The sequence below is a fragment of the Xenopus tropicalis genome, chromosome 1, assembly GCF_000004195.4.
Source record: "Xenopus tropicalis strain Nigerian chromosome 1, UCB_Xtro_10.0, whole genome shotgun sequence".
In the NCBI taxonomy this organism is placed as follows: domain Eukaryota; kingdom Metazoa; phylum Chordata; class Amphibia; order Anura; family Pipidae; genus Xenopus; species Xenopus tropicalis.
In genome coordinates this window covers 138,508,378-138,767,623 of record NC_030677.2, presented here as the reverse complement: position 1 = coordinate 138,767,623, position 259,246 = coordinate 138,508,378, and the positions used below count along the sequence as shown (strand labels likewise).

At 38.4% G+C, this 259,246-nt stretch overlaps 1 protein-coding gene and 1 long non-coding RNA gene across 3 annotated transcripts; one reads left to right on the top strand and one right to left on the bottom strand.

Annotated features, from left to right (window-relative positions):
- The first annotated feature begins 18,807 nt into the window (after window positions 1–18,807).
- Window positions 18,808–171,660, top strand: auh (AU RNA binding protein/enoyl-CoA hydratase). The gene is given in 10 exon segments (NM_001126065.1): window positions 18,808–19,026; window positions 35,034–35,101; window positions 38,600–38,687; window positions 63,666–63,752; window positions 87,869–87,961; window positions 90,443–90,499; window positions 152,900–153,087; window positions 156,845–156,895; window positions 158,366–158,413; window positions 171,035–171,660. Coding segments are annotated over 10 exon segments (969 nt in total). The 5' UTR covers window positions 18,808–18,815; the 3' UTR covers window positions 171,113–171,660.
- Window positions 165,642–169,815, bottom strand: LOC116406630. Of its 2 annotated transcripts, XR_004219716.1 has the most exons (3): window positions 167,035–169,815; window positions 166,598–166,651; window positions 165,642–166,186 (listed from the first exon to the last, which is right to left on the bottom strand). It is a non-coding gene; the product is annotated as an uncharacterized LOC116406630 (long non-coding RNA). The 2 variants fall into 2 exon arrangements; XR_004219715.1 differs by having other exon boundaries at window positions 166,598–169,815.
- Window positions 171,661–259,246: the final 87,586 nt, after the last annotated feature.

Below are 259,246 nucleotides of genomic sequence, written 5' to 3'. Positions count from 1 at the left end.
TTTATTCTGTAGAAAGCATTACCATAACTGAGTAAACAGCTCTAGAAGCTATCTCTGTTTGCTTAAAATTGCAGCTGCCGTTTTAGCTTGGTCTTCATAGCTTACTGCTGTATAGCTCTAGCCATTATAGTTCAGATCACACATTCCTAAGGGTGGGGGGAGGGAGTTCTAAGCATTCTTATGGGAGGGGGGAACAGGATAGGGGAGAGAGGAGAAAACTGCACAGACTCAGAGAATGAAGGATTTTTCTGAGAGAGGAAGTCACATACCTGAAGAGCATGTTAACAAAAAAGGAGACAAGAAATCCTGTGTTTGTTTTGAAAGAGGACTCTAGTTTTTACTTTTTACTTAGTTTTTACCTTTCCTTCTCCTTTAAAAGAACGTTAAAAAAGTACCCAACAGTGACTCACCTTGCCAATCACTTTTGGGTACTTTATTCTATCATGCATTTTTAGAGCTGCCCATCAATCCCAGTACCAAGGCATAGTGGCTGAAACTGTTTTGGGTTTTTGCCACAAAACCAACCCCATAACTACTTAGAGGGTATTGGGATCACCCAACCAAATACAGGACTGTACAAGCCAATGGCTAGGGGTGCACTAGCCAAGAAGTAGGGGTTTAGCCAAATCCAAAAATAGTGAATTCTATGTATCCCTACTAATGGACTTAAAGAAGAACTAAACTCTAAAAAGGAATATGGCTATTTTATATACTAAACCTACTGCACCAGCCTAAAGGTTCAGCATCTCTATAGTAGTAATGATCCAGGCCTTTTGAGTTATGCACAAGAGATTTTGGTTCCTAAAAGACTGTAAAAATCATCCTGTTTGTGCCTAGATTTAGGGTAGTAATGTAGATAGGGTAGATCAACAGTGACATTATTTTTGACAAATTATTACGTGGGACTGGATCTAGCATATTGTACATTATGTGTTTAGCATCATAATAAAAAGATATTATTTATGCTGTAGTCTACAGTCTTTTTTTTTATCAATCTTCTATGCAGCTAACCGAGCAAATGACAGAGACAAGTCTACACCTCATGACAACCAAATTCCAAATTAGCTCATAATCTGAATGAGTGAAATCGCATTGAAAGTAAGATCAGACCCTGCTACCTCCTGCTTGATCGCTGACCTCCTATACTGTATAATCTGATTAGGATTTTCATTCACAATTGACAATTGAATATACTAGGCATAGTATACATAGCAAATAATTCACATTACCATTTATAATTATATTATATATATTATACCAACAATTTTTTTTTAGTTGTAATATTGGTGTGTAGGTGCCATCTCGGTGCATTGTGCCTGAGTCTGAACTTTCAGAAGGAGCCAGCGCTACACAGTAGAACTGCTTTAAGGTAACCTATTGTTTCTCCTACTCCCATGTAAATGGAAGAGTCCCAAGAAGGACTTGGATTTCCTACTATTACTATTGCTGCTATTCTGATACCTACTGGGAGCTGCTATCTTGCTACCTTCCCATTGTCCAGCTGATCGGCTGCTGGGGGGGTGATAGCACTCCAACTTGCAGCTCAGCAGTAAAGTGTGGCTGAAGTTTATCAGAGCAGAGGTCACATGGCAGAATATGGCTAGCCCCATGTGAATTTTCAAAATAAATATTAAAAAATCTGTTTGCATTTTTGAATGCAGGATTCTGCTGGAGAAGCTCTATTAACTGGTGCATTTTGTAAAAAAAAATCCTACAATCCTGTAAGATTTGATTTGCAGCATGTCGACAGGCGCATAGTGCAGAAACAGATGAGAAAGCAAAGAAAGTGAGACACGACCTCTTCTGTAATATCTGATAATTTCTGGTCTGTTTGAACAAATGTAACAATATACCTATGTATGACCAGCTGTATGGGATTAGTCTGTTTGTCCTGTGGGCTAATCTGCTGGTTACCTTGAAGGGTCAGTCACTATATGGTCACCCTAAAAGGACACGTCATTGGAAGATGCTGGTAAAGGTAGAGGTCAAATATATTTAGTTAAATGAGACTTTTCACAAAATATAATATTCCTTGTATGTGAAGCCTGACAAAATAGTCTACTAGGATGAATTACTTTTCCTTTACGGACAAGGTGCAACCACTTTGATAAGTGTGAAGCCTGCATCTCTGAGACAATAGAGTAAAGTTAGCCTAGGAAAGAAGACCTTATGTTCCAAAATAAAGGAAACATCAACAGTTTGTTGTTTGGAGATAATTCAAAATAACCTCGCATATAAAAATAACATGTTTTTAGGCACATCTAACTAAGTCAGCAGAGCACCTTGCGTCATAACACTAATCCATAAACACCGCATGTTAACCTTTAATGTTCCTTTAACATGTTACCTTTTTTTAAACTGAATTAAAACACATTCCCTTTGTGAAAGTGTAAGAACCATTGGGCGAAGGGGCAGTGTGTACATAGCAAGGATAAAATGGCACAGCTTTTGGGCCTGTGATTCTAAACATTTTGATTACCTTCTTTTACTCTAAAAAAATGGAAGAGGTTAACAAGCAAGTCTTCTGTGCATTCTATTTTGAGCCATGACTAATGACCCTGTTGTAAATGAGTATACAAAAAACAAGATACTGAAGTAAAGACAGCTCATCGGAAAACATGTCAGTTTCTTGGAAAGGTTAGCATGTGTTTGTGTTTGCTTTGACATCTATTTATAGCTAGTTTGTCTGCATAGATTTGCCTTATCCATGCATACGTTTATTTTTTTTGGACCACGGATGCAATTAAAAATGAAACATCACCTAAACATAACAACATGTTTAAATAATTAGTATTCTGAGACAAACATTTATGTAATATTTTATGTCACTGAAATATATTGCGTGAAACATTTGTACTTAATGTTATGTGTGTCAAGGATGTTTTTAGTGAAATTAATGCTTAATCACTGGTCACTTAGTCACTGTTTTATGGTCATCTTCTCTGTTTATTTCTAAATTTCAAAACTGTAAACTAACAACATCTTAAAAAAAGAAGGATTATGCAATGAAACACTGCAACACCATTTCCCATATTGCCTTATATTTACAATAATCCTTATTTTGGCTGATTTGCAATAATCAGACAGTACCTTTATCGTCATGTTTACTAGGTCAACATTTTTTGGATCTTTTTATCCAGCACCTACAATTAAAGTTATTTCTTGTCAACAAATCTCCTTTTTATGGAAATCTTTTATTCTATAGCTATAAAGAGAGTCCTGTAAAAGTGGGTCCTATGGCTCAATTTCAAATTAAAATGAGAATGGCAGCTTATATTATAAATCGGGGTAGGCAGAAGAGGCACCTGCCTAGTACACAACGGTGGTGGGGCACTGGGCAGGTACTTCTTCTGCCAACCTCTAGCCTGGGCTCTCTTGCCCCCACCAGCGCTTGCCAACTTGCACCCCCTCCATGGCTTCACTACGCATAAGGTGGGTTGCCTAGGGCACCAACTGGCTTGGCCTGCTTGTATATAAGTTTACAGTGTTATGGTCACACAAGAATTCTCTTCAACTCATAAATCTTGAGTAAGTGGCATTTGCTTTCCACTCAAATAATGATATAAAATATGATAAATTTGAATAACATTTCATCTCAACCTATACATTTCATCTCGACCTATAATTCACTGGGTCTTCACTTTGGTCTCTGTATAATCTTTAGTGGAAGAAAACCTCAGTAGCATTTACTTCTATGCATTCTGACCCTTTTGATTTAAGGGTAACCTAAAATCTGTCCAGTTCTACCTGAAACAGCTCAGCATCTCAGATGTGAGTTTCAACCATATTCGGAAAGACAGCTGGCTTTTTTTAAAGAATGTGGGCATCATAGCAAAAAGTCTTATAAAGCCATACAATGATGAAAATTAGGTCTCCTTGAAAGAGTTGCCACTTCCCTAGAGGTGCCTTGGGATTGCTTAAAAAGATGCACATATTTCAGAGACCTAGAACAGTTATTGCAGTTAGATCCAGGAAACTAGTTTCTGGCCAAACAAAATATAATTTTCTCTTTTAGGTAAAAAGTTATCTGTCTGCTAATAGGAAGCATTGAGTTCAATATTTATAATATTTCTAATAGCAGATCAGGAACTGGGGTCCCTGATAACTGCCTTAGAAAATGACACCTACTACCTTTCTGTCCTTTCCTTGTCCATTAAAAGTAACCCTTCTTCGAGATGTTCCCCAATAATTGGTTAGATGCCACAATGAATGTGATCAATAATTGCAGCTTGACCTGATGATGTCACCAACATCCTGACCCAAGTTTAACTAGCCTAAAAGCTTGCTAGAATGCATTGTCTGGAAGAAACCATGATAAAAAAAACACCATTTAACCTTTGGAAGCTTTTTGGAATATTTTTTATTTTGGGTAAAGAAAGGCACCTTTTTTTAAATAAATGACAGCATGGTCTCTTTAAATGTGATTCAGCAAAAGATCTATTAGTCATAAAATGATAGATATACCATGAGTAAACCAAGGGCTAGTTTTATATTCTTAGTTACCAACAGACTCAAATCCGATAACAAAGCAAGAGTATATCTGTATAACAGCAATTGTAAAATATCTTTCATAAGGCTGAATAATCCCGTGCATGAAAGAGCTAACACAAAACAGCAACTTCACTACCTGCTGTTTAACTGTGTAGGAGCATTGGTAAGAATGTGAAAGTGTCCATATGTTGTCATTTAACTAGTTAGATCAGAGGCTTTTAGAGAGCTATGAAATCCAATGACTGCAACACAGACATCATAACTACGCACAACACAGTGACCTATATATACTGACCTACATAACATCCATTACTACAATGCACTGTATTGTGATGAAACAGCTTTCTCCTAGTGTACACACAAAATAAGAATAATAGGTGTAATTAGGGGGAACGAGCAGTGTGTTCACAAGTTTCATAATGTTCAGCGGTATGGTCTTTTCTATTTTAACTTTTTCTTAACTTGAATTTGAGGTACAGGCAGTACAGATAACAAAGCTGTGGGGAGGACACAGTTAGGAGAATGTGGGTAGGATACTTGGGTAAAGGTGGCCATACACAGACCGATTTCAGCTGCCGATATCGGTCATTTAGACCAATTCGGCAGCTTATCTGCTCATGTATGGGCACACTGACAGGCATCCCCGACCGATATCTGGCCTGAAATGAGCCAGATCTCGATTGGGCAGGTTTGATTTTTCAATCAAATCGGGGACCGCATCAACTTGTTGATGCGATCCCCCATCGCATCAACCTATGCCCACCATTTTACTGCCCAAGGACCAAACAATCAAATTAGGCAGATATCGCCCACCCACAGGTGGGCATATCTGGAGAAGATTCACTCACTTGGCGTCCTTACCAAACAAGCAGATCTTACAATGTATGGCCAGCTTAAGGGTAGTTTATAATACAATGGAGGGGTTTCTTTGTTTCAGTCTGTTTATCTGATTTATTTGGTGATTTATTGTTACACAAACAAGAAAAATATCCATTATTCCAAGCTTATAAAGCTCAATAAGGATAAACAAAAAATAAACCTTGACCAACATAATTTATTTTCGTATAATTGTAGAGCTTCCACCAACCAGTATCTACATAGTATAAATACATAAGCAGGTCTGGATTGGGAATAAAAGTAGGTCCTGGCAATTTAAGTACATAGAGGCCCAAACAGCCCCCCACCAGTCCAATAATAAGTCTAATAGCCACTATAATGGCCCCATAATTTATTTATTTTGTAGTGAGCACAAACATATATACATAACACACTGGGGAGTCATTGTGCTCTTAGAGTTTGAAAATAAATAACAAGCCTATAGGGGTTATAATAGAACCCAGCTGTGACAGATCCCATAGATACTTGGGAGATATTGCTGAGGTTCAGAATGCCACAGCACCCTGATCTGTATATAATTACCTGACACTGAGCCATTACACTGGGAAACATTGCCCCAATTTCATAATACTCATACAATAGTTTCACTTAATATTAATCCACAATGTATGGGGACTGAACCTAATTCAGTGGTGAAATGAATTAATATCCATTGCTGGACATTGCATATTTTATATTACCAATTTATTCAGCTCATTGAACACAAACCTAATATTTATGGTGAGCGAATTCATTTTATTGGGAAATCAATGGTCATTTATGAATTTGGAACAATATGCATCATCTCATAATTTATTTAATCTGATTTAAGTCATTAACTATTGGGTTATTACGGATTTATTGTTGTATGGATTTATTTAACACATGCGCAGGGTTTAATATATTTATTCATATATCCATTTTTGGTGTTATAGGCAGAAAGTATTTATTAGGGATGCTCTGAATCCAAAATTTTAGGATCTGGCTAAATCCTTTATGAAAGATTTGGCTGAATAGTGAACCAAGAAAGGGTTAAAGAGAACCACGCGCTTTGTGTGCTGTGAAAACTTTTCAACTTTTCAACCATGTTTATTTGACAAAAAGTCACATCCTGGTGAAAAAATCCCAAATCCTGTCCAAATCCTGAACTTAATCCTAGATTCGGTGCATCCCTATTATATATTTTTATCATTTAGAAGGGCAACATATCCCCTTGTTCAATAAATAGGGCTTGTGCTGAACATACTTTTTGCCTGTTGTTTTAATCACAGAAAAAAAAAATGTCACAACAAAGGGGGGAAGGAGGGGTGGTATATTGGTCTCTAATTATTTAGATGGCAAGTTCCAAATATAGAATAACCTCAGTTTCCCTGTTTAGCTCAATCAATAACAAAAAACATAGCTTTTTGAGCCCTATTCATTGAACTCATATTGAAGGGGGTGTACTGCCCTTTAATTCATATTACGATTGGTTTACATAAAGGCAGTTTTTCTAAAGTTGTCATAGGTTTTTAAGTGCTATGATAAGAGTTGGTCTTGATGGAAAAACAAACACATTGAAAAAATTCTGGTGACTCAATTTTTTTAATTGCACTGCACAAATACGTGTATCACAACTTCTGAATACTACCATTGAAACAGCACTGCTAGAATATAATACAAATGCGTATTTATGTTAAATAGCATTATCAGATTGTGCCTTGATTTTAGTAACTCAAAACAGACACCTCATAAAAGCATATCATGTTTATTGCCTTTGTAATATAAATGATATAATTTCATATTATATATTACTTGGGATGGGCAACCAAACTTTGGGATATTTTGCTGTGCAGTATGCTACACAAGAGAAGAAGATACTAATATTGGTGTGTCTCTAAGTCTGTACCTTATCATTCTGAATTGCTAAATACTAATTTCATAATATAGTCCCTGAAAATGAGTTTGGTCCTGGTCAGATTAATTAGATAAAGTACAGCAGATAACTAAACTGCAGTTATTTAACTAATCAGCAACTAACTGGCCTTCTAATCAGATATAGGGCTCCATTCAGGTGCTGGCCTGCCAATGACCACATGAATCTTTGCATTCTAATTTTTCATCAACTGTGATTAATCTTAAGTGCTTTTCAGGGGGTCACCACAAGCACTAAAGATGGTATGGAAAGATCAGCTCTTGTTTGACCAGCTCATGCTAGTGTTAATTTTCTTAGCCAGGATAAGCTGGATAGAAATCATTCTATTAATATAAGGTGGAAAGAAATCATTCTATAAATATAAGCTGGAAAGAAATAAACACATTTGTATCAATATAGGCAGCTGAGTTCAATAAAATTGCACAAACATACATTAGGGATAAAAGCATCCATTTGAACAAAAGAGGTTAAAAGTACAACTCTAGATACAAAACGTTTTTGTTACTGGGGGAGCAGTGTTTATGAGACACATGTCTACATTTATGAAACAAAGCTGTCTTTCTGTTCTACTTTGCTGACTTGGCAAAGAAAAGGGTAAAAAAATGACTGAACTTGATGAACCAATGATCATGCAGCCTGGGAAACTGAACTCTTCAAAGCTGTGACTCATGCAAGAAGCATTGGTTTTAAGGGAGAGGTCTGCTGAGGGGCTGTATTTAGAGCTACATATAGCTACATTAAGGGAGAACTAAAGTCTAGAATATGAGCTTGGAACACTCCCGATGCCATCGCTGCAATGAACCTGATGCTGATTATATGCACTTGCTTTGGAATTGCCCAGACATCCAAAGATTCTAGGAAACAAGTCATGCGCTTCCTAGCAGACGAACTTTCCTTACCTCAAGTTTTAAATCCAATCACATGCTTGCTGGGCCTGGTGGACTCCCTACTACCAAAGACAGCCTCGAGATCACTTATGAGAGCTCTGCTATTCTATGCAAAAAAAACTGTGGCCTTACACTGGATGGGTCCCCTACCTCCTACTTTAAATAAATGGATAAAGCTGATTAACTCACAACTGGAACTCTACAGGTTAACATATCTAGCCAGGGGATGCCCACTAAAGTTCGAGAAGATTTGGAACCCATGGTTGGAGTCTCCAGCAACAACTGTCTAAAGCACCACAACACGCTCTCCATCCCCTACTTCCCCTCCTCTCTTCCCTCCTTCTCTCTTTCTTCCTTCTATCAATTCTTTTGTTTATAAAAAACTCAATAAAAGTTGACTATTAAAAAAAAAAAGTCTAGAATATGAACAACAAAGTCATATTTAAAATATACTGAACTTGAGATATGCAGCCCAGTAACAGGAATGATCCATGCTTTCAAAGTTGTCCTCAGCAGCCCCCCATCTTGGCTATCTTTTAAGTGCCACTGACACTACACATGCTCAGTGTTAGACTACTGTTGTGACGCTAAGTGGAGGGGGTCATCAAAAATCAGCAAAACATTAGCAGAAAGAGAGTCTGCATCAGTCACAGAAGCTGATGCTATCGGGATGATTATTAATTGAGTCTGATGCAGAATGCACTGGTTTCTATGCTGCTAAGTAATGGGAATCAGAATAGATTTTTAATTGGCCTTTGTATTGTAAATTTTATATTGTTTATATACTGTGTACTGTTGGTCTGGGTAAAAGAAACCTGGAGCACATGTCTGTAAATTATTTGCAAATTCACATTGCAGAATGTAATTGTTAAATGACTATGAAGATTTTCATTAATCCAGGTCATGGTATATCTAGTATATGTAAATCTAGGGCAACTCAGTAACTCAGCAAGTCCAGTTGCTCTAGAATTACTTAAACTAGATGTAATTGTTAAATGGCTGCACTATTTGCCTGCACGGTGTATTACAGAGTGGGGTACCCCTCCCGATCTTTACTTCTGAGAGACCCAGCCTCTTCTCGAGATCTGCTCAAACATTTTCAGTCTTTTGTTCCCCTGTCCCAATTTTTTTGAAATGTGTTGCTGGCATCAAAATCAAAATGAGTGTATATTTTTTTAAGAAAACATTTCTTAATTTTGTCATTTGATATGTTGTCTTTGCACTATCTGCAATTAAATGAAGAGGTTAAATGATATTTATAGCATCCCATTCTCTTTTTATTTCCACTTTACTCAGTGTCTCAACTTTTTTTGGAAAAGGGTTTGTAAACTGAAATAGAAAATAGAATTACAATATACCAGAATAATTTTTAGATTTATGTATGCAGTAATATATCTGATGCAGGACTTTCCCTAGTTACAGTGTTCATTTACAGATGCTGCCTTGCCCCAAGAAAAAAAAGCCATTGTTCTTTTTCCAGTAACCTTCCTTATACCCAACCAAGGTCCTCCTCTCAAGGCTTTGGTTGGTCAGGGCATTTACCAGAGTATAAGTATTCCCATTCTGATTAATGTCATTTGTGTCATCACTTTTAAAAATACATATTTATTGTGCAAAGTAATGTGGTAATGTATAACAGATCAGAAATGTATTGAGATACGATATGTGGCCATAAAGTAATCTTTTACCCCAGGAATATTGTAATTTTGCTTACAGGAAAAAGGATTTTAAAACCAGGAGAACTAATAAGCATACATGCAATACTACAGGCACAGGAAAGAAAAACCTTACATTTGTTTAAAGCTTATACAGAGAGCATATGAAATATGCATTTTCCTTTTCTTGTACTAGGCAATATTTTTCAGAGGTTAGTGTTTTTATATGGGAAGTTGTAGTTCTTGCTTAGTTGATTTTAAATGTATTAAAATGGTTAGCTGAAAGAATTACATAAGATTACCTTATACAATATTTATGTATTTAGTTCAACTGGCATGGGTGATGCAATTGAGTGTCTACAGGGCAAAAGTATTATATTCAAATATTCTGATATTAAAGATGCTACTACTATATAAAGCAGTTTAACCTGCTGTCCCACAATTACAAAAATTACCAGTGTAGTTCCAAGGCAATTTGGTTTGCAGGGCAAGACTCTTGCTAAAGTCATTAACTCTCAACAAATGTGCAAAGCTAAAGGGATAATGTCATGGTTTTTATGGTGTACTTTTTATTTCTAAATTACACAGTTTAAATAGCAAATAATTCACTCTACCATTTAACATTTTATTTTTGAACCAACAAATTTTCATTAGTTGTAATACTGTTGTGTAGGCAGACATCTCAGTCCATTGTGCCTGAGGCTTTCAGAAGGAGCCAGCGCTACACATTAGAACTGCTTTCAGGTAACCCATTGTTTCTCCTACTCCCATGTAACTGGAGGATCCCAAGCTGGACTTGGATTTCTTACTGTTGAGTGCTATTCTGATATCTACTGGGAGCTGCTATTTTGCTACCTTCCCATTGTCCTGCTGATCGACTGTTGGGAGGGGGTGATGTCACTACAACTTGCAGCCCAGCAGTAAAGTATGACTGAAGTTTATCAGAGCACTGGTCACATGGCTGTGGCACCCTGGGAACTGAAGAAAATGGCTAGCCCCATGTGAAATTTCAAAATTAAATATAAAAAATCTGTTTGTGTTTTTGAAAAACAGATTTAAATGCAGGATTCTGCTGGAGAAGCTCTATTACCTGATGTGTTTTGAAAAATAAAACACAACAGTATTTCTTAATGTAATCTAAAAAAGGAAGTTTATATACTGTTGAATGCAAAAGATTGTACACCTCTTGCAAAATTATATATTTAGCTAATTTTGTAAGCAAAAGATAGTAAACAACTACTGCAGGAACAGTCTTTTAAAAATCATATTTGCAAATCTAAATGCACATTTACATTTTATTTAAAAAACAAAAGAACAAAGAAAATAACAAATGTGGCATGTGCACACGTTTGGACACCTTTCACTGTCCTGTGATAAACTCTTAATACTCCATTGGCCTTAATAGCCATTAGGAGTTGTCATGTTCTAACAAATGCAGAAGTTAATAAATCTCTGACACTCCAAACTGTGGGCTGTGACTCAACAACTATGGGCTCCTTCAAGCCACTGAGTGAGGATTTGAAAATTAGGCTGATACCTACAAAGCAGGCAAAGGCTACAGATTGCATAAAGTTTCTAGACTGCAATTTTCACTGTTGGTGATGTCATAAAGAAATAGTGGTTAAGGGGAAGTGTGGAATTCAAAGCAAAATCTAGACCAGGGTTGTCCAACTGGAGGCCTGTGGGTGAGATGTGGACCCCCAAAGGTTTGTTATGGCCCTCAGTTTGCTCTAGGGCTCCACATACTTCATTGTATGACATCATCATTTTAATATTATCTCTTGAATATGCTGTATGAAAATTAATCAGTCCACCACATGTAATAAGTTGGATAGCGCTGATCTGGAAGACCAGTGGGCACCATGGCATAAAAATGTGATTGGCTGTTGGTGGCTCCACCCACTTTTTCTAACTTTGAATGACAATCCTGGAATTAATACTTAAATAATGGGTGGAAATGGATTGGCTGTTGGTGGCTCCTCCAACTTTTTCTAACCCTGAATACGTAGTCAGCCAGTGACTGACTGTGCAAATTTTGGGAACCCTGACATAAATAGTGTGAGAAAGGCAACATTTTAAATTGAAACCAAAAAAGTTCAATAGGTAAAGTCTGATTGGCTGTTGGTAGCTCCACCCACTTTAAAACCTAAAAATGCAGACCCTTAGTGACCCAGGTATTAGTACTGTGAGAATGGCAGCAGGTTGAATTTCCCTATTGAAAATCAATAGTTAAAATCTGATTGGCTGTTGGTGGCTCCGTACATTTTTTTTAACCTTGAACCGCAGTTACCTGGTGCCTAACTCTGCAGTTTGAGGCCCCCGGCATTATTACTGTGAGAATGGCAGCAGGTTGAATTTCCTCAAAGTCTATTGGTAAAATCTGATTTTTTTTGGGCATCCAACAATCTTCATTTTTCATTCAGGCTGACCCCATGACTATGGGATTCAAGTTTGGGGAGTGCAGCCTCAAAGCTGTAAGATTGGCAGCAGTTTCAATTTCCCCATTAAAGTCAATGTATGAAATTTGATTGGCTGTTCTTGGCCCCTCTCACTTTGGGTCATCCAACAATGTTTCATTCATTCATTTCATTCATTGTTTCATTCTGGGTGACCCCATGATTATGTTATTCAAGTTTAGGGGGTGTAGGTTTAAAGCTGTAAGAGTGGCAGCAGTTTGAAAATTGGGTGTTGGGTCTGGGTGTTGTACCCCTAAAACTGTAGGAGGAGTAGTGTTTAAAAAACGGGGGGTGCTAAGAATAATATTAACTAGAAAGGGAAGTTTGAGAACAAACTTCATGTTGTGTTGAAAAACGTGTCACTGATGGTTTTCACTGAATGAAACCTGATCTGTTGTTGGCTCTGCCCACTTTTTCTAACCTTGGACCACAGTTATATAGTAAAAACCACTGTGCAAAGTTTGGGGACCCTGGTTTTAATGGTGTCTGAATGGCAGCAATTTAAATTTACCCACTGAAAGTCAATGAGTGACATCTGATTGGTGGCTCCGCCTACTTTTTCTAACCTGGAACTGCAGTTACCCAGTGACTAACTCTGCAAAGTTTAGGGACCCTAGGATTAATAGTTAAAGAACGGCAGCAGTTTAAATTTAAACCGATATAAGTCAATAGGTAAATTGTGATTAGTGGTTGGTGGGTGTGCCCACTTTTTCTAACCTTGAGTTGAAGTCACCCAGTAACAAACAGTGGGCACCATGGCATAAATAGTATGAGAATGACAGCATTTTAAATTTAAACAAAATCAATGGATGAAATCTGATTGGATGAAATTTAATGGGTGTAAATGGATTGGCTGTTGGTGGCTCTGCTTTGCAAAGTTTGGGGACCTTAGTATTAATATTTAAAGAATGGCAGCAGTTTAAATTTAAACATATGAAGTCTATAGGTGAAATCTGATTGGCTGTTGTTGGCCCGCCCTCTTTTTTAAACTTGAACATAGTCACCCAGTGAATTTCCACCAAGTCAATAGGTAAAATCTGATTGGCTGTAACTATGTAACTATGTAACCTGCCACTTTGCGTTTTAAAAAAAAACTTGAATGCGTAGTCACCCAGTGACTAACTGTGCAAAGTTTGGGAACCCTGGCATCAAACCAATAAAAATCAATAGGTGAAATTTGATTGGCTGTTGGTGGCTCCGCCCACTTTTCAAAACTAAAATTGCAGTCCCCTAGTGACCAAGTGTAAAAAGTTTGGGGACCCTGGTGTTATTACTGTGAGAATGGCAGCAGGTTGAATTTCCGCCAAATCAATAGGTAAAATCTGACTGGCTGTTCACAGCTCCGCCCACTTTTGGGCATCCAGCAATCATCATATTTTCAGGCTGATTCCATTATTATGTTATTCAAGTTTGGGGGGTGTAGCTTCAAAGCTGTAAGTGTGGCAGCAGTTTGAAAATCTTCCCTGTCAAAGTCAATGGGAAAATTGGGGGGTTTGGAGTGGCGCCACAAAAAGACGAGGGGTGGGATTGCTTAGAAAAGCACAAGCAACCTGCTCCGCTATAGGGCGAAGAAGTGTGGAGAGTTTGGATGTTGTATCCCTAAAACTGTAGGAGGAGTAGCGTTTAGAAAATGGGGGCGAACAGTATGTTGGGGTTTTCAACCCAACATAATAATACCAAGACCTATATAGTGTCAGAATATTTACACTTTTCCTAACTATCGGCATACTGGGTTAACCATCAAGTAAGAGAGTAAAGCAGCAGATTTGTTATAAGCTTTCTAGCTGATCTGACTAAACCTCTTGTACCACATAGAGATCAGGGCTCAGAGGGCTCCTAGAAAAAATCATAGGTAGTGTGTGTTTCTGACTAATGAGCTAACACTGCAAATTCCAGTATAAAGTATTTAATATCTGATCTTGGCTTTAAATTAAGTTGGTTTCTTAAGTTGTTGTCCTTACTTCACTCTGCAGGGACCCAATAACAGGAAGTTTCATTACTTCTATGGAATGTTTTTTAATGATGTATATGAAGCAATCCTTTCCACAGAACTAAAATTGTGTCATGTTATATGACCTGAAATGCCATTGCATAAAAATCTCTGAAAACATTGATTATGCATATTTAAAACTTCTGTCCCTGTGACATGTAAAGCTCACAGTAAAGGAACAAACTGTAACATTGCTAAAATATAAAAGCTAAACTGCAAATGCTTTAGCCTTAATTTTTTTTGCTGGTCATGTTGTATACCAACCATTAACCACTGCTTCGTACCCCTTTAATGGCGGCACAGTTTGGGAACCATTTCTCTATTGTAATAAAATAGAGCATAAAAAAAATTCTGATTTAATTAAAAACTTGTCCGTGACATTTTTTAAATGTATACTGTATATACAGAATATAAATGACACAATATCAGGCTAATGAGTAAATAAAACAGATTATGGCAGCTCTAAAACCAGTGCAGTTAGCATCTGAATTTTATCATCAGCCCTGCAGCTGCAGCATATATAACAGACCAGCCTCATTTTCTGCTTGATATTTTACTACAATCCCTAAGTTTAGCTTCTCAACAGCTGCCCAGAGCACACTGAGCATAGAGGTGTCACTGGCACTTCTAACAAAATCCAAGATAGGGAGCTCCTATAACAACTTTGAAGACCTGCACAATTACTACTTTAGAGATGCTGAATCTTTAGGCTGGTTCAATACGTTGGTTATATAATAAATAACTGGAGACGCGTTTCACTTTTCCTTAATGGCTGTTTTATACTGGGTGTGTTGATCTCTAGTGCATTACCTTAGACAAAAAACCTACTATCCTTGTTTCCCACTAAATTACACATACTGCTTTGTGTGACCCTGACCTTTAGTCATGCAGATTAAGGGGGATCATATACTGCCAAATAGGCAGGGATTTATTCTCATTTGTTAAGAAAAGAAATAATTATTCCCCTTACAATTAATGTTATAACTGTTATAAATGCCTAGGAAAATTGTCTGATGTTTCTTATTAAGCAATGACAGAGGATTTCACCCATGGATATGTGCAGCTCTGTGTCAGTGCAATAGTGTTGAGCATGTTACTCAATGTCTGTGTTACAACATTCTCTTGGAAAGACCCTTGTATTTTTAAGCAGGTGGCACATATAAAAGTAGATTATCAACAGCTGAAAATGTATTTAGCAACCTTTTACATGTTGTAACATCCGTTATATTTTACTGAGTCACTGCCAGAGAAAAGTGCTGGAAAAGTGATTTCACAAGCTGAGCAAACAACCCCCCATTATAAAATATTTTTAAAAATAAATGTTCACGTTCATACAAATATCTCTAAACTAACTGTTCTTACATAATAAAACATTTTTCCATTATGGAAAAACAATCTTTTTTTTACAAGAGATATGCAACCTATATTCAAGCAAACACTCCTTCATGGAACTTGGTGGGCAGTAATTTGTCTATAGGCACTTTACGTTGAGATGCATTCACACAGAAAAATCAAATTGCAAGAATATTTGGCACCAATTCATGAACTGTTTGAACTGTATGTATGTTGCGCTTCCTTCCTAAAACTTAACTTTGAAAAGTCCTGGTTGGGCTTGTTGCTAGCTTATGGGACAATATGTTGATTGGGCAGTTGGAATTTTCAATTTGGAAAATTACCTGCAGTCTCAAAAGATCTTTCAGTGGTCTGTACAAGACAGGTACACTTACATTACGAAAAGGTTGGGTGATATAAGGCAGCCAAAAAAGAATAGTGGAATTAAGTGGTGTTTATCTGTGCAGGTAGAAGAGCAATAACTTCTGGGCAAACTATGGCTCAACTGTGGTAACAAAAGAAATTATAGTACGCCACATTAATAAGCAACTAAATCCCTGTAAAAATATTGCATTGCATAAAAATGACACACTGCAAGACCTTGCCAACACATTCAGTAATGCATTAGATTTACTATTCATACTATGTGAATGCAAGTAGCTCATTCTTCTTGCTTCCTTCTTCCAGCTGCTGGCATGTTGCTTCATGCCCAGGATGTTATCACACAGACCCACTGAACTAGCAGAACACTAACTGCACCAATTACTTGCAAACTTGCCTGACCAGAGCTCAGACTAGCAAACAATGTATTTGGCCCTCAGAATTGTATTTTTTCTGGAAAAGGACTTTAACTGTAAGATATTACATTTAACAAAGCAAGATCAATTATATTTGTAAGAGGGTAGGGTGTAGCTCCCACATTTACTCCATATTGATCTTGCCAAGGGCTGTGTTCTGGTAACTGCCTGGATCATCTGTGACAAAGAGCATTGCCATGATACTTTGCATTAGCAGCTCCACTACCAGATTTAGTTCCAAGTGGCTGGTGGTGGGTTAGGGGAAATGGTTTTTTCTATAATAGCACCCAACAGTTTCTTCCTGCTGCCATAGTAACTGGCTTATAGGTGTCTATAGAGAAACTTAGCCCTTGATGTGTCCCTGATATATTATATGACCTATAACTTTAGTCTAGTGGAATTGGGGGTCAACCATGAGTATGCCCAACTGCAGGAAAATCAAGGGGGGTGAACTGGAGCAGCCTTAAATGTAGTAGCAGCTGTAGGAAGAACCACCACAGCACCTGGTTGCTGCAGCTTCCTATCAGGAACAACCTTGGCCTTCTACAACACCAACATGGAAAAAATATTGATAAGGAAGAGGAAGGTATTTCCAGAGTAACAGAGCAGCAAATTCATTATTGGGTACACACTGCCCGGGCGGTTGGTAAGAATCCACTAAGCTTTACCAAAGATCATGTGGCTGATGTCTCCTGCCCATTCCAGTGCTTTGTAAGTAGTTACCTTATCCATATCAGCAGCTTTACGATTACCTATTTATGTGCTTTCTTTTAGATTACTTAAATTACTCACCCTAAGGGGGAGATTTACTAATCCACGAATTCAAATCCCGAAAGGGAAAAAATCGGATTGGAAACGAAAACTTTGTGACTTTTTCATATTTTGCGCGACTATTTGCATGATTTTGGAAGCCTCCCATAGGAAGAAATGGCACTGTGCAGCTCCAACCTGGTCCAAGGAAAGTCACGATACCGAAGCTTGAATGAATCCGAAACTTTCGTACTCGGTGCAACAATACGATTTTTTCAAGACGGCGACGAAAAAGTCGCGGAAAATACCGATCATTACGAAAAAAACACATTCGGTCGCTTTCGGTCCGTTCGTGGATTAGTAAATCTCCCCCTATGAGTAGTTTCCATTGGCAGAGGAAGACTAAAGCAGAAGTAGTGACTAGTGGACAAAAATGAGTGTTTAAAAAGACCTGACAACATCAGACTAAGCCTCATAGGGCCCACCATATCACCATTTCAGAGACATTGAGGGTCCACTATCACAACACTTAGAAGTAGACAGGGCTAAACCTAATTGGTGTCATACACTGGCAGGCTACTTGGACTGATTAAAAGGGTTGTTTACCTTTAAGTTGACATTTAGTATGTTATAGAAAGGCCAATTCTAAGCAACTTTTCAATTAGTCTTCATTATTTGTTTTTCATAGTTTCTTAATTATTTGGCTTCTTCTTCCAACTCTTTGCAGCTTTCAAATGGGGGTCACTGACCCCGGCAGCCAAAAAAACCTTTGCTCTGTGAAGCTACTGCGTGATTAAGTATGATATTAAGGGCTGTTCTTGTTTGCCAATGCAAAGTTAAGGTGGCCATACACACACCGATAATATCGTACGAAACCTCGTTTCGTACGATATTCGGTGCGTGTATGGTATGTCGGCGAGTCGACCGATATCGCAGGAACCTGCTGATATCGGCCGACTCGCCGATCGGACCAGTTTGAAAATTTTGATCGGGCGCCATAGAAGGCGCCTGACCAAAATCTCCCTTCAGCGCTGAATCGGCAGAAGGAGGTAGAAATCCTATTGTTTCTACCTCCTTACCTGCCGATTCAGCCCTGAATGGTGTGTGGCGGATCTGACGATGTTTCGTGCGACGATCGCCACGTGTATGGCCAGCTTTAGACATGATGCTGATTGCCATTGGAATCACTTTCTGGAGACATCAGGCACACTTTCTGCTGCGGACCAATTCAGGTTTGTCCAGTTCCTACAGCAGTTTGTGTAATACCAACAGGCATTAGACATCTAACATTTAACAATTAAAAAAAAAAATTTGGCGCAAAATTGCGAGTTTTGTTACTTTATTTATGAGAATTTGATTGCCAGATTCAATTTTGTTTTTATTTAGCTTCACGCATGTTTTTAGTTGAATTATAGAGACACACGATGTGTATATATGCACTCACACTTCCCGCTCCGACATTACGTTAAGATATGTTATGCTACCTATACTGCTGCTCAAACCTACTATGCACCTGCCAATTTGACACAAGAACACTAGCATCTACTTTTTTAAACTAATCTTTATAAACAACTGTTTGGGCGAGCAAACAGCAGCAGCCCCTGTGCTCCAGCACCAGTAGAGGTGGCGGCGACGGCAGCGCTGCGTTCCAGTGACGTCAGCAAACATGGCGGCTCTGGCAGGTCTGAGGGTCTTGAGCTGCGGCAGTGGAGCAAGGCTGACTTCATGCGCCGCCTCGTGGTTGCTACCTCGCAGCCCCCCAGCAACACAGGTACAGGTGGGGCTCAGTGGGTGCGGCCACGGAGAGCGCTATTACAGCTCGGCCGAGAAGGGCGAAGACGAGCTAAGGGTCAGATACTTGGAAGGTGACGATCAAGGTAACTGCATGACGTCACAAGTGGTGACAACTTTATGAATAAAAATGGGATAGATGGTTAAAAAAATGTAGAGATATGAAAAGAAATGAAACCCATTAACTCAAAAAGAGTTGTGGATAGTAAAATATCATGAGCAGGTGATCTGACACATAGGGCATTTCTAGGAACCAGTTCTTTTAAATAGGTGGTTATCATTCATTATTCATATCAAATGCTAAATGAGATTGGAACCCTTTGTCATCTGGGAGCAAGACTGTCATGTAAAACTTTCCCATGCAAGCAGTACTGTGCGGCAGGGGCCCTTCTGAAACGTTGATAATGGGTGGTAGAGTTGTGTATACCCTTTATTTTAAAAGCCATGCCAGAAACAATAAGCCACACCCACAGTGAAATAAGCCACATGCCCAATATTGCCATGTGCAAAATTCTTAAAATGATTCTGAGATGTTCTTATAAATTATAGGAATTATGCAATACGACTAAAATATCACTGTACTATTGTTTTTTTAAACCTACCTGGACGCAGCCCACAGCCCAGTATTAATAGGGAACTCCATGACTCTGACATGCAGCTGTCCACTGGGAGTGGGTCATGAAAGTCTGCTTGACTGGGGGCATGCCACTCTTCTATAGGTTAAAGGGGACATATTGGATAAATGGGAAAACCCTAATTTTGTAGGCAATTATGAATAATATACGGTGCTGGTTTCACTTTGTGCTAAAAATTAATCCTATCTGTAAAAATGGCCCCTTTATTGGAGCTCCCTATAGATCCTCTCACTTCTCTGTCTGAGTTTGAAATGGAGAGTGGGCGTGTCCTAACTGTCCCTGCCAGAAGCACAGTAGGAGGGGGAGAGCCAATCACAGCCCTGCACTCCCACAAGCAAAGACAGGCTTCAGTTCCCTATCAGGTCAGTCTAGCTGCTGATTGGTTCCCATCTTATAGTGCAGTGTACGGAGGGCCGCCGGCTCCCCAGCTCATCCAGAGAATTCAGCCAGCAGGAAGTGGAACTGATGGGCGGGACTAGTGGAGTTTTGGTGGAATTTCTCAATAAATCAGTCAACTTTTTTTAAGCACATTCCTTCTATATCTGGAGGAGTATAATTCTCTGGTACATTCTTAATTTTTATAGGATATGTCTCCTTTAAAGTACAACTATAAACAATACTTCAGCCTAAATATTGACTTGTGCTATCCCCAGCCCAGCATGACCACTGGATGGAGCAGCAGAATTCTGTAGTACAGGTACAGGACCCATTAGCCAGAATCGAGACCAAGGGTATTCCGGATAAGAGGTCTTTCCGTAATTTGGATCTCCATGCCTTAAGTCTACTAAAAAATCAATAAAACATTAATTAACCCCAATAGGATTGTTTTGCATCCAATAAGGATTATTTCTATCTTAGTTGGGATAAATGACAAGATACTGTTTTATTACTACAGAGAAAAAGGAAATCAGTTTTACAATTTTGAATTATTTGACTAAAATGGAGTCTATTGGAGACGGGCTTTCTGTAATTCGGAGCTTTCTGGATAATGGGTTTCCAGATAAGGGGTCCGATACATGTAACACTGAACTGATGGGCAAATCAGTTAACATATGCTTACACAGTGAAAATAGCTTTTTGCAGCCCCAGGTGCACGCTGTACCCACTGCCCGGGCAAATAAATACAAAAATTATGAAAACAGCAGCACTCCGATTGTTTTGAAAAATGTCAATCTTTACTCAAGTGCCAAAGGCTTCAATCCAGCCCTTTATCAAGCCTATTAGTACAAATACAAACAAATGTTTAAATACCCACAGGAAGAGGAGGATCAGTCCATATTCACCTGCATTTAACCCATAATATTCTGTGAATATATTTAGTGCACACAATGAAATGCAAACTAAGTGCCTATGTATACAATATAACAAGTGGCATGTATCACATATAACATATATAACAAATTAAACAGATCTTGAAATGGACAGCATCCTACTGCAGTATATTTCATCCATCAAATATCTCTCTGGCTCCAATGCCAAATTCAGGGGACAATTAACCCCTTATTTACCTCCATTTAACCCATAATATTCCGTGAATATATTTAGTAGACACAATAAATTACAAGATAAATGCCTGTGCATGCAATATACTAAGTGCCCTGTGACATGTATCACATATAACAAATTGAACAGATCTTGAAATGGACAGTATCTTACTGCAGTATATTTCATCCATCAAATATCTCTCTGGCTCCAATGCCAAATTCAGGGGACAATTAACCCCAGAACTAATATGGATCAGGAGCTCCCACATCTTTAAATCTTATTGTCCTAAAGAAAAATGAAACAAAACATATAATAAGCACAAAATTAAGACATAAAACACAAGTATTTGTTAAAAACAAGCACTCGACATCAACTTACTCATATAAACATCATAGGGGTATATTCCCTATTGAGACTGAACTGATGGGCGGGTACTTAAAATGCAATTAAAATAAAGTGGTCCATCGGTAGTGATTCTGACTCAATTCCTAGGATAGCAAATTGTCACTAACCCCCATACGTAATAAAAGACACTAAGTTTGCAAAGAAGCTGTTACCTATAGCAATCAATCAACCAAACCAAGATCTTTACTTTTGAACAGGTGACCAGTAAATGTTTCCTACTGGTTGGTTGCTGTGGATTACTGCTCCTGAGCAAAGGTTGTACTCTTCCTTCTGCAGTTCTTCAGCATCTACACAGTGGGGCATTTTTACTAAAGTGTGATTTTTTTACACATCTTACTATACCTAAGTTAGCCTTACTTCATCAGGTGTATTTTTAGAACACATTAATGTGTACTAAAAATTGTAAGTACGCTTTTGTGAGTTTCTTCTGCTGTAAATTCTCTGTGAAAATTTGTCAGTAATTTTCCCTATTCAGCTATAGTATGAAAAGTTTCTCTTGAGAATTTTCTCCAATTTTAGTGATAGCTTCTCTTTAGTATAAGCCTAATCGCATGGATATATGAAATTAAATATTTAATGAAATAATATATATATAATTAATAATAATGAATGAAAGTAAATATTATGAGTTAAAAATGTTGTATAATTTCTAAAATAATCAATTTACTTCTACCCACCCCCCTCTTGGCACATGTCTTTTTTCCAAAAAAACAAAAAACAAAACAAAAAACTGACTGACACAAGGCTCCATGTACAGAGACAGATTGCTTATAGCAGGATACTGAAGAGTAACTTGATTAGTTCAGAAACAGTACAACATTTTTAATTGTTATGTTTGATTTTGCAAAGTTTCTTATTTTCATTAAATTGCTTTTTAATCTCATTTTTATTTGATAATTACCCTCTGATTCATGTATATTTTTTGGATAACCGCTGAGACGTACAGACTAAAAAACAGTTAGACCCTTTTTAAGATTAAAATAGAACCTATCATTGTGCTTTGAAGATAGGTTTGTAAATAGAATACTCCTGTCCAGATACTTCCCCTTTACTAAAGGATATTATCAGGGACCTCTCTTATGCTGGCAGCCACAAACTGCTTTTTTTGTAGCAGTGAAGCTCAAGTGATTCCAGCATTTTTTTGGCATCAAAGATTTAAAGAACATGAATCAGATTTATTTCTTTATGTTGCAGTTGTATGAATGAGGATAAAGATAAATAACATACCAATGACTATGTTGCTTAGTGTTTTAAAGCCCCCACAGTTAAGTGAGTCACAAAGAATAACATATAGTAATTGTTCCATTCTGCTTTGGCTAATGTCAGAGGTATAATGTGTTGTGGCTATTGCTTTAGCCTGGGAATTATTTTGAGAAAAACCTTCAGGTGTTACCATAGCAACCTGATTTATTTTAAAAGAATGTTGCTGTTTAAAGCAAATATTCAAACACGTTCAATATATATTTAGCATGTAGATCATTTTGTACTGTTTCTCATCTGAGAGAGAGACGTAGAGCCTGCAGAGAACAATGCTGTCCAGTGGACAATGAGAAACCTTTTAGGAGCAATCCAATTACATTTTTATGAAACAGGCCCTTATTTGTGAAATCATTCTGAACTGTAATGTTGCATCAGCTCAAGACATAATGCTGCGAATACTTACAGAAAGTGTATGCAGTATAACCTCAAGGAACTATATAGAGACCTGAAAGTGAAACTGAAACTGTTATTACACCACAACTTAAAGACATGGCATTAGAATTTAGAAACTAGAACTTAGAAATTAGAACTAAAGAAAGATTGTAGAAAGATCTGCAGACCACTGACAGAGACACATTACTGAAGCTAGAGAGTCTGGGATAGCTGCTGAGGGATGCTGGCCCATCACTCCTAATTCCTACTGACTGCACCTTATATGAAAGAGGCTTTGACTGAATAGCCCTTTTGCTGACGCAATTAACCACTGCGCCTTGGGGGACTTTATGCAAATGTACTTACTTTCATGTCATCCTTTACTTCCTTTTTAAGCAGCAGCAATGAACAAATCTGAGCGTGACAGTAAGCAAAGAAAGCTTTTCATGTTATGGTAGCGCTGACTATCTTAAGGTGGCCACACATGTGCCGATTTTGCACGAAAGATCGTTCCAATCCGCCACTGACGTTCAGGGATGAAACATCAGATATGGAGGTAGAAACAACAGGATTTCTACCTCCTTCTGCCGATTCAGCCCTGAAGGCAGATTTTGCTCAGGCGCCTTCTACAGTGCCCGATCAAAATTTTTTAACCCGCCCGATCGGCGAAATTTGTACAATATTATTGGTGCGTGTATGGCCAGCTTTAGTCAGGCAGTGGTCCAGGCATCACATTTAAAGCTGTGACCCCAAAGCCCAAGGGAAGAACCTTATCTCCCTAGGCTTTGGGATGATAGAGTAAAAAAAGGGTCTCATGTTTTTCACAACTTTCTCTTCTCTGGGGGAAAAACCCATAGCCATGCCCTTAGACCTAGGGAATGATGGTCTTAAGGTGGCCAGATCTTCCCCTGATATGCCCACCTAAGATGGGCGATGTGGGGCCAAATGATCAAGTGAAAACAGCATTTATAGGAGCATTTGGACCAAGGACTACATCTACGAGCCAATTCCTTTACTTTTTTTCATCAATTGCTTTTTGATTCACCATCCCAAAAGCAGGACTGGTATTTGGAAAAATCTGGCAAAGTGGAACACTAAGAAGCACGGGATTTATATTTATTTTATTTATTTATATATATATTTTTTTTAATGCTTTTTCTTTGAAAGGTAAAGTGGAACACCTCCCAACATTGACAATAAAATACAGGGTTTTTTTTTCTGTGCTAGATTGCATATGTGTGCCAGTGATGCTTTTATGGAGTGTCTGGAGAGAAGGTTTCTGTTCCCTCCCATCACTTAGCGCAAGATTTGCGCATTGCCTGTAGACAATATGGCAATTTCATAATTTATCATTCCATTTTTTGCTTCCTACATCGTTTTATTTTGTTAAAGGAAAACTAATACTCCGAGAATGAGTACTTAAAGGAGACATTTTATATAAAGTCCATATTCAGTTATAATATTCATCCTCCTTCAAAATGTGAAATGATGCAGAAAAAAGATGTTTGAAAGCAATATGAGACCTGCAGAGACAACCTCTCAAGTCATAAGCCAGAGTGAAATGAAAGGTGGGAGTGTCGCTTTAGTCACAACACTGATTGACAGGCTTAACTCAACAGTAGCAGGGAAAACCCCTCCCAGTTTCCTCCTTCTGTGTCTCTCTGTTTCTTGGCTGCATAGTTTTGCTTGTGCTGCTGCATCAATAAGCTTAGTTGTAAAATGTAAAAAAATACAATAGTAACATGTTCCTTTGTTGATAGTGGAATGGTATTTTTCAAAGCAAATGTGTATGATTCACAAATGAACAGGGGGGGGACTGATCTGAGCACAGAGAGGGAGACAGAGGGAAACGATCAGTTGGGGGTTAAACAAGCAGAGCACAGAGGGACAGGAGCGATCATAGCAGGCAGGCAAGCAGGGGAAGGGAGGGGCATGAGCAGAGCAGTACTACCTGTGACATAAAAAAGCTCCGCCCACTCTATGCATGTTCACTGCACTTTAAGTAGCTGCTGCTCTGTTAGTAGAATCAGTAGAAGTAGATCAGGGCCAGTGGCTCCCAGCCACATACTGAAGAGTCCTAAACCGGAAGCTTGCAAAAGGGGTGTGTAGAGCACAGTTTTCAAGCAGTTATGGACATATTTGGATCCAAAGGTATTAAAATAAAAGCATTTACTTCTATTTTACATTATTTTACATGGTTTAGTACATTGTAAAAATTTTTGGTATATGTCCCCTTTAACCAACAGATACTTTATATTATGTTAAGTGAGCTATTAAAGAATCTCACCAAACTAGAATTTATCTCAGTAAATATTGCCCTTTTACATCCTTTTCCTTGATCCTTCATTTACTGATGTGCTGTGTGCTCCCTCAGAGATCACATGACCAGAAACAATGCAGCTTTAACTGTAACAGGAAGTGTGAAAGTGTGGAAGCAAAAGACAGAATCCTATGATCCCAGGAGGCGGCCCTTAATTCTTAAATGGCAATTTTCTATTTAGTATTACTCAATAGCACATACGACTAAAAAAGTATGTTTTTATGAAAATGGCTTTTGTAGATGAAACAGGGTTTTACATTTGAGCATGTTTATGCAATATATCTTTAAAGAGACCTAAATTGTTTGGGCGTATAGTTTTACTTTAACTTATGAGCAAATAAACTGGGAGGTTGTGTGATTTCAAATGTTTTTACCTTATTTGTTGAATGGTTTTGGCAATTTCATTTATGAAATAAAAGGATGTATGCTTTTACTGTATGTATAATATTACTGATTTAATTATTGGTGAAATGTTGATAGACTGGACAGCAGCTTGTTGATATTGAATTTAAATAGTCTATCATTTTAACAGCAATTTTTCTATACTAATTTTTGGGTGAGAATCTTTATTTTCTAGTTAGAATACCTACTAATACCACATTCCTTTTAGTTGTGCCCTTTAAACGTTAAACATCTGTTGATATATTGATATCTTTAATAGTAAAAACATTATTTTACAGAGAGAGCTGTATTACCTCCTTGAAGATAAAAATGAAAAATTATTGGTGAACTTTGTATAAAGTACTTACGAAAAATGCTTTAGCTCCTAGTTGTTGCTCTGTGCTGCAACCAAATACAACTGCAAAAATCCAAAAATAGGAAAAAAAAGCTCCAGCAGATTAACTGCAAAACATTTATTATGGGTAGTGGTAACACGACATGTTTCGGGTTAATACCCTTTATCAAGTGTACAAAGACCATAACCATGTGATCTCATTTAAAGCCAAATTGACCTATGACCCACCAAGCACACAGCATTTCAGGAAACTTTCTTAAAGTGATAGTATAATAAGTTAACAAGTTAAACATAAGTGAAGGGTCATTATATAATATACCTTGTGTAAAAAATGCTATAGTTAAATATGGTAATGTTTCATTATACATTAACATTAAAGTGATAGTGCAGCAATTAGCATAAATAATGCCACAATGTGCATAGATTTGTTTAGGTTTGTTAAAATAGCATAAAAGGTAATAATTTATAAGATAATCAAAAACAAGTGCAAAGTGAATAAAGCATACAGTCCAAATACTAAGTCCGTAAGTGTTGATCCAATGTCCTTGGAAATCCATTAAAAACAGTTCCATAAAAGAGGAAGGGAGGTCCAGTTGAACCGAATCCACAAGAAACACTCCTGGGGGCCACTGCACGTTTACACGTGTCTAACCACACCAATGATAGGAAACTGCCCATACAGGGCCTATCCAGGGTAATATAATCCTTTATATATTGAAATTGCCTATACATGTTTAAATGCAACATTTTCAAATCATTTACGTATAAATTATTGTTACGAAATGGATACAATAAGCTGCAAAATATGCAAAAAGTTACTAATGAAGTATTACTTTTAACAGGCCAGCCTTATTATATATCTCTATCTCCTGTAATAGGTGACTCACCCATACCAATTTTTTTATTTTTATACAGCAGGAAATCCGTGTTTCGCAACGACTAGCAGGCTAACTTTATTCACCTGAAAAATAGAGTGGACAATACATAATTGAACCTACAGGAAACAGAGTAAACTATATTGTTCATTCATACCTCTGGGCATGACACAGTCTAGGCGCCTTATCCACCTAGCCTCTCTTTGTAATAGCAGCTTCTTCCAATCCCCACCTCTTACAGGTTTTTGTACCACCTCCAACACTTTCCATTTTAACTGACAGGCACTGTGCTTATTATCAATAAAGTGCCGTGACACAGATGTATCCGTGTAAGAATCCTTCTTAAAATTCCGAATATAGTTCTTATGCTCTTTTATACGTGTATTAACCGGACGGAAGGTTTTTCCCACGTATAGCATTCCGCACGGGCACTTTAATACATATATCACAAACTTGCTCTTACAAGTGGCATATGCTTTTAAAGGGATTTCCACTCCACTTAGTGGATGGTGTATGTTAGACCCCTTAATAATGGAACTGCAGCAATTGCATTCCATACATGGAAAAGTGCCTATCTTAGGTTTGCCTTCAAACAATGTCTTTGTACTAAATGATTGTGTTGGACATAAGATGTCCTTAAGAGACGAACCTCTTTTATACGCAAACCTAGGAAGCTTGCTGAATAAACTGCCATGTTTTGTATCTGATTGTAATATGGGCCAGTACTTTCTAATCACATTTTCTATTTTAAATTCACTTTTGAGACCTCTACTACTGAGATTAATTTTCTTGACGTCAACATTAAATTGGATGGTAATAAACTAGTCACAGGGCTATATCGCAAAAAAAATGGATAGGAATAACCTTTTGCATATCAGGAGCTGCCACCACCCCCTTACATTGAAAGCAATACCTAAGGGTCAGTATATTCGGGCAAGGAAAATCGCTTCTAATGACTCTTTGTATAGAGATGCTGCTAATGATTTGACAAAGCGTTTTATGGATAGGGGTTACCCCAAACAAAAATTAGAACATGTCGCTAATGAGGTTGGTAAGTTGCCTCGTGAGCAATTATTAAAGCCTAAATCTCATATTTGTAATGACAATAGAATGACTTTTGTGGGGAAATTTGATAAGAAAAGCCGGAAAATAGAAAATGTGATTAGAAAGTACTGGCCCATATTACAATCAGATACAAAACATGGCAGTTTATTCAGCAAGCTTCCTAGGTTTGCGTATAAAAGAGGTTCGTCTCTTAAGGACATCTTATGTCCAACACAATCATTTAGTACAAAGACATTGTTTGAAGGCAAACCTAAGATAGGCACTTTTCCATGTATGGAATGCAATTGCTGCAGTTCCATTATTAAGGGGTCTAACATACACCATCCACTAAGTGGAGTGGAAATCCCTTTAAAAGCATATGCCACTTGTAAGAGCAAGTTTGTGATATATGTATTAAAGTGCCCGTGCGGAATGCTATACGTGGGAAAAACCTTCCGTCCGGTTAATACACGTATAAAAGAGCATAAGAACTATATTCGGAATTTTAAGAAGGATTCTTACACGGATACATCTGTGTCACGGCACTTTATTGATAATAAGCACAGTGCCTGTCAGTTAAAATGGAAAGTGTTGGAGGTGGTACAAAAACCTGTAAGAGGTGGGGATTGGAAGAAGCTGCTATTACAAAGAGAGGCTAGGTGGATAAGGCGCCTAGACTGTGTCATGCCCAGAGGTATGAATGAACAATATAGTTTACTCTGTTTCCTGTAGGTTCAATTATGTATTGTCCACTCTATTTTTCAGGTGAATAAAGTTAGCCTGCTAGTCGTTGCGAAACACGGATTTCCTGCTGTATAAAAATAAAAAAAATGGTATGGGTGAGTCACCTATTACAGGAGATAGAGATATATAATAAGGCTGGCCTGTTAAAAGTAATACTTCATTAGTAACTTTTTGCATATTTTGCAGCTTATTGTATCCATTTCGTAACAATAATTTATACGTAAATGATTTGAAAATGTTGCATTTAAACATGTATAGGCAATTTCAATATATAAAGGATTATATTACCCTGGATAGGCCCTGTATGGGCAGTTTCCTATCATTGGTGTGGTTAGACACGTGTAAACGTGCAGTGGCCCCCAGGAGTGTTTCTTGTGGATTCGGTTCAACTGGACCTCCCTTCCTCTTTTATGGAACTGTTTTTAATGGATTTCCAAGGACATTGGATCAACACTTACGGACTTAGTATTTGGACTGTATGCTTTATTCACTTTGCACTTGTTTTTGATTATCTTATAAATTATTACCTTTTATGCTATTTTAACAAACCTAAACAAATCTATGCACATTGTGGCATTATTTATGCTAATTGCTGCACTATCACTTTAATGTTAATGTATAATGAAACATTACCATATTTAACTATAGCATTTTTTACACAAGGTATATTATATAATGACCCTTCACTTATGTTTAACTTGTTAACTTATTATACTATCACTTTAAGAAAGTTTCCTGAAATGCTGTGTGCTTGGTGGGTCATAGGTCAATTTGGCTTTAAATGAGATCACATGGTTATGGTCTTTGTACACTTGATAAAGGGTATTAACCCGAAACATGTCGTGTTACCACTACCCATAATAAATGTTTTGCAGTTAATCTGCTGGAGCTTTTTTTTCCTATTTTTGGATTTTTGCAGTTGTATTTGGTTGCAGCACAGAGCAACAACTAGGAGCTAAAGCATTTTTCGTAAGTACTTTATACAAAGTTCACCAATAATTTTTCATTTTTGAACGTATGTTCTGTGCTTGGGTGAACTTGTATTATCAGCTTAAGGGCTGTTAAAATGCTTGGGTCAGTGGATGCAAAGACCAGTTCGACATTTGCCTATAGTGAAATGGATTTGGAGCGTATATTGTGTCAAGATGACCAATTGAAATTAAATTTTGCAGTTGGCGATACAGAGGAATCCGCATTTGCACTTTTGCAGCTTGAGAAAAGACTGTTACACTTAAGATTACATCGTTCAACATTGACGGAGTATGTTCGCAATGGCAAAATTCCTAGAGGCTTAAGAGTGAGTAACAAACCAAACTTATGCATTAATAACCCTTTAATGGCCACAAGGTGGCAAGAAATTTGTAATAAATGCTCAATAGACTTTATGTTACTCACTATTGAATGCCTAGATACTGAGATAAATGACTTGAAACTTGATATTGCCACTGCCAAAACAGGAGTGATATGTGCTGTTGGTAATGCCAGGGCAGAAGTGACGTTTGCAGACCACGCTGGAACGCTTGCACGACTACAGGAGGAGGTCACGGAGAGGAAACGGCGCAAGTACCAGCGCGATTGCAGGGACTACGAGATGGGTCGTGTCTATAATTGGAGAGAGGAGCGCGTTTGGCAGCATCGGAAGAGGGCAGCAGATGGGTCGCCAGCCCTGGTGAGTGAGAGGCGCAGGGATGTCGGAAAGTACCCGGTAATGAGGGAACAAGCTGCAGGATCTCGTGATTATAATCAACGCAGACCCCAGCGTACCGCAAGGAAACCTCACTACAGCATAAGCAATACCAATTCCTCAGCATACACCAGTACTGAAGAGGAGGAGTATCTATCAGGAAAAAGTTCTGCACATTTTTTAGGGGAACCACCCAACAGAAGTATGGCTATTACGAGAAGGAGAAATCCACGGCACCCCATTCCCAGAGAAGCTTATCCTCAGAGGGAACGCAGCACCAGCAGCAGGAGGTAAATAGCCTGGTTGTTAACTTATCCTCCAGCACTTTAACTGAGTTTGAACTGTCAGTTATTAATAAGGGACTGGGTTTTGTACCTGATTATTTCACTGAATTTTTTGATTGGGAAGTAGACTTTTTTAGGTTTATTAGATCCCTTAAGATAAAAATGTGTTTTACTGAGACCCAAACAGGGACCCAGGTCCAATATCCGGGTCTTAAAAAGAAAAGTAATTATTTACCTGATGTTACAAGTGTGTCTTTGGATACTTTTGTCAAAGTGGTAACTAATGAAGTTAAAGATATTTGGGATAATGATATAGGAACCAAATATCACCCCAATCTCACTAAAAGGGAACGACATGCACTGATTACTCTCAAAAATAACCACAACATTATAATTAAAAAGGCAGATAAGGGGGGAGCGGTGGTGGTCCTAGATAGAGACAAATATAATGAAGAAGTAATGCGGTTATTGAATATCCAGGGGCACTATTGTACTATAGACTCAGATCCCACGGGTAAGATTAAAAATACTATAGATACAATGGTTTATGATGCATTCCTTATGGGCACTATTGATAAGAGTACCAGGGATTTTCTTACTACAGAATTTCCTAAAATTCCATTATTATATATACTGCCCAAGATTCATAAAACTTTAATTAATCCTCCAGGTAGACCAATTGTGTCAGGTGTGGGTTCAGTCCTTGAACCACTTTCTAAATTTGTTGATTTTCACTTGCAAAAATTGGTCAGCAATTTACCCACCTGCCTTAAAGATACTACCGATTTATTAAATAAATTGAATGCTTTGGGTCCATTGGAAGGTGACATTATCCTCTGTAGTATTGATATTGAAAGCCTTTTTACATCAATACCACAGGAGGAGGCTCTAAGTTGTGTGGAAAACGCACTATTGGATACAAATTTATCTAATGCCCTGATTTACTTTATTCTGGACTGCCTTGAAATAGTGTTAAAGAAAAACTATTTCATGTACGATGGGCAATTTTTCTGGCAGCAACAAGGCACGTCAATGGGGTCAGCGGTCGCGCCATCCCTTGCCAACCTTTTTGTTTATGAGTTGGAGAAAAAATTGTTTCTTAACAAGACCTATTTACCATATATTAAACAGTATTTCAGGTATGTGGATGATACCTTAATTTTATGGGTTGGTCCGATTGGTAAATTTGAGCAAATGGTATCTGAAGCAAATAAATCACACCCAACGGTTAAATTCACTTTTGAGACCTCTACTACTGAGATTAATTTTCTTGACGTCAACATTAAATTGGATGGTAATAAACTAGTCACAGGGCTATATCGCAAAAAAATGGATAGGAATAACCTTTTGCATATCAGGAGCTGCCACCACCCCCTTACATTGAAAGCAATACCTAAGGGTCAGTATATTCGGGCAAGGAAAATCGCTTCTAATGACTCTTTGTATAGAGATGCTGCTAATGATTTGACAAAGCGTTTTATGGATAGGGGTTACCCCAAACAAAAATTAGAACATGTCGCTAATGAGGTTGGTAAGTTGCCTCGTGAGCAATTATTAAAGCCTAAATCTCATATTTGTAATGACAATAGAATGACTTTTGTGGGGAAATTTGATAAGAAAAGCCGGAAAATAGAAAATGTGATTAGAAAGTACTGGCCCATATTACAATCAGATACAAAACATGGCAGTTTATTCAGCAAGCTTCCTAGGTTTGCGTATAAAAGAGGTTCGTCTCTTAAGGACATCTTATGTCCAACACAATCATTTAGTACAAAGACATTGTTTGAAGGCAAACCTAAGATAGGCACTTTTCCATGTATGGAATGCAATTGCTGCAGTTCCATTATTAAGGGGTCTAACATACACCATCCACTAAGTGGAGTGGAAATCCCTTTAAAAGCATATGCCACTTGTAAGAGCAAGTTTGTGATATATGTATTAAAGTGCCCGTGCGGAATGCTATACGTGGGAAAAACCTTCCGTCCGGTTAATACACGTATAAAAGAGCATAAGAACTATATTCGGAATTTTAAGAAGGATTCTTACACGGATACATCTGTGTCACGGCACTTTATTGATAATAAGCACAGTGCCTGTCAGTTAAAATGGAAAGTGTTGGAGGTGGTACAAAAACCTGTAAGAGGTGGGGATTGGAAGAAGCTGCTATTACAAAGAGAGGCTAGGTGGATAAGGCGCCTAGACTGTGTCATGCCCAGAGGTATGAATGAACAATATAGTTTACTCTGTTTCCTGTAGGTTCAATTATGTATTGTCCACTCTATTTTTCAGGTGAATAAAGTTAGCCTGCTAGTCGTTGCGAAACACGGATTTCCTGCTGTATAAAAATAAAAAAATTGGTATGGGTGAGTCACCTATTACAGGAGATAGAGATATATAATAAGGCTGGCCTGTTAAAAGTAATACTTCATTAGTAACTTTTTGCATATTTTGCAGCTTATTGTATCCATTTCGTAACAATAATTTATACGTAAATGATTTGAAAATGTTGCATTTAAACATGTATAGGCAATTTCAATATATAAAGGATTATATTACCCTGGATAGGCCCTGTATGGGCAGTTTCCTATCATTGGTGTGGTTAGACACGTGTAAACGTGCAGTGGCCCCCAGGAGTGTTTCTTGTGGATTCGGTTCAACTGGACCTCCCTTCCTCTTTTATGGAACTGTTTTTAATGGATTTCCAAGGACATTGGATCAACACTTACGGACTTAGTATTTGGACTGTATGCTTTATTCACTTTGCACTTGTTTTTGATTATCTTATAAATTATTACCTTTTATGCTATTTTAACAAACCTAAACAAATCTATGCACATTGTGGCATTATTTATGCTAATTGCTGCACTATCACTTTAATGTTAATGTATAATGAAACATTACCATATTTAACTATAGCATTTTTTACACAAGGTATATTATATAATGACCCTTCACTTATGTTTAACTTGTTAACTTATTATACTATCACTTTAAGAAAGTTTCCTGAAATGCTGTGTGCTTGGTGGGTCATAGGTCAATTTGGCTTTAAATGAGATCACATGGTTATGGTCTTTGTACACTTGATAAAGGGTATTAACCCGAAACATGTCGTGTTACCACTACCCATAATAAATGTTTTGCAGTTAATCTGCTGGAGCTTTTTTTTTCCTATTTTTGGATTTTTGCTCCTTGAAGATAGTTTCAAGAAAGGGTCAGCAAGTGAGAAAATAAAAGTATGCTTAAATTGCCCTTTTAAGGATATACTGACACCAGAAATGAAACTCTTTTTACATCTATCATAACATTTTTTTTGCATGAGCTTTAAAATTTTGCCATAAAAGTATTTTTTAATGCTTTTTCATTCCCTATCTGATCCCCCATGTACTTCTATGAGGGGGCTGCCATGTTTGTGCGTCCGTTAGCATTAGAAGCTATAACTGAGAGGTTGAGAAGGGACAAAAACAGTCAGGTTTAGGAACTTCAAGTAACAGTTACTTACAAAAGCAGCCCTATCAGCAAAAAATTATTATTGCCCAGCTGCAATGACCCATAGCAATTTTTGAAAAGTGTCTTCTGTGTCCATTATTTTCACCCTAAGCAGTTTTATTCATAAAAATGTGTACATACCAACATATGCTATCTCCATTGGTGCATGTTTTGATGCATTTGAAACAAATCTTTATGCACTTTTTATACTGACATGTATTTAGAAAACTTTGACAGATATGTTGACTTCAAAGGGCTCCGCCACCCAAAATCTAATTTTTTTGTATTATGAAAGAAAACAACATTCTAAAATACATTACAATATATAAATATATACAAGACACAATACATATGTGATTTATACATATATACAATCAAAATGTGCAATGCTTTAGAACATAGGGAAGTGACATACTGCCAGCTATGTAGTAATTACACAAATTTTTTTTTCCTTTTCTGTAATAATAAAACAGTACCTTGTTGGTACCTTGATGGTAACTAAGCTGCATGAATCTATATTGGTGGGGTGACAAAACAATCCTTTTAGGTTTTATTTAAATGCTTTTTAGCAGACTTAAGGTAGAGAGATCCAAATTACAAAAAGATCCTTCAGATCCATTTTATTTTGGATAATAGATCCCATACCTGTTCTTGGTGCATGTTTATATCAGTGACAGTTTCCCTTAAGTTCCTAAACGAAAAACTTTCAAAAATAGGATTTCGCTTGCAGAATTACGTTTTAATGCTTCTTTCTTACTACCAGGTATTGTGGTGCTTGGGATCAATCGACCACAGGCCAAAAATGCAATTAGTAAAGGTCTGGTTAAATCGGTGAGTGACATATTTTTCTTTCCTGTACACGATACCTTTGGGTAGGAGGAAATTAAGAGTTTTAAAATTTAATAAAATGTATCATTTATCATTTGCATTTCTGGTAGGTAACACTTTGAATATAGCAAAATATAATAATGATTTGTTTAGGAAAAAAAATAGGATTACTTGTATCACATCTTATGTAATACTTGCTTCCTTGATCTACTTACCAGCCTTTATAGCCTGACTAATGTCATGTTTCATGTTTCCCTTAGAGAACCTTTGTTGTGTCCTTCTGGGTTGGGTGGTAATGTTAGGCTATGTTGCAGGATCAGAGTTCATGTAAGTAAGGTCACTGAGAAATGGAACATTTAGAAGGATTAGTCAATAAAATGGGCAGTGCATTTCCTTATTCTACTACTAGGAACCAGTCAGCAGTTAGAATTTACTTTCTAGTGCAGGTGTTATAATAATGAAAGCACACCATATGAATGGTTGTTGTGAGTTACTAGATCAGGGCCAACATTATACCATTACAGGGCTTTAAATAAATAATTCAGAGGTACTTCAAAGAACTGACGAAAAACAACATTAGATCTTAAATGTAATGTTGCTTTATGAAAAAGTAAGAAAAAAAAAGAAGTGAAGGTTTTTAGTCCCTGTACTGTAGAGATACCTTTTGCAGCAATAACAACTTTGTAATTTGGGGTAATTATATACCAGATTTATACTTTTTAAAAAGATTCTCAGTTGAAGAGATGTTAGGGCTATGAGTGGGACACTCAACAAAGGTAATTCATGTGTTTGTTCTTGAGACACTCCAGTTATTGTGTTGGGTTGAAAAACCCAATATACTGTTCTTAGACTTATTCTTCCGCCTTATTCTTCCGACTTATTCTTTATGGTTACAGCACCCAAACTCCCCACACTTCTTCGCCCTATAGCGGAGCAGGTTGCTTGTGCTTTTCTAAGCGATCCGGACCCCCGTCTTTTTGTGGCCGCCCCCCCCCGAACACCCCAATTTTTCCATTGACTTTGGCAGGGAAGATTTTGAAACTGCTGCCACACTTACAGATTTGAAGCTACACTCCCCAAACTTGAATAACATAATCATAGGGTCACCCCGAATGAAACAGCTACATGCTCAGTATTAAAGGTCTAGGAAAGGCTAAGTCACTTGGGGGTGCCAAAATGTTAGGCACCCTGCCTTTCCTTCTCCTTTAACACCAGGGTCACTAGGGGACTGCATTTTTAGGTTTTAAAAAGTGGGTGGAGCAACCAACAGCCAAACAGAATGCACCTGTTATATTTTATTGGTTTGATGTCAGGGTTCCCAAACTTTACACAGTCAATCACTGGGTGACTTTGTACTCAAGGTTAGAAAAAAAGCGGACGGGGCCACCAAAAGCCAATCACATTTCTTTCATTGTTTTCAGTGGGGAAATTTTAACTGCTGCCATTCTCACATGTTTAATGTCAGGGTCCCCAAAATTTGCCACTGGGTGACTATGTTCCAAGTTTAGAGAAGTTGGCGGGGCCAGCAACAGCCAATCAGATTTCACCTATAGACTTCATATATTTAAATTTAAACTGCTGCCGTTCTTTAAATATTAATACTTAAGTCCCCAAACTTTGCAGAGCTAGTCACTGGGTCCCAGTTTAGTAAAAGGGGGCGGAGCCACCAACAACCAATCAGATGTCACTTGTTGACTTTCAGTTGGGAACTTTAAATTGCTGCCATTCAGACACTATTAAAACCAGGGTCCCCAAACTTTGCACAGTGGTTTTTACCATCTAACTATGGTCCAAGGTTAGAAAAATTGGGGTGAGCCAATAACAATTCAGATTTCATTTAGTTACTTCACGTTTTTCAACCCAACATGAAGTTTGTTCTCAAACATCCCTTTCTAGTTTTGCTTTGTTTTTTCGGAGTCATTGTCCTGCCGACAGAAAAGTTGCTGGTTAAACGACCTAGAGGAAAAACTGTCTTAAGTGTAAGGAGCAGAAAACAGAAAAGGATGAGAAAATTGTTTTTAGCTGAAATTACATTTACACACAGCTTTTAAAGTATTTAAAAAAATGTATTCTCTATCCTTTTGACATGTTGAAGTTTTAGGTTAGGCCTTTTCAGAAGATAGCTAGCTCTGCTAATAATTAGCAGATTAGGGTTGGCTGTCCGACCCACTCACCAATAGTATGGACCCCCTGATGACATATGCCACATTACAATCCTGAACTAAAGGCTACAGGTTTCATTATAATTGCCCATTTATGGTAATTTTAAAGGACATGTAAACTCTACATTTCCTATCATGTATAAATGTCGGGCGCATCTCCCCCCACCCAAACGTCCTCATTTGAACTGCATATATCCCCACCGTTTTCCAGCACCATCACATTTTTCCAAAACAAATAGCAGCTTTCACCTGGCAGCCATTTTGCCTGTGATACATAGTTACATAGGGTTGAAAAAAGACCAGAGTCCATCAAGTTCAACCCTTCCAAGTAAACCCAGCACACACAACCTATACTTACCAATCTATAACAACACATACATAAACTATATATACAGCCACTAATACTAACTGTAGATATTAGTATCACAATAGCCTTGGATACTATGCTTGTTCAAGAACTCATCCAGGCCCCTCTTAAAGGCATTAACAGAATCTGCCATTACCACATCACTAGAAAGGGCATTCCACCTCCCCACTGCCTTCACCGTGAAAAACCACCTACGCTGCTTCAAATGGAAGCTCCGTTCCTCTAATCTAAAGGGGTGGCCTATAATCCCCTCTAATGTACTTGTACAGAGTAATGATGTCCCCTCGCAAGCACCTCTTTTCCAGAGAAAACAACCCCAACCTTGACAGTCTAACCTCATAGCTTAAATCTTCCATCACCTTTACCAGTTTAGTCGCACGTCTCTCCAGCTCATTAATATCCTTCTTAAGAACTGGAGCCCAAAACTGCACCACATACTCAAGGTGAGGCCTTACCAGGGACCTATAAAGAGGCAAAATTTTTTTCATCCCTTGACTCAATGCCCTTTTTTATACAAGACAGCACTTTATTTGCTTTAGTAGCCACAGAATGACACTGCACATAAACATGTTTCTCCAGCAGAATGCACAGCTAGAGCAGAGTTTCTATGGAAACCATCTTTTCATTGGCTGAGATACTGGAGAGCATATTGAGTAACCTGAGTTGAGAAGAACTGAGCATGCTCAGTAGCCAACAGCCAAAATCAATTCTTTAGGGAGGGGGCCAAGTGAGTTAGAGGAGGAGAAGGAATCTCAAGTGATTAAGGGGATGCTGCTGCCTTACTATTAACCTTTGAGCATCAGGAGTGGCAGGTATTTAAAGATTTCAAAGAGGCTGTTCACTGATTACAGTTTTTTGAGGGGGGTTTACATGTTCTTTAATACAATGTGGCACTGCATATGGGCTATGATTGCTATCTAAGGTATGACCAGTCTTCCTTAATCTCTTCTTTTAATTTTTTATATTGTGTAGATGATGAAGATGATAGATTCTCTGAAGGGTAATAACAAAGTAAGGACAGTGGTCTTACGGAGTGAAGTTCCTGGAGTCTTTTGTGCAGGTAAAATGGCAAATATGAGAATACTTTTTAAGAATTATAATCTGTTAATGTACTAAATTTGTAGACCTCATCTCACTATGATAAAAGAATGGATACTGCATCAGTATTATTTTATTAAGGGCAACAATATTGGGATATATCAGTATTCATGTTCATGGCTGCTGTATTGTCAGCGGGGGCTTCCGGGCCCCACGGGAGGGGTGAAGTCAGGATCAAGGAGGAAGGCCGCTTCCAGCGAGTCCGAGCGAAGTACAGATGCAGGATTATCCAATAGAGAGGTCAGGTTCAGGCAAAGGTCACTTAAGGCAGGCAGCAAGGTTCAAGGTCAGGAACAGGCAAATAGACAGCAACAGTAAAGCAGATAGGAATATTAGAAACCCAGGAACACAATAGGTAAATTGAGCTATACTCGGGCATTGAACCTGGGTCTCTGGCGTTCTTTTAAGTTTGAATTTGGCGCCATAGCGCGTGACGTCATCGCGCCGGCGTCCTTGCGCCCACGTGGGGCCCTGGGCGCCGCCATCTTGGATTCGCCGCGCCGGGAGGAAGGACGCCGCCGCACGCCAGGTAGGGAGCGTCGCCGATTCATGACAGTACCCCCCCCACGGGGGGCCACTGGACCACTAGACCGAGGCTTCTGAGGAAATTGACCATGGAACGCCTTCACAAGACGAGGAGCATGTACATCAGAGTCTTTCTCCCAGGAGCATTCCTCAGGGCCGAATCCCTTCCATTGGACGAGGTATTGAAGTGATCCCCTGGAGAGCCTAGAATCTAGAATCTTCTCAACTTCGTACTCTTGCTGACCATCCACGAGGACGGCAGAAGGAGGGGACTGAGCAGAAGAGAAGTGATTGAGCACCACTGGTTTCAACAAGGAGACGTGGAACACGTTAGGAATCCGCATCTCTGGGGGAAGTTGTAGCCGGACTGCCACAGGATTGATCACCTCAGAGATGGAGAAGGGACCCAGGAACTTGGGACCCAGTTTCGGAGATGGTACCTTCAAGCGGATGTTCTTGGAAGAAAGCCAGACTTTTTCACCAACCTTGTATGGAGGGGAAGGCTTTCTCCGACGATCAGCGAAGGTTTTGTGTACCAGGGAACTTTTCTCCAAATTAGACTTGGTGGCAGCCCAGATAACAGACATGTGAGCCGCCAGGTCATCTGCAGCGGGAACTTCGGAGAGGAGAAAATCTTGAGGGAAGGCCAAAGGATGTTGACCATACACTGACAAGAAAGGAGATCTTCCAGTGGAGGAATGACTGGCATTGTTGTGAGCGAATTCTGCCCACGGGAGTAAATCTGACCAGTCGTCTTGGCAGAGGGAAACATGGTTTCGCAGAAATTGTTCAAGAGCTTGGTTCACACGCTCTGCTGCCCCATTGGTCTGAGGGTGATAGGCCGAGGAGAACTGAAGAGATACTCCCAGAGACTTGCACAAGGAGCGCCAAAATCTGGACACAAACTGAGACCCCCTATCGGAGACAATTTCCACAGGGAAACCATGCAAACGAAAGATATGCTGTATGAAGAGTTGAGCCAGTTCTACAGCCGAGGGGAGTTTCCTCAAGGGTACGAAGTGTGCCATCTTGCTGAAGCGGTCTATCACTACCCAAATGACAGTGTTACCACAGGAGGGCGGCAACTCCACAATAAAGTCCATACCCAAATGCGTCCATGGGCGAGAGGGTACTGGCAATGGATGCAGAAGACCGCAGGGTCGAGAGTGGCTGGCTTTAGTGGTGGCACATACAGTACAAGCTGCGACAAAGTCTCGGACATCCTTGCGGATGGTCGGCCACCAAACTAGGCGTCGAAGAAGTTCAAGAGTTTTTTCAGAACCAGGGTGGTCAGCTTGTTTGGAGCTATGAGTCTGCTGGAGAATGGGAAGGCGTAACTCAGGAGGTACAAATGCCATCCCTATGGGAGTATCTGGAGGGGCGGTAGACTGGCTTAGCAATATTTGTTCAGCGAATTGGGGCAATACAGAGGCAATGATCCTGGATGGAGGAATGATAGGCTCTTGCTCTATAGGTAGACGATCCTCTGGAGAGAAACTCCGGGATAGGGCGTCTGCCTTCCGATTCTTGGTCCCAGGACGATACGTCAGGACAAAATTGAAACGGGAGAAGAAAAGCGACCACCTCGCCTGACGGGGATTCTGTCTCTTTAGAGACTGTAGAAATTCTAGGTTCTTATGATCGGTATAGATCGTGACCGGATGAGATGCTCCCTCTAAGAGGTGTCGCCATTCCTCGAGGGCGAGTTTGACAGCCAGGAGTTCACGATTCCCAATGTCGTAATTCTGCTCGGCGGAGGAAAACTTCTTGGAGAAGTATGCACATGGATGGAGCTTACCATCTGCAGAATGTCTCTGGGAAAGAATAGCACCTGTTCCTACATCAGAGGCGTCGACTTCAATAAAGAAGGGTAGATGAGGCTCCGGGTGTCGAAGAACAGAGGCCGAAGGGCATCACGAGGTACTCGTAATGCCCATCACGGGTATTGAAAGCCGTCTTCCACTCATCGCCCTCTCGGATCCTGATGAGATTATAGGCCCCACGGAGATCCAACTTAGAGAAAATCTTGGCCCCTTTTAGTTGGTCAAAAAGTTCTGAAATAAGGGGTAAAGGGTATCTGTTCTTAACAGTTATTTTATTGAGACCCCGGTAGTCAATACAGGGGCGGAGTCCACCGTCCTTCTTTTCGACAAAAAAGAAGCCAGCTCCTGCTGGAGAAGTAAAAGGACGGATAAATCCACGCTGGAGATTCTCAGAGATATACTCCTTCATGGCAGCCGTCTCTGCAGGGGATAAGGGATAGGTCTGCCCACGGGGTGGCATGATTCCAGGAAGGAGATCAATAGGGCAGTCATACCGCCGATGCGGGGGAAGAAACTCTGCAGATTTTTTACAAAAGACATCAGAGAAGTCCCTGTAGACGGAGGGTAGAGCTGAAAGACTCGTAGAGGAGACTGTAACCCGCTGGAGTGGCTGAAGAATTAAACAATGTCTTTGGCAGTACTGACTCCAACGGGAGATTTGACCCGATGACCAGTCAATGGAGGGGTTATGGAGTCGTAGCCATGGCAACCCCAGCACAACAGGAGACGAAGGACATGGAATGATCAGGAATGACATCTTTTCCAGATGTAGTGCTCCAACCTGGACAGATAGTTCACCGGTGGTTAACGTGATGGTGTCCGTGGAGAGAGGTCTGTCATCGATGGCGAGGACCCGAATAGGAGGAGTCACTGGAAAGAGGGAAATGCCAACCTTTTTTGCGAATGCCAAGTCCATAAAGTTTCCTGCAGCTCCGGAATCAAGGAAGGCTGAGACTGGAATTGCCTGGGAGGGCAACCGGATCTGCACAGGAACATGAAATTGGTGAGATTGTTCCGCTGACTTAGGAACAATACTACCAGCAAAAGAAACAATAGTCTTACTTGAAGCAGGAGAATTCCCCAGCTTGACAGGGCAGGAAACCGCTAAGTGGGATTGTCCGCCGCAGTATAGACATAGGCCGGAAAGGCGTCTCCGAAGCTTCTCTTGTGCAGATAGTCGAGCCTTCCCAAGTTGCATGGGTTCCTCCGAAGGGGAAGAGGTAAACTGCGGGGAAGACGGTGGTATCATAGGGTTCTGGAAGCGCGGAGCCAGGACTGGATGAGACTTTTTACTCCGCTCTTTATCAGCCTGATGTTCCTTAAGGCGAGTGTCTACCTTAATAGCGAGAGCAATCAAATCTTCAAGGGAGTCAGGTAGATCTCTGGATACCAGGTCATCCTTCAGACGGGACGATAGGCCTTGATAGAAGACTGCCTTATAAGCCTCCTCATTCCAGGAAGTTTCTGCCATGAGGGTTCTAAAGTCTATGGCATACTCACTGGCACCGAGACTGCCCTGGCGGATTTGCAGCAGGCGTGAAGAGGCAGTAGCAACCCGACCAGGGGCATCAAAGATGGTTCTGAACATCTGTAGAAATTCCTTCACATCAAATGTCAGAGGTGACTGACTCTCCCAGAGAGAAGTTGCCCATTCCAGTGGTTTGCCCTCCAGACGAGACATAACGTAGCCCACCTTCGCTCGTTCACAGGAGAATTGGGAAGGTTGGAACTCAAACTGAATCTGGCATTGAGTCACGAATCCCCTGCAGGACTGCGGATTGCCACTGTAGCGCGGAGGAGGAGGTATTCGTGGCTCACGAGCTGGCGGCATCGCTGGCAGAGGAACCACCACAGCAGGAGGAATATCCGCGACAGCGGGAGTAACGGGCAAACGGGACAAAATGGAATCAAGTACTTGCCCAATTCTGACTTGCTGGGATTCATACGCCTCCATACGGGACGCCAGCCCGCGAAGGGCTCTTCCGACGTCCGGTACCGCTTCCTCGGGATCCATGGCCCGAGTATAATGTCAGCGGGGGCTTCCGGGCCCCACGGGAGGGGTGAAGTCAGGATCAAGGAGGAAGGCCGCTTCCAGCGAGTCCGAGCGAAGTACAGATGCAGGATTATCCAATAGAGAGGTCAGGTTCAGGCAAAGGTCACTTAAGGCAGGCAGCAAGGTTCAAGGTCAGGAACAGGCAAATAGACAGCAACAGTAAAGCAGATAGGAATATTAGAAACCCAGGAACACAATAGGTAAATTGAGCTATACTCGGGCATTGAACCTGGGTCTCTGGCGTTCTTTTAAGTTTGAATTTGGCGCCATAGCGCGTGACGTCATCGCGCCGGCGTCCTTGCGCCCAAATTATTCTCATGAACTCCCTATTTATCTCCTTTGCACAATTTGTCCTTCCCTGTAACTGGGGCAAATCACTAACACAGTGTGCTACTTCCAAGAAGGCAGGTTCCTACTGCATGCTTGCTGATCCAGACATGCACATGATATCGCAGTTTTGGTAGGCTGCAGACACGCCTGCATTCTAGAAGGTTTGTGCTGGGTGTGATCAGGAACATAGGACTACTTTTATCTTAGAATTTCTTTAGCAGCATCTGTAATAATGGCAAATATAAATACATATTGTACTACGGAAAGACCATCTCCCATAGACTCCATTTTAACCAAATAATTCACATATTTAAAAATTATTTCCTTTTTTTCTGTAAAAATAAAACAGTACCTTGTACTTGATCCCAACTAAGATATAATTAATCCTTATTAGAGCAAAAACAGTTCTATTGGGTTTAATTACTGTTTAAATATTTTTTTTTAGTAGACTTAGGGGCACATTTACAAAAGCACGAACGCTCCGAGCGTATTTTCGCCGATTTTTTCGGGCGTCCGCACGACTTTTTCGGACGGCGCACAACTTTTTCGGACGGCGCACAACTTTTTCGGACGGCGCACGACTTTTTCGGACGTTTGCACGAAAAAATCGGAAAGGTTTTACCGCTGTTTACAATTGTTCGGTACGAAAATTTTGTGACTTTCGGATCGCCAATACGATATTATCGTGACTAATACGATTTTTTCGTATGCATTTTCGTGATATTTGCGATCTTCCGAAATTTTCGTTTCCAATGCGATTTTTTCCCATTCGTGATTCAGATTCGGGGATTAGTAAATGTGCCCCTTAGGGTAGGAGATCCAAGAAAAAAATTTGAATCGTCAAAAAAAGAAAGTTAATAAATGCCCCCCTTAAAGTTAAGTGACTGATTTGTCTTTTGGACCTATTGTCATGTGGGGATAACATTTTTGGAAAAATGATATTCTGCTTGGTAGCATTTCAAGTGAACCTGGCCCCAAGTTAACAAGTTAATCACCTTGTCAGTATATTATTTTAGTAATGCTTGCTGCGTAGGTGGCGAAATATATAACCACAGCAACATTCCAATGCTTACAAACTTATAAAAATATTGATTTGAAACACAGCATATGCATTGCAATAGCAATGATAATTGGCACGTATCACATTTTTAACAAATTAGTAATTAAATCAATCAAGTAAAGAAGAATATAATTAATGCTAATACTTTGCTCATTAGTAGGCATTTAATTAAATGGCTTTATGGAATTGTAGTTATTTCTCCATACTTATGTTACCCATGAGAATTTCTTTCACTAGACAAAAGGTGTTATAAATATGCATGTGAGCGTAATACACCAAACTGGATACCAAGATGTTCTTGGCATATGTTTGTTGTGTTTGTGTTGTTCTACTGATTAATAAGGATGAGATCCTTCTGACTGCTATCAGCTGTCAGATTCCCTTGTACTTGTGTCTTACTACAATCAAGTAATCCCTGTATGTCAGACTCCCAATGTTGACCTATGCTTTCTAATCATCAGAATGTCACCTTATGTCATGTAACTGTCAACAAAATATTACCAGGCACTGAATTTTATGCTTTGTTCTGTTTGAACATTCCCCACTTACTTATCTTATTTCTTTTGGCAGATTATTCTTTGAAATATGTGTCTTCAAAAAATGAAAGGCCCAACTTACCAACATGGGGTACAAGTGATTACTATCTTGTCCCTATCAGCTTGTAATAAATTAACACTTGTGCTTGCAGGGCAATTGTGCCCTTGTGGTGCATACACAGAGCAGGTGTAGAGTACAGGACTCTGGATCACTTTGAGTGCTTGCTATTCCTTCCTTTCCATGTCATGAAAAACATGTAAAAAGTGGTATGTAAAGGGATGACCAAATCATGCCCATATACAGTCAGTGTTCTTTTTTAAGAACTATTTTATTCAGCAAAATGATATTAAATTTTCAGGGGCAAAAATTTACACTGCAGCTTTTATGCAAGAACCAAAACCTTCTTTTTTTCACTAGCTGGAAGAAAGTTAAAACATAATATCAGGGCTTCTCTCTAATGAACCACACATTTTACATGTGCTTTGTCCAGCTTTATTGGTATAAGTCTGTGTTTTCAACCCTGTCCTCAAATGGCCCTGGCTTAAGAGAATTCAAGGATATCCTGCTTGAGTGCTAGCATGGGAGTCCTCTTGTCAACTGTTCAGGGTTTTACACACTGTCAAGTAAAAAGTTCCCTAAGTAATCCACCTCAAAGGTTTACAGATAACTGGTAATATCCTTAACAGTTTATTTTATAATTTAAAATTAGTTTGGCTAATTATATAATCATGAAAAGTAAAACAGAGCTCTAATTTGAGGGGTGTAACTATAGAGGGATCAAGCCTTCAACTGCTGGTGGACCCAGTGGGTCACCTACTGATAAGCATTGTCATTGTATATTTATGAAAATCTTTGTATTCCTGAAATTAAAGGGGCTGTAAAATGTTTATATGGGGCCCAGTCCACTGGCAAGTTTTCCTTTTCATTCTTTACATCTACTTTTCAGTTGTAGGCAGTGGCAGATTCAGCAGCATATTAATGGTCAGACACTGTTTAATCACAAGCTTCACTCACTTGTTTTGTTGTAATATAAAAAAATAGGTGAGCCAGATGGTGTGGCTGGGAAACAGCTGGGAAAACTGTGTAAGACAGAGCCCCTGAGGATAACGGGGTATTACGCAGCATGTTGTAACCTAAAGCTTTATATATATTGCGCTGATGGCTGGCTCCTGCACAGAATGTCTTGCATTTTCCTGGTACCTTGGGGCAGAGTACATTCTGGCCTTATTCTTTTGCTTAATACGGTGTTTATACAAAAAGACACTGAAACATATAGGTTTAATTTATATAAAACGCGAAGACCAAAAGTGTAATGTTACATTGTAGTGTTTATGCTGCATTTTTAGAATAACATTCATCTCTTAAAGCTACTGTGGGAGTAAACACAAATGTGCTGTAAACACTGGCAGCATGCAGAGTTTAACTTGCATAAGGCATTTATGTGTGGACATGTCTACGGGAAACCACAAAATTTAGGTGACTGGAGTTTTAATATTATTATGGTGTGTGTTGAACTTGTATGTATCTTATTCTAGTTTACATTAATTTTGATCCATTAATTGTGATACAGTCTGCAGGTAGATAGATGCACATAACTTGGACAGAAGTAATTGGACGGGGGCCATATTCAGACACAATATTGAAACACAATATGGACTAATATAGACCTGGACTGGGATTCAGAATGGACTCTGGCTTTTCAAGTACACAGAGGCCAAAAATCCAGCCAGGGATTCTTAACTTAAAAATGGGTCTTCAACCTGTTCAGGATTAGTCTTTATATCTTCAAAATCTCCTTTATTGCAGTGACCTTTCTTCATAAAACAGAATTCTTGGCCTTGTTTCATTGTTATAACCCTGCACTAATCTATTAAAGGGACAATAACACCAAAAAATGAAAATGTATAAAAGTAATTACTATATAATGTAATGCTGCCCTGTACTGGTACAACTGGTGTGTTTTCCTTAGAAAGACTACTATAGTTTATATAAATAAAGCTTCTGTGTAGCCACGGGGGCAGCCATTTACAGGAGAAAAGGCACAGGTTACTTAGCAGATAACAGATAAAACCCCATTATATTCTACAAAGCTTATCTGTTATCTGCTATGTTACCTGTGCCTTTTCTCCTTTTTCCCAGCTTCAATGGCTGCCTTCGTGTTGACATAGCAGCTCATTTATATAAACTATAGTAGCATTTCTGTTGCAAACTTACCAGTTTTTTTTTTACCAGCGCAGGGCAACTGTACATTATATTTTAATGACTTTCATTTTTTGGTTACTGTTCCTTTAAAGCACACTGCAGTGAGCCTCTGGTGCTTAACTTCCTTGGAATCTGAGGGCAGTAGATTCCAGTGGAATAGATAAAGATTTATATACATTTTAAAACAGTGCTTCTGTCATGGTTAAGTGGTGGAGGGACGATAATGGAAGTCAGTTGTGGCCACTCCCTTTTTTAAACCACCCCCATACTAAACCATGCCTATGTTAGCACATACATTTTTAAGACCATATCTACATTAATGGTGGTAGCAAACCTAAAAGACCAATGGTTGGTGTTCACTTTCGGGTCATCGTGCATCACTCATATGTGACAGAAGTTTTTTAAATCATATTAAACAACATCCAACATCTTTAAGTCTATATGCACAGAAACCCCCAGCACATAATCACACACCTTAAGGACCTCCTAACTACTATTTTCAAATTCTAACAAATTCCCAGAACAAACCTTGGCCAGGTTCACCTCCTACAGGCAGCTTAGGGCAAGCAGAGTATGGCACACACAGGTAGCATAGGGCAGGCAGAGTATGGCACACACATTCAGCACAGGACAGATAGAGTATGGCATACAAAAGCAGCACAGGGCAGGCAGAGCATGGCACACACAGGCAGCACAGAGCAGGAAGAGTATGGCACACACAGGCAGCAAAGGGCAGGCAGAGTATAGCACACACAGGTAGCATAGGGCAGACTGTATTGCACATAAAGGCAGCACAGGGCAGGCAGAGTATGGCACACACAGGCAGCACAGGACGGGCAGAGTATGGCACGCACAGGCAGCATAGATCTGAGGTGTCAACAATGGAGGGACTTACAGGTGTGACCAAAGGAGGAGAGTCTTATAGTTGTGAACAATACAGAGGATTACAGCCTGAATCTGAGGTGTGAACAAGACAAGAGGGCCAGTTAATCTCATTACTGATACCATTTAAAGGAGAAGGAAAGTAATTTTGGCATTTTACTGCCAATAGATTTGCCACATTAGTGCCACCTAGAACACTATATTTATTCAACAGAAAGCATTATCATACCCTAGAAGCTCCCTCCCTTTGTTTAAGACAGCAGCTGCCATTTTAAGTAGCTTTCTGCTTGCAGCTCTAGTCCTTGGTAGCTCATATTACACATTCCTAAGGGATGGAGTTCTTTGCATTCTTGTGGGAGGGGGAGCAGGAGACAGCTGTGCATACTTCTTTTGATTGGGGACTAAGTGCAGTGTTTCTTTGAGTGCTTATATAAGCTGTATTTACATAGACCTTTCTGATAAAGCTTTCTTAGTTTTTACCTGTCTTCTCCTTTAAAGCTTACACAAAGGTAAGCAGTCACAGCAGCCAGACAGATGGAGGGCCTCACATGGGGGCGTCGGCCACCAGTTAGGCAGCACTGGCTTAGTAAATTATATGTATCTACACATTTGTGACTTCAGTAGATCAATTTATTTTAAGTTTATGTAATTATTAAAGCCTTGATTCCATTATGAAAATTATAGGTTTAACTTTTCTTACCATGGATATAAAATCTATTATTTAGAAAACCATTATCCAGAGCGTTTTAATATACTGATATGTCATTTGCCATAGTATCCTATTTAAACGAACAATTCTTAATTTTGACTGATTTGATTTCTTGGTCACTATAATAGTTACATTATACCTTGATATAGTTTAAAGAAATGGTGCCCCACATTATGGAAAACTTCAGGGCCCAAGCATTCCAGATAATAGATCCCATACCTGTATATAATTATTTTTGTTCTGACATTTTAAATTTGGTCCCAGGCATTTTTCTTAAAATCCTTTCAGTTTACTTACTTAGTAAAACAGTGTACTTTTTCAATACATTCTCAAATACATTTTCAAACATTGTTTTTTGTGCCCCACAATTTTTTGAAGACATTACAAGCTGCCCTTCTGGTGAGCCTGCTTTATACGATGGCTGGTTAATTAGGCCAGATGCCCTATATTGCTATTCTGTGACAAGCAGCCTGATGTCGGGGAAATTAGCATGCTTCATCTGTACCACACTCAAATTATTTTTGATGAGTTTGTCAGTTAACCATATGACAACATAATTTGACAAGTGGATTTTTTTTAGTATGTGTCACTTGATACTGCATTTGCATTGAGATATCACTTAAACACACATATTTAGAAAACTGGCGTCAAGAGACACTTGCAAAATAAAATGATAAACATGCTACATTTTTGTAAATGGTGTTTTCATAAATGTTATCTTGCAAAGAGGACTTTAACAAGTGATTTGCAGTGCGTTTTGTAAGCTAATTGTTTAAGCAACTAGAAAGTCTTGCCATTAAGATAATGTTTTTACTTTCAATAAAGCTTGCTTTTGTTATTTCTAAAGGTTTATGGCAGGGGTGGGCAAACTTTTTGGCTCACGGGCCACATTTACTTACCCCCGGGCCGGACCGGGCCAGGGCGGGCAGGGCCAGGCCAGCGATACACCCCCTTCATCTCTTTAATTCCGGCTTGCCAATGACACCAAGTCTCGCGTGATGAGACTTGGCGTCGTCGGCGGGCCGGATTTAAAAGGCCAAGGGGCCGGATGCGGCCCGCGGGCCATAGTTTGCCCACCCCTGGTTTATGGGCTAATTTACCAACTAAATGACTCAAGGGTTTTTTTTTAACCATAATGCTCTCCTCCATATTTTGTGTCCAGTACTGTCAGATGCAAATCTGCAAAAAAAATATATCCGGATATCATTTGGGTGGGCCAATTGGCAAGCCCCATACATGGGCTAATAAGCTGCAGACTTTGTTTGGAGGGACTGATCCATTTTTCAGCCTGTGTATGGCCCAAGAAAGGAGCTAGATAAAACTACAAAATGAGTGCCCACTATAAATTGTAACATTGTGGCAAAGTAATGCACTGGAAATAATATAAATATATAGACATGAGCCAGCGTTATTGAATTTAACTCTTTCCTTCTGTACACTAGATATGTGTCTGGCACATCTGGGCTTGGCAATTTTTGCCCACTCCTCGCAAAAGTGTTCCAGAGCTGTTAAATTGCGAGGGCTCTCTTTAGGTCACTCCACAGATATTCAATCAGATGAAGGTCTGGGATCTGGATGGGCCATTCCAAAACATTTATCCTCCTTTTATTAAGCCATTGCTTGTTTAATTTAGGTGTATGCTTTGGGTCATTGTCATGCTGAAAGGTCAAGTTCCTCTTCATCTTCATCCACCTAGCAGATACTTGAAGGTTTTATGACAAAATAGACTGATACATGGAACAAATCATGATTCCATGCACTTTTACTAAAACACAAGTTCCAGCTGATAAAAGGTATGATTATGTTATGGCCAAATAGTTCAACCTTGGTCTCATCAGAGCATAATCATTTTTTTGTGGGAGACTGGGCATAACTTTTGCAAAGTTTAGCTGGACTTAGATGCTTTTCTATGTGAGTAAAGGCTTTCATCTTGCTACCATACCCCACAAGCGAGAAATCAAGAATACAACTTGCCAAAAATCCAGCAGCTCCTTTAAAGGAGAAGGAAAGGCTAAGTCACTTGGGGGTGCCAAAATGTTAGGCACCCCCAAGTGACTTTAATCGCTTACCTTGTACCCTGGGCTGTTGCCCCTGTTAGGAGAAAACAGCACCAGCCCGGGGTAGCTGCAGTGAGCGCTTCCTCCTTCCTGCTTCGTTTTGCCGGCAAATTCCCAGAAACGGCGCATGCACAGTAGAGTGAAAAGCCAACTTCTTTGTTAAAGTTTAGCTTTTTCACTCTACTGCGCATGTGCGCGTGAGCGAAGCAGAAAGGAGGAAGCGCTGCAGCTACCCTGGGCTGGTGCTGTTCTCTCCGAACAGGGGCACCAGCCAGGGGTAAAAGGTAGACGATTTAAGTCACTTGGGGGTGCCTAACATTTTACACCTTGTCTTCTCATCAATCTTAAAGGGACATTCTGATCTTGCTACAATCACTGTTTTGTTTTGTAACCCTGTTCTGATTGATACCTTTCAATGATAAAATCCATTTCATGTTTTGAAAGTTCTTTGTGGACCATGGCTTTTGGAGTACCAATGGGAATAATCCTACAGGATTCACCCAATTCAATTAAAATCTGTTGCAAAGTGTCTATATACATCTGTATTAGTTTAGCATTTTGAAAAATTCTTCAAATCACTGTGTTTCTTTATCCTATTCTTTACAGGCAGAGGCTGGCCAAGCTGGCTGAGCGCCCTAGGCTACCTGGCTGGCCTCCTTGTCCTCCTTCCCCATGTGTGTGTGAACAACCACGCTCAGTGACATCTTGGGGGTGAGATTGTAATGTGCCAATTGTTGGGGGTGGCGGAATACCTGGGGTAGGCAGAAGAGGTACTTGCCTAGCTTCTTTCTAACTGCCTACCTCTAGTTCTGGCCCTGTTCTTGAGGTCTGACCAACTTATACCTGACTTTAGAATAATGGAGGGCACTCCGGGCTAAAATATTCTTGCCCTTTACAAGCAATCAAAGAAAAACAAATATATGAAATATCCAGGTGCTAGGGTTTCAACAATCCCCCATTAGAGGATTATATACACCAATAGAACCCCAAGTAAACCCTGCACATCAGAAAAAACTTTCCCAGGGAGGTATTATAGTTAAAAGACATTTTTATTTAACAAATCATTATGCAGCCAAAATATTGCATCTTAAACCGTACAATATCCATAATTAAACAATACATACCACCCAGTGAAAAAAACCTGAACAAAAGCATATGAAGGAAGATACTCTGAATGAGAGAATACCCCTATAATACAAAGGCGTTTGAGCCGAAACGTTGGGGTTCAACTTATACCTGACCACAGGGACATTTTAGATGGTTGAGATATATAATTTCCCCTAATCACAAAGCAATAACCATTAAGGCAGGGTAAAATGTCCCATAAACTTTGCATTCCTTTTCTTTTGGTTTCTTTCAAGTCGGATGTTCCAAGCTTCCCTTTTAATATATACCAACTAAGGTAGCAAAGCAGCTGCTTTTTAGAAAAGGTATCACTTTTTTCCCAGTTACAGAAGTGGTCAAAATTTGTTCATTGCAAGTCATATTCATTACACTAATGTTAAAAAACGGGGTATACTGTCACATTAAAATTGTTTACCCCACCACCTCCTTTTTTCATTCCTCATTGTTAAAGCCATTGTTACAATATTCAACATTACTACTACTCTTGTTATCTATTCTTTTCAATCTCTTCTTGTCCTTACTCCCTCTTTCTTAAGCTCTACCATTTGGCTGCTTTCTGTCTTGGTATTCTTTTGTCTATGCCCTTCTATCTTTTGCCTTATGTGCTGTTTTAGACTAATGCTGTTTAGACTAATTCACAATATTTATTGATTAGTGTCAGCTGCTTATACAGCTAGGGAGTCTCTAACATGTAAGATTCTGATCTGTAGTTCACTTTATTCAGCTGCCAAAGGACCAGCTGGAACAATTCTTCACATGTTCAAATAAAATACTTTTCTTTTTCTGAACAGTCAGATGCACTGTTACTTTCAACCTGTTTTTTTTTTAACAGCAAGTCTTTTCCATTATTTACAATCAAACAGCTTAAGGGGATATATTATTTATGTTGTATGTGATGTTTGAAATGAAATGCATGTTGTTATTAATATTAACACATATTTATTAAGCTCTATCTTCATTTTCCATCAGGAAAATGTACTTCCACTTTAAACTGAATGTGATCAGAGGAACGCTCATTTTGTGAAATTCTGCATTCATGCATTATGGCTTGTGGAACTGTTAGATTGCACTTTTATAAACTGCGCATTATAATAATTGCTTGCACAAACTATTTCTTAAGTGATGTGTTTTTCCCTTATAAAGGAGAGCTTTAGGATCAATTAATTTACATTAGCTCTTAAATTGGCTTAACAATCAATAAGGGTCAAGCTAGATTTTTCTCTGTTCAACCCATTCCTTTTTTACTCCAATCTGCAATTAGCCGCATTGCGTAAAACATCTGATTTTATGTATTGAAGAGTCATGAATGAGATTCCCTGTACAGAAATGAAATGACAGCATCTATATATGTGATCTTTATTGGGCAATCTTGTAAAATAAAATACCTAATAATACACATAACCACACAATTTCCTGAAGTAAATGATCTGTGGATTATATTAGCTTGGTAAAATGTTGGAACTACTTGACTAAAACTACAGCACTTCTAAATCCATATCCCAACAGTTTGGAAGGGGGTTTCTGTGCCTGTTTCAAGGGAGTAATGTAATATATGGTTACAAATTTTGCTATAGTTCTAATCACCAATAATCCGATCACCCATTGATTATTGCTGAGAAGGGAGTGAAAAAACATGACTGGTCTGAGCAGTGCAGTATGTTCAGGTTTAGTCTGCAAAAGGCTTTTATTATTTAGCTTTTTATGTGTGGGTGACAGGTCCCCTTTAATACTCTTGGTCTGCAACAGTTTGTGATTTATTAGTTTAAGCATAATGTATTCTACTATTGTGACTTAGTGACTAAAAGATTGTTCTTGTGAGCAGGGTTCTCTGATCCTGTTTATAGAAAAAGGGTAGCAGATGAAAAAAGACCAGGGAAAAGGGGAGAAAGGTAATGCTTATAGTGATGGGAGGGTGGAATTAAGTCTGTAAGGGCTGGAGTAAGCCCAAAACATTGCCTGTTTATCTGACCTGGAAATAAAAAACAACTTTTCCCTATTGCAACAAGGATGTGCTGCAGTTTAATTTCACTATGATGTTCCATAGGACTCAGTGGCACTCTACAGCTCCAACCTGGCCAAAAGAAAGTCATGAAACCAAAGCTTGAATGAATTCTGAAATGGTCGTAGTCTTTGCGAAAAATACAACTTTTTCGTGGAATTTAACCAAAACCACGAAAAAGCCATACTATTTTAACGATATTATCGTGGTCAATACGAAAAGTTCTTACAAATTTTTCTCATTCGTGGTCAATTGCACTTTAATGGGTGGGCCCCTATGTGTCAGTGCAGCATAAAGGATGGAACTCCAGGTGAAAATGCCTACAGGTACATGAACCAAATATAGCTGAAACCCTTAATAAATGTTTCTCCTTTATTCAGTTGTCAGCAGTAGTTAGGTAGCTTGTCTTTCATAAGCTCTTTAAATACAGTATATGCAGTGTAACCCATAAATTGTAAAAATACTATGATTTGTTCAATTTTCTTTAAACAGCATTTTTTCACATAATTGGCATAGACAAGAATAGCAAGGTTTCAGGGGTTGTAAGAGAAACATTAAAAAAGTTCTAGTTTAAAACACTGAGGGGCACATTTACTAAAATTCATTCTTTTCTAGTCTTGAAACGTGATATGGTATAAATTAGAAGTAACCACAATAATTTCTGTAATTCTAAAATGTCTCGACAATGCTTTTATTGTTCGTACGAAAATATCGCAATTGCATTCCGAAAGTCACTCAATTTTTGGAGAACAGTTCTGGCTTTGAAGCCTTCCATTGCTGGCTTTGGAAACCTTCCATAGGACTCAATGGCACTTGACAGATCAAACCTGGGGAAAATATAGTCCCGATGAAAGTGTAACCAAAGCGTTAACGAATTCCGAAATGTTTGTATTATTTGTGCAAAATATGTTTTTTTTAGTTGAAATTTACCAAAAACCACGAAAAACTTGTGGAATTTTAACAAAATTTTTGCATAAATTCTGAAATGTTCTTTCGTATAGAAGAAACACGAATTTATCTGAAAATTGTTTAGCAAATGGGCCCCTGAGAGTCTATAATATGTGCATAGTCCTTGACAATAATTTAAAGGGGAACACTCATGAAATCAAAAACTACAGTCTGAAAATCTTATATAAAACATGGCATTTTCCTAAATATGTTGCTTTATTTATTTATTTATTTATTTTTGCACCATTTAAAATGATAATAAACTAGTTTTGTTGCTTTAAAGGAGAAGGAAAGGCAAAGTCACTTGGGGGTGCCAAAATGTTAGGCATGAGGAATCTCACTGGTGCTGTTCTCTCCGAACAGGGGCACCAGCCCGGGGTAAAAGGTAGGCAATTTAAGTTACTTGGGGGTGCCTAACATTTTGGCACCCCCAAGTGACTTTGCCTTTCTTTGTCCTTTAACTCGTCTCCTTCGCTTTCCTACCTTGCCTCTGGCAGCTTGCCAAATTCCTCATCGCTGACTTCAAGATGTGAGAGACTTCTGCCTGTGCCAATAGTGAAACAAATCAATGCTCATCTCACTTTTATTTGGACCTCCCTTGTTCCTGACATCATAGGCAAGCTTCACATGTCTGTAGCTATCATTGCCTCTTTACATTGTGCAGGGCTCTAAACCTGCATCAGAAGTCTTTTGTTCTGAAGCGTCTGAAGAATTGCGGATGTGCTCATGAATGCACACACGTGACCACGAGTGTGCGCACAGGTATAACAATACAAACAGTGGATATTGTGGGTACAGGGAGGGTGATGCAGAAGTTTGGAGGCCCCATAGTGGTCTTGAATGATACCAAATTTCAATGTAAGTGGAATTGGGTGGTGCTAAAAGATCTGGCATGAGCACCTGCTGATTTGTAAAGGTTTGTGACCAGGAGACTTAGGCATGATTTATATCTGTAGAAGAAGGTCACTGAGTATTGTGTAAAACAAATGTATGTTTAACATTTTAAATGCTAAAATTTCAAGTGATGACAGCTGTAAAACAGATACTGGTTAAGAACTGTTGGGAGCATCTCAGACATTTGGCATATTGTATCAAATAGTACAATGTCTATGTGTTAAAATAAATAAAGGTTGTGTACCTTAGAATGTGTAGTGCCAACATGCATTTTTGTGCTCAAGCTACCTTATTTAAAAAAAGTATGCAACAGAGTATTTGGGAGCGCACAAGTGAGAAACACATTGTTCCATTCATTTTCGATGAGGCTTGAAAACTGAGGTAAAAGAGCAAACAGGGAGAATAAAGCTACCCCAAGGTAGATAATTAACAATAAACAACCCCCAATAAACAATCCCCTCCATAAACCCAATGTTGTTACAGTTTGACTTACAGATAAGAAGGCATCCATAAGGACAATAACACATGAGGAGATTATTCGCCCTCGGTAGTCAAGATTTAACTGTGGGTTACTAATCTCTGCTTGTATGTTTATTTGGGTGAGAATTTTTATTTTGTTTTTCTTTTTGTAACTTGAAATTTTTATTATATTTCAGGCATATAAAAAAGCTAGGGCATATGCTTGTTACAGTGAGTTCCAGAGAAGAGAAATTGTTAAAGTGCTAATTTACAACCATTTAGCGAAGCATTGACATATGATTAGCGTGGAGCCTGTGTGTAATTATTAAGTAACTTTAAAAACGTACAGATAAACCGCAAAACCGTAAGTAAGGGGAAAAAAAAACAGGTCCCTTGGGAGGGTTGAAAATCTACAATTGTGTATCAGGTTGATTGGGGTCACTGAATTGGAATATTGTCTCCCTGTCTGAGTGTGTTGGTTATATAATAATCCCAACTGGACCAAATCTTCTCCCAGTTCTCACAGATGCCTCTGATATTAGCAGTCATAAATATAATTTCCCTTATGTCTTTCAGTTTGGGAGGGTGTGGATTTTTTGCTGTGAAGTAATGCCAAGCCTAGATGCAGTTAGACTAAAATTTGCAAGTCTCTGTTCTGAGGTGGTATTATCTAGAATAGGCTTGCCTACTAGTGTTGTGTAGATATCTAAGTGGACTTCTCTAAATAGGATGCAAGAAAATAACTCTTCCACTTCTTGCCTTGGAACATACGGGTGTCATACTTAAAGAGCCTGGATTTGTATATGCATTCCTTCTGTCTAAAACATTTCACATTGTATATTATTTATATAGCGCCATCAATTTACGCAGTGCTTTACAGAATAGAGGGGTACAAAAGACAGAACAGATAACGTACATATAAACAATTCACAAAAATGGTAGCAGCCAATCAGATGCTTTGCTTTGATTTGCTAACTGTTGAAATCTAATTGCTGATTGGTTGCCCTGGGCAACATCACCAGTAATGCTTCACTCCATTTTTTACACAGCATGATAAATATACCCCTAAGTGCGGAGTGAGAGGGGAAAACCAGTGGTTAGTGAATGTTTGGGGGGTTTAGGTTATAGGCTTGAACCAGGCTGAAAAATCATCTAGAAATTTAGAAGTAGCTCCTGGAGTGCAGTAGATCATTGCAACCTGTAAAGCAAATGGGCAGTAGATCCTAGCTGCATGGACTTCAAAAGAGTGGAAGGCGAAGGACGGTATTTGAGCAAAGGGCTAGAATAAGCAATGCTCGAACAGTAAAATATATTTATGGTTCCTTATCACTGAAGCTAAGGGCTCAATGCTCAGTGCATAAAAAAAGAGATGATAGAGGGCATCCTTGCCTGGTGCTATTGCGAATGGGGATCTGACCAGGAGAAGCTTCTGGTAGCTTTAACGTGGTTATGGGTTTATAAATTTTGCATAGCTCTTAGAAAGAAACCCCTGATACCCAATTGCCTAATAAACTCGAACATGTAGTTCCAATTTAAATGATCAAATGCTTTTTTGGTGTCTAAGCTGAGTAACAAGGTTGGCGTCTGCTTTTTATTGGCTGCATCTATTAGATCAATTGCCCTGCATGTGTTATCTCTAGCGTGTCTGCCATAAATGAAACCAACCTGGTCAAGGTTAATAAGCCTGGGCATGAGGGGTCCCAATCTGTTTGCTAAAAGTTTGGTAAATACGTTAAGATCTGAATTTAGGAGAGCAATTGGCCTATAACTACCACAGAGATTTGGGTCCTTGCTTTCTTTATGTAGGAGAGTAAAATAAGAAGCCAGCCTTGTGTGGGATATTGGATTATCTGGCAGAAAAGAGTTAAAAAGTTTTGTTAAGTGTGGGCTTAGAAGTGGGGAATATTTTTTTGTAATATGCATATGTAAATCCATATGGTCCAGGAGCCTTCAAGAAGGGAAAAAAATGAATTGTATTTTCGGTTATTATTTTGTTTAGGGTAACTTAGTCTGGCTGTGAGAGGGTGGTATGGGTATAATCTGCAAAAATAAAAGCTTTTCTGCAGCTGATCTCTATGTGCTGTGTGGAAGTTTGAGAGATTGGTAGGTTATAGAGTTCAGTATAGTAGTTTTGAAAGGTTATTGCAATTTAATTTGGCCAAAATGTTTTTTCACTGTTTGCTTTATTGATTGAGATTATAGTGGTGTGGGATTTGTCCTCTAAGCTTTTTGGCTAACACTGAGTGTGGCTTAATTCCCCTTAAAATTTCTGTCGTGTCCATTTTAAATCTTTCTCAACATCTCTTAATGTGAGTAGGTTAAGTTCCCTATGAACCTCAAGGATCTCCTTACATAGCATGAAAATTATTTTCTTCAAGTCTAAAGGGGAGAGCATTTTATTTTTTGTTCTTTTCTATTTAAAAAAGGCATGCTTCTGTAAATGCCATTTAATGTATTTGTAAATAATTACTGTATGTTAGATTGCAAGCACCTCTTCTCTATAGAAAACAACCCCAACCATGATATAGAGTAATTATTCCTTTCCACTTCCTTTCCACTTACCAGAGTAGGTGAGGCTTTACCATTGATCTATAAAGAAGCAAGTAAAATTTTGTTTTCATCACTTAATCAGTGCCCTTTTTAATACAAGAGAGAACATTATTAGCTTTAAAAGACACTGATTGACACTGCCTAGAGTTGCAAAGTCTGTTGTTCATAAAAAAAAACCCAACCTTTCAATTAAACATACCCCCAAGACAATTCTATTTAGTATATGACTAGCATTTATGTTAGTTATGCATAACCTTGTATTTATCAATGCCGACCCTCATTATTCAGTTTGCTGCTCACTTCTCCATTGTTATCATATCTCTGTGCAAGAGGCAACATCCTGTATGGAACTTCTACAGACCTGAGTTGCTTCACTGTCAGCACTGGAAAATGCTCTATTTACCACCACTCTCCATAATTTATCTAACTGCCAGTTCTCTATCCAAGTACAAATATTATGGTCAAGGGCAATATTCCTTAATTTAATGGGCACCTGTCACCCAGGCATAAAAAACTGTATAATAAAAGTCCCTTTCAAATTAAACATGAAATCCAAATCCCTTTTTTATTAACACTTCCATACCCATTTCGAAATCCCAGGTTTAGGCATAGAGGCGGGATAGACAATTACTTGTTCCATTCAGCACTCACTTTCCCCCTCCCTCCTCACCATCTAATTGTGCAGCTTGTGCATAGGCCTGGGCATTTGGTCCTTCTTTTTATCTCAAAAACAAGATTTTGGGATGATACAAAGCTTGCCTTAATAAGTGTCCACAAAATGGCACCTGCCTGCTTGTTGTGATTGTGTAATCCCAAGGCTGAAGGATACAAGATTTATATTATTTATATTGTGTAAGTGAAGTTTATTTTGCTTGACAAACAAAAAAATTGGAATAACTTCCTAGGATGACAGGTCTCTTTTAATAAATATTTCATAAAAATCAACAAGGTGTTCCTTGGAATAAAGATTTCAGTTGAGCTAGAAACTGAACCAGAAAATTTGGAAGATTGATAATACTATCAAATTTGCCATTTTCTAGAGTGTCACAAAGTCTTAACAGAAGTTTCGAGCGCAAGACTCTGTACTTGCACATCAATGATGATAGTTTCAGTATAGGACCAATATAAACATGCTTAATGTTGTTCATTTGAAGCACAGCTCAGACTATAAGATATGGTGCCTTAAACAGTTTTTATTTCTTTGTTGACTTGTAAAATACAGTAATTATACTTCCCAAACTTCACTTACAGCACACAGTATGTTTTTTTCCCCAAAAACGTTAAATTGTTTTCTCAATTTCTTTTTAATAGCACTAACTTTAAATCCAGCACTTTAGTAAAATTAGCATTCAAGGAAAATAAAATGCAAATACACAAGATAAGAGCATCAAGTCAATAATAGCGGAAAAGAGAGGCTGCTCTAAATACCCTGAAAGTGTTTACAACTTGCAATAAATCATCGCTGTGACTAATATGACTGCTTAAACTTCTCAGCAGAACAGTGTACTGAAACTCTAATAAATCCCAAGTTATGTAAACTAAAGTGATATATGGTTCTCATTATAAAGTCTGTTCCCAAAATCTGCCTACGTGCAGTAAACTGGGGAATTCATGATGCATATGTACTTATCAGAGCACACATTTTTTCTAAGTGGTGGTAAGCTATTTTTTATAAAATATTTTTCTAGATAGGTGTGTGTTTGTTTTGAAAGGCAATGTGTATAGTGTAGAAAATGCTTCAGCTGTGTTGTTTACTTGCTCAGCCAAGGCTAGTTTTGCTTTATATATCTGCTCTGCATTCCAGTTTTTCAACAGCGATTATGAAAATGTCCCTGTCAATCAACGTGTTGAAAGAAAAAATAGAAACATTTGTATTATTGTACCATGAATGCAATGCATTCAGAAAAATAAGGGTTTTGTCTTCTAGTACCTCTGTAGTAATGTTTCACATAGGGAGAAGAAAGCTGCTGCCTTTGTTGTTGGCCGTGGCCTAAGCCATATTGTTTCATTTATTGTCTGATAATGTTCCAAGTGCATTGTTCGTCCATTTTCAGCCTCAGCCCCAGACCTTTTAGTTTATTTTTTTTCTTAACTTGATGAAAAGGCAAGTTTACAAGATCTTTGATATCTTAGATGCATTACCCTATTTGCCCCCTTCTCCATGTTTAAGGAAGAGATTTAATAATGTTCATTGTACTTGATTGACCCTCACAGAAGAATAAGGTTTAGGGCTGACTTGAAGTCATGCACATCTGGCAGATTTGGGATGGCCTTTCATTTCTTATTGAACTGCAACTTCCAGATCATTAGCTGGGGAGAGGGTACAAATATCTGACCTGTTATTTACACACATGATTTCTATATAGGCAGCATTAGAGTACAGTATATAGGGTATAGTATATACTGTATACAGGTTTGGAACCTGTTATCCAGAATGCTCGGGACCTGGTGTTTTCCAAATAAGGAATCTTTCCATGATTTGGGTCACCATACCTTAAATATTCTAGAAATCATTTAAACATTAATTAATTCTAATAAGATTGTTTTGCCTTCACTAAGGATTAATTATATTTTAGTTGGGATCAAGTACAAGGTACTGTTTTATTATTACAGAGAAGAAGGAAATCATTTTGAAAAATTTTAATTATTTGATTAACATGGAATCTATGAGAGATGGCCTTTCCATTACTCAGAGCTTTCTGCATAATGGGTTACCAGATAATGTATCCCATATCTGTAGTACAATTTATTATACTGCAATAATGAGCAAGGCATTCTTTAACCTCCTATATCAATCTTGTTTGTTACATGTATGTAAACTTTATTCTGTCGGGCTGCAGAATATGTTGGCATTTACTACATGTTAATAATAATAATAAACAGATCAAATCACATTTCACAAAACAGATCAAATCACATTTCACAAATATTGCACATACATTTTCAAACCTTACAAATATTATGTAAACATACAAACTATAGAAGGAAATTGCAATCATGTGTTAAAAGTGCATTTGGAAGTGGGAATTAAGGTGTATCTGTACATTTGCCATCTAAAACACTGCACTCACCTAGTTCTGTATATAGCTTTATAAAAACGGGTAGAGTTTTAACCCCACAGAATCCATTCAGAAAAAGCAAAATCTTACATAGATGTTAAGGCTTTTTTTTTCAACTTACTTTTTATTAGTTTTTACAATACATGTAAACCATAATAATTACACAACAAAAGTAAAACATCATACAAATAAAAATTTAAAAAAATCTTGAGATGTAATTCGGTATCAGATAAGATAAAAAAAAGTCCAGAAGGATTGGATAGTAGAACAGGACCACCATATGTGTAACATATCTTCTTTTCTTTGTTATTAGCAGTTCTTGGATAAATCTGTGACAATTTTAAGGGGGTTAGGTTATATTAAGGCATTTTATTCTAGAGAAACATTGTTGCTGTCAAGTAGGCTGCCATTTTCTTTGAGGTAAACCAGTCCAACTTCTGTGGTACCAAGGGCTGGAACTTTTTTGGTGGAGGGCAGATAATATAGTCAGTTTTGACCACTCACCCATTTTAAACCACACCCACTTCAAACCACACCCATGTTATCACAAGAACTTTTAAGACCTTACCCACATGGTGGTAGTGCAGCAAAAACCCAAATGGTTGGAGCTTACTGTAGGGATATCACTCTTCTTTCATATGTGAAAGAATTATATTATGTCTTATTATACACACTGTTAGCATAGGGCAGGAGTGACACAATGCTTGCACTGCTCCTCCAGTTTGTCTGAGCTGTGAACAGGGGAACAATGTGGGCGGCGCAATTTATATCAGTACTGATACCAGTTAAAGCTTTTACAAAGTTATTTCCATTCATTTAAAGGGTCCCTGTTACATTAGATTATCTACATATGAAGCAAATGTATTATAACTGCCTTTTAGCTATCTCCTTCTGGATGAACCAAAGCCATCTTGGACCTAGCCAAAGCAACCTAGCTAAAGCAGAGCTCATGGTCTTCCTACCCAAACTTAGCCATTTTCCTCCTTTTACCATTACTATTGATGGTGTAATGATGAACACTGTTAATTCAGAAGCCTGGCTGGTGGTTATCTTTGGTCGGTCACTCTCCTTCTCAGATCATATTAATGCCAAAATCTTGCCATTTTTACTTTGAAACACTGCCAAGATACACCCCTGTCTTTAACAAATAACTGCTAAAACAATAATCCATGTCCTATCCCGATTAGGCTACTGCAATCTCCTACATACTGGGATTCCAGTCTCTCTCCCTTGCAATCAGTCTTAAACTCAGACTACTCACATTCAAAAAGTACCATGAGCTAGCTCTATAATCCATGATGCAACTAGAGGCTGTAACCCATCCAGCTTCTAAGAGGGCAAGAAGTTTATAGAGGCCTAGTGGCCCAAAGTTCCTGCCTGCCATACCAGTATAGCTCACACAGAGAATTTATGGCCGGCACACCTATATTTCTAAGTTTGAGAAATCCAGTTATCCAAACGATCCCAAACTTATCCCAAGATCAACTCTGTTTTGTAGATGCATCAGCCTGGGTAACTTTTATAGCAGTGCCAAGCCACCATAATTACCTGCACTTCCTAGGCATCCCTCACATATACTTAGACCTGCCCATGTACAGTATAAAAATATGTTTTGATTTTCAGTGGTTTAGAAATGAATCTGAACGTTTGCAAGGATGATAGAATTGCTTGTCAGATTTTATGGATATTATATGCAGCTATTTATTGCTGGATCTATTTTACTTTCAGGAGCTGACCTAAAGGAAAGAGCCAAAATGCACCCTAGCGAAGTTGGACCTTTTGTAACAAAAGCTCGAGCTCTTATGAACGAATTTGGTAAGTTGTCACTCATTCTCCTGATAATGTAGTTAGAGTATTTTTCTTTAATTGCAAATATATTTATTGACTATGTTGCTACAATGCAGAATAAATTAATTTTTTTCTTTGTCAAAGTGAATCATATGTCCCTGTCTGGCTTTACAAGTCAATACCAAACCACAATTAAAGGAACAGTAACATTAAAAAATAAAAATGTTTTAAAATAATTAAAATATAATGTACTGTTGCCCTGCACTGGTAAAAGTTGTGTGTTTGCTTCAGAAAGACTACTGTAGTTAATAGAAATAGCTGTTGTGTAGCCATGGGGGCAGCCATTTAAATTGAAAAAAGGAGAAAAGGCACAGGTTACATAAGAAGATAACAGATTACTGTGTAGAATACAATGGGAATCTATGCTACTTATCTGTTATCTGCTCAGTAACCTGTGCCTTTTCTCCTTTTTTCAATTTAAATGGCTGCCCCCATGGCTACACAGCAGGGTATTTATATAAACTGTAGTAATGTTTATGAAGCAAACACACAACTTGTACCAGTGCAGGGCAATAGTACATAATATATTGATTATTTTTATACACTTTCATTTTTTGGTGTTACTGTTCCTTTAAGAAGGGGATGCTGGGATTTATTTGTCCTACAGATAAGCTTTAGCCCATTATGCAGGAGTATAATCTGTGCACTAGTATTCTATTTATCTACCTTGCAATGTCCAAACATGGAGTATTGTTTTAATCAAAAAAACAATTTCTGGTGAACTTTCATCTGAACTGAATTTAGAGAGCGCAAACAAGAAAACGCCTGTTTTCTTGTTTGCGCTCTTTAAGTCAAGAAATAAGAAAGTTCACCAGAGATTTTTTTTGTGAATAAAACAATAAGCAAACAGCACAATCCCTTTTACTGAACTTGAAAAGGGGGGTGTACTGCACCTTTAAAAGACATCAACATTTTATTTCACTAGGAAATGCCAAAATATTAGCCATCACAAAGTTGCTTTCCACAGCTTTAGATGTCCTTTAAAGGAGCAGTATACTCCATTTTCAAAATTCAGTTCAGATGAGTTCAGCTCATATACTCATTATATTGATGACATCTTTATGAGTAACATATCAGGCAATGGGGCAACCAATTTTAAATGCAATAGACAGATTAAAGCTAGTTGCTACTTGGTTCTGCAATCTTCAGTAATGGTGAAATGAACTTGTTTTCCAGTTATACATTTCAATGTACATGGCACCAAAATCATGGACAGTTCATTAATTTATGTCCAGACAAAGCACATTGTAAATTGATACCATCAGTTTCAGATAAAAAACAAAAAAATGATCAGTATTAGGGCTCTGGCACACGGGGAGATTAGTTGCCCGTGACAAATCTCCCTGTTCGCGGGCGACTAATCTCCCTGAGTTGCCATCACCTGCCATCCCACCGGTGAAAATGTAAGTCGCCGGTGGGATGGCACACGCGGCGGCGCGATTTCGGCAAATCGGCAAAAAAGCCTCGCGAGGCAACTTCTGCTATTTGCCGAAATCGCGCCGCCACGTGTGCCATCCCACCGGCGACTACATTTTCACCGGTGGGATTGCAGGTGATGGCAACTCGAGGAGGTTAGTCGCCCGCGAACAGGGAGTTTTGTCGCGGGCAACTAATCTCCCCGTGTGCCAGAGCCCTTAGGTGTTGAGATCATAAGATCTATGGTACTGATGTTATAGTGCAAGTGCACTTATGGTTGTTTGATTTATTCTGTACTGATATTTATGTGGGGCTTAGATAAAATTCATTGTGTTACAGTGTTAACACTAAGGGGCACATTTACTAATCCACGAATCCGAATCACGAATGGGAAAAAATCGTATTGATCGCAAATATCACGAAAATGCTTACGAAAAAATCGTATTAGTCACGATAATATCATATTGGCGATCCGAAAGTCACTAAATTTTCGTACCGAACAATTGTAAACAGCGGTAAAACCTTTCCGATTTTTTCATGCAAACGTCCGAAAAAGTCGTGCGGACGCCCGAAAAAATCGGAGAAAATACGCTCGTGCATTCGTGCTTTTGTAAATGTGCCCCTATGGGTCGCATTATAGATTCTTAATTAGAATTTCTGCAAGATATCAAGGGCTCATTTGCCACTTCAGCCTCTATCAGTTCTTATGGCCCAATATCAGAATAGCTTTGCTCAGCAAACAAGCATAACAAAATGTTTATTGGTTTCCAAATGCATAATTACATAGCCTGTATAATGGCATTTAAAGAGTTTTTTTCATTTCATCATGCTGGTTAGTAGAGTCTAGGGTATGGCTTCCTGCCACTTTTTTATACAGCTTGTTTTCCCAATTCTCATTTCATGTTGACAAGATTCTCTAGTTATTTTTTAATTCAACAAGAAACCGCAGCGATGGCTCAAGCTCTCACAAAGGGAGAGACACTCCTTTTCCTTTTCACCAACAGCAGTTGCAGAAAGTCTTTGTATCCAGTTTTTATTACTCAAAAGGTAGCAAAATGCTATGTCTTCTTTATACAAGGTATACATAAAAGCAGTGCAGTTCCAGGTAAAGGGTTTGTACCGGGTTGGCCAGTGGAAAAGGGTAAAACTTTAGATTTGAAACATAAAAAAGTGGTTTTAAGGTGATACCTTTATTGGCTAACTTAGAGAATAATCACTTCAAGCTTTTAGAATATTGCAGAAATGCTTATGCTGTCATACAGATGCAGTCCGGTAACAGCTGGCCTTTGAGGAAAATGTTTTTCACATTAAAAACAATGTGTATTTCCATGTGCTTTATTTACTACAGTAACTTTATATATTTTGGCTGCTTTTCATGCCAGCCTATTATAACATGCCTAATATTAATAAGTAATAATAGGAGGGGGCCCCGTTATACCAGACAACATCCTTTTTGTAGGGTTATTGTCACATTCTCAGGCAAAGTCAGGTGTATTGTTAATGGATGGTGTATGCAAGGGCATTGAAGTATTTGTACTACACTTGAGGAGCATAGCTGACATAAATTATCTGTATAACTGTGTCTGCAATATTATAAAGAACTTTTCCCCACCCCATCTAAAAACACTGTATGAACTAGATTGGTTGAAGAAATTGGATAATTTGAGGCAGTAAATGTAATTATACACAATAATAGTAAGCTGTTCTGAAAAAAAGGTCATCTTGGCTATGTAACTAGGCTGCTATATTCATTTTTACTACTGCCTTGTACATTCCGCAGTTTGTAAAGGTAACAGGATTGTTGTATTCTCTTCATAACATTTATGTGAATTGAATACATGATTTTTGCCTTCTGTCATTCTTTCCTCCCCCCTTTTTGTGTTCTTTATCCTTTTTAAAAATGTATTGATAGAGATTCATAGAGAAACATTTCTAGTATATGCAAGAAAACAAAATAGAAAATGCATTTTGGTGTTTAACAGTATATTTAATTCATAATGGCACACTCTTTATGCACTTGTGCATGTGGGTAATTATTGTGCTGAAATAAAAAAGATTAATTCCGGACATGTTGCCACAAAATAGGAAGCATGGAGTCAAGAATGTCACTGTATTCTGTAGCCTTAAGGTAATCCTAAATGGAACCAGGAACCCTAGCCCAACAGTCCCAGACTATTATTACTCCCCCACCAAATGTTACCTTCAGTATGATGCCTTCAGTCAGATAGTGTTGTCCTGGCACCTGCCAAACCCAGACTATTTCATCGGACTACCGGATAAATTACATTAATCACTTAAGCTGTTAACCTCGTTTCGTACGATATTCGGTGCGTGTATGGCAAGACGGCAGGAGGCTGCTGATATCGGTTGACTTGCCGATCAGGCGGGTTAAAAGATTTTGATTGGGCGCCATAGAAGGCTGAATCGCAGAAGGAGGTAGAAATCCTATTGTTTCTACCTCCTTATCTGCCGTTTCAGCCCTGAACGTTAGTGGCCGGTCGCACGAAAGATCGGAAATCGCCACGTGTGTGGCCACCTTTAGAGATTGTGCTTCCAAGGCAGTGACCTTTATACCTGTCTAGTTGACATTTGACATTACTCACTGTGATATTAGGTTTGTTTGCCTCTGATCACCAATAAGTACCCCTTCCTCCTTGTGAATAATTCTTGTGCTGACATTGCTTCTAGAGACTATGTTAGCTAAGGCCCATCTGCTGAAGCAGAGCAGGACTTAGGATTTTTATTCTTTTTACTCCAACTTCCTTTCTTCATGCTCACCACTTCTCTAAAGAACAAGTAAAAAAAACCCCATTATACCAGTGGTTTAGCATGCTTCATTTTAAATACAGGCTCTACTCTTTTCAAAGACTTACCTTCTGGCAGGCTGCAGTTACACAGTGTAGTCCATGTTGTACTCTCTCTGGCTCAGCTACACAGTGATTGAACAGCCGGTTGGGTTCAAAGTTCTATTTAAACGTATGCAATCATTGCTGCTCTTTATCAGTGAGAGTATAGGAGAGAATAGAGATATCAACAATGCAGCATGCTTGGACATTGGTAAGAAAGGTAAATTAAATTCCTTGTAAATATAGAAGAATAAAGGGCCCCCAGCACTGGTATCAACTTGAATATTACCTGATATCTTGGCAGGCCAGCCTGATGCTGTTTAGTGAAAGTTTGGTACTCAGTAGTCAGTTTTCAAACTAATTATATTTAAATGTGTAAATACCACAAATATCTAAAATGATGGTAATCACAAACAAGGGACATGTGAAGTTGTGGAATTCTCTCCCTAAAGCAATCGTACTGGCTGATATATTAGATAGTTTCAAGAAGAGGTGGAAGGCATTTTACCAAGTGGTGAAATAAAGGGTTATTGAAAATAGCTCTTAGTACAAAGTTGATCCAGGGACTGATCCAATTGCCATCAAGGAGTCAAGGTGGAATTTTTACCTCTTCTCAGGCAAATTGGAGCAGCTTCAGATGGGGTTTTAACCTTCCTCTGCATCAGCTAGCAGTTCTCATTTCAGGCAGGTTTTTATTTAGGTTTATCCTGATAGACATGTATCTTTTCAACCTAATTTGCTATATTATGGTTTCAAGAAGAGGTGGAAGGCATTTTACCAAGTGGTGAAATAAAGGGTTATTGAAAATAGCTCTTAGTACAAAGTTGATCCAGGGACTGATCCAATTGCCATCAAGGAGTCAAGGTGGAATTTTTACCTCTTCTCAGGCAAATTGGAGCAGCTTCAGATGGGGTTTTAACCTTCCTCTGGATCAGCTAGCAGTTCTCATTTCAGGCAGGTTTTTATTTAGGTTTATCCTGATAGACATGTATCTTTTCAACCTAATTTGCTATATTATGGTTTCCTACACCAGGGCAAACTTTGTGCCATTTCTTACTAGTGTTCTGCAACATGTGAAACTAACCCAATACATACTTCTAAGTCACTTGGAAAGCTATGTTTTTGGCTGCATTTTAAGATCTCAATGTTCTGTGAGTATGGTATGCGCTATAATTTTTTCATTATGGTATGTTTTTTGTGTTTTGGAATAATAATCCCATCCCTGATATAAACCTGTTCTCTCAAACCCAAACTTTAGCCTTGTTGTGGTTATTGCACAAGTTACTTAAAATGGAAAGTATGTTGTATTTAGGTCAAATTTACCAGTGACATCACAGAGCTGTACCTATAATTTGTCTATTTTGCATTTTAAAGAACAGCAGTGCTTTCTACATTTGTACATGTAGTTAGATTATCAGTGGTTAAAAAACGGAAAGGACTGACTCCGCAGTTGTTTAAAATGCAAGTACCTTTCCTCCATGAAAGATTTGGCTTCCTGCAGAAGTAAATCTGAACCCTGATTCCCAGGGGATCATATCTTTATATAGGTCTCACATAAACTGTATAAACATATAACTTGTTTATGGTTTTATATAGGTCCTCTAAAAGTCACATCAGTTTGGCATGTACTTTCTCAATGTCAGAAAGGTTTTGTTGGATTTTTATACATATATAAACATACAATTCTTAAACTGTTCAAATCCACTTTGGTTTAAACAATGGTTTACAAACGTTAAAACATTGTACAGGTTAGAGTAACCCCAGTATGTAAAAAAAAAAAACTAAAGTTTGCACGGTATCAGTAACTAATAGCAATCAATTAGATGTTTCCTTTTAAACAGTTACCAGCTGATAAATACCGTATATACTCGAGTATAAGCCGATCCGAATATAAGCCGAGGTACCTAATTTTACCTTAGAAAACTGGAAAAATGTATTGACTCGAGTTTAAGCCTAGGGTGGGAAATGCAGCAGCTACTGCTAAGTTGTTTTTTTTTAACTGTCTATACTGTCTAATAACTTCTATTTGTGAGAGTGCATCAGCCCCACTAAATAGATAGTAATGTGCAAATATCTACTTTCCTGCTATAATGCATTCACAAAAATATATGTCCTTTATACAAGTTTAATAAGCAGAATATGCATTTAGCATTTGAGCTTTTCACTTCCATTACCCAGAAGCAGAGAGTGAGAATCTGGCAAGACAGCATGCTACACAGACTAGTTAAGTGACATAAGCACACATGAAAGAAGTCGCCTGCTCAGTAGAAATGCTGTTTCTGCTGCTATGAGCAGAATAAAGGCAGAATCTCAAGAGCAGGCAGCCTGGCCAGTGTAGTGTATGTAGGTCTGTCCCAAGCCAGGGCCAGGGATACACTGATTCTGTATTACCAGAACTGGATATTGATGCAATTAAAGCTGCAGGTAACAGGTAGTAATATTGCACATGTGCAGCATTCACACCACGTAGCAGCAACTCTGGAAACAAGACGAGCGACTAAACTGCTCAACAGAACCGGAACCTGTGCGTGCCGAGCGTTTCCCTGTGCAACATTACGGGCAATGGAAAGATTGCACAATGTGCCAATGCGGAAGAGCCCTGCCTGCTGCCTCTCAGCTCTGCCCAAGCCACGGGTTAGCGCTGCCTGTACGGACCTACCTGGGGAGGGGGAAAGGGGCGGCTCAGTCCGTGAGGCGGGGAGCGGTCAGTGCCAGGTATCGCACAATGGCCGTATCTGCTCCGTCGCGTCCCAGCCTGGTGGTGAAGTTAGTGATGACTGGGGACTCGGACCTTGGGAAAACCTGTATTCTCACCTGATTTACAGAGAATACGCTCCCCTCTTACATCTCCACCGTGGGTGTGTTTGCCGGCTATCCGTGCAGCCGTGTGACCGTGCCTGGGAACTACAACTCCCACGATCCCTCAATGAAGGCAAAGTTACCGTATATACTCTAGTATAAGCCGAGGGCCACTTTTTCAGCACATTTTTGGGGCTTGAAAACTCGGCTTATACTCGAGTATATACGGTACCTTGTTTTATAAAACAAAAAGTAAGCAACAGCATGAATAAGATGACAAAACTGGCACTAAACTTTATTTAGTAGTAGTTTCATTGAACCTTATAACATTCTTCATATTTCACCGAATGTAATTACTAAAATAATACATTTCAAAAAACTAATTGGCAAATTTTAAAAGGTGAGTACTTTTTTTGCCAGTCTAACTTCAAGCTAAACTTCTAAACCATTACTCTATAACTCCTTAGACCTGGTGTAACACATCGGTTACCCTAATGGGACAGATTCATCTGGCAAATGAATGTTTAATTCTGTTAAATTCTGTGTTTACATGTGGATATACATTTTCATAAAATGAGTATCCTTTTCAAACTACAGTAGAACACCGATTTTATGTCCCTAGAATTTACATTTTACACCTTTTTTTTACCCAAACAATCCAGCTGCATTTAACTTTTCCTGAATTTTGTTTTCCTGGAATTTACACAGTTCCGATGTTGTCCCCTGGGAAATGTAAATCATGGTTCTATTGTTTTTTATTTTTACATCCATCCCCACTTATTCAGCTGTCTGTCATATATTATTGTAATTGTGTCTTTGCTACTGGCATAGTTATCGCTTTCACTTTCCATACACAACACTTCCTAGATGTCACTACATTGCTCACATGTCCCCTTCTTCCTTACTACCGGTACTTATAATCTCCCATAGCCTGTGCTTGAACATATGCATAGCTGCCTTCTTTCTTGTGTGTTCATGAGATTTAGGGACAATGCAAAGCTTGCCTTAATAACAGCTTGTTATTAATGACTCCTTGCTTCCTGTGATTGCGGATTCTAAAAGAATGAAAGAAACAAATTTATTAAGTATGAGGAAAGTTTATTTTGCTTGACTAACACAAAAGAATAGGATTTAAGATTATTGAGTAGGGTGAGAGAGCCTTTTAAAGTCACAATGTAAGTTATATAGTGTCAATTATATTCACTTATCTCTTTTACATAGCTTAACAAATATTCCCCTACATGGCCCAGTTTAGAACAGATATTGTTTTATCAAACTGGGTAAAGCTTTAGTAGTTACGCAATAAAAACACAAATTTTACAGGGGTGTTTTTTAATGTGATCACTGGCACTAAAAAAAAAAAATAATATCAAGAAACAGCAACCACTGTGGGCATATAGGCACTCAGGAATCTCCACAGGGGTCACAAAATTTAAAAGTAAAAAAAAAAACTTTGTTCAAAGTTACATTAAAACATCCCCATAAACCCTACGCGTTTCATGCCCTAGGGGCTAAATGGGAGCCGCAGGAAGTAGATATTTATAGAAAATACAACCAATCAGAGAAAAAACATAGGAAAAACTCAGAGAAACATAAAAAAACTGTTTCAGTCAGCTTTTTCTGTTAATTTGTTGTAGCATTATAATATTATAATAATTTGTTTCTCAAAAATCCAATAAGAAACATATATGTAACAGAATGACCAATCACAATAATAAATATCATGTGAAAACAAAACAGCAGAAAAAGATTTTTTTTTACATTAGAAAGTCTGACACAATGAAAGGTTCCTAAATGCTTTTAAAAGTAATTCTAACTTTGGGGCAGATTTATCAAAATGTGAGTTTAGAGCTTAATACATAAAAATGTACCCATATTCTATTCATTCCTATGGGATTTTTAGAAGCATATTTATCAGTGGGTGAAAGTTAGAGTTCATAGGAATGAACATGCAGGGCCCAATTGGGACCATTTTGGCAGGGGTCCCTACACAAGGTGTTGCCAACTGGCACAGGGTTCCAGGGCTGGGTGGGCAAATAGCCTAATGTTGTAACCCTGCCTTTTCACCTCTCTTTCTCTTGTTCCATTGGCCCCCAGCATTTCAGTTAAACACAATATACAGTGCATACCCTGGGGTACCAGTATGCAGTGCCCACTTTGTGTTTAATAACTCAGAATACAAAGCAGCATTATTGGGCAATCATTGTTGGGGGTGGGCTAGACAGCATTATGTGCTTATTCCCCTGGTGCAGGGCCCAATAGGTCCAATTGGCCTAAGGCCGGCCCTGCCTCCCACATCCTCCAAACTTCCTGCTCCTTTTTTCTGTTGCTGAAGGAAAAAATATGTATAGAATATTTTGGAGCTTTTGCAATATTTTAAAAATGAAATGTGGCTGTGATGTTATACACCATATGGCAATTAGGGAGTTGTAGGTGTGGCATTACATTTTGCACTTGCATGATATAGTCATGTAGTCTGAAACTGGAGTACAGACTGGGATAGAGACATCACTAGTTTATTTATACATTGCTGTTAATGTCAGATTGTACTGTTAAAGAATGTAAAACTGCATCTTATTGTTTCTTCAAATTCTCACATGAATGCATATTTTCATGAATATTTTATACAGATGAGTTTCACAAAGTGATGTGTCGTACAACTAGGCACCAGCGCAGTAACCATTAGCAACAAATCAAAGGTTTTGTTTTATTATTTTGCCTGCAGTGGACTGGTCAATAATAGTTTGTTATAGGTTACTGAACTTGTGCAATATTGTCCATTGTTAATGAGCCCCAGTATGAGTCAGGTATCTAAGGCAGGGCAACAGTCAAAAAGGAATGCTGCATATTCTGTTTTCACTTAATGAGACACAATCAGATCAGCCGATTGCATCCAATGGAATGTATTCGAATCATGATTTCATGGGTTTAAATGTGATTTGCTGTATCTGCTGTTACAGCATGCTGTACTCCACATTCAACGTCCTCTTTTGAACTAAAGCCCACCACCCCTTAGATTTGTAGGCTTGTGCTGGATTAAACAGTGATTTTGCATTAAAAACTATTTTTTTTTTTTTTGCCTTTCCCTTGATATATTTGACCGCAAAAGAATTCTAAAGCGTATAATGCCGAAAACATGAGTGCTTATGTTTATTTACATTGATATAGTAATGCAATGCAGATGCAGCAGCCTAACTGATTAATGTTGCCATTAGCAGCAGCTTGTTCCTTGGCAGCCTTTTATTATTATTTGTACACATATGCTATTTGGTTGCCATGCTACATCACTCAAAATACCTTCAGTGGTTTGTGAAGGTAAATTATTTACTTTGTCATTTTCTGTAAAATTATTCAGTGTCCATTTAATTTTCTCAACAATTTTGCATTTTCTGCATACAGAATACTAACCAGAAGGGCTGTAGTTTATAGATTTTTTTGTCCAACCAATGTATATGTACATTATGCTTTATAATATGGATTGTTAAGATAGCATTTGGAGTATTCTGTTATTCATACACGCCTTAATTTTTTTGTTTCCCATTTGTATGAGACCAAATGTATTATTACAAACCTTGCTAGCCATAGTCTCAGGGTTGGTGCCACAGCGTTTTTTACCAACCACATTACCCTCCTAGTTTGTTTTAAGCATTGTACCAGCCAGTATGGCGTTGTTATATTTGTATGGCAGCACAGCCTTCCTGGGTCTGTCTGCCTAGAAGGGAAAATAAATGAAGAAAAAAATCCAGAGAAACATTCTGCTCCTCTGTGCAAGAAATGTGAAGCTAGGACAGAGTTCACATTTCAGCATGACATTAACTAGAATTACATAGTCAAAGCTGCACTGAATTCTCCAAGGTATATAAAGGTTTATGTTCATGAATGGTTCATTTAGAGCCCTGGCATCCATCCAACTGATAATTTGTGCTTCTTAGCCCCAAAGAACCTGACAGAGCATTTGTGGCTTTTTTAAAGGAAATTGGCCACATGCCTTTCAATTCAGACCAAGTCTTGCGCTACCGTACTTGCCTGCAATTGTGCATTCCACCAAGCCATCTTGTCTTATGCAAGGCACTGTCACACAACCAGAAAAAGAGGTCAGGCTTACTGGTGTTTAATATGGTTCGCAAACATGGTTGTGTATAAAGGGACATGGATATGTAGAGGTGTGACCATGGCCCTGGAAAAAAAATAGATTTTATGTCTTAAAAACCATGTGTAAAATGAAGTAGTAATTATACCACTTTTGTGCTTTCATAAGCATAATCTTGTTCAAGAGAAGCTATGTCATGCTTTGTGATATACGAACTATCTTTAGGGCAAGGGCACACGGAGTGGTTTGTGTGCTTCTCTCAGCCTACATTGTTCCGCTTCCCTACAGTGTTGCATGTGCCAGCACTGAAAACTACCACTTCAGCCTCAGTGCAAGCAGGGCAGTACATAGGTTAGCCCGAAAAACAAGAAAGCAAACATTTTCTGTCTAGCCTACACTCCTCTCTGCTGCATGTGTCTGCACTGAGGCAGATGCTGTAGTTTACAGCGCAGGCACACGTATCAACATATGGAAGCCAATCAGCTTAATCTGCTGAAGGTAAAACGCAGGCTGAGAGAAGTGAACAAACCGCTCCATGTGCATTGCCCATGCCCTAATAGAAAGAATAATTAAAGGTAATTTACTTTTGAAATTTCTAAAATATGGAAGTTTAGAAAGACATCCAGGCACTAGAAATACATAACAATGATACATAAATATTTCAAAATTATTTGCTGGATGATACATTGCTTTAACTGTGTTGTGGGGTATATGTTACAAATAATATATAAAATGTTGTGATGCTAAGGGCACACTATATGAAGAAGATATTGTGTAAACAGGAACCAGTCTCCATGTAGCAGGAATTTAAAATAAATATTCATATATTCTGTAGCCGAACTGTATGGGGAGTGTATGGGAGTGCACCAGTGTATCAGCATGGTGCTGAAAAGTCTCCCACCCTTTGAAATTCTACCTACCGTATATACTCGAGTATAAGCAGATCCGAGTATAAACCTAGGGTGGGAAATGCAGCAGCTACTTCTAAGTTTCAATAATCAAAATAAATACCAATAAAATGACATTAATTGAGCCATCAGTGGGGTATATATTATGAAATATTTATTTCAAAGAAAAACAATTAATTTCAAATTAGAGAATAAAAGCATGTGTGGAATGTAGTGAAACTGATTTATTTTGTCCCCAGAGCTCAGTAAATGTCACTAGAACTTTAATTATAACTTTAGTAATAATAATTCAGCTAATTGTATTTTCCAAGTACCTTGAAACTGCAGGGGCACACTTCCGCCCAGGGGCGCAAAAGACACTATTAGTGGGGCTGTTGAGGCTGGTGGGGCTACTGATGCTGGCGGGAATGGGAAGCGCTGGCAGGGGGTCCCAGGAGAGAAGCGTGCATGTAGGGGGGGAGGGCGCGTGAAGTCACTTCCGCCCAGACGCGCAGAAAAGCGCACTCTTAGGTAGCCTGGTGGGAACGGGAATGTTAATCGCTATCACTGGCAGAGGCTTGTACAGGTGAGATCTTTCTGAAAACCTGCTTGATTTCCGACTCGAGTATAAGCCGAGGGTGAATTTTTACAGGACATTTTTGGTGCTGAAAAACTTGGCTTATACTCGAGTATATACGGTATGTGAAAATAAGAGCATGGCTGAAGAAGTTTGCTATTGCTATAAGGTATGTTGTGACAAAAAAGTATGTACAGTAAAATCAGTTTTATTTTATACCCTCTATTTCTGTAGGTTAAAAAACACCCTGCTTTCATTGTAATGTATTTGTGGTGGTTACATGTAACATGTTACATAATCTCTCTGTAGTCACAAGAGAAAACTATTCAAAGTAAAAACTCTTAAGGTGCATTGTCCAGATACTAAACCCTGAACTGGCAGCTGAGAGGGGCATGCATTTACAATCAAAACCTGTAATAAGGGAAAGGCATATATTTGTACAACAAATGCTTCAGCTTTTGCCGTAAATGATCTTTATGGTCAGCTCTTCATAAATCAAAACTATTCAACAGTAATGTTTGTCAAGAGGGCAATTTTTTTGTTTGCATATCTTTTAGCACATCTGTTTATAGAAAAACAGAAAGTTGCTGATATATTTTCTCCTTTTTTTGCTTATAGCCTCATTTACTCTGCCTTGTTTACTCTAATATTAAGTTTTAAAGAAAATTGTATTGTTTTCTCCTTAACAATCATTAACCAACAAGTCACACAGACTGTGGCAGGAAATCTGCATACTGCACAGAACAGTTCCATTTGTTACTGTCAGAATCCAGAATGCAAGGATATTTCAGTTTGCAATGTTTTAACCTATTGTGAATTGATATCTTGTGATTCACTTATAAAGAAGTGACACAGTGTCTAGAAAACAGTGTAAAACACATTTCCCAAAGAAGAAACATGACTCACAAGGGATATATGGTCCAGTGACTGCATGTCCCTCCAAATGCAGGTTACTGTTTAACAACCTAGGCAAGAAATGCTAACACACGTGAGCTTTCTGCATGCGTTTCTCACCAGATATCATCTGCAACATTTAAATGTTATGTCTGAAACAAACATCAGGAAATTTTACAGAACTCTTATAATGAATAGTAAAAATGTATCTAAAGCAAAAGGACCTTGAGTATTCTCGAAAACATTTCCACCATTCATCTGAAATGGTTATATCAATCTCTCCTATTATGTATCTTACAATGTATGTATATAACAATATCCTCGTAATGAACATTATGTAGCTTAGTGGGTAGGAAGATATTTAGTTGATATACAATTGCTAAGGCACATGCAATAGAGGGACCAATAACACAAAGGCATTTGTTGCTGAATGATAACCATGAAACATAGCTGATCTGTCAGAGGGCAGGTTAGTGATAGACAAGAGCAAGAGGGCTCTAGATGGCAATTTTAAAATAAACTAAGGGGGTATATATGCTGAAATGTCTGCCTAGAAACTTTCAGTAGCTCTGATGTGATGTTGAGCAGGGCTTAGAAGGCTTTAGCAGTGCTGTAGATAGAACAGTAAAACATTTATGTAATTTAAGATAGTATTATTTATGAATGCAGACACTTCCTGTTTATTTTACAAAAATCTATATTTGGCTACCTCTTTTAATCCTATAAAATCAAGCTCTTCAATTTAATTTAGCACCTAGGAACAAACCTCACATCTTACTGAGCCAAAATGGAATATATGCTTTATTGCTGCTAAATAAAAACTGTGCTAGCCTATGATGGTTACCCAACAGTCACACACCTGATGTATGGCTAATAATGCTGTAGCAAATCTTCTGACTTCAGGCAATTGTAATTGCTCTCTGCATGCGGTTAAAGAAGTGCATATATTAGTATGATAAGCATACACATGTGACATGGTGTCACCTGTCCAAGTCAGGTGAAAATTCTGTCTACATTCAACATTCTGAACCATTAGATTAATAAAAACAGCAAATGTGGTTTCAGAACTCTTTAAAATGTTCTCTATTTTTATATGAATGTGACCAAAAACATCATCTGATTTTCAAACAACTCCAAAAAGTAGATGAAGAAACCTAGTGAAACAAATAAAACTAAAATTATTATATTTGGTCATGTATTTATTGAAAAAAATAAATAAATGAGCCAATAACATAACTACGCTTGACAAAAGTAAGTAAATTGTGCTCTCAGTATTTGGTGTGACCCCCCTTGTGCAGCAATAACTGCAACTAAACATTTGCGGTAACTGTTGATCAATCCTGCACATTGATTTAATGAATTTTAGCCCGTTCCTCCATATAGAACAGCTTTCCACAAAATTTCAGTTGGATTAAGGTCAGGACTTTGACTTGGCCATTCCAGAACATTCACTTAATTCTTCTTTAACCATTCTTTGGTAGAATGACTTGTGTGTTGAGGATCGTTGTCTTGAAGCATGACTGTGTAGACAGTCAACAATATATTTTGGGGAAAGTAATGGCTTTCTCCTTGCTACCCTGCCATACACAGACTATAAGACACCTTGCAGTTGGAGTTATCTTTCATGGTTAACCGCTTCTGGGTAGGGTAACAATTGTCTTGAATTTCTTCCATTTCTACACAATCTGACTGTTGATTGAAAATTTCGTGATTACTGTGAGAACTGACATTGGTTGAGTATTAATTAAGCAATTTTCTCATCCTGTTTGACACAGCCAGCTATTTTCCTGAGGAGTGCTTCTCAATTGCTATCCACTGACTTTCCTTTGGTCCCTTTGCACGCCAGTAACTGATCTTAACTATTAAGGAACTGGTTGGCCATTAGGCAGTGATGCCATGACACTTTATTATGACAGCACTAGAGAGCTAATACCCATCTGAAACAAAATTATATGCAGTAGGCCATTGCACTTTTACAGCCACATACAGTTTATCATTTCAGTAAGCTTTATTACAAGATTGTACTTCTTACTTGTTTGCAAGTTTGCAATGTTTCTGTGCTAAAGTAAAAGTATTTCTGTGTGTAATTTACTAACCTTTCTTTAAATGTGATTGGCTGCAGCATGTGTTACAACTGAATGATTTCAAACACTACTTCCTTTCTAGGCTTAGCATTTTTATGTAATTGTATCTTTTAATTGTTTGAAATAAAACTGTGTGGCTCCACGCCATTACTTATTCCATTGAATAAGCCTATTTGTTAATGTTTTTCCACCTAGCAACTGGTTTGTATAAATTTGACATCAGGCACTTAGGGGCAGATTTATTAAAATGTGTTTTTTTTCTGGCCTTGAGAGTCATATAAACTTGACATGGTATTAATTTGAATTAAAGTTGATCTTTGTAGTATTTATGAAATTTTACGATAATTTTAGTAGGGTTTATTGTCCGAAAAACAACGATTTTTTCGAGCCAAAAAATTCTAAAAACTAAGAAATTTGTGAAATTTAAATGGCCGTTCATTTCCTCTTTATTTTTCCCAAACAGTAATTGCTCCAGCAGCATTGGAGCTCATTCTTGGAAAACTCGAACATTTCTAATATTTGAAGCCTTCCATAGAACTTAATGGTATTACACAGATCAAACCTGCCAATTTTTTTTCCTAGAAAGAGTAAACTAGACATTAAAAAATCTTAATTTATAGAACTAATTTTTTTCGGGAAAATTTCTGAAAAACTAACATTTTTCGAGAAACCATATCAGAATAAGCAAGTACTGGCAAAAACTCATTTGTAAACCTCGAAAATATCTAGAAGTTAAAAAAAAATCTACTTTTTCTCAAAATTGCTTAGTAAATGTGCCCCTTAATCTTACCTCTGGTGTTTTGTTGATAAACTTAGTATCGAATTATATGAATTTACTGGATGCTAGAATGTATGCATATCATATGAAGGGTGAAGAAATTTAATCCGCATTTTACACAGTGATTAAGTTCCAGTCAGCAGTCTCACTGCAAGAAGTGTGAATGTTTTCCCCGTGTCTTTGTACGCTCCTCTTTGTACTACGATTTCTTCCCACATTCCAAAAACATACCAGCAGGTTAATTGGCTCCTGAAAAAAATTGTCCACAGTATATGTGATTATGATAGGGAGTGCTGCAGAATATGCCTGCTCCATATAAATTAAGGATGATAATAATCATAATAAAAATGAAGGGTGTTTTACAGCCTTAGGTGGCGGGATGTTTATAGCTTCATCATGTGAAGTGCTGGCTCTTGCATTCTGGGAAAAAAACACTGCATTTTGAAAAAGAAACATAGCAATTGTGCTTGAAATTGCTCACTGCATCCGTGGATGTAAATAAGCCCTTATATCACTGAGGGGCTGGGAAATTGCTTGCACAATCCTTTTAATTTTTAAATACCTGGATTCATTTGAGATTCTGTTTGGATTCTCAGACTGAGAATGAGCCAGATTGGTTTGAAATGTTGGAGGAAGTTTGCTACTAATATAGTAAAGGCAGTGGTTGTCGTAGAGCCTGTGCCCTTTACATTACTGTGGTCTAATTCTTTTCAATGCTGTTGAAATGTGCTCACACAATAAGCATACAATACATTAATTGAATATACTGGACTGGAATGTCTCTCATTTCTTTAGAATAGGTTGTTGCAAATATATATTAGCTCTGCTTTGGAATCAGCAAATACAACGTTTCAGTAAATGCTTCACTATACTTCAGTCTAGAGCCATGTTGTTAATTTCACTTTGGAGGTTAGATCTTGACTTGTTTGAGCTTATGTTTCCTCATAAACAGGGTGGCCTGCTGGGGCTGGCTGGCAACATAAATCTTTTATCTTATTGTAGTTATTTATTTAATAGCATTTTAAATGAATTTATATATGGTTTAAAACCTTTATTAATAAACAGCCATGGCCTTTTTCTCCACCAAGTTTAGTGTCTTCCTTTTTTTTCTTGGGGGTGGTGCAGGCTACTACTCCCATGCTTCGAGGGTGGCCTTTGTGTATTGCACTGCAGGAGCATTCACTTTGTAAGCCAGTGTGCACGTTTCTTCTTGGTGATAACCACCAGTTAGCCTGACAAATATGGGAAGCTTACTGAATTTTTGAAATTTTGCAGTGATGAGGTTGTGAAAGGGAACCTGTGCAGGGCTCCTGACACTTAAAAATGGAGGGGGGTGCTCTAAAGAATAAAGAGACCTATAAACACCCATACATATGCAATTAAAAAACTGTTATAGTCGCTCAAATAACCTATGCTTTTTAAAAACAACTGTTGATGGCAACCTACAAATGTACTGACTGTATTTGTGTACATCTGAGCTAAACCCATAATAAGAAAAACCTTGCATGTGGATTTTGAAGCCACGTGACCCGTTTTGCTGATCGAAGCACTTATTCACTTTATTGAGAATGTGGTTTGGATGCTAAAGTGGAGTTACTGACACTAAAAGAGAAAACATTTCCTGTTATTTCTAGTTGTATTGCATGTTTTTGTTTTTCTGCTTTGTAGTTTGACTTAATCTGTGTAGCATATTCTCTCTTTGTCCTTTAATGTCTACTGCTATGTAATTATTATCTCATAAATCATTGGTAGCAGTCACAAATTCAATGGAAGCAACTCAAGGATCAAGTATAAGCAAATTTTGTATTCCAGCTTTTTACAACTAATAATACTAACATATATATATATATATATCAGTAGAAAAAGTGAAGCTTGTGGTCTGTGGTTACATTTATAGCAATATCTAGACACGTATTTAGGGAAAAGGGTTGCTGAAATATCAGATAGACCCGCATTTCCTGCCACTATTCTTTGGGTGTGAAGATAACATCTTAATATCTACAAAAATGAATTACTAATATAAACTATTCCATGCAAGGTGTGAAGATCACTTTTTTTTTTTTGTAAGCAAACTTCCGTTACTAATTATATTCTGGTATCAAGCCTACTTTAGCCGCCTTATCTAAACTATCACTCCAAGCATTCAACTGTGCATGGGTGTGACATCCTTATACAGGTATGGTTTCAATTATACATAAACCCAGTATGCAGAAATCTCTGAATTATGGCAGGCTATCTCCCTCAGATTCTCCACAGATTAAACAAATAAATCATTTACTTTTTATCTGTGACAATTAATAGTACATTGTACTCTACTTTTGCATAAATCCTTGCAGGTAACAGTCCTATAAAGTTTATTTAAAGTTAAAAATGTTTTTAAGGTATGGTGATTCAAATTATGGAAAAATCCTATATGCGAAAAACCCCTTATCTGAAAAACCCCAGGCTTTACTTACAGAGTGTTCTTCAAGAACTTTAGCATATTTACTGATTATCCAGCAATTTTAAAGGACATGTAAAGCCTACAGTTTCCTACAATGTATATAAGTTGGGCACATCTCCCCCACTCAAACGGCCTCATTTGTACTGCATATATTCCCTTTATTTGCCAGTTCCATCACATTTTTCTAAAACAGATCATCACCTTTACATTTGCAAACACCACATGTGGTGTAAAGTAAATGCAATCAACAATGCAGGCTTACACAGGCAGAATTTGCTTTGATAAAATGTCTGGCTTGGATTGAGCACTGTAATGGTTGAGCTGAGCTTAGGAGAGGAAGCTAAGAAAAAAAACCCAATAGCAGACAGCTAGAGCAGAGTTTCTATAGGAACCAGGAATGCCCTCTCTTCATTGGCTGCTTGACTGGAGGACTTGCTTAGTAATCTGACCTGAGAAGAACTGAGTGTGCTCAGTAGCTAGCCGGCAATGTAAATTCTTGACTTGGGGGTGGGGACCGAGTGGGTTAAAATGATTAAAGAGGCTGTTCACTAATACCATTTTTGTGGATGGGGGGTTTACAAGTCATTAAAGCAACTGTTCCTTTAGTATTTCACCGTTTTTGTCCTTGCTGACATTGCTCCTTTTCATTTCTGCAGTTTTTCCTTGCTCACAGCAGTTACTTGCAGAAGGTACAAAATAAATACATTTTTTAGGGATGCACCAAATCCAGGATTTCTTTTGGGAGTTTGCCTGCCATTTGGTTTTAGAGGAATCTATATTGTTCAGCTGAACTAAATCCAAACCCCTAAAATCATGGGATTTTAAAGCTTTGGACAAAGGAAAAAAAATAAATTCTTTTCATAGATATGATGATTTGATAAATTTACAGTTAAATGTGAACATACAATTAGGATCTGGTTTATTATTCGTTGTTGACATAATTTGTTGTGGAGGATTCAGCGTTTGGCCAAATCCATAATTACGGGTTTGTTATATCTCTAATTTATAATTATTGATATTACAGGACAATTAAATAAGTCCAGAGAACTACATTCATTTTTCTATACTTAAAAGGCCAGCCCCATTAAAATGAAAGATCGCCACGCACATAGCAGTTGAGCTTCGGTAAAGACAAATGTCTTTTGTTTTCAGCCTTTTTCCACAACTGTTTTCACCTTTTCCTAAGGCGAACTCCCATCTTAGGTCTTCAAAATATATCTGTGTGGAAAAATAATTCCCATTTGTTTTTCTTCTGATTGTATAACTCATATCAGTGTGTATGTTCAGTGTCTATTAAAATATAATGGTTCTGAGGCTAAATGGGCAAGCACCTGCAGATACCTGTGAAGTAAAAAGCCATGACACTTTCAGCAAAGAAGGCCTTTTTGCAAGAAGGGCAAACAGATAATTCATATATCAGCATGGATGAAGATTGACTATTGAATTGTTCTTCTCATCATTTTTTTTTACATTGACTTTACTGTTATTTTTTTTCAGCTGGTTGCTGAGGGTGGATATTGTTTAAGAATGGGATGCAAGCTGTTTGTGAAATGGGCATACTTATCCAGATGGATTGCATTTTTAGCTCCATAATAATGATTTTTGTTGTTGTTATAATTTTAAAAGTCTAAAAGCAGCATCTTGTTTCAGGGTGTGAAAATATATTTTAAATATAAAACCTAGGTGATGACAATGTAAACTGTATCTTCTTTAACTGTTCAGTATGCTAATTCTCATAAAACAACGGAGGTCCCTTCTGCAAGGTGCTGCAGTATAGCACATAGTTTAATTCACTTCCTTTTGAAGGAAATTATTATAGTCTCACATAATGTAAAAGGACTACTAAGGGATCGGTAGTGGCCAGATATTATCAAAGACTTCATTGATAAGATAATAATAATAATAAGATATTATTGCCGTCCAAGAAACACACCTTTTGGAGGGCTCTCCATTCCCATATTTACACAATGCTATTCACAAGTTTATTACACAACATTTGGCTCCAAACGTAGGGGGTGGCCTTTTACATCAGCCTTAGAATTCAAGTAACAAGGTGGACAAAGATGTAGAAAGCCAATATATTATGTTGCAAGGTACTTTACTGGGTAATTAATACAATGCCTATGTCTGTCTATCTTAAGAGCCTTAATTGCACAGATCGGGAACATAGCATGTGCAACCATAATAATAGGTGGCTTTAATTTGGTAATGTCTGCTACCTTAGCTCTTCTGTAAGAACACTAATTCCTAGACCTCCCACAGCCTTTACAAATCCCCTCAAATCATGGGCCCTAGTTGACATCTAGAAGGCACTACACCCCACAGACAGAAACTATACTTTCTTCTCCCAACTGAACAAAAGCATACTCCTGCATTGATTATTTTTTTGCACCAACTCCAATGCTCTCTAATTACAGAGTCAGTCGTTTGGTCACATCGTGCAGCTATAACAATATCAGTCCAATACAAACCAAAGGTAGGCCCAAGAAATAATTGGCACCTCAATGAATCTTTCAGCCCCCATAATGATAGATATTTGCCTAGCTTTATTAGCTTTTCCCAGAAAGGCGTTAAATAAGCCTCAAAACAAACTCTGGACTCAAATTATAGGAGTAGCTAAAATTAATCTGGCCAAACATTGGCTACAAAGTACTACCGTATCAAAACTCATAATTGGGAAAATAAACACGATACATAATCATTTGTACCTGACAGCTTTATTGACGGATCAGATTGATAAACATACTGAAATATGGTTGCCATGGAATACATACTGTAAATCAATATAATAGAAAGTGTTCTATCTGGGAGGAAAAACAACTATACCAGTTGCTTGTTATTTGTGTTTTTTTTTTTTCATTTTATTTGAAAAACCCTGTACTAACATTCCTCATCCCCCATATTGTAGTAAGCTAGCGACAAGTCCAAAAGGGTCCATATGAGACAAGTAAATAAAGTGTGATCTAGTGTACATGGAAGCTTAAAAAGAAAAAGGCTTAATGAATGAAAATGTAATTCCAAGTGCCTTTATAATATATATTAATGACAGATGACAGTGTTTATAAAATTGTAAAAAAAAAAAAAAGTATCTTGTACTTTGGTATATTTTTTATCGATTGTTAACACATATTTATTAAATACTACATACAGTGGCTTGCAAAAGTATTCGGCCCCCATGAACTTTTCCACATTTTGTCACATTACAGCCACAAACATGAATCAATTTTATTGGAATTCCACGTGAAAGACCAATACAAAGTGGTGTACACGTGAGAAGTGGAACGAAAATCATACATGATTCCAAACATTTTTTACAAATAAATAACTGCAAAGTGGGGTGTGCGTAATTATTCAGCCCCCTGAGTCAATACTTTGTAGAACCACCTTTTGCTGCAATTACAGCTGCCAGTCTTTTAGGGTATGTCTCTACCAGCTTTGCACATCTAGAGACTGAAATCCTTGCCCATTCTTCTTTGCAAAACAGCTCCAGCTCAGTCAGATTAGATGGACAGCGTTTGTGAACAGCAGTTTTCAGATCTTGCCACAGATTCTCGATTGGATTTAGATCTGGACTTTGACTGGGTCATTCTAACACATGGATATGTTTTGTTTTAAACCATTCCATTGTTGCCCTGGCTTTATGTTTAGGGTCGTTGTCCTGCTGGAAGGTGAACCTTCGCCCCAGTCTCAAGTCTTTTGCAGACTCCAAGAGGTTTTCTTCCAAGATTGCCCTGTATTTGGCTCCATCAATCTTACTATCAACTCTGAGCAGCTTCCCTGTCCCTGCTGAAGAGAAGCACCCCCAGAGCATGATGCTGCCACCACCATATTTGACAGTGGGGATGGTGTGTTCAGAGTGATGTGCAGTGTTAGTTTTCCGCCACACATAGCGTTTTGCATTTTGGCCAAAAAGTTCCATTTTGGTCTCATCTGACCAGAGCACCTTCTTCCACCTGTTTGCTGTGTCCCCCACATGGGACTTCTTATGGTTTTCTGTTAACAATGGCTTTCTTCTTGCCACTCTGCCATAAAGGCCAACTTTGTGCAGTGCACAACTAATAGTTGTCCTATGGACAGATTCCCCCACCTGAGCTGTAGATCTCTGTAGCTCGTCCAGAGTCACCATGGGCTTCTTGGCTGCATTTCTGATCAGCGCTCTCCTTGTTCGGCCTGTGAGTTTAGGTGGACGGCCTTGTCTTGGTAGGTTTACAGTTGTGCCATACTCCTTCCATTTCTGAATGATCGCTTGAACAGTGCTCCGTGGGATGTTCAAGGCTTTGGAAATCTTTTTGTAGCCTAAGCCTGCTTTACATTTCTCAATAACTTTATCCCTGACCTGTGTGGTGTGTTATTGGGACTTCATGGTGTTGTTGCTCCCAATATTCTCTTAGACAACCTCTGAGGCCGTCACAGAGCAGCTGTATTTGTACTGACATTAGATTACACACAGGTGCACTCTATTTAGTCATTAGCACTCATAAGGCAATGTCTATGGGCAACTGACTGCACTCAGACCAAAGGGGGCTGAATAATTACGCACACCCCACTTTGCAGTTATTTATTTGTAAAAATATGTTTGGAATCATGTATGATTTTCGTTCCACTTCTCACGTGTACACCACTTTGTATTGGTCTTTCACGTGGAATTCCAATAAAATTGATTCATGTTTGTGGCTGTAATGTGACAAAATGTGGAAAAGCTCAAGGAACTACTTTTGCAAGCCACTGAATCTTGTATTGCTGAACCAGTAGAAGGGTGTATGCACAAAATATACATTGAACATATTACAGGTACACAGAAAATACTGATTGATATAGGAGGTAAAGAGGGCCCTACTCAATCGACATTACAATATATAAGGAAAGATCATGAATTAGTTAAGTGAGCGATATGGCGTTGACTATTTCTTTTAGAAGGTGGTAGTGGTGTATAGTGTATAATATAGGAATGCTTGGCTAGTTGTGGGAAGAAATGTGTATATGAAAAGTAGTATGTAGATTGTTAAAAAATCATAATAGGAGGGTTTGGAAAACTCCAAATTCCATAATTCCTTGCATGTTCTGTAATTAAAAGACCTATAAAGAATGAGAATCATACTACTGTATGGGAAATTAATACCACTTCTACAATGTTGTTTCAGTGTTACTTGTAAACCAGCCTTAATTAAAATTGCTTTCATTGTAAAATTTGGCTTTGCAACATTTTTAGCTAGAGGCTGCAGGATTCCAGACTAATTAATATAAATCTATCTTTTCCCTATTTTTATAGCTAATCTACCAATGCCAACCATTGCTGCCTTGGATGGAGCTGCATTAGGAGGAGGCCTAGAGATGGCTATGGCCTGTGACATCATAGTAGCAGGTAAGCATGTCATATAATATATATAATATATATATATAATATATATCATTTCTTCATGCATTTTAGTAAGAGTCATGAATGAGATCCATCCACTCTCACTGTAAAGATGGGGTGGGTTTTCTAAAGTGATGTTGCTATGGAAATCTAATGGAAACAATTTTTTAAAGGTGGTCATTACATTTTTTGTAATAGTAAACACTTGATGATGGACAAAAATAGTTTAGAATAGTACCTGTATTGTTTCTGCATATTTCAATGTATGTTTTTAACACTATTTAACATAATAATGGGGTGATTTTTGGGTGAATTTATGGCAGGGGAAGATTACTGGCTGCACACATTTTGCCCATATCTGTGGAGAAATTATTACGTGTATTTTATTTATTTTTAAAAGACAAGGAAAACCTAATTTACTGGAGGGTGCCAATATTTTAGGCACCCCCAGTGAATTAGATTGTCAAGTTTTTTTCTCCAGGCTGGTGCTCCTCTTTAGAAAACTTTTCATAATTCTATTGCAGTGCTGCACTACCACCTTACCCTTCTCTCCGAAAGATCTTTTGCGCCTTGGACTTGCACAGTATTGTGAAGTCAGAACTTTTGTTTTAGCTAATTAAACCAAAGTTGTCAATATCCACAATCCCTTTAAAACTTTTTTTTGTATAATATCCTCTTCTGTTTCTGCACTGCACTTTGCACTTTGTGTTTATGGCCTTTAATATTATTATATAGACATTATCTTTATTTTTATTTAAGATTAGAGTTATAGTTAATGCCTTTTTAAAAGGGCAGTATACACTTGTACATATATTTTTTTAACATAAGAAAAATGGAATTTATAATGAAAATACATTCTACATATTCTTTTAATGTAAAAAAAAATCCAATTTTTTCATGTTTACCATAAAGCACTACACAAAATTGTTTTGCGTTTACAATGACTACCTCTCTTGTAGTTAGCTGGGTTAGTCTAAATAGAGATTATGGACTCTGTATAACACCCCCCTTCCTTCACCCCTTTGCATGTAGCTAATTACATGCTAGCTTTGTGTCTGTGATACAGTAGCTGCTTTCAGAACTGTAGTAACTCCTGCTTCCAGTACTGTTCATACCCAGCAGGTTATGTTTAAAGACACTTGTTGAGCATTTTATACATGTCCCTGTTAAAAACCAGACAAAAAAGTACAATGTTCTACTCAGCTGCTTGATGTGTCAAACCTATTTGTTGACAGTGAAATTATATGTAAGGCTGTGAATGTGCCAGTAATTTGTAATGGTCAGAGCTTTTGACCTGGGGGAGTAAAAAGGCAGCTGGAGAATGTACAGATCTTAAAATATTTCTCCTCCCACAGAGCTGTATTTTATAGGAAGCATTTTCATTCCAGGCTTAGATTCTGTATGTTCTCTCCTCACTGTCCTGTGTAGTCTGTGACAACATTTTACTGTTATAAGCAAGTAGATTTAGGAGACTTGTTCTTACTGATCTGATTATTGCATATTTGTCTCTTCTTTTTGGTTAATAGCAGAGTTACTCTCTGACTGAAGGAACTACTGATCTGGAAATACCCAGCGAACCTACTTCCTTTACTTTAAATAATTTGGTCAGAACTCCCCTAAACTCATAATAAGGTTACATATTCAAGTCATCCATCTTCTAACTTCAGGAATATCCAGAACAGGTGTTCACCCAAAATCACACCCTGATTGTGATTCAGGCTTTGCTTCCAGGAATATCAATGTGAGCAAATAAGGAAGCCAGAGCCAGTTGTTATCCTGGATCCCATAGGTTATAGCTAAACAAATGGATACTCCATACTCCCCCTATGGTACCATATGTGCTTGGATAATCTGACCCCTACCATAAATGCTTTCGCAATCTGGCTTCCAGAGGTTTTGATGTCAGAGGCAAAAGTTTACTGCATAAAGCTGCAGAACCTTCATGGACATGGAAAATAGGAAAATAGTGACACACAGATTAAAAATACCAGGAGATCATGTAATTATCTTGCCATATTACATGTATACATATTACATATTACTATGCAAGCTTTCTGTGTACATAATGCCAAGCTGCAGCTCAAAACAACTTTGCCACTTTCAGGGCAATGAAGATTTCACTTTGTTATTTATTTCTCTTAATTAGTTTCGTTTTTTACATCACCACCCTCCATACTGTACATCTGTGGCGCCTCTTGCCTTTCCTTAGGGTGTGTAACAATTCTTGCACCTCAGTGTAGTGTATTTTCATGTGTTGCAAGTGTTAATTTAGCTCAGCTTCCTGTGTTAGGATGTACATATAGGAGCAAATAGCAACACTAAAAGCAGACAAAAAGCAATTTTTTAATATCTATAAGTTACAACATGACGTTTAACTTGAGAATTCTGCTTTTTGCTGTTTACTAATGGACATATGAATACTGATAATTTAGAATGTTATGTTTTGAACATCTAATGCATTGGTTGCTTATTACTCTTTTATTGCAGCTTCTTCTGCTAAAATGGGTTTGGTTGAAACAAAATTGGCAATTATTCCTGGCGCAGGTATGTTACCCTTTCTTTAAATAAGTACATCCCAGTACAGTTGAATAGTCATCAGAATTGTGTGCAGGTTTTCGCTGTTTGAAAGGAATTTAGAGCTACAGCTACTTATTGTACAACACACAACTACAAAAGTATATATACATTTGTTTATGCATTTAAATTGTATTTACTGTTGCATATGCAAAAATAGAGTTCATGATGCAGCACAATTCTTTGCACTTTTTTGCCAATTGTAACGCTACTGAAAAACACAGCAGGAAATTGCTCTGAGAGATAACAAACTTACCAGTACGATGGAATACTCAGCCACAGTCAGCCCACACAGTTTTCAATTATCTCAAGTTCTGCAAAGACATGAAAACTTCTAATTAAAATTTTCTGAACGTTGTAAAATAGCCTTTCACATAGCAGCAATCTTGCAATTAAAGCAAACTGCAAAATGGAGTTGGTACGTCTAATGGCTAACTGAATAAGAAAGCTGTGCAAGTTTTCAGATCAGGAAAAGGGGGTGCTTAAGGCTTAATTAGAAAAGAGACCAGGAGAAAATGATATGTATATAGAACATATGGCACTGAAGTTGCAAATAAAATGCAAATATGAATGTAAATTTCTAATTTGCTATTAAATCTGTAGGAAAAGAACAAACTAGTAAATGCAATATTACATTTAATGGGGCAGCTAAAAGCACAATGAAAGCCTTATACACTGGGGGTGCCAGTATTAATTCATCCCAGTAAATTAAAGTGCTAACCCTTGTGTAATGAAAGGCACACATTTTGCACCGGTGCATTAAGCCATTGCAACCAATGAGTTGGTTGCTTTTAAACAGGTGACCAGTAAATACTACCTGCTGATTAGTTTCTATAGGTGATTAGCGCAGTGGAGTAATTATAGAGGAAGCAGGGCCCTGGTTCTAAGTGGGCCCTTTATAGCCTCAAAATTTGCATGCCCCCTGCAAATTATTATTAGTGGGCAGGTGTGTACTCATGAGCAAACATGAAGGAAGGTGGTGGTTGGGCGGGCAGGCAGGTTGCCATACACCCTGGGCCCCTGCTTTATTCTTCAGTATTGTCACCCACCAAAGTAAGCAAGGGCCAGGCAGAGCTGGCAGACGGCCTACCGGTGGCAGAGGGTGCAGCATGTATGTGGTCAGGGGGGCCTGGTCAACCGTTGTTATGCCACTGATTAGGCCTTCAGTAAACTTTGCACATTTTATTACTTTATGCCCTAACTTCTTCTCTTTGGAAACATTTGCACCGACCAGGTGCCTTATTGCAGTTCCTTACTTCAATCTTATGCAGAGGTATGCCGGAGTTACGAATGTTTTTTTCCACTGGTGAAGAAAATGCCACACCTGACCTGGGACTATACCGGGCTCGCCCTGGCCTCCTCCACAGTTGTAGTACCTTAATTCAGACCACAATCTAAATTTCCTTGCATCACCTATCTCCTTCTGAGCTCTAAATTTGTGATCAATACATAGCAATTCATCATAGATGTACATGTTTTCCTACAAAATACATTTTGTATTGCAACCCCCAACAAATACGTCTAATAATGGCCTCCTTTTATAAGTAGTAATAATTGCATTTTGTATTCTCGTCTTCATATGCAAATATTGTCTTTTGTGTATTTTTAAAACCTGACTCTATTTGTTCAACATATCATTCTATTTAACTGGCTTTTCAGCTAGCAGAGTGATGCAAGGATGACACTAGTTATTAAGTGAGCCATAATTACAATGACTAATCCACAATCTAGATGCACTTTCTATACTGATGTTTTTAAAACAGTGTTATATCTGCATAACCTGTGTAATGCGGGCTTAAAGGGTGGTTTTGGTGCCACGTGTTCTACTGTGTATTTGTGCCTGTATCATATGAAGGAAATTGTGGTTTGGGTTTAGTGACATGGTGCAGCCGGAACAGAAAATTCATGATCATTGAAAACCAGCATGCTTTCATATTTGCTTTCAAAATATATTTCATTTTTATCGTTAAAAAAAGTAAACCTTGAGGGTTTGGATCCCATTTAGACAATCAGTTACAATATTTTGGGGTTTTGTAATAATCCTAATAAAAGATCCTAAGTTTAGTACTTTTCTAGTAACCCATAACAACCAATCAACAGGTAGAATTTACTTGTCAGAAGTTAAATACACGCCATCTGATTGGTTGCCATGGGTTACTAGATGAGGGCAAATCTAGACTTTTTTTTTTGTTACATTATCATGTTTATGTTTTTAAGTTAATCTGCTTTTATCATTATATATCTGTAAAGCAACTTTTAAACAACAAGTTTGACTAATTAGTTGACTTTTTTACATTACCTAGAAATTCAGTTTATATGTACCATTATGCTTGCCTTATGCCATGTAATTACAGCTTTATGCAGAAATGGCAGTAAACAAATACATATTGCTTGTGTCAATCAGTGATGGTCAACTTTTAAGCTCCAGGTAGTGTGGAACTATAGCTTACATGATACTAAAATAGCAATTTTTTACTTTGCTTGTCAGTTGGGCCCTTTCATCTTGGAATCTGTGGCACCGCATAGGTTATTTAGTCTTCATTTATTCCTATAACAGATAAGGTTAAGAAACAGAAGGAATTCTTCCATACATTACAATATAACAATGGCAAATACATTGTTCTTGGTTTTTTGGAAGGTACATCGTATTTGTCATGCTAGGTTCAAACAATAGGAAAGTATTAAAAAATTGTCACGCTTTTGTAAACATTTTTAATATAAAAAAGGGTTGTAGGAAACTATAACAAAAATCTGAAATAAAAACAGTGCCAGGAAATACCACAATATTATTTTATTCAGGGATTTAGAGTATCGGATTAGATGTTTCCCACAATGCACAACAAAGTACATTGGGAATTAAAAGCTAAAAATGAGCCTTTCAGCATCAGGTCATGGTTTTGTTCTGTGAAATACCCCATTTAACACGGCTATCGTCTGTTCCAAACACAGTTGTATTTACTCAGCTACTGTTTTAATGTATTTCAGACCTGAAAACAGTTGCATTATATTTCAGACTGACTAATTTGTAATAGTCTGTAGTGCGATTTGTGCTTTTTTTTTTTTTAAGGGCAAAAGACTTATGCATGAATAAGGAAAGACAAAACATATATAGTGAGGGACACATATTAGATAAAATGGTAAGCTTATAAATTCGCAAATTCCCTTTTTTTTACATAGTGGGATGAAAAACACAATAGTAGAAGTATGGGGAATGAGTTGTCATTCAAACAAGTATATGGACTTACAAGTCATCTAGGGCCTTTAGTTCAAAAGCTTATTAAATACCGTCAGTATTCTGCCTGTCACATTAAACATATCCAGTGTCGGACTGGCCCACCAGGGTAGCAGGAAAACTGCTGGTGGGCACAAGTGTCAAAGTTTCCCCCTATTCCTTACCGTTTTGCCTGTCTTATAGTTATTACCTAGTTTCTGGATGGGACTAAATAGGAGAAATAAATGGAAGGATGGATAATAGTATGTAAAGTTAAGAGACTAAAAGAAGAACTAGAGGTTGAGTGAGAAGGAAAAATTGTTTAAAGCGTGGACCTATGGTCTATAAGGTTTTCTGGTGTGCCCTGGCTTTCCAGTCTGACACTGAACATTTCTACTGAAATAATGGGTTACAGTGGATGTGTTAGCAAATGTTACTGGAGTCTACAAGTATAACTGTTGTCATAGGCTTTAAAAAGCATTAAAGTCAGTGGGTGTTTTCGCAAGTATTTTCTCATTCCAAATCCATTGAAATCAGTGGGCGTTTTTTCACTCCTGTGGGGCAACTTACATGCGTCTTTTTCTCAATCCGTTAAAGTCAATGGTCATTTTTCTCTTCAACTTTTTTTCTCACCCCATTAGTTGATGGGTTTATTTTATCTGTGACTTTTTTCTTCACTGTGAATTTTTGAAATTTGGGGTGAGGATTAGATATTTGAGTTGGATTCGGAATGAAGCATAAAATGTCTTATTTTTAAGATCTGAGGCAAACATTCGTGGCTTTGTTGAATAACTTTGCATAGAAATGTCTCTCAGACAAAGGTTAAACTTGTTTTAATTAAAAAGAAACATTTTTATCTATATGTAGCTTTTCTCTAGTTTGACAGCTGCCATTTTCTGGTTATAAGATCATTGCTCTTGGGGAGAAAAGCTAATCATTTCATTGTAATAATTTTAACTTTTCTTATTAGGAATTTGATTAAATATTGTGAAATTAATGCTGGAACTGCCTACCTGTCTTATGGACCCCTTAAACTTGCTAAGCATGATGAGATTTGCAGTTCATGAGCACACCCCTGCTCTAAAATTTGCACATTGCAAACTGATGTGAAAGAGATCACAACTATGAACTTTGAATGCTTGCCATTGATATGGATTTGTTCATAGTGACCGTCATAAGCACTTCTATATAAAGGCATTATGGGTAGATCTGCATAGCAATTAGCTGACTGCAAAGAATAGCAGTTGGTTTCTGTCTAAAGCCAAAGATGAAGGAATAGGATTGGTTGGACCACATCAGTTACACCACAGAAGATAATTTTAATGTTGCCTTTGCTATTTTGGTGCCTCTTACATGAATTCAGAATTATGCTGACATCTGTTATACAACCTTTATTCTTGGATCATAAATTGCTCGTAAGTGGAGTGTGTTCACTCAGAGAGTGTTTTTTTGCTGGGCTTTATCCAGTGAGCGCTCCCCTTGTCACTGCAATTACTTTTAATTTCCATTCAGCACTCTTTTTCCCTCTACCTCCTCACCATCTAATTGTGTAGCCAGTGCACAGGCATGTGCATCAGGTCCCCCATACTGGCATACACACAATATTTTTGGGTGATACAAACAATGTTTCTTCTACTAATTCCTTCGAGGCTATGTGTGAAAGAAAATTATTTTCTGTGGACGTTTTAAACTTTTATGTTCACATTTTTATGAACAGTGGGCACACGTCAGAATAGATACAAAGTTTTGTGTTTTCACACAAAATTCTTTGTTGCACAAGCGCACAGCTTACAGGGAACATTGAATACAAAACTTGACTTAATAATAGTGCTCACAAATGGCCCCTGCCTGCTTGCTGTGATTGTGAACTCCAAGACTGAAGGAAATTCAATATATATAATTTATGTACTATAAGTGAAGTTTATTTTGCTTGATGCAAACAATAGAAAATAATTTGGAATTATTTTTTAGGATGACAGGTTCCCTTTAAGAATAAATATATGCTTAATAAATCTCAGAACATTGTTATTCATCTCCCATAACCATGCATTTTTATCCTGCAATAAAATGACTACCTAAGTCAGAGATTAGTCATGAGCGAAATTTTTCACAAGGTTTTCTGCAAAAATCAGCCATAGTTTCTATTGGCCTAAAAAAAAATTGCGCAGAAGCAACAGAAAACACCCAATTTTTGCAGTTTTGTGAATTTTTCTATGAAGCGAAACAGATTCAGAAATCAAGGTTCTGTTATTATGCTCCTTCCTTATGTATAGAAAAATGCTTTCAGTTCAGTGCAGTCTGAATGCCGCTTTGTATATGTTGTGTTCCAGATCAAAAGGGATAACAATACAGATGATCTCTCTCAAAGGAATATTTAAAAGGCATATAAAGCCTTCAATATGTAATATGTAGTATAGCTGTAAACTCTGAAAGATGCACAGTTTGGTAACCCAAACCTCTCTTCTGTAAATTTCTGCGTGGAGCTAATAGACCCCAGCTACAAATGACAAGCTGTAGAGCTGATGTGTGCTTCTGATGTTAACCAACAAATCTCATCCTCAGTCATGTTTCTTTGTTCTTGTGATACTATATCAGCTGCGTGCAGTACATTTAACCATTCTTACGTAGCTATGGCTTCCTGTTCTTTCTGCATAGGTCCATCCCCAGTTCTACAGTCAGAGTAGATACAAATTAAAGCCCTCAGCTTGCAAGGGTGCAGGGATTGGGGGCAAAAAGCAAGCTCTTCCCATGTCCATGCTCAGATGTTGGAGGTTTGGAGATGGACCTGAGGAGCAAATAGCTGTGATTAGCCATGACATAGACTTAGCAAAATGGCTTTCCAAGACAGTAAAGAAGTAAACAGATGGTAACATTTATGTTTCTATGCTTTTTCTGGATTCTGTTTCTACATGAACATTTTTGGGTTTTTTTTTTAAAGACAAAAATAACAACTAAAATTCAGTGGCAGTAAATCATGTAATACCAGACACATTGCAAATTCTGGCATTCTTTATTCCTCTGAGCCTACAGAGGAGACATGCTGTGGAAAAAAAAAATCTCTAAATAATGCTTCAAAATTATGTTCTTTCTTTTGGATATGAAATGTTGTTTTTAAATAAGAAGCTATTCTGGAAATCCCTTATGGATACTTATTATTTGTTTCCCACCATAATAAAACTAGGCCACAGTTTTTGGGCATTCATCCAAGTCTTAAGATTTATTCGAGACTCACAGCACTGTCTAGAAATAGTGATGCAATGTCAGCAAGGGCCCTTTTCATTTCAAACATATTTTCCGTTGCCCTGGAATTAATGTTTTCACTGACCTTGTAACAACTGCAATCCGTCACTGGTTTACAGAAGCAGAAAGAGTGTCTGGAAATGGTCACAGTCACCCTGCACGGTGATTAGTTTCAAGACTTCGCTGTGCCATTTTCTTGTTTTGTCCTGACTTGAGGTAGGACTTGGCAGTTTGAGGAAAAAATCCAGCTACCTAAACATACACACAGTGAGTAGCTGTGTTACAGCACAGCACACAAGACCAGAAAGGCAACATACAATATGTTTTTATAAAATTCTAATAATATAAGAAAAAAACTGGTAAGCACACCAGCACATTTGTTTATATATCTGTGTGATAAAGCAAACCAACAAACTAGCTGCCTATTGTTCGTGTATTCTAGCACTGTGTTTTCAGAGATTAGTATTAGCAATTCAGTCAACAGGTGGTTATCATCATATATTTATAAAGTGCCAAAATATTTAATAAATAGAAATAATAAAACTTACAATCAAAATCATTTATCTGTTTTTTGGAAACCCATTATCCATTTTAATCAAACAATTCAAAACTTTAAAACATATTTACTTTTTCTCTGTAATAATAAAGCAGTACCTTGTACTTCTGGATAACAGGTCTAATACCTGTACTTAATAATAACTAAGCAATCACAAGCCTGTACTGATGGTAAAATAATAATTTTATTTATTTTTTAATTTAAATGTTTTAACAGCTTTAGGCCAGGGTGTTTAAAGTTTGAAAAGAATCACATATGCAAAAAAAACCCATGCCCCCAGAATTCTGGATAATAGCTGCGATGTCTCTCTCCCTCTTTCCCTTTCTCTGTCTCTCTGTCTTTTTAAACACTACAAGTTTTTTAAACAGTATATGTTTTCATTTGTACACATTGTATTCAGAAGTTTGATTGGACAAAATAAATAAATGCCTTTTCTTCAACGTAGACAGTATCTTGCAATATGTGTCATTTATAGATATTAAGTGGCATCTCTTTGGATCTTTTTTTTATGATAAATAAAAAAGTAAGAAAAATGCCCTTGCCCATCTTAATAAAATTAACCCCTATGTTATTACCAAAGCACAGAGGTTTTGTTCATGTACTTTGTCATGGAACATTTTACATTTGGGGGTTACATTTTTTCCCTGCATATATTATGTAAAAAATTGCATTCATTGTACTTATATGATGTATGCCATTAATGATATTTGTCTTTTATGAGCTTTCCACATTAATATCTGTAAATGAAATTGAGAATTTGGCATATTGGTTATACAGAGGGCACACAGTTACTGGCAGCAGTCAGCATCATCACAAATAATTTATTGATGGCTGCTTAATTCAGGCACTGTATTTCATAATATATTTGACCTATATTTTTGCTTTAGAAATATATATATATATATATATATATATATATATACACAGCTGCTATGGATAATTAGAACTGAAGTAACCTGTGCAGTTTTTATTACCTCTCTTCCCAATGGCCTGTATAATAGTTAGGGACATCATACCTTTTAAATTGTTTTTCTTTGTCTTTTCCTTATATTTCAGTTATTTTTTCATGTTAAACTTTTCTTCTTTTCATTCTTTGATAATGACATTTGGAAATCTGGGTGTACTGGTTTAGCTTAGGTGTAGCTGTGAAATTACAGGTGGCAGAGAGACAACACTATGTTACCTTTGATCCAGTGGCCTAGTTTCACAAAGCTCTGCTTAATCAGGTCAGATAACATGCCTACATAAACAGGAGCAGACGATTGCCCGAAGGTGACACTCTATCTGCTCTTATAAGTCACCAGGACAGAATTTCACAGTTCCTGATAAATGTTGGGCCATTGTGTAAGCACCAGCAGAAAAATGCAGAAAAGCACAGTTTTGTATATTGTAAGGGTAAATATGCCCATTTAAAGAGTAAGTAAAATCTTACTCATAAAGGGTGCTGCGACAACAAAGAAAATGTTTTTATAGGTTATGCAAGAATCAGATTAAATCAACTTGTACTAAAGGACTGCTGTATTATTGGCAAACTATTTAAATTAGCCCATAACACCAAAATGCTGTTTTTAATGGCAATTTTATGGTTCAGGAGCAATTTACCAATACAGTAAAATGTAGTTACTAGTGACATTAAGCACAATGGTACTTATTTATTGTCTTTAAAGAGCTGCAAAACCATTGTATGTTTTTTCTGCGCCTCTAAACATGCCCCAGTGCTTATTATGCTTATATATGTGGCTTGTTTAATGTGGTAGTTATATAGAAAATTATGTTCCTCCTATTGTGATAAACAAGGATATTAGAAGTCCATTACCTTATAAAGTACCAAGGTTAATTGCTTTTATACAGGCCATAAACATGACATTACATCACTATGTGCTATTTATAACTGATGACATCACTCCGTTAATAAGGATACAATTTACAGGATATTTTTGTGTTATATATAAAACCTTTATTGCAGTTCCTAAAGGGTGCAGGCCAGATGTTCACACTGCTGTTACCCCGATCACGCCTGGAGAAAAACTGTACAGGTACTAACTATCAATATTTAAATTAAAGCACTTATTCATTTTTTTCATAAACTAACTATCAATTATGTCTGCTGAAAACTACATGTAACTTCTTCATAAAAATGAAAAGGTGCATCATTATTAACCAATAATAGATACAGGGGGTGAAGAGTGTAATATATTCTCCTAAATTCATGCTGCTGGGAAGACTGCAGATGAGGCTTTTGCTTATAACTTGTCATCTTAATCCAACAAGAACTATCCTTGTTATCTTCCGTAATTTAAAGACTAGTTAATTGGACCCTTTTTTTAGAAATTTGAACCACTTTTATATAAGATAAGTTACACTGTGCTTGCCAGAATCATAAAATACTACTCACATTCTGGAAACCGGTTGACAGATACATTTGGAAGGAAACCACAGTAGACTGGAGGGTTGCTGTAGCTAGTGTTGTGCCTTTCCTACTGGAAGCCAATTGAATTTGAAGAGCTTGGAAGGGATCTCTGTGCTAGTCATCATGGGCCTGTGCAATTTAGAAACCTGATGAAAGAATGGTAAAATGTTGCGGTTTTCCAAGCAGAATGCACTAGGGAACTTTTGTGGTATTGCAGTTGGGCCAGCCCTATGCAAATTGTTAGATGTTTGTCAAACCTATAATGTTATCCCCCAAATAGCCTAGATCATTTTTATGTGTATAGTTTCGAACTCTAAATTATTTAACAAGGTTTTAAGAAAGCAAATTTACAGTGTTCCCTTTAATTCCTATTAGGTCCTATGTGCTATCATTGTATTTTTGTGGAAGCTGTGTTTGCCGAGCAACAGGACAAATTGACTAGTATAAAATGAACTGTGCTAACAAAATTTGCTGTGCTTTTCATAATATGTTCCACAAAGCTCAGGAACAGTGATAATCTAACCCTTGCCCAGGAGTGAAATATAAAGGAAGGCTTATACTGGAATGGAGATGGATTGTAACCTAATTCTATGGCATGGATAGATTCATTGGAACCTGGATTGGCAATATGTTATGCCCTTTTATAGGGGACCTTTCACTCACACATAAAAAACTGTATAATAAAAGTCATTTTTATATTAAAAATGGAATCCAAAGTGTTTTTTTATGAATACATCCATATTAAGGTATTTCAAATTTCAGCTATCAATCATATATTGCCTGTCCAGCCTCTGTGCTTCAGGCAAAGGGGCAGAACTTACTCTTTCCATTCAGTACTCCTCACATTCCTCCCTCACTATAATTATGTAGCATTGGCATCAGGTCATCAGGTCTCCCATTCTGGTGAATACACATGCCATTTTGGTGAATACACATGCCATTTTGGTGAATACACATGATTTTTGGATGATACAAAGCTTGCCTTAATAACAGTGTTCACAAGATGGCACCTGTCTGTGTGCTCTAATTGTGAATTCTGAAACAATGAAGGAAACAAGATTTAAAGAATTTTTAAGTTGTCAGTAAAGTTTATTTTGCTCCATGGCTAGATTCACCCAAATTTTGGGTTCATAATGCGCGTATGTGTTGTTACGTTGTCTGAAAGGTATAGACAATATGAAATGTGTATAACCTAGTCATTTCCTTAACGAAAGCAAATGACTTGAAGGATGTGTGTGGGAGGTGAAAGTTTTCCAAGAACTCACTAAATTAGGGTGATTGTTTCATTTAAGTAATGATTAGCAGCAACTTCCTGGTAACTTCATTTTGTTTATACTATAAACTCTGTCTTGTTTCCTTATAACACACACATAAAGAAACGGCTTAGTTAAACTTTAGCTAGCACGCTCAAGCTTCATAACTGCCAGAAGTGCTTAATGCCCTGTTTACCATTTGAAGTTAAGGCAAATGCACCTTGCTAAGTTTGGTGTTTTAAAGTGCCCACCACCATGCACTAACATTGACCAGGTGTAAAGTACAGGGCTCAAATTGGTCATTATTTATGTAATTTAAATACTACTCTTAAATGTAGATGTTTGTATGTATATGCCCACCTGGGTTCTACAATTTTAAAGATTAAGTCCGCAGAAAATCAAAAGTTAAAAATACAAATCTTTATTATTATGAAGATTTGTATTTTTAACTTTTGATTTTCTGCGGACTTAATCTTTAAAATTGTAGTATTTCCCTCTTTTTGGCCACTAGAGGGTTAAGTCTGTAATATCTATAATTCCAATTTAACTTATTTTAAATTATTTTTTTCCTAGTTTCGCTATTTTTGTAACCACCTGGGTGCTGCTTAGAATGTCCTATTTAGTCTTCAAGCCATTTATAAACAGCCACAAGTTTAGGCACAAATTGTAGTGGTGTTTAGTTTGAGGCAGCCACACTTACTCTGAAACTCTGGGGGCAACCCCTTTATTGTGAGGCAAAACATAGTGAATTGTGCTCATTTAAATGTCATTTTAAAAGCTATCAAACAAATTTAATAGTAGACATGAGCCTGCTCTTGGATCAGAACCTTGAGAAATAACACATTTTTGTATAAAGCTCCACCGCAAGTACAGAAAAAAACTGAAGACCATTTGTAATTGTCTTAAAATATCACTGTCCGCATCATACTAAATGCTCAAGGTGAAATTCCTTTGAAACTAATGTGGATTCTTTCAGTAAGGTGACAAAGTTTTGAGTTCCAAAATAATACCATTGGCTTGCCACCTTTTGGCAAAATGCTATGAATACAATCTACATTTAACAATTCATTTTTATTTGCTGGAAAAGCTATTTTTTTTTTCAAATAATAACTACTAGTTGTGTGCCTAAAAAGAGAATGTGTAACCTTTTTTGACCTAAAATTGCAAATGAAATACTGGAAACTGTAAAGTAAAAAAAAATGCTCATAGAAAGTTAAAGCGGTGGGGGGGTTGGATTCATGCCTTTTGAGAATGCACTCAATAAAAAATGTATTTAAGGTAAGCATCTTGAAATGTTCTACAACCTATTTTATTTTTTATTGACAAAATAAGTGGAAGTTGACCTTCACACATGTTTTTTTTTTTTTTTCAAAAATAGATGTTGCATTAATCCATAAATACCTGTGTGCTTTTGTTCTGTTGTCCATGGAAAATTGCACTAACCATACTCTTCGGCCTCGATGATAACAAATATGCAAGCAAACAAACAGTGATAAATTATCTATTTATTAACATGTCAGACCACAATTCTGAGTTTATATGGGGGATAAAAACAAATGAAATTTATTATAAGACCAAAAATGGAAAAGTAGAAGTGACATAGTTGATTTTTCCTCATCATGATCATTTACTTATATTATTTCTTTTCCTACATACACTACACAGCCAAATATATAGACGCCTGGCTGTCCAACATCTCATTCCTAAACCAAACCTCTCTTGCTATAGTAACAGCTTCTTCTCTTCTGGGAAGGCCTTCTACTAGGTTTTGGAATACTGTTGGTGGTCTTTCTTCCATTATACCATCATTGAGGTTGGGCAGTAATGTGGGGGTGAGGCCTGACTCATTGTTGGGCAGAAACAGGAAACTTCTGTCACAATATAAAAAGCACAATATTGTCCATAGTGTTATTGCATGAAGTAGTGACACCCATGTCAGCAATAATGGCTGTGTCTTAAATAGCCACTTGGTCAACGTGCTACCCAAAAAATTGCCTCTAGCTATGCAATGTACTGTATCTTTACCTTTTTAGAGCATTCCCAGACATATTAACCCCCTGAAATATATTTCCAGAAGATTACACCCATGCTATAACCCAAATGTCATGAATTTCAGCGAAACTTGGGTATCCTTCCAGGAATTTACAATGGTGGTGGTACTGGGAGACAGCTATTAAGAGTAGGAGGTAGGCATGCCAGTGCAGGTGACCAGGAGAGAGGTCTAATTAATGCAAGGGGACTTAGAAAACATTTGAGAATAACAAACATTGGGCAGATTTATTATGGATCGAATGGATCGAAACAGGAATCAAAATATGCCTGCTGGACTTCAAGTCATTTGATCTTTGCAGAAATTTTAATTAAATAACAGTCAGCTATCTAACCATTATAAATACCATGTTAATCTATTAACATTATCATCATTATAATGTCCAAAATTCTTTCAGCTGTTTCAGACAAGAAAAAATTAAAAAGTATTTCTGGGAAATGCTTTGTTCAGAATTTACTACAGTAGACATACAGCTTTTACGGGTTGTCACTCAGTACTTATTGTCCGTTTCATTCAATAGTCAAATAGAAAAACAACACCAGCCACCACACCACTGATTTATAGTAGGAAAAAAACATTAGGCACTGAACAACTTTTGAATTGTGACTTGGTGGCATCAGTGTTTAGTCATGCTAAATATGATGGTGACATTCTCTAAAAAGAGCTACAAGAAAAATAACTTAGACAGTAAACCTCTTGCCTGGACTACTGTAACTCCCTATTAATTGGCCTTCCCCTCCAAAGACTGTCCCCTCTCCAGTCCATAATGAATACTGCTGCCAGGCTCATACACCTCTCCAACCACTCCTCCTCTGCCATGCCACTCTGCCAATCCCTGCACTGGCTTCCCCTACCATCCAGGATAAAATTCAAACTAATGACTCTCACATTTAAAGCAGTTCATAACTCTGCCCCACCCTACATCTCTGAACTCATCTCTAGGTACCATCCAACCCGCTTGTTACGCTCCTCTACTGACCTGCTCCTGAACTCCTCTCTCATTCCCTCCTCACATGCTCGCATTCAAGACTTTGCAAGGGCTGCCCCCCTTCTCTGGAATTCGCTCCCACAAACTATCGGACTTTCTCCCAATCTCTCTGCCTTCAAGAGATCTCTAAAAACACATTTATTTAGAGAAGCTTACCTTAATCTAGTTTAGCAATACCCTGTGCCACACCTCTCACAACTCTGGTCATGCCCATTCCCACACCTTGTGTCTCAACCCTTTCTCCTTGTAGATTTTAAGCTCTTTGGGGCAGGGCCCTCTTCACCTCTTGTATCGGTTATTGATTGCTTTATATGTTACTCTGTGTGTCCAATGTATGAAACCCACTTATTGTACAGCGCTGCGGAATATGTTGGCGCTTTATAAATAAATGTTATTAATAATAATAATAATAAACCTGTTGATGTCAAAGTAACCTCAGCGAGATCTACAGAATTATAAGAACTATTGTTTATATTGCTAGATTAAAACATAGGTTAACCTAAGTTTTGTCTACCAGTTTAAGGTCTCATCTCAATAGATAAAACAGGACGCTGGGTAAGCTTATGGAGGATACATGTTTATTGCATTAGAATTGTTTGCTTGTGGTTTCATGACATGACATGGTTGTTTGAAAGTATGCTACAGGATTATGTAGAAACATACAATATTTTACTTTCCAGTAACCCTTAGCACATATCTTATTGGCTAGGATAGGTTACAGGGATAGGGAAACGTTTACTTACTTAATAACTGCATATATCTTATATTCATGTGTTGTATCCATATGCAGCAGAATATTTGCAATGCAAAATATATTTTCTATTGAGGCATTGTATTTGGGAGTCAAATACTGGATATCTAGGCAACATTAGTGTGCAAGATTTTTGTAAAATATATGCCTGCCATGTCTGTATTAATATTCCCAGCTGTGATAGTCTGCGTGCACTTCACATTTTGTTGTTTGTGTGAATGTAGCATTAAATGCAGATTTGCAAAAGTCCACATTAGTAGTATTGGGTTAACCTATATTAGGCTCTTTATGATTCTCAGAGCAGATTTACAAAAATTCAAATTTTTTTTACTAACAAAATTTTTTTTTTTGCAGATCACTGCATATTTAAGAAAAAATATGAAACTTGAAAACTCAATTGGTTAAATATACACTGCTCAAAAAAATAAAGGGAACACAAAAATAAGACATCCTAGATCTGGATGAATGAAATATTCGTATTAAATACTTCTTCTTTTCATAGTTGAATGTGCTGACAACAAAATCACACAAAAATTATCAATGGAAATCAAATGTATCGACCCATGGAAGTCTGGATTTGGAGTCACACTCAAAATTAAAGTGGAAAAAAACACTACAGGCTGATCCAACTTTGATGTAATGTCCTTAAAACAAGTCAAAATGAGGCTCAGTAGTGTGTGTGCCCACATGCCTGTATGACCTCCCTACAACGCTTGGGCATGCACCCACACAAATGGCTCAGGTAGTGCAGCTCATCCAGGATGGCACATCAATGCGAGCTGTGGCAAGAAGGTTTGATGTGTCTGTCAGCGTAGTGTCCAGAGCATGGAGGCGCTACCAGGAGACAGGCCAGTACATCAGGAGATGTGGAGGAGGCCGTAGGAGGGCAACAACCCAACAGCAGGACCGCTACCTCCGCCTTTGTGCAAGGCGGAACAGGAGGAGCACTGCCAGAACCCTGCAAAATGACCACCAGCAAGCCACAAATGTGCATGTGTCTGCTCAAATGGTCAGAAACAGACTCCATGAGGGTGGTATGAAGGCCCGACATCCACAGGTGGGGGTTGTGCTTACAGCCCAACACCGTGCAGGACGTTTGGCATTTTCTAGAGAACACCAAGATTGGCAAATTCGCCAATGGCGCCCTGTGCTCTTCACCAGGCCCGGATTTGTGGCGAGGCCACAAAGGCCCGAGCCTAGGGCGGCACAAATTTAGGGGGGCGTGCCGCCCCGCCGCAACAAAATTTTTACATTTTGCGCCCATACAGAGCAATGGGGACTTAAATTGTCGCGCATGCACGCTTGCGGCAGTGCGGGGGGAGGTTTATTCGTGTACGCGCACGGTCGGGGGGGGTGCGAATGGGGGGCGGCCTCAGGGCGCCTAGATTTGAAATCTGGCGCTGCTCTTCACAGATGAAAGCAGCTTCACACTGATACTAGCAATATTGTTGTGAATAAATTATTATTGAAAATTACCACTTTTGTTGGTGTCTGCCTGGAGGAGGTAAGTTCATTACTACCTCCTCTGAATTACCCATTGGGTTTTTATGTGTTTTTAGCTAATTTTATCCTTTTGGCGCCTCTGTTTTGTTTTATCAGGTTCACACTGAGCACATGTGACAGACATGACAGTCTGGAGACACGGTGGAGAACGTTCTACTGCCTGCAACAACCTCCAGCATGACCGGTTTGGCAGTGGGTGGCATTTCTTTGGGGGGGCACACAGCCCTCCATGTGCTCGCCAGAGGTAGCCTGACTGCCATTTGGTACCGAGATGAGATCCTCAGACCCCTTGTGAGACCATATGCTGGTGCGGTTGGCCCTGGGTTCCTCCTAATGCAAGCCAATACTGTCAGCAGTTCCTGCAAGACAAAGGCATTGAGGCTATGGACTGGCCCGCCTGTTCCCCAGACCTTAATCCAGTTGAGCACATCTGGGACATCATGTCTCACTCTATCCACCAATGCCACATTGCACCACAGACTGTCCAGGAGTTGGTGGATGCTTTAGTCCAGGTCTGGGAGGAGATCCCTCAGGAGACCATCCTCCACCTCATCAGGAGCATGCTCAGGCTTTGTAGGGAGGTCATACAGGCACGTGGAGGCCACACACACTACTGAGCCTCATTTTGACTTGATTTAAGGACATTACATCAAAGTTGGATTAGCCTGTAGTGTTTTTTTCCACTTTAATTTTGAGTGTGACTCCAAATCCAGACCTCCATGGGTTGATACATTTGATTTCCATTGATAATTTTTGTGTGATTTTGTTGTCAGCACATTCAACTATGTAAAGAATGAAGTATTCAATAATATTTCATTCATTCAGATCTAGGATGTCTTATTTTTGTGTTCCCTTTATTTTTTTGAGCAGTGTAGAAAAACAGTTAAATGCATTGAAATCACATTCTACCCTTCATTTTGAAAGTCTTTCAAATTAATTATACAAGTTCCCATTGACCTCAACTCAACAGCTTTTAAATGCCATTTTTTTTTTTTATATTATTTGAGTTTTCAAGTTTTTTGCACTTAATAAATCTTGGGAATTTTAGTTTTGGAGACTCACAGAATTATGTCCTGACTAAAGGTTTGACACACTCTTTAATGTGGTTTTATAATATACGTAAAAGTTAGTTAGATGAGCAAAATAACAGTGCTGCTTGAGTGAAAGAGAAGGGTATGTTTGATACTTTTCCATATAAGAATGTCCTGGAAAAGGTCATCTAGATAGGCTGAAAAAAAAAAGTATTTGCGAATGCGTGTGTATACTTCAGTACTCTATCCTCTATCCTTTTCTGCTTTTTTTTTTTTTATAAACAATTCTAAACTTCTCGTGTTTCTAATTTCTTTCAAGATGTGTCTTGTGGTATTTTTAGTTTTTGAAAGCTGCTAGTGACCTTGGAAAATCTACATTTTCAAGTTTCCAATGAAAGACAAGCTGTACACCTTCGAGATCAGCACACTTGCACATTTGCTTATCTTGCCAAGTTGCCTCTTTCAGAACGCACAAGCTGTTGAAGTGTAGCAGGTGTTTACTACACAACATATGTTGCAGAATCATTTTATTTTGTAAATTGGAAAAATTTATTTTGAACATTTTGTAGATCTGGTACTAGACATATGCATTTCCATGTATTTTCTCGCACTTTGATTTTTTCTGGGCTTATTAATAGCTCTAGGGTATTTGATGAGGGATTTGTAGCTAACATCTCACAGATTATTTAGATTGTTCTCTGTTGTAAGGTTATTACACATTTATTGAATGCTGTTTAGCAGAAAAGGGCTGGTTTTCATGCTCAAACTGTAGGATTCACTTTATTTGCATGCTGAGAGGTACAACAACAGCTGGAAAAGCACTTATTGACCTTCACTGCTCCAACTGGTTTGGAATGATACACACAAGCTCCTGTTTCCAATTGACATAAAATATCTTGCCCTGTCTTGCTCTGCTCTCCAGGTCCAAGATGGTGAAATCAATTTTTGGCTGTGGGGCAGGGAACTCTGGGCTGTTTCACGGTGTACCATAGGTTTAGATTTACATTTTCCCCCACAAAAGACTTCAGATGAAAACGTGTTGAATTATAGTCATTTAATCTGTAAGATTATGCCAAAACAAAACTTACTTATTTCTGTTGTCTCCAACAATAAAATGCTGGAGGAAAAAGCAAAAATGATGACATTTTTATAGTTCCAGTCCCATATTTAATACTTGTAATTGAAAAAGAATTATAGAATGTTGCAGTTACTTCATTTTCAACCTTTATCCCAAAAATATCAAGCTTAAGCACCTTTGTTACAGGGTAGCACTCAGCTAGTCTTGAATATTTGTGTGCTGTACTTACACTTTACTAGCCATCCCAGGCTATGATAATTGATTGCCAAATCTTTCATAATGCAAGATAAAGAACATGCCATATTAGCTGTTTTTCTTACATAATAACATAATAATATCTGAAAGGATAGAAGGCCATTACCTATATTTCCCACATTTCTTATAACATAATTCTTTCACTACCTACATCCAACATTTATCCTCTATTTTAACAGTGTTTCACTCTTGAGCTCTTAAGGATCTTATATTAACCAAACTTTCGAATAGACTATTTCCATACCTTTAGAGGTTGCTTGCTTTGTTATTTTTTAACAAACACCATTGTAGTAATGTTTTTTTTTACAATGGTGATGGGGTGGCATAGCAGGTGATAACAAGGTGTGGATAAATACTGGGGGTGTGGAATAAAATAGAATGCCGTTCTTTCTACTAATCTACATATAGATACATGTAACCAGTAGCCAGTCTGTAGATTTGCTTTCTAATAATAGAGTAAGATTTCTGTTTTTGTTGAATTGATCTGTTCTGTCTTTTAAAGCTGGGCATAACTGGAGTACTGGAATATTTTAAGAGACATTTGAGAATGCTTTAAACTGTTGAGGATGGTGTTTATATAATGTCTACATCAACATTTGTCAAGTACAGCTTGTTATAGAGTTCTGCTAATCCTAGTTATGTATGATGAGTTGAAATTGTGAACATTCCAAGTATTAAAGGGGGATTGTGTTTGGCTTGTGTGAAATTTCTCAGTACATTTCAGTCTTTTCTCCCTTGCAAATTATTATACTATTATACTATTTTTTTTCCTGGGAGAATAACACTAGGAATAAGGCCATGGTTAATTTTAAATGAAGTACAATTTTAGTGTCTGGCAAATATTCAAATCATTGTGCAAATGAAGCAAATCATAAGGTCATTTTATTCTATTTTTGGACTTCACAATTGTTTCAGAGTGAAAACAAAATGCAATAGTTGCTGCCTAGACAGAATAATCGTCTGATTTCTCAATTACTGGGCAGATGAAAATAGTAGCCAGGCTTTGTGCAAAATAAGTTATACACAGACCCTTGCAGTGGGTAATTTGTTTGTTGCCTATTTATGTATATATGTATGTTTGTTTATATTATACATATATAGGAAATGGAATCATCCATCATTGTGTGTATGTATATACATATATAAAGAGACTGAAACATTGGTACTTTAATAAAACGTACTTCTGTATTTTTTCAAAAGTCCTGTAAGTGCCTAGCTTTTTTCCCTTATGTATATATCTTCTAGGTATGTACACCAGGCATATAAACCTTAAAATAAAGTGCCAAAAACTAGCTCCTCTAAACAATTATAAGCCACACCTAATTTTTAAATAATCCTTGCCCACCAACACTTTCTGCTTTCACCCACTTCAAAGCAAAGTAATTTTGCTGTTTCCTTCTGCTGAACAGTTTGATGCATAGATTTACCAAAGTATGTGGCTAGTAGAGAAATAGAAAAGAAAAAGGATCGCTCTAAGGGAAACCCTAAAGCGAAACAAAAATTCCTCAGAAACAATATAAATAAGTAATAAACAAATAAATGAAAAAATGAAAAAGGTATAATAAACTAACAAACTATAAGTACCACGTGGTTCGATGAGGCCCGGGTGTTTAAACCCCGGGCCTGCCGCTCAAGTTTTAGAGTCTATCTCTTATGTAGTTTAAAGTCTGAGAAACAGCATGCTCACCAAAGTCCGGCAATGGTCCGGGTGCTCACAGCCCCGAACCCGCAGCTGAGGAGGAATAACTTCAAAGTGGAAGGAAGGACATCGAGCACACTTCGGACACAAGGAATCCGTTAAAATTCTGTACTTTATTTCATCATGTTTAAAAACAAAAACGCACGAAACGCGTCAGGCACACTTTTGTTTTTAAACATGATGAAATAAAGTACAGAATTTTAACGGATTCCTTGTGTCCGAAGTGTGCTCGATGTCCTTCCTTCCACTTAGTAGAGAAATAGTGCATATGACTTTTCTTGGATGCCAATAAAGGTTCTGCAAACGCAGCACCATGCCAGTGTATTGTGTGACATAACGCAGCACAATACCAGTATATTTTATATTCCCTACATACATATAAATATCATTTAATATTCCTCAGCCTGATAACAGTCTCTATTTTCATTTTCTGTATTTGTTTACTCTATTGTCTTCTACTCCCCTAAAACCCTCTCTGATGCCTCAACCTTCTTCGTCTGTATAACACTTCTCTTGTCTACTTTTCTTGCTCTGCTTTTTATTTGAAGTTTGCTACAGCATTCTTTAATGACATTTCTCTATGGGCTTTGCACAAGTTTGAGGTTGAATCTAGGTATTTGGGACAAAATCCTAGGCATTTGCTGGTTTACCCAGGATTGCTGGACAAACTGTTAAAATGAGGCCTGTTCCACATGACTTTATATATACAGGAAAGGAAAAAGCTTTTTGAGCAATGTTTTATGTAACATGCTTCCACCGTTACATTTTTTGCAAGCTTGCTAAATAGAAATCTAGTTAAAGTAGTACTAAGCTTCATTCAATCTAAATGTTAACTCTGTCAGTCTAGGTATATAATAACCCTGCTTGTTGCCAAAACAAAATCCTGGAACAAATACTGTATATAACTCAGAAAGAAGCATTTAAAATGTAATTTTAGGTATGTGGCACTACATTTTTTTCAGAATGAGATCATTTTGTGTTTGACCTTGTCACGTCTCCCTTTGTTAAGTCTTTGGCCCAGTAAAGGATTTGTATCGGCATTAATCCATCTTTTATGGGGCAACTGAATGTGGAATATTTTCTCAGACGTTTGGAAAAAGTAATTTGCATGAATCAGAGTCCCATGTGGATTAAGAGTGTAGCCGAGCTGCAACCCATCAGACACTGGTGTTTGATTATCATGTAACAATGGAATGTTTGAAATACTGTTAATGTATCAGTCTTTTATGGTATGGTAAGCTTGCTTTATTCCAAGCAATTCCTTACTACAGAGTATTACAGCAAATGCCAAAAGCAATTTTTTTTTGTCTCTTGTAAGAAGTTTCTCTATTGGTGCTTTTAGAAGAGGTGGTGAGATTCTACAGTATTCTGTTGTTTGAGAAAAGTTGCCGACAGTTCTTTTGAACACTACAGCTGCTCAAAAAAACTGTCATAGCGTTCAACTCTAGTGGATATTTAAAAATTCTGTTTAACTTTTTTTTTATTCTTAAATACTTGAAGACTTTAAGGGCCACATTCATCAATGTACGTTTGAGTTCGAATACAAAAAATTTGTATTTTTTGCAAGTTTTAGAACTGTGCAACGTTTTCGTACTTTGCAACAATTTACGCTACAAAATCGTATTTGTCGCAACGAGTACGAAAGTTTCAGATTCATCAAGCTTCGGTATCATGACTTAAAATAGCACAAAATACCGGCACAACAGGATTTGTTTTAGCGGGATAAACCCTGCTGATTTTAATAGTAGCAAACCATATAACGTTTCGGGGGCACGCCCCTTTGTCAGACATAGGGGCGTGCCCCCGAAGCGGTACATGGTTTGCTACTATTAAAATCAGCAGGGTTTATCCCGCTAAAACAAATCCTGTTGTGCCGGTATTTTGTGCTATTTTGGATCGTGGTGGAGAGTACCGACGTCTCTAAAAGTACTGTGCACCAGGTGGAACAGAGTGGAAAGGCCAGGGTGTGCTGGTGAGTGTGGATCGGTATCATGACTTCCCTTGGGCCAGGTTGGAGCTGCAGAGTGCCATTGAGCCCTATGGGAGACTTTCCTTGGGCCAGGTTGGAGCTGCAGAGTGCCATTGAGCCCTATGGGAGGCTTCCAAAATCATGCACAAAAAGGTTTCCCACCATTTACGATTGTTCGGATATGAAAATTTTGTGACTATCTGATCGTCATTCGCAAACGATTGCTTCAATGGAAAAATGTTGGAACTTTAGGATTGTAAGTACGAAATTTTCGTATTCAAACGAAAATAATTTTCGTGACATTTGCGATCATCAGAAATGAGCGGATTTCGTGATTTGGATTCGTACCTTGGTGAATCGGCCCCTTAATGTTAGGATTTATCAAAGTGTTTTCTTAACCTCTCTGATGCATTTCTTATAGTGTTGGACATTTTGGAAGATTAGTGAACTCACAAAACTGAAACATTTCCTAACAGTTTTTAATTGGTACAACCAATTTGTCCTTTTTTCACTCTTAAGATTACCATACACAGGCATAAAAAAAAATCTTGCTCAGGCCCCTCCAGATTGAGTAAGCACATTAAAAATTCAAATATCTATTGAACAGGTTTCAAAATCCCATTGGTCAAGGACTACATTAGTGCACTGTAGACATAAGGATAACATATTTTAAGGGGCTGATTTATCAGTGTTCAGATTTGTACAAGGTTTGTAGCCTAGTTGAAAATGAGTTCAAGGAATGTTTAATGAATTCAATACATTTTAGTATATTTACGGTTTTATTTGATCATTTTTTATATTTCAGTTTTTTAATAAATAAGCAAGATTATAGAGGATACATGTATTATACATGAAGTTTGCACTGCATTCTGTCATGTGTTCTGGCGCTATTATACATGAAATTAATACTGTATATGTATATATAGAATTTATTATTAATTTTTTAATTCATTTATCTTGTCATGTGTTCTGGGGTATAATGCTAGAGCTACATTAATCCTGCAGGGTATTCTGGGAGGTATTTTACATGAAATTGCTACTGTATTTATCCTTCCATGTGTTCTGGGGTGTTATTAGTTATTTTCCAAGACAATTAGCCCACAGGGTTATTGCAATACTCACTCAGAGGAGTTAGCTGATAAAGGCACAGAGGTAGAGAGAGGAAGAGATGGTGTCCACCGGTTTATCCCACCTCTACTGAGTCTGGGCAGGGTAAAGACAGCCAAACAGTACGGCACCACTGTGCAGAGAAGTCTGGATAAGTATCTCAGGTCCTTAGGATGTGTACCTTAGTTGTTAAGGATCTCAAACAGCCGACTATTGATCAGGCATAGGAACTAACCTGATACATGTGTCTTTACCGTGGTCCTGCTCTAAGGCAACAATGCCTATAAGGAAGCGTACTTCCAGCTAATCTCTCCTGGTTGGAGCCAGAAACTGCTCTTTCTATCAGGAATGACTATCTCACTTTCCTGAAAGTGCTTTTAAAGATGTTTTTCCTCTTTCAGTGTGTCCCTGTTCTCCGACTTTACTAGAGTTAAGATGGTACTCTAGGGTAGATGGCTTACTGAGGCCCTGTTGATCCCAGGCTCAGTGGAACTTCCACCTGAGTCAACAGATTTAGCCAAAGAGGATCCACCCCTTTGCTAAACACTATATTAGAATGCAAGGGAGTGGTCGGCCTATAAACCAATAATGCACAGAATGCAAATATCAAACTAGATACATGGGTCTTTGCTCAGTAACCGGAAGACATAGGAAATTATAGGGTTTAAAGCTATAGGGGCATATTAACCTTATGGGTCCCTACACTAGCAAATTTGAAAAATTTCTCTCAAAGACTGTTATATAAAAATTAAAATCTAAGTAAAAGCAGATTTTGTATATACGTTCAACATTTTTCAGTGGTTTTAAAATTCTAAAAGGCAATTCACTACTCGGGCTGTGTTCTGCACCTCACACAGGCAGCACTGTATTCATGGGGGTGCCCGCAGGTCTTTGTGCTTTCAAACAGAGCATAGAGCCCATGGCAAATAGAGTAAAAGAGAAAAATGTCAGATGGTCATTTTTTCCATTTTAAACCCTCTTTCCACTTTGTAAATGAGCTCAGTACTGAAAGAAGTGTGTGTTTAACACTTTTTGCTCTCTGGTTCTGACTCATTGAAACAGTGTAGCAGTAAATGCAGCCAGACAGATATTGCTTTTAATAGCGCTTACCTTTGCTAATAAATTTAAAATCCTTGACATTTTTAGAGTTGCTTAGAATTTAGCTTTTTTCATTATGCAAAAAAAGAATATTTGGGTAAAGATTCCTCTTTAAAACACTTTTTGGTTTTTAGACCTACGATCACTTTGTACACTTGGCACACCTACTGTATGTACAGAGACAGAGACAGCAGCTAACTATGTTACACTAGTTAGGAGAGTGATGCAGTGTGTGGCAACTAACCTTAAGCTTTTCTCACAGATAAAAATGAATTGTTTCCTAGAAAAAGCTTTTATTTTTATGGGAACTGTTATGCTTTTTACTATCAAGCTGCTAGCAGCTCCTATTCTACCTGTACATGGGCCTTAGCCTTAGTACTTTCTTCATGCCTGTTCATCAAGCAAAGTGCAATAAGCTCATAACAAGTCAAGTTTCACATTCCCCTGCAACTGTGCATACTTATGGTTTTATTCAGTTGTGTTACTTTAGTAAATAGGATGATAAAAGGTACTTAGGGCCATAAAATGGAATTATTTATAGATGCATGTTTTCTTTATTTTCTAGCTTGAGAACATTTTGTATACTGAATGTACTGTATTGAGTACAAAAAAGAAATCAGAAAAAGATAAAATGCCATAAACCTTGGTTTTGACCCATAATGCGTAAACAAGCTATTTAAAACCACAGCTAATAAAATGGCCACTTTGATTATAATTGGTACTTATTCTGCTATTACTGGCTATTATTGTTAACTGCAAACTAGCGCACCCAATTGCCCACGAACAATATGGACTGATTGGTAACCTTACTTATCAGGAAGTACTGTTCATGTAAAATCGGCCATTAAATCTTACTGAACATTATTAAACATTCAAAGAAAAAGAAAACACTTGTAAAGCAGTGAAATGAAGATTTCTGTAGAATAATGAAACTTGTGAGAAGAAACTGTAGACCCGTACACAATTATAGAGTCAGTGTTTCAGTTTCCTAGAAATAAACACTGCGTACAAAGGCACAGCTGCTACACAACACAGATGTGAGCCTTCAACATCAGACTTTGAAAATAAAAGGTTGTTTTTAGCTCTTCCTGCACGTCGTGTGTGTACATCACTGAAATGTCAAAATGCAAATGTAATATTCATTTCTCTCTTACCATGGGTGCTGAGTGACAAACAGAGAAAAGAAATCATGGCCATGTCTACCATCTTGTGGAACTAGTGACGCCTTTAGCTTATTCTTCCAACACAGAGAGTTTTACTGCTGCAGAAAAGTTGTCTTTAATGCCAAGATGGTAGAAAAGTAGAACAGACTAAGCTGCAATGCAGTGCAGAAGTTGAAGTATTTCTGTTAAGCCGTCGGCCAGTAATGCTGGTGTGTATAATGTTATTATGTAACCCTCTGGCACCATTTTTTGCAGTTTAGGTTTTAATAAAACAGGCTCACGAAGTTCATCTCTTGGCTCAAAAACATTTCACTATGTTGTAGTTGATTCCTGTCTTTAAAATAGGCATGGAGTATCCCCACTTTTCTGACCTCTAATTTGTACATTATTAAGATGAGCAAGTTATGGCACCATTTATGCCTTTGATATACAAATGGGTAAACCTAGGAGTTATTTGCAGGTATGGGGATCCCTTATCTGGAAATCCATTATCCAGAATGCTCCATTTTAAGCAAATAATTTTAATTTTTAAATATGATTTCCTTTTTCTCTGTAATGATAAAACAGTACATTGTATGTGTTTTTAACTAAGCTGCATGAATCCATATTGGTGGGAAAATAATCCTGTTGGGTTTTTTTCATGTTAAATAGTTTTTTGCAGTGATCCAAATTATGGAAAGACCCCTTAACTGGAAAACCCCGGGTCCCAAGCATTCTGAATAATAAATTCCATCTCTGTAGTTTTAAATCTACTGTATGTATATTGTAGGGATGCACCGAATCCAGGCTTTTTTTGAAGGATTCAGTTTCGGCTGAAGCCATGGTCCCGGTCGAACCAATTCCGAATTGTAATTAGCATAAATTAGCATATGTTAATTGGGATTTGGAAAGGGTTACATGGTCGAACCCAAAAAAGTGGGTAAGTTTCATCTCTAGTATATAGTGCTATAACTGTGCTAGCCACTTCCAGACCTAGAGGTGTTTTTGCAATTTAGGTTTTAATAAAACAGGCGCAGGAAGTTCATCTCTTGGCTCAAAAAAATTTCACTATGTTGTAGTTGATTCCTGTCTTTAAAATGGGCATGGAGTATCCACACTTTCCTTAAGATGAGCAAGTTAGGGAGTATGAAGGTACACACTTATGTGCCCGTAATGGTTTTGAACTTGCATCTGGGTTCTCTGTAAAATACTCCCAGTGCTGGAGTGGAGCTTTAGGCCCTCTTTTAAAGGAAAGTCTGCTTACATCATTATTGCTAACTAATCATGTTGGAACATTTGACTAACAAAATCAGATTGATTTTGCCCTTTTACATAGCATTGTGAAATATTAATGGCATCTATGCAATGCTTCTAACATCAAGCAAACATGTAATTGGGACTTTTATTCAATTTCTGAAGTCTATAGTTTTCTTGGCCTTGTAGCGTATTGTGGCAGTTTCATACCTGAACTTGTCACTGTGTCAGAACCCCTGTGGTGGCTTACCGAAAAAGATATTCCATGGTCATGGACCACTTTTAATGCACTAAAGTTTAGCCTGACTAGTGACACAGTTATTTCTTATTTCGATCCACTCAAATCTACAGAGTTTATAGTAGATGCCAGTCCAGTTGGCCTGGGTTCAATTCTTACTCGAATTTCAAAAACTGCTCATGTGTACATTATTTCTTACGCAAGCAAGACACTAACAGAGACAGCACAATGTTATTCACAGACATAAAGGGAAGCTCTGGCAGTTGTTCAGGGATGTCTGCATCTTCTCCTTTACCTTTTTGTTCACAGTTTTACTGTGGTAAGTGACCACAAGCTAAGCCTCATTCCAATCTTCAATAAACATTCACCCAACCTGCAAATAGAATGCCATTTTCATCTGCGTTATGAAGCATGAAGGGTTAACCCTGCTGACTATTTTTCTAGAGATCCATGTCCGCAGAATACAAAAAACACCACTCCAGAGGAACATGTGAATTTTGTAGAATATCTCTTACAAATCTCACCGTGATTAGCCTTCAGACTAATGTTTTGGGGCCTCCAGGAATGGAAGTAGCCCAAATCTTTCCTACTACATCATTAAGGATTTCTGCTTTTCATCAAATACGTATGTGCACTTGGTTATGTGCAGGTTATGTAGTAAAAAGTGCAAACTATGCTTCATTTCTAGTCATCTATAGCAACCAATAAGCAGGTAGTATTTACTGGTTACCTGTTAAAAGTTAGTATATTATAGATTGTCTTATTCTTAGCAACTTTTCAGTAACTTTTTCCATCTTTCATATGGGGGCACAGTTGTTTCCCTGTCAGGATTAGTGCTTGTATGTTGTGGTGATAAATTGTTTGTGAATCCAGGGTCCCCATTATTGCTGATAACACTGATAATGTGACAGTGTGTAAAGTAATTTGCACATATGCACAAGATAAACTACAGTGGGCACTAAGTACATATCATGTACTTAGCCACCACTCACCATAGCAGTGGAGGATACCAGATGTACGGATTACGTCTAATGTTTCTGTTTAAAGGAGAAGGAAAGGTAAAAACTAAGTAAGCTTTATTAGAAAGGTCTATGTAAATACAACCACAAGCACAGAGAATAGATGCACTCTCTATCAAAAGAAACACAGGATTTCTTTTCTCCTTTTTTGTAAACATGTTCTTTGGTATCTGACTTCATCTCTCAGAAAAATCCTTGATTCCCTGGGCCAGAGTCTGGGCAGTTCTCTCCTCTCTCCCCTCTTCTGCTCCCCCTCCCATAAGAATTCATAAAACTCACTCCCCCCACCCTTAGGAATGTGTGATCTGAGTTATAAGGGTTAGACTGCAAATAGGAAGCTATAAACACCAAGCTAAAATGGCAGCTGCAGTCTTAAGCAAACAGAGAAAGCTTCTAGGTATCTTTACTCAGGTATGGTAATTCTTTCTGCAGAATAAATATAGTGTTCTAGGTGGCACTAATGTGTTGAATCTATTGGCAGTAAAATGCCAAAATGACTTTCCTTCTCTTTTAAAGGTACAAAACTCATGTAGCACCTATACATATACTACATATTGCAGGTTACTGTAGATCTTTAGTTGTCTTTAATTTGGCTGTGTAGTATATCCAGATCCAGTTATTTTTTCTTCTGTGTCAATGTAGAGGGTGCTCTCAGAGTGATATACTGTTTATTAGCTGTTTTTCAGTGTGTTCTTTACATTATTGCTTATTCCTGGAAATTCAGCTGTACCCTGCGTGATCACAGAGGTCAAACAACCCAACGGCTGACCACAGCCAATATAAAACTATATTTCTGGTAGGATTGTTTATTTATAACCCACATATTTTTAGTTTGAAACACATGCAGTTTTGATTTAAAGGGGACCTGTCACCCACACATAAAAAGTTGTATAACAAAAGTCCTTTTCAAATTAAACATGAAACCCAAATAACGTTTTTAGTAACACATCCATACCCATTATAAAGGCATTTAAAAATCCCAGCTGTCCATCATATATTGCCTGCCCGCCCTCTGTGCCTTTGAAAAAATATTATCCATAGACACTTTTTATGGTTTTCCAGCTAGTCTGCTTAATGAATCCTTAGGCCTATAGCACATATGACATTTTCTCTGCTGGCAGAAAAATGTCAGCCTATCCTCTTTTCATTCTGTTTGCAAATGATAGGAGTAAATGAGATCTGCCTGTCACTTTGCACATAGGATGGATTTTGGCCAGAAAATCTAAATAAAAATGTTTTCTGGCTGAAATTCTATATATGTGGCCAAGGAAAGTGGACCTGACCACAAATGTAGTATAATCTGGTTTGCAAACGTGAGATGTTGGATAATCGGTTCATGAAATAGAAAAAGTAAAAAGTATTACCTTATATGGGCAGTGTGCCCCCTTCTTCAACATGGGATGGATAAATGAATGAATATACATTTTTGCCTGTTGTTTTAATGAGAAAAAGTCTATGGTTTTTGCTATTTCTTGAGCTAAGCAGAACAAACAGGGACATTGATGGGAGGTAGATAATTAGATTACCAGTGCACAGATAATTACAAGTCCATTATGCAGGGAGATTATCAGTGCACTGGGTGTTTAATTAAATTCAATGCAAAGACCACACATGGAGTAGCTCAGTTTTCCTGTTTGCCCTGTACAGCTTCAGAAATTACAAAAACGTAGATTTTGCTTGACAAACAGTGGACAAAAAGTATGTTCAGCACATGTCCTATTGTTTAAACTCATGTTGAACAAGGGGATATACTGCCCCTTTAAAGGGATTTTATAAATGCTCATTAGCAATGCACCACACAGTGGATTACTAAATGTGCCCCTTAGTATTTGCTTTTTGACTGTTTTCAAACCTCTCTTCATAATGATTGTGCTTTTAACATGTTCTTTCAACTATATTACTATCTTTGTCATCTCTTATGTCCTGTTCTTGTATTCTGCTTTCAGCTCACTATTTTAATGGCCTCTGTGGGGGGTGAGAGAAATCAGAGACACACACACATGAACAATCACACAAACAGAAGTAGTAACACAAAACCAATCATATACAGAACAGTCAGAGCACCAAATATTTAAAGGGGGCAATTAATATGTCTATGTAACTGAGACAGGGACATTCCAGCCTCAAGCAGACTTATCTTTAATAGACAATAATGACTGTGGTGCAGAGGCAGCTGTTTAAAGGTAGATGATGAAGTAAGGGAATTTTTATATTGATTCCATGGTGCAGAAGGATGGAATCTGGATTTGGTCTCTGCAGATGGACTTGTGTTTGACTCACTGATGATTCACTGGAAATGCAGCTCAAAGACTGCTTCCCATCATTATCCACTTTTAACACACATCATATAAAGTGTCCAGATAAATATTATTGCTGAACAAAGTCTGTTTTTCCTAGTCATTTGTATGGTAGAATATTCTATTTGTCAGAAGAGTCTATCTTCTGTTAATATTACTCTAAAGTAGAACTGACTTACTAGAATCATTGTGCTGTAGTAATCCACAAATATAATTTAATTGACTTTCATAGGGATGTTGTCAAAATGCAGTACCTACTATCCTTTGCACCCTGTGCACACTTAGCAGTCTCTAATGTGTCATTCTGTACAAATTAGGGGATGGATAGTGAAGGAAGTGGGGTGCTTTATTGCCTCCTCTGCTTGCCTCTCCATAAATATAGTGCCCACCAATGCAAATTGCTACATTAATGGTTTACTTTGGAACTTGCACTGAACTAAGCTCAAGTTTCCTTTTCACTGATGATTATATGTTTGTAAATGTGTAGGATCATATTCACTGCCTTTCCCCCCAGGGCCAGGCCAAGAGGTACTGACATCCAAGGCAAGTGCCCCCAGTCACTTCCCCCTCTAGCCACAACAGTCCACCCTTCCACTCCCGATTCTAGAGGGAAAATTTTATGCAGAGGGATCTCAGTGGGAGTAGTTGCACCCCCTTAGTAGTGCCCTATGTCCATGACTACTTATTCAACCCCTAGTTCTGGCCCTAGTTCCAGTGTAGAACCATTATATAGAAACATATAAAAGAAAGTTAAACCTTGATTTGAAATCATTTGCAATCACTCTAACCTGAAAACATTTATTTTCTTACTTTAACCCTTAAATATTACATATTTAACCCTTAGTATTACATATAGTAGTCCCTCCCATCTGTTCCACTTCCTGCCCTTCCCTGGCTGTGTAGGGGTGGGGCAGCGGCAATTAGCGCACTGTGCTGTAGGATAGGAACCAATCAGCAGCTAGACTGAGCTGATATGGAATTGAAGCCTGTCTTTGTTACTGCAGGGCTGTGATTGGCTAGAGACCATTAGGACACGCCCACCCCTCATTTGAAACACAGTCGTGGACCTGAGAGGATCTATATAGAGCTCCAGTAATGGGGCCATTTTTACAGATAGTATTAAGTGAAACCAGCACCATATATTATTCATAATTGCCTACAAGATTAGAGGTTTTTTTCTGTGTCCTATATGTCTGCGTTAAAGGTTTTTTGTTTTTTTTTTTGCTGTTACTGGCCCTTTTGGGAAAGAACTGCAACAGGAATATAATTTTACACAATTCTTATAATATCTCTATCTGGCTCCAGTGTGTCCTGTTTTGTTCCCATCTTAACTACCACTATCACCAGCAAATAAAAATACATTATCCTTACAGTGATGCTTCAAACTAGTTTGAAATGCAGAAATTAGCCAATGAAGTGAACAGAATCCCTTATGTAAGAAATCAGCATATTTTACTGATGTTACCATGCTCTGCCACGCCTGTTTTGGCAGCATATTTAATAAAATCACTTAGAGTAAAGCGGATGTAACAGAAATCTGGAAATCCCCCTTGTAGTCAGCATGATACATACTTGCAGCTTTGTTGGACATCCTTTTTAAAAAAAAAAAATGAAAAAGCATCTATCTTAATAAAAATATTTTAGCTACAGTTTAAAACATCTTGTTCTTAAATTCTAAATTCTACCCAAATCTGAACTTTATTCTGAAATCTATTTTTTCTAAATAATACTTATGGTTGTCACAGGAACCTGATCAGTAAGAGCAGCCAGTATTTTTTTCACCAGCAAAGGATATAATTTGTCAGTGGCCAATTCCCCTTGGTAGTGCCCTATGCACATGCCTACTTTTTCTACCCCTAGTTCTGGCCCTAGTTCCAGAAAAGCCCCCACTAGAGATGGGATTTTTAAAGGCTACAGATTAGCATGACACCCTCAGTGCACACTCCCTGCTGCCCAGCAAGCTTGTTATAACTTATCAGCCAATAAAATGTATATAACAAATAAAGGATACATCAACAATTACTGCTTGTGATAAAAGTCATCAACCAATCCTATTTTAAGATTTTTTTCCTTTGGCATTACACAATGGTAATGGTGGGAATGATTACTAACGACAGAGGCTTGCATTCCATTTACATTAACACAGTCACTTTTGTACAAATTTGTACAACCTTGCAAGTTAGCAGCCTATATAATATGTGGAAAATATCCCTGACATGGAGAAAAGTGTTAATAAATGTGATAACATTCAAACTGATGGGAACATCCAAGACATTGACCCCAGTGCCCCCATATTACAATAAATAATACAAAATACCATAACATGCAAAGATTATTAGGGTTTCAATTACTTTAGCACTACAGTCACATTCTACTGAAAAAATCGGGAGGCTCAAAAGACTGGGAGTAGCAGAAAATCACTTACCGTTATCATCAGTGTTTAGGTTATAGATCATGGGAATTATTAGTGCAAGATGACTTGGTAGTACAGTACAAATAATCACAAAATAGGGTATGGCTGTGCACTTGTCATTAATGAGAAGCTTTTGGCTTCCAGTGTGCCTAAATGTAATGTGCCCAAACGAAAAATAATTCTGGCAATAAATAAATGCAAATTTTTTTTTATTGGGTTTTGACCTTTTTTGAAGTGTTGAAAAGGGGGGTTTGGTCCAAAACGTTTTGTGTATCCGCAATCGAATAAAAATGTAATTTGCAGTTAATAACTCCAATCACAATATTTTCTTCCTTTTCAATTGTTAATGCTATTGATCTGTACCGGTAGGTCTGTGCCATTTTAATTTATGTTAAAACTGACATATCAGCTGACTCAATGCTCTTATTTTTAAAGAAGGAAAGGTAAAAACTAAGTAAGCTGTATCAGAAAGGTTTATGTAAATACAGCCATAAGCACTTAGCACAGTAATGCTGCACTGAGTCCTCTATTAAAAGAAACACAGGATTTCTTGTCTCTTTTTGTAAACATGATATTCCAGTGTCTGATTCCTCTCTCAGAAACATCCTTAATTCCCCTGGCCAGAGTCTGACCAGCTCTCTCCCCTCCCCCCTCCCATTAGAATGCTAAGAGCTCCCTCGCCCCTCCCTTAGGATTGTGTGATCTGAGCTATAACGACTAGTCTGCAGCAAGGAAGCTACTTAAAATGGCAGCTGCAATCTTAAGCAAACGGAGAAAGCTTCTAAAGCTGTTAACTGAGGTATGGTAATGGTTACTGCAGAATAAATATATTTTTCTAGGTGGCACTAATGTGATAAATCTATTGGCAGTAAAATGCCAAAATGACTTTCCTTGTCCTTTAAGCGAGGTTGGCTACCCTTAGTTTATTTTGGCCTAGTCTTCCATTTATGCTCATGCACAGGGGTGTGAAATGAGAGGACTGGCTAAGGAACATGGATGTAGCCTGGGCTTTAGATGACGGGTTTTTTTTTTAAATATATTATTTTGCATTTTTAACAACATAGAGGGAACAATCCCTTTAAAGAAAAACAAGAAGAGACTTTAGATGACCTTTAATCAGTTACTGTGAGTGACTATGACTAAAAGTACTTTGTGGAAACATAGTTTGGATTGTTGCTATCACTTCTAAAATATGTTTCCACAATGAAATGACCTAATGCTGATTTATTTTTGATGTTACGGTATATTTATGGCTCAGTGTATAGTTAAGCAGTGTAGTCATATAGGAAATAAAGTGTGTCTAATGAATGATGACATTGATCACAGTGCTCATTCTGGCTGCTGCAGGAGAGGAACAGGAGCCAACACTAATGGTATTAAAAGCAGAATCAATTCCAGTACATTCTTCAGAAAGAGAAAGTTCACCTGAAAATGGTATTTCAGCACGATGTAAGCAGTTGCTTTCGTGGCAATATGGAACTTTTCTTTTTATTTGTGTATATTACAGTATGCCATTTTTGTTTCTCTGAGTAGTGCCTACTTTATTGCTGTCTATTGTAAATGTCTCTAATCTTGTCAGCCAAGCAGCGGTCTCAATAACAAACTGGAAGGGGAGTCAAGAGGGGCTAAATGGAAGTAGGCAGCGAGGCAAGAGCCACATGTTTCCCAGTGTTGGATTTTCCAAGCATTATGTTGTTTATGTGCAGTAGCACCAGTACATTTACACAGTGTGTTACAGAGACTGTTCATCATTGACATAATCAGTCCCTGCCCCTGAGGTGCTTCAAATCTCAGGTCCCTATTACATTTAAACAGCACACACTATGGTCTGTTTCATCTAGGGTTTCCACTTTCGGTGGACGTGACACCAGTTGGCGGGGACATGACATCATGTGGGTGACACAAAGAAAAAAATTCTGAAAAGGGAAATTATGTGTATAGTTTTGTTTTTAGGTAAAAGGTCAACTAAATTAAATTATTGGTAAGAAAAAATTCCCAGTGTTCAACATGGGTTCAATAATTAGGGTTTGTGGCGATTATACTTTTGCCTATTATTTTAATCACAAAAAAATCTATGTTTTTGTTTTTTCTTGAACAACTGTTAGGTCCTTGCAATTCCAAACATGGAAAAGGGGAAGTTTTTGTAAAATGGGCATGGTATCTGGTGGAATGGCCAAAAAATTATAGACATGCATAGTGCTTTATAAGTCCCTTGAGGGGAAGGGGGGCACCCCAATGTTTGCCTGCAGGGGGGCTCTCCTGAACACCACTGACTGTGGCTGTAACTCCAGCTGAGGCAAAGAGCCATGTCTTATAGCACTTGTTCCTTACCCTCCATTTTGTAAATACATCCTTTTATATAGAGAGAAAGAGAGTAATACTGTATATAACAAATGCAGCAGATTAAAAAATTCTTTACAGTGCAGCAATTTCCCAGCATACCTTTTAGATATTAATTTAGAGCAATCCAATATACTTTTTTCTGCATAATACAGGTATGGGATCCCTTATCCGGAAAACCCGTTATCCAGAAAGTTCCGAATTACAGAAAGGCCATCTCCCATAGACTCCATTATAATCAAATAATTCTGATTTTAAAAAAATGATTTCCTTTTTCTCTGTAATAATTAAAACAGTACCTTGTACTTGATCCCAACTAAGATATAATTAATCCTTATTGGAGGCAAAACAAGCCTATTGGGTTTATTCAATATTTGAATGATTTTTAGCAGACTTAAAGGAGAAGTATCGGCTGAAGGGCTGATTCACTAAGGTGCGTTAAAACGAGCGCTATTTATAGCATGCGTTAAAAATTTTATTGCGTCTTATTTTTTGCGTCTAAATGCACGAGTCACTAAGGATACTCGCGTTAATTTAGATGCAATGCTGTTTGCGTTATTTAAGTCGCGAAGACTATTTTCGTGTGGTATTTGACACAACGCGCACTAATTAACACAGCCCACACAAACTGTCGCCGCGTGCCAAAAAACACACGCCGTATTAGCCATACACGCCATTACTTTCAGAAAACTACTGTTCTGAAAATGACCATTTCCCTGCAAACTGGAGGCTGCATCACTCTAGGGCCAACACATACTTGAATAAATCACACTGCAAAGTCCATATTGTGTTGTCAAAAGCTCATGAACTGTACTTTTCTATAATTACCGCCTGCCCCAAGTAGGTATTAATTTTCACACAGACTAATGCAATATTTAGCACGTCTAAGTGTTTGTGAATCATGCGTTAGTATTATTTCTGCGCAAGAATTTATCGCAATGTGTTAAAATTAACGCATTACGTTGCACGCTATTTAACACATGCGATATGCAACTTAACGCATGCGAATCGCGCATTTTTTTTGCGCCAATTTTAATGCAAAAAGCATGCGATAATGCTTTGTGGTGCAGGGGCGCAGATGAATGGTTTACAGGGGCGGCTGAATTCCTAGTTACTCCCTTGGGATATATATATATATATATATATATATATATATATTACCATTTGCATCGTTTTGTTGAACCAGAACCTACAAATAAACTGTTATTTTTCAACCAATTCCCTATTTTACATGAGAGAGGATTTCAGTCTGTAGTCTTGTAGAGACCCATGAATGGCATCTGTCTTTTGTGCAGTTAATCTGTTATCAGTGATACCCTGTTGAGTTTGAATGGCTACCCAATGGCTTCACAGCAGTCTATGTATATAAATTGTAGTAGTGTTTTTGAAGCAATACACAATTTATCGTAACACTGCCTATTATTTGCATATAAATTGTTTTATTTTTGTTGTTGTTCCTGGTCATTGAATGGACTGAGGCCAGGACCACATCATGCAAGTCAGGCTATTCTTTATTTCTTTTGCTTCTGTTTGCCTTGCCTGTACAGTTCATTTTATATGAGTGGTCTGTAATACTTATAGTTTCCCACCTGTGTCTCACCTAGAGGCTGTGCAAGCTTTAAATAATAATACTTTATTTGATTATATACTTTTGTCTATCATTTGAATCTAGTAGCCCACCTAAAAAAAGCCAAGAGAGGTAATTTTGCAACAAAAGTGGCCCAGCATAAATGATGGAGTATCTATTCCCTCGGTTATGTCACAGTGAGGATGCATCCCTGGAGAGTTCTCTGAGCCAACTATTACCAAACACAGTGTCAGCATGTTGAAATATTATCTGCAATAACTCCTCTCAGCTGCCTTGCCTTGTCGAGCTCTTTCATCATTTATGTACTGGTTTCCACAACAAAGATTTTTTTAATTGTCAGCTGTGAGCAAAAGCAGGGTTATTTTTAAAGTAGAGTTTGCCAAGACTGATATTAATCTCTAGCTGTAATGGCTTTTATGTTAAGGAATGTCAAGACTGTATTATGCCTGCATTCAGCTCAAAACATCAAATTGTATGGTTTGGTAAGTGAAATGTTTTGTCAGCGTGCTATTGCAGGTTTAAACATCTGCGCTCTAATTAAGTCTTGATTTTTTCCATTTTTGATCAAGGGCATGTTCGTCCCACTGTATAGAAACGGGGTATAACATTTATTTGGTAGTGGGGGGCTATGTGTGCTTTTCATAAGAGATGAATTATAATAAACTTGTGTTTCCATTAAAAGGCATTTCAGCATAGAGTGCATAATTGCTATATTCAAAGTAAAATGCATGATGTATTTATTTAGGAGAAAAAATATAGACATTTGTAGAGTGCATATTCAAGACCTATTTAATGTCAAAACTTTACATTTGATTCAACAGATATGTAAGGGCAATTTACTCAATTTTAAGGGTATATTGAGTTAAACTTATTTTGTAAATGATTCTGTTGAGGGAGAATGATTTGTCTGAAAATTTTTGTTTATTAATAGGTGTGTGGGAGCATCCATACTTTTCCCCATTAGAGTCACCCTGACATTTGCATTGTCATGAACAGAATCCTTACTGTGGGTTTTTGACCTAGTATGATAGTAATAAAGGATATACCATTGATGCAGGGTGACTCCTGCCATGAGAAAAGGTAAGGCATTTTTCAGTGTGAAGCAGGTTACCAGGAGCATAAAAAACAGACCCTGTAACCTCTAATTTAGCTCTTGTAATGCAGAGGGGTTGATCACACTCTCTGCACTAACGAAGCCCCCCCATCCGTTTAGCTGGCTCCACTGCAAAAATAAGCATTGGGAGGTGAGAAATGGCATCTGGCTTCTGGAGCACTTCTTCATGGATGGGCAACCTTTTGTCCTATAGGTACTGATCGGCTGCATATTCCTGCACCCACTGACAGCCTTAATGCAGAACACAAGAGGGGCTCATTTACATCTGCAAGTGCAGATGTGATCCCCGCCATTTTCCAAAAATGTGTTGCTTGCACTTCTGTATAGTTGCAATGGGCACTGCTTAGTTCTTGCCTTTTGTTCTGAATCAAGTGCTACTGCTCCTATTGATGCCACGTCCTGACCAGGCGGTACCTCCATTGTTCCCGTCGTGTCCTGTGGCAATAAAAGCAGCAAACTTGTGCCTACAGAATCAGGCACAAATTAACCTTTTTGACTAATGAATTGATGCAAGCAAATGATGCAGTGGCAGTAGGCGCAGCACATTGGCCCCATCATCCTCTTACGACTGCTGGAATTCTGAGGGAAAATGCTGCATTGTGGGAGAACCATGGTGATTGCGCTAGAAATTCCACTTTGCACACTGCATTTATGTATATAAATGAGCCCTAACATTTGTTGGGTTAAAAGATGCCTTGGAATCTATGTTATACCAGAAACATGCATCAGTGTACTGTAAAACTGATGTTTTTGTACAGATAAAACTGCAATAGTCCAACCATGTTTTAAAATGTACTCATCATATTACCCTTTCATTTGAGCAGGGGCAGAACATGACTTTGCTCAGACACATTCCCAAAGAGCTTCCTTTTGTAGCAGATGTTCTTTTAAGAAACATTTGGGCCAAGAATGTAAATCTGTAGAAGTAGACAAGTGAGCTTTTTTTCTTCCTCTTAACAAACGTGCTTTTATGCTCCTGTCATTTAGACAATTAAGTCTTCATAATTTATGACCCTATGATTAAGATTGTTTAGCAGTAACAATGGCAAAAATATCCCTTAGCTTCTCTTTTCTCCTTTTTTTGCTGGAAAGTTAAAGTGATAAATTATATTTCTTAGCTGGATATGTTCCATCCATAGATTTGCTTTTTCCATTGTACCCTTGAAGCTTTACATGAAGGTGCATTATAAAAACTGTACATAGGACACATAATTAAATGTGTAACATTTTAAGTAATGGAAAGTATGCTATTGTGGTATTTTGGTGGGATACTGTGTAGTATAGAACCGGTAGGTTACAAGAAAAGAATGACTTTAAGCACAGGGTTCAAGAGGCGAGTGGCTGATGGAATGAAGCTCTCCATTTGAAAAAATCTTTACATGTACTTAATTTGTTTTCTCTATGTAAGAAACATTATATGTCAAGGATACATGTTTGTAATGATTGCCTGCAGTGACTGTGTACACTCTTTGCAAAAGGAAAAAAAGATGTTTATTGATATACATTTGAAGACGTGGGCAGCTGGTAGAAGAGACATAATAAAGCAGCCATGAATGTTTTACACCCTCTACACCTATAAGCAAAGAGCCTTTGCACATTTGATATTTCCCATACATACGGTGGATATCTAAAGTCTACAAATTCTTGTTAATCTAAAGACTGAAGTCAAGGCAAACTATGTCAGACCTTGTCACCGTTAATAAATTCTGCATCCAACAATGAATAAAAAAACTCTAAACATCTTGATTGCATAAGAGTGCTCACAAATACTCTAGGTCTGTCACCTTTTGAATTGCAGGCGAGCACAGGTATAGAAGCACTTATCCAGAAAGCAAATAATTCTATATTTTAAAAATGCAAAAAGAAAAAATTGGTTGTGCTATCCAAAATAGAATCTATTATAAAGTTAACTTGGAGTGCGTATTCCTAAAAGCCGTGGTTTCCGGTTATAAACATATTAAGTGCAAAATACAAAAAAGGAAGTTACTCATGATTCAGTAGGTGCAAAAAAACTGCCTCCATGCAGGTTTATTGGAACAATCAGTGAGAAGGATACAGACCATGCTGGTTTATTGGAGCAATCAGTGAGAAGGATACAGACACTAGATACTGGGTCTGTATCCTTCTCACCGATTGCACCAATAAACCGGCATGGAGGCAGTTTTTTTGCACCTACTGAATCGTGAGTGACTTCCTTTTTTGTATTTTGCACTTAATATTTTAAAAATGAGTTTTCTCTGTAATAATAAAACTGTACCTTGTACTTGATCCTAACTAACCTGTGTGAATCCATATTAGAAACAAAACAATCCTAATGAGCTTTTTTAATATTTAAATAATTTTAAGTAGACTTAAGGTACGGTGATCCGTATGGTACTTGCATTCACACCTTTCCTCTGAAGAAACCAAGTTTGACCTGCAGTGCTGTATTTCATCACTTCCAAACATTTGGATCATTACCTGATTTAGCCATTCACATGCTCATCCAACTGTTTGGCCCCTGGATCCAAAGATTGGATTGTAACTGGAACCTATGTAGGAGAGCACTGCATTAACAGGCCAATGGTCCACATGGGCCTGATTCTCAGCCTGTGGAAAAAAAACAGGCCTAGAAACAGCACCTTCTTTTGCGTCAGCCTTCTTCTTTGCCTGCACTTGGAACCATGGCGTTGGCCCAGGTGTAGGCACATACTGTGGATATTGTTTTTTTGCGTTTCTTTGTCAATATCCACCGCATGTGCCTGCACCAAGGCTGATTCAGTGGTTCTGGGTGTAGGCAAATGTAGGCTGATGTCAGTGTAAGGAGGGATGATTGCCAGCCTGTGCTTTTCTGCAGGCTGAGATTCAGCCCCGTTTGGCATCAGCCTAAAAGACAAGATTTTACATGTACAGGTATAGGACCCGTTATCCAGAATGCTCAGGACCAAGTGTATTCCAGATAAGGGGTCTTTCCGTAATTTGCGTAATCTTTCCGTAATCTCCATATCTACTACTAAAAAATAAAAAAAACATTAATCAAACCCAATAGGATTGTTTTGCATCCAATAAGAATTGTGCATATCTTAGTTGGGATCAAGTACAAGGTACTGTTTTATTACTACAGTGAAAAAGGAAATCAGTTTTAAAATTCTGAATTATTTGATTAAAATGGAGTCTATGGGCTTTCTGTAATTCGGAGCTTTCTGGATAACAGGTTTCCGGATAAAGGATCCCATACCCGGGAGAAAATTCTGTATTCTGTATTGTTTTGCCACCTATTAGGATAATAATATTTGGGCATTTTTAAAGAAACTGACAGTTATATATAGATTATATATAATATTCACATGCATGCAAAAATACACACTTTCCTGCAGACTTTAATATAAAATTGTTATAGAGCTGTTTTTTAGACTAGTTATTATAAATAAAATAGGGATAAGGTAGGTCAGTAGTAAGTGAGAAATGTGCTTTATAGTACTGCATATCATAAAGGAATGCTAAGCTAGATGACTCTTCTCTAAAGAAATGTGATGCTATGTGAGCTGCAGGTTTCATCAGGTCTCTGATGCCCAAAACCTTCCCTTGTGAAGTTATTGGACGCAGAGCAGGGCATTACTCTAAGAAATACCGTATTTTCTGGTGTATAAGACGACCCCCAACTTTTCCAGTTAAAATATAGAGTTTGGAATATACTCGCTGTATAAGACTACCCCTCTTCCAACGCACACCAAAGGCCAGGCGACTGGCTGCTTGTTGTATACAACTGCTTTGATTGAGTGGTCACATAGGACATTGGTAGCCAAGGCCCCCTAAAACATTAGTAGCCAGGGCCCCCTAAAACATTGGTAACCAGGGCCCCCTAAAACATTGGTAACCAGGGCCCCCCTAAAAAATACATCATGCAGGTAGGCAGCTGTGAGTGTACATGGAGGATAAACAAATCAGAATGTCACTTCTCTGTTGCAGCCAAAAAGAAACAAATCATTGCCTGTGAATAGTGCTTGGCTAAAGTTTCCCTTTAGCAATATACATAGTCTGAACCAGCTGTACTACCCCTGCCCCAGGCATGTAAATTTTTTTACAGATCTATATCTTCTATGGAGGCTTTGCTTATGCCACACTAATAGGGCACTTATTTGTATATTAGATTACAGTTGAATTTATTTTTTGTGCTCTGGTGTAACAGCGCAGCGGACTTTCTCCAGCACCCCCCCAGCGACTTCCTCCAGCTTCCCCCCCCAGCGACTTCCTCCAGCTTCCCCCCCCAGCAACTTCCTCCGGCTCCCCTCAGCTTCCCCCATCCAAGCTACATCCATGCTACCTCCTGCGGCTCCCCCGCCAGCGACTTCCTTCGTCTGCGTCTTCCTGTGCCGGCTCACCACAGCTTCTGAACTTTTTATAAGGTTGCGCCCTGTGCATGCGTGCGTACGTACGCACGGGGCGCAACCAATCAAATTTTCCGCTGGCCACCAATGATGGTGGCCCTGGCCCTGGCCGGACATATGGGAAGCAAGCTGCAGTACCCGGCGTATATGACGACCCCCGACTTTGGCACAGATATTTCGGGGTAAAAAAAGTCGTCTTATACGCCGGAAATTACAGTATTCAAGCTAAAGCAATGGAAAATGTAGTTCTTAAAGGAACAGTAACACCAAAAAATGAAAGTGTTTTAAAGTAATTGAAATATAACGTACTGTTGCCCTGCAATGGTAAAACTGGGGTGTTTGCTTCAGGAACACTACTATAGTTTATATAAATAAGCTGCTGTGTAGCCATGGGGGCAGCCATTCAAGCTGGAAAAAAGGAGAAAAGGCACAGGTTACATAGCAGATAACAGATAAGAAACCATTGTATTCTACAGGGTTTATCTGTAAGCTGCTATATAACCTGTGCCTTTTCTTCTTTTGAATGGCTGCCCCCATGGCTACACACCAGGGTTTATATAAACTCCAGTAATGTTTCTGAAGCACACACACAACTTTTACCAGTGCAGGGCAGCAGTACATTATAGTTTAATTTCTTTAAAATATATACATTTTTTGGTGTTACTGTTCCTTTAAATGACATAGCGTCAAACAAATGTTGCTCAGTGTTACAAAAAACTCTTTCAGCTGTGTGAAATTTCTATATTTAAAGACCTATTGTGTATAAAAGTCCCTTTTTGTGTCTTTAGCATAAGGATAAAATTAGTTTTAGGCGACCAGGATCACATAGGCCACTAAATCAGCTTGTACCAGATTTTTGCTGTGGTTAAAAGCAAAATACATGAAACTTAGAGGCAGATTTATCTGTAAGTTTAGAGCTTAATACATAAAAACTCACCCATGTTCTATTCATTCCTATGGGATTTTTAGAAGCACGTTTATCAGATGGTGAATGCTTTCACCCACTGATAAATACACTTCGAAAAATCCCATAGGAATGAATGTGGATGGGTTTTTATGTATTAAGTTCTACCGTACATTTTGATAAATCTGCCCCTAAGTGTATCTGGTTGCTGGTTGTGAGAGATGGGATGGGATGTGAGAGAGCTGCAAAAACTTTCAATTACAATTGACCATCTCTTATGAAATTATGTAGAATTAGATTTTTTATACAATACAATCAGTGTTTGTGTTGCCACATGCTATTCCTGATCTAAAGCAAAGCACTCTGATTCACAGGTTTATGAAAAAAATATGTCTTTTGGTAAGAGGCACTGCACTCCAGTAAAAACTCTGTGACATTCTGCTTAGCAAACCAAAACTTTGTAAGGGGACTTCTTTATGCAGACCAGTTATTTTTCTTACATGTTGACAGTAAAGGAAAAAAAAAAAAAAAGTTATACAATGTTAATTACTATGTACTTTCAAGTCAGTTATATTGCAAAGTTACAAAGAAAAATTAAAGTTAAATTTTTGCTCTTCTGAGCATTTTTCCATATTTAATGTTTTATACTGCCTAATGGGACCTGTAACTTTGCCACAAGGCTGCTGAATCAGGAACAGGGATGAATGAATCCATAGGCAGCATCTCCACTGAGACGCCACTTTACATGCATTTAATAGCCTTGCTGACAAACAGATGGAAGAAGTTGCATCCCTCCAGCACAGCTTTTTCAACACCACATTTGTTATCTACTGGGTTATGTCAGCGATCTGACATGGACCTAAGTGCTCTACCTGATCTAGATGAGTGAGAGCTTTGGATCCTATCAGAGTAATTGGGGTACAGACTGATATACAATCTAGTTGGAGACTGCACTTCTATAGAAGCCCCAAGGTAGAGCTGCACCCCCCAAAGAGATGGTTCACGTTTAAGATAATTTTAAATATGTTATAGAATGTCCTATTCCTAGCAGTTTTGCAATTGTTTTTCATTATTTATTTTATATAGTTTTTTTAATCATTTGCCTTTTTCTTCTACATCTTTCCAGCTTTGAAATTGGGGTCACTGACCCCAGTAGCCAAAAAGCTATTGCTCTGTGAACTTGTTGTTTGTTGTTATTTTTTATCTTTTTATTCAGACCCTTTCCTACTCACATTATTAGTATCTTAAACCACTGCCTAGGTAAACAAGACCCTAGCAACCAGATTAAACCACTGGCTAGGTAAACAAGACCCTAGCAACCAGATAGCTGCTGAAATTCCAAACTGGAGAGCTACTGTACAAAAAGCTAAATAACTGAAAAACCACAAAAAATAAAAAACAAATGCAGATTGTCTCAGAATATCATTGTCTGTCATACTAAAAGTTAATTTAAATGTGAACTACCCCGTTAAGTGATCCTAACCCAGCATCTTAACCTTCTTTGTAGGGTGACTGCTTCTATAGATATGTTATATCAATATTCTTTAACTGGGCTTAAGTTTAATTGAACTTGTTACCCTTTTGATGATTATACATTAAATACTGTAGGGGCTCATATAGCTTCTACTCCTACCCACCACAAAACCAAGCTGCACACTGCAACTGGGCCACAAGTGTTTGTGTATTCATTGTCATTGGTCATATTATTTACATATATGTATTGCCACCAGAGTTTTTTTGGGATATTATTTTGTGCCCTTTTGTGCAAAAAGACCTGAACATTCAGACAAGAGCTCAGGTATCTTTTCGATAAAGAGATCTTTTAATTTCTTGTCTTTTTCAGACATCATGCATTCTGAATTTCAGGGAGGTACTGAAAACTAGTATACACGGTTAGTTAAAGCTAATAAATTCAATCCAATAGGCATGGAAGTTAAAAGGAACCCCTCACCGTCGCTCTAAGAAGCAGTATAGTAATTGTTTCAGATATAGGATAATGATCCTGCTTTTAAAATAATTTAAACATTAAATAAACCCAATAAGACTGTTTTGACACCATTAAGGATTTATTATATATCTTAGTTAGGATCAAATACAAGGTACTGTTTTGTTATTACAGAGGAAAAGGAAATCATTTTATAATGGAGTCTGTGGGAGATGACCTTCCTGTAATTTGGAGCTTTCTGGATAACAGGTTTCCAGGTAATGGATCCCACACCTGTACTATGTTATTAGGGCTGATAGGTAGCCATACATTTAAAGAGGTTGCCAAATCTTAAGGTGGGTTATATTGGATTGTTCTGATCATTTGGCCCTCAGGCATTCACATGCCAATGTGCTCCTCACCCCAACAGGACTTTTAAACCCCCCCACCCCCGATCGAAATCTGCCCGATTTTCAGGCAGACTTGTCTGCGGGCCCTATACACGGGCCGATAAGCTTCTAACTCAGATCTTTTACAGCGTTTATTGGCCCATTCATGGCCACGTTTAGAATGGATACCTCTAATATACTTACCTGTAGCACTTTCCTTTATCATTAAAAGTCTCTTTAATGGAGAACCACAAGCTATTACGTATTTATTACAGAAGGACAATAGAGGTTAGCAGGTTCACTAAGCCATACTAACATAATAGTGTATGTGCCCCTGGGTCTTAGCATCACTTTAAATAATACTAACCCATCTAGTTAGTTTCATGCAATAATTGTAGCTGCCAGGCTACTTGCAGTGCTTAATTGGCTTGTGTACAGCAAGTTGCCCTTTGCAGTCTACTGCTCTTTGATCACTGCTGCGTACACACAGTACTATAGACATGCTACACTGTGTTACAAATAATTAGTGTATGTAAAGGCACACTCTAACACTATAGCTGCTGTTTTAAACCCCATCACAGTAAGTATGTTTTGAGATGTGAACATGCTACAGAAGCTGATAATCCCCTGGAATGCACGTTTATCTCACAAAATCAGCTCAAAACTGCTTGTCCTTTGAAATGTTACTGTTTGTGAAACTAAAGATAAAGCGGAATGCCCCTTATCTTTATGACTCCAATAACTTTAAAATCACACATTTTACCATTTGCTTAAGCAGAGATATTATTCTTGGTTTTTGCTCCTGGACAAAAAGTCTATAGAAGCTGTGAAATCAGATTATAAAGAATTTTTAAACTACTTAGTAGGGTGAAAATTATTAAATTGCTTTTGTAGGTATAATCAGGGCCGGAACTAGGGGTAGGCAGAGTAGGCGCCTGCCTAGGGCGCAATCACTGGGGGGGCGCATATTGAAGGGAAAATTTTTTTTTTTTTTTTTAATTATTTTGGTAGTAGTATTTTATTAACCCACCTTTTCTTTAATAAAACCGCCGCCCCAACCCCCCTCTGGCATGATGAGTTTTTGTTTTACTTCTGGCTTTGGGACCCAGGAGCGCACCGCCCCACAGCTCCCTGCAGCACCGCTTACCTCCGTATGCCTGCACATGCGTATTAGGAAGTGGCGCGCTCACCCATACGCAAGTGCGACATTTGAAAGCAAGGCAGCCAGAGGAACAGAAGGCGCAGGGGAGCGGCGGTGGGTGGTGGTTGCGCTGTGAAAACGTCGAGGCCTGAGTGAGCAGGACTGCTGTCTAGGACCTGGGAGTTCACTGACAATTCTTAAAAGCTGCTGCTGCTGCTGACACAGGTACAGATGGGGGGGGGCAATATGAGGGGTTGGCTGGGCTGCTGCTGGCACAGGTACAGATTGGGGGGGCAATATGAGGGGTTGGCTGGGCTGCTGCTGGCACAGGTACAGATTGGGGGGGCAATATAAGGGGTTGGCTGGGCTGCTGCTGGCACAGGTACAGATTGGGGGGGCAATATGAGGGGTTGGCTGGGCTGCTGCTGACACAGGTACAGATTGGGGGGGCAATATGAGGGGTTGGCTGGGCTGCTGCTGACACAGGTACAGATTGGGGGGCAATATGAGGGGTTGGCTGGGCTGCTGGCACAGGTACAGATGGGGGGGCAATATGAGGGATTGGCTGGGCTGCTGCTGGCGCAGGTACAGATGGGGGGGCAATATGAGGTGTTAGCTGGGCTGCTGGCACAGGTACAGATGGGGGGGCAATATGAGGGGTTGGCTGCTGGCACAGGTACAGATGGGGGGGCAATATGAGGGGTTGGCTGCTGCTGACACAGGTACAGATGGGGCAATATGAGGGGTTGGCTGCTGCTGACACAGGTACAGATGGGGCAATATGAGGGGTTGGCTGCTGCTGACACAGGTACAGATGGGGGGGTTAATATGAGGGATATTGTAATGCAGGGGGGGGGGGGGCGCTGATTGAAGCCCTTGCCTAGGGTGCCAAAATACCTTGGCCCGGCCCTGGGTATAATGTTATATCATTATTCTTTATCAAACTGGTCTAAAGTTTAATTGGACTTACATACACATATGATTGTACATTAAATATTGTAGGGACTCATACAGAAAGCACTTCTACCCCTACTCACTAAAAGTCCAAGTTGTGCATTGCAGCTGGGCAGTGTGTGTAGTTTTCTGGATATTATTACTCTTTTATGCAAAAAGTCTTGCCCTTCTCTTAAGCTGGTGCCATACCCGGGCAAATAAAAGCCACCGACAGTCTAATCAGCTTATCAGTTTATCGGATGGTGTATGGGGCCTTAAGACAGGCCTACCCAACCAATATCTGGGCAAAAATCAGCCAGATGTCAACGGACAGGTTTAAAAATCCCATTGGGATGAGGATCGTGTCAGCCCTTTGATGCAGTCCTCCTCATGTTGATGCAGTCCAATGGCATATATCCTTGCGCTATGATCAAGGGGGAATACTGGGGAAAGTGGTTACCAAAAGAGCAGCTTGCAGTGTATGGCCCCCTTAACAATATAACCAATTAACCCTCCATTTACTCCAGGAACCTATTCATTTGGCTTTTCCTAAGCCAGTAACATAAACCCTGCATCACTTGCTGCAAAACCAGGCATTTTACCTGGTGCCATTTGTACCCACCTTAAACACTGGTGAAAATACACCAAATAATGATCTTTTCCATTGCATCTCTCACAATATATATATATATATATATATATATATAGTATACAGGGAGGAGCACACCCTATAAAATCCAAATGCCCTTGGTGCAGGTCAAAAAACAAAAATATAATAGAAAGAGTGCCGCACACATAGGGACTTGATACAAAAGAAAAAGTGGTTTTATTGAAAAAATTCCAACGTTTCGAGCACAATCTGTGCTCTTCCTCAGGGAAGAGGTTTGTCCCTGAGGAAGAGCACATATTGTGCTCGAAACGTTGGAATTTTTTCAAGTCCCTATGTGTGCGGCACTCTTTCTATTATATATATATATATATATATATATATATATATATATATATATATAAACACATATGCTACAGGAAAGTTTATTTGCTTTATCTCCCATCAAGCATTTGTATGACATCAGTCACAGAAAAATGTTATGCTGACATAAATCTAACAGGCCCGAGGAAACATTAGTACTGATCATTTGGATGACATAACTAGTCCTCTGAACAGGAAGCTGTGGTGCAAATAAACCTAGCCTCACCTAGGTACTCAATGATGCAACATTATTTAGCTCATGTTCCAGCAAGGAGAGAATATGCTCTTGTATTTAAAGATGTTAGAACATGCTGTCATTTACAGGAACATTTATGCAATGCAAGAACGTGATAACCAGGTTTTCTGTAGGACCCATTTATATACATGAATGTTCAAAGTGTTTGTGTCAGTGCGTGCTTCTCTATATTTGAGCCTTGCACCAAATTGCCAATTGCATCCACTTTGCTGACTAAGGTGCAAGAACAGTAGCACCTGCTCTGACCACCAGATATTTTCAGCCAGATCTCCCTTTTGCTGACTTGCACCTAATTAATCGCTTGTTAATCCTTTATCCATGCAGAGAGCATTATCATGCTGGAAATTACATTATGTGCTGAGTAAAACAGCAACATAACTTGTGTCTGAATTACAAATTCTTCTGCATTGGTAAATCTTGTGCTAGTTGCAGCACAATGTGGGAATCCTCGGTAATGGTGGGATTACGGACAGGGCCAGCCAGAAAGTAAAATGCAGCCCTGGCAAAAAAAAAAAAAATTAAAGTAGCAGCATCATAAGTGTGATGCTTCTGCATGTTGAACCCGCTAAATATCAGCTTAAAACTTAAATTGATTCTTTACACAAATAGTTTCCTGGGAAGCACTCTCCAAGCTCAGCCACCAGTATAATGAAAATAATGGTACTGATCAGCAGCAGCAGCCCCCCACCCACGGTTACTCTGCGCTTATCTTTTTGGCTCTTAAAGGGATTCTGTCATGATTTTTATGGTATACTTGTTTACACAGCAAATAACTCTACCATTTCAAGTTTTATTCTAAAACCAACAAATGTATTTTTTTAACTGTAGTATTGGTGTGTAGGCACCATCTCAGTGCATTGTGCCTGAGTCTGAGCTTTCAGAAAGAGCCACATTAGAACTGCTTTCAGCTAATGTATTGTTTCTCCTACTCTCATGTAACTGGATGAGTCCCAAGCCAGACTTGGATTTCTTGCTATTGAGTGCTATTCTGATATCTACTGGGAGCTGCTATTTCTTGCTACCTTCCCATTGTTCTGCTGGGAGGGGGGTGATATCACTCCAACTTACATAGTAACATAGTAACATAGTAAGTTGGGTTGAAAAAAGACATACGTCCATCAAGTTCAACCATAATGCCTATACCTAACCTGCCTAACTACAAGTTGATCCAGAGGAAGGCAAAAAACCCCATCTGAAACCTCTCTAATTTGCCTCAGAGGGGAAAAAATTCCTTCCTGACTCCAAGATGGCAATCGGACCAGTCCCTGGATCTGTCTATACATCTGAGGAGCCAGATAATGAAGGCTTCCCTTGTAATATGCCCAGTTCTAGTAATTTAGCTACTGGCGCGTGGGTCACTCGGGAGGAAATTCAAAAGAGACTCGAACATGTAAAGGTAAACAAAGGTCCAGGGCCGGATGGGATTCATCCCAGGGTATTAAATGAGCTGAGCGCTGTGATTGCCAAACCTCTTCACTTAATTTTTCAGGATTCATTGAGGTCTGGCATGGTGCCAAGAGACTGGCGGATTGCTAATGTGGTGCCGTTATTTAAAAAGGGATCCCGTTCTCAGCCTGAAAACTATAGGCCTGTTAGTCTGACATCAGTAGTAGGAAAACTTTTGGAAGGGGTAATAAGGGATAGGGTACTTGAATACATTGCAGTTCACAATACTATTAGTTTGTGCCAGCATGGTTTTATGCGTAACAGATCTTGCCAGACTAATTTAGTTGCCTTTTATGAGGAGGTGAGTAGGAACCTTGATGCTGGAATGGCAGTTGATGTCATCTACTTGGACTTTGCTAAAGCGTTTGATACAGTACCTCACAGAAGGTTAATGATCAAATTAAGGAATATTGGCCTAGAACATAATATTTGTAATTGGATAGAGAACTGGCTGAAGGATAGAGTACAAAGAGTGGTGGTAAATGGAACATTTTCTAATTGGACCAGTGTGGTTAGTGGAGTACCGCAGGGGTCAGTCCTTGGGCCTTTGCTGTTTAACTTGTTTATTAATGACCTGGAGGTGGGCATAGACAGTATTGTTTCTATTTTTGCTGATGACACTAAATTGTGCAAAACTATAAGTTCCATGCAGGATGCTGCCGCTTTGCAGAGCGATTTGACAAAATTAGATAACTGGGCAGCAAACTGGAAAATGAGGTTCAATGTTGATAAGTGCAAAGTTATGCACTTTGGTAGAAATAATATAAACGCAAACTATCTACTGAATGGTAGTGTGTTGGGGGTATCCTTAATGGAGAAGGATCTAGGGGTTTTTGTTGATAACAAGTTGTCTAATTCCAGGCAGTGTCATTCTGTGGCTACTAAAGCAAATAAAGTGCTGTCTTGTATAAAAAAGGGCATTGACTCAAGGGATGAGAACATAATTTTGCCCCTTTATAGGTCCCTGGTAAGGCCTCACCTTGAGTATGCAGTGCAGTTTTGGGCTCCAGTCCTTAAGAAGGATATTAATGAGCTGGAGAGAGTGCAGAGACGTGCAACTAAACTGGTTAAGGGGATGGAAGATTTAAACTATGAGGTTAGACTGTCGAGGTTGGGGTTGTTTTCTCTGGAAAAGAGGCGCTTGCGAGGGGACATGATTACTCTGTACAAGTACATTAGAGGGGATTATAGGCAGTTGGGGGATGTTCTTTTTTCCCATAAAAACAATCAACGCACCAGAGGTCACCCCTTTAGATTAGAGGAAAGGAGTTTCCATTTGAAGCAGCGTAGGTGGTTTTTCACGGTGAGGGCAGTGAGGTTATGGAATGCCCTTCCTAGTGATGTGGTAATGGCAGATTCTGTTAATGCCTTTAAGAGGGGCCTGGATGAGTTCTTGATCAATCAGAATATCCAAGGCTATTGTGATACTAATATCTACAGTTAGTACTAGTGGTTGTATTTATAGTTTATGTATGTGAGTGTATAGATTGGTAGGTGTGGGTTAGGTGTGCTGGGTTTACTTGGATGGGTTGAACTTGATGGACACAGGTCTTTTTTCAACCCTATGTAACTATGTAACTATGTAACTTGTACTAAGAGCTATCTCCCATAACCATGTATTCCCTCACTTGCTAAGAATCCATCCAGCCCCTTCTTAAAGCTATATAATGTATCAGCCAGTACGACTGATTCGGGGAGGGAATTCCACAACTTCACAGCTCTCACTGTAAAAAATCCTTTCCGAATATTTAAATGGAACCTCCCTTCTTCTAAACGGAGTGGGTGCCCTCGTGTCCGTTGGAAGGACCTACTGGTAAATAAAACATTAGAGAGGTTATTATATGATCCCCTTATATATTTATACATAGTTATCATGTCACCTCTTAAGCGCCTCTTCTCCAGTGTAAACAGACCCAACTTGGCCAGTCTTTCTTCATAACTGAGACTTTCCATACCCTTTACCAGCTTAGTTGCCCTTCTCTGGACCCTCTCTAACTCAATAATGTCCCGTTTGAGCACTGGAGACCAAAACTGAACAGCATATTCTAGATGGGGCCTTACCAGCGCTCTGTAAAGGGGAAGAATAACCCCCTCCTCCCGTGAATCTATACCCCTTTTAATACAGCTCAAAACCTTGTTTGCCCTTGCAGCTGCTGCCTGGCATTGCTTGCTACAGCCAAGTTTATTATTTACAAGGACTCCAAGGTCCTTCTCCATTATGGATTTGCCTAGTGCAGTCCCATTAAGGGTATACGGGGCTTGCATATTTTTACATCCCAGGTGCATGACCTTACATTTATCCACATTAAATCTCATCTGCCACTTAGCTGCCCAGATTGCCAGTTGGTCAAGATCCTGCTGCAGGGATGTCACATCCTGGATAGAATTGACTGGTCTGCAGAGTTTTGTGTCATCTGCAAACACTGATACATTACTCATAATACCCTCCCCTAAGTCATTTATGAACAAATTAAACAAAAGTGGACCCAGTACAGAACCCTGAGGGACCCCACTGAGAACCTTACTCCAAGTAGAGAATGTGCCATTAACAACCACCCTCTGTACCCGATCCTGTAGCCAGTTTTCTATCCATGTGCAAACGACTTCACTAAGACCAATAGACCTTAGCTTAGAAAGCAGTCGTTTGTGGGGAACGGTATCAAATGCTTTGGCAAAATCCAAATAGATTATATCTACTGCATCCCCACTGTCCAGCTTCTTACTTACCTCATCATAAAAAGCAATTAAATTGGTCTGACATGACCTGTCCTTCATAAAGCCATGCTGATTACTGCTCATAACGGCATTCTCCACTACATAATTTTTGAATGTGATCCCTTAACAAGCCTTCAAATAACTTGCCCACCACGGATGTCAAACTTACAGGCCTATAATTGCCAGGCTGAGATCTTACTCCCTTTTTAAATATGGGAGTGACATTCGCCTTCTTCCAATCCCTAGGTACCATACCTGATGAGAGCGAGTCTGAGAATATCAGAAACAAGGGCCACTGCAATTCTGCCCCTAGCTCTCTCAGTACCCGAGGGTGTATTCCATCTGGCCCAGGTGCCTTGTTTACATTTATCGTGTGTAACCCTTTAAGCACCATATCCTGTGCCAACCACTGTATAGTTGGAGCTGAGGCAACAGTGAAGCTATTGGGTGGGACTTGGCCCACTGGCTCCTCTACTGTATACACAGAAGAAAAGAACTGGTTAAGCACATCTGCCTTTTCTGTATCCGCTGTAACCATATTGTTATTGTAACTCAATGGGGCCACACCCTCAACCTGCATCTTTTTACTATTAATATACTTAAAAAACTTTTTGGGGTTAGTCTTGGCCTCGGTCGCGATGCGCTCCTCATTTTCTATCTTTGCCTTCCGGATTGCTGTTTTACAACACTTGTTATAGTGTTTATATTCATTAAACGCAGCTACTGTCCCCTCTGACTTATATTTCTTAAAAGCTTTCCTTTTTTTCCCTATTAACTTCTTTACCTCAGAGTTAAGCCACATAGGGTGATTCTTAACACTTCTACTTTTTCTTATTAATGGAATGAATTGAGAACAGTAATGATTTAATATCATTTTAAATGACAACCATTTCTGCTCTGTATTTTTATCAGAAAACATAATGCCCCAATCTATGCCCTGAAGCGCTGCCCTTAAGGAGCTAAAATTTGCCTTCCTAAAATTCAGTGTCTTTGTTGCCCCCGTGTAAATTTGTTTCCTGCACCAAACATCAAATGAAATAACATTATGGTCACTATTACCCAGGGGTTCAACCACTTGCACATTTGCTATACGTTCTGGGTCATTAGAGATCACTAGATCTAGTATAGCATTGTTCCTGGTTGGCTCCTCAACAACCTGTGACATAAAGTTGTCATGCAGCAAGTTTATAAACTTGTTCCCATTTACTGTCCTGGCAGTACTATTGCCCCAGTCAATTTCAGGGTAATTAAAATCCCCCATTATTATCACTTGCCCCAAACTAGCAGCCTTTTCTATTTGCAACAGGAGCTGGGCCTCCTCCTCTTCGCTTACATTAGGGGGTCTATAGCATACCCCTACAATTAGTTTGGTAGATTCTTTACTATCTGTGAGAAGCTCAACCCATAAGGATTCAGCTCCCTCTGTTCCCCCCATAACTTCCTCCTTAATATTTGCAGCTCAGCAGTAAAGTATGACTGACGTTTGTTTCTATGCGAGCCCATACACTTAAGGATTTAGTGTTATCAAGTTTGTTTACTGATTTGGCGAATATGGATAAAAATAGTCAAAATTTTCTTCAGACTTCAGGGAATTATAAGTGTGGTAGTCGTAGGTGTGCAACATACCAAAATCTCTGATCTTTAAGATCAGAGATTACATTAATTGTAATACTTCTACAGTCATCTACTTAGTTACTTGTTTTAAGTGCCAGAAGCAATATGTGGGTTGTACTAATAGATCACAGAAGGAAAGAATAAGGGAACATTTAAGTCAGATCCCTAAGCAACGAAGAAACGCAATATAGCAAGACACTTTGCACTATGCAATAGGCATGAGACTAATTTCTTTTCAGTCCAAGGCATTGAGAAAGGGAGGATTTTTTTATTTTTTATTTACATATGCATTTATCCTTGGGTCTGTAAAATGTGTAATGTAAAAAAGAAAATTGTGCAAACTTTAAAATTTACATTTTTTTTTTTAAATTCTAAAACTATGTCTTCGTGAATTTTGAAAAACTTTGAATGTTTGTTTGCATTTGACTAAATGGCCATTCTAGTGATTCATGAAAAACCCTGTCAATGAGTTTGTAAAATTTTTTTGATATGTAGAGAGTGGTGTATCTCTTTAGGGCTCTGGCACACTGGGAGATTAGTCGTCCGCGACAAATCTCCCTGTTCGCGGGCGACTAATCTCCCCGAAATGCCATCCCACCGGCGAAAATGTAAATCGCCGGTGTCATGGCATACACGGCGGCGCAATTTTAGTGAAATCGCGGAAGTTGCCACGAGAGAAAATTTCCGTAATTTCACTGAAATCACGCCGCCGCGTATGCCATCCCACCGCCGATTTACATTTTCACCGGTGGGATGGCATTAAGGGGAGATTAGTTGCCCTCGAACAGGGAGATTTGTCGCAGACGACTAAAATGATAATGATTTTAATGATAGTTGTGGTTACTCTGTTTGCCTTTTTTAAAAACGGGTTTCAGTGCAGGAGAAGCTCTATTAACTGATGTGTTTTTTTTAAAAAACAAAACATGTTTTCCCATGACAGTATTCCTTTAAAGTTACCAAAGGTGGCTTTTTGCTGCCTCACCATGCCTCATTGCAGGAGTGGCCCTGGTGCTGATATACTAACGTTGTGATCAAATTAACCAGTGCAGATACACATAGCAGCCAATCAGCAGTTAGAAGAAAAAAGCTGTAAACTAACTGCTTCAGTCTAACATCTGTCAGCAAATCGGCCATATGAATTTATTGCAAAATGCAAGATTCTACTTTGCAATAAATTCATAACCAATTCATAACACAAATAATTTACTCTGCAATAATAAGGCCATAACAAATTAAATAATGATAACAATCAGTGTTCTTGGTAAAGAATAAAGGATGTTTCTTATTTTATCCACATTAACCATAAAATTAAATCAGATTGTTCATTGTGCTAAATGGGATCTTGTTGACCACCCAGAACAGCAAGGCAAGGCATTTTTGGGTCCAGACCAACAGGGAAGTGTCTGGGGACACTGAGATCATTAAATTGAAATGTGAGATATGAGAAATAGAAAAGTTTAAATAGCATCTCTAATGTGACACCAGGAAAAATGTCTGCTGCTGTTTGTCCATTGTAGACAAACCTATATTCACAGATGACTCGCAAATACCTGTGGTGATTTTCAATTTGTATGCAAACTGACTGGAGATAACTGTATGTGTTTTTCCACCACTTCATTTCCAGTGCAGGATGGATTATAATACTAATACTGACATTATTTGTGTGACATAATTCAAACATTTCTATGAATTAGAATATTACAATCCTGCTGTGTAGTAATTATTCTTAAACAAAGTTAATACTGTCAATCAAACTTAATATAATGATTTGAAAGACATAATAGCAGTTATTTTATTTGATTGATTCCTGCTGAATTTAACCATTTCCTGTCTATACCAGTGTAACAATCTTGGCCCTCTGAAATGAATGATTGTACAAGAAGGCAGAGGACTGCCATAACAATGAAAGGCTATAGCAAATGTTGTGTTTAGTGACAACCAAATGTTCTGGTCAGCTAGATTAGGCCCATAACATGGGTGACCGACTGATCCTTTTGTTTGGTGATCTGAAAATACGCTACATGTACTACATGTATGGCCAGCAAGAAAAGTGGCTGCATGCAGGCTCAAGTCAGTGGTATTTGTAGACCTCTTGTCACCCTAAGGCGGCATTTCCTTTTGATGCACCCCCTTGTCCCCCACGCTTACCTTCAGGAGATTTGGGTCAAGTTGGAGCAGATCACAATTGCGATCTTTGCAATAGAAGAGCCAAAATTTCAATGTAAAAATCAGAATTTTGGCTCTTAAAGTTTCCAAGTGTGGAGTGTAGAGGCAGGTTTCTCAGCACACCTCAGCAGCGTCCCAGGCCAAAGTATGAATGATTGATGGGATAATAGTACAAGTCGATCATCCAACATTGACCAGCTGAATCAATATTTTTTTTTGTAAACTTTGTTTTTATTGTTTTTTTACATGTTTCATTGGTGCATTTATTTCACATGTTACATGTATATCATTTTGTTTATCATAGGTAAAAGAGAAACGGTTAGGGGAAATGGAAAGAGGGGAGAAAGGAGAAGGGAAACGGGGAGGGTATAAGAATCGAAGAACATTTTAACATTTTGCGCTCTAGGTCTCTAAGCTGGTATTTATCATCCCTTACTAGCATTTCAGTTTCACCTTCACTTATTTTTTACTTTTGTCCGTTTTATTTAGAGGGGGTACTACCCATTGCATTGTGCTCGAGAGAGATTGTCCTTATTTAGTATCCAGGTGTCCCATATCTTTAGGTATAGGTCAGTTTCGTTGTCCAATTGATATTTGAGAGCTTCGTTGGCGTGTATATATTCAATTTTGTCCAGGACTTTCTCTATGGAGATGTGGATTCTAGTTGCCATGCATATATGTTGTGTTAAGCGTTGTGCAGAGTTATTGAGGCCTTGTAGTTTGTGTCCTAGGAGCATTGTCTTAGGGCATGGTTGGATGTCCGTATGGTAAATCAATATTTTAAGGGGCTAAATAGGCACAAAACATTGAACTGCATGAGAAATTTATACATGTGTCATAATCTAGAAAGTACATTAATTCCAGTTAAACCAGTACAGAGGATGTACAGAGTATCGTTATAGTCTGTAAATGCTGTAAAGGCATTTTCTTGTCTTCTAATTGGGGGGTCAGTGGGCTGTTTTGAAAACTGAGGGCCTTTTAGCTAAGCAGCACATTCATTTCCAGTTAACATCTATTGCTTCATCTTACTGAGCAGTTTGTATTCAGGAGAATTTCATACTGTTCCCATAAGATAAAACTGTTGTGTAATAGGGTTTTGTAACAGTTTCCTAAATGTTTTTTCAAGTCTTGTTAGATGAAACCTAAAACTATGAAGTAATGTGGATATAATATTAGCAAGTGCAAACTTTGATATTCTCTTAAGTGCCATTAATGGGAAACTATCACATCTTTTCCAGTTTACAAAAGACCCCTTTCATATTTTACACATGGTTACCCAGATCTGTGTGATGCTTCAGCAAATTTTTTTGTGAGTTTATAGACATATTGATAATGATGAGTAGAATGTGAGTTTGAAGCACTCAACTTTTTTTCATTGCGTATTTTAGATTCAAATTTGTTTTTATAAATAAGCAAACATTTGAGTTTGTTAAAATTTTGAGTTTATATTAAATGGAATAAAAACATTGTTTTAACTTTAAAACTCCATTAACAAAGGCATATATTTATTGTTCTATGGGTTTGGGATTGCAGTTTACGCTCTTCTCTCAAATTTTAGATTTGGCAGTTGGCCAAGTAGATGTTCTTGACCAGAGGTAAATCATTTGCAGTTCTGTAGAAAGAAATGCTTGTGCCATTGTAATGTGTTGCAACTTTCTAGGAAATCTTTGACTTTAGTACAATTTATGGTTTTGGGTTGGATAGCTTCTAGGTACTTTTCCAGTTTGCTGATATTAGGTTCATTTAGTTTCTACTGCATGTGTAAATCGGGGGTGGAAGAGTTTGTAAGAGAAACACTCACATATTCATTTTTACCAATAAAACAATTAAAGGGAACTGGTATATTCCTGTGCGTATCTAAAATAGTGTTTGCTTAAAAGAATGAGGCTGCATTTTATTTCAGAGAGTTGAATGAAGTAATTCATTTAGTTCTTTCCCACGTGCACTTGTATATGCAAAGTAACACTTAGATCCACTTTAGATTTATTAGGGGGATATCATATTAGCGGAAAGAATCAAAATGGCTGAGTTACAATAGGGCATGGGTCTTTATATGTTTAGTCATGTACTCTGTGCTAGTGCCCCAGTTGTTCCAGAACTGAGACAATGTCAGTTAAATTATGAAACCTAGGGCTGGAGTCTTTTTTTGTGAGCGTAAGAAATTAGATCTTAGCACATGTTGTCTGTGTACACCTTGTAATTTATGTATTTAATTGTGTTGTTATTATATAAGACAGTTGCATAAATTAGTTATGAAAAAAAGTAGTAGCTACTGGTTTCAGTGTCAATAGATGTTATCTGGGGCATTCAGTTTCACTGTCAACTTGATGATATCTGAAAAGGGTGAAGCCCAGTGACACACCTCACGCTGACCCACTGACTGCTTACTTACAACTATATGGCAGCTTTCCCATTTGCCAGGTACTGTATGTACTTTTTGGTGTTCAGCAGTTTGCTGTCTTGAAACTCAGTTTCCCCCTTATGAAATAAAAGGCACTAAGTTTGCCCAGTAACAGTAATCCATAGCAAACAATAAGATGTTTTATTTTAGGCATGTGACTAGTGAATGCTACCTGCTGATTGGTTGCTGCTCCTGTGCTTTTTATAACATGACCCCATTTGTTTCTAAACCAAAATAATCTTATTTTTAGTGCTCTGATGATGTGTTTATTCCAAAACAGTCCTAGTGCATTGTACAGTTCTAGTGGTTTCCTATTAAAGAATATCTTACAAACTCCTTCTCTTCACCTTTAAAGCCCTCCATGTTTCTGTTCCTCACTACATCCCTTCCCTTGTGTCTCCGTACATTCCTGGCCGACTCCTTCGTTTCTCACAGAGCAACCGCTTGGTTGTGCCCCCCACTACTACTGCTGTTTCCCGCCTTAAACCTTTCTGCCTTGCTGCCCCTTACATTTGGAATGCCCTCCCTGATTTCTTCCGGAGAGAATCCTCCCTCAGTATTATTAAAACTAAACTTAAAGGAGAAGTAAAGGTAAAAACTCAGTAAGCTTTATCAGAAAGCCCTGTGTAAACACAGCCATAAGCACTCACAGAAACGCTGCACTGACTTCTCTGAAAAAAGATTAGTTGTGTCTGTTTTCCTGTGCCAGAGACACGCAGCTTTCTGCTCTCTCCTGCTCCCCCCTCCCTCAAGAATGCTAAGAACTCACTCCCCCCTTTAGGAATGTGGATCTGAGCCAATCAGCAGGAAGCTGACTCATAGTCTTACTAACTGAGCATATACTCTGGTCTTGATCTTGGTGCAGGAGTGAGGCATTATGGGAACTTTCTTTACACAGCTCAGCATTTTTTCTTCCTGTTTGGCTTCAGATCTTCTGAACAGGTGAAATCTGGGGAGACTTAAGGGCACTATTGAGACAACTGAAGGTATGCCTGCAGCTTGAGATTAACTCTTTACTAGCATTTCCTTCTCCTTTAAAAACTACCTCTTGGAGAACTCGCCCAGCACCTGATCTGGGAACTAGCACTTATATTGTAGTGTCACCCACTGTGACCTACAGCACTTACATTTGCCTATTTGTGTCTGTAAGTTACCCTCCCAAATAGATTGTAAGCTCTAAGGGGCAGGGACCTCCATCCTCTTGTGTTTTTGACTCTTAACGTATTGCAACTGTAACTGTATCTTGTATTCATTGTTATACTTTGTATTTATCTATTATTATCTTTATAACCCCCTGTTTGTATTAATTTATTCTACTGTACAGTGCTTTAGAAATAAAGATGTACATACATACAAAAAGTGCACGGCTCAGCCAACAAAACGTATGTTCCACAATTCTAAAACTCAGATGATGTATTAGACTTTACTGAAGCTCACCCTGTAAATGACATGACCTGGATGCACCATGCCCGAGTCCTGCGCAAACGAGGGAGTATACTGAAATTTCCCAATCCACAATAGCAATTTAACAAAAATGGTCATAGGCATTAGAATGGGAGGACTGTAGGTGACTACAGTCTTTAATGATCCAATTTGAAAAAGCATTAATTAATTAAAATGGATAAAGAAAATGAAAAGAACACGAAAACCACACATTTGTCATGGTTTTTAAGTTTTTCCATGAAATCCTCTAATACCACAAATTAAATAAATATTGTTACAGTTTGCCTAGTACAGCTTCTGTTGACTTTGTGCATTTTTTATACCAAAAATGTTAGTTTTAGCACAATTTGCTAATTTATTCCCTACTGTACTATTATACATTGTACATATCTGCCGATGGTTGGAATCAAGTGTATGGAAGGATTTGATAACCACGGGGTGCAGGTCACATACACCCGAAGTAGTATTACAGCTCCAGAGAGTCTGGATCACAACAGGCCCCCCACACCTCGTCAAAATTATCTTTTGGCTTTCGTACATGAATTTAATAAGAGAGAGCCTTGTCTACTATTACTAATAATAATAATAATAATTAATCATTTTAAAAATAAATGAAATGTTTCCTGGCAGCTAGCAATGGTTTTAACAACTGCATATGGTCAGCTACAAATGTATTCATATAAAAAGTAGTTTTCACTTTTTATTTATTTTATATATAAATATAACTTATTATATTTATCTATCTTTATATTTATTTCTGCATTTCAGTAATGAACATCAGCAGGGGCAAGCAATCTTTTTTGGGAAAAAAAACCTCCCAGTAGTAATAAAAAGCAGTAGGCATACTCAGCTGCTTTTTAAAAATAGAAATAGGGTGTTACAGAACTTTTTGGTTTAATAAATTCAGTGTTTTTTGCAAACTGTTTTTTACATTTTCTTTTTTTGCTTGATTTTGAAGGATGGGTTCATTTAATCTCAAGCCAAAGGGACGTCTAAAATTTCCTTCCAGCTAGAGGGAAATTTCAACTTATTCTATTAATGTCTGATACATGTTGAAACAGGTGCTTGCAACCAAATCTTCAAAAGGCTCTAACTTAATTATGAATTCTCTTGCATTCCAGAACTCTTACAGGAGGGTTAAGTATGTACAGGAAGGAGCATAGAATGCTGTGAAACAAAAACAAGGGAAATGGTCTTGAAATCTTGAGAAAATTATAGCATATGTTATGCCAAAATCATTCTCTGTAATGCCAAGGAGAATCATTATGATGAATATTCGGTTTTCATTATCAGATTAATGAAAAATAGAAATGGAATGATGTGTATTTAAACCTAGTTAAATATTAATTCAGATTAAATCAATCACTAAATTGAAGGTGCCTTTTTTATACAGTATAATATCTCATTTACAGTCAAGGTTTACAGAATCATGCTAAGAGCCTTCCTTTTTCATAATACTGTATAATATGTTTTGGGAGTCACTTAGAAAGCACTCCATTTATATAATTATGGGTATTCCTGAGTGGAAAGATTGGGTCTCTTTCCTTCTCCATCTCCAGTTTTTATATAGAAGTCTAAGGAAAACCTTTGGTATGGAACAATAAGCCCCTTTCCTGCAATTATCAAATAATGGTTGTATGGGAAAAGATGGAGGGATGGCATGCTAGTACATGGACACTTGAGAGAGGGAAAATGGTTCTCTTGGTTTTGATTACTAATGGTACATAGTTACAAAGGCATTCCACAACCTCATTGCCTGTTGATACTATGAAACCTACTATCTTTGTAGGTTTGCTACAAAATAATTCACCTGTCCCAAAATATCTGTTCTCTATTGTTATAATGCTCTGCTGGGGTTTGAACCTGGGATTTTCTGGTTGCTGGCTGCTCTCCCTAACCAATTATAAGAAGTTTAACAAATATAATGTAATCATGTATGGGAATAGGATTGTATGAGAAAATACTGTGATTATTGATGCCATTTTCTTATATCTCATCTGTCTCTTTTAGGCTCAAGTATATATTTCTACTAATTGGATATGATCTTTAAAAATTCAGTAAAATTAATATTTTTGTTTTTATCACCCTCTTTTACAGGAGGAACACAGAGACTACCACGTGCAGTTGGAGTGGCTTTAGCGAAAGAGCTTATCTTCTCTGCTCGTGTACTGGATGGAAATGAAGCAAAGTCTTTGGGATTGGTCAGTCACGTGGTGGAACAGAATGATGCTGGTGATGCAGCTTTTAAAAGAGCTGTTGCACTAGCACGTGAATTCACGCCTCAGGTATGATATATTTCTATTTATACCATACTGATTTCAAAGAAACTGGTAAGAGACAAAGAAAGACTCAGCTTTTCTAGGAATCCAATAAAATAGAGAAAGATGAGAATTACTGAGCTCAATATAGGGATTAAAAACATTGTACTTTTGTAAAACTGCTTCCCATATGACAGTTTAATAAATATTGCAGGGTAGCAGTTAAATATGTAAGAAAAATAAAGCTTTGGATGTTTGCATGTGGGGTATATAAAAAAGAGTATGTAATAGAATAGGAGCAACAATCCATAACCCTTTTCAGAGGAATATTACTTCAGACATTATGCACCACAGAACAATGAATAGTTATACATCTCTGTATTATCGCTAAACTTTGGCACTGAGGTGCAGTTTTTGATTTGCAGCAGGCACAGCTTCCTTAAACTGGAAAGCATATAACCGCTGAACTGTATAACTGATGTGATGGACGTGTCAGGTTTGACCTTCCTGGGCAGACCTTGATGTTCCGTGTACTCTGTATAAAAAGCATTTACCTTGTTAAATAGATATCTGCTCTAAATTGTGAGGTAAGTCTCTCCAACTATAACAGTCATAGAATAGATCCTAGGGAGCAGTTATTATGTTGGTAGAGCTTTATTCACTGTATATAAATCTTTTTAATGTCAACTTGTGTATAATGTCACAATTTTTATTCTCTGTAGTTGTAATTTTTATTGTGTTTTACTGTGAGATTAAGTTCCACTTGCAAAAGTAAAATAAAAAAACAAAACATTTAATACATCTCTAAAGCAATAAAGATATAGGCAGCTCTTTCCCCCATCTTCTCTCAACTTTTGACTTAAAATGCTAGTAATTTCTGTGCATTTGCTACTTAGTACAAGCCTGTAACTAATCAGTGTTGCCTAAAATTAAATTTTAAGTGGATGACATAGCAGTAGTCAATATGCAATGACTCATATAAAGGAAAAATGTACCCTGAACAGTGTAGGTCTCTCTAAAAATATATTGCATAAAACAAGTCATATATAAAACTGTGCTTTATCTAAATAAACCATTTTCATGAAAATATGCTTTTTTTAATAGTATGTGCCACTGGGTACTTCTACATAGAAAATTGCCATTTTAAGTACTAAGAGTCAAGCCCTGGGACCATATAATTCATGGTGCACACAAACAAACTAAAGGCACACATACGTTAGGTTACATCAGCCAATTAATGGGCAAAGTTCTTTCTTTTATTCTCATGTTCTTCCTGTTACAGTCAGAGCTGCATTATTTCCTGTCAGGTGATCATTGAGGCAGCACAGAGCCCATCACTAAATGGTGGCTCAAGGGAAAACATGTAAATGGACAGTATTTACTTACATATATATTCCAGTTTTGGAAGATCGTTTAATAGGCTTAATATGATATAAACTATCTGTTGTTTAAAAATTCATTTTGGGGGTATAGTTTTCCTTTAATATGCAACATATGAGTTTCTGTGTAAATATTTCATATGTTATTTCTAAAAGTGTTCAGTTAATGTTAGGTCAAAAACAAACATCAACAATGTGGTGTAAAATGAATTATATCTTTATGTAGTGTTGCATCCGTTTTTAAAGTATATGCACCAGGCTTAATACTGGTAGTGATAACAGTATATTACTTTAGTTATTATCAGTTGACCTACTGAAGCTTATTGAAGTAATGGGATCAAAAGTGCACCATTACAGTAACAAACATGGAAACAGAGCTGTCAACTTTCCATTTTACAATACCTAAAATAAGAGCCAGCGCACAAAGGCTCCAGGGAAGAGAAAACCATCGATTTTTAGTTTTAAACTCGATACGATTTTTTTTCTGTGACTTTTCCAAGACTTACTATGTGTCTAAACAGCTAAAACTCAGAATTTAACAATTTGGCAGATTACACTTATTGAGTTCACATAGAAGTCAAAGGTCTTTACCTTTTCTTGAAGTGCTTTCTTCTGTCCAAAAATCCTAACTTTTTTGAATTGTCTCAGTGACAGTTCAATAAAATCTAGATTTTCGTGTGACAATTTGAAAAAGTCGAGTTTTTGTGACTTTTCCATCTGTTTTGTGTGACTTTTCCATCCAACTTTTTTTTTAGGTAAATGCTAGATTCAGGAAAAGGCGTTTTATCGGATTTGGAAATAAAAAATGAAAAATTATAGAGTTTTAGTAAATCTGACCCATAGTGTAATACTTTTTTAATTAGACACCACCACTTACTGTGTTCCAGCTGGGATGTATGTAGACACCACAGGATAGACCCCCTCCAAGTAGATAAAGATCACCATTGTACAAACATTAACTTTAACAGCTTGCATATAAAAACATTATTTTGCAGTGAAGCCCTCTGTCAAGTACAAACTGTAGGACATATACAGCATGCAGTAGTGTAAAATACCTTCTTTAATAATAAAAATCAGGTTAAAAATGCACTTACATGGTGTTCATGGTTAAATTGGCATGTCTGCACAAACGTCCCATTGAAGCCTCCCCTTATGAATAACACTGCAACTTTTCTCGGAGCGAATTTTCCTTGCCATTTTTTTTAGTAAATATTCACACTTGTATTAGTCATAGTGTGACCAACCTTGAATAATTTTGTCTCTCAAAGGGTTAAAATAAGGATTCATTAATATTTCTCATTCAAGATGAAACAGCTCAAAGAGCCAAGAGAATTATATAACCTTCAATGAAGCAACAAACTTGAATATGTTCATCTACATAAGTATGTAGTTTTGCCCTCAGGTCTCTAGACCTTCTGCCAAGTACAATCATTACTTAATTAAGCGCATTAAAGAATTTAAATAATTAAGTGCATTGACTTATCTTATATGCTACAAAAATGCACTATACATATTTATTTATATATATATATATATATTTTTTTTTTTTTTTTTTTTTTTTTTTATATATTTATTTTTCTTTTTGAACAATGCAGTTTGGTTTCTTTTGCCTGATGATATTGACGAAGGAGGAAATGTAAATAGGCCATTCTTTTTTAAATGTTTTATTGACTGGCAGGAAAATATTCCCGACAGTTATGTTAATAAATGTCATAAAATTTGAACAGATGAAAATATGCAAATAATCCCAATTCAAACATTAGCGCAAGCCCTTTGATATATTTTCATTGTTGCATTAATGCCTGTGTGATATATTTTTTCAGTTATGCAATGTGACCATAGAGTTTTACCCACCCATCAAGCAGCAAAACTGCTTATTACACTTCACATGGAGCAATGGAAATATTATTCCAGTATAAGGATGCCTTTCAGAATATCAGTGTATTTTAGTAAGTAGCCAGCACACTTAAACTTATCCCCGACATGCCATCCCACCAGCGATTTACATTCTTGCCGGTTGGATGGCATGTTGGGGAGATTAGTTGCCCGCAATAGTGAAGATTTATCGTGGGCAACCAATCTCCCCCTGTGCTTCTGCCCTAAGTGGACTTACATATGCATTGAAATGTCTATTTTTTTTTTGCACTGATATAAATTTGTCCACATTTCTAGAAACTATAACGTATATTAAAGCACATCCCTTTGCAGAAATATATGTGGCAATGAAAATGTATTTAGGTATGTGCACTGCTTTTCTAACATAAGCCTCTATAAACGTGGCCAGATTCTAAATAAATGTATGCTTATTTGTTTGCAAGCTTGCTTGGCTGTGCTGGTCACTTATTGGAAGATTTTATATGTCCTGTTACTTCCTACTTCATTTCATGTTCATTTTTATTTCCTAGGGACCTATTGCACTGCGAATGGCTAAATTAGCAATTAACCAAGGCATAGAAGTAAGTGTTTTATTGCACTATTTTGATTCCATTAACTGTTATTTTTCATTGTGTGCACTATTTCCTACATCTGTTCCCACTCACCCTACCCCTGTACCTTATGCAGTGTTCCCATCTCTCACTTTGGTCTCTTCCCATTCTGCTTATTCTTCTAATCTCTTCTCTGCTGACCTTTCTCTTTTTATCCCCATTTATAGACCCTTTATTTACTGTTCCTATTCTTCTTACTTCTCTTTTGTCCTTTCTCTTCTGTTTTTTTACTTAGTTACTTTATGACTTTTTCTTTCCATTTTTTAACTTTTCTCTTTCAATTTTTTCCTGTTAGTCTTAGACCACTAATCTTTCTTTTTCTTCTGATATATATATATAAAACAGTACCTTGTAAAGGTATAGGATCCATTATCCGGAAACCCGTTATCCAGAAAGCTCCGAATTACAGAAAGGCCATCTCCCATAGACTCCATTATAAGCAAATAATTCTAATTTTTAAAAATGTTTTCCTTTTTCTCTCTAATAATAAAACATTATCTTGTACTTGATCCAAACTAAGATATAATTAATTCTTATAAAGGTAAAACAATCCTATTGGGTTTAATTAATGTTTAAATAATTATTTAGTAGACTTAAACCACAGAGATCCAAATTACAGAAAGATTTCTTATCTGGAAAGCCCCAGGTCCCGAGCATTCTGGATAATAGGTACCATAACTGTGCCTAACTGAGTTAAAATGAATCCTTAATGGAGGCAAAACAATCCTATTGGGTTTATTTAATGTTTATTTGATTTAGTTGTAAACTTATATCAATATACATATATATAGAGGCACATATTTCAACATTCTGATTTTAGTGGTTTTAAAGTTTTTTTGATACCACAATTAAATTCATTTCCACTAAAACCACGAATGTCTAGTCATTTATTAAAAGATCTGAATATAAAAAGCACAAATTAATACAATTGTGGAACGGAAACAAAAAGAACATGAAAAACTCAAATTTTTCTTTTCATAAGAAGTTTTGTGTGCTTACAAAAGAAAAAAAAGAATATTATATTGGTACAGTTTGCCTAGGACAGTTCTCATTGACTTCTACATCACTCTGACGGCTTTTAGAATCACGCTTTTCTTGGTTTTGACACATAATAAATGGTGAAAAATTCATGGGTTTTTTTATTACAAAAAAATCTTGTTTTTAAAACAAGAAAAACATGAATTATGGAAAAAAAATATAAGAATTAATAAATGGGCCCCTTAAAGTATGGAGATCCAAATTATAGAAATACCCCTTTTTTGGAAAACTCCAGGTCCCAAGCATTCTGGATAACAGGTCCCATACCTGTTTACATGTAATATTGATGCCTTTATACAGTTTTAATTGGGACAATATACAGCAAAGTATGTTACTAAAATATCTTTGGAAGAGTTTTTAAATGATGCAATGATATAACTGTTCAATGACTGATTTCTGCAGGTGGACTTGGCAACTGGTTTAGCAATAGAAGAAGCTTGCTATGCTCAGGTATGCACCCCCAACTTGTTTATTTGTATTACGTATTCCCTGTAATGTAAGAAATATTTTGGCTAACATGATCATTTCTGTGTCATGTTGATACTGGTGTGTTTACTGTCATTTTTCTTGTGATATTCCCATATAAATTACATAGTATGAAATGTCTAATATTGTGTGTACAGTTAAAGGAGAAGGAAAGGCTAAGTCACTTTGGGGTGCCAAATGTTAGGCACCCCCAAGTGACTTTAATCACTTACCTTGTACCCTGGGCTGGTGCCCCTGTTAGGAGAAAACAGCACCAGCCCAGGGTACCTGTAGGAAGCGCTTCCTCCTTCCTTTTTCTTCTGCCGGCGAAATCCGTGGGCCGGCGCATGCGCAGTAGAGTGAAAAGCGGACTTTCTTGTTTAAGTTCGGCTTTTCACTCTACTGCGCATGCGCACGCGCGAACAGGAAGGAGGAAACGATCGCTGCTACCCCGGGCTGGTGCTGTTCTCTCCGTACAGGGGCACCAGCCTGGGGTAAAAGGTAAGCGATCTAAGTCACTTGGGGGTGCCTAACATTTTGGCACCCCCAAGTGACTTAGCCTTTCCTTCTCCTTTAAGTATAAGGTGTAGTGTACCCCCAAAAATCATTGAGTTTCACAACTAGATTGATGGCATTTTATATACTATATGGGAAACTTTAGCCAATCAGTTGATTCTTATGATGTATTAGTCTTTAAATTAAATGTGTGAATTGAAAAGCCTTATACTGGAGCCAGCAGGGCATCACTAATCTTTTACTGGCAGTCTGATTTCTATGGTTTGAATCCAGTGGGGGTCATTTTGGAGGGTTTGATCTTAAATAGACTGTTGTCTTTTTTTTAACCCAAACTATTTATCTGACTTTGAAACTATGATTGGTTTGCATGGCCTCCTATATGATTCAATCAAGATGAAAAGCCAAACAGACTGAGCATCTTGATTTGACAAACACGAAGGCAACAATTATCTGGAGCAAGTAATCAGACCTTTCCATCTATAACCAATGTAAAAATGTTAGACCTTTACCTTCTCCCGCTAAGATAGTTTTATAAATAAAGGGTTCCTGGGATCTAAATAATAACTTGTGTTGTGGTAGCAAGAAAAATTGATATTCATTGCTGAGTTCATTTTAGCCCAGTAACAATATACAAAACTAAGAAATATTTACAGGTAAATTCTATTCAAGGCTATAAAAACTTCTCTCACTGATACTATTGGATATATTTAACAGACTTATAGTGCAGATTTGATTACTTGCAGAGGCGTGCTTAATTGTTTTGTTTTGTTGTTTGTTTATCTCTTGCATGGAAAGAATTATTGTTTTTTTATAATGTAAAACCTCCTACAGAAAAATCAGCAAATGGTGTTTATGCAAGTATTCTAAAATTAGTTTTCCTAAAGTACAGCGCAATCATCTGAACATTCAATTCTTTCCTCAAACCATATGCATTCATGTTGTTTACAGATCTCAAATATGTGCATTTTTTTTTTTTTAAAGTTAATGGTATTTTAGATACTCTCTCCTGTTTGTCATTTTGTCACAAGACTACCAGACATAGTGCGTTATTGACAGATCTGTTTGTGATTACAATATGGTATTTACAAATTTCCCTGCATTGATTATTTTAGAACAGATGCTATAGACCTGAAATTTATATATTGTTACACCTAGTTGTTTCTGAGCTTTAAACGTAATGTAATATTAGACTAAGCGATTATGAGTACAGGTATGGGATCCCTTATCTGGAAACCCGTTATCCAGAAAGCTCCGAATTACGGAAAGCCCATCTCCCATAGGCTCCCATAGACTCCATTTTAATCAAATAATTTAGAATTTTAGAATTTTCCCTGTAATAACAAAACAGTACTAACACTTCTGAACAGAAGTGTGGGCAGCTAGTACAGGTATAGAACCCGTTATCCAGAATGCTCAGGACCAAGGGTATTCCGGACTTGACTTGTGTTATCAGGGAACCAGGGAATTGCTGGACGCTCAGCGTGTTGAAATCCCAGTGGTGCCCTGGCTAATGAGAATTGAAAATATGTAAAATCTAATTGGCAACATTGGTACAATAAGTAGGACACCACACGGGTCACTGGTGTAATTTTGCAGTGCCCAGATGCAATTTCTAGAGCACTTAGTGGTGCAAAATTAGGCCTTAGGGCACTTGCATCTGGAGTAATGTTGCATTTTGCACCTCACATCTGATGCTTCCTAACTTGTGTGTCTGATTGACTCAAAAGTTAGGGGGTGGGTAGAGGCCAGGATAGGGATGCCTTAATGCCTTCCAAAGCCCAACGCAGGCAGCACTGTATTTATCTGAATATCACAAGTCCTTGCCATGAACCATCACCCAAAGGTGCTCATGGTGGGCACGGAAATGTTGAGAACACGGTTGCTTGTTTTGTTAACTTTGCATCCTTCCAAACATTATTAAACGAGCCGTAATGGGTTTTCTTCTAAATTAAAAAGTCCAACATGGAAATGGAAGTAGTGTTTCAAAGGAACAGTTGACACAAATCAACTATTTATATACTGAAAAGGGAGCACCCTGCATGTACATCAACTCCTGGACTTGGAGGTATAGGACTGTAGCAGAGAAATACCACAAACATTTTTGGCAGTTATGGGTCTGTCTCTCATTTTTAATAGGGGCTGCTATTTTAGATGCCACACTCCCCACCCTCACTTATGTGAAACACCCTTCAATTGTAAATCACATAGATAGTAACGGGGGGCAATTGCAGATATAGTTAAAAGAAAATACATGTTGCCTAAACCAGGCAGAATTTAAGTTCAGAGCTAACATAAGGAAAACAGCAGGGCCGGAACTAGGGGTAGGCAGAAGAGGCACCTGTCTAGGGCGCAAAGATTGGGGGGGGTGCCAGACAGGAACCTCTCCTGCCTACCCCTAGTCTGCTCTCCCTTCTCTTGCCCCCGCCGGTTGTCATTACATGGTGGGGGCAATGACTTCCTCCCCCCCCACTTCCCACTGCTTGACGGAACTGCACATGTGCGTGGGGTGGGGGGGGGGGTGGAGGGGAGGTGGCCGACCGGATTGCCTAGGGTGCCTATTACATAGTGGAATATAGACTCACACATAGAGAAAGGTGAATATGGTTTCAATAAAATGTTTTACACAATCCTTCTTATAAGCCTTCTATACAAGCAAAGGGGTGCTGTAGCCCTATAAATACTTCAAACCTCACCATGGTGCTGTACCTATCTTCTTCTAAGGTTAAACCTGACAGTCTGATAATATAAGTATATCCATGTATATACTGTGTGTCCACACCACAGTGGGTGGACTTATACTTTAGAGAATAGAACAGGTTATAATTTATTTCAGCAGAAACTTGGCACAAGCTTCCAGGATTTGCACTATATAAAAAAGAGGGATCCTCAATGGCCAGTCAAAAAGAGCCAAAACAAGTGGCACAGCTCCCAGAAGGGTAAACCAAACAACAAGTCCAAATGTATCCCAAACTTCACACAAAAATTCAAAGAAAAAAATGATCACATTTTTATTCAAAACTCCGTATTCAAAATATACAAACCCCTCAAAATGCCGCCTTACGCGTTTCGTACTTAGTCATAGGCAGTTCTGACCCCATGGGTTCTAGAGCATATATTTAAGCAGAAAGTGACCCCACCTATCGTTAAAGAGAGACACCACTCTCTACATTTACAAATTCATTGACAGGGTTTTTTCAAAACATTAACAGGGTTCTGTATAATACATACTAAATAAGTAAAAATCACAAAAGTAGAAATTAAACCATTCACTGTCCGTTGGCTACATTTTAACAGCAGTAATCAAATAATAAAATGGCAAGACCATTTAATCAAACATACTTTCAGATTTTTTTCAAGAAGACATAATTATACTATGCCTTACAGTATCATTGCAAATAGCTGTTAAAAATACATATAGCCCCATTATGCAAGTGGCATTCAAATCATACATTATTCAAAACTTTTACAATGGGTTAGGATTTTATTTTTATTTTTTTTACAGTAGAGAGAAAAGGAAGGAGGACATATTTTACTCTCACATAGAAATAGAGTTTATACAAAAAGTTTAAATTAGAATCAAAATTAGAATTAAAGAAGAAGAAGACAGATTTTACTCTCAAGTAAAGCATATAACATCAAACTCATAATTAAGACCCAAGGGTAAACGCATGTGTAAATAAATAATCCAATAAACTTCCCTCCTTTCTAAAAGACTAAGTAAATCACCCCCTCTCTCAATACCTTGGACTGAAAAGAAATTTGTGTTACTCCTGTTGCATAGTGTTATATTGCTTTTCTGAGTTGCTAAGGGAATTTTTATCTGACTTAGATGTTCCCTTATCTTTTCCTTCAGTGATCTATTAGTACAACCCACATATTGCATACAAGTAACTAAGTAGATGACTGTAGAAGTATTACAATTAATAGAATCTCTGATCTTAAAAATCTTGTTTGTAACAGGTGATTTTGGTATGTTGGCAAGTTACACACCTACGACTACCACACTTATAATTTCCAGAAATATGAAGAAAATTTCCACAGTTTTATTTGCCAAATCAGTAAACAAACTTGATGACACTAAATCCTTAAGTGTATGAGCTTGCTTAGGAATAGCAATAATTCCGATTCCATATACTAAAGAAATCATTATCTGCATGTAATATAGGCAAATATCTTTTAAGAATGCTGAAGATCTTGTAGTATTGTTTACTATATCTAGTGATGAATGGAATTTTATCTGCCCATTTGTTTTCTCACCTACCTGGAATAGCAGCTCCTTTTTCTCCGCATTCAGGGCTCTCTACCACCTGGTGTTTATAACCTTGTTCCATAAATCTCCTGCCCATATTTCCGGCCTGATCACAGAAGGTTTTTACTGTTGAGCAGTTCCTGCGTAACCTCAAGAACTGACCAACAGGTATCCCCTCTATCAGGCTCTTTGGATGACATGAAGAACACATGAAGGAGCATGTTGCCACTACATGGCTTCTGAATAATCGTGGTATGGATCTCCTTGCCCACTGCCATTAATTGCACATCTAGAAAATCTATTCTCTCCCTATTGGCACTATGCAATAGGATTGAAACAAATATCTTTTCAGTCCAAGGTATTGATAATGTAAGACTGGGGGTGAGAGGGGGTTATTTACTTTTAGTCTATTTAAGCTGTTAAAATGTAGCCAACAGACAGTGAATGGTTTAATTTCTACTTTTGTGATTTTTACTTATTTAGTATTTATTACACAGAACCCTGTTAATGTTTTCTAAAAACCCTGTCAATGAATTTGTACATTATTTTGCTATGTAGAGAGTGCTGTCTCTCTTTAAGTAAAAATAGTTTTAATGATGGATGGAGTCACTTTCTGCTTAAATATGTTCTTTAGAACCCATAACTGCCTATCAATAAGTGCCAGAAGGGTACGATAAGCTTCCAGGAAACACCCCCCTTCCTTAGGTGCAATACACACTTGTAGAAACAAAATCATTTTATACCCTTTTATTACATGTGATGCAATCATGGGATCCATTTAACCCCCATAATGCCAGTATATTCCACAGTTCAGTATACTGGCATTATAGGGGTTAAATGGATCACATGATATGAAGGCTATATAATGATTTTGTTTCACAGGGAGGCCCATTTTGTTTTTTTCGTGGTTTGAAACCACAAATAAACTAATTTCTATGAATGAAAAATGCAAACTAAAAAAGCATAAATTAAAAAAGACGCATAAGAAAAATAATAAGAAAATTACTTTTTTTTTTAATTGTTGCATACAAATTGCCATACAAATTTTAGCATCAAAAACACACTAAAACCTTTAAAACTACAAAGCAAAGAAAAATCTTCTAGTTATGAAAGGGACATCTGGCATTGACTTTTACATGATCTCGGCATATTTTTTCTTTCAATTTGTTGTTTTTTGTGTCATAATAAATCATGAAAAAATGTATTTCCACTAGGGGAATGCAATTGCATTGCATGCAATTTTTGTAATGATACTAGAATGCTGGATGACATGCTGCATTGTGGCAAAATACTTGATGGATTGCGCCGATATTGTGCCACCTGGCCACTGTACCCACCATTTAATGATAGATATCAGAGCTTTTGTAGATTCTTTCCAGTTGTCAAGTCTATTTATTATGGTGGAAACAATGGCCTTGATGGAAGATGATACATTAAAGGAGAAGGAAAGGCTAATAAAGAGTTAATCTCAAGCTGCAGGCATAGCCTCAGTTCTCTCAATAGTGCCCTTAAGTCTCTGCATATATCTCATGCATGATCAGAAGCCTCATAGAAAAAAAACTCTGAGCTATGTAAAGAAAGTTCCCATAATGCCTTGCTCCTGCACCAAGACCGGTGTACATGCTCATTTAGTAAGACTATGAGGAAATTTCCTGCTGATTGGCTCAGATCCACATTCCTAAGGAGGGGGAGTGAGTTCTTAGCATTCTTGAGGGAGGGGGGAGCAGGAGAGGAGAGATCTGCGTGTCTCTGGCACGGGAAAACAAACGGACAAGGAATTCTGTACCTTTTGAAAGACAAAAGTGCAGCGTTCCTGTGATTGCTTATGGCTGTATTTACATAGACCTTTCTGATAAAGCTTACTTAGTTTTTACCTTTTCTTCTCCTTTAAAATGAAGGCACTTATATTTGTTAAGCAGTTCTGTGTAGAATTAATTTTCAGTTTTGATAAATTATTCAATTGACCAGTAATAACTAACAGAATTTAATGGCTTCTGTAGGCATGTTGCTGCAGTTGGCCTGGCATATTCGCACATTTATATGACCTTCTTTTCCCCATAAGTACCCTGGTAACCAATATATCTATAGTAAATATATAGCAATGTGGCAAACTGGGTGCACCGAGAATAGTGATTCATAAAAGCAGTACCAATAATATTGGATATTTTACTCCTTAACAAAATACTTCAGGTTCATTGGAATGGCTAATCCAAACAAAATAAAAAATGTGTGTGCAATGTTGCTGTGTTCTATCAACATGGATATTATAATAGGGGTATGGGAACCATTCTCCAGAAAGCTGTGAATTACATAAAGGCCATCTCCATTTTAATCAAATCAAGGTCCCAAGGTTTTTAAATAACAGGTTCCATAGCTGTACTGCTGCTTACAAATCAAATGTAATGTACAAATTAAATGTAAAAATAGGAAATAAAACATACCTTAATATTACTATTAAACATTTATTGAAAATATTTTATGAGAATTGATACAAATTAGAAGAAAAACTTAGCTCTTTAATGCATCTTTAATGCTTCTAAATTCTTTTTGTTCTCAATATATACTTCACCCTCCTTCCTTCCCTCATCATCTAATGATACCCCTTCATATGGGTATATGATTACTCTTTCACATGATCAAATCAAACTTCCTCCTCATTGCATGATTCCTCATATCTTCTCACCAGATAACATTTACTCTTAATTTTGTAGGATCTTATTATCTAATTTGATTAGCTATTCTGTCTCTTCTTCTCCTTGTCACATGACAAATCAGAGCAATCACAGGACTGAAAACTTCTTCTTTCAGATTAGAAGTTATTTGTTTAAGTTACTGTTTTGTCTCCAGTGAAGCTTCTGAATTCTAATTTTACATGCCCTTCCTCACCTCCCTCATCATCTCATGGTGCGTAGTCACTTGTATTCTTTTACGATGAAGAAGATTCTGAACTCTATTCTGATTCACCAGATGAGCTCTCATCATCTTCATCTTTCCTGCACATACAAAATAAGTAAGGAGATTGTTAAAGCTCCTTAAATTTGGTGTTGAATGATTGCCATAATAACATCTTACCCCAAAAACATGATATAGTTATATAATCTTATAAAAAGCTAACACAACATAGGGCTAATTTATTTAAGGGGCAAAGCAAAGATGAAAAACAAAGCACATGCAAAAGAGCACCCATTTCTTACACTTTGCACCTTGCCCCATGCAAGCGCGCTGCTTATGGGCACTAAGTGCCCTGCCAGTTAGCACTCTGTACTTGGTCTAGCGGAAATAATAAATGAGCCCCTTTCTGTAATTTATGCAACTATTTATTGATATGTATCCCTGGTAAATGAAAATACCCTGGGTTCAAAAAGTGTAGTGCAAATAAAAGAATGTTATAAATGCTTATTTACCCTTTTGATGGATTTTCTTCATCACCGTTGTTGCTTTTTTTCCTAAACATAATACTGCAGAAAAAGAGGAAACAAATTAGAAAATGGCTGCAAGATTTTTATAGCAGTTTAATTATATACATTTTTGTGAAAAAAAAACACATATGCATGTATGAAAAACTATAACCTCTATGTGTAAAATGTTAGCATGTTAGAAGTCTCCTAGGAGTTCCGTGACCATAAAGGCACACGGCCAGACACTGATTCCAAGGAAAGAAGTGGGACGACATCACTAACCGCCATATATAAGGATATATTAAAGGCTCAAACATGATTGCATTGGCTCTTGCTCAAATATTTAGCGTCCATACACTTTTGTTGGCCTCCAATCTATATTCTAAAGCATGTTAGGTTTCCACCTTTCTTCCCCACCAAGAAAAAAAAGCAATATTACTTACATTATCAAGACTCCAACCGCTATGGTTGCAGCAAGGAATACCCCAATAAGTATAATTATTTTCAAAATTGTCTTCTCAATACTGTCAATTTGTTTGAGGATGACATCGACAACAGATTCATTCTTATTTGCTGCTATAACAAAAAACTGTAGTACCGTGTTAGCCAGTGTCAAAAATAATAAGAAAAAACACAAATACAAGAGTATTGTAGAAATTATACCTATATTGGCTAACAATAAAAATACATTGATACATATTATAACAAAGTAATTACTGTTGCAAAAAGTACTATAAAAACCTGTTAATTATGTCCTTACGTAACTTTATACCTTGCAATATATTAGTTTGCCATTACTGTTTTCATAACATGTGTGCATGTACAACTAAAATGGAACATTTTATATAACAGAACATATATTGTTGACATTTTAATAAAAACCACATGCTTACTTTCCATGTATTTTTTTCTGAGGGTATGGCCAATGGGTTGGATTGTATTAATGTTGCATGTTGCACTAGTGATGAGCGAATTTGTCTCACAAAATAGCAAAAATATGGCTACCACATTACTTTTTTTATGTGTGTGATTTTTTTGATGCTCTCTCACTAGCTGCACCCTTACTTGCACACAGGGAAGGGGGGGGGGGGTTGGGCTATGGGCGTGCAGGTGGTATATGGGTTGCTGTGCTGAGTAAAAGTGGTTGTGTGTTTGGGTCCTTTTCGCAGGGGGCCTGGCGCCGGCTTGTTATATTGCTGACTTTAGCAATAAAGTGCTTAACTTAACATGATGGAAGAGGAATTGGAATAATTATTAAATGGATTGAAAAGTCCACTTTAAAGAAGTTTCACGTCCAGCAATGATACTTAACCACATATGGAGTAAACTGAACTACATTTGTAAAAGTAACCCAGCAGTAAATTCTACCTACTGATTTGTTGCTATGGGTTACTGCTCCTGGGCAAAGTGCCTTTTATTACATAACCCTGTTATTCCTTGGGAATGCGCCACCGCCATCTTGACTCAGCATCCCATGGATTCCTTAAGGCTGTTTTTGCTATATAGGCAGCCGATGGCTTTGCCTAGGCCAGCAGCTTTAGGGAGGCAGTTTGCCGCCGGACAATTAAAGCTAAATCCAGCAACAGAGCTAGAGATAGAAGGGGGTGACTGAACACTGGGGCCTGGAAAAAAACTAGACCTAAATACTGTGCTTTAGCCGGTTTCTCTCCATGGGCCCCCAAAGATACAGGCTCGCTGAAACTTTTCTGACAGTGTAGTGTTTACCTGGGGTTCTGTAGTAGGAGTACTAGCTCTGCCAATCATGCCATTTAACCCCTCGTGTATTAAAGAGAGGGTAGAAGCAAAGGCTTATTGTAGAGTGTAAGGAAACACAGGTGTAACCATAATCTGCCCTAAGTACGACAAAGAAAGGGTTAAAAAGAAATATGATACAGACTCACACATCAGTGTGGGCTGCTGTTGTTTTCAACCTATATATTACATTTCTTTGTTGGCCTGAAACATGAGCCGCATGTCACAGGTGAATTTGCGCTACCAGGTTCCTCTCACTTGTTGATCAACATGGGGGGGGGGGAAGACAGGCACAGACTCTCTATTTGTTGTTTCAATTTACATATTTCTTGGGTGTCTCAGTATATAACATTTGCCTAAGCTATTACCCTGCTGTTGTGTGGCTGCCAAGGGTCTGGATATATGCTATTATACTGTATATAATTGCTGTTGGGTCAGGCCCCTGCTCTGGGACTTTGTACTTTGCTCTATTGCCAAATATATCAATTTTTTCACAGGAATAGCAATTTGTAGTGCATATGTAGAGTCTTACCCCCAGGATAGGTGGGTCCAGGTGCTCATGCCCCAGACCTTCAGCTTAGGGAGCCACACAGGAGTATACAAAGGAAACAACAGGAGGCAGGCACTTCTGGTATCCAAAAATATGTCAAAAAGTCATAGGAGGCAGCTAGTAGTGTTCATAAAAAAGTCATTTTTTATTTAATCCATAAAAAACAAACAATTAGCCTTACGCGTTTCGTACCTAGGAGTACTTAACTCATCATCACTTTGCACTATTGTCAGTGCAGCTCAGGATACCGTGTTAGTGTGGGGCGACAACGCTGGCAATGGTGTAACTGGGGGTTACAGCCAAATCATTCTAGTGTTCTACACTAGTTTTCTGTGTTCTACAGTATGATCACCCTCTAGGTGTGCTGGAGCAACTCATTCAAACAGGAATTGTTTGTTCTATACTAGAATATTGTTTGTCAAATTAATATTGTTCGATATTAATACTGTTAATACTGTTAATAAGTTTTCCAATACTTGGGCTGAGGGCACACAGGGCATACGCTCCTTTTCTCTCTGCCTGTGTTTTGTACTCTGGTGGAGAGAAGTGGATCTGCTTCCGTGTGTACCTTGATTGGCACAGCGTCGGCCTGAGCTCAGTTACACAGATCAGTGATTGGCTGAAAAAAGCGAAAGCACGCATTTTGGTTCTGAGACAAAGCTGTAGGCTTTGTAAGTGATGTCTAATATCCTCATTTCAACAGGGGGCACATTTATTTTTTATAATACATGTGTAGTGTAGGAAAATTCAAGAAGAGAATATATTTTATCCTATTTTAACAAGGCATTATTTTTAATAACTTAATTTTATTTGGGTAGTAGGATGGTACAGAATTCAGTGTATCAGATATGCCATATGCTGCCTGTGTGCCATACTCTGCCTGCCCTATGCTGCCTGTGTGTGCCATATTCTGCTTGCCCTATGCTGCCTGTGTGTGCCATACTCTGCCTGCCCTATGCTGCCTGTGTGTGCCATACTCTGCCTGCCCTATGCTGCCTGTGTGGGCCATACTCTTCCTGCCCTATGCTGCCTGTGTGTGCCATACTTTGCCTGCTCTATGCTGCCTGTGTGTGCCATACTCTGCCTGCCCTATGCTGCCTGTGTGTGCCATACTTTTCCTGCCCTATTCTGCCTGTGTGTGTGCCATACTCTGCCTGCCCTATGCTGTCTGTGTGTGCCATACTCTGCCTGCCCTATGCTGTCTGTGTGCCATACTCTGCCTGCCCTATTCTGCCTGTGTGTGCCATACTCTGCCTGTGTGTGCCATACTCTGCCTGCCCTATGCTGTCTGTGTGTGCCATACTCTGCCTGCCCTATGCTGTCTGTGTGTGGCATACTCTGCCTACCCTACCCTGCCTGCGTTCCATACTCTGCCTGTCCTACCTTTCCTGCGTTCCATACTCTGCCTTCCCTATGCTGCCTGTGTGTGCAGTACATACAGTGAGACAATGTTGGCACTGCTCCTAGTCTGTCTTAGGTGTAAACAGGTTAACAATTTAACAATGTGGGGGCTTACAGTCTGAGCTTGTGAACAATGCACGGGGTGAACAATGCAGGTACTAAAAAGTGTGAACAGTACTGGTAATTACATGTTTAAACAATACAGGGGTTTACAGTCTAAATCTGAGGTGTTGACAATACAGGGGGGGGGGCAGTTAATCTTAGGACTGATACCATTTAAAGCTTACACAAAGAATAAGCAGTCACAGCAGCCGGGGGGGGGGGGGCACACAGAGGGGGCCACACAGAGGGGGCCCAGGGACCACCAGTTGGACAGCACTGGTATAGAATATAAGGTGTTTTTTGGGGTGGGGGATTGTGGGAAAGTTCATTTTATTGTCATGTTCTTTCTACAGACTCTGGGAAAGAAGCTGTACACATTATTCCATTTAGGGCTTTAATGACTCAGACTTTTTAACAGCATTCTGTTGTATTTTTTTTACCTTCCATCTAAATCTGCTTCATCCAACAATCCCCAGACATTTATGAGTAAGTCTTTGGCATGTAGTCAGCCTACTGTCCTAAGATATTGTTGCAAAACTATAACCACCTTAGTCAGCGTACATGTGAATGTAGTTGTTTCCTTGCCATGTTTTTTTGCTGTGCTCTTAATAATCTTTCTGTTTTATTTCTGTGCTCAGATTATTCCAACGAAGGATAGAATTGAAGGTCTGCTAGCATTTAAAGAAAAAAGACCTCCTCGTTACAAGGGCGAGTAAGGGAATGTTCCAATACCTTTCATATGAGTTTGATTAAAAAAAAAAGGAGAAACGCAAAACACAAACATGTTTTTGGGACCTTTTACCTACATGCTGCCTCAGTAAGTGGAATTTCACAACCATGGATATCAAAGTAAACAATGAAGATATTTGACCATTTGGAATGCGCCCATACATGTATATATATGACATATGTATGAATTTAAATCATTCTCATACAGTATCAAGGTGCCTGTAGTGACATGCAAGGTCGCATTTTCATAAGCCTGCTCTTTTCAACTTGAAATGTGACCAACTCAGTTCCATATGCCTGGGATGCAAATGAAAAGATCTTTGTGTGATGTTTTTGTTGTTTGTCTATCTTTCTTTGCTTTAGATGTGTATTTTACAAGATGTGATGCACACAGAAATTCAAAGTGATGTTAAAAAAGCCATAGATAGCAATTATACATTTTATTAACTGATTATGTGCGCCAAATGGGCTCAATTACAGTAAGTCGTTGTCTGTAAATACACATTCAATAACTTCAATAAAAATAATAAACACATGTTTAGGAATGTGATGTCTGTGTTTATTTGGTATTGCAGTCATTGTTTGCTTAAATAATCAGTAAATGGCAATTTTACAACCACAGCTTTGCAACTGTTTTTACAAATTGCACTGCCTTGTAAAAAATATTCCTAAGGTCAAGGACACACATAGCAGATTGTCTGCCTTAATCCACAGGCAGTTTTTATAAAGGGGAAGGAAAGCCAATCTGCTCATATGTGCACACCCCCGTAGCACCATTGACAGACTGGGCATTGGCCTGAGCTACAAAGAGCACAAATTGTAGTACACCAGACCTGTCAATGGAACTATGAGGGTGTGCACATATGAGCAGATTGGCTTTCCTCCGCCTCTATAAAAAATGCCTTGGGAGGAAAACAGACAATCCGTTATGTGTGCCCTTGCACTAATGGCTGGTTTTCCTCTGACTTCACCTTCCTCTCCCCGTTCTTTTACATGTACAAATCTCCGTTCCGGCTTAGTCACTCAAGCTTTTCTAGTTCTCTTTGCCCCCAATACAAAAAAGCCAAGCATTGTTTAAAAACCAGTAAAACCTGTGAAAATAGTGAAACAATGAAACAAATCAAGTAAATGAGAGGCTACACAGCCCTTCAGTCAGTGAAGATATCTTGTTTGCCACTTTTTGTTGCCTCTATGTGCACAATTTTTGGTTTGTTGCTCTTCTAAGTTTTTTATTTTATCTTTGTAGTAGTAGTAATTTGTAGAGGGACAATGGTTTGTTTTATCCTTGGGTCAATAGATTGGTATGTAATTGCCAAAATAGTAAGGTTTCCTTGTTGTTCCCATTGATAGACCCCCTTATCTGCCTTTGAGCCCCACTCCTATCACAGCCAATCCCATCTATACACTACACCCTACATCTGATCCACCTTAATCATTGTCCCTCTCACATCACCAGCCTGCCCTTTTACATCACCAACCAATACATTTGTTTTTTAAATGTACCAATGCTAACAGGCAGATATATAGAGTTTTTGTGCTAAAACTCACAAACCAATTAGAATTTTTTAAACTTAAATTATTGAGATTCATTAAGCTTGAAAAACAAATTTTCAAAAATTTTTATAGTTGGCCCATTGAAAAATTATGAGCAGAATGAGATTTTGCTGTGTTCAAGGTTTTACACATTTTAAATCAATTAGGTTTTCAAGATTCAAGGTTTTTTTTTTAATAAGTGTAATTTTGAGTTTTTTCAAATTAAGAGGAAGCTTGAAAATTCACAAACTCGTATTTCTAATAAATATGCAACTCTGTATCAGAGGGTTGAGCACTTCAGTAAAGGCTTTTGTAGGCAGTGTATGTTTGATGTATACACCCATCTATTATATCCATATAATACATAAGAGCCATAAATATCCTGTCAATTATTCTTGTAAGTAAGGCTTATTGTTGTTGTTAATTATAATCGATACAGAAAGGCCATCTCCCATAGACTCCATTTTAATAAAATAATTAAAATTTTCCTTTTTCTTTGTAATAATAAAACAGTATGTTGTACTTGATCCCAACTAAGATATAATTACTCCTTATTGGAGCCAAAACAATCCTACTGGGTTTAATTACTGTTTAAATATTTTTTTTTAGCAGACTTAAAGATGGAGATCCAAATTACAGAAAGACCCCTTATCCGGAAAACCCCAGGTCCCAAGCATTCTGGATAACGGATCCCATACTTGCATAATGAATAACTTACCCCCTACTGTAAAATATGATGATATTAAGAGTCAACTTGTGCTTTTGTAGGGTCCATAGAGCTCCACAGTGACTTATTATTATAAGTTACTGGGGAGCTCTATGACCCTACAAAAGCACAAGTTCTTATATTTTACGATAGAGGGTACATTATCCACTACAATGCTGCAGAATTCACTTGCACTTTATAAATATATGTTATTAAAAATAATAATGTAATTGAAGTGAATGTAAATGTAGGAGGCAGGGAAAGGGCTGGGTGATCAATAGCAGTTGATACTAATGAAGTTTTCTGTTCAATACACAGCAGAAATGCATTGCATTGTTTAGCACAGTTTTATTATGAAAGTTATTTTGTGCTATAAAGCTTTGCTTATTAATGGATGACTGAGAAAATTTTTTCCAGATTTTGTTCAAAGAACAAATATTTATTTATGATTGTTATGTTGCTTAATTTGTTCATGAACAACTCTTTGAGAAATCTAAATTTGTATTCAGGATTTTCATTGTTGTGTGTTAAGGGTTCCATGCTTGATGTATACAGAATGCTACACGGAGCATGACATTGCAGTATCAAGAGGCCTTTTCTGTAAGCAGCAATGGCATAATGAAAGTTAACAGGCACTTTATAATGTTGGCATAGGCATGTCCCTGTTTACATGTTACCCCTCCTCTGCTTTATGTGATGATACTGCTTGATGAAAGCTGAGTGCTAGCATTTCAGCAGCATCCCTTATTTGTTATTCAGTGTCGTAATTGCTGCCGCAGGTCTTATTCTGCTATGCTTACTATTAACAGAAGAAATACTGGCATCTGGTATTATAGTTCCTGGATTTGTAAAATGGCATTTTGTAACAGTTCCAACATAATTTAGATTGAAAAATAAGTTTTGATATAAAAAAAGTTAGCATTTTCACCTTTATTGTTTACTTAATTAGTGTAGCATTGGCAAAAGGTATAAGGGGGGCGCACCTTATGGGCACAGACAGCAGGAGAAAGCCTTTAAGAGACGAAATTTGATTTTTTTTTTTAATTCGAATTTTGTCTTTTCTAGTACAGAGAGTGCAAGTGCTCCCCTCGACATGTGCCAAAGCTCCTATTGTCAGGCATGGGGAGTAAGGGGGGCAGCATTGAAGGACAAACCTCACGGCGGGCAGGGCCTCAGAATCACCCATGGATGGATAACTGCTGTTTTTGCAATATTTTAAGCAGTTTCTAATTTTTATACTAGAATTTTACATGCAAAAAATTTGTGTCGAAAATCAATGCACAACTTGATAAATATGTGCTTTTTACACAGGAAAGCCTGGTGATCAGATGGTCACAGTTTGAAAATAGACCCCATCACAAGAAACATTAAAGTAAATATAACAGAAAGCCTATATCATATAGTTATAACAGTGAGGCCAGGGACCAACAGAGACACTGTAAATGTACAGCATGCATTCACCTGCAGTAAGCTAGATTCTGCAGCAAAATGTCATGTTTCAGGAACCCTTTTCAAAATCATAGATTTGGAAATTATTATACCTGTTAAACTAATTCTTAACTGCAGCCAATCAGGAATGATAATAGGAGAATAGTAAACACTGCTAGTGTGCCATTCTAATTCAAGAGGACATTACAGGGTTCAGAATTAAAACACCATCTTTCAGTGACAAGTAGAATCTACAGCACAAAGATGCATGTCTTTTCAATGCTGTAAAGCCCTGTTATTAGAGTTCCATTATGGTTAGTAATAATATTAATCACTGAATTGTATACTCTAGGTAACAAATTGAAGCATATTTGAAGCTTTGGTAATTCCTTATTTATTCAAAAGCTGAATAGACTCCACTCAAGGCTACGGTCAGGTGATCCCAGTGGTGGCCAGTGATAAAAGGGCAACCATTTGGGAGTTTTAACTTTGAAAGAAAGTTGCAGGTAAAACTTTGTCCTTGTGTAAAATGTATAAAGAAGAAGTAAAATTCTTAAAGTGGACCTGTCACCCAGACATGAAAATCTGTATAATAAAAGTCCTGTTCAAATTAAACATGAAACCCAAATTCATTTTTATATTAACACATCCAAACCCATTATAAAGGCATTTAAAAATCACAGCTGTCAATCATATATTGCTTGCCCCGCCTCTATGCCTAAGGCATAGAGGCGGGGCAGACAGTAACTTTAGCTTTCCATTCAGCACTTCCTAGATGTCACTGCACATCTCACTTCTCCCTTCCCTCCTCCTTATCTAACTGTGTAGCCAGTGTATGGGCCTGGGCATCAGGTCCCCCATTCTATCACATAAAGAAGATTTTGGCATGCTACAAAGCTTGTCTTCATAACAGTGCCCACAAAATGGCAGCTGCCTGCTTGCTTTGATTGAGTAATTCCAAGACGGAAGGAAACAAGATTTATATTATTTATATAGAGTAAGTAAAGTTTATTTTGCTCAACTAACAATATAGAAAATAATTTGGACTTATTTCTTAGGGTGACAGGTCCGCTTTAATGAGTCAGATGAAAGTGAGTGTAGGACTGGCCAGATCGGGGATGACTATGACGTAGTTGGCCAGTTTGAATATATTTTTATATATGCTCAAACAAATGAGAGTCATATTCTTAGTTTCCCATGTGCCCTTAGCCATGTGACTTGTGCTTACTTCAGTCACTCTTAGGGGCACATTTACTATTCCACGAACGTCCGAAAAGCGTCCGAATGCGTTTTTTCCGTAATGATCGGTATTTTGCGACTTTTTCGAGCACTAAGCTGGTAAAGGGTATGGAAAGTCTCAGTTATGAAGAAAGACTGGCCAAGTTGGGTCTGTTTACACTGGAGAAGAGGCGCTTAAGAGGTGACATGATAATTATGTATAAATATATAAGGGGATCATATAATGACCTCTCTAATGTTTTATTTACCAGTAGGTCCTTCCAACGGACACGAGGGCACCCACTCCGTTTAGAAGAAGGGAGGTTCCATTTAAATATTCGGAAAGGATTTTTTACAGTGAGAGCTGTGAAGTTGTGGAATTCCCTCCCCGAATCAGTCGTACTGGCTGATACATTATATAGCTTTAAGAAGGGGCTGGATGGATTCTTAGCAAGTGAGGGAATACACGGTTATGGGAGATAGCTCTTAGTACAAGTTGATCCAGGGACTGGTCCGATTGCCATCTTGGAGTCAGGAAGGAATTTTTTCCCCTCTGAGGCAAAATAGAGAGGTTTCAGATGGGGTTTTTTGCCTTCCTCTGGATCAACTTGTAGTTAGGCAGGTTAGGTATAGGCATTATGGTTGAACTTGATGGACGTATGTCTTTTTTCAACCCAACTTACTATGTTACTATGTTACTATGTCAATACGACAAAGTCGCAACAATTCGTGAAAGTCGTAATGGCTATGAAAAAGTCGCGACAATTCACGAAAGTCATAATGGCGATGAAAAAGTCGCGACAATTCACGGAATTTGTAATGGCTATGAAAAAGTCGCGACAATTCACGAAAGTCATAATGGCTATGAAAAAGTCGCGACAATTCACGAAATTTGTAATGGCTATGAAAAAGTCGCAACAATTCGCGCAAGTCGTAACGGCTACGAAAAAGTCGCAAAATGTTCGTTTTCCAATCCGAATTTTTCCCATTCGGATTCGTGGATTAGTAAATCAGCCCCTAAGTGGTAGATATGATAACAGCACTTAATACTAAAAATCTAAGAAATTAGGTAATGATTTTTAGAGCAAAATAATTTTATGATAATTTCTATGACATATAAGGAAGAGAGAAGAGCATTAACACCATTGATTGAATGCAATCATATTTCTTAGCAAGAACCTCAACTAATCAGCAACAACACGCTTATACCACTCAATTTGGAATAAAGATGGGTACATTTTTTACAGTATCTTACTTCTCTTTTATACCTCTGCTTGCTTGCATGTGCATAGGAATTTTTGTGCCTACTCTTGTTTTTGGGGCCAGAGGCTTAGCAGCATCAGGGTCAGATAAGATTGGCATTAATAATAATGTTCATGTAAGGAGAGGACAGCTGGAGTTATTTACTAACCTGGAGTCTGGGGACGGAGTGCAAATACTGATACAAAGCACTCTGTTTTTGTAACTTTGCACCTTGTTGTGCTGGTTGCTTCCAAAGTTGCTTCTGCCCTCCTAGAATGGAGCTCAAAGAGCTACCCCTTCCTCTATGGCGGGTGTTATTCTCAAGGTTGCCAACAGGGCACCTGGTACTGGATTTTTCATCCTGTGCAAAGAGCTTTGGGTGCATTAGTAAATACATTAGTAAAGACATTAGTACATTTCCTATATGCCTATTTTGTAGATTAATTTATAAAGCAGGTGCAGGACGCTGGAGATGACTGAGTACTGCAAATTAACTGTGCCCTGCATGTTGTAATGTTTCATTATCGTTTTTGTAGGGGAAAGCTTGGATGCTCCATCTAATACCTACTAGTTATTTTTTAGGTCCGTCCTTTGGCCAAAAGGCCAGGTTGCTAAATTTTGCTTTTATTTAGTGTAAAAAAAAATCAGCTCTCACTTAACATTTAATATTCACTGAGTATATAGGAGAGTAAATAAACATGAACCTTTCCAAATCTCGCCTTATCTGGCCTTCAGTCTGGGCCCCCCTAGGGTGGCAAGCCTTACAGTTTGGGAACCACTGCTTTATTGCTTCTGTGCTGTGTTCACTTGGAAGGGTGTTCACATTGAAGGGATGATCTCTGGTCTTTTTTTTATGTAACTATGTATTTGGCATTTCGTGTTTCTGAAATATTATATTAATTTTCCAATTATAACCATTTCTTTATTGCAAAAATGATTTGCATCTTAAGTTACTTCTGCAGCTGCACTAAACTGAGATTAGGCACCAGGGCACCAACTGACACATCTTGGAATATTTAACCCACTTCCCCAAAAGATACATTTCTTCTTTTTTATTTTGGGATCAAGCAGAATGACTGGAAGTGGCAACTGTTTTTTCTTTTGTTTTTGTTCTTACTTCTAACCTTTCACCCAGAAACTTGTTAGTTCCATAATGCAAAAGCAGCATGACAAATGATTCTTCTATTCTGCCTTACCCCAGTAGTTTCTTTTTTTTCCACCTGAAAAAAAAAACAGTGAAACGCTTCTTCTTACAGAAACAGGTCCCCAAAAGTCTGGGAAAAACATAAAATATGAAAGTGATAAATCTTCTATGCTAACACTTAGGGGCACATTTACTAATCCACGAATCCGAATCACGAATGGGAAAAAATCGTATTGGGAACAAAAATTTCGTAAGATCGCAAATATCACGAAAATCCTAACGAAAAAATCGTATTAGTCACGATAATATCGTATTAGCGATCTGAAAGTCACAAAATTTTTGTACCAAACAATTGTAAACAGCGGTAAAACCTTTCCGATTATTTCGTGCAAACGTCCGAAAAAGTCGTGCGCCGTACGAAAAAGTCGTGCGGACGCCCGAAAAAATCGGCGAAAATACACTCGGAGCGTTCGCATGACCGATCGAGCGTTCGTGCTTTTGTAAATGTGCCCCTTAGTTGTGTATGTATATATATATATAATTATATTATTATAAAACCATTTTGGTTGGTACAATATTGCTGTAGAAAAATGCAGTTTTGCTTGCGTTGCAAATTTGCTCTAGAATTTTGTGATGTATTCTGTTTTGTCTTATGTACTGGAAAATGTTGAAACAACACAGATATCATTATTATTTGCTCTTTGTCTACCACATCAACCAGTAGGATCATAGCCCTGCTGCCTCTGTCTATCTAAGGAGCAGTCCTGGTACTGTGTCTGGAAGAAATCCGCAACATAGGTGCCTAGTGGAAAGGAACTTTTCCAACAATATCATTTTGCCTTCCTATTGAAAACATTTTTCACATTTTTTTTTTTCCGGTACTTTTGCTCATCACTAAATCTTTAATTAAGTGATGACACAACAAAGCATCATTTTCAGAATATTCATGGGACCCTTTCCCTTTTGAAGTAAATAGTCTTTTAATATTCTGTGTGCAGCTCGTACAAGTAGCATCACTGGTGCTGAACCCCAGCTGGGCACAGTAACAAAACAAGGATTGGGCAGAGCACAGTGCAGATATATTAAGAATACAGTGTGGTTGTAATTGCTCATAAATTCCGTTCCTGTCTATGCGCCATGTTGCTGGAAGGGGATTTCCCTGTCTCTTGAATCAAACCAGACATGAGCCTCAGCCAGTGTTTTACTGCCCCTGCCATATAAAGTGAGAATGTCCAGGTTATGAGCTTATGTAGTAAGATGAGACATTTTGCAAGTGACCGTTAGAGGGAAAACATACTCCTCTTTTTGTTGTTATTCAGTAAGGTTTATGTAAAAAAAAAAAAAATTAATAATCTTCCAAAATAGATATTGATGTATTTTTTAAACACAAGCCATGATGCAATTTCCCAACATCTCTTAGGCTTATAATGTAATGTAACCCCTCGCTCGCCTTGCACTATTGTGAAGTGATGGATTCTGAGACATGAAATTTCTCTTAAAGTTTTTCTGTTTTCTATAGTGGACTGTGCACAGATGCTCAGGAAAGGGCAGCAAGTCCCAGAATCTATCACTAAGGGGGTAGGTCCCAGGTATCAAACAGACTATCATTATTTACTTTGCTATCTGTAGAATCAGGTATGTCTGTGTAAAATTACAAAAAAAACAAAAAACATTTATATTTATATCTGGCAGTTCGGATCGTTCAGTGTTTATGCACCTTTTGTACAAAAGCCAAACTGAATGAGCTCATGTGGTAAACAGGGTTATATTTCCCCTGCCTGCTGACTTATTTAAACTCTTATCCATTAAATGCTTTATGTGATTAGCAAGCATGGCTTTATCTGCACTGTACTATTGGAACACTGTGTGAAAACTTGAAAGGAGAAGAATATATTCAGAAACAAATTGTGGAATAAGCCTACTGGGCATTATTGAAATGTGTGTTATTTTTGCATGCTCTGACTTATGTAAGCCAGTGAGGAGCTGCTGCCAGGGGTGCTTGTTTACTTACACATGGCACTGGAGGTCACGTCAGACTGGTTTTGAATTCTCTACAGAGAGAGATTTTTTTCATGACATCTATTATTGGATATGATAATATGTCTCTCATCTTTGGTTTAAGCTTTCAATCTATAATGAGAATCACAGTTCCTAGAAGCAATTATCATTTAATATGGTTTAAAAAGACAAACTAACACTATATCCAACTTTATAATAGCCTGGACTGCATTTTTACTTCTCATGCTTAAGCACTGTAAAAATTATATATATATATGTATGTACATAGCCCCTCAGTCACATAAATCCTCTCATGTAGCAAGTATCACGATAATTAATACATACAGATAAATACAGATAATTCATGTCTAGGGAGCTGACACTGAATCTGTAGCGTTCTGTTGTAAACAATTGCGTTTGCCACAAACACACCTGTATGTGCCTCAAACCTCAGAAAAACTCATTTTTAAGTGACACGTGTGAATTTCTTTGCTAATTCTAGTTGTTAGAAAACAACTTCTGTATATTTTGTCTCAACTGCTTTTCTGCCGAAAATGCACAGCTACAAACCGCTAACAAATCTAGCGTGGGCAAGATACAGGTTGGAGACTTTTGGTGTCAAGACCCAATTTGTGGTCCAATATTTGGTCACCGTACCTAGAGATGCTCTGAGAGAAGTTTGCATGAAGGATGAGCCACAAAACAAGTGAAAAGTGCATGGCTTCTAAGGGTATAAATTGGGCCTGGACTGATAATTAAAATAGGCCCTGGCATTTCCAGTACACAGAGGCACAAACCCCCCAGCAGCCCACTAATAGTGACTGTCTATGGCATCTTACAGCAGCCCCTCTGGCATTGCCTGTCTGGGCCTGGTATAAATCTGCAACTCAGCACTTGTGTCCTTGCTCATCAAATAAAGGCAGTAAGTTTGCATAAAGATAGATCAAGCAGTGTGTACAACTAAGGGGCAATAATGGCATCTTACATTGGGGACATATAGGTTTCTTTTTTACAGTACACCCCTAATGGTTCATGATTATCGGTATGTTCCAAATAAGCCCATTGCTGTCTTTTTAGCAGTATTTGTTTGTCTCTTACTATTCTCTGCACTGCTGGTTTTGACTATTGAAACAATGTAACACATACTCAGCAGCACGCATTGTGCGAAATTGTGGCTTAAGCTGACTTCTGCTGTGCTACACTATTTCAGTAGAAGCAAGAACAGCAAAAGGGACAGTCAGATATTGTAATTAAAAGAACACTGAGATTTTTTAATGAACTCAGCACACAGGTTACATGTAGGACAGTGTGTGTGGCGCTCCTGCTCATAGTGGCATCCTACTGGGAGCCTCTCACATTTTTTTAAATAGGTGTCAAAATATAATCTTTTATTTTTCTTGTAGCGGCGCTTATTCACTTTGTTTCTGGGGAAGTCTGATTGCAAATATTGATTGCTGTGGTTTTTTTTTTGTACTGACATTTGCAGCAAATATCCCTAGACTTTGTTTAATTGAAGTTTATCCTGAATCAGTGATTTAATTTTCTCTCCATCTGTGACTTATTGGTATTCACGGACTATTTAAATGATCCCACAGTGAAATGCGTTCATCAAACAATGAGCAGAAATGTATTTCTCTTGGTTTCTACTTGCCATTTTCTGAATAACTTAGTTTTATCTAACTGAGAGATTTTAAATAAAAATATATGCATATAATGGATGGAAGTTGCCATACTTTGCCTAAATGTTCTCTGCATCTGTCCAGTTACACAGTCTACCTGTGAGCACCAAAGGAAGCTAGCTACAGCAGAACTAATAACAGGGCAAGTGCAGGGATGGGGAGTGCCTTTAAAGGAACAGTTCAGTATAAAAATGAAACTGGGTAAAATAGACTGTGCAAAATAAAAAATGTTTTCAATATAGTTAGTTAGGCAAAAATGTAATCTATAAAGGCTGGAGTGAGCAGATGTCTAACATAATAGCCAGAACTTTACTTCCTGCTTTCAGCTCTCTAAGCTCTTGGTTAGTCAGTGACTTTAGGGGGGGGGGGCACCTGGGACATAACTGTTCAGTTAGTTTGTGAGCATGCAGGTCAGATTCAAATGTAAACTCACTGAACACATATGTCCCATATGACCCCCCCCCCCCCACCTCAAGTCACTGATTGGTAACAGCTTGGAGAGCTGTAAGGAGGAAGTAGTGTTCTGGCTGCTATGTTAGACATCTGCTACATTTTAGCCTAACTATATTGAAAACTATTTTTATTTTGCACAGTCTGTCCATGTTACCCGGTTTCATTTTTACACTGAACTGCTCCTTTAAGTCAAAACTTCACAATTACCCAGCAATAGTACACTGCTCAAAAAAAATAAAGGGAACACAAAAATAAGACATCCTAGATCTGAATGAATTAAATATTCTTATTAAATACTTAATTCTTTACATAGTTGAATGTGCTGACAACAAAATCACACAAAAATTATCAATGGAAATCAAAATTATCAACCCATGGAGGTCTGGATTTGGAGTCACAATCAAAATTAAAGTGGAAAAAGCACTACAGGCTGATCAAATAAGGCTCAGTAGTGTGTGTGGCCTCCACATGCCTGTATGACCTCCCTACAAAGCCTGAGCATGCTCCTGATGAGGTGGTGGATGGTCTCCTGAGGGATCTCCTCCCAGACCTGGGCTAAAGCATCCACCAACTCCTTGCACAAAGGTGGAGGTAGCGGTCCTGCTGCTGGGTTGTTGCTCTCCTACGGCCTCCTCCATGTCTCCTGATGTACTGGCCTGTCTCCTGGTAGCGCCTCCATGCTCTGGACACTACGCTGACAGACACAGCAAACCTTCTTGCCACAGCTCGCATTATTGTGCCATCCTGGATGAGCTGCACTACCTGAGCCATTTGTGTGGGATGTAGACTCCGTCTCATGCTACCGCTAGAGTGAAAGCACCGCCAGAATTTAAAAGTGGCCAAAGCATCAGCCAGAAAGCATAGGAACTGAGAAGTGGTCTGTGGTCACCACCTTCACAACCACTCCTTTATTGGGGATGTCTTGCTAATTGCCTATAATTTCCACCTGTTGTCTATTCCATTGGCACAACAGCATGTGAAATTGATTGGCAATCCGTGTTGCTACCTAAGTGGACAGTTTGATGTCACAGAAGTGTGATTGACTTGGAGTTACATTGTGTTGTTTAAGTGTTCCCTTTATTTTTTTGAGCAGTGTATATCCTTTTTGAATCCAAAGGAGTTCATTGTAACCTACTGTATACTCTGCGGCTGATATCTGTTATAGGTTGGGATTCACTAATAAGCCAAGACAGTTATCTAAAGGATTGTATTATGGTGCATAAAGGCCTATGATAGGGTTTATTTCTGAGCAGTGGCACTATCCCTCACTAAACTGGTGCATACAACCTGAAGTCAAAATCTGAGCTTGGAGGAATTGGGGGTAGGGGGGCATGTAGTTCAGTTAGGGGGGCTACAGAATGGCCATACATGTATTATACTGTCCTAGCATCATGACAAAAAAAAAAAGCTGTTATGAAGCTATTTTACACTTCTTTTTTTCATTAGCTTTGTTTTCATGGTTCCCCATTCTGGAGTAATTTGAGCTTCAAATGATGCAATTATGAAAATCCTGCTGGGAGAATTCATGGGCCTGTGAATTATGGTTATATTATTATCAGCAGCTCTGGCTATTAAATAAAACACAAAATATAATTGCTCTTATTTTGCAGTGATAATGTGTATTTAATGATGAGCCAACTTGCCTTTGTGTAAATACTGTAAATTTATTTCAATTTCATATATTTAACTGGTGTTTTTCATTCACATAATTCAGTATTCAGCTGGCAAGTGTAGAGAAAATATACATTGTTTTCCACAGAAATACAGCTTTATCTTTTCCTTGCCTGTTGCCGCTTCAGCAATGTCTGAGCCCAGGAGATAATTAATAATATTTTCTGCTTGGCTGATGTCCCCCATTCACATGTTTCCAAATGAGAATGTCATTTAAAAAAAAAAAAAAAAAAATTCATGGTGCTGTTTCATGGGGGATAAGAAATTCAAACTTTAAAGTTTACCATGAGTACATCTGGTTCCATGACAAGTACTTGTGATACCATTGGGACCACTGTACATTCAGTTCACTAGAGCAGCAGAATTGCATAGTCCAATCACAATCCATTTGAAGCATTAGTGCTAGGCAATGGAACAGGATTAGGTAAAGTCTTGCTTAATATTTTCCCTGAGATCTTGTGATTTGTATTTTTTGAAATGTTACCGATTATAGAACAGGTATAACCTTACTCTTTTCACTTCAGATACCTTAAAAAGTCTGCAGTAATAGTCTCATTAGAATGGCTGTATTAAGGGATAACTGCACTATTGTACCCATCAGTGTGCCTTTTTGCACTTGTGTCTACCCCTGGTGCAGCAAAAGAGCATTCTGTGCCTGTATGCTATTTGTGCCATGTCAGTGCATCTGGCACATGGTGCAGTCTCTGGAGCACAAGGGAAGCCATGAGCCTTGCACCCACACTCACTTGTTCTAGCGCCATGGAATGGTGCAGTAAATGGTGCATTTACATAGCCGGTAAATAACCAGCTAGAGCTGGGGCTTGTATTGCAAATTTACTGGCAATGTAGCTGATGGTAAGTTTGTAACTGTCCATTGTTTCCCTCACTCCCTGCCTAAATCAAAAACACTGTTAAAGCCTGTTTTGTAAATCCTCTCTTCTCTCTCCAACCACTCACATTCCCCCCTATCTGCCCCTAATGTCACAGACCCAGCCATTCCCTATCCTGTGACACCAACGACCATCCATTCCCTCATGTTCTCATGACATTATCTATCAGCACCTCCCCCTGCAGGCTGGTAGTGTATCTGAAAGGTGGCAGCTTTACTAGTAGGGGGTGTGTATGTGAATGCCCAGGGGCTGCCCTTTGTTCTCAATTCAGGAGGCATGTAGTAACAAATATATAAGATGCCTGGAAAAAAACATGGTACTTTCTGTTCTTTTTTGCACTTTATTACCCTTTAGTAATCCACACAGCCCTGTAACTTAGCAGCAATATTGTTATTCCATACAGGCCTGGAAACCTTTGGGTTTTCCTTATGTTCTGAATATAGCTTTTTTTTAGAATATGCTTTCTTTTATTATGGAAGCAAATGCCAGCTGTGTTCTTAAGACTGCTTCTTTAGTCATTGTCCTGTTAGCAACACACTACAGGGAACTGTGGCATTTCCATGCACCACATCAGAGAGTTGTGAGCCTACATTTGGCTGGACCTGACTCTGTGGCAAATTAAAGGAGAACTAAACCATAAAAATGAATTTGGCTAAAAATTCCATATTTTATATTGTAAACTGACTGCACTGGCTTCCCCATCTTGGACTCTGCCCCCTACCCAGAACTGTCCATGGCATGTTGAGAAGCTGAGCTTCGGGGTCATTGCAAATTATCAAGCAGAAAATGAGGGTTGTCTGTCATATAAGCTGATGCTACAGGGCTAATTATTCAGTCCTGCAAATGCCCTGGTTTTAGATCTGTCATGTAATGTGAATCTGAATGAATTACTAATCAGCTTTTTACTGTTACATTTATATATTTATGCAGTATATTTTGAGTCTGTCCCTAAGCTCAGTGACTGACAGCAGCACAGAGCATGTGTAGGGAATCAGCAGAAAAGAAGATGGGGAGATACTGGGGGCACAAATCTTCCCTGCTAAAGGGCTGTGGTCAACTTGGGCTGGTACAGAAACCCAAAACATAATGTACAACATTTCTGCCCTACTTCTTTAGTTAGGCTTTAGTTCTCCTTTAAACCCGGACATGCAGTCAATGGAAGGGGCTTCAGTCCTATTTACATCTAGGCTTTAACCTTTTTAGTGCCATAGGACGTAGATTCTACGTCCTAGGTACCAAGGGACCAAAGTGCCATAGAACGTAGAATCTACGTCCTACAGCACTAACGGGTTTTAAACGCTTTTAAAGCAGCGCAGCGCTTGTAAAGCCTGCACAACCCCCTAGGCAACGAGCATAAACGGTCATACTCACGGATCCGGTCCCCCAGCGCCGCCGATCCGGGTCCTCAGCCAATGACAGCAGTGGACACGCATTGATGACGTGTCCACTGCTGTCCCTTTAATTGTCGCCGCCCCCGCCGTCGCCTCTTCACTCCTGCTGCCACGTGAGACTGCTGGAGCCCCCCTGCTGCCTTCCTGCTGGATTGGTCGCCCTGATCGCCTGCCTGCATTGTGTAAGCTGAACTACAACTCTCTAACCACTGTTTATTTTGCTTATTTCTATCTCAACTGTCTAAAATTTTTTTTTTTTTTTTCCATTTCTTCTTCTATCTTTGTCATTATTACACTTTTACACACATACACACTTATTTACAACTTTCCCAAGCACACACAGACACTTACACACACACTTACACTTTCATAATTGATTTCTGTTTTTGAACTATTCTATTGCACTGTAACTTTTGTATTGCTATTGGGTGCTGAATTTGCAGTGACATTGGTGGATCCAGGGCTCTGACCACCGATTTCATTGCAATAATTGTTCTTCTGTTGGTTTGAGTGGTTTTTATTTGAATTTACTGATTTTATGGTGTTTTATCTTTGCATTGTTCTTTATTGTGTATTTAGTGCCCCAAAAAGGTTGCTTTTGCAGTGACATTGGTGGATCCAGGGCTCTGACCACCGATTTCATTGCAATTATTGTTCTTTGATTGCTTTTAGTGGTTTTATTCCATTTTTACTTCATTTGATTTCAGTTGTTCTAGAAAGGTCCAGAGGTGCTAAGATTGTTCTGGTAGTTTCTATTGCCAAGGGTTAGGCTGATGCCACACATGGCGTAGGGCTGATTTTTTCAGCAAGTGGAAAAACGCTTGCCGAAAATTCAGCCCTACGCCTGCTACTTGTGCCTGCACCCGAATGAATGGGATACGCTCGGGTGCAGGCACATGTAGCCGATATACGCACGAAAACGCGAGACTTTGCATTCTCACGCGTTTTCATGCGTATATGGGCTACATGTGCCTGCACCCGAGCGTATTCCATTCATTCGAGTGCAGGCAAAAAAAAAGGGGTGCATAGAGTGCAGCCCCAATATTATGCATTTTCAGGTTTGGCGGCCATGTACTTATGTGCACCCATACATATGGGGTATCGTTTTATTCAGGGGAACTTGCAGATTTATGGTTAGTAAGTTTTTGGTAGTTGCCATGGAGATTTTGGGGAGAAATCTAGGTTTGTATCTGGTTTTTCCTTGATTTCTGACCAAAGCGCTGACTTCTGCAAGGGACTGTGGCCACAATTTTCCATGTAGAAAGAGAAGAGTGGTGTCTCTGAATAGCTGAAGGTGTGCACTTTTCAGAAATATATAGTTTGCGGGGGTTATTTCACAGGTATGGGGGTGTTTAGACTAAATAACTGCAGGTAGAGCACATAGAGCACAGCCCCCCCTTATGCATTGCCCCTGTTTGGGGGCATTTGGTGGCCACGTCTTTATGTGCACCCATACATATGGGGTATCGTTTTATTCAGGGGAACTTGCAGATTAATGGTTAGTAAGTTTTTGGTAGTTGCCATGGAGATTTTGGGGAGAAATCTAGGTTTGTATCTGGTTTTTCCTTGATTTCTGACCAAAGCGCTGACTTCTGCAAGGGACTGTGGCCACAATTTTCCATGTAGAAAGAGAAGAGTGGTGTCTCTGAATAACTGAAGGTGTGCACTTTTTGGAAATATATAGTTTCTGGGGGTTATTTCACAGGTATGGGGGTGTTTAGACTAAATAACTGCAGGTAGAGCACATAGAGCACAGCCCCCCCTTATGCATTGCCCCTGTTTGGGGGCATTTGGTGGACACGTCTTTATGTGCACCCATACATATGGGGTATCGTTTTATTCAGGGGAACTTGCAAATTGAGGTTTAGTAAGTTTTTGGTAGTTGCCATGGAGATTTTGGGGAGAAATCTAGGTTTTTTATCTGTTTTTTCCTCGATTTCTGACCAAAGCGCTGACTTCTGCAAGGGACTGCGGCCACAATTTTCTATGTAGAAAGAGAAGAGTGGTGTCTCTGAATAGCTGAAGGTGTGCACTTTTCAGAAATATATAGTTTGTGGGGGTTATTTCACAAGTAGGGGGGGTTAACACTGAAAAACTGCAGGTAGTGCACATAGAGCACAGCACCCACATTTTTAGCTGTAATTGCCCTTGTGCATTGCCCCTGCTTTGGAGTGTTTGGTGCCCATGTCTTTATGTGCACCCATACATATGGGGCATCATTTTATTCAGTAGAAATTTGTCTTTCAAATTTGCCTTTGTTAGAAAATTTTTATGAGATTTTTTTTTGTCAAATCCACATTTGATCATGCGTCCAAGTTTACGTTTTAGAAAAAAAAAAAATGTCAAAAAAACTTCCAAATTTCACAATGCACTGACAAAAGGTATTTGGCTTTTGAGTGAAAACTACATTGCACCTGGAAACCTGAAGGTCTGTAGTTTCTAAAGATACCAAACATGAGGGGATATTTTAGATTTACATATAAGTTATGCTGCATCAACTGTTACAAGTGCTTTTCCGCTTTGTTCTGGTGTGATATTGTACTAAGTATTTCTTTAGTTTGGGGGTTACTTCTGGACAGGAACTGTGGGGTACCACCACATATTTGGTATCGTGGGACTTTGGAGTATTAGGGCTTTTACAAACAACAAAAAAAAGTGTGTAAAATTAACTTTTCTATGGAAAAAAAACTCAAAATATACAGAAATTTTTCATAATTTTTTTTTTTTTTTACATAATTCACCCAAAATACACATCATATCTCCAGAAAAGTTATAAAATTTGGTATGTATGTCGAAGCCCAATTAGTGACGAAAAAAACGATATATAATTTCCCTAGTTTCATGGAGGTTTTCCTACCAAAAAACATTGTTAAAGCGAATGAGTACAAAATGCTTAAAAAACGTCTGGCACTGGGGGGAACCGAAATGACGAATTCGGCTGGCACTTAAAGGGTTAATGACACCAAAAGGACCTTTACTGTTAGGTATTTACTTAAGGAATGATCCTCATATCTTACAAATATGCCAACAATCTGTATATGAATATGCAGATCTAAGAAATGAGTGATGCACTGCAATATTTATCTGTCTATACTGTATATTGAACTATTTGGCTCATGTGTGAAGAAAACAACATGTCCGTCATCATTATCCTGGTTGCCTTTTGCCAGCTTTTCAACTGAATTTGTTGTTATAATAATGTTAAAGGAAATCAGTTGCTGGTGTAGTCACTGCCCCAATGCTGGTTCCTTTGATTTAAAAATGATAGTCAGCCAAGGCATGGTTACATTTTCAAGAGACTTCTCAACCCTGCTATTAAGGTAGCCACTGAATTGCTCTTACCTCCCTCCTATTCCCTCAGGCTGTGTACTGTTCCTCCGGTTTAGGTAAATGCAAAATATTATTCCGTGGAATTAAGGGCAAAATGCACCATCTCTGATTCCTAAAAGAATCTGCACCATGCCCCTTTGTAAAGGACCTTTGTATTTCTTACCTTCAACAAAGAAAATGAGTCAGAATGTCTGTAGGAAATAGAAATTGCAATGTTTTAATGATTGCCCCTTTGCAGCCGCTTACTCAACGTTAAAATGAATGATTAAACACCTGCATTTTTTAGCATGGGAAAAAGATACACAATAAGCCATTGTGCAAAAGGCAGTTGTACAAAAGTTAAACACAGTGACAGTTTTAGGGATGCTTGCCAATTATTTCCCACAAGTAAGATTGTTTAGGATGGAGCAATGCCAATTAATGTAATATAGGATTAAACTACTGAAAGCTAGAGAACAACAGGGTGAGGAAATGCTTTTTTTGCTAATTCCACCAATTTACTATCTTATTTAATTTCATGATATTTCTTGAAGTTGTTTTAAAGCAGCATCATTTTCAGATTGGTTATATAAAGTATGCCTCCAGGAGTTCTGGAAAAAAGCCTTTTGTTTTCCATTCTAACATTTTCGCGGAACTAGATCTGTTCTAACAAGTTGGTTATTGAAACAGTAACAAATAATGATCTGATACGAAATTCCACTTACCAGCACATATCCCCTTCCCAGGATTCTTACTTTAGAAACAGAATTTAGAGAGGGATTTGTCTGAGTGGCTCATTTGCTGATCTGATGCACCATGTATCTGCTTGTGAACAAGGATTATTGTTGAATAAAAAAAAAATCATAAATAGGATTGTGTTACCCCAGGGGTCCCCAACCTTTTTAACCCGTGAGTGACATTTAAATATAAATAAAAGTTGGAGAGCAACACAAGCATGAAAATAGTTTCTGGGGGTGACCAAAAAGGCTGTAATTGGTTATTTTGTAGCCCCTATATGGATTGGCAGACTACAGGGGGCTCTGTTTGGCAGAACCCATGGTCTTTATGTCTCCAAAACTTGCCTCCAAGTTAGAAATTCAAGAATGAAGACCTGCTTTGAAGCCACTGGGAGCAACATCAGAGGGGTGGTGAGCAACATGTTGCTCCTGAGCCACTGGTTGGGGATCACTGTGTTACTGTATACAGTGTGTGGAGTAAAATCTGTATGTACCTTTATTAGCAGTCCAGGATGCATGAAATATACCAAATGTTGCTTAGATAATAAAGGTCCCCATACACTATAAGATCCGCTCGCTTGACGATGTCGCCAAGCGAGCGGATCTTCACCCGATATCCCCACCTACAGGGCCAAACGATCGGATTACATTTAGGGTTATGGGGCAGTCGGTTCGGGGACCGCATCAACGAGCCGATGCGGTCCCCGATCCGACTGGATTTTCTAACCTGGCCGATCGAGATCTGGCCAATTTCAGGCCAGATATCGGTCGGCCAGGCCGCTCTGTTGTGCCCATACACGGGCCGATTAGCTGCCGAATCGGTCCAAGGGACCGATATCGGCAGCTATAATCGGCCCGTGTATGGGGGCCTTAAGTCTACACAACTGTTGTGTAATTGTATTGCAAATAGGTAAATACATTTACATTGGGGTTGAATATTAATTGTTTTTGGGAAAACAACAGAGCAGCTGGGGGTTATGAAACATCAAAGCAAGTAACACCTCTGTTCTTATCCTGGAAGGAGTGGTTTTCCCAGGCAATTTGTGGATAAAAGTCTCGATATCTGGACTTAGTAGGGATGTTTAGGAACATCTTGCTGTGCTGTCTCCATCCTTGTGCTAATATTTTATGTACTTGAACGGGTACCATGTTCATTAAACAGAGCAATAAATATACTTTAATTTTATATAAAATATTACGAGCCTGAAGATTATTATCATATCCCTGATGAGTCTGCACTTGTATTAGTAGTTATAGACTGCAAAATCTGTAAGCAGTAGCATAACCGACAAAAGTGAGTTTTGCACTAGAAAAATAGTATCTATATCTGCTTTTCTACCTACTGAAAGATACTAAGGGGCACATTTACTAACCCACGAACGGGCCGAATGCGTCCGATTGCGTTTTTTTCGTAATGATCGGTATTTTGCGATTTTTTTCGGAAATTATCGCGACTTTTTTGTTACCAATACGATTTTCGTAGCGTTAAAACTTGCGCGAAAAGTCTCGATTTTTTCGTAGAGTTAAAACTTGCGCGAAACGTCGCGCCTTTTAAGTTTTAACGCTACGAAAAAGGCGCGACTTTTCGCGCAAGTTTTAACGCTACGAAACAATCGCCAGATTTTGCGCAACTTTTGGAATGGCTACGAAAAACTCGCGTTTTTTCGCGCAAATCGTATTGGTAACGAAAAAGTCGCGATAATTTCCGAAAAGTCGTAAAGACGCTGAAAACATCGCAAAAAATACGAAAAAGTCGCAAAATGTTCGTTTTCCAATCGGAATTTTTCCAATTCGAATTCGTGTCTTAGTAAATCAGCCCCTAAGCATTCCTTAAATGGCAATGGAGAGAGATAACATTGAATTTTATCAAAAGTTGAATTATGCCAGTATATAGATAGTACATAACAGATTTATATCAATCACGCCAGAACCTATATTCATATTATAAGATAAAAGTTATTATTTTAAAAAATGTCTATAAATTTGTATCAGCATGTAAAATGCACTGGTCCAGTTGGATTGCCCAACCCTGGCCCACTATGTGCCTGCCTCATTCCTACTTCACAACTCTACCCGATCTACCTGCATTTTTAAGCTGACCAGGTATCTGCAAGACCACAAGTGCAGTCACTCTGAAGTCGGATCAACCAGGTCCAGGGGAAAAATCTTTTGATTTGGAGGAGATCCTGGGTACCCGTGGACTTCCCGGTCAGGGAATCAAGAATTTTCTGTCAAAACCTGACTGCTTTGTGTGTATTCCTTGTGTACCTCAGTTACCAAACCCTGTGCAGGTAATGTGAAGTTGTAATGATAAAGAGAGTCCAAATATGAGGGGAAATGCATTATGCCTAAATTTTGTAGGTTACAGAGAGGCACAAGGCCTTTGGAAAGAAGGAAAATAGGAATATGATTCCTGTACTGGAAGGGAAGGTGGATACAACCCTGACAAAACAGGGAATGGGTAGAGAGCATGGGTAAGAAAATGTTTCTAGCTGCAAGTAATAAGAAGGTTGGTTCTTTGTTTCTGACATGAGGAGGAATCGCTGCAGTTTTAGAGTTTAAAGAAAAAAAATAATAAACATTTCTATAAAATAGTAAGGATAGCAGGATCTGTAGGTCTATATAGACAATAGTGCTGCGGGCTGCTTGTGTTCTAGCCTAGTCGAAGTTGACTGCAGTCTTGTGCCATGTCTCTGTCTTCAACTGCCATTTCCTAGCACTCCGGGAATATTGGCACTAGTGACTTCATGCTAAATGTGAATATATAGGCGGCTGATTGCTCAAACCAGAACCTGACTAAATAATCTATTATCAAATGAAGCAACCTCAGGGAACCATAATGTTTGGGGCAAAGTAATGGGAGGTATAATAAAGCAGTCATGTTTAGTACTCTGTTGCATATCCCTTGCATGCAATGACTGCATAAAATCTGCGATTCATAGACATCACCAGGTGCTGTATCTTCTCTGGTGATGCCCTGCCAAGCCTCTACTGCAGCCACTTTCAGTCCCTTTACGTTTCCTCTTCAGGAAATAGAAGGCATGCTTAATTCGATTTAAATCAGGTGACTGGCTTGGCCATTCAAGAATTTTCCATTTTTAGCAGTATGTTTTTAGCAGTTATGTTTGGGATCATGATCTTGTTGCTGGATGAAGCCTCATAATAGCTTCCTTGACTTTCAATGGCACAGTTTTTCTCCTCATGTTGAACAATGGCAACTACAGACTTATCCCTGCATTAATGAAGCAATGCAATGCACCCGAGTAATCACAAACACCTGTCCCAAACATTGTGGTGCCCTGAAATGAGGGGGACTATGTATAAAAGTGTTGTCGTTTCTACATGGTGAAATATATGCAAATAAACTTAAATCATGTCTGAATTGTTTGATTTAAAACTGGCACCACTGACTTTGTCACTTTACTGCCACTGACTGAACTATAACTGCCAACAACACCCAAAACAATGATCCACTATACATACATGGCATTGTAGACAAGCCATCAGTCATATTAGAAAGGTCTCCAGCCTGTCTTGGCATGAAAAATTCTGAGAAATAGATAAGCACTTAGACTGTGAAATAGAATACGAGGCACATTCACCGCTAATCTACAGCTGTTAAAGAAGTGATATGAGGAGACATTCAGACAGAAAGCAGTGATACATAACTTCATAATCAGCAGCAATATTGCTACAGGGAAAGTAGTGATTACATAAACACAAAGAAGATGCTAAGTATGCCTCAGCACGACAAAACTGAATTTAGGTCAGTACAGAAAAGGAGCATGAAGTACAGAAGAGTAATTAGGAAATGTCCACATCAGAATGTTGAGGTACTGTAACTGGTAAAAAAAACAAAACACCATTGTTAAATAACTTTATAGAGGCCAGCAATTACAGAAGTGACTTTGGCACAGGTATAGTGATTTCTGGGAACTACTGTATCGGGATCAGTGGGCAGATGGGCTGAGATCTGGTGACTGGAGAAACCACAGCATTTGGCTTTTCTGCTCATCCAACCGGTTAGTGGTCACACAATCTTTATGTCTTCAGGCATTTACTTCTTGGAACTTCCCTCTCCCACCAGTATTGAAATCCTTCGACATTGGAATAAAACAAATGAATGTATTTAATGATCTTTAACCATGCCCATTATGTGGCTTAACAGACTTAAACTATACCAAGTAAATGCACTCCACTCTAAACCAGACCCCCTAAAGCATACATTCAAATTTTGTTTATGTTTTTACAAATCCAAAAAATAAAACTAAAAAGTTCACAAATTCCAATTTTGATAAATAGGCCTTGGACTCAATGTTCTCAATGAACAGCTAATTATACACACTGCTCATGTCCAAAGCTTATAATCTAGAGTTATAGAGTTACAGTTAGCATTACTAAAATTTCATTTTCTTAGCAGCTATCTGGTTGCTAGGGTCTTGTTTACCTTAGAAACCAGGGAGTGGTTTGAGTGAGAAACTGAAATATGAATAGGAAGGGACCTGAATAGTAAGATAAAGAGTTAAAAAAACAGCAATAATAAAATTGCAGCCTCACAGAGCAATAGGTTTTTTAGCTGCCGGGGTCAGTGACCCCTATTTGACAGCTGGAAGGATGTAGAAGAGGAAGGCAAATAATTAAAAAGACATAAAAAGTAAATAATGAAGACCAATTGCAAAGTTGCTGGGAAAAGTTAACTTAACCCCTTTAAGTTGTTGAATTGAAAGGGGAAGTAATAAAAACAAACTAAAAAAATAAGTCATAAAATAGTGAAATCATCTTGAATGACATTACTCTGTATTTTTGGCCCCGAATAGCCCACAAGTACATAGGAAAACTCTAGTGATGCCATTTCTTTCTTATTAAAGGGGGACTCCACCCAAAAACAACTTACGTTTTTTTAAAATGTAAACAATTTCAAGCAACTTTAAAAATATGCAGTCTTTTTATGATTTTTAATATAATAATATGGCTTGGAACATTTACCTAAGCCTGGACCCCTGTTCCCCTGCTGATCTGGCTGACTACTTTGAGAATGTAACAGTAGTCAGCTATCCTCAGCCTGCCTTCAGCCTGCATCCTCCCAATCCCACAATTCTCTGCACACGTGATGTCAGTATGGAAAGGAATATCACAGTGCAATGCATTGTGGGTTATGTAGTCCCTGCATGCTGCCTGTAAACTGTGGAGAAGTTGTTGGAAGTTGATGGTATTTATTCATACTTTAAAGGAGAAGGAAAGGTAAAAACTAAGTTAGCTTTATCAGAAAGGTCTGTGTAAATACAGCCATAAGCACTCACAGAAACGCTGCACTGAGTCCTCTATCAAAAGAAACAGACATGCAGCTCTCTCCTCTCTCCCCTCTCCTGCTCCCCCCTCCCTAAAGAATGCTAAGAACTCCCTCCCCCCCTTAGGAATGTGGATCTGAGCCAATTAGCAGGAAGCTTCCTCATAGTCTTAAAAACTGAGCATGTACACCGGTCTTGGTCTTGGTGCAGGAGTGAGGCATTATGGGAACTTTCTTTACAGAGCTCAGAGCTTTTTTTTTTCCTGTTTGGCTTCTGATCATCTGAACAGAAATATGGGGAGACTTAAGGGCACTATTGAGAGAACTGAAAGTATGCCTGCATTTTGAGATTAACTCTTTATTAGCCTTTCCCTCTCCTTTAAAGGAGCAGATTACAGTAATTAGGGGTTTCTGGGTGTGTGGGGGCTCCATATATTTTTAGCTTTGTTAGTTAACTGGGGACACTGAAAGAGCCATTGTCTGTATAATGTGTCATTAATACTAATCATGTCACTAATAAGAAGGAAAACGGGGGGCCATGCAAAAATACAACAATTTTTTATCAATGTTGCCAGTTGTTATGGGTTATTTATTCAGGTAAAATTCTAGCAGAGAAATAAAACCCTTTGGCCCTTAGCTGCTCATCATTATTTCTTATTTACAAAACTTTCACTTTCTTGTAACTGTATAAAGCCTGAACCCATAGCGTCTCTAAAACCATTCTGGGGATACAAGCTCGTTTTTTCTCATTTTTATTTTAGTATAAAACACCAGTACACAGGGATTTTAAAATGTGCTTGTGGAAACTAATGTTCAACTTGAGAATATTGCTGCTGTAATTAAACAAGAATAAACATAGCTATTTAAGAAACACACTAAATGCATTTAGCTGCTATAAGCACTTTATCATTTCTCCTTAGAGGTCCGGTTGTTCAGGTGTTCATTACAAGACTGACTGCCTCGGATTTACCCTGCTGTTTGGTCTTCATATAGTAATCACACTTCTCATTCTTCCTATGGTAAACGGAGCCAGTTTAATGATCTTATTGTTAATGAGGAAAACAAAACAAAATTGGCCTATTCATTGTTCATAACGAACAAAGTTTATTTGTTTCACAGGGAGCTGACTTCAGCCAATGGCTCGGCTACATCAGCATGTCTCTGTAGTATTCAATTTTACATGAAATATGCAGGTAAAGGACACGTGCTACTAAGCCCGAAGCTATGCCATGTATTGTAACTATCAATTGATTTATGTATATGAAATCAGGGTAATGTCACATTTATCTGAATCACAAAAAGAAATCGTGCCCCCATTTGTATGCGATAAAACTCAGTGACATTTGTGACATTTGGAAGGATTTGCTAAGATGAATTTTGGCCTAAAAATGAAGCTAACAGAAATAAGGGCTCATTTATGTTCCCGCAGACACAGTGGGAAATTGTGCTTTCCCCAGCAGTGAGTTGCATTTAAAACCACTTTAATTAAAGGTACTTGCATCTCAGTGCATTCTGCGCACTTCTGTATAGTTGCACTCAGCACCGGTCAGTCCTTCCTGCCTTCCATTCTGAACTGAGCACTGCTTTCTCTATTGACACACAGTGCTGTGTGTACCCTGGAGCTACCATCACCCCCTAACCAGGCGGTATCCATGTTTAAAAGTTATATAAATAAAATGCCCAAAGAAGCTTACAATACAGTGTTTTTGTGATTTGGGAGTGATCTACCGCAGGGGAACGCAAGAGTTAATGCCTGTGTGTAAGAGCCCTAATGCAGTAATATCTGTGGCCCTACCTAGCATGATTAGTTATTGTTTATAATGACATATTAGACAACCAGTTGCATGCAATCGCACAAACTATGGCTTAGGCAATGTGGAAATTCTTGAAAGTGAGAAGGAGATTCCCTTCCATCGCTCAAGGAACTGAAAGCTGTCCTGAAAGATGGAACTTAATTCCCCTAAAGCTGGTGACACATGCACTGGTTTCCACCAAGAGATCCAGCCATCGGTTGGCTCAGTGCAATCGGAATATCCACATGCACAAGTATATCAGGGGAATGGGTTGTGTGTCAACAGCAGTGCAGCAAGTCATGATTTATCTGATTGTGTTTCTCCGAGAATACGGAAGGGCAAGTGGCGCTCACCATCACATTGATGTTTGCTTTTGAAGTTTCTTGTGGTCTCACCATTTTGTTAACCACATGTTTATATGTGTGCCGCACACACAGGAACTTAGAAAAGAACAAAAAAATCTTTATTAATCCAACGTTTAGAACACTAAATGTGTTCTTAAGTCCCTGTGTGTGCGGCACTCTGTTCTTCATTTATATATATACAGTGAGGAACACTCAGCCATGACCCATCTTCAATGCTCTGACTGAGGGAAGGAGGTTGTTGCTAAAAATCTCACAATACATGGCCCCATTCATCCTCTCCTTAATACAGTGCAGTCATCCTGTCCCCTTTGCAGAAAATCACCCCCAAAGCATGATGTTACCACCCCCATGCTTCACAGTAGGGATGGTGTTTTTGGGATGCAACTCATCCTTATTTTTCCTCCAAACACGGCGAATGAAATTTAGACCAAAAAGTTCTACTTTGGTCTCATCTGACTACATGACTTTCTCCCATGCCTCCTCTGGATCATCCAGATGGTCATTGGCAAAATTCAGACAGACCTGGACATGTGATGACTTGAGCAGGGGAACCTTCCGTGCAATGCATGATTTAAAACCATGGCGGCTTAGTGTTCTACTGACAGTGACCTTTAAAACTGTGGTCCCAGCTCTCTTCATGTCATTGACCAGCATCTCCCTTGTAGTTCTGGGCTGATTCCTCACCTTTCTTATCATCAGTGATACCCCACGAGGTGAGATCTTGCATGGAGCCCCAGTCCTAGGGAGACTGACAGTCGTCTTTAGCCTCTTCCATTTTCTAACAATTGCTCCAACAGTTTTCACCAAGCTGCTTGGCAATTGCCCTGTGCCCTTTCCAGCCTTGTGGAGGTCCACAATTGTGTCTCTGGTGTCTTTTGGCAGCTCTTTGGTTTTGCCCATGGTAGTAGTTGGAGTCTGACTGACTGACTGTGGGGTGGACAGGTGTCTTTAAAGGGCTCAGACAGGTGCTATTAATTTAGATTAATGAGTGGAGTAGAGGTGGACTATTTAAAGGCAGAGTAACAGGTCTTTGAGAACCAGAATTCTTGCTGATTGCCAGGTGTTCAAATACTTATGTGCAGCAGTGCAACACAAATACATTCTTTAAAAATCATCAATGTGATTTCCTGAATTTTTTTTTTAAATGCTGTCTCTCACAGTGGGAATGCACCTACAATGTGAATATCAGACCCCGCCATGATTTCTAAGTAGGAGAACTTGCAAAATCGCAGGGTGTTCAAATACTTATGTTCCTCACTGTATATATATATATATATATCCAAAAAAGACCAGCAACAGTTATATTCCAAAAACAATCAATTGTGTATTAAAAACGCATGAACAGCCAACGTTACGTTCCTTGAGAGCGCTTTAAATCGTTTACCTTGCACCCGAGCTAAGAGCTGAAGCAGAGTACCACCCTGGGTTCGCTATATATATATATATATAATTACATGCAAACCTTTGTAAAGTCAGGTTACCAGTTATGACCTTTTACCAAATGTTTTCTGAGGACATAATTATGCTGGCAGGTACATTACAGCGCCTCTAGGTCCTGTTGTACATGTTTGAAATGTTACGCCATGTCTCTGCCACATATGAAAGGATAAATAGGCTTTAAACCGATTGTACTTTGGAAAGGTATTTTCATTTGTGAACTGGCCTTTAATTTAGGCTCAACGCTTTGTGTATAGTATAAGAAAATCTTTAAATGCTAAATTATCAGGATCAAATTGCAAGCCCTGGCTTTTAATCCTGTGAAAAGTTGCTTTGGATCTAATCCATTCAATTCCACTGTGTTTTGTGCATCCCCCTAGTCTGCATTTTTTTATGAGAAAGATTTATATGTATTTAAATCAAATGATTACTTTGATTCACAAGTGCTGTGTATATTCAGTTTATATATATATAAAAAAAATAATGAATTCCCATTATATGGAATTTAGATCTAATAGAATAGTCCTATTCCATTAAAGGGGAACTGCCCCCATAACCATTGGTCCAACCACATTGAACAAAAGTCAAGGGCCACCCTCATGGCTGGTCTCCATAGGTACAGGTGGGCAGCAGGGTTGGCAGCTGTCATGCTTGGCTGTGCCATTTCTAGTTCCAGTTTGCATAAGTCTTGTCAGCAATCAGCACTAGGGTGCCTGGAACTAGTACAGGGGGACTCTTGACTTTTGGCCTGCTGAGTTGATAAGATTAGAACTGATAGGGGATTTAGATTCCATTTAACTGGGCTATTGTTCTGACTTGTTTTATATTGTAAATTAAAACTGAGCATGGTGCTTTAATAAAGGTGCTGTGGTTTTGTTGCAAAATAACTTTTCCAGTAAGGTTAAATGACTGATACTGCCCTAAAATGCACAACCTTTTTCTGCCAGCACATGAGTCACTGTAGTTATTTTCTTAAATAAACACTAACGAAATATTTTTCTCATTGAGCATATTTTTTTCCTGTTAATGACTATCATCCCAGTCTCCATATGCATCATAAAGCTGCCTCCAGGGCATGAGAGAGATCAGTAAAGCCAGATAGTGTCAGTGATGCTTTCTGTAGGCCTCCCAGGTTGCTAAATACCCAGGTCACAAGACCACAATCAGAGCTATGCATTCACTGGATTATATTGGCCTATTCTATTCTAGTAGTACCCCAGGAGCACCAATGCATGTTGTGCTCTAACAGGAAAATCAGTAGCCAGCTTTTAAAGATTTTAAATAAAACTTTTCTTTTCCAGGGGACCCGAGATACTTTCTTGGGTTTTTATTTTGTTTAGTAGCTCCCCACTTTGGAATTGGCATTATCATTTGGTTGCTAAGGTTCCAAGTACCCTGGTAGTGGTTACAATGGCGGTGTCTAAGGTGAATGGGGGGTGGTGGTCTAAAAAATATATGAACAATTTGTCAATGGACAATGGATGCCAAGAACTGCTTCTTCAGTTTTCCAAATAGCATTTGGGGCAGGGTCCTCCTCCCAACTCCATATTGATACTCCTTGCACCTACGTATTTATTCTCACTGTCTAATTGTGCTGCTGCCTTGGAAAGCACCATGCACATTTATGGTGCTATATAAATAAATACAATACTATACAATAACTTCTTGGAAACAAGGGGAGGAGGTTGGAGGATTGGAAGGAAGTAAAAAAACATGCTTTCCTTAAGTCCAATGTGGCATATACATATGAAATCCTATGCAACTTCTGCTTTAATGTTAATTCTAAGAAGAGCTACCCCTGTTGACGCAGATTTCCCAAAAAGGTGCTTTCAGCAGACCCATACAGATTATTTTTAAGCCATCAGTCATCATGATACAGCAAACTGTATAACCTGCTCTAACCTCTTATACGTTTTCCTCTTTAACTATTTGAAACCATCCATCACCAGGATATAATGCTTATAAAGAAGTCACAGTTTTGTAAAGGGTTTTCATCTGAGCTGCATCTGCGACTTTAGAGATAAAGAAAAACACAGTCCCTGCAACCCCCTAGATATCCACTAATATCCCCCAGTCCTGAGAACCTGGTGCCGACTGATCATCCAAACAAGTAATGTATACCCAGAGCTGAAACAAAATATGCAGCTATGCATCTTCATCACCTGTTAGAAACATTAGGGCAGCTTACTTAACCTCGATAAATTCAGTTTTGTCCTAAGGCCACTTTGGCATCTACTGGATATTGGAAATCCCTTGCAACTTCAGCTGTTTTGCTAAATCAAACACGAGCAGAAACACAAGCAGGGGAGCAATCATAAATGAGAAATTAGTTCAAATGGATGGAGGCAGCAACTGTGTCATTCTGTGTTCGTGTGATTCTTTGCTTGCACTTGCACAGAAGGGGGGAGAATGATTTACCTTTAAAACCACAACTGCTTTGCAATAAAGCATTGCTACACTGCAGCCTTCTCTTTCAGCTAGGTCCTTGCAAAGCCGTGGAAGAAGGGCTGAAGAAGTCAGCTGTAACTCTCAGGAAAAACAGGAATATGATGCCAGTGATTGTGGTAAACAGTAGTAAAGGTACTTCCCATCAGATATAAGAGTAGTCCCTTATACTGTTATCCCTACACAGGTGATGTCTTGGAGTACTAACTCCTACTTCTCCTATTTACTACTCCTACTGGGAATACTAAATACTACTTCACCTCGATGGAACGGTTGCTGCTCTTGCTAAACTGACCTTAGCTGAATAATTTATAAATCAAAAAAGATTTAGGGAATTATAGAACTGTTTCAGATTGTCTTAGAATCACAATGTTAACAGCTTAGCTACATACCTCTAGCAAGCGTTTACAATATCACTAATATACACTATATGGTCAAAACTATTTGGACTGGGCACCCCTTGACTATTCCATGCTTTCTACTTTGTGGCAAATGTTTGGGGAAGCAGCTTTTCTTTTTCAGTAGAATGATTATTCCATGCTTAAACTATGGTTCATGCAGAACTGGTTTGCAGAGATAGCAGGGGAAGACCTTGACTGGCATGTACATAGCCATGGCCTTGAAGGTATAGGTTGCATTTAAGTTCACTTTTAGTATGGTATAGAAAATGGTAAAGCAAAATCAAAATCATTGATATCAATTTGGATACTCCTGCCTGTAATTTATTTATAAAGAAAAAAGTTTTACTACAATGAACTACAGACTTTTCATGATGTGGGCCAATTAGGTGACATACACAATATTTGTGGGCAGGATTATATAAAATAAATGATGCCATGCACAACAGTTAATGAAGCCCATAGTGGGGCAGAGAAGTGCAGCTTCAGACCTGCAGCCCTCCAGATGGACTCAAGATTGCATTCCTTTTCCTCAGTGTATATAATAAGAATGTGATACAGTGTTTATGTGTTCGTAGTTTCTTTAGGGGGTCCTTTAAATAGAGTATTTAAGACTAATATTTTTAAAGCTCAGCAAATTAAAATGAGAGCTTTTGATCAATAATTCTGCTCAATCAAACGTAAGCATAGCTTTTAAATTAATCACAAGATTGTGCATTTGATTAATTGCAACCTAACGTCATTATTTTAGAAAGCCATATGCAAGAGACCAAATGTTTGGTAAGGAACCAGGACCTTTGAAACATTAGATATGCATATACCGAATATATATATACACACGCACTGTATATATACTGCTTATGTGCATATATATGGGCGTGTGAACAAAACAGCCAGAATTTCAATGGCAAATATGAAAACTCTCATCAATATCCCACGGTGTGCATGTATTAACTAAAAGTGACTTTTAAAAAAAAAAAAAAAAACCCTAAAAAAATAAAATAAAATGGCTCTGTAGTCTTCATGGTATTCCCTTAAAACTTCTTCAATAATGCAATAAAACAGAAAACCCTTCTAAGTGTGTGTGTCCTGTGTTAGTTTCCCATAGGAATTATGGAAGTAGGAACCTGCTTTTGAGTGAGTGTTTCCTTGGTTATTGGGAGAACTAGTAATTGTGCCAACTACCCTATCAAAATGAGGCGAGCTTCCTGGATGTGTATAATGCAGAGGAGGAGTCATGGTTAGTAGAGCAAGCACAAGGCAATGTAGCTTATGTAGCTTTGTAACTTGAGCTTCACCAAGGAGGTGGTATCTTGTAGACTTAGGGGCTGATTTATGAACAAGCTAAAAGGGTGGAGGAGACCGCCTCATACGTATGCAAATAAGTCATAACAGGATTCTGGGAAGAAATTCCTTTAGGCTCTTAGAAAAGTCCCATTTACATGGGTTTATCCTATAGACTAATGCTTACCCACGGGGTTTTCAATGCAAAAGCCAGGATAATAGCTGATCAAGTTGGGAATCTGATCAGTTATTATCCTGGCTTTTGTATTGAAAACCCAGTGGGTAAGCATTAGTCTATAGGCTGATTTATGAAACACTGTAAACTTATTACTTATACTGGTAGCAAGGATTTGCTCAGGTGACACTTCCACTCTGCTTAAACAGTCAAGTACATTCAGACAAACATGACACAGGTATCAGCTTTGATAATTATGGCAATTTCTTAAAAATGTCTTCACTGTTGGGAATACTTTGATAATTGACAAAAGGAACTGAACTGCTGGGAATCGTTCTAGATTCCCCAGATTGATCGAAAATATATCTTACTTTAGGTAGAGATGAACCTCTAGCCATTCACTAAAATCTTTATATGTGTGGGTAATACCCTGTTCATTATGTTCAGTAGATTGTGTTGCACCATGGGCAGGCCCAGATGGATGGGAAGGCCACAAAGGCCTGAGCCTAGGTCAGCAGGATTGTAGGGACGGCATTCCTCCCAGCCACATCTGAATTCATTCCAAAGCACTGGGGACTTGCAGGAGATTTAGTAGCTCTTTAAATCTCCCACAGGCCAATCCCCAGTGCTCTGGACCTGACAAGGAAAAACTTGCACATGTGTACATACGTTCGATGTGAAGGGTACGGCGGGGGCCACAAGTGGTGCAGACTTAGGGACACCCACTGTTTGAATCCCAGCTTGACCATGGGAAACACATTCTGCAAATATAATGCAAAGGCCCTGCTTGAGATTAGTGCAATGCTGTCAAGCCATTTGTAGGCACTCTAACTGGGTATATATATACACAGTTACAGTGCCTACAAATGTACAAATATATTACTGTATATATATGTATTAACATTTCTGAAAAGTTTAGCTGTGCTTTTAAGTTGGTTACCAGCATAACATGTTCTTTTGACCCAGCCTATACCACTATATGTAGAATTATAAAGTATAATTGTAGTTAACTCATTATTCTATGTGACTGTATATTGTAAAATATACATATGTTGTACTGGAGTACAACAATATAGTATCAGTTTTGCAAATGCATTTATTTTAATGGGTCATCATTTCCTATAGATGTATGCTAGGGAGTGACAGGAGAAGATGCCATCTAGGTAATAATCTTTTAAATGGACAAAATTGTGGTAAGAAAGCAAGGAATAAGGTAAATGCAGTCACTCATGGTCCAATAAAAGCTGCTGGCTTAGACTCTCCAGACAGAATTGACAACTTATTGGCCTGAGTATGGGGCACACAGTCTGCTCAACCGATAACTGGCCAAAAATAATTCAGATATTAATGGGGCAGGTTTAAAAATCCTGTTGGATGAGGAGCACATCATTGTGTCGGAGTGGTCCTCCTCCCACTGATCCAGTTGTTGACCTATCAGCCTGATTGGGAGCAGAATGTGGGGGGTCAAATCAGCTCCAGATCTGCTGTTTTGGAAACCTCGGCTCTGTTATTCTTTTGCATATACAAACAAGGAGTGGTAGCAGTAAATAATACATAACAAGACTATTGTCTTTTCACCTATAGGAGAGGCCCTAATTTTAGATGTTCACTTTATTTTTGGTCCTTAACTATAAAGGCATATATTAATTGTGAAATAGTCCTTTTTATTGTATCACTTGTACAACAGCAAAATAAGCATTGTGAAAGGTTCCGTTGAGAAATAATGGCAAAGCAGATGTTTCATAACAGTTCTTAAGAAATGTAACAATTTTCGCAATTCATTTATATCGACTCAAATTGCTACTTTGTGGATTTGCAAAACATAACATATATAAAATCCACAAATTATGCATCACTTCTTGCAAACATGATGACGAAAGTTGTGTAAGGTAGCTTAGCTGGCAAAAGGCATTCACTTTTGTTTTTGATAACATGAGGAATGAAATTACCCGCACTTTCATCATGTTAATTAAAAGTGACTCCTTTTTTTATGCTTTTCAGGTAGTGGATTTTAACCCCCATATGTAATAAAAGACACTAAGTTTTCCCAGGAGCAGTAACCCATAGTAACCAATAAGATGCTTGCTTTTAAACAGGTGACCCAATAGTTCATTTTGTACAGAGTTGCAGAGCTAAGAAATATTAGCTAAATAAATCCAGGGTCTTGCATGCTCTGCTGCTCCCTAACATTCATGTCTGAATTTGAGGATGAGTAAGTAGTGGGGGCACAACTGAACACCTCCCCCTTTTGCCCTTAATGAATACAGCACTGCCAAAATCAGGAAACTCTGTATTCATATGCAATTTTTTAAAGCTGTAGGGCAGGTAGCAAACACAAAAACATGGAAAATTGCAACCTATTTTCACTTTGCACCCTCTCTTTCACTTAATAAATGACCCTTATGATGTATACGTATGTACATAAATAGACATAAATAATATATATTCATAGTTACATAGGGTTGAAAAAAGACCAGAGTCCGTCAAGTTCAACCCATCCAAGTAAACCCAGCACACAACCTATACTAACCAATCTATACACTCACATACATAAACTATATACTGTATACAACCACTAATACTAACTGTAGATATTAGTATCACAATAGCCATGGTTGTATATGTATTTATTAAAGTGTGCAGTCTTTTTGTATCTTCAAAAGAATAGATATAACTAGAGGCCAGTAGCTTCAGATTAAATGTGGGAAAGGCAAGTGCCTAGCCAAGTAATAGTGGAAAGTTATAGCAGTTGCTGTGGTTTTCGGGTACAGTGTATAACTCTTATCATTATTGTTATTATCATTGTCTACAAAAATAAAAGAAATATAATGATGAACATGGATAGTGTACTGTAGTCAGTTTCTTTGTTCTGCAACTTGACTGTCATTTAGTCTTTTAATAGTTTTATTTTTCCAGCACAGAAGGCATTCTTTGCACTGTAAATCCCATGTACACTAGATGTCCCATGAGATGAGAAGCACACTAATTATGGCACGTCTGTACCAGGAACAATACTTGGTGAGAACAAATACTCCCCCCTCAAGTGGACGCTGAGCCTCGCCATGCATCCTGCTGTGATTATATTTTTTCAGTATGAAGGACATGAGCTAAAAGGAGAAATTACAAAAGCAACAAAAAAGGGGTTAAAAAGAAACAATTGGACACAATAAAAAAAACTGGTGTGTCTTTAATGTTCTGCTAATTATTAGTATAGAGGAATGTTGGATGTATACCTGGGGGCATACTAGAAATGTCTGTTGTAATTCCTTCTTTTAGTTAATGTCCTTCCCCTATAAAAGTAATCATAGCAGAGTACATAGCAAAGCCCAGTATCACCATGAGGGGAAGTATGGTCACTCCTATTATGAAGCAAAACCACAGCGTGGCGTGAGCTAGGGAATATGATGTTCTGTTAAGCAGCATACACCTTATGAACACAGTGTTAATAGTTATATGGTTCTGGTACCTGATACAAAGGGAGTCAAATGTTTTCCATTTATAACAACAGCAGCTGAACATTGCAGCATTGCAGCACTGCAACTCCCTTTCTCAGCAGACCCCTTGCTGGTAGTGTTTGGTGGAAAGTTGTAGTAGCAGAACTGCAACTCTAGGTACTGTGCCAGTAGAAATGCAAGAAATAGAAGGAAAGGTGCTGTTAGTTTTTTTAAAAGGAAATCCAAATTTATTGAACACCCAATAAACTAAGGTACTTAGTAAATTGAGAAAAAATATGAAAGGCAGAATCATGTACTCAATAGTAGAACAGATTGACTAGAACATTGAGAACATTTCTCCTGGGGTTATTAGGTTACAGAGTTGTGCCCCTCCCTTAACTATTTATACAAGAATCTCACCCAGCAAGTGCCCAGTTGAGTTTAAGGTGCGAAGATGGTTTCCTGCTTCAACACTAACACACACATGCCCAGCGTTACTGGCGTTACCATTGCGTCATCTCTGGTGCTCCCCGCGCTCGCATAATGGCAGACATAACTTGTGTCATGCTGGCCAACTTTGGCACAAATGTGAAATGTGCTTAAATAGACACCAAGGCCTCATGTCCTTGTAAAGTAATCTGTGCCTACCAGCATGATACTGAGCCCTTTCCCTGCTGTTAAACTTGTTGCTGAACCTGCCTGTTTCCCAGATTTGCTACTTGCTGGCTGTCCATTGACCTCCTGCCTGACCCCATTTATGAACCTTGCTGCCATGCCTCTGGCCTTCAGCCTGTTTCTAACTCTTATTCATCTCACGTCTTTGGTATCTTGTTGGAAGTATCTGTTATATAGTCACATTACATGTTGCCAGTCCTGTTACACCCTCTGGTGCTGTATCATTTCAGTATTTTTTCTCATCTCATCCACAAGTAACCTGATTTTGAGGTAGGCAGAGAAAACAGATAGTAAATGTTTCCTCATAAACAGATCTGACACAGGGTTGCCAACTTTCCGTAGGATAGGACTATGATGCAGCAATCGGTGATCTGCTGATTGCTGGGTCATTCAAAGAGAATCCAGGACAGATTTCTTTATATGAAAATCTGGGCAGGCAGTTTTTACCCAGGCAGCCCTTCAGTGCCAGGCCAAGCCGGCAAGGTGCCCTGGGAAACCCGGTCGGCTTTGCCCGTCCACTGCCAACACCCCCACGCTCGCACCGGCGTATACGCAGACAGGGCAGCGGGGGGTTACAGGGGCCGCTGCACAGACGGGGAATGGGTCTGGAACCAGTGGTAGGTGACAGAATAGGTTCTAGCCTGGTGCCCTCCCACCATTGCGCCCTAGGAAGGTGTCTCTTCTGCCTACCCCTAGTTCCGGCCCTGCAGCCCTTACAAAAACTGGGCTCTTCAGGTCGGGTATGGTTCCCCTGCAGTGGAAGGCTCCTAGAGATAAATACTAGCCTACGTCCCTTTCCAGCTGTGGTCCCTACACTTGGTGGGGGTTAACTGGTAATTACTAACCCCACACTATCTCTCCCTTGAGCAAAGAACTGCTGAGGAGCTTGCTTGCCACTTACTTAGCCTTATTCACAGGGTTCTTGTGTCCCGGACTTCACTATGGTGAGGGTTATCTTAGGGTCTGAACTTCATGAGTACTGATGCCTTTACACTTAGGCATATTGGAATTACCTTCTGTGAGGCATGGGACTTCCTGTAAGGCAGGGGAAATTAATGATTTCACATCCCCTATATTGCTAATGTTGTAAAGCTACAACTCCTAACATTCCCTGGCAGGCTTTAAGGGCTTCAATTTGTATAGAAGTAGCATATGGCGTAAAGTGATTGGTGAGCTTCACTAGTTTTAAATGAAAATGCATTGCATATGTCCAGCAGTTATGCACAGTGTTATAACACCATTAACTGACATATCTTTTAAAGGGCAAAATTGTCATTTTCCTGTTCAAAGACAGACATTATAGTTGCAGTCTGTGTGTCAGTGCCCCTGTTACAGTATATACACTGCCTTTTCCAGGGTTGGAACTGTCTGTACAGGTAGGTATTTATGAAACATTTTGTACTATACAAGCTTTGCAAGCAAGCTAAGATAACAGCTTATTTATATTAAAGATTGCACAATTCTGCCTTAGGCCAATGTTTATGTTTTCCAGACAGGTTATGTAATGACATTTAAATAGGATCTTGGTTAAAATTACAAACCTGTATAAAATATAGAACAACTTCCCTCTTCCAAGTTGGTTTTTATTGCTTCGACATTACTGTCTGATCAAAGAAATGACATTAAATAGATACATGTGTTTGTGCTGCACTCATGCCAGGGACCACTTAAATGCTTTGTGCTCATGTCTGAGAATGGTGTTTCTACATGGGGAACTGTTAGAAGCCCTCGCCAAGTCAGAGTGGAGGTGAATCCAGCCAAAAACTTCAAAGATTTTTCCCAGTATAATTCCAAAGTAATGCAGGCAAAGTTTCCTTCCCTCTATATCAGCCTTAATTATTAGCTTTGGCTTATTGCTGGCAGCAGCTCCCAATCACATGATTCCATTTCAGTTTCAGAAAAGGTCAACATATGGCACAAACATTGTGCTCTGTTATACAACCTTGTACTCTGATCACATAGCACATGCTCCAGAAAGCATTATGCAACCTTATACTCCCTGATTAATGGCTTCTTGCACAAGGCGTTTTCTCACTACCCTATATCCCCACATCCTGGCAATAATTAACACAGTGACATAACTTTCATCACATAAGTATGGGAGTCTGAGGCTATGCAGCTCAACATCTTTATTGAAGAGTAGTATACTTGATTTACAATGGCTTTTAAAATTGCCTTTGTCTCTGTGAGGGTTTTCTGCTGACATTTGTAGAACTGCCGACTCTCCCGAATGCATAATTGTCAGTAAAAACAATTTACAGAAAGTTACTATGTTCCACTGCTGTCTTTTTGCCTACAAAAATAGCCTTGCAATCAAGTATTGCAAGTTATAATGATTAATCTAACCAAGATGAGGCTTAATTTAAACTGCTGTATATTGACAACTGAATCCATTTCATAATTTATTAAACTAGATTTAATAATGAATTCAAAAAGAAGAAAGCGATCACATTCTATAAAGAAGATTAAACCAAATAGGGTTTAGATTTCAATAATTGACTGTAAATAGATGAGAAAAAGAATTAAAACTAGAAACTCAGTCTAAAGTTGGGATGAATGTTTAAAATCTGTATCCTGATCCTTGCAGTTTTTCAATTCAAGTTGCAATATATTAATTTACAGAAATGGGAAAAAGTGCAAGAGAACTAAAGGGTGCAAGAAAGTGTCCATTAGTGCTCATTCGGACAGAACGTCTTCTCCGGCCAAAAAAAATACAACTCAAGGTGTAGACCTCATCTTCGGTGTGGTAAGGACAGCACCCCATTGTGGTCTGCGGCCACTGATGCTCCCTAACTGGCACCTCTGAATAATGCAAGTTAGGGGTTGGAAGGGGGATGTTTATATGCCTCCACTTAAATGCATCCTGTATAGCTGTAGACCTGCAGTATGATACCTGGGGCCACTTGGACCAACAATCAGATTAGTCTGATCCTGCCCTGCTCACGGTTGGCCAAATATCTATTTGTCCTGTGGCCTTGGCAGATGAGCAGATTTTTAACCTTACTTTAACCTTAAGGGCTCTGGTACACGGGGAGATTAGTCGCCCGCGACAAATCTCCCTGTTTGCGGGCGACTAATCTCCCCGAAATGCCATCCCACCAGCGAAAATGTAAATCGCCGGTGGGATGGCATACGTGGCATGTGCCAGAGCCCTAACCCTACTTAATATGCATGAATATAAAGATAAGTTGCTGTGTTTCTAACTAATGTGGTCTGTTCTCCCACCTTCAATACCCAAGGTGTACCACTATTTGCATTCTACCCTCTGTTGTGATTCAACATCCTGTTCTTTCTGTGGGTTGGTACATATAAAACCAGTGATCCCCAACCAGTGGCTCATGAGCAACATGTTCCTCACCAACCCCTTGGATGTTGCTCCCAGTGGCCCTAAAGGAGGTGCTTGTTTTTGAATTCTGGGCTTGGTGTCAAGGTTTGGTTGTATAAAAACCAGGTGTATTGCCAAACAGAGCCTTCTATAAGCTGCCAGTCGACATAGGAGCTACCAAATAGCCAATCACTGCCCTTTTTTGGGACCCCAGGAACTTTTTAAATGCTTGTTTTGCTCCCCAACTCTTTTTACATTTAAATGTGGCTCATGGGTCAAAAATGTTGGGGATCCAATTATAAAACGAATCCCGCTGATGTGTTTCGGGAAAATACTTGTTCTATGAGTTTGTTGTTCCTCTTCCCCATCTGTTCAGGTTAAATGCCATGCCATATTGTTAGATCATGGTTGTTAAATGTGCAGTCCAGCAGCTGAAGTTTCTAGTATGCTGATATATTGTAGGCCCTGAGATAAGACCTGTTGCCACATTCAACAAAACAAAGTAAAAATAACCATTTCCCAGATAGTGTAACATTAGATAAGGACACGGGCTGGAACCTGCGCTGACTGTCTGACATGCAAAGGGAAAGCACAACAGCACAAATCCTATCAGTTAAACATGTGTTGGCAAGAGCCATTCATTTTGTAGAAGAGGCTCCTGATTTCCATGCATTCCAAGTTGTCCAACAAAGGCTCATCTAGTTTAGCTTCTTTCATACGTATATGTGCAATCTAAATAAAAATGTTATACATACATATGCATATTATATGGCTCCTCTGAGTGAAGAGAAAAGAGATCTGTCTGCCTGCTTTCCTTTCTGTACTGTCATGACACATAAATAATTTTGTTTTGTGCAATAAAATAGTTGTGTTTGGGTGAAATCTCTGACCCACCCTTCCTACTTTAATCATTATGCAATGCATGTCTGTCAACTGTACTCCTCTCATTGTTCAGCCTAACGTGATTCAACATCTCCATTGTGTCTTGTACTTTAGCAAGCGAGGGCAAAGAGGCCGCACTTTTAAATCAAACATCATTTGTGGTATCATGTTGTCAACAGCGTCCTGTAAATCATCAGTTACTCACCCCCTCCTCATTTGTCTTTTATTTTTGGTGCTCGGGTGATATAAGCAATGTTTACCATAAGCCCCAGCCACAGAGTCTCTGCAGAAGTAATTAGTCAAGTTTAACTTAGTGGTTTTCGTGTGAATGCAGTCATATCATTACGTGAGAACTGTCTTTTTAAAAGAAGATCCCACCATGATTATAAGTACAGTTTACTTTTTTTTTAGTTGTTTTTCCTTAGACAGTAGAGTGCGACTCAGTACAGACGTGGTGAGTGGGTGCAGGGAACACGCAATACATGTGTGGGAGGTGCCATATTCATTTATCAACCCCAAAGATCAATAAAAGAGATTTAGGGACACAAGTACAGGGGATGCAGTGGGTAGCAATTGCATCAAGGCCCTGTGAACTGAAGGGACGCCTGAAGCACAAAGAATAGCATAAAAAAAAAATAATAATCCTAAGGACTAACCAGCTGGGGGTCCCATGCCTCTGCCGGTTTGGATCATGGGTGTCTAGTTATTCATGTAAGGAAATATGATGATGAAAGATATCTATTTATAATCCCACTTATTATTAAAAATGCAAATCTGTCAATGAAGAAAATCTTATTTACCCACGCTACTGCTAAATGCAAGATAAACACTACTGGTAAGTACAGGACATTTTGTTCTATGCGGCTGCAACTACAGACAATGACCTTCTATAGATAAACTGTGTTTGACATATACGAAACCTGTTATCCTGAGTGCAGAGAGCTAAGCAGGTGACCGGTACATGCTAACTGCTGATTGGTTGGTATAGGTGACTAGACCTGTAGCAAACTTTGCACCTTTCATTACATGAAACCTATCTGGAAATACTGGTATAGCCGTATTACATCACTCGCAGTCAGAGATAGAGATTAGCAGGTGAAAAAATGTAATTTTGAAATAATCCAACTGCTGTGCCTGGGGATATTGTTCTTATTATTGCGGCAACGACTGGATTTTTCTCTCTTAATCATCTATTTAATATTCTCAGTTTTCAGAACTGTTGATCTGATGTTTATATGATCCTCTGACTGATAATAATGTGAGCATCTGTCTGTTCCCTCGCTAATTAGCCCAACACGACAGCGAGAGTGCATTTCTCAATGACTGAAAATGTATTAAACCCGTTAATTATTGGCCAACCCACTAAGTAATGAGTAATTCGTGTTCATTTAGGGCAGGAAGCAACCACTATCCTTTTCACTGTCACTGTCCTGATTTAAAGTCTGTTCTCTGACATTAATCCCCATTGCAACACTGATGTTTATTTAACCTTGAGTCAGACTTCATGTCTATTATGGGAAAATGTCCTAAAAGGAATACATGGGATTAAAATATACAGAATAAAACTTCACTGCATGCTGACATGTAACCATCTAGGGTACTTTCCCTTTCTCCTATCAAATATTCTTTTTGCTTTATAGCTTAAATTATTATAAAAAAAAAGTCATACAATGCCATTAACGCATCTACAATTGAACTGTACATTGATAACCCAGCATTTTTGTTGTTGTAAGGCAGCAAGTAGTGAATATAAGAAAAGGAAGCTCTGACTAAGCATCAACTGCCACTGAAGCCTAAATATAGTTAACAGGCCTTATTCCTCCCTGTGCCTACGTGCAGAGCCAGCAAGTCCTTCGGCTGCGATGACGACATGCCATGCATTTCTTCCTGGAATAGCACAGATAAAAGGCCTCTTGTTATGCAGAGGTTTGCAGAGCTTACAAAACACTGTGTCAAACATCAACTGGGTGTGTTTAGTCACTACACAGAAATGTTCATGGAACATACACCAGATGAGAGAAGCATAGACGGGAAGGGTTTCGACAGCAGCAAATCTTTGTATTTACACAAAAAATAGAGAGATCGGTCTGTATAGGCTAAAAGCAGTATGCTCATGTTACATTCTAGAGCAAGCTGCAACAGATAGTCATTATGTAACTCTCTGTTGTGAAAACACTAATGATAAATTGACGGAGTTAAGCAATATAATCCCTAAGTGTCAGAGAAACCTCCCATACCCTGAAGGTTAGGAATCACATGCACATACAGTGCCAACAATATCTTGGGTATAATAGAGGTTAAAGCGTGCAACCCAATGGTTAATAGTGAAAGATTTAGATACAGGTATTGGACCCCTTATTCAGAAACCCATTATCCAGAAAGTTCCAAATTATGGAAAGGCCATCTCCCATAGACTCCATTGTAATCAAATAATTCACATTTTTAAAAATGATTTCCTTTTTCTCTGTAATAATAAAACAGTACCATGTAATTGATCCCAACTAAGATATAATTAATCCTTATTGGAGGCAAAACAATCCTATTGGGTTTAATTACCGTTTAAACAATTTTTTTTAGTAGACTTAAGGTAGGGGACCCGAATTACGGGAAGACCCCTTATCCAGAAAACCCCAGGACCCGAGCATTCTGCCTATGCCTATACTAGAGTAGTTATGTTTTTATTATATTTGTTAATAATACAATTCATTTTACAGATATGGGATCCATTATCCAGAACGCTCCAAATTATAGGAAAGCTGTCTCCCACAGAGTCCAGTTTAATCAAAGAATTCACATTTTTAAAAATGATTTCCTTTTTCTCTGTAATAATAAAACTGTACCTTGTACTTGATCCTAACTAAGGTATAATTAATCCTTATTGGGTTTATTTAATGTTTAAATGATTTTTAGTGATAAAGTATGGAGATCCAAATTACGGAAAGACCCCTTATCCAGAAAACCCCAGGTCCCAAGCAATCTGGATAATGCGTCCTATACCTGTATTTCTTTAACACTGTGGATGTTATAAGTATAGAAATCCATTAGAATCTTGTACCCTTTCTGCTAATCTCCAGAGTAACTCTAGGTATAGGGTAATTATCAGCATAATACAGGTCCTTTTCAAAAAATTAGCATATTGTGATAAAGTTCATTATTTTCTGTAATGTACTGATAAACATTAAACTTTCATATATTTTAGATTCATTACACACAACTGAAGTAGTTCAAGCCTTTTCTTGTTTTAATATTGATGATTGTGGCATACAGCTCATGAAAACCCAAAATTCCTATCTCAAAAAATTAGCATATTTCATCCGCCCAATAAAAGAAAAGTGTTTTTAATACAAAAAAAGTCAACCTTCAAATAATTATGTTCAGTTATGCACTCAATACTTGGTCGGGAATCCTTTTGCAGAAATGACTGCTTCAATGTGGCGTGGCATGGAGGCAATCAGCCTGTGGCACTGCTCAGGTGTTATGGAGGCCCAGGATGCTTCGATAGCGGCCTTAAGCTCATCCAGAGTGTTGGGTCTTGTGTCTCTCAACTTTCTCTTCACAATATCCCACAGATTCTCTATGGGGTTCAGGTCAGGAGAGTTGGCAGGCCAATTGAGCACAGTAATACCATGGTCAGTAAACCATTTACCAGTGGTTTTGGCACTGTGAGCAGGTGCCAGGTCATGCTGAAAAATGAAATCTTCATCTCAGCAGATGGAAGCATGAAGTGCTCCAAAATCTCCTGATAGCTAGCTGCATTGACCCTGCCCTTGATAAAACACAGTGGACCAACACCAGCAGCTGACATGGCACCCCAGACCATCACTGACTGTGGGTACTTGACACTGGACTTCAGGCATTTTGGCATTTCCCTCTCCCCAGTCTTCCTCCAGACTCTGGCACCTTGATTTCCGAATGACATACTTTGGACCACTGAGCAACAGTCCAGTGCTGCTTCTCTGTAGCCCAGGTCAGGCGCTTCTGCCGCTGTTTCTGGTTCAAAAGTGGCTTGACCTGGGGAATGCAGCACCTGTAGCCCATTTCCTGCACGCGCCTGTACATGGTGGCTCTGGATGTTTCTACTCCAGACTCAGTCCACTGCTTCCGCAGGTCCCCCAAGGTCAGGAATCGGTCCTTCTCCACAATTTTCCTCAGGGCCCAGTCACCTCTTCTCGTTGTGCAGCGTTTTCTGCCACACTTTTTCCTTCCCACAGACTTCCCACTGAGGTGCCTTGATACAGCACTCTGGGAACAGCCTATTTGTTCAGAAATTTCTTTTTGTGTCTTACCCTCTTGCTTGAGGGTGTCAATGATGGCCTTCTGGACAGCAGTCAGGTCGGCAGTCTTACCCATGATTGCGGTTTTGAGTAATGAACCAGGCTGGGAGTTTCTAAAAGCCTCAGGAATCTTTTGCAGGTTTTTAGAGTTAATTTGTTGATTCAGATGATTAGGTTAATAGCTCGTTTAGAGAACCTTTTCATGATATGATAATTTTTTGAGATAGGAATTTTGGGTTTTCATGAGCTGTATGCCACAATCATCAATATTAAAACAAGAAAAGGCTTGAACTACTTCAGTTGTGTGTAATGAATCTAAAATATATGAAAGTCTAATGTTTATCAGTACATTACAGAAAATAATGAACTTTATCACAATATGCTAATTTTTTGAAAAGGACCTGTATCTGCAACAGCTGATGCATCATGCACTGGATTCTGTGCCTTTTTCTATGACAAGCCATAATTACAGGCTTTCCTGTGCCAAAAATTCTAGACAGAGATTTGGCATTGCACCTATGGAATGTGCCTTAGCACAGATGTGCATTGTAATCAGCCCAGCAATTCCTTATAATGCTTCATGTGCCACCAAGCAGCCAAGCAGCATTATGCTCAGTGCTCACCTAAGCAACCCACACCATAGTTAGAAAAGTTATTGCTCATTGTGCCTGAAGTTATTGCTCATTGTGCCTGAAGATCAGATAGAGAGCATATTACTTGTTTTATGATAAGTTTTTAAAATTAACAGTATGGGACTCATTGGCTACATTTACATTAAACTTGATCTATAGTTAGGATCTGGTGAGCAATTGCCATGCCTGTGCTGAAAATGTGGGGCTTATTTACTATAGCCCGGATGCAAGTGCAAGAGTTTTATGGACAGTGCTGAGCACCAATTAAGATATTCATAGAAAATGCAATTGAAATGTTTTAAAAAGTGATAATACAGCATGGTAGAATCCAATTATCTACCAGACAGACACTTATAAGTGGTTTAATTACCTTCCTACACAGATGTCTGTATCAAATGGTAAAGAATCAGTATTTTTCTCACTTATTTTACAGAGTGACCTTTACCTGGGCCTAAATTTGTTTTCTTCATTAGGTCACAGTGTCTATCACATATCTAGCACAGGAAATTTATTGACAAGTCTTTTAGATGTAATATCCAGTAATGTGACAGACATGAGTAGGTGTAGCTGTGTTTGTACCTTGGAGTACCGGTCATACAGTATACTGGGCAACTATTTCCTGGGTAAACCGGAACTTCTCAGTGGGTTTTTAGTGAGAGGATGAGACCGAGACACTGATTGAGGGGAAGCCCCTCCACTTCTCATGGAGTAACTAACGTAAAAATAAACTTATAGTGCACATTGCATTAAACTGTAAAAGGTGTGGAAACTGATCTGTTTTAACAAGTAAGGAATTACTTAAAAACAGACATCTCATATTAAGATGTAGGTCAGGTCTTTTTGCATCTATTTCACATTTTGTCACCCCAGGCATAAATTTCTTGAGAGCAGGGGTAGGGCTAAAAAGGGCAGTAAGGCCCAAAATGATGCTAATGAATGTCACTTTAGTAATAATGAAACCTAATTTAGAAATGGACACCTACTGACGCCACTGGGAGCACATCATAGGGGTCAGGAGCAACATGTTGCTCATGAGCCACTGGTTGGGGATCACTGCCTCAGGGCCGGAACTAGGGGTAGGCAGAAGAGGCAGCTACCTAGGGCGCAATGATTAGGGGGCGCCAGGCAGAAGCCTCTGCTGCCTACCACTAGTTCCCCTACTTTGCCATTGCCCCCGCCGCTAATGACAAGTGGCGGGGGCAATGACCCACGGCATCACACCCCCCCAGAACTGCGCATGTGCGCCAACAGAGGGGGCGGGGCAGGGCGGGCCAGGTGGCCGACCGGATTGCCTAGGGCGCCTGGACGGCTTGGCCCGCCCCTGCACTGCCTTATACCTGATCCATCTCCAAAAATGCAGTTGTTACCTGGATTCAGACTAGTAACTTAATAGCATCCAGCACATTCAAACTGATAAGCATTTGTTTTTGGGCATATAACACAAGAATTCTGAAACAGTTTATAATTTGATGCACTAGTCTCGGTAGATAGACTTTTTATTCAAACACTACTGGCTAAAGGAAGTGATGTAAAAACAGCATACAGGGTTCAGTTTCAAAAATGTGTTAAGTTCCAATTTATTGGACATTTCTTTTTTTTATAGTTTGAAGGCTACCATGTTCCATTATAGTACTTAATGCACTTGAAGTTAATAAGGTTATCTTGTTGTTCAGTATTTGTCTCTTTGTTATATTAACAAAGAAATGAGTTTGGAATATTTACGTGGGCTATCTTTCTTCAAAAGAAGAAAAGCATTCAAGTACATGCAAGATGTAAGGAATAACATAATATATATTGTATTGGTCATATCAGACAGTTTCACTCATTCTAAATTATCTAGAACCATTTAGAAAATATATCCCAGATGCTGATGCTGAAGAGTGATTTTTTTGAGTGAATAGAGTTGTAATAGAACACTGAACACTGTTTAGTATCCCATGAGACCAGATTCTGTAGAATATTTGTTATCAACCTTATATTCAATCAATTCAAGAGTGAACATTGATCATTCTAAGTAGCACTGATTTTTAGTGCATCTAGATAAACCATGTCATTCTTAGTCCCCTCGTCTAGACAGTATCTAGAATTTCTTCTATCTGTTTGTAGAAAAGAAAAAATGTCTGCTTATTTGTGCTCTGCCATTCCTGGCGAGGCCAGCAGTATATGGTATTGCCCCATGTTGGCTGAGTTTGAGCCTGAGACCTAATGCTTTGTAGCATTCTGCCCCTATCTCTATACTAGAGGGGCAAGTTATAGGAATTAGCTATCTTTATTTCTTTGAAGCCTCCCTTTTCCAATCTTTCTCCATTGTTCTCCCAGTTGCTCCCAGCTACTGTGTATTATTAATAGGTGCAGTTCATTCCCAGTGTCTTCCCAGCAGAGACTGCCTAAATATAGCCTAATCTTGCATTGTACCCTGCCAGTTCATTGGAGCGCCTTCCTGCTGTTCAATCGTGTTCACCCACCCACCCTTATATCTGCCTGCCCTGAACCATTGCCTAGACTTGGACTTTAGCTTGTTAACTCTTTCCCTGCCTGTTTACCCTGTGTGTAGCAGTTCCAAACTTTTGCCTAGCCTGTCATGCCTCGTTAACCCTGCCTGTGTTGTTCCTGCCAAGCATCTGTCCTGTCAGTCTAAATACTACAGCTAGTGGCCCCTGGTACACCACTAGGGCCCATTTGGTTGGGGACAGGTTATGGTTGGACAGGGTCATATATACATTAATTACTTACATCAGTTATTGATATATACATTAATTACTTACATCAATTATTGAATTAAAGTTACATTTATCCAGGAAATATTTCCAGATACTTAGAATAAAGTATATCTCATCTTACAGGTCCTTTTTTTTGTCTTTCTTATTCACGTCCTGGAAACTTTTTCAGATCACCTTTGATATAAAACCACATGGATGCTGTTTAGTGATTACCTGCAATCTCCTTACAGATCTTTGCTGCGCTGCGTTCCATGAAACTGAAACAGGCCACAGCTTGCAACACCACAAGCGCCTTCCCCCTTAAGCTTAATAAATACAAATAGTAAAAGTTAGGGGTCGCTACCAAAAGCTTAGCTTCTGTGATAAAATGATATCTTTGTGTCAGCTCTATCTTTTCTGCTAAATATATTTTCATTCCAGGTGACAGATCAGCCGGGGCTGTTAAGCAAGATGTTTACTGGATGCCTGTCTTATCTCTGTGCTGAGCCATAGCACATACTTTGTGTATTTTGGGAAAGCTCAGTCAACAGTAAAAAAAATAAAATCACACAATCTTTTAAATATGCAGTTTTCTCCATACTTAGGTGGTCTATTTAGTTTTTATTTTACAGTTATTTAATGATAATGTATACAATAAGGTAAAATGTGGAGGCATAGACAAGTTTTCCTCTCATTTATTTTAGGCTGTGAGCATAACAAATATGAGCACTTGAGGGAATAATGTGCATAGGTTATTCTATCCAGAGAGCAGGATTTTCTCACAAGATCTTGTTTATCTCACAACCTTTAGTAACCCTTGTAAACCCAGCTCTGTGTTCCATTCTAATGATGTGAAAATAACACATTGAACTTTTAAAATATTGGAAAATTGCTTAGAATCATATTTTCTATTTACTATTTAAAGAAAAGGCTTTGGGTGGAGGAGCTGTTCTATTTAAAGGTTTTGTGAATAGGGTTTTAGTTTCTGCTGGTTCGTGTTTGTTTCTCTTCTCCTTACGCATTGTACTTATGGATTATTCTCTTGCTGACCACTTCTCTTTCTTTTAAAAATGTGCTCCCTGAAGCAACATAAGGGGCTGGGCTATCTGCAACGTGGCCTATGCAGTGGCACTGGGTACAAAGACTTTAAGGGTTTCTGAGGATTGAGGGAGGAGGTGGATGGGGTTCCCAACTCATTGTCAAGCATGGGAGCCCTCTATTGTCTTGTTACTGCATTGTCTTGCATATCTACTAGATATAAAGATATGCCATCTGGAATATCCTTTTGCCTATCGGACCATGTACTTGTTCACTGTCTCTCTCTCTCTCTCTGCTTTCTAAATGCCTTTTCACCCTTGGTTCTGTCCCATCATCTGACTTTTTAAATATTTTGTCTTAGATGCTGTTGCAATATCTCAACAAAGAGTGGGTTATTTGCCTGACAAATACATCTCCTGATGCATTGTACCTCCTTAAGTAATTTAGGGACTCAACCCAACAGTCCATAGTCTATAATGCACAAAAACATTCAAAATGTTTTTTTACTGTACTGTTCCTGTACCTGTTTTGACAAAGAACACCTGGGTTACACAAGTAGAGGTCCAGCATTGTGCCCCCAATGCCGGGTGGTGCTTACACCAGCTCCCCATCCTGTGCCTGTATTGCAGCTGCTCCAACATGGATGCCCTCCATTTAACTTGACCACTACCCACGCAGAAGAGAGTTTCCAGTCTGACTTACTGCTGGGTAGTGAGTTGGCTGGGATTCCAGTCAGGTTAATATGTGTATCGTCCACATCTGTAGGAGAAGAAATATTTTGTTTGCTTGTGGAAAAAAACATAAAGTATTACTGATGTCACTGGATTATTTTGAGATTTACTTTGTTAACTCATACCAGATACAACAGTATTTTGCAAAACCCAGGAACTCACTGAAGTAAAAATTTATGTAGAAGAAACTGAGCTTGGTGAGCAAATATCAGCCAGATTGTTATGTAATCAATTGCTTTAGCTGAATAAACATTACTGTGTTACCAGGGAAAGGCAAGTTGGTATCATTAGCTAACTAATGCTCAGTGCTTCTCCCTCAGTGGCTTTCATAATGACTTCTATAAAACACTGCTTAAACAATAATGCACAAATGCTCTGCTAGTCATATCCAGCTCTGCGTGATAGGATATGATATTACTTCAATAAAAACCATACACGATGTCGCAAGCTTGATTTGTTAGACTGAAAACTGGCAGTGGGGAAATGGGAACATTATATACATGTGCTTCTAAGGCTTGTGACAGCTAGGAGTAGAAACTATTCACTGTAGCTGGCTAAAAAAATGTAGTGGGAATAGTAGTCTAATCTCTCTGTATTGCATACGTTTAATACATACACATAAAACTGCGCAAAAATAACATTGTTTTTTTGGCACCCAGCTTACAAGAATCACAGTGCTCAGCTGTATAAGGGATGAATAAGATTCTCATTGGTCTTGTTAAAAAATGTGGCAAGGTTGACAGCAAAATATCCTGTCTGGGCCCATTTACTCTCACTGTACTACAATTACTAGCAGAGACCTCTCTTGGACGAAAACTGCTGAAGTAGTAAGGATCCTATCTGTCAGAATACCTGGTGATTTTAATGTAAGCGAGAGACTGAAAGGGTGTCTCAAGGGAAGTAACGAAAAGTAGAAGAGATCTTTGATATAAAAATGCACCAAGTTGTAAATAATACAGTTTCACAGTCTTTATCTACAACTGTGAGGTATTTTTTTCATCAGGCTAATCTTTAATTTTCCCCTTAACTTTAATGTTTACACAAAGAACTCTTATTGCTCATGTGGGAGAGACAGCTTGAGTTTCTTGGCTGTTTTAAGCTTTTTATTATTAGATAATATGTAAGGATGAGCAGTGTGTCTTGTTTGTTAGCTAGAGCTCAGACTGAGAGGCAGGCAATGGCTGGGGTGCACATGTACATCAGTATAGGTATGATTGTCACTTGCTCAGATGATTTTGAGGCCACACCAAATGGAGCACTGTCAAACACTTTATAAAAGTTAGAAAAGCTTTTGCTGTAGAAGTAAAATAAAAACACTGGAAAATACCACCATTGTGCTGAATTTGCAATAAGCATGCATGCAGTTAATTAATTTTGGCTAACTGGACACAATTGCAATGGGAGCAGCCCAATTTGAGCAAGAGCATCACTCCTTGCGCCCACTATGGCCCCAGAAATCTGAAAATAAACACTGCATTGTGGAAAAAAACATGGCAATTACAATCACTACTCATTTTGTTCACTGCACTTGCGGACGTACATGCGCCCTCAGGAAAATGTAAACTGTTTAATGTGGGAAAGTCTCTTTGCTGAAATAAAATTGTAGTATATATTTCTGAACCACATCCAGGCCTCTCTGATTATATAAGTACTAAATGATTTAGTCTGTGAAGGTCTCTAATATTTATAGCAATGATTTGGCCAGTTCATGGTGTATATTTCCCTGAAGACTAATATTTGATTTAATTTTTTTTAAATAAAAAAGAGCTGTTTCTCTGCAGTGAGCAGGTCTATGATTTATATTACAGAACAGAGACTGCAAAATGTTATCACTCTTGATAACTGGCTGTTAAATCCAGCACCTACTCTGGGTACCTGTTAGCTAATATTAATTAACTAAGGCAAAAAAAGACTGAGTAAGCTTCATGTGTATTTGTGCCTTGGTCTAGTAATTTGCAGGGGAATTAGGCCTCCCAAATTCAGGCAAAAAGGGTGACACTGGGGAGGGAATATGGCACTCTATGTGTGCTGCTGCAGTCTTTAAGAATCTTTAGTGACTTTAACAGGCCATACACACTTTGCTTAGTATTGACACACACAAAAATAAACATTTTGCTCAGGTTAGATCAATTATGTGCCGAGGCCTGGGGGCTTAATAAACCTAGATAAATAATGACATTGTGTGTCATATGACTGATATGAGACTTTAAATGGAACCGAGGCCTGTCAACTAATTGGAGCTGTGTGGGGCTTGCCCAGTTGCCACCTCAGTCCATCTCATGGCAGAATCTCCATGCTACTCTGCAGATTTGTAAGCAAGCATAAGGCTTATGGATTCCATATGTATCCTCAGAATGATCTGACAACAATACGTATGCAATAATGTGTTCTGAAGCCTGTAAGGTTTATAGTATAGTTCCACAGTGCCATACAAAATAAAAGAAAGAGTTTCACAAAAGCAGTTTTCAGTGCCTGGTATTACAGAATCAAACCACTTTGTTTACTGTGTTAGGTTTTATTCTCTGCATAAGATGGTGTATGGTAATACAAACTAAAATCAGTTTCACGTCTATTTATTAAATGTAGTTTGTAACCCAACTGCTGTTTATGTCTCCATCTAGTGGGACTGCAACTATTCTACTGTTTTATCACACATTCTTCTAGCAAATCATGGAGGCAGGTTTCATGGTTCCAAGAACAATAAATAACCCAGTTATTTGTCAGTACAAATAATGTTTAACCTTTCTGAAAGGCACAAGTAGTTGCAAAAATACAACTCCGTATATTTCTACCTTATATTTCTCATGTATGATTGCATTTATTGTTTTCCTGGTCTAACTTTTCTCATTCATATTTTTTGCTTTCTCCTTTAGAAGAATTCCCAGGCTTTCTTTATCCTATTTGCTTCCATCCTTGGGCCGAATGATGCTATTTTTATCTGTCATTCCATTGCTAATGCTCTATCATCAACAATTCTATACATCTTTTCCCTAAAGATGCTGCATGTTTATAAATAGGTAGTGACATTGTGCATGTGAAATGCAATGCAGTATGTTTGCCTAATAGATGCAGGGCCGGATTTCTGATTGGGGCGCTCTGAGGCCGCCCCCTTTGCCTGCCCACCTTGACCACGCATGCACACACCCTGCGACATTGTAAGCGTTAATGTAACGTTTAACTTGATCCTAAAGGTTTTTTAATATATATTGGTAAGGGCCAGTGGGAAAAAAAGATAGGCATAATGGATATATACATTTTTGGTTATTGGGCAGAAGATGCCGTATACATAATAGTAACATTCTGCAGAAAAGAGAATTGGTTAGAAAGTGAAAATAGGAAAAAAGAAGGGCGTGTAAGGTTAGAAGAGAAGAGGGGTATAAGAGATGGGAAGTAGAGGAAAACTAAAGCACAGACTGGAAAAGAAAAGAGTGGAGAGGAAAAACAGCATGGAAATGAAGAAGAGATCATGCAAATGGAAGGGAAAATAAGGTACAGAGTAGAAGAGAGAAATCAAGAGAGAGAGAGAAAAAGTGTGGAACGGAAGTCAGATTGAGGGAACAGATATAATTTTGTTTTCTCAACCCTTGTCTATGCATCTGTATACAACTTGGTGTTGCACAGGCTTATAAGAACCACCAAACACATTCCCAGTGAATGACTGGCTGCATGCATATAGCAGTCACATCTCCTAAGGTGAAAACCATGATTTTCTCTACAAAACTAGCTCCCAGGTCTAGGTGTTCAACAGAAAGACCCAGTTTCATTTTCCCTTTTGGCTGCTCTTGGGTTTAGTTACTGTGCTCGATAAAACAGAAACTCTCACCTCTATTCCTTGCACAGATAAGATAATAAGTATTATGGACACTGTTGGTTTCATTACATCAGTACGATATCTCATTTTGCCCCTTACTTTGGGATTTTATGTGTAAGTTTAAAATTACATTTTTAAATGTTAGTACTTTGGTACCATCCCATAATGCAGTGTGTTCCAAGTACAAACTATTGGCATGCTAACATGCTTTTTGTTGTGTCTGTTGCTATGCTTTCTGAAATGGAACTTTTGTAGACACTTGTTGAAGGAAAATTATATATACAACATTGGTCTCTGTACAAATATATAGCATATAACAGTTCATATCAGAATCCCTGCTTCATCTAAATAACATTTTTTTGAAAAAAATGATACTTATTGTATTTAGTAGTATGTGCCATTGGATAATCCTAATTAGAAATTGCCATTTTAAAAATTAAGGGCCACCCCCTGGGATCATAGGATTCACAGTGCACACAAACAAACCAAGACACACATACATGCTAGGCCACATCAGCCAATTAATGGACAGAGTTCTGCCTTGTACTCCCACACTACTTCCTGTTACAGTTAGAGCTGCATTATTTCTGGTCATGTGATCTCTGAGGCAGCACACAGCCCATCACAAAATGGTGGCTCAAGGGAAGAGATGGAAAAGGGCAATATTTACTAATATATATTCCAGTTTGGTAAGATTCCTTAATAGGGCACTTAATATGATATAAATTATCAGTTGGTAAAGCATATATTCTGGGGGTATAGTTTTCTTTTAACAATTTATATTAATACGTATTTGTATGGTACTATATGTACTCATTACTTTAATTACCATCAAAATATGTTTTTAAATTACAGTTAATATTAATACTAAGATGATTCATTCTATGTTTCTTTGAAGGTTCTTCAATCTGAGCAATATACAATCTTAAAGGGATAATGGCGCTATTACGACATTATTGAAATCAGCCCTAGGACACAATAGTATGGGCATGTTAGCAACCCAGAATCATAAAGTTTTAGTTAGTAACTTGGCTTAGGATTTTTGGGCTGCAATAGATGAAATATTTGTCATTAGAGAAGCTACTGAGAGTTGGTGTAGTGTTAAGCGCATTAAAAATGATATATAATTAAGGGTCGATGCCTACTTTAATGTTAATGGGAATAAATGTAGGGTTGTAGTGATATTTCTCTGTAGTGTCACTATAGAAATAGTTATCTTCATAGTGTTAGCTTGCTAATGTGTCACAAGCTATTCACTTCCGTTTCCTTTTTATAGAGAGTGCCTAAAATTCTGTAGTGTGCTCCAGGAGTTTACGACAGATACGGGCTGATTCACTAAGGTGCGTTAAAATGAGCGCTATTTATAGCATGCGTTAAAAATTTAATGTGCGCGATATGATAACACTTATCGCACTTTAGTGAATCAACCCTATAGTCCTGAATTATGTGTATTATAGGTAAATATTTGACATTAGCTGGTTCTCACACTGTTTTTACTATACTAACTGGTGACTCACCATGAAAGAAGCCTACTTGCACTTTAACCAGGGCAGGGTCACTCAAGGTTAAAACGGCAGAAACATGTAATGTTTCAAATAGCAAAAGCATTGTGCTTCTACTCCTGCTAGCTAGTGGGAACAACTGCATCTATGGATCAGCACATGTGCCTGGTATTCTTCTATTTTACAACCCAAACCTACTGCAAACCTCTGGGAATACCTTCCTCAGTACAAAACATCACTTATTCAAAAGCCCCAAACTAAGGGGGGGGGGGGGGTAATTGAAATCACAAATTGAAGTTCCCCCGTAGCCACAGTAGACATGAGAGAAAATACCAAAGTAGATTCTTAATCAGCCATTGCCAGGCAGCAATTATATTTTAAATGTTTTTATAGGTGAACAGTATAAAAGAAAGTTGAATAAAATATAAACACTTAAGACACCTTCCTTTTATAGAATTGTCCTTTTTCCAGTAGAAAGTTGTTATTGTGAAGTACAACATAACTGTGAAAACAGTCTGAAAATAGTATTGTATTAAGTAACATTTCTAAGGAGTTGTCTTTCTCTGGATATGTTTTAGGTCTGGATTACTTTATATGTGTGCCACCATTCTATGCAATGCTAAACTTACATAAAGTTGCAGAATGTATTGTTTAAGAAAAAAAAAATTGTCAGCATGGTGGCACAGTGGTGCCTTGCAGTGCTGGGGGTCTTAGGTTCGGTTCTAGCCAGGGCAGTATCTTTGTATGTTCTCCCTGTGCTATAGTTGGTTTCCTCCGGGTTACTGTGCTTTCCTCCCACACTTGGCTCCTAATAAAATTGGCCTAATAAAATTGACTATGGATGCTGTATAGCAACAGTTCAGCATCTACAATGTTGGAGAAGAACTGAATTAAAGCTTTCACAAAGCTAGTGATTGTGTAGGGACTTTAGCAGGGGAAAGTATACACTGAACTCCATTTATACCTTTAGTGATACACGAAAACTTCATTGACTTTTAGACTGGCAAGGTTTTCATGCAGCATCCAATAAGGGACCTGCGGCTCTGATACTGTACTGTTGAATGTTAATTTAGGTATTCTATTTGCAGTAAAACCCTGATACCTGTACCATGATACTGAATTAAACCACAAAAAAAACACAGACCCCCAAAGAATATATTGAGTTCCTCTGGCAGCAGAAGACCAATAATAAATATTCTACTTACATGTACTGTTGGAAAAAAGGTTTTCTTTTCTATATTGGACAGGAGCAGGGGTAAGATAAATAAGTTACTAGCCAGTTTTGTACGAAAATCCGGAGGCGTTGCGGTGAGGCACACAACCTTAGAGGAACACCTGCCTGGCTACTACTGCCGGGATGGGGTCCACTTATCCGACGTTGGTTGGGATTTGTTCAATTTAGCCATTGCGGACGGGGTTGAGAAGGCCTTGTTTTTGTCGGGTGGAGGGTCGTGCCATGCTTGAGGAGTCAAGCAGCCACTCGGTGGCGGGGGTGGGGTCGACTTTGAGCCCCAGAGGAAATTAAAAAGTTGCAGTTAGTAAAGTGAGTGGGTAACCGGGTAGGCCTGGGGTCCCCAGGTAGATGGATAATCCCAGAATGGGACTTGGTTAGTAGACAGGACACAGGCTCCGGGCCTGGGCTCAGGGTCAGACCTCTTTGGAGGATATAAGTTATTTGACTACTGTTTAATGTTTGGATTCACAAACGGTTTAATACTAGTTATGGTTGTTTTTATAAATACAATTGCTGATTTATATTAAATATTTGCAATAAACAACTGCAGCCTTCTCTCCCCAGTTAAGTGTCCGTTGTCTTATTGTGGAACAGGGGGAGGGAAAGGGGGCACAACAAGCTCGACGCTGCATTAGTCAGGGACCTGCGGCTCTGATGAATGTTAATTTAGGTATTCTATTTGCAGTAAAACCCTGATACCATGATACTGAATTAAACCACAAAAAAACAAACAAACACAGACCCCGAAGAATATATTGAGTTCCTCTGGCAGCAGAAGACGAATAATAAATGTTCTACTTACATGTACTATTGGAAAAAAGGTTTTCTTTTCTATACCTCTGGTGGGAATGTGTGTGCTCTAGAATTCCAGTACCTATATGACTATCTGTAAAGGTCAGTAAGGAGCAGGGTCATGTGGTCAGCACTGCCATTGCTTCTAATAATGACTGCAGTGAGTATCTGTCAGAGAATCGCCAGTGTAATGTCTGCTACAAAAGAAACCTCACTGTATGTTTTCAGCAAACACATGGTAATTTTTACAAAGCATTGCTATTTTTGTATAACACAGATGCAATAAATTCCTAAAATAGACCAAAGGAGAGAGTGCTCTGCAGAAAAATGTTGTCAGCTTTTTTCCCCCTTTTTCTTCTATGTAGCTTGGCACAAAACAAATCTGTCAGCAATTTCTTTGGGTTAGAATATATGAACATACACGATTCTTTTAGGGAAGCTTTTCGGGACTTGTTTAATTGAGTATGCTTAAAGATTTAAGTGTCAACAAATTGCCATCTGTTGTTGTAGGCATGCTATTTATCAAATTAGATGAGCTCTGCAGTCTACTAAATGTTTTGCAGCAATTATGTTGCACCATACATATGAATTGCCACTTAAATTCGAATAAAGCCTATAAAAAAAATTACAATACCGACTGGTGGCATTTGGGAAAGAAGTATAAACAGGGAACATTTATGGCAATAAAAGGTATTTTAAGTCCCAATTGATTTTTTACTTACATTTTTAGATTTAGCAAAGGTTACAGGAAAGGTAAAATGTCTTGGGGACTGTTAATGATGTAATAATAGCAATGTAAGCATAAAGCTGACTTAGACTGCTCCTTCTTCCCAGATTTGTGCTGTTTTTTATGGCGTCTGCTATGGATCTGGCAAAATAAGATGTGCCATGTTGGATTAGATAGTGGTTGCAGTCAATTCTCAGGATACAATACCTGCACTTAATAAAATGCCACATTGATCAATAAAATTGTGCTTGCTTGGACACTATTCACTATTGCACTTGTAAATGCCCCTTACAACTTGCCTGTAGTAGTACTTTTAACCCAAACAGCTTGTTTTTATCTTTAGTAGGACAAGTAATTAATTAAAGGTGGACTCATGGGTCATATACCTTGGTTCAAATGTGAGTGCATGGTACCCTAATTATTGCCCTGTTCACTGTGCATTCATATTATGGTAGTCAATGGGTGTTATGTAACAAAGGGCACTAAGATTGCTTAGTAGAAGTAAGCCATAGCAACCAATAATATGTTTGCTTTTAAACAGGTGACCAGTAAATTCTACTTGCTGATTGGTTGCTATGGGTTACTGCACCTGGGCAAACTTAGTGGCTTTTATTACATAACTCCCTAAGCGTCTTGTGCATTAGGCCAGTTCTGCACTAGTTTCAACAAACAAAGATTTCTGCTCCAGGATTCCTGACATTAATTGACTATAGAGAGTCACTGGTGTCGATATCATCTCTGATGTTTAAATAAATCCCTTTTATTAGCACAGAGCCCCTGAATCAATTATTCTCAAACTGTAGGTCTCACCGCTCAGGCAGCCTGAAGGTCACCTAGGATAAGACTGGTACTTGAAAACTTAGTTTCAAGGTTTATTAGAGTGACATTTGGGTTAAACACAAACCTTTGCTAAATCTACCTTTAAAAGTATATTTAAAGTTTAACTATCCCGTAAAAGCCCTGTTTTAAAGGAAAAGTATATTTTAAGAAGTATGATTTCCCAAGATTTTCTTATGCCACTGCAATATACCAAATAAATTGTCTTTTCTGATAAGGCATTGAAGATATGAGGCTTTATAAAACCAGCCATGCAAATATGTTTTGAACTCAAATGGCAAGAAAATGTCAATATAAAATGGATATTCATAACGCTCTGTTCAGGAAGGACAAACAAATATTGGGATAAACATAATCTATGTGAAACTCCATTAGGTAAAATGTTCAGGATCTATACTTTAATATTTCTGTACAGGTATGGGACCCCTTATCCAGAAACCCATTATCCAGAGAGTTCAGAAATATGGAAAGGCCATCTCCCATAGACTCCATTTTAACCAAATAATTCACATTTTAAAAAATGATTTCATTTTTCCCTGTAATAATAAAACAGTAGCTTGTACTTGATCCCAACTAAAATATAATTAATCATTATTATAGCAAAAACAATACTATTGGGTTTAATTACTGTTTAAATAATTTTTTTAGTAGACTTAGGGGCCGATTTACTAATCCACGAATGGATCGAAAGCGTCCAAATGCGTTTTTTTCGTAATGATCGGTATTTTGCGATTTTTTTCGTTGCCGTTGTGACTTTTTCATAAATTGTCGCAACTTTTTCGTAGCCGTTGCGAAAAAATCGGAAAGGTTTCACCGCCGTTTACTAGCGCTCAATACGAAAAAGTTGCGACAATTCGCGCAAGTCGTGACGGCTACGAAAAAGTTGCGACAATTCGCGCAAGTCGTAACGGCTACGGAAAAGTCGCGACGGCGATGAAAAAAATCGCAAAAATACGAAAAAGTCGCAAAATGTTTGTTTCCAATCCGATTTTTTCCCATTCGGGATTCGGATTTGTGGATTAGTAAATCAGCCCCTTAGGGTAGGCGATCTGAATTACGGAGAGGCCCCTTATCCGGAAAACTCCAGGTCCTGAGCATTCTGGATAACAGGTCTCATACCTGTACATTGAAAGAATCCTAGGCACTCTGATGAGGCCACTCTCTGTGGGTTCTGTTATTCTAAGAACTCCAAAATATAGGAATGCTATTTCCCTATTTAAGCAAACAATTCATATATATATATATATATATATATATATATATATATATATATATCTATATAAATACATACACACACAAACACATTTTATATTTCACCAAGCATGCAAGAACCTGATTAAAATGACATGCTCTTCAAAGCATTCTACATTTCAAGTGCTTGATTGCCCAACATGCAATTCTGTGAAAATAAACAGCAACATTGATAAAATGAAATGTTGTGTAAGACTTATTTCCTAGAATTTAACAGCAAACTAAGCATTATGACTTACACAACTCAAATTACACAGTGAGCACAGCTGCTTTCTTGTAAAATGTTATAGACCAATATACTTTAAAACTTCTCATGATTTATATATTTTGCAACGCTAACTAGTTGTATCCCGCCATCCTATAGAGGCTGTTAAACATCTCAGATCAAAATGTAAAAGATAACACCTGGCTTTTTAATGTTCTCGCAATGATTGTTGAATCACTTATATTTTTACAGGTAAATTAAAGTTAAATGAAGCTGTCAGCTCATGCTGTATTGAGTCACTGTAATGATATGATATCTACAGGAATAAGGGGCTCTGTAGTGTCCTTTATAGTCATGGCAGTTGCATTTATAGTCATGGCAGTTGCATTTATAGTCATGGCAGTTGCCTTTGCAATCAGATTGATTAAATAGCCTTGGTAATTATATGGACTTTTTCTCAAGGTTTTTTTATAGAACCAATAAAGTTACAAAATTTAAAAGTTGCATATCACCGCCCCTCTGGACATCATATCCAAGCATGCTGACATCACTTCCCAAGCCTACTCGATTACTTTGGCAACCAACAAACTTGGGAAATAGGGGATAAAGGCCAGTCGTCACAGTACTGGAACACACAGTAACATACAATACATAATGAATTAAAAAATTTTGCCTATCAGTGTCCCATTCTCCATAAACCAAGGCAGTAAAGTCACCCATGTGTCAATACAACCTATGCAGTACCCGGAAGTTGAAAGTTTGTGAGTAGAGGAGGGTGTGAGAATCGATTTGGAAAGCTATATATAAATGAGGATCAGATTAAATATATATCATGTACCCTTTATTGTAAGTATATCGGAAATTACCAAGTTCCAGGACCATATATTAAAACATAGGGCAACAGGCTTCTGTGTTGACTGTATTATCCTCATATTTCAATGTAGTTGTTCACTTTATCTTGTAGTTATGTGACACAAGCAATATCAATATCAACAGCAATCATAAGTTATTGCTGATGACATTCTTAATTCAGTTTTCAGAAGTACGTTGATAGCTATATCCTTATAAACTACAATGTGATGTCATCCATAATAGTTGGTGCCAGAGGTGCTTCTGTAAGATCCTATATACAGTCACAGTTTATTGGCCCTGTGAGGGGCTGTTTAGGCCTTTGAATACTTGAAATGCCAGGGCCTATTTTGAATCTCAGTGAAGACCTGATTGGTGCTTAGTGGAGTCACATAACTCATTGAGACCAGGGGCGTAACTACAGAAGAAGCTGCACCCTGCAGTTGCGGGGGGGGGGGGGGGGGGGGGGCAAGAATGCAGGGTGCCCAGGGGCCCTAATTAATGAGCAACTTTAATATATTGTGATAGAATAGGTCAATTTGGGGCCCTAAATTGAATTTGCTGAGGGGCCCAGTAACATCTAGTTACAGTATGCCACTGCATTAAACTGTAGGTTTGTGCCTTTATATGGTCATGGAACGGGTGCTCAGATCTGCTTCAGAGAGATGCTAAAGACATATTTTAGAGAACATAATCATAGAAATGTATTTGTATGTCACATTTTAATAATACTGTGGTTTGTTCAGCTGAAGGTTTTTCCCACTCTACTTCAACCCACTATTGCTGTTCCATGCTACCGTAGTATCAACAAAGCAAAAAGGAGAAAATGTAAACTGATTTATTTTAAATTTTTTAACACTTTCAGTGTGGCTTTAACAAGTGCAGCCAAAAGAATTAAACAGCTATCACTGGCATATATGAGCTTACAATTGAATTTTATTTTATAAAAATGTTATCAAATTTAGGGGCATTTTATAATCTGTTTAAAAAAAAATCACATTTAAGCTTAGAATTGTTATTACAAACCATGATAATGCAAATATTTCAGGTAATGCACATCCTGTGAATCAGGTTTTTTCCACCTGGAGGCTCACATGCCACATTATTCATTTGCTCTACAGACTTCCTTGTACCCATTCTGATTTCAATATACAGTATTTCACCCTGTGACATAATGTAAATCATCTTTATATAGTTAGGAAATGCAGCACAGGTCCATCTGTCTGTAGCAGGGCCGGAACTAGGGGTGGGCAGAAGAGACATCTGCCTAGGGCGCAACGATGGGGGGGCGCCAGGCATGTACCTCTCCTGCCTACCCCTAGTACGAGCTCCCTTGTCATTGCCCCTGCTGTGTAATGACCCCCCCAAAGGCATTGCACATACACACACAAGGGGGGGGGAAGGTGCAGGGGTGAGGTGGCTGACCGGGTTTCCTAGGGCGCCCAGTTGGCTTGGGCCGCCCCTGGTCTATAGCCCTAGCTCCAATGCCAGATAATGTAGTTGTGAGGCCGCTTTGTCATTTCATGGTGTTAAAGAGGAACTAAAGCCTGAAAACGAATATGACTCAAAATTCTATATTTTATACACTGCACTTATTGTACCACCAGAGTTAAGCAGACCTTTAACATTAAAGGAGATGGAAAGATTCAATTAAATTAAATAAGCATCACAAAGCAATTGTCTTCTTCTGCTTCATTGCTCTTCAATGGCCCCAGGCCGACGCATGCTCAATAGAGTAAAAAAGATGGCTTTTTAGTTTAAGTTTGGTTTTTCAATCTACTACACATGTGATCCCACTGAGAAGAAGGAAGATCGCTCCATGGCACTTGCTCATAAATACTCCCAGCCGGTGCAGTTTTCTGCTACCAGGAGTACTGGCCCAGGGTATCATGTAATTGCTGGAGGGTCTAACATTTCAGAGTTGTCCACAGGAGGCTGGCATACAATGGGGCCTATTTATTGAAGTACAACAGGTACGAAATACAAAAAATTCGTATTTGTTCGGACTGTGCGTATTTTTGCAACTTTTTCGTATATTTGCGTGACTTTTTTGTACTTTCCGACAAAATTTGTGCGACAAAATCGTATTGTCGCGCTGAGTACAGAGGTTTCGGATTCATTCATTCCTTGGGCCAGGTTGGAGCTGCAGAGTGCCATTGATTCCTATGGGAGACTTTCCTTGGGCCAGGTTGGAGCTGCAGAGTGCCATTGAGCCCTATGGGAGACTTTCCTTGGGCCGGGTTGGAGCTGCAGAGTGCCATTGAGCCCTATGGGAGACTTCCCTTGGGCCGGGTTGGAGCTGCAGAGTGCCATTGAGCCCTATGGGAGACTTTCCTTGGGCCAGGTTGGAGCTGCAGAGTGCCATTGAGCCCTATGGGAGACTTTCCTTGGGCCAGGTTGGAGCTGCAGAGTGCCATTGAGCCCTATGGGAGACTTTCCTTGGGCCGGGTTGGAGCTGCAGAGTGCCATTGAGCCCTATGGGAGACTTCCCTTGGGCCGGGTTGGAGCTGCAGAGTGTCATTGAGCCCTATGGGAGAATTTCCTTGGGCCAGGTTGGAGCTGCAGAGTGCCATTGAGCCCTATGGGAGACTTTCCTTGGGCCAGGTTGGAGCTGCAGAGTGCCATTGAGCCCTACGGGAGACTTTCCTTGGGCCGGGTTGGAGCTGCAGAGTGCCATTGAGCCCTATGGGAGACTTTCCTTGGGCCAGGTTGGAGCTGCAGAGTGCCATTGAGCCCCATGGGAGGCTTTCCTTGGGCCAGGTTGGAGCTGCAGAGTGCCATTGATTCCTATGGGAGGCTTCCAAAATCCTGCACTGAAGGATCAAAGTCAGAAAGGTTTTCCCGCAGTTTACGATCGTTCGTATATGAAAATTTAGTGAATTTCGTATTGCCAATACGATATTATCGTGACTAAAACGATTTTTTCGTAAGCATTTTCGTGATATTTGCGATCATCAGAAATTATTGTATCTAATCCGAATTTTACCCAATTCGGAATTTGAACTCGTACTTTGATGAATGTGCCCCAATATGTTACAATAGAAGTTGAAGAATACTGGGAGCAGCTTCCGAGGCACAGATAGTCACTGCTAAAGGGCTATGAGGATCTTGGGCTAGAAAATAGACCTAAAACATCATGGATAACATTTTTAGCCTGTATATTTGTTAAGATTTAGTTTTAAACCACTGCTTTAAACCACTCATCTCTCTTGTTACAGTACATTCTATAGCAATTGTAATGGGAACAAAAAGTTTTTTTAAGAAAATATCTTGGAACTTTTATTAAGAAATAAAGATGAAAGGCTAGAATGAAATGCTGATTCAAAAATAAGATGTCAATCTACTGAGGCAAAACGGGCTGCCAATCAGTGACATCTGTAATTGAAATGAGTAGATTAATATTGCTGTGTCTAAACTTGAGAAAAGGCAAAACAGAATTGGTATGCAGGAAAGATATTAATTGGATTTCAGTGTTTACATTTAAAGTAAGTCATTTAATTCCCCCCTTTTTAAATTAGCCAAACGGGAGGCTGTTGAATTAAATATCAAAGCAAGAACAATTAATGCATTTAAAATGACTTTTATAACAAAATATTCTGGCAAACCTACTTAAAAGAAATTGCATGCTCTGTAATTTTATCCTTGGCTTTGCATTTTCCTATTGCTGATTAGATGAATAAAGATTATTATTTTGCATAAAAAAAACAGAATACAGATATTTTAACTCTGAACACATAAAAAAAACCCCACGCATTCCCAGCAGTGGTAAATAATATAATAATAGTGTATAGAGAGAGAATTCATCTTTACTTTGCACTTTTTCCCCCTCTCTTATTAATTGAAGGCACAAAATACTGACTTGTGACTTTGCATGTTCAATATTAGGCATCATTTTTTGAAATATAAATGAGCATCACAGTTTTTTTATATAAGGCCAAGGGCAATGTGAAATGTGCTAACATAGATGCAAGACACCATATTTTGTTACCCATAATGCAATGGGTTTTAACCTAGAACCTCTAGGAAATAATAGGCCTGATTTTCCAATGCAAACACACAAAAAAGAGAGGGCATGGTAACAACTTTTATTAAATTTCCCCCTCAGTGTTTATATATATATATATATATATATGTAAGGTTATGCATTTGAGTTACCAAACTTTGCTTATACCCTTAAAGTATATGTAAACCCTACATTCTCCTACTATGTATATAAGTTGTGCACAACTCCACCCAAAATGCATCATTTGTACTGTATATATCCCCTCCATTCGCCAGCACCATCACATTTTCCTAAAACAAATAGCAGCTTTCACCCGGTGGCCATTTTCCCTCTGGCACATCTTCAGTGACATTTGGAAACAGCACGTGCACTGTAAAGTTCCTGCAATGAAGAATGCAGGGTTACAACTTTCTTACTTTAATAAAAAGTCCTGCTTGGATTATGCCCTGTAATGGTTAAACTGAGCTCAGGAAAGGAGGTTAGGAGAAAAAAAACATGTTACTCCAGTGGAGTACAAAGCTAGGGCAGAGTCTCTATGGAAACCAGCATTGCCATCTCTTCATTGGCTGCTAGTTGAGAAGAACTGAGCATGCTCAGTAGCCAAGAGCCAAATTAAATTCCTGAGGGAGAGGGGCGAGTGAGTTAGAGGAGGAGAAGGAATCCTAAATGATTAAGGGGATGCTGCAGCCTTACTATTAACCTTTGTACAACTGGAGTGGCAGGTATTTAAAGATTTCAAAGAGGTTATTCACTGATTAAACATTTTTTTGTGTGTGACGGGTTACATATCCTTTAATGGGACTACTTTAGACATATCCTTTATGGAGAAGGACCAGGATATTGAGGATAGAGAATATCCAAAGAAGAGCAACCAAGTTAATAAAGAGTATGGAAGGTTCCAGTTAAGAATAAGAAGTCGGGGTTGTTTACAAAAGAGAAGAAGGACTGAGATGGTAAAAAAAACTATGTATATAAATTTACAAAGGGACCATCCAATAAACTATCTCCATATTCTTTCCCCAAAGCAGTTGTACTGGCACATACATTAGTTTCAAGAAAAGGTTGCATGCTTTCTTAGAAGGTCCAAATATGCCAAGTTATTCAAATTAACTCTAGTACAAAGCTGATCCAGGGACTGGATGAACTAGCAGTTAGGCAGGTTTCATTTAGATTAGATTAAACTTAAAGGGCACGTGTCTTTTTTTTAACCTCATTTACTATGTTACTGTGTAAATCTTTAGGTGCTTAAAACTGCTTCCACAAGTATGTTGAATATTCTATGATTTCAAGTGATTCTACCTAATATTCTATGATTCTGAGTTTCTTACAGATGGAGCTGGATCATTGGTGCATATTGCAGGGTATAAGCAGGTACTGATGATGCCAAATGTTTTCATAAATCCTGTGTTATTTCTAAATACCTGGTTTTTATTAGTCTACATCAAGAATTGCACTGATTTCCTGTGATTTTTTTTTTAATTTTTTGTCATAATAAGCATCTTAGCTTGGTGAGAAAATGTATGGTTACTCCCTGCAGCGTTGTTATCAAGTAATCTCCATTCAACTTCCCATCAGTATGATCTCAAATAGTTTCAGGTCACGTTTTATCAGTAAATTAGAAAAGGATGATATGAAACATAAACTGCCATAATTCCATAAATATGGGGCCCCTGTTAATGAGTTCAGCAATTATTGATTTACAGATTACATTTATATTTATTGTAAAATGCTACATTATTAAGATCAGCAGCTAATGACGTCTGTTTGAGCTTCGAGCAATCACAGGGATCTCTAAGTTTCCCTACTTTACTTCTACGAACGGAACTTATTTCTTTATGTTTTGCAAGGGCATCATTTACTTTGTGGCTTTCTGTAAGTGCTGCTTGTAGTATGGAGTTTGTGACTGAGATTCGTTTACTGAAAAGAGGAAGGGTAGTGGCTTGTAAACAAAAAGCACAAATATTGGTGGATGGGTACAGTATTCCAACTGATTTCTTTTTGGCTGTATGCACAAAAAGTATATTTTCTGTGTAATTTAAAAAAAACTGTGGGTGCAGAGAAGGTGTTGGAACTGAATAAGTACCAAATTCTAGGGGTGATTTACAAATGCAGCAGCAAGTGTGGTCACCTATAATACAGATGCAATTGTTGCACTTATTGACAATATTTATTAAAGGTGCCTGCATCCAAACATGCTCCTTGTATATGCTTATAATACGGCCAAGCTTTTTCTACTTTGATTCTTCTCGTAAAATCTGTGAAAGTGCATCTATGGACACTATGGAACCATGGAGCTAATGCAATACTGAACATGGGGACATTGCCAGGGTTACAACAGCAGAGATGCAATAGAGATACAGTAGATTTGTGCCTAAAGATTCACATGCTATGTTATTTTAAAACTGAGCACAATTCAAAAAATGTTAGCCACAATGTGCATCCACTTTGATATGGCACACACATGCAATTGCATTCTTTTTGGAGCACCTGCCACACTTCAGCAGGAGCAACAACCCTATCACCCACAGCTATGGTGAAATTCTTAAAAAAATACACTGCATGATTATTGAAAAAACAAGCCAATTTGTTCTTGAAATTGCTCTTTTGTAAGTAAATGAGCCCTTATGTTTTTCCTCAAAACTCTTGAGCACACCGCAATTTGTTGGGTGCACTGGTCTAAAAACTTATGTATGTGCACTGGCACACAGTATATAGGGAACATCGGATGGGTAAAGTGGGAGAGAGAGGAGCCTTACATTCCTACACTGCCTCTCATGAATACTGTGCTGCCAAATTAATGCAGTGCTGTATTCATGGAGTGTGTGTATTCTGGAGTGCAGAAACCTGTGGCAATTCAGACACTACAGTTTGCAGTTGCTTCTGTTTTTTGCACTTTAAAAATGACCTCTAAAGTATTAGCTAGCAGTAACACAGGGTCCAACCTGCATTTTGTCTAATTGCTCACATGGTATATAAAATAGCATTCATCCTAACATACAGATTATGAATAAAAGCTAGAAAGGGTTCACAATACCTTTTTAAGAATTCATTTTATAACTGGGCAAAGTGCAAAATATGGAAATGGTGCACTGTGTTTTGTACTATGCATGTTGTTTATGCGATTGTGGCCAGGCCCGGATTTGTGAAAGGCCACAAAGGCCCGGGCCTAGGGTGGCACAAGCTTAGGAGCGGCATGCCGCCCCGCCGCAACAGAATTTTTAAATTTGTCTCCCATACGGAGCAGTCGGGACCTCTCCCCACTGCTCCGTATGGGAGTTTAAATGCGCGAATGCGCATGCACATTGATCGCGCATGTGCACTCAGGGGGAGAGGGCGCCGCGCGATTGCGCATGCGCACTCACGGGGGCGGGGGCGGCCTCGGGGCGCCGCCAAGTGAAATCCGGCCCTGATTGTGGCCAGGCCCGGATTTGTGGAAAGGCCACAAAGGCCCGGGCCTAGGGCGGCACAAGTTTAGGGACGGCATGCTGCCCCGCCGCAACAGAATTTTTTAAATTTGGCTCCCATACGGAGCAGTCGGGACCTCTCCCCACTGCTCCGTATGGGAGTTTAAATGCGCGAATGCGCATTGATCGCGCATGCGCACGCAGGGGGAGAGGGCGCCACGCGATTGCGCATGCGCACTCGCGGGGGCGGGGGGGGCCTCGGGGTGCCGCCAAGTGAAATCCGGCCCTGATTCTGGCGTTGCTGCAGGCCTCTGGTCAGTGCTTTTGCTCCCCTAGAATTGTGTGTATCATTCAGACACAAACGTTAGGGAGCGAGAGATAATGTAGGCCACAACAGGGCCCTGTCCTTATTACCTGCCCAATATCAAAATAAAGACAAAAATAAATTTTGCCGCTTAATGATCTTTATGCAGATTCTGATTGTATGCATATCTTCTGGAACATGTTGTACAAAGGCTTTTCACCTTCATTTTCATAAAGTCTTTGAACATGTAAGAGGTTGGAAAAATGTTCATAAATAATGTAATTGTACAAGTGTGAATTATTATTACTATTATTTGTATTATTACTACTAGGTGGCAGTGAGGGCAATTGTATTACATAATGAGTATAGAAATGTAATATAGAATTCTGGCGACCAGGGGGAGCCATAGTGCAGAAGGTATAAAAGGCTGTTATGTAGGAAGCAACATCACCTGCAGGAGGGCGAGTTGGACCCAGTCGGGAAAACAGCCACTCTTAACTAGGAACAGTCAGAACAGGTTAGCAATTTTAAATGCATACACTAGGGGGCTGATTTACTTACCCACGAACGGGTCGAATGGAGTCCGATTGCGTTTTTTCGTAATGATCGGTACTTTGCGATTTTTTCGTATGTTTTGCAATTTTTTCGGATTCTTTACGAATTTTTCGGATCCAATACGATTTTTGCGTAAAAACGCGAGTTTTCCTATCCATTACGAAAGTTGCGTAAAAAGTTGCGCATTTTGCGTAGCGTTAAAACTTACGCGAAAAGTTGCGCATTTTTCGTAGCGTTAAGTTTTAACGCTACGAAAAATGCGCAACTTTTCGCGTAAGTTTTAACGCTACGCAAAATGCGCAACTTTTTACGCAACTTTCGTAATGGATACGAAAAACTCGCGTTTTTACGCAAAAATCGTATTGGATCCGAAAAATTCGTACAGAATCCGAAAAAATCGCAAAACATACGAAAAAGTCGCAAAATATTCGTTTTCAAGTCGGAACTTTTCCAATTCGGGTCGGATTCGTGGGTTAGTAAATCAGCCCCTTGATGTATGCGGCAGTCAGGAATATCGAGTATAGGCACTGCTTGTGTCATCTAGGAGAAAGTTTGATTAGTTCCCGATGGGCAAATTCCACCAGCTTGGATAAGTCCTGTTCAGGAGAGCAAAGAGGCATTGGAGTAACTATGACTTGAAGCTTGAGTAAGAGAAGCTCTGGAAGAGAAGATTGCCAGATTGCTAGAGAGCACAGGTGGGGAAATTGGTATCCCAGTATAGTGGTGGAATTGACTAGTGATAACCTAATGGAGGGGAACTATGTTATTAACAGAAAACTCCTATGAGGAATTGAGGGCGAACTGTATGGAATATGATGTGCCTGGAATGTGTAATTATACCGGTGTGCCGAAAGTTAATAACAGTTGGAAATTAAAGTGATTCCCTTCATTTTGGAAGATACTAGGATACCTTAGCAGGAGGAAGACAACTGTATATTTTATTAAATGTTTTATTATTTGGGCTGTTTTGACCATATTTTTCCTGTGAACAGCTCATAGTTCTCAACACTGAGTAAACTGGTTATTATTAAATACCTGTTTGGGAGTATGTGCTGAACAGAGAAGATATGCTGTATTGGATTTTCTTGTCATCATGGTATTTCCACTGCAATATTTTTTACAGAGCGCCATTTACTGCCCATGTTAATGGTCAAAACAACAGTGATCGCCAGTTTGAAACTGTCTGATATATTTCCTTCTTTCCCATTTCTGACTCCTGGAATTTGCAGGTTTTAGGCTCATTAATTACAAAAAACATTAACCTGTATTATTGCTAGAATATATCATTTAGCTGATGTACATTTTCTAGCCGACCAGCTAAATAACTGAAGCCATGATGTAGGTCTGCTTTTCCCCATAAATGTATGGAACATTTTATAACTGCAGAACCGAATGAAATTTAACTTCCCTATTTAATTTTGGCTTTATACAGGAAAATGAGCTAGTGTATTAATGGGCTAAACGTTTGAGAGTTCCCCGATGCTCTATAAAGTCTATGAAAACATTCTAACAGGCGTATTCAGCCTGACACCTGTTCACTACTTGCCGAGTGAACTTCCACACAGCTCTCAGTGAATGGGAACCTCAGAGGTATTGTAAGATATTAGGAAGAATGTTGTTAACAAGTCTGCAACAAAGAGACTGAAGAATAAAATTCTTGCAGCTTTTTCCACTGTTTGTTGCTTCTGGTTAAGTCTCATTTCTTATGCTATTTTTGGACCATCCCAGGGAATTTAGGAATGCAGAGACGTGCAGGATAGAGAGAAATGCCTATAAAAAGAATGTGCTTGACTGAAATACAGCCTATTTTAATGGGAAAAATGTCACTTCCCAATAAAAAAAAAACTAAAATGTTTCACAAAAAAGCTTAATATGGGTCATTCAAAAGGCATGTTTGTTTTTTCTTGCTTTTTTTATGTCCCAGTAAATGGAATTTGCTGTCAAGACGAGCATCAATCACATTAAGTAACTCTGTAGATAGCAAATGCACTTTAAAGACAAATTCATGTTAAGGGCCTTATTCTAAAATTTTATAATGTACAATGGGTGCTTAAACAGCCATTCCTCTGTGCAGTGTAGTCTAAAAGAGAACTGGCCTCCATATATCAAACAGATTTCCTGTCAGGATAGATGCTTTTAACTCAACTCACTAAGCTTAAGATGGAAGACAGATCATTACTTAACTAAAATGCCAAGATCTGCACATTCTTGTGATCTTATATCATGTTGTCAACAGGCAATACTTTCAATTATGACTGAGTATATTAAAAGATAAGGGATAGGGATACTGCTTTTAAGTATGGTTTACTTAGAGCTGGGTAAGTTGGTGCGTTCTGGAGATCCCTTATTCACTAGTCTTTGGAGTCAGGGTTTACATGGTTTGATTCTGATTTAAGAAAACTGAAGGGACTTTAAAAGTATGTGATGGGTAGCTGTTCTAGGCTTTTGATTCTCACATGAAAAAGCATTTCTGGACAAGGTTTAAGTAAAAAATGGCTATGCTGGTGTTGCACAAGCAAAAAAGTATAAGGGGAGCTTTAGGCATTTTATTACTATTAAGCATGGAAAAAATATCCCAAATCAGCACAAAAGTCACAGACTTGTGAACTTTGTGGTCTAGTCATGGGAGTTTTGTATTTGGGATCATTTATGTTGTAATATAGGAACATTTTGAATGATGTTAATTGAATCAGAATTGCCTACAATATCAGCTATTACATGACATAGAGATTGGCTAATGTAGGTGTTCCTGTATTTTGTGAATACAGATTTGGCCTGTTGTTCATTAGTAATCATATAATGTGCTGGGCCAGTTGTTAGAACAGCTTATGGAAGGTTTATTTCTGTACACAGGGGCAGTGTGCAAAGTGCAGTTTTGGTATGTTAATGTTTTTAATCAGAATGCAGTATTTTCCCTATAATTCCAGTGTAATTGCAGCTGAGCAGGCAGTTGTACCTGATGCATAAAAAGGAATGCAATTGTCTTTGTGTGTGATACCCTGTTTTCCCGAAAATAGGACATCCTCCAAAAGTAAGGCACCCCCCCGATTTTTCACCCCCTCGGAAAATAAGGCACCCCCCGAAAATAAGACACCCACCCAAACGATGGAATAAATGTGTACTGTATTCTTCTTCATGGAAAAATAAGACATCCCCTGAAAATAAGTCCTAGTGCATATTTTGGAGCTTAAAAAAATATAAGACAGTGTCTTATTTTCGGGGAAACACGGTAGTAAATTGTGGCTAACATTTCCAGAATCACTTCCAGCACTCCCTTTTTTTCATGATTCGTAGTTTTCTGTACAAAAATAATTCTTTTTCGCAAAAAAACTACAATTTTTTCACCGTTTATTATGCGTCAAAACTGTGACTAATCTGAAAATAAAAATACGCCATCTTAAAGCAGTTGAGGTCATGTAGAAGCCGATAGCAGCTGTCCTTTTTCAAATGGCTAATCTTTCTTTGCTTCAGGCTTTTAGTGGTTTTTGGGTGTTTTTGACGCTTTCATTTATTCAACAAATGACAAATTAAAATGCCTTAAATCTAATCTGTGTATTATACATTCTGTCTGCATATTTGAAACACTCTGCACATTAGTTGTGTTTCTAGGAACATAACAGACCAAGTGGGGCTTTGTTTAGACAGCAGATAAAAGGTTGAACATGGCAGAGATGACAGGAAAAACATTGTAATAAGAATCAGATCAATGTAATAATTTTCATGTTTGGTGTGACTGCTGTTTTAGCTTCCCTTTGGGGGTTTGGCAATATGTGCATGGGTTGGAATTTGTAGAATTTAGGCAGGTTTTATTTGATCAAAAAGGTTGAACTTGAAGGATGTGTCTATATCACTATGTATGCAAACTAGACCCTTAACACAAGTATAATGAAGTCGATCTTGCTCTATCAGATTCTACAACATTGGCAACATTGAGGATTTTTTTTTATCTGTAGAACTGAACCCTACCCTTGTTTTGAAGACTAACAGGATTAAAAAAAAAAGTAAAAAAAAAAAATCTGAATTTTTTTGAAAAGTAAAGATTTTTAAAGACACATAGGGGCACATTTACTTACTCACGAACGGGCCAAATGCGTCCGATTGCGTTTTTTTTGTAATGATCGGTATTTGGCGATTTTTCGGAAAATTGTCGCAACTTTTTCGTTGCCATTCCGAATGTTGCGCAAAATCTGGCGATTTTTTCGTAGCATTACTACTTGCACGAAAAGTCGCTACTTTTTCATAGCCTTCGGATTCATTCAAGCTTCAATATGGTGACTTTTCTTGGGCCAGGTTGTAGCTGCAGGGTGCCATTGAGTCCTATGGGAGGCTTCCAAAATCATGCTAAGTCTGAAAGTTTCGCCCGCCGCTTACGAGCGCTCAATACGAAAAAGTCGCGACAAGATACGAGCGCATCGTAATGGCTACAAAAAACTCGCGTTTTTTCGTGCAAATCGTATTGGTAACGAAAAAGTCGCGACAATTTCCGAAAAGTCGTAAAGGCGCCGAAAAAAATACGAAAAAGTCGCAAAATGTTCGTTTTCCAATCGGAATTTTTCCAATTCGGATTCGTGGGTTAGTAAATGTGCCCCATAGAGTATATAGTTTATTGCTATTACAAAGTAATTCTGTTGTATTATAATATTTGTATTCAAGTTGTTTTCAACTCTATGGATAGTAGAACAATCTGCATTTGGGTTTCCAGGGCTTGGGTTTAAGCTTCTGAGTGCATGTTCATTATTGATATCATTGAAACTGTTAACTTTGTTCTTGGTCTTTCCTTTTCCTCGCTTCCAATTAACATTTGCAGGCATATTTGTATTTTCAACGAATTATAAAATATGCCCAAAATAATAAATTTTTCTTTTTCTCATTAGCAATTCAAGTGCAAGGTGAGGCTTTAAACATCTGAATGATTTAATTGTCCAAAAATACATAAAAAGTCATTTCCTGCAATAATGCAATTTTAAAGTTTTACTGGCAGTCATTTCAATTATGTGTAATGATGGGATATTTTGTTATCCATGTTTTAAAGCTGACAACAAAACACCAAAAGGGTCATTTACTACCCCTCTACGTGCAAGTGTAGGAGTGCTTAGAGGCTATAGCTGTCAATGTCTGATGGAAAGCTGGTTAATCCTGGGAAAATAAGGGGGGGGGGGGTTGACAGGGCTGTAAGCAGCACAAAATTGCTCCCCTTAGTGCTCACCTACAGATCACTTGTTTAAAAAATCGGTGTGGAATGCAGTGCCAGGGGCAGTGTCGGAGTGGGGGATGCAGGGCCCACTGGAAAACTGAATCAAAGGACCCACCACTCTGGCCTCACCCCGCCCCCCAAGCTAAGGCTCCACCTCTCCCCATGAATACCAGCACCAGTGCATTTAAGTATCATGCAATGCATTCCAGTCCCTTAGAGCATGCAGCCTGCCAGTCGGGCCCAACAGCACCGGTGCCCACTGGGTATTGTCCCAGTACACTGGAGGGTCAGTCTGACCCTGGCCAGGGGGTACAGTTCAGCCCTGTCCTTAGCCCTAAGGCAAGCAGCAAAGATATGGCCCCAATGCGGGCTGTGTCTCCTGACGCTCTCTTACCCACATGTAAATGATACGTAAGTTAGGGTCGAATAAGGCATCTAAGTGCCTTTCATCACACACCCCTTTTAGATCTAAAATTGACTAACACCGGACACAGCCTGCATAGTGCAAAAAAGGCCAGTTACATATGGTTGATTTGTATCTGTGAAGTCTTTCAGTCTTTCAGAGTCTTCGTAGCAATGATAAGAAGGGTAATTTCTATAGAGCTTGGGCAAAAAGTGCAAGGGCGCTAAGGGACGAGTGTTCAGGGTTTGCACATTGCCTTACTAGATGTAAATGACGCCAAAGGATTTGATTTCTCTGATTTTACCTTGAAATGCAGGCTCCTCCTAGTGGCAAAATGTGGAATCTATAAATATATAGTAATATATGAAATGTAAAATAGATAAATGTTTTAAAGCAACGATAACCTGCATAAAGAAAAACAGTGAAAATAATAAAAAAAAAGTGATAGTATTCCTTTAATCTGACGATGATAACCAGAAATCTCTAGAGTCAGTAAAGAGGCTGAGAGATACAGAGAAAAGGAGAGGGCAGTTGCATTTCCTGGAAGCAATTGTAACACTAGTCTTTCACATTTCATTTGGGGAAAGATGCATCACACAGAATTACTGGGAAAGTAGCAAGCTGCAAAGTCCTAAAAAGGTAATATACTCATACACTGTATGCTTAGAAGCACAAGCTGAAATAAATCATTTTAAGATAGGAGTGCAGTCTGTGGCTAAAATACAAAACATCTAACATCTTTAGTCAGAATTCTGCAGTGTGTTTTACTGCCTAAATATAGCACAATGCCAACTACATTTAAATACTGTATAGTGCCGTAATAAATCACCTTCTAGAGTAAAGACCTGAACCTTGTTCCTGAGCAGCATTCTCACCTTCCTGTTACAGAAAAAGATGAATCTGAAATCCCCAAATGTCATTGTTCTGATGCTTTTACAGCAAAGACATGTTTATCATGACAAGTGCTTGACAGAGTTCCAAAGTCTCTCAAATGCAATATCACAAATCATAACTAGTGACCTGGGAGGGTAGTGATGCCACAGCTGAACACAGCTCAGTAGCAGAAAACAATAGTAAACACCATATTTAATGTTAAAGTTCATTATTGTTGTACATGCAATATTTGTGCCTATAGCCTGCACTCAAAAGGCTTATTTGGACAAACTCTTAGGGCAAAATATTCAACCCCAAGTCTTAAGCTGGCCATACATTTGAAAGATCCACTGGTCACCACGTACTTCAGTAGATAAGCTGGCAACTTGGTCTGAAGGATAGTGATGAGCAAAATGTCTGTGTTTCGCTATTGGCGCTTTTTTTCGCAAAACAGGCCCAAAAATTTGTGATGGAAAAATTTCCTGTCGTCAAAAAAATTGTCGTTTGCATTTTCTGTGTTTTGCAAATTTTTTGCCGTTTCGCAAATTTTTCAGCGAAGTGAAATGGGACAGATTCGCTCATCACTACTGAAGGGTCCAAATCAGCAAATTAAATTCCTCCTTTACTCTCCCAGCTACCTGTACTGTGGATAATAAATCTACCACAATTCTAGTGGCAGAACTACCAGGAGGGCAATTTGGGAGGGTGCCAGAATAGCAAGTTCTAAAGGAAGGGCACATACAGTAAGGAGAATAAGGGTCAGTGTATGGGGAGCATTTGTTCAAATTTTGCATGGGGACCCAACAGGAATTAGTTATGTTACTGCATGGCTCTTGGTGGAGCTTAAGCTGCTCAGCTACACAATACTATTCACCTTGCTTTAATAAATCACTTTAAATGGGATTCTATCTCTCACAGCTGGTCTTATTTCACTGGGTCCATACTAGACAAAGGGTCTAACTTATTTCTATTACCACTGGTACCAAGTAGTTTTGTTATCAAAGGCACACTATTTGAATCAGGTCCAGTAACCCATGGGATATTTGCTTTCAGACAGGAAACTGCTGTATGCTGATCAGTTAAAGGAGAAGAAACGTCATTTTAGCATTTTGCTGCCAATAGATTTGCCACATTAGTGCCACCTAGAACAATATATTTATGCTGCAGAAACCATTAACATACCTGAGTAAACAGCTTTAGAAACTTTCTGTGTTTGCTTAAGACAGCAGCTGCCATTTTAAGTTGCTTCCTTCCTGCAGTCTCTAGCCATTATAGCTGAGATCACACATTCCTAAGGGAGGCGGGAGGGAGTTCTTAGCATTCTGGTGGGAGGGGGGAGCAGGAGAGGGGAGAGAGGAGAGAACTGAGCAGACTTTGGCCCAGGGAATTAAGGATGTTTTTGAGAGAGGAAGTCAGACAGTGGAACATCGTGTTTACAAAAAAAGAGACAAGAAATCCTGTGTTTCTTTTGACAGAGGACTCAGTGCAGCATTACTGTAAGTGCTTATGGCTGTATTTACATAGGCCTTTACTTCTCCTTTAGTATAGATAGCTTTGCTCCTAATATGTGATAACTCTAATCGAGTAAATTGTGATCAGTAAAAACCTTGCACTTTGTAACATTCTACTGTTAGTACCTTATGGAAACAACAGTCTTGTCTTCTTTTTTAACAAGTAGGTATATCTTTAAATGACAAGAAAATCCATACATACGAATATGGTTCCTTAGACCCCCCCCACTGATATTCTTAGGCAGTAAGGATACTGTAGTTTTAAAGATATGGAGATTAGATTGGGTCAGGGATGGTACTATAGAAATATTGAAAACTTTCAGTATCTCCTTATCTAGTTTATTTGAAACTTTTTATGAAATGTGTCTATTGCTTGAATATAATTTTCTTTGCCTGCAGCTGAACACAACATTTCAGTTATTGGCTAATTTACTAAAAGGTTTCCCAGCATTACTTGATGGTTCATAGTTCCCTTGCAGCTTCCTAAGATACAGTAAGAAAACATTTATATATAACAGGTGTTGCTAATAACAGTTATAGGCACACGTGCAACAGGGGGTTAGGCAGTGATTTTTATCCAAATAAAATACTTACATTATAGTTCCCAGTTACTCTAGTTATTCATGCCGTAGGTACCTTAATAAAGAAAGTAGCAATAACATCTTAACCATGCATGAATATAGTCTTGCTTTGCATGTACAGAATATATTAGATCACAATAGCCATTTTCTATATAGTCACAGGAAAAAGAAAATGCACATTAGATGTAATTTTTACATTTTTTATTATAACACATAACCATATGATTTGTATACATATGTCAGTTCTGTATTCTGCCATAGGGGTAGCAAAGAGAGACAACAGCAGAGAATTCTCTTTTGCAAAACCACCACATTGCTGAAACCAGCCTTCCCAATATTGTTATCACTCCTATCTAAACTATGATATAATATAAATTGCCACATAAACTCTTAGGACAATATCACAAGGAGCTATAAGTGGCAGCCTATTTTCAGGCAAGTATCCCCCTGAGTTGGCCCCTAAGTATTGGTCCCTAATGTCAAGTAACTGAGAGAACAGAACATGTGCAGTGAATCAGCACAGAATCTTTGGAGGCACAGATCCTCCTTGTAAAAGGGCTGGGGTTGCATTGGGCTGGTACAGAGCAACAACCATAATGTACACAGCATTACATTTCTTCTTCTCTGTTAAAGGAACAGTTACACCAAAATGAAATTGTTTTAGGGTAAATAAAATATAATGTGCTGTTGCTCTGTTCTGGTAAAACTGATCTTTTTGCTTGCAAAACACTATATTTTATATAAACAAGCTGCTGTGTGGCAATGGGGGGAAATTAAATAGGGCTAAAAGTTTCAGGTTAAATACATAAGCTCTGTAAAACACCATTATATTCTACAGAGCTCATCTGCTATGTATCCTGAGCCTTTACTCCTTCAATTGCTGCCCCCATGGCTACACAGCAGCTTATTTATGTAAACTATAGTAGTGTTTCTTTAGCAAACACTCTAGTTTTACTAGTGAACGGCAACAGTATATTATATTTTAATTACTTTATTTTTTGGTGTTACTGTTCCTTTAAGCTTTAGGCTAATGGCACATTTGTGTGCTGTGACTGGGCAACTGGTCCCTGACTGAATTGTTGGTGGCTTAGTGCTCAGTTCCTGCCCACTCTGACTTATCTTTGACTCATCTTTGACTCTGGGCTGGAACCATGAAGTTCTTTTTAGGCTCAGGTAGGGTTGGGTATGGGTTAAGAATGACTAGTCAGGGTGGGTGAATGCCAGAAATTTCCCAGTGCATTACTTACACAGAGCAGGCACACTCTTGGCCACAGGACTCTGTGTAAAAGCTTTAACAATCAACACAAATATTTTTCCCCCTCTTCTGAAGGATATAAAAATATATATAATATACCTGTAGGCATATATATTGCAATAGTATGCAGCACACATCACAGCTTAAAATATATTTAATAATAATCTGTTAATAAAACATGTTGTACAGATTTTGGTTCAGAACTAGGACCATTATCAAGATACAAAATCCATGACTTATAACAGCATGCTCACCATAAGACCCAACACCGGAAAATTAGGTAGACAGCTACTTTTTCCAAGCCCCCTAGTGATGGCACATGAATGGGGTAAAAACTTCCAGGACCTGTTGGTTAATACTGACCCGGTGAGATGTTTTTAGTGTACATCTTTCAGTACATGACTCAGGGCCAAACATTTTGGCTAAACATTTTTTTAGACATGGGTCATCACCTTCCCACATGTAAGCATATTTGAATTGACCTCCATTGAAAATGGGGAGGGTAATAGATTGAAGCTGTTATTACAGCATGAGTGTTTCTAGATAAGGAACCTAAAGTGCCCTATGGTCTTAATGGGCAGATGTCTTTAGTGGTAATGTGCAGATTGACTCGCAACCTGTGGGTGCCATGGGTTTACCTTTAGGTCTGGCATGGTAGGGTTGAAATGTGGGTGACTATTGTTGGTTTGGGTTGGGTGCAGGTCAGACTGGGGAAGTACACTGTTCCTCTGCCCCTGAAGTTTTACTCTATCTCTGCTCCTGAAGTTTTACTCTATCTCTTCTCCTGAAGTTTTATGTTGCACATATGAAAATGAATTCAGAGTGCGAGGGGAGGGTAAGAGAAGTAATTCCTTTTATTGCAGGGAGCTGTAAGACAACAGGAACAGTCTCTTAGTCCTGCACATGGAAACTGGTGCATCAGGTAAAAGTTCCTAAACATCTAAACATACACTTTTATACAAATACTTCAGTATACAAGTAACATAATATATTACTATGCTGGAAATCTTTTGCTGCATAAAGAATCTATAACCAGCATTAACTACTGTGCAACATGTGCACTGATTCAGCAGGTGTAACTGTCTGGCTGCTGTATCTCACTGCAGGCTGTCTGTGCTGGAGACAGTGTAAAATTGGTTTGCAGTGTCATATAAACTATATTAGATAACTTTGTAACACTTTAGAATGAGGATTACTACCTGTAAGACAACAGGAACAGTCTCTTAGTCCTGCACATGGAAACTGGTGCATCAGGTAAAAGTTCCTACCTTAGCTGTGCAGTTTGGTTCCCCCTGCAGTAGCAGAGCAGGAAGTGTTCCTGGGAAATATAGTCTTATGGGAAACAAGATGTAATTAAGTGCTGGACTTGTTACAAAGCACAAATTTTTATTAGGGGGGTGCATAATCATCTTATACCTCTTACATTTACTCTATCTCTTCTCCTGAAGTTTTACTCTATCTCTTCTCCTGAAGTTTTACTCTATCTCTTCTCCTGAAGTTTTACTCTATCTCTGCTCCTGAAGTTTTACACTTTCTCTGCTCCTGAAGTCTTGGAACCTAAGGTGTGTGCAGAAGTAGCATGCAAGGTTTTGCAGGTTGCGGTCAGGTGCATGTTGAATTTTTTTCTGACCCCACATTACTAGTCTTTAGCCTGCTTTTTAAATCAGCATTAAAGCAAAATTATGGATAAGTTCTGTTACAGATGTTTCAATCTGCTTAAATAGTTTAGGTTTATTACACATATGTAAATATACAGTGAGGATACATTGTTAGGTTGCCTTTTTTATTGTATCTGATTTTATGATAATGTTTCTGGGTTTTCTTTTCCTAGCTGTTAGCTGGTTGGGAGATCTAAACATGTGTTTTGGTTTTATGGTGAACACAAATGAATTGTCTCTCTGCTTGTCTCGTTTCTGGGGGACGGGTCTTGGATTTTCATTTTTGTTGGGTGCATGTTGTACCTTCATAACGGCCCAAGATCTGGACTGAAATGTTGATCTGCACAACATGTTTTAAATGGATATTAATTTCAAAAAAGTTTTGAAAACTTTTTTTTGTTTAAGTCCCAGTGTGCTTTGCATACTATTGCAAGATTATAAAAAGGGGACATGGAAGCACATTACCTGGGTTAATAATATAACAGTGATGTGTGTGTGTGTGTGTGTGTGTGTGTATATAGGCACTTGTTTAGAGAATATGAAGATAGGTCACTGAGAGGAGTGTTTCTGAGCTATAAAGTTTGCCTAATGGTGACTGATGTGGATCCTGGGACAAGATCTCTCTTTTAAACATCTGCAGAAGTGCTACCATTTTTGTGTATCTACATGATGCAATCTGACTAAACAGACAAAATTTAGACAACTTCTTCTAATAGGTAAAATGCCTTTTCCAAAACGAGTACAGATAATTAGAAGTTTTTTTTATCCTGTCAAAGGCATTTGAACAAATGTAACATCAGGCAGTAAGAAATAGCTGCAATAAAATTGTCAGTGATTCAGGTTTGCACCTGTAATTACTGAAGAACTACTTTCGCTGGTACTATATGTACTTTTCACTAACTGCTTTGCGTTGTTTTGTATGAGAAACAGAACAGGAAAATAAACCCTTAACTTTATGCTCACCAACTGCCCAGGTATGGTTTAGAGTACAGGGACCTGCAGACTGTGCTTTGAATGGAACATTTAATAAGGGCAGGAGGAAAGAGGCACATCGGCATCCTCACTTGCGCCCCTACTCACCCTGTACATTGTGTGTCATTCCGAGGCACATGGTAAAAAGCGACAGGACACGCAGCTTATATCTTATTGCCTCAAATTCTCCTTGACGGCACTCACCACTTCCAAAGTACACACCAGGCGCTCACCCAAATAAGTCCATATACTGCCAGTAGAAAGCACTTCGGTACTAGTGGACCGAAACGCGTCGACATGAGTGTGGAGCAATAAAATATCTTTATTCTTTTGAATTACACAGAGCCGTGAGTGCTTTCTACTGGCAGTATATATATATATATATATATATATATATATATAAAATGGATTTATAGAAAGCACTCACGGCATATAGAGATGAAACAAAAGTTTTTTTGTTTATTAGCTCATCGCATCAACGCGTTTCGATCCTAATAGGATCCTATTACGATCAAAATGCGTTGATGCGATGAGCTAATAAACAAAAAAACTTTTGTTTCATCTCTATATGCCGTGAGTGCTTTCTATAAATCCATTTTTTACATTTTTTTGGTCAGCACCCGGCGAGTGCTCGTGTAATGGTGAGTGCCGATTTTCTTTTAAGTATATATATATATATATATATATATATATATATAATGAAATAATTCCTCCTTCTAGTCAGTATAACATAAAAGATTTAATGTCGGACAGAAAGTCACATGATCTTCGAGTGCCATCACGCGTTATACTTCGGTATGCAGCCAAGAGAATATATATGTGTTAGAGTGACAAATGAATGGAACTGAAAAAAGGAAACTGCTACCACACTTCACGACACAGAGAGGAGTTCCTCTTTAACCAAACTAAATGATTAAAACAAATTATTTTACTCAACCTCAAAAACCTGCATGTTATTTACAGCCTAAGTGGTTTTGTAGAAGCACTCTTAGGATTATATTAACCTTATTGTTCTCTTTCTAAGACTCACTCAAACAAAGAATTACAACAGCACAAACTTTATAATCTGCATTCATACTGAGATCTAAATCATTTTTAACTTATGGGGCCTTTATATATTTTAACGACAAAGAGGCAAACAGCTAAAATTCTAATCCTAATATAAGACCTGGGTCCAGAACTGCCCTCCAGACATAAGACTTTTCCAGGAATCTATAAAAATGATAAAGACCATGGTTTTCCTCCCTCAAGTCGATGCCCTTTTTATGAAAGATAGCACTTTATTTACTTTAATAGCTACCAAGAGGCACTGCCTGGAGTTACACAACTTCTTATCCACAAAAATGTCTGAATACTTATGGCTTGATGTGTTGATATGTCTCCCATGTTTTGCACTTTGCTCCCTGTCTTTCTGCTTAAATCAGTGCTGTCCAACTTCTGTGGTACCGAGGGCTGGAATTTTTCTGGCCTACATGGTGGAGGGGTGATCATGGAAGTCAGTTTTGACCACTCCCCCTTTTAAAACCACACCCACTTCAAACCACACCCATGTTATCACAAGAGCTTTTAAGACCATACCCACATTAATGTTGGCAGTGCAGCAAAAACCCAAATGGTTGGTGCTCATTGTAGGGATATCACCCTTCATTCATATGTGAAAGAATTATATTATGTCATATTAAGAGATACCCTTAAAGGACAAGGAAAGGCATTGGTGTAAAGTACTCACTATATAGCTTGATTTCCAGATCCCTGCTGTCTTGTGTCTGATATGGCACTGGCAGCCTACAGCACTCTGAAGACTCCTGTGACATTACAGAATCTCTTCCCCACTTCCTGTGGGCTGCCAGCGGCAGCCTTAAGTCGCAGTGCCTTGTATTTTGCTCTTGAGTGTATGTGTATAATATGCTCTCCCTTCCCTGCTGTGTCTATGCACACTCCCTTAGTAATGCCCCCTAAACGCCCCCAGCCAATGAGAAGCGGAACCGCTGTTGCCATAGCAACACGTGTCTGCAACTGATTCGTTCATTTACTTACACAGTTCTCTTTATTAGGCCTTAGAGAACCTTCAATGGAGAAATAGAAACTTACCTGCAACTTTTTCAGAAGAGGTATAGATATTAGGTATCGCCTGCATTCATGCTACAGTATGTGATACTACTTGATTGGCAACCCAACTTGTGTAGCACTTGTGTGTCCCAAGTCACACAAGTGGGTCACAAGTGTGACCTGATATATTTAGCTTTTTACTGTTAAAAATGGAGCTGCTTGCTGTACAGTTCCTATATACCAGGGGTCCCCAAGCCACAGTCAAATGTAAAAAGACTTGGGGAGCAACACAAGCACCATAAAAGTTCATGGAGGAGCCAAATAAGGGCTAAGATTGGCTATTAGGCAGCCTCTATGCACACTATCAGCTTACAGGAGGCTTTATTTGGTAGTAAATCTTGTTTTATTCAACCAAAACTTGTCACCAAGTCAGGAATTCAAAAATAACTACCTGGTTTGGGGGCACTGAGAGCAATATCCAAGGGGGTGGTGAGCAACATGTTGCCCCTGAGCCACTGGTTGGGGATCACTGCTATATACCTACAGGAATGTTTTTTGTTAGAAGATCTTCAGTTGGCACCCTGTAATAATGTCTCTGCAACAGAAATTCTCATGTACCATGAATGTGCCTCTTTTAATTTGCCTTTTTATAGCCTTTGCATTGTCTTATTTTGGAAACTTTTTTTTATTCTGTAAAGAATAAAATGTTTTATTTACATTTCAAAGTAAATTCTGTTTATTGCTTAACAAAAATTGCACTTTTCAAATGTGCTGTCTTTAGCAATGAAAAATGTGAAAAATCAACCTTGTGACTCATTAGTTAGAAGTAGAAAGACATAGTTACTCATTGTGGATTTTGCAGAATGTGTAGTGTCCAAAAATATATGGTTTTCTGGGGAAAGTAAAGTGTTCAGTATTGTACTGCAGGGAGTTTTTAGATCTATAGAAATCATAAATCTCCCTAAAACTATTCTTTGGTGCATTCGAGAGACATGAGGCTTTTTTGGGCGTAAACTTATTTCTATGTGGCTTTACCCCAAACAAAATGGGCCCCTAAATACTAGATACTTTGGTACCTAATGATATGTGGGTGATATAAGTTGCAAAGTGAACATTTTTAGATGATTTTTCATAATTTTCATAATGTTTTATAGAAAAGCTTTGATGTTTGGCAGTTTGACATGATTACCCATTTTGCATTTAGAAAAATATGTACTTTTCAAAAATATATGGTTTTCTGTAGAAAGTAAAGTATTCAGTAATGTACTGCTGGGAGTTTTTGATCTATATGTCATAAATCTCCCCAAAACTATACATTGGTGCATTTGAGAGAAATGAGACTGATTTCGCTGATTTTTTGAAATCTCATGAATTTTCTGCTTGTTTTGTGAGTTTTACAGTAAAACAAAACAGGACAGATTTGCTCATCACTAGTGCTCGCTGTAGGGATATCACCCTGCTTTCATATGTGAAAGAATGTCATAAATCCATATGCCTCCTCCTCCCCTGTGGATAGCACAGCAACCCCCAGCATATAATTACACACCTTAGGGGCCATATAATCACTATTTACAAATGCTAACAAACTTCCAGAACAAACCCCTGCCAGGTTCACCTACCACAGACGGCATAGGACAGGTAGAGTATGGCACATGCAGGCAGCATAGGGCAGACAGAGTACTTCCTGTGTGCCATATTCTGCTTGCCCTACCTTGCCTGTGTGTGCCATACTCTGCCTGCCCTAAGCTACCTGTGTGTGCCATACTCCGCCTGCCCTATGGTGCCTGTGTGTGCCATACTCTGCCTGTAATATGCTGCCTGTGTGTGCCATATTCTGCCTGCCCTATGCTGCCTGTGTGTGCCATACTCTTCCTGCCCTATGGTGCCTGTGTGTGCCATACTCTGCCTGTCCTATGCTGCCTGTGTGTGCCATACTCTGCCTGTCCTATGCTGCCTGTGTGTGCCTTACTCTGCCTTCCCTATGCTGCCTGTGTGTTAAAGCTTACACAAAGGAAAGCAGTCAGAGGAGCCAGACAGGTGGTGGGCCACACAGAGGGGGGCCATGGGCAGCCAGTTGGACAGCTCTGCCCTTTATTATAAAAAAAAAATAGCAATTATTTTTTTTTGGTTTTTCAAATAAAGAAGGGGCTGCCAGTTGGACAGCACTGGCTTAAATGAATTGCTGCATATTCCTGTTCTCTATTTTAGATTGCAGAGAGCTCTAACTACCCCATGGAACACAACACTGCCTGCATCCAGTGATGTGGCCCCCCTTCAACCTCCTCCCCCCTGATATTATGAGTGCAGCAGAGTGAGGGGGGTGGAATCGGTAAGGCAGTTTCAGGGTGGCCAGGGACTCTGAAACACCCCTGGGTAGAAGTGCTTTTTGCATGAGCACTAAGGGGTGTGCTGTTGGACATAACTTACTGTATACTTGACTACTATACATGCTTGGAACAAACTTTGTTCTTTTACTTTGTGCTTCTGTAGGTAGACATCAAGGAAATAATTTTATAAAAGGACTGGCAAAATAGCAAAAGCATTCTGAATTTATAGGTAAAATTACATCTTGCTAGTTTGTCATCTGTGTGTTTAGATTTTTTTACTGTGATCTACTAGAATAAGTCATGAGTTAGCAGGAAACATATACGTCAATCAAAAAAATGAAATTATTCTTATGAAAAGTGTATTTCATATTAACAGCAGGGCAAAGCATATAAATAGTACAGTAGTAGGATATAGACATTGAGATTATGTCTAGAAACAATTCAGCAGTGGAAATGTTCCAGTAGCTGTCAGATTATATTAGAGCTAGGCTTGATGAAAATGACAAAATGTTGACTAACGATAGGACCACAGTATAAAATTCATTAAGAGTTGTACCACATTTATTGTGCTTAAATGTCAAATCACATTTGCTGCAGTACAATAAACTGACCAGATTATTTTAGTAGTGTTTAGCTTATTGTGTCAACATCTGCATTTAGAAGGGAAAACAATAATTTTAGAAAACAGTGGAACCACACATAATTTTTACATTTTATATACTGCACCTACTGCACCCTTCCCCAATCCCCACCCCTGCTCCTCTGTTCTGCCTTGGTCCTGAGTATCCTTTCTACTCCACCAGCTGTAAGGATTTTTTTCTATGGACAAGTAAGTTAGGATTTGGGTGCAAACTTTTGACAGTGAGTAAAGAGACTGCAGTGACTACGGTAGGTGAAGGGGGGTTAATTCAGGGTGACTTGGTGTAAATATGGTGACGTTAATATGTGGTTGCAAGGCAGTTTATATAAAAACATTGCTGTGTAGCCATGGTAGTACCCATTGAAGCTGAATATGGCAAAAAGATACATGTTTACATAGCATACAACAAATAAGATGTATAGAATACAGTGGGTTTTAGTTGGATGCCAACTGGCCAGAATTTGACCAGCCTAGCCAGTAAATCACCAGCTTGGACCAGGCAGCGATAATGAATCCCTCCCGTCCCTGATCTCCTATTCCATCTTATAAGCTTTGCTACACCCAGTAACCCACCACATCCACCCATTTTTCTGCCATGATGTCCCAGCCCAAGTTACATCACTACCTGCCCCCCACCCAATGGCTGGTGTTACACAACAAAAAAGGCGGCAACCCTAAATAACACTGTTGGCTTTTTACAGAACTGCATTTTTTCCAAGATTTTGTATATTTTCAAGTGCTGGATATACAAATGTTAAATGTAAACAAAAATATTAGTACTTTTTGGCATTAGAGGTCATTTAAGGGTATTGTGAATTCAGTCTAAGGCCGGGTTAAGTTAATGCTCATAGAGGATAGCTAAGATTACAGATTGTGTAGGAGTGTAATGGATCTAATGTAACAACTACAAG